The sequence below is a fragment of the Hemitrygon akajei genome, chromosome 2 (assembly GCF_048418815.1).
Source record: "Hemitrygon akajei chromosome 2, sHemAka1.3, whole genome shotgun sequence".
NCBI classification, from domain to species: Eukaryota; Metazoa; Chordata; class Chondrichthyes; order Myliobatiformes; family Dasyatidae; genus Hemitrygon; species Hemitrygon akajei.
Window position 1 is genome coordinate 30,001,567 of NC_133125.1, and position 263,755 is coordinate 30,265,321.

The 263,755-nt window shown below is 39.3% G+C and overlaps 2 protein-coding genes across 2 annotated transcripts; one reads left to right on the forward strand and one right to left on the reverse strand.

Moving 5' to 3' along the window:
* Positions 1 to 1,397: 1,397 nt before the first annotated feature.
* LOC140740317 (peptidyl-prolyl cis-trans isomerase C-like) lies at positions 1,398 to 20,605 on the reverse strand. The gene is made up of 5 exons (XM_073069473.1): positions 20,417 to 20,605; positions 14,550 to 14,663; positions 5,852 to 5,945; positions 4,323 to 4,507; positions 1,398 to 3,393 (listed from the first exon to the last, which is right to left on the reverse strand). The coding sequence occupies exons 1-5, from the start codon at positions 20,513 to 20,515 to the stop codon at positions 3,262 to 3,264; spliced, it is 624 nt and encodes a 207-aa protein (XP_072925574.1). The 5' UTR covers positions 20,516 to 20,605; the 3' UTR covers positions 1,398 to 3,261.
* Positions 20,606 to 34,054: 13,449 nt separating this feature from the next.
* Positions 34,055 to 229,788, forward strand: prdm6 (PR domain containing 6). The gene is made up of 8 exons (XM_073069490.1): positions 34,055 to 34,178; positions 34,880 to 35,376; positions 41,643 to 41,947; positions 141,728 to 141,855; positions 162,274 to 162,398; positions 177,181 to 177,517; positions 191,906 to 192,082; positions 226,245 to 229,788. Exons 2-8 carry the CDS (start codon positions 34,896 to 34,898, stop codon positions 226,357 to 226,359), a joined length of 1,668 nt encoding a protein of 555 aa, XP_072925591.1. The 5' UTR covers positions 34,055 to 34,178; positions 34,880 to 34,895; the 3' UTR covers positions 226,360 to 229,788.
* Positions 229,789 to 263,755: the final 33,967 nt, after the last annotated feature.

A 263,755-nucleotide genomic window follows, 5' to 3' on the forward strand; every position in this document is an offset into this window, starting at 1 on the left:
GGGAAGAAATATGATCTCACTGACTTTGACTGCGGAATGATTGTTGGTACAGGATGGGCTGGTTTAGTATCTCAGAAACCGCTGTTCTCTTGGGATTTTTACACACAACAGTCCCTAGAGTTTATATAGGATGGTGCAAAAAACGGAAAACATCCAGTGAGCGGCAGTCCCATGGACAAAATCGCCTTGTTACTGAGAGACATTAAAGGAGAATGGCCAGACTGGTTCAAGCTGACAGGATGGTGACAGTAACTCAAATAACCACACATTACAGCAGTGGTGTTGAGAAGAACGTATCTGAACACACAGTACACTGAAGCTTGAAGTGGGTGGACTACAGGAGCAGAAGACCATGAACGTACTGGCAGTGGCCATTTTACTAGGTACAAGAGGTATCAAATAAAGTGGCCACTGAATGTACATGTCCAATGGCTTATCACAATCAAATTTGCCTTTGTACTTTTGGAATTTTCCGTTAGACTATTTAAATTTATGGATTTAATTCAACATTTTCATCCTGTATTCAAAACTATTCATGGGCTTGCCACTCCCTTTGTTTCCAAGACTACAACTCTCAAATCTCTTCATTATTTCCAATTTCCAGCAGGGTGTACTATCTACAAGATGCATTGCAACAACATACCAAAGTTCCTAAGGCAGCACCTTCCAGGACCACCACCACTTTGGAAGTCCCCCTCCAAGTCACTCACCACGCTGACTTTGAGACATTTGGCCTTCCTTCACTGTCGTTGGGTCGAGATCATGGAATTCCCTCCCTAACAGCACTGTGGGTGTACCTACACCTCAGGGACTGCAGCGGTCCAAGAAGGCAGCTCACCACCACCTTCTGAAGGGCAACTAGGGATGGGCAATAAATGCTGGCTTGCTGGTGATGCCCACATCCTATAAATGAATACATTTCTAAAAATTCCATCCTTCTGTCTTTTCCAAATTTTCTTTACTTTGGCTTTGGCAGCCAAACAGAAATGATAATATCATGCATTTTGTGCATTGCCTGCACAAAGTCAAGCAGGTAAGAATTGGTCACTCTACACAACTTCTGTGTTCATCTTCCATCGCCGTACAGTTTACCTCCTCTGCTATCAGTGTTCAACAAGGACTGAAGGCACTTCTTCCCTTGGTGCAGGAAAAAACATATTAACTCACGGTTTTGATCCCTTGTTCCATAGCGTGATTCCCTGATGCCATGGGCAACATAATCCATGAAAAGCATAGTGGTAAAGCATAAATATTTAATAAAATAGTTTTTCTCTACGGTTTGCTTTCCCTGTAATGTTAAATGATTAGAGTTACAAACGCATATCTCAGGATCACCGTCAGGAATAAATACAGTAAATATGGACCATTTAGAAAAACTTCAATCCAATTTCACCAGGTAAATTCATAGCAATCTAAAAGCAGTCTTTAATTATATTCTTACTTGTAAACAAATGATCTAGTGCTTTCCCAGCGTATATGACAAATAAACTCTTCTTGGGCTTCCAGCTACATACAGGTATCGATGTTAACTGACACTTCAATGATAAATTCCACCGTCTTCATCAGGGATGATCCCTGGGCATTTCTAGTCAGTGGTATTTATACCCACGTCGTCCGTCCCTCCTGATTAGTTAGCCCTCATCCAATCAGGTTTCCACTGTCCCACCTTGTTCACAATCTTACATGTATGTAGTAGATCACAATTTGCTATTGATGATCAATGTGCAGTATAAATTTGATATGTTTGCCCTCTGTTAATTTTAAATCCAACTGTTAATCACTTTTGCAATTACTTTAATTTCAATGCTTCGTTAAGAACATTTTCCATTCTGAAACATCTTTTTTTACAAATAAATAATATTTTGAAGAAGCAGACTTTCTGGGAAGCTTTGGAAAGGTTAAGTACATGAAGTGAAGAATATTGCACCAAATGTTTAAAAAAACACAGAATATACCCTCCTTTTCTTTGGAGACGAGACTATCGATGCTAGAATTTGGTGCAACAAAAGAAATCTGAGGGGGAAGGGAGAAGGAATTGTCGACTCTGTCTTGATGCAGGATTTCAATCAAAATCCCGCCACTCCACAAATGCTGCTCTATCAGAAAGATGGTAAGATGGTGGCGGGGTTGGGTGCAGAGTTCTCTCGGGGGCGGGGGGGGGGGGGGGGGGGGGAAGGCAACCAAAGGTGTTTTTGTCTTTTTTAAACATTTTTACAATTTTTAAGACAATGCTGGACTTTAAGAACTTTGGGGTGCTGCAGGTTTACCCCATCAGTGAGCTGCTGTTGGTGCAGGAACTGGAACAGCTGGTCTTGCTATGGCTCATGGTGCTGCCTCCTGCAGGAAGACATCGGGGTTGTTGCGTGAAGTGTAACGGGACACTGATACGCAAGGTGCCACAGACCCATTTCTCGTTTGTCGGAGCGGCAGATAGCGGAGGAGCCGTGGCCTTGGTTGTAGCGAGGACCAGGTGTCAAGCTGCAGTCCAGGAGAGGAAAGCCAGAGGCGGCATTGCATGGCGTCCGTGCTCGACTGGAGGCTGGTGATGCTCTCTAGTGCTCAATCAATGAAATAACAAGCTGGATTGCGTGTATGCGCTTGCACGCGTTCATCTGTGGAATGCTGGGAACTGCCATTTCTTGCCAATGGCACCTATGCATTAATTTGCAGCACACATCACTGCAGGACTTGGGCTATATTTATCTATTTTTGCGTGACTGTTAGCTTGCTATCTTGTATGCGCTGTGTACGTTTTGCACCTCGGACCCAAAGTGACTTTGTTTGGCTGCATTCATGTATGGTTGAATGGTAATTAAACGTTAACTTGAACTTGAAAAGCCCATTCTGCCCTTTCCTAAAAGGTGGCACTCAAGACTCTGTTCCTGGTGCAGCCAACTGATGAGGACATCCTGCTAGCAAAAAGGACACTGATAAGGATGCATTGGCTAATACAACATCAGCCCTTGGTTTAATGGATCAAGCCCAGAGAACAACGTCAGTAAAGACTGGATACTACTGATTGCTTTAAGGGCGGTAAAAGAAGCATTACAGTCTCTCCCAGCTTTACATTCAGGTAGGTCACTTATCATGCACCATTAAATTTCTGGGGACCAACATTATAAATGTCCCATATCATCTTTAGCTCAGATATAAAGAGGGAAAATTTTTTGGTATATCACAATAAAAATTTGATCAATGGAAGCAGAAGTGTCAATTGTGCCTTTCATCTGTTACTTCTAAGAGATACCGAGTCCTTTCCTATTAGTCGTCGTCATTGACTTCAACCACAAAAGGTTCTTTGACATCTATCTTGCCACTATTTACTATCACGCAGTCTTGGAGAGGTTGATTATCGCTGTTTGTATCCTGGAGTTCTATCATATGCACCACAGGCTAGAAACATAATAAGAACAAGTGTTAGTAATAGTGTGGGAGATTTATTAAATTTACATTTCAACAGTTGGGTTTACTGCCAGAATTCTAAATGCAATAGCTATGAATCATTTGCTGATCACCAGCAAAGTTCAGCTAGAGGTTACTTTTGCAATCTTGTGAAAAGTAATGAATGTACTGTATATCAGTGGTTTGTGTTATAGATGGCATACACTTAATAAGAACAACAGTTCTTAAACTATGTTATCTATGGTTAGACTATTGTAAGGACCAGCTCTGGTGCTTTTTTTTTTAAAAGGGTCAGCTAACTTAAGTTTTTTTTAAGTAAAACCAAATTTTAATTTTTTAGAATAGTTTTCATTATTGCCCAGTTTTTAAATTTGAAAATACTTAGTTTTCATTAGTACTTTTTTTTCAGACCAAACTATTCTTTGGTACGGGGATTATTTCTACTAATTTGATCAATTATGAAAATAGGATTATTTCAACTCATTAGGTCCTTAGGGATGTGCCAAAAAATACCAGTAGCTCCCTGGATCAGAAACATCTTTTGAAACAAGGATGAAGGTAATCAACTACAACATGAGGGCAAATAATTTGCAGAGCTACAGGGCAAGTGGGGGAATAAATTTCTCTTCAGTAGTTGCTATAGGTTTGCTGGGCTGAGCAATCATCTGCGCTGTAATCATTCTATGAAAAGCCTATGACGTTCAAAATAGTCTTGTTGAATTATTACAGCCCAGATGATCATTCAGCCCATCAAATCTTTTGCTTTCTCAATATATCCAAAATATATACTGCCTACTGCCCGGTTCTTTCTAATTCAATTCCTCTACTGTGATCTTTACAGAAATAATCATAGTTATTAACAAAAGATTAGCACAAAGCTATTCTCTAGAGAACCATATCATTGAAAAGGAAATAGTTACCATTCCAGAAATAACTTTGCCAAACACCACATGTTTTCCATCCAGCCACTTTGGTTTTGTTAATGAAATAAAAAATTGTGAAGTATTCGTATCTGGTCCTGAATTGGCCATGCTAACCCATCCAATTCCGTAGTGTTTCAGCTTGAAGTTCTCATCCGGGAACACCTTTCCATAAATGCTCATTCCTGGAATGTGAAAGAGATGGGTGTTTGGTGCAGGGGCTAATGTACATTAATCTACCTCTGCTTTAATGCAGATGTAGAAACAGTTATCAGGACATCTTTCCAACCACAAGTGCTAAATTTATAGATTATCACTAGATAAATCAAACAAAATGTTAAGCAGATACAGTAGTTGAAATAGATGAAGGAAATTTTTTTTAAAACAGGGTTGATTAAGAATACTACTAATAATTTCATTAAAACACTGGTTGTTCTTGAAGTCCCATAAAGGTACAATTTTAATCATGAAATTCTAGAAACAGTACTTGTACCCTGAAAGGTTAATTCTCGAAATGTGTGAATTCTATGTTTGGGGGGAGTCTGCAAATTTTGAAAATCCCCACATTCACTCTGCCTGCTTTTCCAGGTTAAAGAAAAAGTGGGTGACATCTGCTTTCCTTGGGACCTCCATCGTGCAGTATATGGAGCACAGTGTGAGATAGAGCACAGATCAATGACAACAAAATGTCATGATCCTGTGTTAATGAAGCTTACCTTGGCATTCATGGGCAATGCAATTTAGGCCCATAAGGACACAGAACTCAAGAATTTCTTGGTGAAGCCTCACCTGTGTAGACACAAGCATGGGTCCCTGTAGTTTCTTGGTTTTGAGCTTTCAAATGCCTTATGGGTCTTCTGTGCTTACAGTCTGTCTCCATGCCATGGATCAGAAGAGTGATGTGCCCCATAAATCCCCATGGAACAAAGATTTGATTGCCAAAAAAAAATAGGTTGAAGATGGCAGGAAGACTCAGTCTTATGCGAGCAGTGCACTGAATAAGCAGCAAGGCCACGGAGAATTGTGGCTCACCCTGGCAGACAGTGCAGTCGGTGTGCTCTCCCTTTAAAAATCAGTTTGAGGGGCATAGATTCAGTTTTTTAAAAAGTTGGTTGTTCAGTGAGGCTGAAGATCACTGAAGGAATGAATTTTGAGCATTTTATCACCTCAGGGACATTTATACTGGAAAGATATTTCTAGAGTGCTAAATAGAATCCTATTGAAAACTGAGAGATTAAGTTTCCGTCCAGTCACTAAGTGGCCCTGGAATAGGAAAAGTCTGTTTTGAACAGCATAGCACCTTTTACCTTTGGCACCATGAGAAAGAATTTCTACACTGTTATGTCTTTAGTTCTAAAAATTTCTAAAATAATTCAAACAAAAAAGTTATCAAAAATGACAACTATAATCAGCTGTCTTACCATGAAGTTTCGTTATCGTAAAGCATTACCCCCACAACCAAAGAGGAGACAAACTGAAAACAATTAGCGTCTTTTACTATAAAGTACTAATGATTGAAGAGTTACTACCTCCACTCCCATCTCCTGAAGTAAAATCTCCGCCCTGTATTAAGAAATCCTTGATGACACGGTGAAATCTGCTGCCTTTATAACCATAACCTTTCTGCAAAAATAAAACATGAAATTATTATCGACTCCTTTAATCAGTTTTCTAAATTCAGGTCTTACCCAAGTACATTTAAGGGCGTTTGAATATTTTGGGCAGGAGTTCCCAACTGCGGTCCACAGACCCCTCGGTCAATGGTATAAAAAAGGTGGGGGGGGGGGATGTCACGTGATGACGTAGGATCGAGACGTGGAAATCCAGCTCACCCGTAAAAAACAAATAATCTTCAAGTGAAGAAAAGTTAGTAAATATTTTCTAAAAACTACGTCTAAACTACTCAGGATTTTCCTTAGATATGCCTCCTAAACTGACAAAGAAGAAAACTTCTACTTTGAAGACAGTACAAGCTGGGCCGGCCACCATGAAGAAGCCTCGGACTCAAGTGCATCTCACCTCCGGCGATACAGAACAGGAATCGGAGGCAACATCAACAGTCTCCAAGAAGGAACAACAGGAACTGCGTGTGCGCGCAGTAAAGGGCATGCGCAAACATGAGCAATTTGAACTACAAATCACAGCTACGATTGGAAGTGGAAGTGAATATGAACCCGAGGTGAACTCGGATTCTCTGGAACATACAGATGAAGATGAGGAGGTAAAAGAAGAACAACAGGAAAAGGTTGGAGGTGGAAGATATTCTGGAGACATAAGAGAAGCTTTGGCGCAAATAATGCATGAATTAAAAGAATTAAAAACATTAAAAATAATAAAAGAAGGTATTAAAAATATGAAGACTTTGATAAAATGGTGAAAAAACAGGAGAAAATGGACAAGAAAGTTAAAAAGCTGGAAGAAATAACGGGAGAAACTATTGATAGAGTGAATAAAATGGAAGATAATATTCTTGCCTGGACATCAGAAAGAAAACCACTGTTGGAAAAAATAGACGTGCTTGAAAATTTTAGTAGACAAAATAATATTAAAATTGTTGGTCTTAAAGAAGGGATAAAGGGAGAGGGTCCAATAAATTTTTTTCAAAAATGGATCCCGGAAAATTTGGAAATGGAAGAGGGAACCCAGTTGATTGAAATCGAAAGGGTCCACAGAGCCTTAAGACCAAAACCTCAACAAAACCCACGACCAATCTTAATAAAATGCTTAAGATATCAAGATAAAGATCCTGAAGGCGGCTGCCGAATGTGCCAGAAAGAGAAATGAGCCATTGATGATAGAAGGGAAAGCAGTTCTTTTCTACCCTGATATAAGTTATGACCTTTTGAAGAGAAAGAAGGAATTTAACCCAGCGAAAAAAGTTTTATGGGAAAAGGGTTATAAATTTATATTGCGCCACCTGGCAGCACTGATAATTTTTTTGGATGACGGAAAAAGAAGATTTTTTACTGATCATCGGGATGCAGAGGAGTTTGCACAAGAACTCCCAAATATTCGCTAGACACAGTAAAGATTTAAAAGTGAAACATCAAAGATGAAGACGGGGACACTGAAGTGAGTTGATGGACATTAAGGACAGAAGAATATTTAAATATACTTTTAATTATATGATACAGGGGGAGAAAGGTAAAAATTTGAGAAATATTCATTGAGAGTAGTGATAATATTTTTTCTTCTCTTATATATACTTTTTTCATTTTACGGGGGAGCTGGGGGAACTTCGGATCAATCGCTACTGGATTCACGTGTGTAATCATGGCGTTTGCCATGACCCACACAACGGAGGGGGTTAATGTTGTGTATTTTTTCATTCACAACATTAGTAGGGGGGTTTTTTGTTTTTTTTTCTTTATAATCTATTTTTATTTTATCTTTCTTTCTTTGCCTGGATGATCGGAGGGGAGACACATAGCAACATGAAGAACTTTAAAATAATTCCCCAAGGTACTATGAGAGTTGAAATATTATGTATTATTATAGACTGGAGTAACCCTGTTAAAAATAATGACTAATTTACTGAACTTTTTAAAGTTTTAATGTTAATGGGCTTAATAGAGCGGTGAAAAGAAAAAGAATTTTAACATACATTAAAAAAAATGAAAATAGATATAGCTTTTATACAAGAAACACATCAGAACATCAGAAATTAAAGAGAGATTGGGTCGGAAATGTTATAGCAGCTTCATTTAATTCAAAAGCAAGGGGAGTTGCAATTTTGGTCAACAAAACTTTACCAATTAAAATACAAAATGTATTAATTGATTCTGCGGGCAGATATGTAATTATACATTGTCAAATCTTTTCAGAACTATGGACTCTTACGAATATTTATGCACCAAATGAAAACGATGTAAAATTTATACAAGAGGCTTTTTTGAATTTGGCTGACGCACACGATAAAATATTAATAGGTGGAGACTTTAACTTTTGTCTAGACCCAGTTTTAGATAGGTCAACAAAGGTTGTTACAAAACCAAAAGTAGCAAAATTAACTTTATCATTGATGAAAGATTTAAATTTGATTGATATATGGAGAAGAATTAACCCAAGAGAAAGAGATTATTCATTTTATTCAAATAGACATAAAACTTATTCAAGGATAGATTTTTTCCTACTATCAGCGAATATTCAAGACAGAGTGAAAAATATGGAATATAAAGCAAGAATATTGTCAGATCATTCTCCCTTGATAATGACAATGATAATGATGGATAAGGAGGAATCAATTTACAGATGGAGATTTAATTCAATATTATTAAAGCGTCAAGATTTTTATGATTTTATGAAAAAACAGATTGTTTTTTTTAGATACAAACTCACATTCAGTTGATGATAAATTTATATTATGGGAAGCAATGAAGGCATATTTGAGAGGCCAGATAATAAGTTATACTTCTAAAATTAAGAAGGAATATATGGTAGAAATAGATCAATTGGAAAAAGAGATTACAAAATTAGAAAAAGAATCTCAAAGATATATGACAGAAGAAAAACAAAGACAACTTGTTAATAAGAAGCTACAATATAATACACTTCAGACATACCGAACAGAAAAAGCAATTATGAGAACTAAACAGAGATATTATGAACTAGGTGAAAGATCACACAAGATTCTTGCTTGGCAGTTAAAAACAGACCAGGCTTCCAAAACGATAAATGCAATTAGAACAAGTGTAAATAAAGTTACTTATAAACCTTTAGAAATCAATGAAACTTTTAAAAATTTTTATTCTGAACTGTATCAATCAGAATCACAAAATTATATTGTTGAGATAGAAAGGTTTTTATCATAAATAACTCTCCCAAAATTGAATTTGGAAGAACAGAAGGGATTAGATGTTCCTTTTACATTAAAAGAGGTTGAAGAAGCTCTAGGATCACTTCAGAGTAATAAATCTCCAGGAGAAGATGGTTTTCTGTCTGAATTTTACAAAAAGTTTAAAGATTTATTAATTCCTCCTTTTATGGAGCTAATACACCAAGCGGAAAGAACGCATAAACTTCAAGAATCTTTTTCGACAGCTATTTTAATAGTATTGCCAAAAAAATACAGATCTTTTAAAGCCAACATCATATAGACCTATTTCTTTGTTGAACATGGACTATAAAATAATAGCAAAGATTTTATCTAATAGATTATCTAAATACTTACCAAAATTAATACACATGGACCAAACAGGATTTATTAAAAATAGACAATCGGCAGATATTGTAACTTGGTTACTTAGCATAATTCATTTGGCACAAAGGAGGGAAGAAATGAGTTTAGCAGTTGCTTTGGATGCAGAAAAAGCATTTGATAGATTGGAATGGGATTTTTTATTTAAGGTATTGGAAAAATATGGATTAGGAGTATCTTTTATAAGATGGATTAAAACCTTAAATACTAACCCCAAAGCTAAAGTGGTGACAAATGGCCGAATTTCAACATCATTTTAGTTAACAAGGTCAACTAGACAAGGTTGTCCATTATCACCTGCTTTATTTGTGTTGGCGATAGAACCATTGGCTGAATTAATTAGAACTGACTCAGATATTATGGGTTTCAGAGTTAATCAGGAGGAATATAAGATTAACTTATTTGCTGATGATGTTCTGATTTATCTAACTAACCCATTGCATTCGTTGCGTAAATTATCTTCTAGATTGGAAGAATATGGGAAAATATCAGGGTACAAAATAAATTGGGATAAAAGTGAAATTCTGCCCCTTACTAAAGGAAATTATAGTCAATGTCAATTAATAACTCAATTTAGATGGCCGATAAATGGTATAAAGTATTTAGGTATAAGAGTTGATAATGATATAAAGAATTTATACAAATTAAATTATTTGCCATTATTGAAAAAGATTCAAGAGGATCTTCATAAATGGATGATGTTACCAATAACATTAATAGGTAGAGTCAATGCTGTAAAAATGAATATATTCCCTAGATTACAATATTTATTTCAAACACTACCAATACAATTACCGCAGAAATTTTTTCAAGAGTTAAATAAATGTGTGAGGAAATTCCTTTGGAAAGGTAAGATGTCAAGAATATCGTTGGAAAAATTGACATGAAAATTTGACCTAGGAGGGTTACAATTACCAAATTTTAAGAATTATTACAAAGCAAATCAACTTAGATTTATTGCATCTTTTTTTGATGAAGATAAACCAGCATGGATTAGAATAGAATTAGACAAAATAAGAGAAAATATACCAGAAGATTTTATATATAAATGGGAATCTAAATGGATACGAGAAAAGAAAGAATCTCCTATACTAAAACATTTGATTGATTTATGGAATAAGATAAATGTTGATGATGAGATAAAGAAACCTTTATTAGCAAAGAGACCTTTAATTCAAAATAAACTTATCCCTTTTACAATGGATAATCAACTTTTATATAACTGGTTTCACAAAGGGATTAGATATATAGGAGACTGTTTTGAAGGAGGTATATTAATGTCATTTGACCAATTAAAGAATAAATATAAAATATCAAATAACACTCTTTTCTGTTATTTCCAATTAAGGGCTTATTTAAGAGATAAACTGGGTCAAACAATGTTATTGCCAAAACCTAATGAAATAGAAACTTTAATTCATAAAGGAAAAATTATTTCTGGTATGTATAATTTGATTCAAAAACAGGCAATTAAACAAGGAATTCATAAGTCAAGACAAAAATGGGAAACTGATCTGAAAACTAAAATTGATGAAACAAGTTGGTCAAGATTATGTCTTGTCCGTATGACAAATACAATAAATGTTCGACTAAGATTAGTACAATATAACTTTTTACATCAAATATATATTACACCACAAAAAATAAATAGATTAAACTCAAATTTATCTGATCAATGTTTTAGATGTAATCAAGAAATTGGTACTGTTTTTACACTCTACTTGGTCTTGTTTTAAAATTCAACCTTTTTGGACAAATTTAAGAGTTTTACTGGAACAAATTATTGGAATACAACTTCCACATAATCCAACATTATTTTTCTAGGCAATATTGAAGGGATAAAATCAAAATCCAAATTGAATAAATATCAGAAAGAATTCATAATAATTGCATTGGCAGTAGCCAAAAAGGCTATTGCAGTTACTTGGAAATCGGATTCATACTTAAGTATAGATCGTTGGAAGAATGAAATTTTTAGCTGCATTCCACTTGAAAAAATTACTTATAATTTAAAAGATAAATATGAAATATTTCTGAAAATTTGGCGCCCTTATTTACAAAAAATAGGATTAAATATATAGGTGCTCCAAAGATAAAATTATTGGTTATCTGGGGAAAGAAATAAATATACATATTAAAGCTATTATGAACTCCATGGAGCATGTGGGGATCTTCCGATATCCAGGCATTCTTTCTTTCTTTCTTTTTTCTTCTCTTTTTTTTTCTATAGGGATATGTTGGGGGGGAGGGATTAAGGGGAGGGGGGAAGGGTTGATAATTTTTTTTCTTTCTGTAACCTATTTGAAAATTCAATTAAATTTTTTTTGTAAAAGGTGGTGAACTCTTGATTTAGTGTCCAAAATTTTAACTAAGAGCTTCAATAAATACTGTATAATACAAGAATAAAAAAACATTCTTTGTATTTACTGCTTACTATATACAGTATACTTTTTCTTTACAATTAAAATTCCATGGAAAATTAATACATATAGCTAAATGCAATCGGTTGCCAATTGTCAGAAAAATATAATGAACAAATACAAAACCATTATCTAAATTTCTCCCTGACAGAAAATAACATGGAACCTGAAGTCAAGAATTACATTTGGGGAAATAAAGAAAAATAAACTTTTTTTAAAAACCTGGATTATGTTTCCTGAGTGATCAGTCCCATGTGCTCTTTCAAATAGATATGAAATGTCTCGTGGCGTAACTCCAAGATGATCAGAGAAATTCTCTCAAATCAGTGCCATGAGTGAGCATCAGGAAGAATGGATCATCCAGTCATTTGTCTCCTTGCTGTTAGCAAGGTTTTGCTATATGGAAATTAAGCCCAGTGTTTCTCTGCATTAAAACGGGTTCAAATGACAGGTGGTGTAGAAGTGCACTGAACAAAGGAGTGTAAGACCGTGCCATACTAACAAACATGAATGAGAAGATTGGTAGCTTTGACTGGCTGCTTGTTTGTAGGGTTATTTGCCGAGCCTGGAGGTTAGGCTGCATGGTTTTGTCACTAGTCAAGTTGACATCATCGGTGTGAATTGCGCACTGATGTCGCCTCACCTGGTGACGAAACATTTGCAACTGAAACTCCAGGTTCTACAAACAACAACATTAACAACCACCTCTGGAATGTTACTAACCTTAAACGTATAAAAATTTAATTTTCACTTTTATGAAAATAGCTGGTGTGCTGAAGCTGATAAAATGTGCAAAGTCTTTAATCGTCCTTCTGTATTAAATGGTTTTCTAAAACAGACACAAACAAATCTTCAATTACTGCAAATTGTACCAAATGAACCACATGATATCCAAATTAGAGCCAGGTATTTGATTTATAGCATATGTGGCAAATTCTAAAAAAATTGTATTAATAGCAGAACTTCTTGGCAATTAACACAAATTTATCAGTTTTAGGTGTTAAACAATTAAAGTAAATTATTTTTGTATGTTCCTGAAAACATATGCAGATGGTCAGGATGAAAGGAGATGGAAAAATGGAATATATAAACATGGGGAGGTCTCAAGCACATTAGTTAGCACGTCATTTAACAAGTCCTGAAGTTAAAAAAAATCATGATAAAAGGTTACTTCCTCATAATGGAAGTTATGTTATGAAGTGGAACAGAATGGAAGAATAAAAATAAGTATCAAATAGTGTTAGGACACAAATTTTCTCAATTTCTTACAGTTTCTTCGACAGTCTCAGCTATGCCATTATGAGATTAACGGTGAGAAGGCTTGGTATGTTATCACAGAGAGGGAATGAGGAACAACATCCCAATCATCCCACCATATTTTCTTGCGCATTGTTGTAACATGGGAGAGCGCCCTGTTCTCAGGTGGGATTTTATGTTCTATGAGAAATACATCAAAATCAGTACATACAGTTCAAATAATGAAAAAATATTTCAGAAGCATAAAGCAATAATTGACTGCAACCTATATCCTCTTTTAGAAATCTAAAGCTAGGTTAGTTTAATTGCAACCCTCTATAAAACTTTAGGCTTCAGTTTGAAAACAACTGTGATAATCATGGTTATTTCCTAATACTTCAGGGTGTCCATGAGATCACCTCAAGGTCCTAGATGCAGCTCCCATATTGAGCCAGAACTGCCCAGAGCCTTACTGTCACCACCCCCTTCCCCCCCCCCCCCCACACACACACACACACACACACACTGCAGCTGCTCTGACATTTTGTGGCCACAGTCCTCTTGACCTTCGGACTTAATTTCAGCAACCACACTGCAAAAACGCAGGAGGCTCTAAGTGCTGAGTCCGTGTCTTAGACAGGCACGAAGCAATGCATCCTTAGACTCTGTTCAGGATGGGAAACAATTGAGAAATCATTTTTAAAAATAATTTGACTTTTGCTGATTGAATAAAAGACTAATATCCAATCAAACATAGACAACTGAAGCAAAAAACAAACAAACTTTCCATCTTAATTAACATTCCACTATGGCTGACTCAAATATGAGGGGTTAAATATGAAATCAATCCTGCTCCTGTAAATCTCAGAATTTACAGAATATTCCTGAACTCAAGGGCAATGCAAGGGGACAGAAATTCCCAATATCAGTGCTGTATCATGGAAGTGTGCAACAAGGTAGTATAAATACTGATTCTCACCTACTGGCTAGCCATCAATTTGCCCTAAGCCCAATGATTTTGCCACATCTTCCACAATATAATAGTACAAGAAGATGTACTGAAGAAAGTTTCCTTCCTGTTAACCAATTAACTTTTGAATTATATTGTACAATGGTACAACAGACTTTACAATATTAAAGTTATCTTCACTTATTGCACAAACCTACACTAATAAAATCAAATCCTTTGGCACTTTAAGAAGTATCATATTTTATACACAAAATCATGCAATATTACCAAGGCAAAAAACAAACCAGAAATGAAGACTATCAGAGAATATGATGCACAAAATAGGAAAAGTGACAAATATTACAGAAATAACTTGTAGTTTGTTTAATAAATTATGGTTATGATTTAAGGTAGCATTCTCTTACCTGTCCTGTTGCTAGAGTGATAAAGTTTTCCACAGTCTTTGGAACAACTTTACCAAATAAACCAATGACAATCCTTCCCACATCCTTGCCACCAATTTGAATATCGAAGAATACCTAAAAATCATACAAAATCTTCATCAGTCTTACATTATAAATAAATATGGCCTGAATTACAACATTTCAATTGCATGAAGTTTTGATCAAAAGCTATTTTGCTTGAATACATGTTAAATCATTTTAAATATACCAGCACAAATTACTTTATACCGATATCCATAACAATTAAAAACCAAGATTTTTACAAAACATATACATCAAGATCTATGGTTTGTGATGATCTCTTTCTACCATAGAGGTCAGGAAAACAGTGGGGGATACACTTTATGAATTTTTCTTGCTTCAAGTAAAACCCAGGTCAATGGTACCCTCAAATTTCACCTTATCAAAGAAAATACCAGGTTAGGGAGCAAGTCATGGATTATCCTATCATTAAAGCAAAGGAATTTTATCCCAAACACGAGGAAATCTGCAGATGCTGGAAATTCGAGCAACACACACAAAATGCTGGTGGAATGCAGCAGGCCAGGCAGCATCTATAGGAAGAAGTACAGTTGATGTTTCGGACCGAGACCCTTCGTCAGGACTAACTGAAAAGATAGTAAGAGATATGAAAGTGGGAGGGAGGGGGAAATCCGAAATGATAGGAGAAAACAGGAGGGGGAGGGACAAAGCTAAGAACTGTAAAGTTGATTGGCAAAAGGGATACAGACCTGGAGAAGGGAAAGGATCATGGGACAGGAGGCCTAGGGAGAAAGAAAAGGGGAGGGGAGCACCAAAGGGAAATGGAGAACAGGCAAGGAGTGATTGTGAGAGGGGCGGGGGGGGGGGAATAAATAAATAAGGGATGGGGTAAGAAGGGGAGGAGGGGCATTAAAGGAAGTTATGGAAATCAATGTGTCCCCAGTGGCCACACATTTTAACTCCACATCCCATTCCCATTCTGATCTGATATGTCTATCCATGGCCTCCTCTACTGTCAAGATGAAGCCACACTCAGGTTGGAGGAACACCACCTTACATTCCCTCTAGGTAGCCTCCAACCTGATGGCATGAACACTGATTTCTCTAACTTGCGTTAATGCCCCTCCTCCCCTTCTTACCCCATCCCTTATTTATTTATTATTCCCCCCCCCCCCACTTTTTTTCTCACTCTGCTCCTCTCACAATCACTCCTTGCCTGTTCTCCATTTCCCTCTGGTGCTCCCCTCCCCTTTTCTTTCTCCCCAGGCCTCCCGTCCTGTGATCCTTCCCCTTCTCCAGCTGTGTATCCCTTTCGCCAATCAACTTTCCAGCTCTTAGCTTTATCCCTCCCCCTCCTGTCTTATCATTTCTGATTTCCCCCTCCCACTTTCATATCTCTTACTATCTTTTCTTTCAGTTAGTCCCGACGAAAGGTCTCGGTCCGAAACGTCGATTGTACTTCTCCCTATAGATGCTGCCTGGCCTGCTGCATTCCACCAGCATTTTGTGTGTGTTGCTGGAATTTCATCCCAGTCCACCTTCTATGTAACTCCGTGTTTCAAATACTTTTGGTTATACTCATGTCTTTGATTAGTCAGTGTTTTAATCTACTGTTGTGCTTTACTAATTTTCTGCTGAACATCCTTGTTGATTAATCATTTAAATTCTGGAAAGTCTTGTGGATTACAATAAAGTTTGAGACTAGAATATCAAAATTCCAAACAAATTATTAATTGAATAACTATAAGTTTTTCCCCCACAGATTTCAATGATACGGGTAGATGCATTAGATCATAAATGATATTCAATATATTCTCCCTAGCCTGTTGGTAACCTTTCCAGCTTCCTTTAACAACCTCTTCATGGTATGACCATGAATATATTATAACAAATTAACTCTGCGCTGTTGACCCTGACTTACTTTTTTAAATTATTACTTTTGATGTCTGCTATGCTCTATCTCCAAAACCACTCTTTCCTCCCTCCCCAGTACCGTATCATTCCTTCCTTCCCCACTCCTTCAACTAGCCTCATACTAAATCAAACTCAGGATCTTCTGCTACCTCTCCCAACTGTCATCAGCTTCATACTTCATTCCTCTATCAGTAGTAATTTCAAAATGTTGTAAAACTCTGCTCCTTTTCCTTCACCCACCATGTCACTCCTGTGTAGATTGCAATTTAAAGCAAATGCAAAAAATGATAGCGCATAGATCGATGCACAAAATCATTGACAGACAATTTGGTTTAGATGCCTGCATGGGACTCCCATCTCCCCCGTTACTGTGGCAGAATGCCAGAGAAACCGTAGACAGCGGCTGTACCATTTCTTTAGTATTTCTCCTACACTTCTGTCAAGTTTACTGCAGAGAATTTTAAACATCAACTTCTGCAAACCTGCAATAAACTGCCTTCAAGTATATAAAAAAAGGATCCTGTGTAACTGAAGCCAAGCCTATGATGAACAGCTCTCAAAAGAATATTCTGATGCAATCTTTACTCTGTATTAACATGTTAATCAAATACAAAATGGTAGATTATTTTAAGAAATATTTCATTATAATTTTCTAGCAATGGTAGTAAAATAAGTCAGCATATTCCTGTCTGAGCTAAAATAATGAATTGGAACACGTTACAGAACTCCAAACAAGAGAAAATCTGCAGATGCTGGAAATCCAAATCAACACACACAAAATGCGGGAGGAATTCAGTGGGCCAGGCAGCACCTACGGAAAATAGTAGCAGTCGACATTTCGGGCCAAAACCCTTCTGAATCATCGACTGCTTACTCTTTTCCATAAATACTGCCTGGCCTGTTGAGTTCCTTGGGATTTTGAGTGTGCTTCCATGTAATGGAGCTCTTTGTTATTGCTCTCTGAAGCAAAATATAGATTCTAAAGGTAGGAACCTTAGACCATGTTCCAGGATTCAATAAAAAGTAAGCATAACTGAAAAATCTGGGCTCTTCATGAGAGGACAACAAAACACGTGGTTTTCATTTTGTATATTAGTGTGTTTGATTTACCAAATCCTATTTGGTAAGACATTTTTTTTTGCCAGAGATTTGCAATGTAGCAAACATTTTCAATATATAACTGATTGCTGTTTTGGTGATTTCTCAACATCCACACAATGGCAGGCCACACATGGCAAACAGGCTTCCATACTGCCATGACGCTTGCCTCAGTGTTATTTTAAGGGATCTCACTGGGCAGGGCACACCATAAACCCTTTTCACAAAGATCCAAATTTACCCACCCTCTTTCCCTGAGGTTATTCAACCATCTACCATCCATTCCAAAGTCCTCACCACCAACAAATTAACACACAATCGAATGTAACAAACTTCTGTTAGCCCCTGATACAGTACTGTGTAAAAATCTTAAGGGTGTGTGTGTATATGTACAGTCACCCCTCCTTATCCGGGGGGGGGGGGTTGGTTCCGGGACCCCCCCCCCCCCCCCCGCGGATACCAAAAAACGCGGATGCTCAAGTCGGTGGACTTTAGGACCCGATGGAGTACCGGACCTTATTTAACCTGTCTCAGTGCGGTGGACTTTAGGACCCGGTGGAGCTCGAGACCCGCCGCCCGCAGTGTTTCTGTTCCAGAGAACGATCACGATTGAAAATAAGGTGGAAATAATAAAGTGATCGGAAAGAGGTAAAACGCCGTCAGTCATTGGAAAAGCGTTAAGCTACAATCGGTCAACGATCGGAACTATTTTAAAGGATAAAGTGAGAATAATGCAGCATGTGAAGGCCCTGCCCTAATGAAAGCTACAATTATTACTAAGCAACGGTGTGGTTTAATTATTGAAATAGATACATTTCTTAAGTGTTTTATATGCATAGAAAGGTAAAATATATACTATACACTAAGACAAACGTTTGACTAACTGACGCTAAATAATACCAGATGTACCTGTTCCGACTTAGAGAACTTCCGGTTTTTTTCCGATTCCCGATCCCCGACCCACGGTAATCTACGCACATCCTCCCGTATACTTTAAATCATCTCTAGATTACTTATAATACCTAATACAATGTAAATGCTATGTAAATAGTTGTTGTACTGTATTGTTTAGGGAATAATGTCAAGAAAAAAAGTCTGTACATGCTCGAACAACGAGTGCTGGAGAGAGAACTTTCGGGTTTTCCCGATCCGTGGTTGGTTGAATTCACGCAAGCGGAACCCGCGGATAAGGAGGGCCGAATGTATGTATATATAACTTCTGCACAGTACTGTACTTGTCAATGTGGAGTGGAGAGTGAGTTTGTAACTCTGGTGGGAGCAAAGGATGTTAGGAATGGTGAAGGTGGAGCTCCGCTGGAAGGGTATTGGATCGGTAGCGGAGGAGGTGTTCCAGGGGGTGGGGTGCAGGTGCAGGCACACCAGCCCAGAAACATCAAGCAGGGTAATTTTATTCCAAATAATTGGTTCATTACAGAATGTCTCTCTGGTGCTTCTTGCTCCCTTCCCCTTTTCCCAATTATAATTCCCCTCTCAATGCCTCCTTCCCACACCAGGCTCTGAGACAGCAGCCGAGGACATTTGATTCCCAACAACTGGTTTATTGATCATTACAGAATGTCTCTCTGGTGTTTTCTGCTCCCTCGCCTCTCCCTTCCTCTTTTCCCAACCATGATTCCCCTCTCCCTGCCCCCTTTCCAATCTCAGTCCACTATACAGACCTGTATCAGAATCAGATTTATCATCACTCACATTTGTCACTGAAATTTGTTTTTTTATGTGTGGTTGCAGTGTAGTACAATGCATAAAGTTACTACAGTACTATGCAAAAGTTAGCTATATGTGTGCCCAGGACTTTTGCACAGTACTGTAGATCGGGACCAACCAGCAAAATTCATGTCTAATTACTTGCCTATTTCTCCAATTTGCTTCTCATTGCCAATTTATGAGACCCATGCTCTAACTTCTGACCACATTTACTAATTCCACCTGTGACTACAACCCTCCCACAAGTCCTGATGCAGGATCTTGGCCAGAAACATAACAATATGCTTCCCTGTTTGGCCCACCGAGCTCCTTCAGCAATTTTTTGCTCCAGATTCCAACGTCTGCAATAACCGCATAATTATAATTAAGATTTTACTCAATTTATGGGGGGAAAAATGCAAATTTTAGAAAAATTCTGAAATTAACTAAAGAAATTGCACCTTGTGTCAATCAATTTAGTTTATCAGGACCAAAAGGTTTACTCAAAGCCGTTAATAAGTCATCCCAAAGCACTATAGCACCAATAAAACATGACGCCAGTTTAGGTGACTGGGAGGTGAACAACCATCAAACCATCGAAAGGTTTTGTTTTTAAAAAAATTCTTAAAAGAAGAAAACAATGTAGCACCTAGGCCGGAGATCTACAACTTGTGCCTTTGGTAACTTATGGCCCGGTCCCAAATGAAAATTAAAACTCAGTATTTTATTATGTTCACTTTCTCACTTAAAATATAATGCATATTTAGCTGAAGTTAACATAAATTGGCTCATCATGCTACTAACACTTGCCAGGCTGTAAAAGTTGCAGAGTGTATCACTGACGGCTACTTGGTTTTCTTTTCTGACCACACCGTCATACCACATCGGTCTTTAAGTTTTACAAGTACGTCCCAGTACTACCCAAATTCAACTCGTGCCTTTCAGCACGATGTAAAGTCGAATCACTATGGTATACCGATGCTGACTGGAGGACTTTTGCAGGGCTAGTGTTTCATAGGACCGATCAGCCGTCAATCTGACCAACAGTTAATGGGCATAGCGAGAGACCCTACCCTCTCCGTGCCTACGCCGCGTCGGGCCATTCGCTCACCAACACGATTTGCACCCACCTTGGCTGTTACCTTCGGACCTCGCTTCGCCGCTGTTAAGCCTCTGCTTCTACCCAGAAGAAGCAGGGCGAGGAAAAGCAAAACCAACTGCGATTTCATCCTGTTGGAAGTAAACTTTAGCCTGGCTCGCACATCGTCGCTGACCAACACACGCAGGGAACGTGGCTCCACCTCCGGTTGGGAGAAGCCAACCGCAGCAGCGACGTGTGGAAAAGAGCGTCCTGCTCTTTCCGGGACTGTTGGGTACAGTGAGCGGAAAAAATCCACCTTCAAATCACGCACCTATTTAATTTTTTCCCCAATATCCGTACTTTCTCCTTCAAACACCACAGACAGAGGGAAGTTCAAAGTATTTCCCTGCTTTATCTGTTTCTCTTTTTCCAAAGAATCCACTCATCTTCTGTGGAAGTGTTCTTTTATCACGGGGACAATTTGACGGTAATAATATTGCACCCAGTCTGCTAATTACAAACTAAATTATTACCACGGACACAATAGAAAAAAATGTTATTGCAACTTCGCTTTATAATGACCATATAATATGATAGTGGAAGATGTTATATTAAATTAGCAAAGAAGACATCAGTCCGCTGGGCCAAAGATCACTTCACTCGGTACTGCCGGGGCTGCGCAGGGTCGTCATGAATGCGTATGCATTGTGTTTAGATGTATTCAGAGAATCTAATAGTACCTTTTTTTGTTTTGAAAGCGGTGGTCGAACCAAATATCCCAATCACCAGGGGGACGGAAATCTTGAATATAGAAATGAAACGGAAGTGTATTCTGAAACTCCAAACTGACATATACTGTACGTACGTGACTGCGTTCATGTTCTCGATTGCAGTCTTCTACAACAATTTAGTAGAGTTAAATTCGCTTTAGATTTTTTTTTTATCGTTCCTGGCACCCTTACGTACTTGGGTAGTAAATCGTCATTTCGGGCAACTGAACCGTAATCGTCAATAATAACTTAAATTTATGGGTCTTGAAGGTAGTAAAAGGCCCCACCAAAATAACTGGTTAATTTTAAACAAAGAGCACACTGAGTAAATCATAGACTTTATATCATTCAAGTTCTTAGCTGTCTTTCCAAGTCATTTGGAACATAAACGTGCCGTATAATATTCAGATCTTTTTTAGAAATATACTGTAATATAAAATTTAGATTCAATGCAATTGTTGAAATGCCTTATTGGAAGTACTGAAGCAACAAATCGCTGGCAGTTACATTTATAGTTTTGTATTCTAAATGTTTGATTATTAGAATTTCCATTGGCATTCCCAGAACTACGGCCATATCTTCCCTTCCAAAGATCACCGAGAATATCGGCCGACCTACTGCCGAAGTTGCTGAGGGAAACCAGAAGAATTTTAGCGAGCATTTTCCTTGGGGGATAAAACATCCATCATTGTATCGGAATTTTAATGAGTATTAATGATACCAGATGAAGATAATAGATAGGTAGCAGGTAACGACGCGTGTTTTGAGGAAATAAGGAACAGATTAATAATCTATTAATATGATATTCAGAAAATTATGCTGAAAAATGTGTGCGTATTGTATGCTGTAAATTGTTATTAACTGAAATAAAATACTCTTCACTTTCCTTTGCCAGCGCCACTTTTATGGAGCTCTGTCTATTCTACATACACATGCCGTTACAGATTACCTTTCCTCCAGCCTTTCGGGTTCTTTCAGCGAACTGGCATTCTGGTGCGTAAAACAGAAGTGTTAATGCATAATTAGATACAAGCCTATGAGTATTAGCTGTTAATCATCAGTTCTAATCAGCTTATGACATTAATCTATCGATGCAGATAGGTTGACTACCGGCATTATTATTTGAAATAAAACAGAAATTGTAAGGTGCAATATAGTTATTGAGAGTGAGTGTGACGCAATGTGATGAAGGCACTTTTTAAACTATTCTATCAGCATTTTTTGCACTTTGCATTGGTCCACTTGTGGATCATATTTAGTTATGTCGTCAAGCCACAAAATTATTCCCGACTGACTGAAAACTTCCCTATTTCACAATAGTGATCAAATGCAAATTAAATTGACCTCAGCCATCTGGGCAATTTAAAATAAATTTCAAATGTATTCATCCATTTCCTTGCCTTTCTGTATTTCTGTAAGATCTCCTTCCAGATAAGCTAGGAATTTTTAGATGATCCCACTCATATGATGGTATTTCAGTTAAGTTTGGAAGTCATGGGAAAACGGCATTAGTACAACTTGGTGATGGTTCAGTGGGGGGGGGGGGGGGCTGTGCAAGATTCTGTTGTTAAGTCCTTGTTTTTTGTACTACACTAACACAATATTTTACAGAGAAAAAAGATTAAACATGATTGCTATGATGTCTATCTGTTTCTACTTATTTAGTTTAACTTTCTTGACTTTGTTTGGTTGCTGCTGTGGAGCTAATGAGCATGATAATGGAAAGCTCCTAGTTCTCTCTAGTGTTCCGGGAGATTACAAAATCAAACATGTCAGCTGTTTTAATTCTTTGAAAATCACTTTGCATTTATCTGTTTTAAATTTAACATCATTAATTGTATTTGTAATTCTTTGACCCAATCAAATATTTTGACAATTTTGTTCCAAAGTTTTTCACCTGTTTCTTTCAGCTGTAAAAGTGAAATAAAACTGCAAATTCTTGAAATCTGAAATAATCATAAACTGCTGGAGATTCTCAACAGGTCAGACAGTATCTGTGGAGAGAGAAATAAGGTTAACACTTCAGGTCAATGGACTCTCTGTTCGTGATTTACCTGAATCATAATTTCATTTCTCTTCCAATTCTAGTTTGAAACCATTTCCATATTTGCTGGATTTATATCAGTATTGAGATTTAAAAGAACATACATTGATATAATGTAGAAAAAGTACTAGGCCCAATAATGAGCCTTGGAAACCACATTCTGTTGACATGAAACTTTTTTTTAAATGTCAGTCAATCCATGCCCAAGATTTACACAAAATTCTCAAAGTTTTCAGCTTTGTAAAATGTTATTTAACCTTTGTAGAAGTCTGTCTACTCCCATTTCATGGATTTCCACAGAACTTTAGGGTTGTAATTTTCTCATCAGATTGGTTGGATGAGCTACTGTCCTCCTGACTCTGTGTTAATGCATGCTTACTACATTAAAATTCAACAGACTATCCACCTGTCTACTTCTGTTTCCATTATTTCACTAGAATTGAAATGAAACTAATATGGTGTGTCTGATTTTTCATCCTTTCTTAGTATGGACAAATGGACTTCTCTGTGATCAAACTCTAGTTTCCAGTGATTCCTTCTAATTTCCAGCTGCTCATACATTTCCTCTCCAAACCATTCCTCGTTACTTTAATATGTATTTTAACATCCATCTGGAGGAGAGGACTTGGTTTGAGAGATTTCAATAATCTATAACTCCCAATTTTTGTCTCAACTTAATTGGTTGCATTCTGATTGTCCATGCTTGCAGAGGGCATGGTGCTCACATCAGTATCTGCACACTTTATTTAGATACTTCCATGGTAACTGGAGATGTTATCTCAATTTATGCCACTTAAGAAATTCATTAATACATTAAATATTAATGTTTGCTTGTAACACGTTTCACCCATTGGTTAATGTTTTGCTACTCGTTTTGCATTTTTCATGGCTTCTCAACCTCCATAATTTTGGAGATGCTAGTCAATATATGATTATTATCATCTTTGGGAATTGGAAGAGTTTGAAACCCTATAGAGAAGTCCCATTGGACGAAATGAAAATGCATTTAACATGGTCTATTACAAAATAACTGGGACACTGTTATCCGGTGGCAGACAATAATCTGATATTTGAGCCAAATACACCTACAATGTTCTGGATCATTCTTTTTTATTGAATCCAACTTCCAACCTACTCTCATTCCAAAACCTGATCCTGGCTTCCTGGGCCATGTTCGTTTTTTCCCTGCGTGCAATGTATTAATAGTCAGATGGGTACAAAATCTTTAGTTCCAGCACATTCTTCTCCAAATAGTGGAAATCTTTACATTTTCCTCCTTTCTTCAGTCTAAAAAACTTCGGGCAAAGTTGCAACACATATGATACTGAAGGAACTAAACAATTTTGCGTGCTGCGTGAGATTAAAGCGTATCCAGTCTTCAGTTGCTAGCTGCTTAACTTAACAAGTTTTACTTTATTTGCGCGATGCTATCTTGTCACCACCACTTTGGCTTTCCGATATAACTTGAGGAAAATACAACTCGTTGGAATGAAAAATCGCCAGTAGCACAATAATAACACGCAATGATCCCAATAAGGTGAATGGAATTACTGGGAGAATGTGGTATTTGTAAATGTAATTTGTATCTATTCCATCTGCGGTCAGTAATGTGAGATAGATTATCAGCTAGAGGGAGAATGACCATACTCAGGCACGTTTAGATGCAAGTTCAACATAAATTTATTCGCAACGTAGACATATTTAATCTAGAGTGCGAGTGTGTGTGTGTCCCTGATGCTGCTTTCCTGCAACAACGCTTTGTGTAGATGCTCAGTGGTTTGTGATGGACTGGGCCATATCCATTACTCTTTGTCGGAGTTTCATTCAAGGCCATTGGTGTTTCCATACAAGGCTGTGACGCAGCCAGTCAATATACTCTCCACTTTGTCAGAGTTTATATACTATAGATCTTTGTCAGAGTTTTAGTTGTTGTGCCGAATCTACGCAAACTGTTAGGAAGTGGAGCCTTCTTGGTAATTGTTGGGCTAAGGACAGATCTTCCGAAATACGTAACACCGAGGAACTTAAAGTGTCTGACCCTCTCCACCTCTGATCCTCCGATGAGGACTACCTCATGGACCTCTGGTTTCCTCCTCCCTGAGCCAATAATTAGCTCCCTGGTCTTGCTGGCATTGAGTGAGAGGTTGTTGTCGCAGCACCACTCAGTCATTTTTTAAAAAATATAACCGCTTCCCTTTCGCCGACGGTTAAATTGTGCGAAGTTGATTTTCTCCTCTGATTTCGCTGTACCACGGTGTCATTGGCAAATTTCTTAGCGCAAGTTCCACTGACTTCACATCCTGTTGATGCTCTTAATAACGGAGCATGCTGTATTCCACCACGCGTATTCACTTCATGCGTTTAGGCTTTAAAATTAAATTAAACATTAAAATTCTGCATTTAATGCATTATTTTCCACAGAATAAATAATACATCGTGATACGGGAGAATCGTGTAAATCGTTGGAGTGAATATTTCCTGCATAGTGGGGAATACACTCATTCCGCAACCATCACAGCACCCCAACACCCACTCCCCCCCCCCCCCACCCCAGCCAACCCCAGTCACAGCACCACAAGCACGGCAAATGACATTTCAAGTCAAGTAACTATTTACCAGTATCCTATTTACAGTTATCCTAGAAAACAACGCGTGAGGTCGATAAGCAACATTTTCTGCTCATAATCAATGTAGTATCTGATCGAATTCTAGATTGACTTCTTATGAACCAGAAATTATATTTAAAAAGTTACAGATACTGTCGCTCTCCCTTGAATGATTTGTGATTGTGGGTCAATTAAATCCCGTCAATGTTTGAACCGCCTGCCCAAATCTTAATTGGTCTCTAACTTTGTTAATTTCTCCCAGCTTTGTGATAGAATAGAATGGCGATAAAAAAAAAGATAGCTTTAATATCAAAAGTCTTTACATCCAATTAAAATATAGCCATTCTCTTTTAAAAACTTCAGGTGTCATCAGCCAGTGAAGCATTAAGGCGTTTCGAATTACCGCGCGTTCTCTCTGTGTGTCGGCTGACCCCTGACTCCAGCAATATGGCTCTATTTCCTAAAACTGACTACTTATAGCGTATTTGTAGAATAATTCCGTCCCTCCAACGTTAGTACTGAACACAGGATTGTAATTAGACCCATTTACCTCCAAAATATTATTCAAATGTAAACATCACATATTCTTGATATTCAGAATATTTAGAAAATTATGTTTATAATTAATCATTCGTGGCGTAAAGAGTGAGAATCTACGTGCTGTTGCATTTTCATTGTACCTGTACCACACCGTACTTGTGCTTATGACGACAGCCCCTCTCACCAGAAGCCCAGGCTGAACGCAGAGGTGCACTCCCTGCTAAAAGCCCGGGGGCTTCCTTCACTTTCTGGTGACAGGACACCTCTCAGAGCAGTCAGTTATCAAGAGGGCAAAGACTGCCTGCGCACACGAAAAAAAATCAGGAACGCCTGTATGATAAAGATCGTCGGTTTATGTAGCTGGGCATCACTGGCTAAGCAAGGGCGGGGGGAGAAACATCGACTGTACCGGTGATATCGCCTTCCCAGACACTCTAGGCAACTTTTGGGTACGCTTGTGCCATTGTGCCCTCACAAGGTGAGCAGCCACTGATGTAACAGCAGCAGACTGAAGTAGGACTCTGGAGAGTCAACCCCCGTAAGACGGCTGAGCCAGAGAACACCCCAGGCCGAGAACTCGGAATGTGCACACCAGCTCACTGACGTCTTCACGGGCATCTTCAACACTCATTCACGCCGTTGTCCACACATGCTTCAAATCAGCCAACGTCATCCCTGCACCGAAAAACTCCACACCTTCAGAACTAAACGATTACTGCCCGGAGACACTGACGCCAATCACCATGAAGTGCTTTGAAACTAATAATGACACTTACAAAAAAAAACTTCATTCCTGCTACACATTGGACAACCACCAACATGCTTACGGACAGAAGCACTCTACGACAGATGTCATATCATCTATATTGCAACTGGTCCTGGCACACCTAGGAAACAAGGGCACTTAAGTAAGATTGCGTTTCTGAATTTCCATCGGCATTCAACATTATTATCCCATAGATCCTGGTGAATAAACTCCTACTCCTGGGTCTAAATACAGCACTGTGCAACGTTGGGATTCCTAAGGAACAGACCTCAGATATTCAGGATGCATAACCGCTTCTCCCTCCCCATCATCCTTAAGACTGGTGCCCATTGCTGTACAATCTGCTCACACATGACTGCACGGCCGGACGCCCGAGCAATCACATCAAGTTCGCCAATGACACGACAGTGGCCGGGCTCATCACAAACAATAATGAGACGGCCTACAGAGAAGTGGTGGGAGAGCTCGAGGCCTGGCGCCAGGTAAATGATCTCTTCCTTCCTGCACACAAGACAAAGGCGACTCACACACTTCTTTGCATCGGCGGCACAGCAGTGGGAACCGCAAGCAGTTTCAAACTCCTGAGAGTACACATCAGACACAGCCCGCCATGGTCCCAGAAGGAAGTTTACCAACACCTCTACTGTCTGAGGAGGCTGAAGAGGGCTGGACTTTGACGTCATTCTCCAGATGTGCAGTAAAGAGCATAAAAAGCTGCATAACGGTGTGGTACAGAAACTGCACTGCAGTGGACCGAAACACTCTACAAAGGGTAGTCCCACTAGCCCACCCGCCGTCAAGGACATATATACGGAAAGCTGCCGTGGAAGGGCAGGTAGCATCATGAAAGATCCCATAGACCCTACTCATCGGCTGTTTCCCCACTCCCATCAGGGAGGAGGCTACGTATCGTCCACGCCAAAACCAGCAGACTCAAAACAGTTACATTCCCAAAGCAGTTAGGCTGATCAACAAACACCTCCATCCTCAAACTCCGTCACTACTTTATTATTTCCCGTCAGACATCTTACGTACAGCCTAGCGTCATATTTGGGCATACAATCTATGTATATAAGCTATCTTATGTATTTATGTTTATTGTATGTTATTATTATGTTCTTTATCTTTCGTGTGTTTTTGTGCTGCATCTGATCCGGAGTAACAACTATTTCGTTCTCCTTTCACTTGTGTATCGGAAATGACATTAAACAATCTTGAATCTTGACCTGACTTCATCAGTTGTTTAACTTACGGATTTATGCTAATCATCAAAATAAGGTACGAATAAGAGACCCTTTCTCTTTTGGCCCATTTCTAAATATAATAAATACTGTGCAAACGGTTATCGGTAATGGATATAGTTGTGGAATGAGCTTGCTATCTCCCCAAAACTGGTCGGGTCAGTTTAGCCAATGTTCTGAATATAAATCGTCATTCAATGTTTAATATTCCTTCTAGATCCCCCAAAAGGTCCCGCGGACATCAATTGTGAACCAGCGCAGAAATGTCCATTTCAATTGTTGCTTTGTCTGAAGCAGTCGGGGAATTTGGGCCAAGCAATTCTGAATAGTTCTTTGGACGTATAAACGTTCTTGTTGCCTGTTCTTAAACTGCATTTGTATTCGTGAAGCAAGGTCAGCATTTCCAATGAAGTATACAAAATGTATAGCCTCAAAGATCTACATAGCTACCAATTCCAGCCTCCTCACGCCCAGAATTTGATTGTGAAAAGTGATAATGAGAGTGAACAGCAGGGTATGGCGAACTTGGATGCACTAGGAAAAATGCGAAGTAGTCACAGGCTGGAGAAATTCTGCGAATGCTAATTTAAGCACCTACACAGAATGCTGAAGGAACTCAGCAAGTCAGGCAGTACCTACGGAGAGGAATAAACTGTCAACGTTTCGGGCCAAGACCCTTCATCGGGACACATCAATATTCACAGTATCAATTTACTGTTAATAATACATTAATCAGTGAAACAATTTAACCATTATAGTTTCCAGCAAAGCATACACGTGGCAGATGGACGTTGCTCTAAAACTACGAGATTACCACACCAACCCTAATCTCAGCGAAAATAAAAAAAAACTTCTTGTGTGAATGCTTCAGTCTGCAGAGCCCAATTCAGTGGACCAACGAAAAGACTTCGGAATCGTCCGTTTTGTTAAAGCACATGTCAAAGCAAACCGACACACAAAGGGAGTCGTGAAAAACTCTGATCAAGTGACTTTATCTTCGGGTTTAAAGTAGTATGGGGCTGCCATGAGCGAAGGCTGTTGCTGTCCCTTTAAACTGCCGACCGGGCTAAAATCCGAAAGTGTGAGGAGCTGCGCCCTCTTGGGTCGGTTCAGATTACTGGTGAAAATCGCTGAATTTCAGAGCCGGGCACCTTAATGCTTGTCGAAGAACGGCTCTTTCCAACTATGGTATTATCCAACCCTGAAGTTTGTTAAAAGATTTGCTAAATACTGTATTTGTAATTGGATTGTTGTGCTGTACAGTCTAATTGACCGAAAGAGTTTACAGTCCGATGTGTATTACATATGTACTATAGTGGATGACGCTCTCTGAAATGTGTAATAAATGGCGTGATATGAAAGTCACAGAACACACTGAGGGAGTCACACACGATAATTATGATTCCATATATACTTGATATTGTTGCACGTGAAAAGCTTATCAATTCCATGGTGACAAATTACTCCATTGTCGTTATTGATCGTGCTTCTACTATAACACATCATTCAGAGGCAGTGGAGTTTTGCAGTATTTTACCATAAATTCTGAGCGCTCTGTGTGATCAGAAGGCCGCGAATTTTTAATATATTTACCAAATATGAGAAAGCCACAAGTCGCGGCTTTGTTTTAAAATAAAACCCCAGATGGCATGGGAAACATGTGCGTACCTGAAAGGTAGTTTAGTGCAAGGTGTTTAAGGTTACGGCTCATATCTTGTTACAGTTTAGCTGGTTATGTAGAGATTAGACTGAAATGTAGCCGATGGGAATGCCTTTTTAACAATGACGATACAGTATGTTCGCATTCTTTGGTTGTCGTCATTAAGACGAGAAAGGATAAGTTCAAAGGAGATGTGCAGAACAAGTTTTTTTACAAAAAGAGAATTCGCGGCCAGGTGTGGTAGTGGAGGCAGTAAGATAGATACATTCAAGAGGCTCTTCGACATGTGAATGTGCAGAGAATGGAGGGTATGGTCCTTGTGCAGGTAGAAAGGTTTAGTTTAGTTAGGTGTTTAATTTCTAGTTTAATTAGCACACCCACCGTGAGCCGAAGGACCTGTTCCTGTGCTGATATACGTTCTTTGTTTTATCGCATTTTGCCACATACCTGCACCTGGATAGAAGACCATAATGCGAAAATAATAATTTTCCTGTAACAAATTTCACGTAGATACCCTTATTTTGGGGCTATTTTTTTCGTCTTATAAGCGTGTCGTGTCGCACAGTTTCTTATTTCGAGTGTTTCAATCTGGCATTGAACTGTGCATCGACTAAGAATAAAAAGTTTAAAACACTAAGCATGAAGAGAGCTCAAGTGGTTGAGAATTATGCAAAGCACACTTCCAGAAAGCCAGACTGACCCTGATACAAGACAGCACCAGCCCAGCCCAGCACTTCAACTAAACTGCCATCAATAATCTCGCCGTAGTAACTTTTATGTACATTAAAGTACACACAAAACAGTAAGAGGAATTATTCCTGTAGGTACTCTAAACAGAACGCTAAAGATTATCGATGCAAAGTTTTAGTATTCAGTAATAACAAGCCCTTACCCACTACCCGACTCTCCTGCTTTCGTCATAACGCACCCCATCCACTCGAAGCTCACACCCAACGTTCTCCGTTTATTAAGGTTGGGAATTTTGTGGAAAGTGTTGATTCAAACCATGAAGTTTACAAGATCAGCACAGTTTTAAAGTTTCGTGTAATGAAAAGAATAATTGAATGTAAAATAGTTTTCAAATCCGTTCGCTTTTTGGGTTGGATAGTAACAGCGAGCTGATTTGTAATAGACTGCAATTTTAACCCCGAACCATCAACCTGCAAGTTTACAGTGTGTTAGAATTTCTCTTTCACTTCTATATCCCAAATAAGTCCAGATGATGCAACAAAGTACGATCTTCATTACTCCCGTCTGAATAAACGTCTGTATTAATGAATTATAAACCCATGAAGCCGTGACCTTAAAACTATAATCAGGAGACACCCCGGCGAAGAAACGCTGTTGAATTCTTTATCGGACTCCTGTCAAAATGAACCCTCTATTTGTCTTGCCCGATCAAGAGAATTAATTAACAAGAAATGCAAACTTTTAATTGGGTGTCAAATGGAATCAGATTTTCTAATAACCAGCAATCCAGATCGAACCTTGCCTCGCTTCTACCTTGTGGGACATGTCAAAAAATTGTGTCTTGCTCTGGATATTTTACGCGAGAAAATGATGAATTTCGGTAGTTAATTTATCGATCGCAGCTCCCATTCCCGCATGTTTTATTTTAGAAGCCATTAATCAATGAAGAAAAACATGAGTGCGCTCTCTGCATTTAATACAGTGCGCCTTATTTCAGTCCAACAAATTTGCTTGGAATATCCACATCGATTGTTGAATCAGATTTTTTACACACACAATGCATACAGATACACAGAACTGATAATCTAATTGCGTTGTAGGATGTGATTATTTTGAAAACCTAGTCTGTTTTTGACCCTTTAGCAGAGATCATAATGCGTAACACTGTGAGAAATGTTGCTTTCCCATCGTTGCACGGCGGTTTACACAAAGCAGCCAGGTACAATAAACGAAATATAAGCTGAATATTAATTTCACGTTGTTATCAGATCGGTTAAACACATCGCCTACGAGCAGAATTCATCAATCAAGTAAATGTCAGCGTGTTCCTAAACGCGAGGAATACGATGTATTGCAGCAATTAGACTTTGCTTAAATAAATTTACATTTTTTTGCTATAATCGACAGAATGCATTAACGAACTGACCTGGCTGCTGTTGGACACTTTGACAAACAGACGGACATGTAAGACTTTGCAATTTCTCCCAGAGGACTCTTCTTAATCAGACAGCTAGTGAGCTCCCTTATTGCTCTTTGCCTCCCAAGTTCAAAAATTCCCTAGTGCAAAGAGCTTTTATTTCCCTCCCCACTATATAGTTCTTTTATTTTCTTTAATTGAAATCAGATTTATAAAGGTGGCAAAACTGAACGTTACGGGCGGCAGACTGACAATAGAATTTACAACTTTAACATTGAAAGATCTTGAGTTTTGGCTTGATGCTCTTTCTCCATGTGTGAGTTATTGAAATGATAATTGTGTTGTGTAGCTCGAACATTCCTCGAAATGAAGTCAACACGCTGCTTCTATAAGTATGGTATGATACGGTATGATATTACACGCGAATGATTGCCTATGCATTTTAGTACAGAGATTAACAGTCGATATCCAAATCAATGGCAAATGATGTAACTAGTAAGAGACTACAACACAACCGGTATCCATAGCGTTTCATGGAGGTTCCGTCTGTTGTGATTCTTCTAATAATCTGGATTCCCATACAGAATGAACTTGAGAATATAATATGATAAAGCTCTTATGACAGGTATTTATCTAGTTCCACTCAGTTTTATCTTTGATTGGCGTTTGTTTCTAGTGCCACATAACACGAATGAAAAGTAAATCGCATAGTCTGAAACATCGGTTCACAGTGAACCGCCAATACGGTCACGACTGTAGTGTTACTAGAGTCTAGCACAGTGTATTATTAGTACAGTACGCACCATCAGTCGTTGCTTTAGAAATCTGAAGTTCAGAGTTCACACTATTTTGAAAACACATTGGCATAATGCATTCTTTTTAACTGAAGCAAATGTTTCATCGTCAACTTTATTTCGCACCAAAATTCCTCTCCGGTGATTGTGTTTGCTTTATCACTGTGTGTTATCAATCTATAGACTAGATGACGGACGACCTTGTCAAAATGACGCCAGTCAAAACATTTCCAGCGCTGCCCCACTGGAGTTAGTGGAATATGCGCCGCTTTAGATAGAGATGCAATCCAAACAGCGCAGCTAGTTTCTCAGGACTTGCTCGCATTCAGAAGGGGTTTGCGTGGGGAATGCGGGGAATTGATTAAAGGACCGGCCACTGAATCTCAAACCTGGATATTCCAATTGCACGTTAAAAGAATTTAAACTGGTGAATAAAAAGTGTTAGGAAAAGGACAATGAAAGCTGGACCAGGAAAGAAAAAAAGTTAGTGATGAAAGAAACGGAGCATACACACATACATGCTCGTGATTGAAAAGAATAGAGGCCTGACGTTAGAAGCAGGAACAGCGGTGACAGTAAAGCGTTAATGCCCAGAAAGAATTGAAATATTCAAAGTTTAGGATAAAACTCTGCCAGTTCAAATCTGGTCATGGGTATTTAAACCCTATTATAACATACACTTACCTGGCTCGCCCAAATTACTTAATCGCACTCTTCTATTATTGTGATCACTGGAACAGATAGAACTTGTGTAAGTCTCACCAACACTTCAGAGAATGGATCACATATGCACATTATTAGAATACATTATACAGACTGTAAAACGGAACATTACTCAACTTGTGCAATGAGAAGTACAGTATAATGCAAATACAGACATTCCTGTTTATGACTGCCGTGCTGCAAGTTTCGCCATATCTTTGTGGAAATATGATATTGTACGGTGGTCAGGGGTGGAAATCGCATATAGTGAGCGGGGTGTGGTTGCTTTTTCGTTTTGATCAATGTTATATTACTGACTACCACACACCGCCACCCCTCTCCTCCCCCCCCCCCCCCCGACTACTCTAATCTGTGCTGTCGTAAAAACCACGTGTCCAGCTCCAAGTCCGCTTGTAAACGTTCTAGGAACCTTAGATGAGAAGGATTCTGTGGCTCGGATCTAACACGCGCCGACCTCTCAGACAAGAAACATGCTTTTCGGACAAATAAGTAGCGAAACATAAAGATAGCAAGAATTTTATTTTCTTTAAATCTGCATCCAGAGTGAAATAACATCGTGGGTAAGTACAATCTAAACTACGTTATTTGGTACCGTAATTTCTCAGACGGACGGAAGCTCCAAGTTGGCAGCTGATCCAGAGAGTTCTGCAAGTTCTGAATATCACTTTATGAATTTACTTCTGTGAGGGATGTGGTGAGAACAGTGCCATGTTACGTTTACGCGGTATCTCAAAGCGTGTAGGCAACATTAAAAGATTCAGGTGTCCTTTTGGAGACATGGTGACTCGTCCATTTGGTGTGCGTAAAGATGCACATTTTTAAACTCTAGTTTTCCGTGTGTGTGTGTGTGTGTGTGTGTGTGTGTGTGTGTGTGTGTGTGTGTGTGTGTGTGTGTGTGTGTGTGTGTGTGTGTGTGTGTGTGTGTGTGTGTCTGTGCGCGCCCATGCGTTCCGCAATTGAAAACAAAAGCGTTGTAATTACTTAGCGTCTCACTTTAATAGTCGTCAATTACAGAACACACTATATTCACTCTAACCGCAGCTTATCCAGGTTGTGTACCTGCCAGTGGAACACTTCTCAATGATTTGGTAAAACGTATTTTTTGCATTGAAATGTGTCAGTGCTAAATATGTTATAATAAACGTTTTGGTTTAGATATCACGCATAAAGTCCAAGAAATGACTTAACACGATTAAAAGTTTAACTTAGGGTAACTTGACGCTTTACTTAGTTATTAGCCAATGTTTTGTTTTCTTTAAAGTTGGAAATCTTTAGAGATGATGAAACCCAGCGAGCACAGCGGATCAGCTTTCCTGAAGGTCGATCCTGCCTATATCCAGCATTGGAAGCAGCTCTTCCCCCAGACCCAACTGAAAGTCGGTTCATTGACAGTGATTCCCAACCAGCTGCAGCCGCTCGACAGAGCTGGCCCGGCAAGCGAGAGCCTCCGCCAGCACTCGGGACCCCTCACCTCCACGACGTCTTCCACCGCCTCCTCGGCCTCTTCTTCGGCGTGTTCCCTGTCCCTGTCCGGCCTGACCCCCGTCACGGTGCCGCAGATCTCCGTGTTAGGGCAGCTCGCGGGTTCCGATCCACCCCTGACGCTCAACGGCAATCCGAGCAAGGAGCTTTGTTCACCCGAGACAGAGAGGACGCCGAGATTCTCCTTCACAACGGAGGATCTGGACTATTATTTGTACGGACAGCAGAGAATGGAGATCATCCCTCTTAACAACCACGGCACCGACCCCAATAACCGTGAGTGATCCTTACCTTCTTCTCCAACACTTTACATGTGCATTGTCGCTGTATGTAACCTTTTCTCCAAAATCAGTTTAATGCAGAAACATTTCACACCGCAGTGTAGACAAAGTGTGGCAAAATAATAAAATGCGATGGCCCCAAGCAGAATGCTCACCAACGTGCATCCCCTTATTAAATAATAATTCTCACAAGTGAGATCTCTGTCTTTTATATATTCGGCTCCTTTGACGATGTAAACAAGTTTGTCACATTGCGATTTCACCCCTACCCCGTATCAACGACGTAAAATGGCAAAACGTGTTGCATGAGCCCGTTACTGAGAGCACGAAGCACGGCAAGGTAGCGAGATTCGCTTTGCTTGTTAACCTTACAATCAAAAACCCCTTTCCTTGTCGGAATCTGAAGCAAAGAATTCTGAACCGACGAAAAGTTCTTTCAGGGAACTGCCTCAATTTGCAATTTTGCATCCGTTGCTTTGATACAACTGCATGTAAATTTCTCTTGAAATCTGGCCCAGCAAGCGTATTATTACAAGTCAACTATGAAAGTATTTCCAGCCAATCTGGCAGCAATATGCTTTATCGGCAATCAAACATTGGAACATTCAATCAAACAGTTGAGTGGCTAGAGATGTCTCCGGCAAACCTTTAAAAAGATAGGATGCATTTCGACAATTGATAATACCTTACAGACTATTGCAAAACGTCGTGTAGAATATGACTCAATTTGGATGCATTGAAATGAGAGGCAAAAGGTCAGTGGGAGGATGAACACGCAATTTTTAGCCCTCCCTAATCAGTATCATAATTACAGTGATGGTTAAAATATGCATTTTCAAAGGCACTGCCTGCTACAGGCCTGAGCGTGATTTTACTTATGTCCTGAGTGACGTGGACTTCAAACCACCAGTTTTAAAAAGCCTCCCATTAATGATACTGTAACTTTTTAGTTTGAACAGGTAGACATTTGACAGGGACTTACTGGAGAAGTATAATTCTATCATTGACACACTCAGGACAGACATTTGTTTTCTCGAATCCATAGATACTTTTTTGTTTGATCGATATTTTTTTTTCAACAGCTAAGCCGAGATAACTCATTTCATATATAGAGCGGCTTGGATGAATGGGCAAGGTCTTCACAGATGCTGAGATAAACAGAAATCAGTGAAAGATTCCACTGCAAGACTGAGATAGATTCCGGATAGAATTAACTGATAAAAGCCACCCAACTTTCCGATCCCATATTCTTTCAAAATCTCAGAATAAAGTATCCAAAAAGATCAAACGTGTCAAATTAGCACATATTTACCATAATCTAAACAGTCAGCTGTAGAGTGACCAACACTTCTAACTATTGCTTTATTATCCATATTTCCTTTGGTTGAAAGGTGGTGAATGTTTATTTAACGTGATAAAATGGTCCATCAGCACTAATCTCCATCGATAACTGCCAGACAAAGATGAGCGATGAGCGGACAAGACACAATTAATTGCCACTAGTTTTCTGGAGAAAGCTGGCCGAATCGACTATATCAGGGCACCGATCGATCGCCTCAGAGATGCTATTCATCATCTCGGTATTGTTTGGGTCTCTTAGGGACGAGCCGCAGTTTTATCTAAAAATCCTATCTGTCTTCCCCCAAACTCCGTCAGCCTGGCAAAATCCAATCAGCTGCCCAACGGCGCCATCCAGCCCCAGTCTTCATTTTTATATCAAGGAACACTCAGGGTATCGGTGAAAAAAATATGACAGCAAGGGAGCCAAGTGAGGGGCTTGTACTCACACCACAATCAGTTGTATAGCAGATCCTGGGAATATTTTCATAAATATGTTTATAAATGACGGTTGACCACAACATGAGATAGTAATGGATCTACTCCAAACCGATATATCTATAAGATGATGAACACTTGTCAACCAACGAATTTAGAACCTTCAAGAGAGATTTGCATAGCGCGCGGGGAAATAGGCGCGGAGAGGTTGCAAACTCACACTTTTGTCATTTTAATGCGATTCTGTCTACAACAAAACAAAATTAGTGCACAATAGAATGTGTCTCCGGTATTGATTCATTCAAAGATGTTTAGGTTATAGAGACAGGATATTTTATAGCATGCACATTTTGTTCTGGTTTTTTTTGGCATTTCTCATACACTGTAACCATGTGCGATATATGCTCTGACAGTTTAAAATGGACAAGTCTATTCGGTTACTTGCATTTATTGTGCGCTGAAAGTAGTGGACGCCGATAACAGTAACCAATGATTAAATGTAAAGTGCATTAAGAACTGGTCTTGATATTATTTATGAACTTAAAATTGGTATTGAAAATGTTTCAGAAAGCAAGCTGATAGTGACGATAAACGATTTGTTCAACGTAAGGCACCTCAGTCTGTCGGTTAAAGACAATTTCTACCATTAGCTTAGATATTTTCCAGATAACAGCTTGTCCAGGTGATTAGCGAAAAATAAAGATTTCTATCTAAACATTAAACAAGAAGTTTATACAACGACGTGTTATAGTGGAATTTAGTTACGTGGGAATGTATAATTCATTTAATGAAAAGCAGATAGCAGGGCGACTGCAATCTCCAACACTCAATGTGTCATAACACTGAAACCATTTTGAAAATGAGTGCGTACAGCAAGTGGGTACAATAATTATTAAGAAACTTTTCGGGTAATGTCGCGGTGCAGAAGTGTTTGGTCTTCTCGAACCGTCATGGTATCAAACGCTATTTAAGGAATGCAACAAAAAGGACAGATTGTCTGAAGGCCTATTTAGTTTTCGGCATCAAAGATGGGATTTGACGTTGTATTTGTGATTTTGGATGTAGTGAATGAAAGTGTGCACATATACTAAACCGAATGTAGCAAATTAAACCAGTTCATTAATAACTGTTTTGACATATTTCTTCTTTCCCATTTTGTAAATAATAACGTCATAAAATATTATAAAATATCTTATTTGCAGAAATATATGCAAACTTAAGAACCCTTTGGTGATGAAACACTAAAATATCTAGAGTTCTGTTACGGAAAGTCACCCATAAATTTCAACAGGGACGTTTGATTTGCACGTGTAATAATCTCAGAAGCAAGTTAACTGACCGAGCCGCGTTAAATAGACTGAAAGTGACCCAGCTGCTGTAAACTTTGAATTAAGTTGAGAAGGGAAAATCTGGCATCCATTGTTTAACGTGAAAGGGCCGAGTAGTCCGGGGAAGGGTCTCCCTTTCTGAAGAAAAACGGAAAGCAAGAACTCAGGACCGCTGCAGACTTAGGTTAGTTTCAATCTCCGAGCTCCTTCTCCCATTCATAAATTCAGACACGGTAGTTCAGCACAACCAATCCAATATTTCCTCCTGTTCGACACGCTGCAACTAATTTGCAGAAGCGAAAAGAAATGGCAAGTGTTGTTGCCGCCCGCGCTAGGATAGTTAGTACACCGAGCACACTAACTGCAGTTTTAAATTTAAGACTAACATCCCGTGATATTTGAAGCTCCTGGCATTTCTTAAGTCCCAACTTGTTATCCCTACACAAGATTACTATTTATATAAAGGTTCGTCACGTGTCGGGTATGAAGAATATGTTTTATGTGTTTGCCTGTTGCAAACATTTCTGCCGAGAACCACGATATAATAGTTTTTAACTGCGGAATGGATTCAGTTTCCAATGTGAAGTGCATCTGGAAGAACGTGACGACTTCTTGATTATTTACAATTTTTGGAAACCAGTTACACTGGACGGCAAGCAAAGGCATATACTTACAAAAGTAAAGCGATTAATCGCGTTGCTGGGTCACAAATGACAGGCAATATGATTTCCTGAATGATTTCTCATTCATTTTACATCCTCTTGCTTCGCTCGAATCTCGTAATGAATTGAGTTTGCTATTCTTTAACTGGCACGTTTATTTCAATAACGCAGCTTTCTTGCTACTTAATAATTGTTTGGACTAAGCTGCCCACCTCCGAGACGTCGCGGCAGATGGTGGCATCCATTCATATTATTGTTCTTATTTCCAAGTTTTAAAACCAAGCAAAAGATGCAGAGGTGACGCGGGTAACATCCATTAAAGCCAGATAAGAGGCGGTGGCCTATCCTAGGCTGCCAGCTTCAATTGCGTTAAAATAAACCTCGAGGGATCCTTAAAGTGCACTGAAATGCAGTATAACAAATGGAGAAGTGTTAAATAGAGGTAGAACACAAAATGCAAATAATTCGCTGAGGGATTTGCAACACGACATTGATGTATAGAGTTATTAGGGGAAATACCTAGGCGCGAACACTTGGGGTAAGTTGGTACACTGCCACAATGTATGAACAGACCTGTAATTCAGAATTTACTGTATGGCCATACATACTGGCAATGAAAGGGCGGGCGGGAAATAAAGAAAACTCGCCTCGGTCTAAATATATACTAAGTCTGATAGCTCGCAATTTACTAACCAAAACTAAACTTTAAATTCCATTGTTATGCTTTGAATGGGTGTGTGAGTTAATTAGGGATTGACATTTTTAACTATAGTTTTTGCAAGTTTTAAAGCACTTTGTCAGCTCTGTGATATGTTGGAGTTTCGCTTTCCATTATATTTATCCGCTTTCACCTGCCATTGGTCTGCCACCTAGGAGAAGACGATGTTATGAAAAGTCATCGCGTTATGAAAAGATAAAATATGCAACCACGCCATTTTGCGGTTCTATAAATCCACCTTTCTTCTTTCTTGTGTTTGCGTTGGTGAAATTTTTGCAGGTCTTAGATGTTTTAGTAAATTATACGGGGAAATATTTTGCCACCTGCTATTTCCAGCCGTGTCCGTCTAATGGATCCCCCCCATCCCGCCCCCGTCCTTCACAGCTCGTTCTGACATATGGCGTTCAGCAGATGCTAGACATCTTCAGCAACGCACACAACTCAGCCGGTCAGGCAGCATTATGGAGAGAAACATACAGTCGATCTTTCGGTCTGGACCAGAAAGGAAGGAGACTAAAGTTAGAATAAAACGGGGGGAGGGTGGGGTGTACAAGCTGGCAGGTGATAGGTGAGTCCAAACGAGGAGGAAGGTAGTTAAGTGGGTGGGGGACGGGGGAGGTGATATGAGAATCTGGAGGGTGTGATAGGTGGAAATGGTAAAGAACTGAATAAGAAGGAATCTGATAGGAGAGGATAGTAGACCATGGGAATAAAGGGAGGGAGGTTGGAAAACAGAGGGATGTGATAGGCAGCTCATGAGGGTAAGAGAAGGGGTGAGGAGAATCACCACAATGACAAGAAACAAAGGGAGACAGTAGGAACAGAGGGCAATGACTACTGGAAGTTAGAGAAATCAAGGTTCATTCACACCTATGACTGGTAGCTTCTCACATGATTCCCTTTCACCCACCCATCTACCTCTCTCCTCCCTGGGTTTATCTATTACCTTCCAGCTTATGCTTCTCCCCCACCCTTTTATTTTGGCCTCTGCCCCTTCCTTTCCAGGCCTGATGAAGGTTCTAGGCCCGAAACATCGACTGTTCATTTTCCTCCATAGATAATACCTGACCAGCTGAAGTCCTCTGGCATTTTGTGTGTGCTGCCCTTTCTATTCCATTGCATTCCAGTCTGCTTACTGGTAAATCAAAGAAAGCTTCTCTAATATGCCCTCTTGAATAACCTCTCCCTCCGCATTGGCATGCACTCGGTCTTTTCGCTCAAGGTGTCCACTTCACCTTGTTGATTGACCTACCTTTCTAGTCTGAAATCTTTCATGTAGATAGTACTTCCTCCAGAACAATTTTTTTACTCTCATTGTCAATATGTGTACGATGAAAGAAAGGTACTGCATAAATGTAATCACAAGTGGAAATCCTGATGAAGGGCCTCTGCCCAAAATATCAGCTGTACACTTCCCACCATAGATGCCGTTTAACCTGCTGAATACCTCCAGCATTTTGTGTGTGTTGCATAAATATAATGCTGTTATTAACACTGTAGTTGTCTTTCACCAGTCAGTGCAATTTTCTTATGTGATTCCGACTGTCTCTGTCCCCTGCTCCTTCATAACACTGAAAATATCCACATCCTTTAGACTCAATCTAACTTGTGTTTAATTCACAGCTTGGATTAACCTATCTGCTCCTCTTGCCTCTCACTCTTACTTTCCCTCAGCTGTCAGATTAATCCACGGTCTCCTGATCCCTGCCTGCTCTGCTGTTGCATTGTTTGTGCTCTTTCTGATGTCACTCGTTACAAGTTGTTCTCCTTCCCTCAGGCTGTGACATGTGTGCTGACAATCGGAATGGCGAGTGCCCAATGCACGGACCACTCCACTCACTGCGTCGTCTCGTGGGCACAAGCAGCAGTGCAGGAACAGCTCCACCCGATGTGCCCTGTGGACTGCGTGAGCTGCCACGAGAGGTGTGCCTGTGTACCAGTACGGTGCCAGGCCTGGGCTATGGCATCTGCGCAGCACAACGCATCCCACAGGGAACTTGGCTGGGACCTTACCAGGGAGTTTCCATCTCCAGGGAAAAGGTGCAACTGGGAGGTCTCAGGAACAGCCGTCATCTCTGGGAGGTAAGAAGAAGCCCTTAAACCATGTGAACATCAATGTGCACTGAACAACTCATTAGCTTATCTGTGGCATAAATATTTTTATAATCAAATACAATAAGAAAATATAATTTCTGCGTCTAATCATCATACAAGCTGAACCAAATAAATCAGATCACTGAATTCTAGTTCGTTTAAGAACATAAGACTATAGCCTAATTATTATTTTATCGGAATGCAGTAACTTTTTTTAATTATGAAAGCAATATTGTGCATTTTTGATGCTATTTTCCATTTACTTGTTCATTTTCAGCAATATCTGTAGGAATGAGTTTTTTAAAAAATATTGATTCTATGCAATTTCCTCAATTCTACATAAATCAGATTTTAAAAATAGTGAACTTTTTTTTATTTTTTCCTCATAGCCTGATCCTTCTGTTAATGTCTTTCTTTCTCCTTCTTTGTTGGATCTGATCATAAATTTATGCATTATAATTCACCTACATTTTTAGTCCAACCTTTATTTATTTCTCAGTCTTTTCATTTCCTTAAGGTGATCACTTATGCTGTTTAAAGTTTTCAGAAAGGTGTTAGTTATCTTTATTGCTTTATTATTAGTTTGCATTTCCATCAATTACACAGGCCAAATAAAGCATAATGAGCAATTGTAACTAATCTTAGAGAAAACAAAATGTTTAATTTCATCTAAGTTTGTCCAATGATATTTCCTGGAAATTTATTACTGTCTATCAGTATAAAGCTCAACATTTTTGTTGAAATGAGATACTACCCAACCAGTGCACCAACATGAAAGCATATCTGCAATAATACCCAATTCATATGCAAAAATGTTATTTATTTTGTAATTCATCACAGCAAAATATGAAGAATATGAATTGTAATTACAGATTCATCAAAGTATAATAACAATAAGTATTATTTTCCAGATGTAGTTTCACTTTTAAATTCAAAAGTTCTTGATTATGTTTCAGAAATATTATATAATCTATCTATTAAAATTATTTAGCTGGTATAGATATCAACATTATAACCCCGTTGAACCACAGGATAGAATACACACAGTTTCAAGAGTTTGAATAGGTTTTAATTTTTACAAAGTAGACAAATTGCATGAAGCTCTGCCCATGATGAATTTTAAGATTATTTCTACAATCTCAAATATTCCAATATCATCTTGAAATCTCTGTGCAGTTTTTAAAATTTTCCACATTTTTGATACTAGTTTGTTTATTTTCCACTCGATTTTTCATTGCACAGTATTGTGGAATTAGTGAACTGTTCTTAGATACTGGTGTAGATTCTATATATAATGTTTGACAAACAATATATTATCTGTGAAAGAAGTGAACATAATGGGTTGAATATTTTAATGCTGCAAATGCATTTTCTATATGGTAAATTGAAACTGTGCTCTCATTGCTGTTCACAGCAAAACTTTCATATTCTGCTTTTAATTTTGTTCCATTGTACTAATTAAAGTGTTTGCAGTGTTTGTATACGTAATAGTCAAATTACCAATTGCCAGCTTAAGTTATTTTGTGATGAATTGTAGAATCAAGTGAAAAGATTCATTATTTTGCATCAACAGTGAAATACATAGGTTGATGATTCTATTTGTAGCAAAATTGTAAAAATAGTTTAGAGGAATAATTCTACAGCTACAGTCACAAAATGGCCTGAGAAATTGTCCTCCAAAGTGTATGATTTTCTCTTCAAAGTATATGGGCATTGCCAGCAAGGTCGACGTATATTGTTTATAGGTCTACTTGCCAGTTGTCTGAAGAGATGGTTAAGAATCAACCCTTCTGATTTGGTTGGCAATGGGCTGGGCAGGTTTCTTTCCCTTTAGGGCACCAGATTTGTGTTTTACAAGAATCCAGTGATATTCTGGTCATCTATACTCATTTAAATCCAGATTTACTTAACCCTGAACTGCAGATCCCTATCCCCAGCCTGCAATTTGAATCCATGTCTCCAGATTACAAGTCCAGATCACTGGGTGCTAGTCTAGTACATTAATAACTGTCAACACAGAAGTGTGTTGGTCCATTTTGTTCCTTTTTTCACCAATTCCATTTTTAGATGAGTCCCTCCAAGTGAGAATAACAAGTGTTGGTAAATACTAACCCCAAAGAGTTGGGATTGAATTCATCTTGTTCAACTGTTGATTATTTCAGGGTGATCAGTCTGTTTGCAGGCAGCTGGTTGTTTATTTAGACATTTTGACTGTCAGAATTGACCAGGTGTCCCAAAGCCTTGTGCAAGTCGCTAACTGAAAGGAAAAATAACTTTTGAGATGTGGGAGTTATTTAAAGACCAAAACCAATCAGAGTTCAGGATCGGTATGCTTCAGTAAGGTGCAAGGACAAGGATGGTAAGGTAAGGGAAAGTTAGATGACCCAAGAGGCCCAAAATTAGTCAGGATGGAAAAGAAAACACATGTAAAGTTTAGGAAGTGAAAGCCAAACTGGGGCCCTATATAATAAAAAGCAGGAAAGTGCTTGGGCAGGCGATTAGGGAGGCCAAAAGGGGTCATGAACACTTGGTGAACAGGATCAAGGAGAATCCCAAAGTATTTTGTTCTTTTGTTAAGAAAAAGTGATAACTAAGCAGACAGTAAGTCCCCTCAAAGATAAAGGAAGGAATTTGAGTTTGTAGTCAGAGTAAGTGGTTGCGGTACTAAATGAATTAGTATTTACTGAGGAGATGGACAGAATGGGGCACGTTAATAAACTGAGTCATCATGAGATTGAGGAGGAGGTAGTGCTGGGGCTTCTGAAAGGCTTTAAGGTGGAGTAGTCTCAAGGGTCTGATGGCATATACCCCAGAATTTTGGAAGAATCAAGTGAGGAGATTGCCGAGGCTTTGGGGTTCTGACAAGATTCACGGTGTTCTCACTAGTACAGGCAAAGTCCTGGAGGACTAGAGAGTAGCAAACGTTGTGCTTTTGTTCAAGAAATGAAATAGGGATAATCCAGGTAATTATAGGCCAGTGAGTCTCCTATCAGCGATATGGGAGCTATTGGAGATACTGAGGAAGAGGATTTATATATATTTGGAAAAGCATGGCTTTCATGGGGACAGTCAGCATGGCTTTGTGATGGGTAGGTTATGTCTTACAAACTTGATTTAGTGTTTTGAGGAAGTGAAAAAGAGGCTTGATGATGGTAAGCCAGTTGATCTACATGGACTTGGGTAAGGCATTCGACAAGATCCCTCATAGCAGGTTGGTTCAAAGGATAAAGAAGCATGAGATGCAGGGTGAATTGCAAGTGTGGATTCAGAACTGGCTTGCCCGTGAAACACAGAGAGCCGAGGAGGAAGATTGTTAGTCTGACTGCAGATCTGTGACCAGTAGTGTTTTTCAAGTGTCAGTGCTGCAGTTTCTGTCGCTTGTCATATATGTCAATGAATTGGATGAAAATGTAACTGGGTGAATTAGAAAGTTTGTGAATGGCACCAAGATTGGTGGAGTTGTGGACAGTGTAAATGACTATCAAAGAATACAATGTGATATTGATCAGTTACAGATATGGACAGCAAAGTGGCAGATGGAGCTTAATCCAGGCAAGTGTGAGGTTTTACACCTTGGAGTGTCAAATAAAAGGAGAAAATGTAGAGTTAATGGTAGATCCCTTAAAAGCATTGAGGTACAAAGAAATCTTGTGGTCCCCATGTCCATCGTTCACTGAAAGTGACTACATAAGAGGTTAATGTGGTAAAGAAGACATCTGGTAACTTGTCTTGCTTGGCAGGTGTGTTGAGTGTAATAGTAAGGAAATCATGCTGCAGCTTGGGGTTTTGTGTGCTGTTCTAGTTACCTCACTACAGTATTGGTATGAAGAGAGTACATAAGAGGTGCACCAGGTTGCTGCCCGGATTCGAGAGTGTGACCTGTAAGGAAAAGTTACTCTAGAAGGTGAATTAATATGTTATTTGTTGGCCTGGAGGCATCTCTATGTTTCTTCAGATTCTAACTTCCACTTCCTTTTCAATGACAGTCTGCCTCCCCAACTGCTATCTGTTCCCTCCCTCGCAATCCTATCACCATCTGAACCAACTTCTTGATACACATCTTCATCATGATCTCTTTTTCTCCTTACGCCTGCTCATTTAATCTTCCTATTAGTAAGGTCTTGAACCTACCAATCTAATAATCCACAACGGAAACCCCTTTATATCTGTAACAAAGTTTTACACCCTCCACACCCTAATAAACCTTCCTTATAGAGCTCACCTCTTAGTGCCAATTTGAGTCAAATTAACTGCAAGTTCCCACTCTCCATTTGCCGTTAGTAATTTAGATTTATTCCACTTTCACATGTTGAGGTACCTATTTGTCTGTCTAAACCGAATTCAGAGTATGATGCCAAAGCCTTACACTTTCTTCTTTGTTTCAAAGACTCTGTGAAAAATTCCTTATCAAAGAGCTTATTGAATAGGCACTTTAGGAGTCCCATATAATTCTTGGTAGATGGTATCTTATCTTATTTAGGTACCAAATATGTTGATATATACAATCTGTTTGTCATTTTTGTTCATATATTTTAAAGGAGAAGAAAAATGGTTTCCAGTTATACAGCCCATTCAAGAGACAACTGAATGTCTTCATAAAACAGTGATCATTGCCCTCTGGGCAAGGATTTCAATCAACTTACACTCAGTAAAATTTCACAGACAAGAAAGGGATTTGTTTTGTGCTTTTTGTCATTTTGCTTGAGGAACTAATTCTGCTTGAGGAACTAAGAAAAAGAGGGAACTCATTCTTTCTCATCGAGTTGTGGGAATCATTCACAACCTCACATTCCCAAGACAGAATTAGGTTAATGGCTAACACTTTTGAGGGTACTTGGAAGTGTGAATAGTTCAGTTATCTTATGTTCTGGTTTTCATGGAAGTAAAATGTAAAAAGATGCAAAGTATGGAAAACTAGGAAACCACAGACAGCAACATTTTTACTTTGAATATCCATGTCGCAAGGATATCTCATAATAATTTTGTATAAAACAGTAGCAAACATAGCCAGTATAGCATCTATTACAGCTGCAGCATCTGGACCATTGTCCTAATGTACAAAATGTATGACAATGTCACTCTTTTGCACAACCATACACAATTATCAGTATAATGTGAGATTGCTCTGATTAATAGTTTTAAAGGCAATTAGTAGCAACCTAGGCAAAACTATGAAAGATAATAGCAGATGCTTTTCTTGTGATTGTTCAGTCCTTCTAAAAAGCACATGTTGGCCTTTATTGCGAGGGGTATGGAGTATAAAAGTAGCGAACCTGTAATGCATCTTTACAGGGAGCCGGTCAGACCACAGCTGGAGTACAGAATACTGTTTTCTTCTCCATACTTAAGGAATGATGCGGTTGTATTTGGGGTAGTGATGAGAAGATTCCTGAGGTTGATTCCTAGGAAGAAATGAATGATGTAAGAAGAAAGGTTCAGCTGGTTGCGGGATCTACTCTTTGGAGTTTAGGAGAATGATCTGATTGAAGCACACAAGATTTCAGGGTAGCACAGTGACATAACTAGCAGTACTGCTGCCTGACAGCTCCAGAGATTGGGTTCATTCCTGACCTCAGGTGCAGTCTGTGTGAAGTTTCCATGTTTTTCCTGTGATCCTGTGCCTTGTTCGGGTTCCCTTTCTCATTCCAAAGATATGCTTGTTGGTTGGTTAGTTCCCTAGAAATCCATTGGGATCTTGGCAGCTGGAGTTTAGCCAGATATTAACTGCAATGCTTTATTTAAATGTTGTTGTCCAACCTGCTTTGACCAGGATTGGGCAGGTAAGAAGATGAAGGATGGATGGATTGGAAAGAGGATCTTGAAGCAAGGTTTTATGGTTTTGGTAAGGAGAGTACCTGGTGAGTATTTGATGGACTGAAAGGTCTGTTATGAATCCATAACTATCAAAACCTGGAAAACAATGGCTTTTTCTTCCTTGCCTCAGTCAGGAGAGCTTTCCAATTGAAGTGCCTTTGATTGTGTTCTAGCAACTTCATCTAGTTTTGGGAGTCAATGAAAGTGCCATTGGGATTCCAAGTACAATAAAGGAAACATATATTTTGCTCATATTATAAAAGTAGTTGGATCAATTATCAATATTAACTTGTATCTACTGGTATATAAATATGTAGATAAATAGCACCAAAAATAACAAAGCAACAACATAGATCAATAAATTGGCAGTGGCCTTATTTCCATTCAGAAGGAGACAAAAGGCACATCTTGGACAGATCAAGCAAGGAAGAGTACAAAATTAATGGAAAGAAGTTCCAAGGTGAACACAAAGATAGGCATAGAAAAGCAAATACTGTTTGGTTATCTATGCCAACAGATTTCAACTTTTGGTGCAGTAAGCCATTTACCTAATTACTTTCCTTCATAACAACAATGAAATCAGATGAGTTCATGCTGAAAACTGTGCTAGTGTTGCTGGTGTCTTGTAAGAGTGAGATTTGCATATTTCCCAGCCAAAGCAGCAGATAACAATGGTTATTGCTTTGTTTTTGTTGAAGTTTCACTAATCTTAGACCATAAGACATAGGAACAGAATTAGTCCTTTTGGCCCATTGAATCTGCTCCACCATTCAATCATGGTTGATCCTTTTTTTCTTTCCTCCTCAACCCCATTTCCCGACCTTCTCCCTGTAGCCTTTGATGCCATGTCCAATCAAGAACCTATCAATCTCTGCCTTAAATACACTCAATGACCTGGCCTCCACAGATGCACGTGGCAATAAATTCTACAAATTCACCACCCTTTGGCTAAAGAAATTTCTCTGCATCTCTGTTTTGAATGGACACCCCTCTATCCTGAGGCTGTGCTCTCTTGTCCTAGACTCTCCCACCATGGGAAACGTTCTATGATAACCCTTTCATTCCCGGAATCATCCTTGTGAACCTCTTCTGGACCCTCTCCAATGCTGGCACATCTCTTCTAAGATAAGGAGCCCAAAACTGTACACAATACTCAAGGTGAAGCCTCACCAGTGCCTTATGAAGCCTCAGCATCACATCCCTGCTCTTGTATTCTAGACCTCTTGAAATGAATGCTAACATTGCAGTTGCCTCCCTCACCATGGACTCAGTCTGCAAGTTAATCTTTAGAATGTTCTACACAAGGACTCACAAGTCTCCTTGCATCTCAGATTTTTGGATTTTCTCCTCATTTAGAAAATAGCTCTGCACATTTATTTCAACTACCAAAGTGCATGACCATGCATTTTCCAATGTTATATTTCATTTGCCGCTTTCTTGCCCATTCTCCTGATCTGTCTAAGTCCTTCTTCATCTTACCTGTTTCCTCAACACTACCTGCCCCTCCACCAATCTTTGTATCATCAGCAAATTTGGCAACAAAGCCATCTATTTCATCATCTAAATCATTTATATACAGCATAAAAAGAAGTGGTCCCAACGCCAACCTCTGCAGAACACCACTAGTCACTGGCAGCCAACCAGACAAGGATCCTTTTATTCCCACTTTCTGCCTTCTTCCAATCAACCTATGCCCTAGCCATGTTAGTAACTTTACTGAAATACCACAGGCTCTTAACTTGGTAAGCAGCCTGATGTGTTCCACTTTGTGTGCCTTCTGAAAATCCAAGTATACAACAGCCACTGCATCCCTTTTATCTATCCTACTTGTAATCCCTGCAAAGAATTCCAACAGGTTCGTCAAGCAAGAATTTCCCTTAAGGAAACCATGCTGACTTTGTCCTATCTTGTCCTGTGTCACCAAGTACTCCATCACCTCGTCCTTAACAAACTTCAAGGAGTCATTCCAATGCAGAAAAAGACAAACTGCATAAAAGTCTATCATTAAGCTGAAGGACAAAGAATGGGAAGGGGAACATAGTGGTTATCAGTGTTTGTGGATCGCTCGCTTGTCATCCAGTGCTCAAACGTAGTCCCATGTCTTGAGTAACCCCAGACCACAGTGAGGATGAGATTGCACTGGAGTGCAAGAAGACTGCTGGCAATGAGGGAGCAAGGAAAAAAAAGAAGAATGAGAAAATATTCTGACAAGTATGGTATATGGTCAATACATCAATGTCAGAATGGAGGCCATTTAATTTACATCTCATTGCGTATGCCAGCATAATCTTTCTTTTGTGACTATTGAATGAAGGTTATCTTTGAGCTCAATTTCATGTTAGTAAGGACAGAAATAGATGTTGTGTGAATAGTGATATCAATTAGGTGCATGCCCAATCCGATTCCCTATTGGCTGTATTTGAGCTGGATATGAAATGTGATCTGCACGGGGTTAAATTACTTTTTGTGAATCATTTCTGAAAAACAGACACTTTACGAACTATTTTCTAGGCCATAATTCCTCAGTGGTTGAATGCAGAGCATGGTTTAAACATAGGTGAAAAGAATGCAAGTGAACACAGCATCTTGTGAGTCCACAATTACAGTAGTTCTTGCAATTTAGGTTTTTTTCATAAACAGGACATTCAAATATAAGAGTGTCGTGTCACTATAATACAAAATCGTAATGATGATTATGAGCTTGCAATACCGGAAAAAACAGATTGTACCTCCTGTGCCAAATAAAATGGCCACTGAGTGTCTGTTCATGGTCATCTGTTGCTGTAGCCCATCCACTTCAAGTTTTGACATGTTGTGCATTCAGAGTTGCTCTTCCATACACCACTGCTATAACCTGTGATTATTTGAGTTACTGTCATCTTCCTGTCAGCTTGAACCAGCCTGGCCATTCTTCTCTGAACTCTCTTATTAAAAAGGCAGTTTCGTCCACAAAACTGCCAGTCGCTGTTTTTTTTTGTATTTGCACCATCCTGTGTGAACTCTAGTTACTGTTGTGTGTGAAAATCCCAGGAGATCAGCGGTTTCTGAGATACTCGAACCACCCTGTCCAGCACCAGCAATCATTCCACTGTCAAAGTCAGTTAGATCACATTTCTTCTCATTTTGATATTTAGCCTGTACCACAAATGAATGTCTTGACCACATCTGCATTGAGTTGCTGTCACATGATCGGCTGATTAGATATTTGCTTCAACAAGTAGTTGTACATGTATACCTAATAAAGTGGCCACTGAGTGTAACGCACAGAATTTGAAAATCAACAAATGGTAACAAATTATTCACCAAATGGTATCTGGTTCACAGTTCAAAGTACATTTATTATCAAAGTATATATACACTATAAAGCCTTGAGATTTGACAGCCACGATACAAAGAAACCCAAAAGAACCCATATAAAAAAAATCGCAAAACAACCAATGTGCAGAGAATAAAAAGACACCACGTCCTTAAGAAAAGACAGTAGAACATCCAACGTGGAGAGAAGAAAAAACACATCGTGTTCTGAACTGAAGTCTGCAAAGAGAGTTCCATAACTCAGCGTAGTTGAGCACAGAGCTGGATTGTGGAGCACCAATCTGAACTGGCCCATCCCTTGCCTCTGGCCCGGACACCCTGACCTTGTCAATCTGACCCGGTGCCCAAATTGACGTCCTAACATTGGGTTCAACCGCCTCGATACGCCAGGACCCCACCACGTTGATTCAGCCTGTATCCGATTCAGGCCTGCACTTAAGTTGGGTTCATTCGGGTAAATGTATATGTACGATTTATTCCATTAATACAAAGACTGACTTCCAAACTGAAAAGAAGCTAAGCAGTTGTCACGTGTCATTAATGTTTGAATATGTCATTTAAAATTTTACTGTTGACTTTCTCAATCCTAGGAAATGTATTTAAGTACTGATAATATCTTTTTCTGCATTCCAATCATTTGTCAATCTGTTCCTATGATACATTGTCCTAGATAATTTTGCTCTTTCTTAAACATCTACTGGGTTGAAATAGAAGTATATTTCACATGTTCCCAATGCAACATTCTTTCTTCAGACATCTATCACTTTACTAAATTTAGTACTTCTTTGTTATTTTCAACCTCCCATTTTTAAGACTCATCTATGATTACATCGTGACTTCTGCCATATTTTTCCAGGTCACAGGATTAAGCTTGGTAGGACCTGTTTGGCTTGAATTGACTGGGCAGTACATGAGTGCATTTTAATGTGACTTTCCACTACTATAGTCAGGTGGGTAATAGTGCAGAACTGACTCATACACACTGACAGTCAACAGTGTAAGCACATCATGATATCAATCAATGTTTAAAGCTGACATTGGACAGCAGCTGTTGACTGTTGCTTGACATCACAAGATGTCTGTCTACATTCATGTGACATGCTTGTGTTTAGCACAAGTCACTTGATAATACCTTCAAGCACGGCATGGGAAATTCAGACTGAAATTGCATCCACAACACTGAACCAGTCAGAGCAACAGACCACCTTTCTGTTGCCAAGAAAAGATGGTAGAAAAAAAACATGAAGTAATGATTGGATGACACCAGATTTGGAGAAGTGACCAGAGGCTACAATCGGCAAGAAGGGATTCAGTGTGTTAAAGTGTTTGCAGTCTGGAGATGTAAGGTTAGGGATAATATTAGGGTAGGAAAATGTGCAATGCATTTTCAGGTGTATTCAGACAAGGAAAATTTTTCAGTAGGAAAAATCTCCATTAGCTGGATCCAAAGAGCAGGAACGGGAGGAGAATTAGTGTTAGGCATGCTCCCAATAGAAGTCTAGATCCATAAAGGTCTTTCCTGGAACTTTCCCCCTGCGTTCACCTGACAATGGGGCAATACCTGATGCGAACCTGGTTCTTGAAGGAGGTAGGCAAAGAGCCAAGCCACATGCTGCAATCAATTCTGCAATTCGGCAGCCAAGGAGAGTGCTGTCACACCACATGCAGCGAAGGTGAGAGCTGGTTTGAACTTCTCCATCTTTCGGCAGTTTGCAGGCTGGTGCTGGAGCCAGTCATAACATGCCTCAATTAACAGCACACCCTTGCTATGGGGAACAAATGGAATTCTTTGCTCATGATGAACCTCATCCATCTCCTTTGTTCTGAGTGCAAAACCACTGGCAGAGGAAGTGCAAGGATTCTCGAAGTTCACAGGCTTCCCAATGGTGAAGCTGAGGGCACCACATCAAAATCCCAAAGAGTACCACAAATACAAAGGATCGCACTTCCTCCGTGTCCTGCTGGTCTGCCAAAAACGTTGAGCGCTCACTATCAGGGGAGAAGATATTTATCATATTGATTGCAAGAATGACATTTGAGTCACAACATTAGATAAGAGGCTGGTTCTAAGTTTTCTCATGAAATACCTGTTTGCTTACCTCTTTGTGGAAGGTTGTCCACAAAGAAGTTAAGGTTCATATAATGAATCCATTGGGATTCCTAAGCAACACATCCAGTGCTTGTGTTGACTTACAGGAATCATGCTCTACAGTGTAGAGCATTGTCAAGTATATTGGTGGTGACTATCCCTAGCAGTTGAGGAGCAAGAATTGGTAGACATGGCAATGCTGGAGCAGCAGGAGGAGATACAGAAGGAGGAGGAAGAAGAGAAGCTGAAGATGAAGTGTAAGAGGACCAAAAAGGAAAGAGGTTATTTAGAGACCACTTTTCTAACTAAGAGAGAGACAGATAACAATATGCTTTCAAAGAAGATATCCAATGGGCAGTCCTCACACTTCTCAAGTCCATACAGACTTTAATCAACACTGGGGCAAAATTCTGGTAATCACATGAGGTTTGCTAGTTACCTTTCAAGTCAATCACCATCATAATGTGGGAATAAACCTCATTCCCCTATTGTCACTGGGTAAGAGCTTCGGATATCTCTACCTAACAGGTTTTGGGGTAGTATTATAGCTTCCCAGCACCTTCTCATAGGACAATAAAGATAATCAGCAATGTATAGGAGTATAGGAAACTGATACAGGACTTTGTGATATGGTGCAACTCAAACTACCTGCGTCTCAATATCACCAAGACCAAGGAGATGGTGGTGGACTTTAGGAGATCTAGGCCTCATATGGAGCCAGTGATCATTAATGGACAATGTGTGGAGCAGGTTAAGACCTACAAGTATCTGGGAGTACAGTTAGACGAGAAGCTAGACTGGACTGCCAACACAGATGCCTTGTGCAGGAAGGCACAGAGTCGACTGTACTTCCTAAGAAGGTTGGCGTCATTCAATGTCTGTAGTGAGATGCTGAAGATGTTCTATAGGTCAGTTGTGGAGAGCGCCCTCTTCTTTGTGGTGGCGTGTTGGGGAGGAAGCATTAAGAAGAGGGACGCCTCATGTCTTAATAAGCTGGTAAGGAAGGCGGGCTCTGTCGTGGGCAAAGTACTCGAGAGTTTAACATCGGTAGCTGAGCGAAGGGCGCTGAGTAGGCTACGGTCAATTATGGATAACTCTGAACATCCTCTACATAGCACCATCCAGAGACAGAGAAGCAGTTTCAGCGACAGGTTACTATCGATGCAATGCTCCTCAGACAAGATGAAGAGGTCAATACTCCCCAATGCCATTAGGCTTTACAATTCTACCGCCAGGACTTAAGAACTTTTTAAAAGATATTATTAATGCTTTTTGAGATAGTGATTTAGATGCATATCATATTTTTTACTGAGTTAAGTATTGTATGTAATTAGTTTTGCTACAACAAGTGTATGGGACATTGGAAAAAAAGTTGAATTTCCCCATGGGGATGAATAAAGTATCTATCTATCTATCTATCTATCTATCTATCTATCTATCTATCTATCTATCTATCTATCTGTCCTTATTCCACAAGTAAATGAAAATAAAGGGAATAAATAGCTTTACAATCCACCTAGCTCCCAATGTCATACTCAGTACTTTTCATTCAGGCTGTACTTTAGTAACTGGGAGGACTTGCAAAGGAGGAAGCCAAAGGTGGCACTGAAAATGACCTGTGAGGCTCTGGTCAGGAGACCTCGTTGTGGACAATATCAGTTTGCCACAAGTGGCAGGATTCAGATATAGTTGCTATCATCACCCATCACACGACAAGGGGATGGGTGAAGTTGCAGGTATGAGGTCAATGCTGTCAACCTGAGGGATGACCCAATGGAGACACTGCCACTCCCTTGGGCCTGCCCTCAAAAACTGTAGCAGTGCTGTCACCCTCTTCATGCCATATTTAATCATTTGGTTTTTTGTTGTGCTGCAATGGAGGATGAGACACCTGTAATCAAATACTGCGTGCTGAATGGGGCAGCCAGAGTTGAAACAGAGCTGGCCACATCTTCCTTCCATGCTGGATAGGACAGGATCTAGGCTTCATGTCAAGATTGTGCAAGACCGAAGCTGGACTCCCCAATGATCCTTAGCATTACATACATTAATTTCAGTCAGGCCAGCTGCTTCCTTGCGCATCTCAGTGTTCCAGCTCATCAGCCTTTTTTTTCAGCTTGTCATGACAAGACCTCATTTGAGTCTGCTATTAGTCTGACTGCAACCTCCATAAACCTGGCAGCAACGCTACACTTTCCCTTTGCCTGGTCCGTGTTCACTATGCCCAGTGCCGATCTCTGTCAAATTCTGAAGTAGATTCTGACAATGCGATTTTTTTCTTTCTCTTGTACTTAGATCAATTAAATTACTGTGTCAGAATTTAAATGCCAGGGATTATAGTGAAAAACTCCAGTTTAGTTGAAAAAGATATTTTTGAACAGTACACAACAATATTAGTTTCCATCCATTGACCTTGAATGTATTGAAAATCCATAGAAGTGTCCTTCTCCGATGATATCTCAGGTATCTTCAAGCTGCATTATTGATTAAATTAAGATGCCAATCTGATCAGTGAAAGGCTAATTGAGATCGGCAATTTTGACTAAAATAACAGTCAGTTGTCACCTGATAAACATTTCATATCTATTTTTAACTCAAAAATAGCAATGTGAAAGTAATATATTGTATCTAATTCTATGCTATGTCAGTTTCATTGACTTACTTTATTCTTGCAACAATAAAGCAGTTAAAAACACAAATGACTTAAGTTCAAAAGTGAGTTAGATTGTTAGAAAATACTTGTGTCGAGATCACTAAACTAATCTTGGCCAAATAAATTTTATTTGTATCAACCGCTTGATCTTTAGATATATCTGAGCTTCTTAAAGAGCTTAGAGGAAAGAAATTACAGTTTTTAAAAAAATCATTTTTTTATTCTGCACTTAAAGGCTTTGTTGGAATCTTATTATAATTATGATTTTTCAGATTTCATTTCAACCTCAATTTTAAGACTATGAGATTCTAAGCCCCCACTGGAAGATTTGCTGATTTATATCTACCATTTAAGTGTGTAATTATTAACTGCTATAAGAGAGCATACTTGTTTGCACATTCTTGTTAAATAGCCATCCGAAATCTTGCTTTGCAGTTACTTTTACGTCCCTATTGCTTCAACTTCTGGTTCTGAAGCTATTCTCCACTGTGCCCATTACTTTTTAATGTCTACAGTAGCCAGAGACATTCAAAGACTATTTACTTCAATGTAATTATTAAAAGAATTTGAACATTTTAATTAAATAAATTTAATTGAAATCCCTTTATATATTAATAATTAATTACAGTGTGTAGAATAATACAAAAATTCAATTACACCCAAGTATTCCTCTTTTGGATGAACACCATTGCCATTCACATGCCAGGCATTGCCACGGCGATGACGATTCCTGTTTAAAGCTGAACGGCTTGGTTTAAATTGCCTGTGGCTTTTCTCTTCAGCATTACACTGTTCCGTCGCTAGGTTCAATGGTGAGTACAGCAGCAAGGCGGACAGTCAGATATGTCATTATCAGATTTCAGCTCATCTTTGATACCTCTGCATTTGGGTGAGCATGTCTGGAAGTCTACATTGTGTTCAGGCAGATAGCTGGTAATTGCTACCTATTGAGTCAGCTCAATTGAGCTTACTGATATGCTTGTACCAATTTATGCAAAGTCTCCCAGTTTAATTAATACAGTCCTTTTTTTCCAATCTAGTAGTTAAATTACTGGACTAATATCCCAAGGCTGATACTATTAGTCAAAGACATGACTTTAAATCCCTCCATGTCAGCCAGGGAATTTGAGTCTAAGTAATTCAATTTGTAATAAAATCTGGCATCGTTAAGAATGACCATGAAGTTAGATGATTGTTATAATGCTCCAAGTCCTTCAGGGAAGGAGTATTGTTATCCTTACCTGACCTGGAGTACTCTTAGCTCTAAACCCACCAATAAGATTACCTGTTATTACCCTCTGAAATGGTGTGCGTAGTCGGTCATCTGGGGATATCCACATCTTTTGATAAACTAGTTCAAATATAGTTAAGGTTATCTGACTGACAACTCTTCATGGTAAGGGAACAAACATGTTACAATGTATTACTTTACACAACCGGAGCTAAATCGTTATGGTAGTTTTCATCCCACCAATTGTCTCCTCCAATCCTTCCATCTCCTTTCTAACCCCATTGAAAAGAGATTATTGAAAATTTTGTTTCAAAGATCAAGGCAATGCCAAGTGCCTATCTGAGCCATTTCATCCTCCTTTGCTCCTCATATACTTCCAGCTCAGTAATTCCGATACTTCTCAGCCTTATTTCATACATGGGCATTCACTTCTCCAGTTTAAACTTTTCTCCAGAATTCTGACCAGCATTTGCAGGTGTTGTAAGTTACACCAGCATTGTTACCACCTCATTCAAAAACCTTTTCATCTCCCATATCTGAATCAAAATACAATGGTAGCCTCAATTTTTAACTTCCTTTGTATTCACAAATAAATTAACTTTACAACTCTGCTACTCTGCATTTAGACAGTCAAAATTTGTTGCTTGAATACAGTACTTTGATTTCTGTCCCAAGGACAGTGATAAAGCTGTGCTGGTCATTGTCCTCTGTGGAATTATATTCTTACTTAAATCATGCAGCAATTTTACTTTAAGTATTCCTTGCTCTACCCAATACACTAAACACTGACACTGCATTATGATTTATATCCAATGGGACCCCTCAAGTTACATCCCTGTGCAGTTTGCACATCCTTTTAGAAAGTGTCACCTGGTTCTGCTGCATGCCCTGGGAATTCCACACTTCCCCAACTTCTGCTCTTCATTTTCACATTTGTCCTCACCAGAATCCTGCACAGCCACAGGGTGTACTGTAATAACACTAAATCATAATTTCCCACATGTCCTGACAAGTGTAGAACAAGGCAGGACAGACGTTGCTCTTTTTGCACCTAGATATACAGTATTATTGCCGAAGCAATAGCAGAAAATAGGTAAGGCAACTTGGTCAGTTTCTTTACGATTTCAATTAGCAGGCAAAATTTATCTGTGACTCTTCCTTACATCATTAGCTGCTCAGTCTTTATCAAGCAGCCATGCCAAGATATGGGAAATATGACTAAGTGACCTCAAGTAATTTAGTCAGTGTTATTTCTTCATTGTCAAGTGTTAGGTACATACTGCACAAGGAAAATAAAATTTTGTACGTTAAACAGAAATGACAATCTGCTAATTATTATTGTTCAAGAAACACACAATGAGGTTAGGATATTTTTAGTAAGACAAGACATAGGAGCAGAATTAAGCCATTCAGCCCATTGAGTCTGCTCTGCCATTTCATCATGGCTGATTACTTATTTCCCTCAATCCCATTCTCCTTCCTTCTCCTTGTAACCTCTGATGCCCTGACTAACCAAGAACCTAACTACCTCTGCTTTAGATATACTCAATGTCTTGGCCTCCACAGCCGCTGTGGCAATGAATTCCACAGATTCACTGCCCTTTGGCTAAAGAAATTCCTCCTCATCTCTGTTCTAAATGGACATCCCTCTGAGGCAGTGCCCTCTGGTCCTAGACTCACCCAGTATAGGAAACATTCTCCCCACATTCACTCTATCTAGGCCATTCAATAATTGATAGGTTTCAATGATATCTACCCTCATAGTTCTAAACTCCAAGGAGTACAGTCCAAAGATAGCAAACACTTGTCATATGTTAACCCTTTCATTCCTGGAATCATTCTCGTGAACCTCCTCTGGACCGTCTCCAATGCCAGCATCCCTTTTCTTAGATAAGGGCCCCAAAACTGCTCACAATACTGCAGATGCTCTCAGATCAATGTCTTGAAAATATCAGTATTATGTCTCTGCTCATATAGTCTAGTCCATTCAAAATTAATGGTAACACTGCATTTACCTTCCTTACCCACAACTCAACCTTCAAGTTAACCTTTAGGGTACCCTGCACGATGATTCCCAAGTCCCTTTGCCCCTCTGATTTTTGAATTTTCTTCCCATTTAGAAAATAGTCTACACTGTATTTCGTCTACCAAAGTGCATGACCATACACGGTCCTGCACTATATTCCATCTGTCACTTCTTCGTCAATTCTCATGATCTGTTTAAGGCCTTCTGCAGACTCTCTGTTTCTTCAGCACTATCTGCCCCTCCACCTATTTTTGTATCTTTCACAAACTTGGCCACTAAGCCATCAATTCTGTCATCCAAATCACTGACATATAATGTGAAAAGAAGCAGTCTCAACACCGACCCCTCCGGCAATAATGTAATTGTGTACGGGTCTAACTTCTTTATTCAAGTACCAGCATATTTATTGCACATTTAACTGACAAGTGCTTTACCCACATGTACTGAGTGACAAAGAACATGATCAATTGACCTGAACAAACAGACTACTACTCTTGGCATTGATTGACGTGCTACCTATATTACAATGAGAAAACACAGACAATGCTTAAATTGTACATCCAGAGCTATTGAGGATGCAGGATATTTTAATTCTGAGAGCCATTACCAGCTGTCAATGCTGTTCCAGGCAATAAAGTTATACCTGCTTACGTTTGATAGGTTCAGATTCCTAGTGTGAATGAAATGGCAGTTTTACGATTAATAAATCGGACTCCAGGTTCATAAGAAAAACCTTAACCAATTTCTACTCAACTGCACTTGATGTCATGTACTCCCACTGATCCATTAAAACCCATTCAAAAAGATATTGCCAAGCTTCTGATCCTTAGAGCAAAGATTAATAGGTGGCTTCTTGATCCAGTAGAGTTGGGAACAAGGAGCATGATGTGCTATTCCAAATTAATTTGGGGACTTTGGATATATTTCCTGCAGACACTTTTGTTAATGGTAAAACCCAAACAAATTGCCCTTTAGGAATTGACGAATGTGCTCAATATTGTTTAATTAACACTGTGAATCATTTAATGTGATTCTCCGGCCCGGAGAGTATTAATGCATTATGAGTGTGTCAATTAGAAAATGGTTATCAAAATTACTTTCTAAAAAGGAAAACATGCCTGAAAAAATATCCTAAAGTGCTCTCTATTTCATCACAATTTCCACTCACACAACCTAGTTCAAAGTAAATTTATTATCGAAGTACGTATATGTCACCATATACTACCTTGAGATGTATTTTTTGCAGGCATTCACAGTAGAACTGAAATGCAACCGAGTTAATGAAAAACTACACACAAACAGAGCAACCAATGTGTAAAAGAAGACAATTTGCAAATACAATAAATAAATAAATAGGTAGGCATATTAATAGATAAATAATGCTGAGAACGTGAGCCGTGGAGTCCAAAGGCTGTGTTCAGTGATCATTTTGGTGTTGAGCTGAGTGAAGTTATTCATGCTAGTCCAGGAGCCTGATGGTTGAAGTGTAATAACTGTTCCTGAATCTGGTGGTGCAGTGTCTAATCTCTCCTTTCTGAAAGCAACAATGAGAAGAGGTCTAAAATGAAAAGGAAGGGAAAGATATTAAATCCTTTGGGTGAGATGTTAGACCGAGGTCGTGCTTGCCCTCTCAGATGAACCCAAAATATCCAGCAGAATCTGTTCAAAGAGAAGAGGTATACTCTCTTGTGCCTTGACTATTCCTGTACTTAGTATGAGCAGGATGACCAGTGTTGTTATGCCTGTCTCTATAACATTGTAGCTTAAAGATATGTGCTTTGCGCAAATCAGTTTATCAATTAGAACAGATTTTACATTAAAGAAAAACTACTGCAGAACACTTTGGGATTGTTGGAGATTGTAAAAAATGCTGTATAGGAGTTGTTCTTTTAGCACTCAGATTTCCGACTTATCAGGTATATAATTAATAGGTGTATTCTATAGACAAAGTTCCATCTAGTTCAGTTTTAGAAAATTAAAACTGACCAAACATTTGGTGGAGCAAGTTCTGGATTTTCATCACCCTTATGTTAAAAAGTACTTCCAACATTCATTCCCGAATAGCTGACTTTGGGTCTAGCTTCTTTTATATGCATTAGTATCATTCTTTTTCAGGAACTTCTCCAGTTTCCATTTTGAATGTTTGCAGTTAATTTGCACCTTTGCATGATTTAGGAGCATATTCTAAAGGACATTGATCTCCGGGCAAAGACAAGTTCATGATAACTAACCAATTCTCTGCATATGTAACATATATGTATATTTCTTTGTGTTCACCAAGTTATTAGTCAAGGATTGCTGCAAAGTGACATTTTACAATGAGTCATCCTGATTATACTATACATCCCAATTCTTTGCGTAGAATATTTTGAGATTCGGGATATAATTGCCAGTAATCTTTAATTCTGACCCAGCATTCAATACACATGCTTGAAACAAGTTGTGCCTACTTACAGTAGAGTATATTGGTCAACAATAAATATAATCTGCTGTGTTCAACAATTCTTCCACTATCATGTCCATGTGTGGATTTCTTTTCCATTTAGGAATAACACTATTAGGAATAATTTGTCTTTAGAAAATGCTTAAGATTTGATACATCATCATTATAATTAACTGTTTTTTTTTCAAATTATCATACTTGAAGTTAGAAAATATGATTGGCAAGTAGCAGACTCATATTTATAATAACCAAAACCAAAGCATTGATAATGGACTTAGGTGTGCCTATAGAGTACAAGTAGTTCAATGCAAACATTTAAATTTCTCAGGAAATTATTTCCTTGATTGCAGATAGTGATTCACTCCTTTAAGATCTAAGGTTATCCAATATACAGAAGTTGTAATCCTAGAAGTCCACTGATAGAATTGGTTCCTGATCACAATATTTGTACAGAAAAAAAAGATTATGAATCAATTTTGTAATGATGCATTTGTAAAATGTAAAACCATTGTACAACAGAGAATAATACCCATTTGTTAAATATGACTTTCATGCAGCAGCTATTTACAATGCATTTCCTTTGTGATGGTTGTCATTTTGCTAATACAGTTTTTCCCAAAGAATGAAAATGCATCAGCTCGAGTTTTGCACTTACATTTAGATTGTATTCCCAAGAGACCCAATTGCTAAATACATTGGCAAGTAGGAAGCTGGATCTTTGAAGACTAGAAACTCAGATTTGATCTTTAGACTGTGCTAATTTCTGTCTGTGTCATGATAGTGATGCCTTAATAGGCTGGTGAGGATGTAATTTAGCATGGTTCCTGTACCCTTTTGCTATCCAGTGAGATTTGTTTGAAATTATTTACATAGTAATCTTTATAGAGAATGGGGCTGGCCTTAAGGGGAGTCATACTCCTATGTACTTTTCAACTTTCACCAGCAGCGATGCTATCTGCTATACTCCTTACCCAATTCCACTGATCACGTGGAAGTTTTATGAGTCATGCAGCTGATTTGAAATGATCTGTTTACCACACATCAATAAACAATAAGGCATATTCCACCTTATCAAGGACACGTGAAAAGTGGACAACCGGATGAAGTGCTAGGAACAGTTGGCACTCTGCGAGCTACACACAGTCAGGATCACTAGCTTCAAGTGAGGAGGTGGAAGATGACAGAGGAAAACTGATAAGAGAAGTTTAATAGTGAAATCTGAACTGTTAATTAAATGCATTGTGGCCCGCCTTGTAAAATATTTATGGTACTAAAAACATGTTTCAATGTGCATTTGCTTCACTTTGATTGATGTTTATATCTGATTACAATCAGAATTTTCTTTATGGGTACACGTTGTTATAAACCTAATATGAGCATTACACATTAAGAACCAACAGTCTGATCAGATAAGTAAGCAAATGCTCCTCTTGAGTATGTTTGGGTTTTGTAATATATGAATAATGATGATATGTTTGTTATTTTTTTCTTATTGATTGAATGTATTAAATTCTTCAAAGCATTCGAAACATTGAAATATGTTCACCTCTGCTGTTGCTAGCTTTAAAATATTCCACGAAATGTGATCCGATGCTCCACCAAGAGTAGTATATGCAATAAAGATGCAATTTATAGGAAAGTCCCAGCTCCTGTTTTTGTTGGCTAGGGCCTCTACCATGTAAAAAGGAGGCAAAGTCACGATTTATCACTGAGATCTGTAGTCACAATTTTACAGAATAATGGGTAATTTATGGACCTTTTGGGAATTATATTCCTGAAGGCATTTATTTCACTATAAAATACTTCCTATATTAAAAATGCATTACAAGCAAAGGATTGTGTCATACTGATAATGTGCAAAACGACCCCTTTGATCAGTTGTCAGCAATTATAATGCATATTGTAACACAATGATCACTCAAACATTTCAAAAGAAGGAACCAGGAAGGTAAGCAAAGATCATATAAAAGGTGTTTGCCAAGAGACTGGATTTAGAGCTGAGCATTTGAATTTCAATATTTTTAGCTGTAAATTGTGAAAATGTTGTTATTACATAATTCATGAAGTTCGACCTGGCACTTAGAAAACACAGTAGGATATTTGGATTTGGCCATTTGTCAGGAAATATTCATTTGGATTCATTCTAGCTGAAGTTAGAAACATAGAAACATAGAAAACCTACAGCACAATACAGGCCCTTCAGCCCACAAAGTTGTGCCAAACATGTCCCTACCTTAGAAATTGCTAGGCTTACCCATAGCCCTCTATTTTTCTAAGCTCAATGTACCTATCTAAAAGTCTCTTAAAAGACCCTATTGTATCCGCCTCCACCAACGTTGCCGGCAGCCCATTCCACGCACTCACCACTCTCTGAGTAAAAAACTTACCCCTGACATCTCCTCTGTACCTACTCCCCAGCACCTTAAACATGTGTCCTCTGTGGCAGCCATTTCAGCCCTGGGAAAAAGCCTCCGACTATTCACACAATCAATGCCTCTCATCATCTTATACACCTCTATCAGGTCACCTCTCATCCTCCGTCGCTCCAAGGAGAAAAGGCTGATTTTTCCTTGGAAACCGATTCAACCGATTCTCATAAGACATGCTCCCCAATCCAGGCAACAGCCTTGTAAATCTCCTCTGCACCCTTTCTGTGGTTTCCACATTCTTCCTGTAGTGAGGCAACCAGAACTGAGCACAGTACTCCAAGTGGGGTCTGACCAGGATCCTATAAAGCTGCAAAGAGAAATTCTAAAGAGAAATTCATTTGCAGTTTTCTCTTTAGAAAAAATTGTTGGCCATTCACAGGGAATCATGCCTTCAAAATGCTAAATTAGCTCTATGGAATCTATTAGGTATATTTTGTTAAGAGCATAAGAGGGCAACAGGTGATATTATAGACATACGTAAAATTATGACAGGCATAGGGTAAATATTTATTCCAAAGGTAGAAATTTCAAATGCCCAGGTGCAAAAGCTCAAGGTGCGGGGCTGGGGGAGGTTTAAAGGTGTGTGCAGCATGGTGAGTGGTAGGTGCCAGGGAGGTTTTAGAAGCAGATACAATAGCAACATTTAAGAAGCATTTCGATAGACACATGAACTGGCAGAAATAGAGAGAAATGAACCATATGCATCAGATAGATTGATACCATGATTAGTGCAGATCTGCTGTGCCGAAGGGTCTTTACCTGTGCTGCATTGTTTTGTGTTCTTTGGCTGTTGGCTAAGCAAAACCAGACTCTACAATTGTGCTATTTAAGCAAAAGAACTTGTTGGAGGGATCAGAAATATAGCTGACTTAGTACAAAGTTTTGACAATAGTTCAGCAACATTGTCCAATCAAATGCTGCAGGACAAATATGTAACTATACAGAACAGACAGGCAAAACCTAAACCTTTGCCAATGCAGAGAATGGAGAATACAAAGACTGCGATCTGCAGCACACCCTCCAAGAAATGCTTGTTTGAATCTATTTCAAGGAAGAAAGCAACAAAAAAATGCAAGGTTGCTATAAGAATTCCTTCAGCTTAAGAATTTCACCATATTACTGGCTTTCTAGGAACTCCTCACTGATCACTCAGGCAGGGATAACTCTACAACATGTCATTCCTAAGGCAGTTAAGGATTCTGTGCCTGATGTAATAAACAGGGGACTCACATAATGAGACTCTCCATGTTATTAGCAATGTTGAAGTTCCTTGATTTATATCATTTCATTCACTTTGCCCAAAAATCCAATTATTCTCTACATCTTCTGTGTTTTTTTTTTGCTTAAAGAATTTCATAATATTTGTGAAAATAGTTCTAGAATTCTTTTAGTGATTGGAAGACTGTGGCCAGTAGTTTATCACAGAGAATGGTGCTGGAATCCTTACTGCTTGTTGCATATATTATCGATTTAGAAGCTAATGTAGCAGGTATGATTAGTTGACATGAAAATCAATAGTGTTATTGATGGACATAACAGAATGGATCAGGTTGTGGTCAGTGTGCCTCTGGTACCTGTCATAGTATGGGTAATGTGGACATCCTTGTGATCTCCAGTTTGGGTGATGACATTATCCAACAGATACACAATCTGGGACCAAAATACTGCCATGAGATCTCTTTAACAATGGACAGTGTACATCTTTAGCTTGCCCAACACCAGTATCCAGCAGATACTTTATGCTGGACTCCATCTTAGTCAGAGACAATCAGGTGACAGTGTTAAATATTTTGGTGAGTTGTAAAAGTTTTCATAAAATGGGACAAAAATAATAAATAATTTCAAAGAAATAGTAATGAAAAATATATTTATGATCACCCTTCTAAAAATGACCTCCACAAACTTATGGGAATTCATGGTCCATGAACACTCTGAATGGAGAAAGAGCATTCAAGATGGTTTTGAGAAACTTGAGTCCATCCATTAGGAACACATAGAAGTGGAGTGTAAGTGCTGAAGTGCACGCACTATCTCATAAACTATCAGTCCATTCCATCAAGCACCCCTCACCCCATCTGTATCAAAATCAGTGGATCCCATATTGGTCTCACGTCATCCTATAACTATGGGACTGGAGTGGTGGTAAGACATTCCAAACCCCAAGGGATTGCCTTAGAAGACAATGTGACCAAGTCTGGTGCTTATTGCGACCAAGTGTCACATTCACTGCAAGAGCCCCTAAACATCAAGTGGAAAAGACTAGCGCTTCTCTGGGGAATAGGGGAGGCTTTTTATCATTGAGACAGAGTACTTGGTGCCTAAATAAGCAATGAATATGTCAATCTCTGGTCAATTAATGATGACATACACAAACCACCCTTGTAGTTTATTATATAAGTCATTTGTCTGGTAACTGGCATCCAGTATTTTCTAGTATTTGCTGTAATCCAATCAAAGTTTACTGTATTTGCTATGATGGATCTATGCCATCATCTGGCCTCAACTTCAACCCAGAAACTCCTCCACACTGATATTCTTTACAAAGTCCAAGCCAGCCAAATGGTCACTGGAAAAGACCACCTCATACTTCTGTCCCACTTTCATCTTGCTCACAGCGTCCTATCACTCCTAGCCTCCATCTCATAGATCAAGAGCTGACTCTCTCCATATCACCATTGCATAAGAAAGGGTTAGTGCCATATTAAGTTGATGTGACACTCAAGTTGACTACATTAAAGGTAGTGCATTTTATCATAATACTTTTTAATATTAGTTTTAATTACTGTATTTCCTTTTAGGTTCATCAATATTTTGATTTATTTAATAATGTGTATAAATGTTATTAGAAAATTATAGGACACATTCGTGTTACTGCATAGCTCCTAGATATACATGAGATTTCAAGTTCAAGTTTGTCATTCAACCTTGAAAGAATACCCATGAATACAACCAAATGAAACAGTGTTCCTCTGAGACCAAGGCGCAAAACACAGTACCAACATTCATATAAGGACAGCAGCAAGCAGTCACACAAAGAAATATAACATACCTGAAGTTCCTGAGTCCATGGATGTCGTCAATGTCAACAAGCCCTAATAGTCCACAGGCGAACACAATCTGGCTTGTGTTTCACTGAGTGAACACTGGAGGGCATCACTGATAGGAGGGGGCCAGCTCCCAATCCACCATAACACCACACTACACCACCTCTCCTGTGTTACCTCTGCTGGGCAGCTGCAACAGGCGATACCACAACATGAGGCCTAGCCCACACTACAACTGAGGCCACGTAGTTCTCCCGCTGTTGGTCCCACCAATAAGCCAGTGAACCAGACTTGCAACATTCCATGTTATCAATGTCCACCAGACTCCTGTGATCACAAGAAAAACATCCAAGACAATTACTCACTGTTTAGCTGCATACAGCCTTCACGCATTGACTCTCACGCATTGACTCCCACACCTCTCTGTAGCAGGCAGCAGCATGGTCTGCAGTTAGTCCAGCTCCTCTGCTAATGAGCAACTCACTGAGGGGGTAGACCTGCATGGGATCATACAAGTATAAGATAATTCTCTGCCCCTAAACTTTGAAGTATAAGATCCTTCTCTGAGTGGGAATGGAGGCAGGTGGCCCTTTGGCCAATCATGTCTATGCTGATCATCAAACACCCAACTATACCATGGCTCTTCTGACTCTTTGGTACCGTTACATAGTTGGGATGCACTAAGCACAGTTTGCTCTTGTCATCAGTCACTGGGAGCAACGGGAAGCCCTATCCTCAATGCAACTGAGAGGTTGAGTGTGAAAGGAGAGAGGATGGGAGGCTCATCCGGAAAATTAAGATGCATAGGATCCATGGTGAATTGACTGTTTGGACTCAGAACTGTCTTGCCCAGTGAAGCAGAGGGTAGAGGTCGAAGTATTATAGCTGGAGCTCTGTGATTAGTAGTGTTTCACAGGGATCTGTACTGGGACCTCTGCTATTTATGATATATATAATGACCTGCATGAAAATGTAGATGGGTAGCTTCATAAGTCTGCAGATGACACAGACTTTGGTAGTGTTGTGGATAGTGTAGAAGACTGGAAAGAATACAGCGGGATATAGATTGGTTATAGATGCAGGTGGAGAAATGGCAGATGGAGTTTAACACAGACGAATGTGCAGTATTACGACAAGAAAGTGAATCTCAAGGTTGTATGTGGGGATATATTTGTACTTTGATAATAAATTTACATTGAACGTTGAATTTTATAGAACTCTAGTTAGGCTGCATCTGGAAAAATGCCTACAGTTCTGGTTGCCCCCGTTATAGGAAGGAAGTCAAGACTTTGGAGAGGGTGCAGAAGAGGTTTACTAGGACATTGCCTGGATCAGCTGGCACATGCGATAACCAGAGACTGAGCAGCAGATGCCGAGGGGAGACCTGATAGAAGCTTATAAGATTATGAGAGGCATAGAGAGAGTAGACAGACACTATCCTTTTCCCAGGGTTGAAGTACCCAAGACAAGAAGGCATGCATTTAAATGAAGGGGGTAATTTTAAAGGAGATGTGAGAGGCAAATTTTTCACACAGAGTGGTGGGGGCCTGGAATGTGGGGAAAATGGCGGGATATGGACATTTCATACATAGAATAGTTGAGTTCGCATTTTGAATACTAATCAAATGGCCCTGTGCTGTACTGGTCTAGGATGTGACGATGTGCAGTCTCTGATTTTGTTATCTTCAGAAAGTCTATGTCCCTATCCCTCACAGGTTATGAGGGTTGAATATATTGTGAGTACCAAGGCCATGACATTAATTCCGTCAATAAAACAACAAGTCAAAAATACTATTCCTCATTTTCCCAAGCTTTATGTGCTGAAAATTCCTGTGTATTTATAAGGAAAATGTCACAAACCCAAATACAGCATTGGCAAACTTTGTTATTCAGACCTTTCATGGTATAGTTAATTATTTTTGTTTCATTTTGTTAGATAACTTACAGCGGTTTTCTGATTTTCTAATAATACTCTGTAATAAAGACTATAGATTTATCTTCTATTTATTATTGCTCTTAAGATGGACTCGTGGCTTCTCAGCAATCTACTTCATGATGATCTTGCACTTTATTGTTTACCAGCATTGCACTTTTTTGGTAGCTTTTATACTTTATTCTACATTGCTAATGTTTTACTTTAATGCACCGTGTGATGATTTGATCTGCATAAACAAGACAAGCTCTTCACTGTATCTTGGTGCATGTGACAATAATAAATTATACAAGACCTCTTCCAATCCAGTGATGTCAGGCATTTATACCTGCTCAATCAACACATGCGGTTTCACTATTCTGGTCTGAATCCATGGTTTGATCCTAAGCATACTTCCCATCCCTATTTGGAATTTACATGTGGTTAAGCAAAGGTCATAAAATTTGGCTCCAGAGTCTGATTTTTCACTGAATAGTTTCCCATATCTCCTCGAGAGACTGTCCACAATTGTGGTATAGCAGACTGTGTGCATTTTTTTGTGAAGCCACTAATTCTGCACAGACAATGCCACTAGAAGCATGCAAAGGAGACAGACTGTGATGATTAGACATCATCACTCATTTAACATCTGGAGACACAAGAGACTGCAGATGTTGGAATTTGGAGCAAAACAAAAGCACAAGACGCTGAAGGAATTCATTGGGTTAGGGGGCATCTGTGGAGAAGAATGAATATTTGACGTTTTGGATCAAGACCTTCCATCTGGACAGAAAAGGTAGAGGGGAGATAGCTACAATAAAGAGATGAAAAGGAAGGATGGGACAAGAGCAGGTGAATGATAGGTGAGACCAGGTCAGGGTTGTCAGATACAGTCAGGTGAGGGAGAGCCAGGTGGCAATAACAATAAAGGCTAGAATCCAATAAGAAACAACAGTGAAAGAATGATGGGCCGATGGGAGCATCAGGGGAAGGGTAGGGGCCTTGTGGGAGGAGTCTGTGTATGACAGGCAGATGGAATGTGTGGAAGATGGGAGGGAAATTGGGTGTTAGGAAGCTGGTGGGCTTGTTTTGGAAAGAAGTGATGGATGAGTGAACCTGGGTATATTAGAAGGAGAGATAAAAGGTGCAGAGTTGAAGCAGGATACCTAAAATTTGAGGATTCAATGTTCATCTGCTGGGTTATAGACTACCTAGGTGAAATACAAGGTGTTATACTTCTATTATGTGTTTGACCTCACCCTGGTAGTGGAGGAGACTGAGGACAGATGGGTCATTTGGGAATGGGAAGGTAAATTCCAATGGCTTGCAACCAGGAGCTCCAGATGGCCAATGCAGACAGAGTATAGGAGCTTGGCAAAGTGTTTGCCTGGTCCGTGCTTGGTCTCATCGATGTGGAGGAAGCCACATCGAGCAATGCCATACTGCAGCTCAACTCTCATAGTGGTTAGTGGTCTGCCTTACCCTTGACTACCTGAGCATACTTTTGGCAGCTGATGCACCCCACCAGTTCTCATTAATTGTGGATTGCTGGCTACTAATTCCAAATATGTTCAGTGTTTTCTAGCAGTTTAAATGTGGTTGAAATGTATAGCGACCAAAGTGCCAGGTTATGTCCTGACTTCAAGTCTTCTGCATAAGCTATTTGCTGGTTGACATGGGTACATTTGCTGAGTGAGCTATCAATCGATACTGAAACTCACGACTCATGCAACCAAAGCATAAGTCCATAAATGTCCACCTTTCACAAAAAATGTCACGGAGAAGTGATAATCAAATATACTATCCGACAGTGCTGTAGAGAATGTGTGCCGATATTCATTTTGTTCTGCTATATGTTGCAGAAGTTCACCACTCTCAATATATGAAGGGCAACTTTAGAGCAGGAAAAGGAAATGCAATGTGCTTCAGTAGGCCGACGAAGGAAGAAGAAGATTAAGATCAGAAAGAGAATAATTAACAAAACAATCCAGAGAAAGCTTTCTGGTCACGGCAGTCAAAAAGAACAACTCAACCAATAGCAACAAACCATTCCATACATAAACATCTTGCTCTTGCTGGCCACAAAGCTAAAATAAAACTCAGCATGAAATAAACATAACTCAAAGGAATACCAGATGCATAAGGCTTTGAGTTCTGCTGCAGTGTTTATCTTTTTAACATACTTGTATTTTCAGAATCTTTTGTGATAGAAAGAGGCTATTCAGCTGTCTAGTGCAGGGGTCCCCAACCTTTTTTATGCCATGGACCAACAACTTTAAGCAAGGGGGTCCTTGGACCCCAGGTTGGGAACAGCTGCTCTAGTGTATGCAATCCCATCAATCTCATTCCCCACTTGTTTCCCTCCAACTTTTTCTTTCTCACATGCCCATCAATACCTCACTGATTCTCCCATCACCCACCTAGAATAGGGGTAATTTATGTTTGTCAGTTCACCTACCAATCCACATGATTTTGGGATGCGGGAGGAAACCAGACAATCGAAAGAAAACCCAGCATGGTTATAGGGAGAATGTGCAAACTCTACACAGAGCCCCAAGGCCAGGATTGAACCTGCGTTGCTGGAGATCTGAGGCAGCAGCAATAACCACTGTGCCATTATGCCACACTCATGCTGTAGTACCATATTGGTTACTTTATAGTGGCTTACTTTTAGTGGAGGAAATTGCAAATAGACTTGCAGGGTGACCTAATCAGCTATGGGTCTAAAAGGTCTGTCATGTGTTGGCATAAATGGCAGTGGTTGGCTGACTGACAGGCAAGGTGACTTGTGGTAAGGGATTGCCTGTGCTGTTGTCCTAAGTGAGTAGTAATTGTGAGCGACAGCTCCTTGGTACAATGTATCAGCAATTTTAATAATCTTTTGGAAGACAGATAATCGAACTGTTTAGGCACCTAAAAGCCACTTGTACCAAATTGCAACACACACAAAATACTAGGGGAACTCAGCAAGTTAGTCAGCATCTATGGATATTTCAGGCCGAGACCCTTCATCAGGTTGAGTAAGGAAGAAGGCTGAAGCCAGAATAAGAAGGTGGGACGGCTTAAACTGAAGCATTTGCCATCCAGTGCAAAGTAGTGGTTTGGTCTTCACATATCGCTGAGTTATCCACTGCTTCCATTGAAATTGTGATCTCTACATTTCATGCAAAGTCCTCAAACATTGGGGTTCCTTGACAATGGATGTAAGATTTTTGGCAGACTAACCAAGCATCGTGTTTTCCTGTACATACTCCTGAACCTTTTTGCTTGCTTCGTTGAAGCCCTCATCTGAACCATCCATTGCTAATGTCAGTGGGAACCTCACTCTCCAGAAAACATTCATTTTCCCCTGTTTTGACTGTAGATGTGGCCAACAATATGCAGACTTCATTGGAATAAGATGTTTACAATATAAGCAAAATGAATTAATTTTGTGGTTTAGAAATTCTGACAGTGGTCCTAAAGTGCAGTAGGTTGTAACTTGTGCCTGTATCCATGTCACTGATAGCAATATTACAATGCCCATCTCAAGAAGTTGCTTGAATTTTGGAGCAGTTACACTCCAATTTTCAGGGTGTGGGGTGAGCAGATAATCAATTCCTTCAGTTCTTCTTGGTTTCTACTTCGTTCCTGATGGTCCAACTTTCAAATGGGGATTGATTTCTCTTTGATATTTTTCATACAGATTTGTAGGACCAGATTTAACATCTGCAATGTAAGAATGCCAGTTTCATCCTGAATGTTCACTGCTGGCCATATACATATGTAGCTTGCAGGATTTCTAGAAGAGGTCGGAATCCTGCCAATCACAGTTTGCCAAATACTGTACAGAGAAGTTCAAGTACTTCACACTGAAAGTTACTGATGCAATGAGGAGAGGGCCAAACATTTGCCTTTCTATTTTACTCAAACCCAAAAGTAGTAGTTCTTCATTTACATTTTCAACCCTTTCTTTTTTCAGAGTGAAACTTGTATTTTAACACATTATGAAATCTACTTTTTTTTTAAGCGGATTATTGGGTATAATTTGGGAAAGAGAAAAATAAGCATTATTAAAAGCTTTTGGAATATCAACTGTCTCGTCACTTGTAGGTGTCTTTTATACCAAAGAAAAAAAAGCAATGAAAGAGTTAAAGTTTGTAGTATTAAAAGAATATGGTCATCTCTTCATTTGTGTTTTAAAATATTGATTGCAATCTTATAGCATTGTGACATTGTGTCTGAGGGCACTAAGGAGTACAGATGAGGAATATTCTAAGTTCCTGGTTTGTTATCAGTTAGCTGATCTCAGTAAGGGTTTCCTATTTTGAATTCTGGTCACGTAAAGACAGGATGAGATTGGTTCTGATGCTCTGCACAGTTGAATAACCTGCCAACACTCACTGCCAGGCTTATATATAAAGGATGACGACTGGGGTGAAGTACTTCAAAAGCAGTTGCCACTATCAGGTTAAAAAGGGCAACAGAAAAAAGTAAAAGGATATTTCTATGCCGTCATTTCATTTATACTATGTCAACATCAGTGGATACACTCAGATGATCAGTTGAGCAGAAGGAGAGCTTCAAAACTGATGATATCATTTGATCTTTCATTGCAGCTAACATGCGGTTCAGACATCTGTGGTCTTTGATGCAATGTCAGTTTTTAGTGCTGGGACACTCTGCTCCTAACCACAGCCAACTTTCCGGCTTTGTGCAGGATTCCTTCAATACAGTAATGCTTACTGGGGCTAGTATCTCTGCAACACATCTGTGGCACCTGCCAATCAAAGATTGGCAGTAATTCTTTCGGAGACTGCATGTTCAGAGATGGCAGGACACATAATGAATAAAACCTGTTGGTGCTCTTTGTAAGGAAGTTCAAAACATTCTGACTATTCTTTAAATTCTCTAAGGATTTTCTGGATACAATTCCCTGTCCATCAGGCAGTACCCTTTCCCATTTGCCATAATAATGGTAACTCGGTTTAGGATTAAAACAAAAACAACATGCAAGCACGGAGCTTTCTCACATTCACTGTTGGTTGGTGTAGTTCGTAGTTGTGGTTCAAACGAGATCCTGTGGGAAGTGATACAAAAGGTTAACAGTTGGTAACGTCTACCAGCTGTTGTTTCATCCTTTCCTCTCACTTTCTCCAGAAGGAGGCAGTCCTTTGCCTCGGTAGGTGCTACTTGACCTACGGAGTTCTTCCAGATGTATTTTTTAATCCAGATCACAAACCAGCATCTGGAGCTTCTGCTGTACTCCCACTGGAATTACAGAAAAAGTAAACTGAAAAAGCTTTGGCCCCATGGCTTACTTACAATACCTTACTATTCAAATCCTGAAAATATATTTCACAACATCTAAATTTGATAAATATCATTTATAAATTTTATTCTAAGTGTGTCAGTACATTCGCAGCTTTGTAAGATGTTGCTGAAGAGGTCATTTAGGTATTTTAATGTGAACCTTTAATGCAAACTCCTTCCATTGAACCATTTAAATTTTCCTTAAATGTTTCAGAGTGCATTGCGACGTAAGTCCATTCAACATATTCCTCTGCGACGAACTTACTGACATCACTCCAACTTTATGTTTTGCTGCTTTGATCTTGGTTGTTTCTGTTCAGTAGTTACCTAGATATGCTCTTACCAAATTATTTATGTAAAATTATTTCTTAGACACCTTGTTTTCAGAGAGTTGCTGCAGTGTGCTTACTTGCAAACTGGACAGCTCACCTGCAGGGAGGTGGGTATTTTAAGCAGTGCCTGGATTGGTGTGGCTTTGCCAACTGGTTCTAGCATAAATTGGCTTCCAGTACCAAGATTCAACCTTAAAACTTGATGTTTGATTAAGTTGTACTCATGTAATAACAAAGGCACAAGAGAGTCTGCAGATGTTGGAAATCTTCTTCCGACAATAATTTTATTGTTTCTTTAAATAAAGAGAACAGAGTGTCAAGGAGAATTGTGCAGTGCATAAGAAATGTATCAAACGTACAATTCACATTCATGAAAGAGATGCACCCATAGTACAAACATTATCGCCCCACCCCTCCCAGTCCCCAACTCCAAGCCATCAATGCATTGGCAAAAAGGGTTAAACAGAACCTTTGTCCCCACAGAGCTGCATTGCTATAGAGAAGGTGTATTTTTCTAATACATAGGCTGTTGTATGATAACAAATCTGAGTCTGAAGAGTTTAACCGGAAAATGCTGGAGGTCAGGGATTTATGTACTCTGCGCCTGGCCAAAAGAGAGGCAAAAGACAGTGTGCGACGTTTAGTCAGACTTAGGTGCATGTCCCGAAAAGAGCAATCAAAGGGTAGGTTCCAGATTGTAGTTAAGCATTTGGGATAGAGTTTAGAAGAATTTAGTTTTAGACATATGGGCCCTGTGTACGACCTTGAACTGTAACAGGTAGTGGCAGACACATAAAGAGGTTGAGTTAACCAATTTGAGGTCTTCATCCCCTACCTCCTCTGACATTGAAAAAAATTAAATCTTGCTCCCAGGCGGTTTTAATTTTGTCAAGAGAGGCTCACCTCAGGTAATAGATATTAGACCTTTGCACAATGGATTCATACAGAGAAACATATCAATGACGTTTGTGTCGGGTGTCTCAGGGAAGTTTGGTATCAGAGGATGGATAAAATGTCTAATTTACAAATAGCTAAAGAAATGAGTGTTGGGTAGATTAAACTTTGCAGGCAATTGTTCAAATGATGCAAAACAGTTGTCTAAAAAAGATCTTTAAAGCGTCTGATGCCCTTTCTGTACCAGTCTTGAAATGTTGAATCATGTATAGAAGGCTGGAAGAGATGATTATGTAGAATAGGACTTGAAAGAGAGAAGCCATGGAGACCACTATGCTTTCTGAACTAAGCCTCAACTAACAGAGTGTGCCTGATGACAGGATTAGCAATTGGTTTAGATTTACGAAAAGGGAGTGCGGATCGAAGAAGTGCGGAGATGGAAACATTCTTAGTAGAGTTCAGCTCCATTGTCACCCATAATGGGCAGTCAGACTGATTATAAAAATGAGACCATAAGATGAGACAATGAATGTTAGCTGCCCAGTAAGTGGAAATTGGGCAGAGCCATGCCCCTAACACTTACAGATTTTTGAAGATGAACTTTGTTCAGTCGGGGATGCTTGCCCTTCCATAGGTAGGATGATATGACTGAGTCTAGTGAGTAAAAAAAAAGGATTTAGGAATGAAAATTGGTATGGATTGAAAAAGGTATAAAAATGTAGCAAGGATGTTCATTTTGACAATGTTGATTTGGCAGATGTTGGAAATCTTAAGCAACATACACACAAAAAAGTGATAGATTCAGCCCAGTCCATCGCAGGCAAAGACCTCCCCACCATTGAGTACATTTATATGACTGCTGCCACAAGAAAGCAATGTTGATTTTCAACAGCTCCCACCATACAGGTCATGCCGTCTTCTTGCTACTACCATTGGACAGGAGGTACAGAAGCCTGATGTCCAACACCACTAAGTTTAGAAGCAGTTTCAGGAATTTCCCTACGACCATCAGGCTCCTGAACCAGCAATCTCTGAACTGATTCTACAACCTACAAACACATTTTCACGGACTCTTTACAGCTCACGTTCTCAGTGTTATTTTGTACTTGCACAGTTTGTCTTCTTTTGTACATTGGTTGTTTGTCAGTCTTTGTTTATGTAAAGTTTTTTTTTACAAGTTCTATGCATTTCTTTTTTCCCTGCAAGAAAATGTGTTTCAAAATAGTATATATGACAAGCACGTTTGTAGTTTGATAATAAATTTACTTTGAACTTTGAGCTTTGAAATACTGGAGGAACTCAGCAGGTCACGAGACACTGATGGAGAGAGAAGTCTTGATGAAGGGTCTCAGCATGAAACATCAACTGCTCATTTCCCTCTGTAGATGCTGCCTGATTTGCTGAGTTGTTGCAGCATTTTCTGTGTTAGGTCATGCAGTAACCTCATTTGTCCTGTACTTATTTCATTGTGTTGGCCATGTACTGACACTTTGCCCAGTACATTGTTTCATATGGGCAATATTCAGACAGTAGAATTGCCGATCAAGGTCCTAATAATGCACAAACAGAATATTTACTTACAAAAATGGTTCCAGTGATATTTCACATTTTTATGTATTTATGTGATAATTACTGGCAAAATATCTACGCATTATATTGTCAAGTAAAGAATGCATTGATCATTCAATGCCTTTGATAATATAACAAGTGAGAGAATTTCTTATGGAAGTGTGTATATGAATCAATATTGCAGACTATAATTCCAACCCACTGTTTCATTAATAGGGCGTGGAAGAAGAAACATCTGGTTTTGAAGTGAAGGGAATAGGTTTTAAATTTTTTCCCAGTTTTTCTCACCATAATTTGAGCACAGGTCTCTGACCAGCCAGTTTCTTTTCAAGAGGAAATTATACTCAGGAGCTGACTGCAGGGATCGTTTTACTGTGGATCATAGGGCTTAAAATAAAGCTCCAATTTTAGCTGACAAAATAAAGGAACTCCGTTTTAAGATGAAATATGTGTTGCTCTGGAGCACTAATTGCTCACTATGGTTTCAACCTGGAAAGTCTGCTCATAGATGATTGTCAGGAGCTGCAAATGTAAATTTCAATCGGAGTTTTTCTTCCTTCTCTGCCGTTCTCATTCAGTGAAAAGTTTGAAGTAATACTTATTTACACAAATACAGTGGTTCTACAGTAAACCAGTGATTCCTCCCCCCCTCTTCCCAACCTACCTACCACTGCTGCTTGCTGCACTTTGAGAAGTTTGTAGAGGAGCAAGCTGCAACTCGGGCACGATGAATTATTTATTATACAGGAAGACCATGGGCCAGGGCACAGTTCTCATGACAAATCAGTGATCAACAGTGAGAGGTTGAAGGGTGATCACAAAATATGGAATTGGCACTCATTGAGTAAGGTTTGTTAAGGTATGAAATCTTGAAGAGAAAGAAAGGGAGAGAAGAACAAAGTGAGTTTGAGGGATGGGTTTTTGAGAAGGAAAATGGGAACTGAGGAAAATGGGGAGAGATGTTTTATAATGAGATATGGAGACTTAGACTGTAGTAAAGAGGTTTGGGGAAGGAAATGAGGATTGGAATTTTGAGTTTGGGAAAAAAAGAGGGTGATTAAAAAAAAAGACATCAGGATTGGCACAAGAACAGAAATAGAACCTGGGAAATAAGGGAAGATATATGTGGGGGGGAGGGGAGATACCTTTTTTTTGGATTAAACATATAAGATGCTGATACAATTTTTATAAAAGACAACTGAGAGAAATTCTACATGGAATTTTCAATTTATAATAGGTTTTGACAAATCAAAGAGGAAAAAGAGTCTTTCCTCTGCCTGGAGGTTCAGGGAAAATGATCACACAGGAAGAAATCAGGAGAATTTGTTTAATGCAGATTGATGTCAGAATGTGAATGTGCATAGATTTCACATAAGATTAGTCCGCAGTCTCTTGTAGATCCTCGATTAGTGTTGATATGATGTATTTAGTGCAGAGTTATATTGCCTAACTTTGATAGGTCATTTATGTGATGTGACAGATGCATGCATGAAAACACAGGTAATTTAATTAGGATCAAGGGGTTTAAAATTTGAAATTAAAAAGTAAATTTAATATTTCTGATTAGCCTAGGACTACAGAGCTGAATAAACTCATAATTTGACTTGTATGGCACTGTAAACAGAAATATATTTAGTATGTTGAATATCCTCTCTTTGTTCATTGTCACAATTCTTCAAACAGTCTGGAAAGTACACTCAGTGGCCACTTTATTAGGTACACCTGTACACCTGCTTGTTAATACAAATGCCTAATCAGCGAATCTGTGACAGCAATGCAAAGCATAAAAGTGTGCAGACATGTTCAAGAAGTTCAGTTGTTCTTCATACCAAACAGCATGGTGAAGAAATGTGATCTAAGTGAAATACCCTGGTTTCTTTGGCTGCGTAAGTCTAGGGAAGACAACTTCCTACCCCGCCAAACTCATGATATTGAGGAGCGCTCGATCCCACCTCAAACCCCGGTTTGTGTGGATGCCGTATCATTTGCTACCCCCTTACAAATTAATGCCATGAAATAACAGACGGCACACTGCATACAATTAAAGGAATTATCTTTATGAATCTTAACTAAAAGGTTAGTAAAGAATAACAAAAAGAAAAGGACCCATTCTAATTAAACAGTCAAACGTCCACAAGCTGGAGCTCATCTTGAATTTCTCTGTCACTCGCGTGCTGGACCCTCGGTCAACGTGAGAGCACACACCACCTTCCAACCGTCGCCTGCAATCCATCTCGAACAAATGGGTCTCCCATTGGATCATACGCTGCAACCAGTTCTCCCCAGCGTCTTTTCTCTTCATCTCCTCTAGAACAAAAGCTCGAAGCCCAACCTTAGAGTCCCTCACCAGAGAAACCTTCCCGTAATCTGACCGTCCTAATCAGATGGCACACAATTCTCCTCATCTCTCATCTTCAACAGTGACCCAAACAAGCATGAAAGCAGAGCAGACTGCTCTTACAGAGCTGCCAAAATGAAATACATGCAGTAGAACAGTAGACATATGAACCAGGGCATTACATAAGCGACTTTGACCGTGGAACAATTGTTGGTGCCAGATCGGGTGTTTGAATATCTCAGAAACAGCTGATCTTCTGGGATTTTCATGCACCATCGTTTATAATGTACAGAGAAAGATGCAAAAAACAAAAGGCATCCAGTGAGCAGCAGTTCTAAGGGGAAAAAATGCCTTGTTAGTGAGGAAAGTCAAAGGAGAATGGCCAGACTGGTTCAAATAACTACTTGCTACAACAGTGAAGACAGACGACACAGTACGTTCAATCTTGAAGTGGATGGGCTACAGCAGCCGAAGACCACAAACGTACACTCAGTGGCCACTTTATTAGGTACAGGAAATGCCTCATAAAGTGGCCACTGAGTGTAGCTGGAGCTGTTTCTCGATATAAAGAGCTATCTTTGAAAATGTCCCGCTTATAAATAAAATTAAAGCTTAATCAGACCTATGAAAATTATTTTAATGCAAAATATCTGCTGACAAAACTTACATTCAGTTTTTTTTGGAAATTTCATAGATTTTAAAGCATACAGATTTTCATTGTTTTTTCATAACATTATTGTCTTAATGATCAGAACTGAGGGGCCCTCCTCATGCACACCCTTGCATTTTGTACCCAAGATTAGTAATCATTATGAAAAATGAGTTAATTGAGACACATGCACTTGCTTGTCCCTACAAAAGCTGACACATTTAAGTTCTGGTTTGTGTCCTTGAAGAGATGGGAAAAATCGGAGCGTTGCTGTTGACGAGCTGTTCTAGCTGGATGTTAGGGGATATGCACAGAGGTTCATAATAAGTTGCATGAAGCGTTCTCTTCCTTTCCATGGGAAGAAGTCAGGTTCCTCTGCGCTCGCTTGACAGCACTGTTAAACTAAGGTCAAAAACGTGCTGTGTTAAAAGTATCCAGGTGCAACAGTGTAGGCTTATTTTCATGACACTGCACATGTGATCAGTAATACAGCATGGTACCAGTCAGAAATAATATGGGACCAGTCATGTTGTAGCGTCACCTTTCATTTCAGGCTGACAGCAAGCCATATGATACATCCACCCTTTAAAACATGTGTTGCACGGGTAAATTGATTTTTTAGTCTGAAATCTTACAGTTTTGTTTCCAGAATGCAATGGAAAAAGATTTGAGAGCATTTTAAACAGTTTCGGACTGCATCTGTACAAATAGCACAGGCACTGAACTTGTGGCATTGTTGTAGTGTATAGTTTGCAAACTTTAAAACAATGCTTCATATTTACAAGTTTGGGCAGTAGATCTGGACTGGAACACGCTTTAGTATTTTAAAGGCATAAAGCAATGTTACCAAGGAAGCCTCTATTCCTCCAACAGTGATTTTAAATACGCTCAACATGACAACTTAGACAGAATTTATTTATAGTTGTGAAACGTGTCACTGATTTGTTTTACTGTTAACAACACATTTCATTCAAGTAGCATGACTGGTAACAGTGTATTTGAAGCCATAAATAAGAAACTTCCAACTTCAGAAGAAGGAGTAAAACAGTTGAGCTCTGCTTGTCCGCCCAGACAAACCCCACTCTGGATTGACAAACCTCGTATGGAATGGCCCTCCAGATCTTCAGCCAGAACCCCAGTTCCATTCCCAGAAGATCTTCAGCCTGCAGAACCCACATTATTTAAGCCTGCAGAGCCCATGCATCTAGGAAGAGCTCTGGTAGCCACACCCTCCCACCACCCCCAATTAACATGAGCATCGATGGAGAAACAACTATGTGCTTACAGCAGACTCACGCATCAAATGTTCAATCCGTCCAGGAAAATGGCACCGCCTGGTAGAGACCGTCTCCCCCCGATCTCTCGTTCCAGCACTGTAGCCTGACTCATTCCCTCTGTCCTCCTCCACACCCCGATGGCTCTATGTGCCCAGGAGGCTCTGGTGGATTCTGGCAGTGCAGACAACTTTCTTGAACCCAGGTTGGTGGAAGGTGGTCCACTGTACACAGTTCATTGATTGATGGATTCGTGTTGTCATCGACAAGGTGTGCAGTACCCGGTTTATTGGGAAGGGTACACCCCAGAGGAGAAATTTTGGGTGCCTTCCAGTTTAACCTTGGATCCATTACTCATTGCAGAGCTCCACCAACCAGGTTGCCCTGGACCATTGGGCACCAGGCCATAGGAGGGGGTGGGGTCCCATCAGGCCTGCACAGGTAGGCATCTTCCAGTCGACTGGGTGTCACCTGCCTCTCATTTCCAACTTATCACCTGCAGCCCACTTAAACCCAGCTCTAATCCCCAGCCCTTGGTCATCCATCGAACCAGCTGTTTGTATTCAGTATCTGTTCTCTCTTGCTTGTTATTTTTTGCAGTCCGTTATTGAAGTCATCACTCATCGCTGAATTGTCTCCACTGTTCCGCGTTTGGGCCAAGCCTCCTCTACACTTCCTGACACATACTGTCAGTCCTTGGTTGTTTGTATCTCAGACTTCACTAAATCTGGTCTGAGCCCCTTGACCTTGTTAAGCTTACACTCAACCACCCAGAACTGCAACCTCTTATCCCTTGATATACTGTGGTAATCATCTGTTCAGTGTTTTACACTGGGCTTAACCATTCCCCACATCCCTTTCCTAACACAGATTTTTTTTGATTTGTTGCCTCTTTTCAACATAATATTGTTTAATATTATTTTTAACCCACAGAAAGGAGGCAGTGAAAGGGTCCTAGTGCTCCTGTTGAAGAGAGGAGGAAAAGTCAGCATACCTTGAAGTGATAAATGAACTCTTTTGTCCTTTGGTAGATTTAGGGCTTCCATGAGGGCAACTAACACAGCCACCTGGGAGGCCTTCATCAAGCCTCAGCCTTGCTACCACCTCTCCCTCTTCCACTCACCATGCATTTGCTCCCCTGTCTACATGTTGACTTGGCCTTCTACATAAAAGGTCTGGTCGGGATCTTTGAAGGGTTCATCAGATTCTGACTGTCGGGTGCTGTTGTTTATTTCTACCTTATTATGTCTGTCCATGAAGAAAAGTGTAAACCTGCAGGACGTTCTACAGCAGTCTGACAGTTTTTCCTAAGGTTATCCCTTTGCTCATTACATGTGGATTCTCACAGGACTGTTATGCAAGCCTTGTTGGACTCTGTTGTTTCTCTCCCACTGTAAATGTTGCTTTCTTTTGTGAGTTGTAATGCAATTGTAGGAACTAAGATCTAAAGAGTAGGAACTAAGATCTAAACTATATTACGTCAATATTTTTTTAATGCAGTCACAGATCCTACAATCTATTCAACAGCTTCAAATTTGGAAAATGTGCTGTGAAAGGAATTTCAGTGGGGTGCCACTGAATTGTTGTGGTCATGGGTCACTGGGTGGATATGGCATATTATATCTCGCAAAGTTTGATGTCTGGGAATCAGGGCCAAGGGTAGGGATTTGGGGTTTGGGATAGCTGTGAGCTAAAAGACCTGTCGAGACAAGCTGTGGTCAGTGGGACTAGACTTCTGTTTTAGAGTGAGGAAGCAGAAGGATTGAAGGCAGAGGACTGAGGAGGAGAGTCGATGATCAGCTGGAGACAGGAGGTAGAGTTGCTTGGATTGCCAACAGAGAGAGAAGGGGACGTTCTGGGAACAAGTTGGTCATGTACCTGATCCCTACGCCCTACAAAAATCAGCTGCTCCTCCCAAAAACCCCATGGTCTTGTGGAGCTACCTTTGGCATTCCCATTCAGTACAAGCACTCATACATATGCACCAATTTTGACTGAAAATTGCAGTTAAGTCCTGGATAAGTATGGGCCATAATGTGCATGATGTAGTCTTTTGCCTGAAGGAGACCAGTGGGTGTTTGTTGCTTTCCCTGAAAATTAGGTGGAAGAGATAAAGGCAACAATTGGTTCTATCTCTGATCTTTAGCTGGCAGTTGCCTAGTTTCCACTGGAGAACTGGTTGACTGACGGTTTAAAATCATCCAGTATGGTAATCCAGCACATGTCATGTCAGGTGGTATTAAATGAAATACGACAGCCTGTTAAAGAGGCACTCAAGAAGTGTTATAAACTTTATAGGATATCATCTAATCTGAAGGTATGTAATCACCCTGTCCCATCTATTTAACTGCAAAGTTCAAAATGTATTTGTATCAGTGTACGAAAACAAGGCAGGATGACAGTGAATTCTTCTTCTTGAAATCATAGAGTGATTCCATGAGCATGAGTGGCTGATTGTCTCTCATAAGACTGGAGTCCAACATTTCTAGCTGAATTATATATACACCATTTTATAAAGCTTTATTGTAATACACCCAGCAATTAATGTCTTTATCTAGTTATGTGTTTTGATTTCAAAGTAATCACAGATATTCCATGGAGAAATGCTTATTTTTGGAGAGTTAATTTAGATTATAATGTATTTGTTGTTTTAAACATTAATTGAGAATGTCTATAAAATACTAAAATAAAATTAAGTTCAATACGATAATAAACTATGTATGCTATTGCACAAAAGCTATGTTAATTTTACGGTTGTTGTCATTTTATTAATTCCCATTTTCCTCCAGCTACTTTCTCTTTCTAAATGCACAGCATCCAAATAAAACTCAGAACATAAGCAAATCTTTTGTTTTAATCATCAATTTAACCAAATAGTGGTGGAGGCCATATAACCGCATTGTTATCCAAATAATCACAGGTCTGTCCTCAACTGCTTTAGTACGCTGTTTGTCTTGTACTTGATCCATGTGCTACAATGTAGTAAAGTTCAGACTGGATCAGATAGTGTTCCATTACCTCACACCATGTCGTGTCACCTGTGAATTTCATGGGAAATGATAAACCGTCTGAAGCAAAGACCATGTTAATTCTTCCTGCAACATGAAGCAGAGGAAAGGTGACAAGTTTCGCACTGGTTCACTGAATTAGAAAGCTACATAATTAGTCATTTTAGATATTTCATGGTCCAATTCATTTTGGATCCCAGGCTCTTGTGTGTACAACAGTTGCCCAATTTGTTTTTGAAAAAAAGATTCTGGTATTCTTTGTCAAAACATTCCATTTTGTAAAAAGTTTTTTTTCTCTCCCAATAGTGAAAAGCCGATTATAAATAAATCTGGTAATTTAGACAAGCTGGAGTTCTAAAAACAATCCTTTCCAACTGTTTTTACAAGGGGAACGGAACACTTTATGAATAATTAATCCATATTATGCCAGCAAGCTAATTTTCCTCCTTAATGTGGTTGTGATTAGAAGGTAAATGAGAAATTACCTAACTCATTAATGAACTTCGTCTCCAGGGAAAGATTATGTGGCCAGAGTATGGTTTCCATTTCTGTTTCATGTCAAAATGTAATAAGCTTAGACTGGAGGAATCTAAATCAGAAAAGTATTGAAAATACAGTAGAACTTTGGGAAATTTTAAACTGAGTGGAGGGGGGGGGGGGTTAAAATAATAAGTGCCTTTGATCAAACACCAGAAAGATGCTCTGCAGTGTACTTACATGTAGATACACGACATTGGCACAGCATGTAATCCCAAAGCCTACAACAGGACTGGCTGTGGTTCTGCCCTGGAGTGCTAATGCTGCTGAAGTTTGCACATTAGTATTATGACACTACATTTCCACGAGGTGAGTGGTTAAAAATATCCCTCTGTTATTGACCCAGTCCATATGGTTGCAATGTGTAGCATCTGCCTCCCTAGCACTTCAGGAGTCCAGTGGAGGAGATGAGGGTTGCAGGGGTGATGGTGATGGTGATGGTGACTGCTTCCTTGTGTAAGGAAGGTGACAAAAAAAAATGAGCCCCTTTTAGATCATAAGACCACAATACATAGGAGTAGAATTAGGCCAATGGACCAATCGAGTCTGCTCCACCGTTTGATCGCTCTTGATTTATTATCTCTCTCAAATGCATTTGCTTGCCTTTTTGCTGTTGCCATTGATGTTTATAACTTAAGAAACTATCAACCTGCCCTTTAAATATACACGATGATTTAGCCTCCATAGCCATTGGTGGCAATGAATTCTATAGATTCACCACCCTCTGATTAGAGAAATTCCTCCTCACCTCTGTTCTAAAGGGACATCCTTGTATTCTGAGGATGTGCCGTCCGGTTCTGCTCTCCCACTATAGGAAATGTTCTCCATGCTCACTCTATCTAGACCTATCAATATTCCATATGTTTCATTCAGATACCCCCCTCATTTTTCTAAACCAGCGACTACAGGCCTAGAGCCATCAAATGCTTCTCAAATGTTATCCCTTTCATCCCGAGAGTATTTTGACCATTCCATTGATATGCCAGCCCCCAGCTGATGCAGGGGTAATATCCGGGAAAATAAGTGTTACATTCTATAAGTTCTAGAGCACTGAGGTTACCAAAGATCTCTGCAGAGTGACATCTATCCCCCTCTATAAGACTGGGTGATTTTAGCTTTCACGACCGGACTGTGTAACAGTTTCTTCCCCCAAGCTATCAGACTACTCAATACCCAGAGTCTGGACAGACACCTTACTGCCCTTTTGTCCTGTTTATTATTTATTGTAATGCCTGCACTGTTTTGTGCACTTTATGCAGTCTGTATGTAGGTCTGTAGTCTAGTGTAGTTGTTTTTATTTCTCTCTGTGTGTTTTTTACGTAGTTCAGTCTAGTTTTTGTACTGTGTCATGTAACACCATGGTCCTGAAAAACGTTGTCTCATTTTTACTATGTACTGTACATAGCAGTTATGGTCGAAATGACAATAAAAGTGACTTGACTTAACTTGACTTGAATAGCCATATCAATTGGCAGGTCATTGTGTTGGTGTGACAAGTATTGTCGTAAACTAAATCCATAACTAATATTCTTTCTCATTTCTCTAAAATTGATCTTAACATCTTAATAAAGTTTTAATTGCATTATTCAACCATCCCATTGCAAATTACTTTCTCCATTTCAGGGTGGAGGACTGCATAAACCACTGAAATATGTGTGGCCAGAGTTTTAGTATCCAATGCCTTCATACACGGAGACCAGGGCTGCACAATTAGCTTCTTCTAAGAGTGCTATCCCTCAGCTCAACCAGGAGTTAATGAAACTTGCTCACAGGCAATAGGCAAATTTAAATGACTGTGAATGCATCCTTTCAAACTCACAGCAGATCTGTTGCCATGTTGTTAGTGTGTTAATTTATATTTCCTCACCTTATACAAATAGATAGTTTGAACCTTGCCCTGCGAATGGAGGATTTGGTTTGCTTTGTAGTCATGATCAGCCAAGTGATTTCATCCACAAGCTGAAAAATCCACCCCGAGGTGTAGTAATGTTCTGAAAGTGAGCTGTTATTATTTCAGCTCGAATGCCTCTTCATTGTGAACATGATGAATGACACTGCCACCTTTTATACTGAAAGGAACAGCCTAAACATACTTTTCAATTTTATAAAACATTTGAAAGCATTCACTCTGCCAACCATAATCTTTATAGTTCTTTGCAAACATTTCAACCAGTAACATCAGTTTAAGTTAGAACTAATATAGCAAAGCACTGGAGGAAACAAATATGCAGATGGCTCAGATCCATTGAATGTAAAATTATGTTTCTCAAACCGCCCATCACCTACTTTTAAAACATTTTAAGCAGTTTTGATTTATAAAAAGACATACATAATATTTAACCAGTTGAATCTACCCCAAAAGTGATCTACTTTCCAGATGTATTAAGACCAATTGAAACGTTATCTAAAAATTGAGATCAGTGGTTAACACTATATGTTGTGACTTCTTAATTTTTTGAAAAATATTCAATCAAGTGTTGTATTTACCCAAGATCTTCAGCAAAGCATCAATTGAGTTAGGATTCTGTGACCCTGAACTGAAGTCCTTGTGTCATACAGATTTACTTCATTATTTAACTTCTCCACTCAGTGAATGTATCCTCATCTTCAAGGTTCCCACTGATAGGACTTTGATTCTTCGTTTAGTTTTCTTTACAAAAATGAATCAAAAGATGTCATCTCACACTAATTTTTTAATATTTGATTACTATCACGTAGTTTGCAGCTGAAGTGTCACCCAAGTGGTTGAAATACTGATTATTAGTGCAGCACCAGCACGTGGAAATCATTGTTGAAAATCACATAAACATAGAGTGATGCACTTTTTCACTTCTTTATATGTCTTAGATCCAGAGGCCAACGGCAGACACACTTTGAGAGTTCTGTTTCCTAGTACCATTTTGTCACATTACACTTCCCCAACCATGGTGCGACAGCAGCATTTCTCCCTGGAAGGATTTCCAACCTGAGGAAAGACAATCACACTTCATTCATGGTAAAAAAACCAGTTGCTGAGGGCTCAGGAACTATGTTACTTAGAGCTAATCTCATGGGACCTGTATATAGTCAGACAGCTCAGAGCAGCCTGCAGGCTCCTGGCTTCCCCTGAGATTACTCAGACCAAATACCGGGCCTTCCTTGTGCTCCCACTTTCTTTGAAGTAAAAGTGCCTTCCAGTGGCCTTTTTCCCAAACCTAGCTCTTCAAGATTCAACATTCAAGGTAGTTTAATGCCATTTCCAGTGCACAAGTGTAAAGGAAACAAATTTTTTGTTCACTTCATGGGTGACATGGGCTTGTCCAAGACACCTCCCAGAAAGCCCAGACACCCATGAGAGCCAGGGTGAAATGCAGAGGACCAGCACCCAGCACTTTATGTGCTCTAGCGTCACTGGGAGCCATGCCCTTATCTACATCAATTGGAGGCACAATTTCTGCACTGGAGATACTCCAGGCATGTGTGTAGGCTTGTACTCAATCTTTTTTTTCAATGTCTCACCTTCATCTGTGACCCCGAAAAAACACAGAGTGCAAGCTTTCACGGACGCCTCGGCAGCTGTCACAATGGGAGCCAAGGTAACCCTGAGCTTTCCAACTGTGGGCTCATTTCGGCCACAGATGCCAATTCATGGCAAACCTCACAGTTTGTTGCTCACTGCTGGATTTCTAAGGGTCATTGTTACATCCAACTCCACAAGAGCACACTTTGTCTACTTTCTTCATTGCCTCTGCAGGACTTCTGAAAGAGCAGCCACTCATAGACTGCACTCATGCCCTTACAAATCCTCTCTGACAACTTTCTGCGAGGAACTCCTGGCTGTGACCACATAGAGCTGTCTTGACTTCCCTGATCAGACAACATCCCCATAAGACCATAAGACATAGGAGCAGAATGAGGCCATTCAGCCAATAGAGTCTTCTCCACTATTTACTTATTATACCCCTCAACCCCATTCTCCTGCCTTGTCCCGATAGCCTTTGATGCCCTTACTAATCAAGAACCTATCAACCTCCCTTTTAAATACGCCCAATAATTTGGCCTTGACAGCCGTCTGTGGCAATGATTCACACCCTCTGGCTAAAGATATTCCCCTAACTCTGTTCTAAATGGATGCCCTTGTATTCTGAGGCTGTACCCTCTGGTCCTCAACTGTCCCACTAATGGAAACATACTCTTCATGTCCACTCTATCAAGCACTTTCAAAATTTGGTATGTTTAAGTGAGATGCCCCTTCATTTTTCTAAATTTCAGATGTACAGGACAAGAGCCATCATACACTTTTCATGCGTTAGTCATTTCATTTCCAGGCTCTTTCTTGTAAACCTTCTCTGGACCCTCTCCAATGGCAGCACATCCTTTATTAGATACGGGGCCCAAAACTGCTCATAATTCCATCCTCAGCTTGTGAGATCCACTGACTTCTTGAGGTGTCTCTCAGTAAGTTCCAGGAGTAACCGTCTGCCCTCGGTAATCACTTGTGCTGTCAGCTGCAAATAAACAGCTCTCTCTATAGCAGGGTAAATATTTCTGCTTTTCTGTGCTTGTGCCTTTAAGGGCTGGTTGATGGCTCTCAGCTGTGCATCCAAGTGTTAGCAGCTGAAGAAATTCAACTGGAGCTTTTCAGCAGAGTTGTGATAAAGGCCCAGAGCACAGTCAAATATTACTTTTTTGACAGCTTTTAAAATGCAGCATTAGAGAGACAAACAATTACATCTTAAGATATGAACTTGTAAGCCAATCACTTGTACTAATATGTCTCCATTCTTTAGGCAAGCAAACTCTCACTTGGATATAGCTCACACATAGTCAAACTATGTGAACTATTTAGTATTGCAGTCATTAATGGTTACAAGCGAACCATTTATGACAGTTGTAACATGTATTTCCAAAAATGTATAATGATAAGTAAAGATGGGCATAAACTGAAAACAGTTTCTTACTTCTGTAGCAGATTTTTCTGTCTTTTTCCTTTATGACCAGGCCCCCATTTGGTGCTTTTGGATTTTCTTTTGTTTTAGTAATCAGTGTGTTCAAACCAACAACAAAATACATAAGTTATAGTGGACTTGTTGTTCAGGGTGCACTCCAGCCATACAGTTCCCAGCAGTCCCACAAGGCCTTCCAAAGGCGATAGTGAATTAAATGTTGCACCTGTTAATAACTTTAGATCCTATCAATAGCTTTTATAGAGTTGTCTCATTCAAAAATGCTTTGAGAAGCATTAATTAATCATGATCTTCAAATTAATAGTTCCAGAATGAAAATGCTTTACGCCTGCAAGGCCTTAAAGAGTTGGCAACTTACAGTGTGTACTGACTGAATCAAAGCCTTAACATGCATATTTTGTTCAAACCAAAGCAGGGTACAATCACAATATTTGGTGCGTGTATTGAGTTATTGCCAATCCTATCTTACAGTAATCCTGACCTTCATATGCCTCACTTGAGGTTACCAAATATACTGCCTTAAAAAAACCCCAGCAATGATAATCTATCTAGGATATACCCTCTTCTCATTGCTATCATCAAGGAGGAGGCACAGAAGCCTGAAAACACACACTCATTGCTTTAGAAACTGCTTCTTGAGATCATAAGACCAGAAGATATAGGAGCAGAATTAAGTCATTTGGCCCGTCGAGTCTGTTCCACCATTTCATCCTGGCTGATTGATTTCCCTCTCTGCCCCAATCTCCTGCCTTTTTCTGGTAACCCTACAAACCCTGAATAGTTAGGAATCTATCAACCTATTTCATAAATATATCCAATGACTTGGCCTCCAAAGCCACCTGTGGCAATGAAGTCCACAGATCCACCTCTCTTTTTTTTCTTTCTTTTTAAATCTTTTTATTAATTTTTTATACAAACATAAATGAAACATGAATACAAAGTGTTTGAGAGTACATAATTAATAGTTTAAGTAGACATTCAAATATATAATAATCAGTATATATAGCCTCCCAAACTCAAAGTATTTATGAACAAAAGAGACAAAAAGAAAAAAAAAATCCCCCAAAAAAAAAGAGAAAGAAAAAAAAAACTAACCAACATGGGCCATTGCATAATGTTAAGTACATACAGTAGTGCCAATAACTCCGAACCTCCATCCAAATAATTAAGGATAATCAAAGTGAGGTTTAGGAAAAGACAATTTAACTCATATGAAAATGTTGAATAAATGGTCTCCAAGTTTCTTCAAATTTAACTGAAGGATCAAAAACAACACTTCTAATTTTTTCTAAACTCAAACAAGAGATAGTTTGAGAGAACCACTGAAATATAGTTGGAGGATTAATTTCTTTCCAGTTCAATAAAATAGATCTTCTAGCCATTAATGTAACAAATGCAATCAATCATCGAGATGAAGAGTATAAACGACTATTATCCACCATTGGTAAACCAAAAATTGCAGTAAAAGGATGCGGTTGGAAATTGATATTCAGAACTCTTGAAATAATACTGAAAATATCTTTCCAGTAATTTTGTAAACAAGGGCAAGACCAAAACATGTGGGTCAATGAAGCAACATCAGAATGACATCTGTCACAGGTTGGATGAACATAAGAGTAAAATCTAGCAAGTTTATCCTTAGACATATGAGCTCTATGTACAACCTTAAATTGTATTAGGGCATGTTTAGCACAAATAGAGGACGAATTGACTAATAGTAAAATTTTCTCCCACTGTTCAGCGGATATAAGACAATGAAGTTCTTCTTCCCATTCCTTCTTAATTTTTTCTGATGCTTCTGGCTGTATTTTCATGATCATATTATAAATAATAGCTACTAAACCCTTTTTGCAAGGGTTCAGAGCTAAAATTCTTTTGGTAATGTCCAATGGACATAATTTCGGAAAAGACTGTAACTCATTATACAAAAAATTTCTAACTTGCAAATATCTAAAAAAAATGGGTTTTAGGTAAATTATATTTATTAGATAGCTGTTCAAAGGACATAACACTATCATCTAAAAACAAATCACGAAAACATGTTATACCTTTTGTTTTCCATAAGAGAAAAGCTTGATCCATAAAAGAGGGCTGAAAAGAATAGTTAGATATTATAGGGCATGATAAAATAAACTTATTCAAACCAAAAAATTTACGAAATTGAAACCAAATTCGCAATGTATATTTGACTATAGGATTTGTTATTTGTTTATTCAATTTAGATAAATAAAAAGGAAGCGAAGATCCTAAGATTGAAAACAATGAAAAGTCTTGTACAGATTTACATTCCAAATTTACCCATTGTGGGCAGGCAGCTGCAGTCAATTCTTGTGTCCAAAATATTAAATATCGTATATTAACTGCCCAATAGTAAAATCTCAAGTTTGGCAAGGCCAAACCACCCTCCTTCTTAGGCTTCTGTAAATATTTTTTTCCTAGTCTAGGATTTTTATTCTGCCATAGATAAGAAGATATTTTAGAGCCAATAATATCAAAAAAAGATTTAGGAATAAAAATTGGTAATGCTTGAAATAGATATAGGAATTTGGGTAATACCATCATCTTAATAGCATTAATTCTACCAACCAATGACAAAGATAATGGAGACCACCTGATAGCAAGTTGCTTAACTTGGTCAATTAAGGGTAAAAAGTTAACTTTAAATAAATCTTTATGTTTTTTAGTAATTTTAATGCCTAAATAAGTAAAATAATCTGTAACCATTTTAAATGGTAAATGTTTATAAATTGGAACTTGCATATTTAATAGAAATAATTCACTCTTATTAAAATTCAATTTATAACCAGACAAGTTACTAAACTGAGTAAGCAAAGACGAAATAGCAGGAATAGATCTTTCAGGGTCGGATATGTAACCTCTCTTTGACTAAAGTAATTCCTCCTCATTTCTGCTCTAAGTGGATACCCTTTTATTCTAATACTGTGCTCTCATGTCCTATACTCCTCCACCATAGAAAACTTCCTCTCTATGTCCACTTTATCGAGGTCTTTCAACAGTTGATAGGTTACAATGAGGTTCGCACCATTCTCACCTCATTCTTCTGAATTCCAGTCAGTACAGGCCAAGAGCCATCAAATGTTCCTCATTTGAGAATCCTTTCAATCATGAAAACATTTTTATGAACCTCATTTGAACCCTCTCCAATGTCAGCACTTAAGGGGCCCAAAACTGCTCATAATACTCCAAGCAGGGCCTCACCAGTGCTTTATAAAGCTTCAACATTACCTCTTAGCTTTTGTACTCTAGTCCCCTTGAAATGAATGGTAATGTATTTGCCCTCCTCACCACTGATTCAACCTTTTTCCTCACTGCCATTAGATTTTTGAATGGACAACGAGCCCATGAACACTACCTCATTATTTTTTCCTCTCTTTTCCACTACTTAATTTCTTAAGGTAATTTATAGTGTTTGTTTTGTATTGCAATGTACTACCTCAGCAAAACAACATATTTCACAACTTATTCCAATGATATTAAATCTGATTCTACTGCGGCAAGATAAAGAGTTCATATTACTGAGACATATTGAGACATATTTTGCAGAGTAAGCTGCAGTAACTCTTTATGATGTCAGAATTTTATTTATATTTATAACAATAGGGACTATAATTCAAATAACATGCCCGCAGCAGGAAAGCAGTATGTGACTATGTTCTGAAAGGGATGTAGAAGTCACTATGTAAATCTGCCATTCTTTTTGATGACATCATAAAATACCTAGCATTGCTCATTTCGTTTTTCTGTGTGACTAAAGCCATGCCATGGCCTTCTGGGTAAACCAGGTTTTGTCCATGGGTACTCTAGCACAACATATACCACAGTTTGGTCAATAACATAGCTGCAGATCAGACCTTTACAGCTTCTGGAATAGCCGGCAAGTGCAGGGTTCTTGTCAATAAACCAATGACTGGCAAAAGCTAATGTCAATTTTTCTGTTACTCCTCATCTTCTGTAATGCCCTGGAATGGCAGAGTCTACTACAGACAGCATCATGATGGTGATCACGCAGTTAATGGGCTGAACTGATATTGAACAGAGGCAGGCTTGGGTTGGCAACCACCTTCAAGAGCAGCTTCCATTTTTAACGTCACTCTCCCAACGTGAGAGGGAGCGATTTGCCTCAGAATTGGAACAATCGGTCAGAGAGGTCCTTTGTGTAGCTGAACTAAGATGAACATTGATGAAAATTTTTTTTAAAACACATGCGTTGCAACTCTGAAAGAAAAACAGAACGTGTTGAAAACACTGAGATTGTCAGGCAGCATCTGTGGAAAGGCAAACAGAGTTAAGGTTGAAGACCTTCATCAGAACTCTGATTAGGTTCTGATGTGAATATTTACACTCTACCTTGAATTTGAGCATGAGATGGCAAAAGTAGAAATGCTAATGGTCAGTGCAAAACCTCAAAAAGTGAATTTCGATTACATTTTTTGTAAAATAGAGTTCTGTACGAAGGTCTTAGGCATGTACTGTATATAGCTAGGTGCCTAAGATGTTTGCATAGTACTATATTCGTCAATGTGGAGTAGAGATTGAGTTTGTAAATCTGGTGGGAGCAAAGGATGTTGGGAATGGTGGAGGTAGAGTGCTATAAAAATGATGTGAGACAGGTGCCAGGGCAGGTGTCGGCGTGTGTGCAGGCACAGCAGGCAAGGCCAACTGATTCCAAACAATTGGTTTATTGATCATTACAGAATGTCCCTCTGCTGCTTCCTGCTCCCTCACCTCGCCCTTCCTCTTTTCCCAACCATGATTCCCCTCTCCCTATCCCCTTCCCACTCTCTGTCCACAATAGAGACGCGTATCAGAATCAGGTTTATCATCACTCATATATATCAAGAGTTTTAGGCACCTAGATTTTTGCTCAGTACTGTATGTACTGTATGTACTGAAATTTTCACTATTATAAATGTTCTGCTGCAGGTAACAATGGACCTTCTGTTTTCTGCTGCATTAGAAGCAAATATATTTTGTCTCATTGTAATCCTTATCCCTGGACTAAAGAATTAAAACATGTAAGATCCTGAGATGTCCCAACAAGGTGTCTGTGGAAGAGACATTGCCCTCAATGGAGAATCTAGATCTAGAGGACATTGTTTGAAAATAAGATGGAGATAAGACTAAAAATTATTTTCTCAGACGATTGCAATGCTTTGGATGTCTTATTCAAAGGGCTGTGAAAGTAGGGACTTCCACTGTCTTTGAGGCATTGGTCGATAGATTCCTGATAAGTAAGGGAATGGCTACTGATGATAGAGGGCAATGTAGAATTGATATTACATTCAGGTTAGTGATGAACTGAACACATGATGGAACAGGCTCAAGGGCCTGAATGGTCTATTCCTGCTCCTAAGTTGTCTGCTTGTAACTAAATCTGAAAAGGCCTAATATGAGGAATGTTCATATACTGGTAGCTGTGGGGTCCTGGAAATGTGTGAGTATCGACTCTAACATTCTGACTTCTGCATTTCAGAGTAAATTCAAAGTAAATTTATTATCAAAGTACATATATGTCATTATCATATTAGAAATTTATCATCAGAATACATACATGTCACCACATACAACCCTGAGATTCTTTTTCTGTAGGCATTCTTATTAAATTTATAGAACAGTAACTGTAAACTGTGAACATCAGGAATTATACACTGTAAACAAACTGTAAAAATGCAGAAATAAATAAATTATAATAAATACGTATGAAATAACAGATTCCTTAAAAGATTGTAGCTATTCCCCTTTTGTTCAAGAGCCTGATGGTTGAGGAGTAGAAACTGTTCTTGAACATGGTGGTGCGAGTCCTGAGGCATCTGTACTTACTCCCTGATGGTAGCAGCGAGAAAAGAGCACAGCCTGGGTGGTGAGGATCTTTGATGATGGATGCTGCTTTTCTACGGCAATGTTTCACGAAGACGTGCTCAATGGTTGGGAAGGTTTTACCCATGATGTACTGGGCCAAATCCACTGCCTTTTTAGGATTTTCTGCTCAAAGGCATTGGTGTTCCCATTATAGGCCACAATGCAACTAGTCAGCACAATTCCCACCACACATATATAGAAGTTTGCCAAGGTTTTCGATGACATGCCGAATCTCCGCAGACTCCTGAGGAAATAGAGGCACTATCAGGCTTTCTTCGCAATAATATTTATTTTGGTGCACTATACTTCCAGAAAGTATGGTCTTCCAGAAAGTTATAACTCCTGTTTATTCTTACTTTTTGTTCCTTAGGGTTTAACAGTAACCCTAAACTGTGATTTGCCTCGTATTTTTTAAAATTTTTCCAAGAACTTTTAAAACAGAGCTTGAATCTCCCATCTCATCTTGATTTATCTGTCTTCCCTCCAACCTTGGTGGAGTCCTGCAGTTTTATTTATTCATTTAAAGAAGGGATATTTGCTACTCTTCATTGCTTTGTTAACTACTGGATGCTGAGGAACTGGGAAATGTGGGGAACAACAGTGTGGAATTTCTTTCTGTCTCCAATAAGGCTTTTTAAACTGTTGTCTTGTAAGATAAGAATGCAAAATGATACATCCCTTTTAAAACACTTTCACTGTTGCTATTAATGTTGCAGAAGTCTCTAGACTGAAAGCGTTTAAGGATTTTACTACATTTGTCAGATAAGTTACAGAATTCTATTATCCAAGTTGTTGGAAATGTGTGATAGAGGTTGACCTTTTGTCATGTCAATGCATTTTGCTTAGGCCTCAGGCTGAAGCCTAATGGCTTAAAGTCTGATTTACTCACTGTAATAAGGCCAGAGGTCAAGCAATTGTCAGCTTGCCTGTACATTCTCTGCTTGGAGCTGGTTGGAGGCTGTTAACATGAAGCTTTTCAAAGTGAATTTACAACCAGCCGTACTGACAGAGACCAATCAGTACACCGTAAATGTCAGGTTAGTGAGATTGAGCAGTATGTAAAGTACTGACAGTATACTATTGGCTAGAATCAGTTGCTGAAGTTCCCACAACCTACAGACTCACTTTCAAAGACTCTTCATCTCACATTCTTGATATTTATTGCTTATTTGTTGTTGTTATTATGATTATTATTATTATTTTGTATTTGCTCAGCTTGTTGCCCTTCGCACATTGATTATTTGTTCGTCCTGTTGGGTGCAGTTTTTCATTGATTCTATTGTGTTTATTGGATTTATTATGTATGCCCACAAGAAAATGAATCTCAGGGTTGTATAGGGTGGTATATATGTACTTTGATAATACATTTACTTTGAACTTGGAAGGTTTGACCAAAGGTGTTAAACATGTTCACTGCAATGTCATTTATACAATATATAAAGTAATGTATGTATCTCTAGGTGATTTTAATGGGGGGCAGAGTTGGGGATCAGGGTACTCTGTGCTATTTGCTAGAGCATCAGGTTCCTGCCCCTCTTTTGCTGAAGGCATTTGGGTGGGCAGGCAGCTGTTGTGTTTCTGTGAAAAATTCTCTTATCAAGAAAAGTATTAACTTAGGAAGCTGAACACAAGCATGAATTCTGGTACAGCAAAGCCCATACTTCTTCCTCATGAATTCTAATACTCTTTTTCTCACATGTTTCCCCTAAGTAACAAGAACATGGTATCCTAGAAATCATTTTGTAGGTTCACTCCTCTTTCCCTGTTGTTTATGCATTGATGTTTTTTTCAAACCACTACCTGCACCGAATTACTGGATTTTAGATTTTTTTTGGACAACTCCAACTCAGGAAATAAACACTGAGCACACAATATGCCTGGAAACTCCTCTGGCTGAACTCAACCACAGTGAGTGTGAATTATCAAAGTATTTTCACTGTAGAGGGCTGTGTGGTTCAGACTGCCTGAATCATTCTATATCTCTGTCCAACTGTAATCAGAGCATTAGGAATAGAAGCAATAGATAATGTGACCTTCTGAAGCTGCTCCAGCTTTCATCAAATAAGAGTGGACCTTCTAATTTAAACCTTCCTTCTCAACAGTGTAACAGATAAAATGCTGGAAGAACTCATCAGGTCAGGTAGCATCTATGGAGAGGAGTAAACAGTCAATGTTTCAGGCAAGACCCTATATCAGGACTGGAACGGAAGGGAGAAAAAAATCCAGAACAGACTTCACCTATAATCTGCTGGCTTGCATTTGCTCCTCTCTTCCCACCTTCTTGTTCTGGCTTCTTCAAGTACTGATGAAGGGTCTTAGCCCAAAATGTTGACTGATTATTCTCCTTTCTAGATGCAATTTGCATGTTGCCCTGGATTTCCAGCATCTGCAGAATCTCTTGTGTTTCTCAATAGTGTTCCTCAATGTCCACAAATTGTTTATGAGTTAAATTTGGTTTTACAATAAGACATTTTATCAAGGTTCCCACATAAACTAAGGGAAAAATAAGCCAGCCAAACATCATTTAAGACATTAGACAATGCAAAACAAGGACACGTACCCTTATTATGTATCAATTCCATTGACAAGAGCATTTTTAAAGACAACAATAGTTGTTCAGCATAATAGTTTATTCATTCTATCTGGGAATGCAGGATTTGAAGTAAGCTGCCAATTGCTCTCAAGACAGCCACTGGATACAGATCACTCTTTCTGACTGGAGTCAAAGTTCACGACAGATTATCGAGCATAAAACTCTGTTTACTCACTATATATTTCAACACTTGACATTTAGCTTTGGATAAACAGCTAATAACTCACTGGATAGACCATCATACTCCAGCTGGAATCTGATCCAATTTCATATTTTTTTTTAGTTTTTAACAAGACTTTGTTGACATTGAAGGACATTGGTGATTAGCTACTGCACACCCTGGAGTCAGAATCGGTGAGCGCTCCAGATTCTGTATTTTTGTATATCTCTATCTGGATAGTTTGAGGCACATGGGAATGAAAATTACCCCTTCTCTTGAAGATTCAAGATTCAAAATTCTGTCCCTACACTGGCATGACTCCTGTGTTGAACTTTCACCCTATATGCTAAGACTCTGTGAATTGGAAGAAAAGCCAGAGTCAGAAACCATATCAAAGCAGATGAAGCTGGAGATATACCTGAATATTAAGAAAGGACAAGCCTAGGTCTTGGACAAGTATCTGGGCAGTCTGCCCATAAAGCAGAACATTAGATTCATTCTGGACATATAACAATCCAGTCCTCTGTGTAGCTTATAACAGTTGACTTAAAAAAAACACAATGAGAGCCAAATTTCATGTATCCACATTGTCAAGAACCTCACTTTCTGCCCGTTCTACATTTGTGTTAGTATTTATTCCTGGTATTCATAAGATAAATGAATAGTGATTAACTGAGCACTGAAATGAAATGACATGTGAAATATGAGCCATTTGTCACAATTTTGCACACTTATCAGATCAGAGAGAGAACTGACATAATGAACATTTTGGCTAGACCTCGTTTTGTCTCAAATTTAGCAGGGCTGAGCCAGATTGTAGTACCACCCAATGCTAGCTGACCAATGATTTAATGAGAAGCACATTAAAATTCCAGACTGTTCTTGATTCCAAAGTACATGGAAGCTTAATTTTAAAACAAAAAAAAACATCAAAATGACAGCTAGAAAAATAACTCAGCGGGAATAACAAGCCAGCCTTAAAATGCTATATGCAAGGATACATAGTCACATTCTCTGATTATTATTTAATTCAAGTTCAAATTCAAGTTTATCGTCATTAAATAAACTGCATATGTGTATACCGCCAAATGAAACACATTCCTCCAGACTAGGGTGCATGAAATTGTACTTGTAACTCACACACAACACATGAAGTAATATTACCACAAATAAACCAACAAATATTAAAATACATTCCAGAAGACAGACATTTAGCATAAGGTGCGTTTATGACACACATTAAAAAGTAAACAGTATAATGCTACTGGAGCTTCATGCGTGATGAGACCTGAGTGGTGGTAGGAAGTTCAGTAGCCTCACAGACTGGGGGAAGAAGCTGTTTCCCATCCTAACAATCCTTGCCCTAGCAATGCTATAGTACCTCCTCCCTGATGGTAAGGGGTCAAAGAGATTGTGGGATAATCTCTTACACTATTCATTACCTTGAAGCAGCTGAATGGCTCCCAGTAAGGATCGATTACATTGCAGCCATTTTATAATGTAGATCGACAACTCTCAATGAAACAGAGTGTGTTGATTAAATAAAAGTGCTAATGGAAATAGCAGAATATTAAAAAATGGATTTCATTACAGAATTGTATAAAATAAATTCATTAATATATACAGTATGTTTCATTGTGATATTACTGAGAGCTGACGTGGATCCTATCTGTTTGCTCTATAGCTTAGTATATCCTATCAATTACCCATGCTAATATTTTTTTCAGTTGTGAGTAAAACATGTGGATACCAATCTAAAGATGAAGACTAGCTTTATTTGTCAAATGTACATTGAAACATATAGTGAAATGTGTTGTTTGTCAAATGTACATTGAAACATATAGTGAAATGGTCCGAGGATGTGCTGGGGAAGACCACAAATCTTGCTACACTTCTACCACCAACCTAGCATCGCCGCGATTTACTGACTCTACTCTGTATGTGTTTGGAATGTGGGAGGAAACCGGAGTACCTGGAGGAAACCCATGTGGTCTCGGGAAGACCGTACAGCAGTGAATTTTGTACATTCTCCCAGTGAACACGGGGTTCCCCCAGGTGCTATGGTTCCCCCCCCCCCCACATCCTTTAAGCATCCTACCATTCTCATATCTCCTTGCACAGTCATGAAGAATGACCAACCTGCCCCCATCCCACCTACGTAACCTAATGTCAAAAAGTGAGGGATGATCCAGAGTTTAATATTCATGACAGGGCTTGGTACTCATCTCTCATCTACTGTCTTCACCCCACTGCTATCACACTCTTGCTGGTGCTCTTCCACACATCCTTGTGTGTTGAATCATTGGAGAAAGAGAGCGAGAAACTGCCAGAGTAAAAATGAAAATCTAACTCACATAAATGATACATTTCACTGAATGCTTTGATATACTTATGATATCAATGAAGTACATTTGTACATATGGTGACAGGAGCCTCCAAATTCTCAAGACCTTCTACAGGGGCACCTTTGAGAGCAGCCTGACTGGCTATATCACCGCCTGGTACAGGAACTGCACCAACCTTGATTGCTGGGCACTGCAGAGAGTGGAACGGACAGCCCAGCTCATCTGTGGATGTGAACTTCCCTCCAGTGAGGATATTTACAGCAGCAGGTGCATAAAAAAGGCCTGGAAGATCATCAGGGACACCAGTCACCTCAACCATAAACTGCTTCAGCTGCTTTCATCTGCTTTAACGCCGCAATGTTACTGCAGCATTAAAGCCAGGACCAGCAGGCTATGGGACAGCTTTTTCTACAAGCCACTAGACTTATAAATTCATATGTCTGTACATTGCGATGGAGTCATAACACCAAGATTTTTACTCCCTCACGTTGTGGGATGCATGTAAGATTTAAAAAAATTCAATGCAATTCAAATGAAGTTAATCTTTATCATACAAGTTAGTGAGAAACCCTAGTCTGAGTAATGGGCCTCTTGCAAAACACTGCTCAACCATCTGACAGGAGGTGTGCTTGTTGGTTGTGGGACTCACTGTCTCCTAATGTATGACTTGTTGGTATAGACTGCCAATTCTCTTAACGCCAATAAGCCTATATGTTACACTTTTGTAAAACATACAAAAGAATCACTTTGGCTGACTGATTACATCTCTTAATACCACTTGTAAATATTTAGTGTCATATATATTAACAGTTACCATGTAGAATATTTTCCAGAGATCCTGCTGTCACCTTACTTAACTGGTGATAAATTGTATCAGATATTTAAAGAATCTGTGAAAATATAACTTGCCATTTGTTTGTTTATATATTGACAAGATGATATAGTCCTTGAGTGTCAAAGGTGATGTGAACTGCTATGGTTTTCCTGTCAAAGTAACTAGAATTATTTAAATGCTGTAATGGGATAAGGACTTAGTGCAGATTGCAGCAGGCAGACTGACCTCCCAGCTGTTACATCATCTGACACAGGAAGTTGCAGAACTAATCAGTCTAAGCTGTTTTCAGAAATTTAGTACAATATTTTGTAACATTAGTTTATCGGTGCAATCATTAATCCAGACCAATTTAACACTTTGGAATCAATTTTACCTCTGTTATTACTTTGATTAAGACCATATTCTTTTCCAGATACTGATGTAAAACAGCTTATAATCACAGTAATTATTTAAAAAAAATCCACCTTGCAATCACTTGGGGCCCCTGCACATATTCCTGCTCCATGCTGCATTATTGCATTCAACAAACAACATGCTAAATGATACACTCGGGCTTGTCTTTAAAGTACTTTTTAGGTGTTCTTTAGGAACAGGGTCATGTTCCCCGAAAAAGATTCTTAAGCCCAGTTTAAAACTCCAAAATGTGACCCTGTTGAGTCAAAACGAAACCAGGTCCACCTTGCATCTGTAGGAATGGTCAGGAATATATCTGTTCAGAAAGAATTCATTTATGAACCTCCTATTTGATAACATTATTTTAGAAGTCAGTTTTGCTTTAAGGCTTATTTATATTTTAAGATTTTCATGCAATATAGAGGAAGGGGATTATAAAGTGCAAAGTGGTTGAATTATTGCCAGTGATAACTGACCTTTTTCAAATACTGACCTATCATCGCTGGCATCAATCCCACAGTCTAAAGCCGTGTTGTTTTAAAAGGGAAATCTATCCACCACAGATGTGACCCAGACTCTAGAGTCATTGCATTTCACTTAAGGAGAGCTGTGAGCTTTCCTCTGCTTTCCACAGTAGAAGAGGCATTTATGATACAGTCAGATAAGAATTGAATTTTAAGTATTTTGAAGTTATAAATATCACTATAAAAGAAATTATATTCTTCTCAGAATTGTAATTTCATAATACATGGTAAGCTGCTGTGGAAGTGTTATGAAATGGATTTCTTTCTAAATTGCTATTTGATCTTTGATGGCTTCAGGGTGACAGAGTTGAAAAAAGGGAGGTTCTTTCGCATATACCATAATACCATTCACAATGGTTGACTGGTGACTCAGATTATTCCCTGAACTGTGACATTAATAAGATTGATGTATCTTGGTGTGGTCTTCTGCTACTGTAGCCCATCCACATCAAGGCTCAATAAGTTTTGCATTCAGAGATGCTCTTCGACACACCACTGTTGTAATGTGTGGTTATTTGATCTACTGTTGCCTTCTTGTCAGTTTGAACCAGTCTGGCCTTCTCCTCTGACCTCTCTTATTAATAAGGCATTTTCATCCACAGAACTGCCACTCACTGGCATTTTCCACACCATTCTCTGAAAACTCTAGAGACTTTTGTGTGTGAAAATCCAAGGAGATCAGATATTTAAACCACTCCACCTGACACCCACAATCATTCCATGATCAATGCCACTTAGATCACATTTCTTCCCTATTCTGCTGTTGGTCCGAACAAGATCTGAACCTCTTGACAATGTCTGCATGCTTTTATGCATTGTGTTGCTGCCACATGATTGGCTCATCAGATATTTGTATGAACAAGCAAGTGTACATGTGTACCTAATAAAGTGGCCACTGATTGACAGAATCTGTCTTTGACAAAGTCATGTTTGCTGTTTCTAATTAGTCATTGTCTTTCTAAGTGATAATAAACTTGTCCCCCAGAAATTTTTCTAATAACTTTCCTACTTCCCCCTATTCTTTAATGAAGCTGGCCTTTCCCTTTATTCCTGGTCATCCCTGTTTTTTCACACTGCTACTTTGAAATACATACATTTATGTTCACTATCTCCTTAAGTGACTCTCCATCTGTAAGACTAGTTACATTTCCCAAGATAAGAGTTAGTAATGCTCCTTCCCACATAGTCTACCTACCAACTTTGTCAAAGAGCTCTCCCAGGCACACCTCAAAAATTCCTCTCCCTTTGAGCCTTGTACATCAAGGTAATACCAGTGATTATTAAAGTTCAAAGTAAATTTATTGTCAAAGTACATATATATCACCATATACAACCCTGAGATTCATTTTTTTGTGGGCATACTCAGCAAATCTATAGAATAGTAACTATAACAGGATCCATGAAAGATCAACCAGAGTGCAGAAGACAACAAACTGTGTGAATGCAAATATAAATAAATAACAAGAACATGAGATAATGAGATAAAGAATCCTTGAAAGTGAAATCATTGGTTGTGGAAACATTTCCATGATGGAGCAAGTGAAGTTGAGTGTAGTTATCCCATCTTATTCAAGACCCTGATGGTTGAACGTTAATAGCTGTTCTTGAACCTGGTGGTGCAAATTCTGAGGCTCTTTTACCTCCTTCCTGATGACAGCAGTGAGGAGAGAGCATGATCAGGGCTATGAGGATCTCTGATGATGGATGCTGCTTTCCTATGACAGCGTTTCATGTAGATGTGCTCAATGTTTGGAGGGCTTTGACAAAATCCACTACTTTTTGCAGGATTTTCTATTCAAACACATTGGTATTTCCATACCAGACAGTCAATATACTCTCCGCTTCAAATCTATAGAAGTTTGTCAAAGTTTTAGATGTCATGCCGACTCTCTGTAATAGGGATATTTTAAGGATTTTTGGAGTTAAATACACACCAGGGGAAAACAAAACTAAATTGCATGTGTTTTAATGCGAGCAATCTAATTCATTAAGTGTGGAATGACACTATTCATGCCATCACTGAAACATGGCTGAAATACGGGCAGAACTGTCAACTCAGTTCCTGGGGTACAGATTCTCTGGCAAGTAAAAGAGGAGTTGGCATTCACTTTTAGTCAAGAAATGCACTACTTCAATATTGAGTGAGGACATCCTCAAGCACTTCTTAAACAAGATCATGTGAATAGAAACTTAAACCAAAAGGGAGTCAACACTTTGCTGAGGGTGTATCGTAGATCTCCTAACATTCAGCAGGAGGTAGAGGAACTGATATATAGGCAAATAATAATTTAGCTTTGTAGGCAAAAAAAAAAACAATTTAGCTTGTGTTGCCCTGATGTGTATTTAACTTTCTGGTTTGTATGTTAGATACACTAATGTTTCTTTTCCAGGTGACTGTAATTCAGCCTCTGAACATCAGATCCCCATTCCTCTGATCACTCAATTGAAGCCTTCCCCTATAATTTAGAACAGAGCAATAATGCTCAATTCCTAAGGTACTTAGTTCTCAGTGGTCAATTCAACCCTGGACCTTCTGACAGTATTGTTAGCACTAAAAACTTACATGCTTCCCCAGACAACATCACCAGCACTCAGATTTTGCCTCCAACATGATTTTTAATCTCAATGGCTTGTAAAATGACAGTTCTTGCTGATTTGAACCTCCTCCTGTGACCATACACATAATGTTCCCTCACACTTTTTCCTTGAGTTTTTAATGAAGGAAATGGTTAGATTTATCTGGGTAATCCCACTGGCCTACAGCAGCTAATCTCTGCTGCAACCTTCGTCTGTTACACCCTGCTTAATTAGAAAAATCCAACCTTACTCGAGACTTCATCCACTTTTTCTTCAGTCCACAGAAGGCACAAGCATTTGTATGTATCACAGGCTTCCCCAATACAATATATTGTATTATATTTAAATGGAAGCAAAAACAGAATTTGTGAATGTTCTTGAACCCAAAATGTTAATTCTGTTTCTCTTTCCGCAGGTGCTACCTGTCCTATTGAATTTTTCCTGTGTTCTCTGATTTAATTTGGTATTTGCTGCTTTTTCCTGACTTTTAGCTCCATGGAAATCCTTTGCTAGGAATGGCTGGTGGTGAGAATTTTTATTGCATCCTGGTGTATATGAGAATAAATTATTTTGAATCTAAATCAAAATCAGCATAGGGTACCTGCGGTCCATTAACTCAAAGGACATGTCATCCCCGTTATTGTTCTCACCACCTCAATCTCTAACCAGGAAGCACCTTTCCATCTTTGCAGCTTGCATTATTGATGAAAATAACACTTCCTTGTAGCTGAAAGTGTTCCACTTGCATTGTGTGTATGTTCCTTTGAGGGCTAGCTGTGATTTTAAGTGCCCGCAACTGAGAGGTCTTACAGAAGATCAATGGAGTTCAAACTGATACTGCACAATTTTAAAAGGGAAGGCTCAACTCTGCCTTTCTGGGAACATAGCAATGAAGATCACCATCTTCATGGGAGCTTTAAAACCATTGTTAACGTGAATAGAAGCAAGTCATCCCCCATCCTCAGAGACTGCCTAAGAAGAAGTATGGCACATTATGTTTTATTAGACTATAAAACCTGGGAGCAGAATTAGGCCATTTGGCCCATCAAGTCTGCTCTTCCATTCTATCATGGTTGATTTATTATCTGTTTCAACCACACTCTCCCGCCTTCTCCCCGTAATTCCATTAAAGGGTAAATAAACAATTCGTAGATCAGTGTCCATTTTATGTCACTTTACCTTCTGTTGCTCTCAATTGATTAAGCCTGTAAGGTACTGCTGAAATGATTAAGGTTCAGAGAGGGGTGGCTGGAATTGTTTTCCGTTGCCTGAAAGTCCAGTAAAGTTGCTGACCCTAGATGGGGTCTATTGTAACTCTCTAACTCCAGTTGAAGGCAGTTAAATTCAGCTCCTGAATCTTAGTGATTTACATCTGTGTGACATCTCAGTGTTAGAAACTAAAGTTTGCTACTTCACCCATCTGAGTGGGTTCTGTGTAATGCGACAATGCCAAACTGAAGAGATTTATTTTGAATACTCCCTGGTTTTCCATCAATTTTTCACAGTATTGTTTCAAAGTTATTAAATTTTGTATGAAATACTCAATTCAGAAGGTGGAATTTCTCTGGCAAAAAGACTGTTCAATCCCTTTTGGAAGTTAAAATATGCAAAATTCTCATAAAGTATCAACTCACGTGAGGGTTAATTCATGAACTAGGTTTGAATTTGCTGAAGGCTCTCTGAAAGTAAAAACAAAATAAATTCCAGTTAAAAAAAACTTCAGGTTTTTTTAGAGTGAATTTAAAATGTTTAGCTTCCATTCTTCAATAATACAGTAACAGGATCAAAATGTAGCAGTAAAACTGTCATTTTATGAATAATACAGGAATTACTGTTAGTACATTAGAGAATGGTTATGGAGGGTTTTCACTTGTGTGAAAATAGTTGACAGAGGAATGTTGAATGAATATTTTAATTGTTCTAATGGTCAGTAATAGCAACTTAAAAACCAGGCGCTTGACATTAACCAGTGTTCACAGAGTATTACATGAATTTTGGTGGCTTATTAGGAACTGACATTAAATTTATAACTGAAAATAGTTTCAGTTCCATGTGTCAGTGCTAAATTTAAGGCACCGTTCTTCAACCAAAATTAAAATTTACATGTTTAAGATTGAAGCTGAGCTATTCATGTTTGGATAGTATGTTGCAGATACAATTGCCACTTATAGTCATATTTAAACCACAGTTAAGGTTTTCAAATAAATTCTGCACAAAAGGGCTCCCGACTTAGAAATGCTTTGACCCTTAATTAAAGGCTTTGGGAAGAGACGTCTTTTCAATTTCAAATTAATTTCAAATGAATTTGTACATCCATGTGTCTTTAAGGTGTATCTTTATTTCTCCTGGGAACCTGATGCCCATGTTGACGCTGCTGAAGATCATCTAATATTCTGAAGGTGTAAGCAATGAAAACATGGAGCAAGGAAAATCGTTACCATTTATGTACCTTTTCTAAGACTGCCAGGGGAAATAGGAGAAGGAAACAAAAAAATTCAAGTTAATTGTGTCAAAGATGGAGAGCAATGAGTGATGGCATTTAATAGTTTGGGTCTTGGAGAGGAAAAAGGAAAAAAGATGTTTGTTTTAGGTGGCCAAGAAGATAGATTTAACCAATAAGAAAGCGTCTTAAGAAATAGAAAATAATTTGTACCTTGGCCAACTAAGTACTACTGTGGTAAAATTGATCAACATGTGCTGGAGAACTTGTCCTGTACTTAATTGAGTACAGCTAAGTGGAAAAAGAAGAGGTTGTTTCTATAAATATTTCCTTCACCGGTGGCAGAGCTAAAGCAGTTGTAGGGACAGGGATGGGGAATTTATTGAGTGTTTAGCTTCAATAGTTACTGTGATCAGAGTGAGAATATTTGTATTATTTATTTACTTTAATGTTTATACTTTTTATATATCGGAAACATTTAAAATCCATTAAAATCGCTTGCACATTTCACAACTGTCCTCAGCTTTGTTAGTTTTGAAAGCCAAACAGAACATTTTCAGAGCTGACTCTCTGTTTTATACACACACACTCACACTCACACACACACTCACACACACACACACTCACTTTCTCACTCACACACACACTCACACTCACACTCACTTTCTCACTCACGCACACACTCACACTCACACACACACACACTCACTCTCTCTCACACACACACACGCAAAGGCAACAACCCCCATCTCTCTCTCAGTGTCTCACATGCAATCATGCCAGTGATAGTATACTTTACACATATATTGGTTATACAGAGATCAAAATATTAACATCTGGTGGTTAGTACGGCTGATCTTGATCCTGCCCTCAAATAATATCCAGAGGAAACCAAGTTTTTTGGCGGTGAGAATATTAATAGTGATTGGAATCAGCTGATTGATTGTTTTATCCTATTTCAGCTGATCAAAATTAAGTATTATGTTATTGACTTTGCAGCCATCTCAGCTGAGTGGGTAATAAAGCATAAGCTGTGCATTTACCTTCCCACCTTTGTAATTGAATCCACTCAGTCCCACACTGGATTGTGCATTCGCACAGTAACTGTAGCCAAAGTGAGCAAAAATTATTGCAGTGCCAAAAATAAATGGGTTTGAACTCTCAGGCCCCTTACTGTACGTCAGGAGGTATAGCAGAAAGGGACTTACAGGGAGGATGATTTCCCCGTTCCAGATCAGATATTGGACCATGCAAATAGTTGAAACAGAGGGTGCCAGTTCAGTGCAACAGAGATTTCACAGGGACTGGGAATCAGAAAATCAAAGTGACACTGTAGCATTTTGTTAGCAGGCTGGAAAGATCTCATAGATAAATCAAAATGTCCGTTGCTCTTAATTTCCTTTTATTAAGAGAAGAAAAAAATAATTTTTTTCTCTCTTAAATAAAATATACCTAGGAATACTTCAGCAGGATGGAATGTCTTAATTATGGCCACATTTGGTTACAAGTGAGATTTTACGTCAGCAAAAAGTGATCTTTCTCTCTGTGAATTCCTTCCCTCAAATACCTTCCGTTCCAATTTGCAGATCATTGACCATCAATCTTGCATCTTTTCTTTTCCATCTTCCTTATTTTTATGCTATTCAACAAAATCAGAAGGCATTTGATAAGGTCCCACATAGAAGATTGGTGGGTAAAATCAAAGCTCAGGGCATCGGGGGGAAGGCATTGACATGGATAGAAAACTGGTTGGCAGATAGAAAGCAAAGGGTAGCGGTGAATGGGTGTTTCTCGGAATGGCAGGTGGTGACTAGTGGGGTGCCACAGGGCTCGGTATTGGGACCACAGCAGTTTACCATTTACGTTAACGATTTGGATGAAGGCATAGAAAATAACATCAGCAAATTTGCTGATGATACTAAGCTGGGTGGCAGTGTGACATGTGATGAGGATGTTAGGAGAATTCAGGGTGACTTGGATAGGCTGGGTGAGTGGGCAGATACTTGGCAGATGGCGTTTAATCTGAATAAGTGTGAGGTTATCCACTTTGGGAGTAAGAACAGGAAGGCAGATTATTATCTGAACGGCATAGAGTTGGGTAAGGGAGTAATACAAAGAGATCTCGGCGTCCTTGTTCATCAGTCACTGAAGGTGAATGAGCAAGTGCAGCAGGCAGTGAAGAAGGCTAATGGAATGTTGGCCTTTATTACAAAGGGAATTGAGTACAAGAGCAAGGAAATCCTCTTGCATTTGTACAGAGCCCTGGTGAGACCACACCTGGAGTATTGTGTACAGTTTTGGTCTCCAGGGTTAAGGAAGGACATCCTGGCTGTAGAGGAAGTGCAGCGTAGATTCACAAGGTTAATTCCTGGGATGTCTGGACTGTCTTACACAGAGAGGTTAGAGAGACTGGGCTTGTACACGCTGGAATTAAGGAGATTGAGAGGGGATCTGATTGAAACATATAAGATTATTAAGGGATTGGACAAGATAGAGGCAGGAAATATGTTCCAGATGCTAGGAGAGTCCAGTACCTGAGGGCATGGTTTGAGAATAAGGGGTAGGTCATTTAGGACAGAGTTAAGGAAAAACTTCTTCTCCCAGAGAGTTGTGGGGGTCTGGAATGCACTGCTTCGGAAGGTAGTGGAGGCCAATTCTCTGGATGCTTTCAAGAAGGAGCTAGATAGGTATCTTATGGATAGGGGAATCAAGGGATATGGGGACAAGGCAGGAACCGGGTATTGATAGGAATTGATCAGCCATGATCTCAAAATGGCGGTGCAGGCTCGAAGGGCCGAATGGTCTACTTCTGCACCTATTGTCTATTGTCTCTTGTCTATAAAATCATTCCATGAAAATATTTTGTTGTTGCTGTTAAATTTCCACCTTGATTTTTTTTCTTGCTGTAGAACCTGGGTGATCTATATTTTCTGCTTTGCCAATATACACACAGAAAATTATGTAACTAGGTAAAGGCGAAGAACAATCACCACTGAACTGTCATCCAAAAGAAATGCATTTCCCTTCTTTCAAAAAGGTGGAGATATTCCTGGATCCTGTTCTTGCAAATATCCACATTCAATATGGATTCTCTCTCTGCATATCGCTCACGGTAACCTTCCTGTGCTTTCATCTGCTGGAGCTGCACCAGGCACGTGTAGTCAGCAGTCCTAGACACCAGCACTGACTCAACCAAAATACCTGGAAGTGGAACAAAATGTAATAGAATACCAGTGGTTAACAGCCAATTATCCACTCCACTATTTCAGAACATAAACCCCTATTCTTTAAATAAATAAAAGTAAGCTCACCTCTAAATTGATTATTTTTAGTTTCCACTGACAAGCCTGGCCATCATGAGTCTGCTATTAAAATCAAGAGGATTGGGAACTCCAGGCCATAAACCATGTAGAACAAATGTAAAGAAGCTAGGTGGCTTACTTTTTAAGTGCATAGTTAGAGTTATCTCAGTATGCAAAAATTTGAACTCAACAAATAAATTGAGATAACACTGTGTGCTTATTGTTCCTGTGGAAGACCATTTTTTTTACACAACAGTTGCAGATCTCTGACACGCTGGCATCACCAGCATTTCTCATTTGGATAAAATATCTCCTCTGTCTGGAAGGATTAAGTTAGGTCTTGTACGAGATTTTAATTTAAACAAACATCTACTTTAGTACTTACTGGCTGGATATTCCTGTGGGCAAATGTCCAATACATCTTATTCAGTTTGACATTCAGAGCTTTAAGAAAATCATTTATAATCCTTCTGCTCAAGGGAGATTTAAGTCTTTCCAGAAGAAAATAATAGTTTTATGGAAATTGCTGGACCTTGCCAGGCACTTTAATTTTATAATTTTGTTTATCAGGTAGAGGTGGAGCAGAGTCACAACATGCTTAATTCCAGGATCAACTTGAAGAGACACTAATGAAGAGATGATCAGGCAGTAGTGAATCACACCAGTTTTGAAATTAAATCAAGCTTAGTTCCATTTTGATTCGGAGAAATACAACAAGAAAAGTGAGGAATATGGATTTACACAGTGCTTTGCACGGCTTTGGGATGTCCCAAGTCACTTTACAGTCAATGAATCCTTCAGTCAGTCAGCTGTTAGTCACTATAATAATACAGTAAGTGTAGGCAGCAATTTGTAAGCAGCAAGAAATCATTAACAGTCATGTGATAATAACCAGATGATCTTTTGACTGATGAATATATATTGGTCAGATAATCAGCAGACCAGGCAAGATCTTGGTTGAAAGTTTCACCCAAAAGCCGGTTGCCTTGACACTGTAACATTCCCTCAGAACTGTACTGAACTCTCACTTTGCAATAACAAATAGAGATGGTTTTTCTTTAAAAGGGAATGTTTGCAATGTGTTCCTTTTTAAAAAAAAACAATTTAAAACATGTCTCAGCAAAGAGATATCAATGGAGAGATTATTATTGGTAAGACTGCTACAGCAGCAGTTCTGAGAGAACCCATTGCAAAACGTAAATGCGGTTTAAAATATGGTTAATAACTGTCTGCATCAAATGCAGATGAGTCATTTGCTTATACGATTGAGTACAGGCTACACACTGTGGGACCATATGTGTCCGAATTGTGTCTTAAATTTGAAAATCGAGAAAAACTACAGATGTTGGACGTCTGAAATAAAATTGGTCCAGACGATGAATTTTCATCAGTCATTGACTTGAACTGTTAAGTCGTTATCTCTCACTGCTGAGTATTTCCAGTACTTCCTTTATTTTTTATTTCATTTTCTAGCTATGTTTGGCGACTCAGAGGGTTGCGGCTTGCTCGTCATCAGTGCTCTCATACTTTCCTTCTTTGAGTCTTAGATTTTAAAATTATATACTGAGGCATCTTCACATCTTTTTCACAGCTGGATCTCTTAGCAACATAGCACCATGCATGGAACAGAAGGACTAATCAAAGATTAGCGTATGATCAAAGACCATCCCACTACGTTCCAATCATTGGCTGGATTCTGGGTGTAAAACTGACAATGAATACACAAATAATTAGAAAGATGACAGCTAGCAAAGCAAAATTCTAGGGTGATTTTTAGGGATATTAATTAGTATATCAGTATACGCTCTTAACTCCTATATAAATCATTATAAGAAAATGGTGTAGAGAGATCCTAAACAAACCATGAATTTATGACAATATTTGGAAGTCTAAAAAATGTGAAATGCTGCATGAAATTTTGTGCCTGTTGAATTTGACAAAACATTTTCTTACTTTATTCTGTTGGCATATGTACTTCTTTGATGAGTGCAATAAGGTAAAACCAGAAGAGGCAGATAGCACCAAAGGCAATCAAATCAGCCTCGCTGTTGTGTCATCTGCTATAAAGCCACCAGCAACTGTGGAAAAAAGAGTACTTTAAAAGATTGTGGATTAGTAGGAATGTTGCCATGACTGATCTGTCATCTTTCATTAAAAAAGTCCAAGTAAATAAAAGAGATCTGGAAAGCATTTGAGGGGGCAGCCAAGATTACCATGGATATATTTTTTTCCTTTCTCCTATCTAGTTTGTTCCATCCTGGCTAGTTTTAGAAACCAAGAAGTATTATTCAAGTGGATTCAACACTGACCAATAGCGGAATTAAGAAAAGGCCTGATTTTGCCCAGTTGCTAATGCTTCTTTCATTTTTGTGCATTATGCTGCTTTTTAAACAAGAATGATTTCTATTATCTACCTGTCATCTAGTCTACAGCTATCATAGTGCATAATGCATGTTTCCTCCCAAAATATTGACAATCATATATGCAGCTCCCATTTGAAGCAGGTGTTCAAAGAAAGCTTAGAGACCATGCTGCCCAATGATATTAATGTATGGAAACAAAATGCAGATATAACGAGGCGCACAGTGCAAGAGAAATCAATATTGAATGCTCCACCTGAAATTTAAAACAGTGTTCAAATCTTTGAACAGTCTCATTGGCTCACATTGAATTAAATCAAGTTTGATTCCCTGGAGAAATTCAAATGAATTGTATCAGTGAACATTTTTATTTGAGAGTATATAATTAATTTACATTTTTGGAAATAAGTTCCAATTGCTTTAATTTATAATTCGTTACCAATTGCCATCGACATTTAATTAACTGAGACAGCAAATTTCCATCTACATTACAGATTAGCCAATAACTTTGTAGAGTTTTTAATTATTGGGTTAAATTCAATGAAGGTATTATAACAAGTGGCTTATCGTCATTTTTTATAATTGAACTACTTGCGTCTAAGCTACCATCTTGCTCTCGCTAAAGGTCACAGAAATTAGTTTCATCCAAACAATTGATAACTAATCTCACATAAAGCAACTCTTTGGAATTTAAGCAGTTTGTTGTTATCATTTGGTGTTCTGGGGGGGGCGGGGGGGTTACAGCAGCACTGAAGTCAACAAGAATATTTAGCATAGATCTTTAACCCAAACTTGTTTGAAAAGAATTGCTTTTCATAACATATCTCTTTGCAATTAATCCAAACACATTTTGATAGATGTAATTAGAATCATCAATGTTGATTTTAATTAATAGTAAAATATTCTTCATAACTATATCATCTAAGTGGTTTGCAGAACACATTTTACAGCATTTGGCTAAGAAGATTTTTTTATTTAGATTAGAAGTCCATTTCAGTAGCACCACTCTTGGAAGCACAGCCCATCTTAATATTAAATTGTCTTCTGAAGTCAAATTTCAAATAAGTTGAATGATTAAATGCACTTCATTAAAATTTTGCACCAATGTTTTCAGATGGGACTTTATCCCCAGTTGTTTCCTTTAAAACTTGGACACGTTGCTTAAAATGGGTAAATGACTTTAATTTAAGTCAAAACATCTACAATGCATCAAACAATATTTGTGAACTGCCAAAGAAGGGTTTCAAAGTGGATAGATTTGTAACAAAATATTCTTCTGGTATTTTTCCAATAACCTTAAAAATAACATGTTATATTTAGCAGCTGGATGCAAAAATACTTCTGAAATAGTGAGCAATAACAGAATTCTCACAGCAGGGGACTCCAGAAACCCTGCAGCATCAAGGGGTTGGGTCACAACCAGGCAAATCACATCTAATTCCAATACTGTGCGCGATGAATGAACTGTCAGTACTTTTTTTTCAGTGGATAAGTTTGACCAAGTAAATAATAAAAGGTTCAGTGGATTTTTCTGATCACAGATCATGTCCTGATAGTGTAAAACTGATCCGACAAACATCTCTCTGATCAGCAAGCATTACGTGTCCAAAAAATCCATGGATTGATTGATAGCCTTGCTTCTATTGATAACTCCTGCCTGCCTGAGAGATAAATGAGATATTGAAGGAGGGTCTAGTACTGTTCAGCTTATGTAATCACCCCGTGTGGTACCTGGTTTTATTTGACAAAGTCCCAGTGCATACCAGCTTGGAACAAATTTATGGGTAGGAATCAGTTTTTCTATGAATGCTTCAATTTTTGATCTCAATGTGCTTTTTTGTATTGACTAGTTAAATAAGCTACTCAGTTTAGAGAAAAAAATTATCATTATTTTGTTTATTACTTACAGATGCATTGTACAGGATATCACTAAGAATATACTTTTTAACTGAAAAGCAATGGAAGCAGTGCTGTTCGTTTTTTAAAACTGTCAATGTCTTCATCTGTTAACAACTGGTACTAAGTTACTCAGTAATGTGCATAAAATTTTATATGTGACACTAATTAAATATTTGTCTTTGTTTTCCTGGGGGGCATTTTACAGAGAAAATTCTAAGCTGTGATGTTCTTCCTATAGCACAGGTCTCCTACAGGTTGTACAGCTCATAGATAATTGTAAACAAATTCCCAGTGTCAGCCTCATCCAAATTCCAAGTCTTATTAAAGCCATATTTCCTTTTGTAGATGTCTTGAAGTTTAAAATAGGCCTATGCCGCAGTTAAGGGCAAAAAAAACAGCATTGCATAGATCCACAAACCACTACGATGAGGAGTCTTCAACCTGAAACATTAATTCTGCATCTTTTCGCACAGAAGTGGCCTGACCTGCTGAATATTTTCAACGTTTTATGTTATTGCTTTGGACTTCCATCATCTGCAGTCTTTTTGATTTCCCGCATTTTACTTGCTTTTTTTTCTAATAGAGCTGATTAAACTACTGAAAAATGAATGCTTTCTAAAATGATTATCAGATCAAAGTAATCAGAAAGTAGGGGTATCCAGGCTATGAGTAAAGTTTGGTGGCTCTTATTAGGGTACAATGTGTGGAGCTGAAGGATAGTCGAGGGCTTTCCACAATTGTGCTGGAGCAACTTGGGTGATTTGCCATTCGTCTCTATGTTTTAAAGGGGGCACTAAGGGAGCAAAATTCATAGCAGGACCAGATTCTGCATCAAAGTCTTCTCCCGGTTGAAAATGATAATTCCTGTTTCCTATCAGCCCAAGTCCTCAGCATCCCAACTTTCTTCACTGAGGGTCTGGCTGCCAGCATTGTGCTTCCTCAGATCACATCCAGAGCTTTAGTTGTTCCAGCATTGATGGGTATGCCTTTAGCTGCCAAAATTTTTCTCTTTAAATGCTTCCTAAAAGCTTCATCTCCTTATCTCTACTCTAAGATGTTCATTAATATTGGTTAGACCTTCCTCCAACTGGCTTAGGTGAGATGGTCTCAAATTTAGTTGCTGGCCCTCCTGTGAGATAATGCAGAACAGTTTATTACGGTAAATACAGTAGGCATGGATGAGGTGGGCAAAAGGGCCTTGTTTCTGTGCTGTACAATTCTTTTATTCGTGAGCCCATTCCTGTGTTGTACAATTCTTTCATTTCTTCAAGGTGAGGTGATTAAAAGGGCCCATTTCTGTTAGATGAGGAGGGCAAAAGGCCCATTTCTGTTAAATGAGTTGGGCAAAAGGGCCTGTCAAATGAGATGGTTAAAAGAGCCTTTTTCTGTCAGATGAAGTGGGAAAAAGGGCCTGTCAGATGAGGTGGTTAAAAGTGCCCATTTCTGTCCGACGAGGTGGGCAAAAGGACACTTTTCTGTCAGATAAGGCGGGCAAAAGGGCCTTGTTTCTGTGCTGTACAATCCTTTCATTTATGAGCCCATTTCTGTGTTGTACATTTCTTTCATTCATTCATGCATGAACTGGGCAAAAGGGCCCATTTCTGTCAGATGACGTGGGCAAATGGGCCGTTTTTCTCTGATAATGTGGTTAAAAGTGTCCATTTTTGTCAGATGAGTTGGGCAAAAGGGCCTGTTTGTATGCTGTACAATTCTTTCATTGCATAATTCTGAAGCAGCAGCAGAAATATGTCAATGTTGATATAGAACTTGCATTTTACTGGTAACACAGTATTTTACTGTAAATGGAAATTTTTAGATTGCCAATGACCTTTTCTTAGTTATTAGATAAATCATTGACAAATCTTATTCTCTTGTTTCATTAATTAGATTATCGGTAATCATTTGATAAACTTATTTTCTTGTTTCATTAAGGTTAATCATTGACTAACCTTATTCTCTTGTTTCATGTTGTTGCTGCTGTTCCTCCTTGAAGTGATTGTTTGATTACAGTATTGCTTAGGAGGCTGCATAGCCTCTTGATCTTTATGCTGTTTTCTCTGATATAGGGTCTCTCAGGAGTGGTATTAGTTTATGCTTCTATGTTATTCAGCTGGAATATTTCCTTCCAGTTGGTGGGTCTCCCCATCATCCTGGTGTCATCCATGTTTGGCTGCATTTTCATGTTGCTCTTTGCAGGCCAGAAACCAAGCGAGTGAGACTGCTCAGATCCATATGGAGTACAACAAGTAGGGCACAATTCAAAAGGCATTGTGGGATGGAGATGGATTGCTTGGAACTAATCAAAATGCATCAGGCAAGCTGTGGGCACCAATGAAGTGCTCTATGCTGTTGAACCCCTTGGAATCTTGTACTATGTACAACCTATGGAGCAGCAGCCAAACAGCGATTGGAAGCGTGAGAAGGTGTAGCTCACTCAGGTTCACCACCTGAGCACATAATGCCCCAGTTTATGGCAGTTTGGTGTCTTAAGTAGTGGCCAATCAGCAATCGGGATTGATTGGCAAGAACAAATCAGAATAAGGCAGAGGCGAGCGGTGCAGTGTTTGTGGAGTGGCCATTGAACAGTATTGGACAGTATTGGAGTGGTTATTTGAGGCTTTAACTCTTCAAGGCCTCAGCAAGGAGAGGCTAGAGTGAGAGAAGGCAATAAAGCTATGAGAAGACCTTTTCCCCAGTTTGCCTTTTGTTTTCCTTCTTTATTTTTGCACTGTTAGAACAGTAGGGATGCCAGACAGGACAGTTGAATGCTGCTGTTGTGGGATGTGTGAAGGCAGGGAGACCTCCAGCGTCCCTGACAACGACACCCGCAAGAAATGAATCCAGCCGCAGCTTCTTAACACTCTGCGTTTAGGAGTTGGAGCTGGAACTGGATGATCTCTGGATCATTCAGGAGACTGAAGAGGTCATATAGAGAGGGAACTGCACCCAAGTAGCATGACATAGGAGTCCGGGTGATTGTCCGGAAGGGGAAAGGGGCTAAACAGCCAGTGCAGAATACCCCTGTGGCCATCCCCCTAAATAAACGGTCTAGCACTTTGGATACTGTTGGAGTGGACAGTGTTAGAGTGGGTTTGAGGCTTTAACTCTTTGAGGAGGGATGCCCTGGCAGAGGAAAGGAACAGCAGTCAGGTCCCTGGTACTGAGTCTGGCTCTGTGACTCAGATGAAAAGGAGGGAGAAGAAGCAAGCTGTGGTGATAGGGGATTCATTAGTTAGGGGAACAGGAAGGAGGTTCTGTGGACGAAAATGGGATTCCTGGATGGTATGTTGTATCCTGGGTGCCAGGGTCTGGAACATCTCAGATCGAGTCCGCAGCATTCTTAAGTGGGAGGGTGAGTACCAGTGGTCATGGCCCATGTAGGTACCAATGACATAGGTAGGAAGAGTGACAACATTTTGCAAAGTGAGTTCAAGGAGTTAGGTGCAAAGTTAAAGGACAGGACCTCCAGGGTTGTGATCTAAAGATTGCTACTGTGCCACATGCTAGTGAGGCCAGAAATAAGAAGATCATACAGTTTGACACATGACAAAGGAATTGGTGTAGGAGGGAGGCATCAGATTTTTGGATCATTGGGCTGTCTTCCAGGGAAGTTGGGTGTATACAAAAGAGATGCTTTGCACCCAAACTGGAAGGAGACTAATATCCTAGCAGAAGGTTTTCTCGTGCTGCATGGTGGGGTTTAAACTGGAGTTGCAGGGAATGGGAAACAGAGTGCCAGAACAGATAGTGGAGGGGTTGGGGAGACAGATTTGTTAAGACTACAGAAAAAGTCATGAATCAAAAGGCTGAGCCTGGTGTGAGCTGCGTATGTTTCAATGCAAGAAGTATTGGGGGAAAGGAAGATGAGCTCAAAGCATGGATTAACACATGAATTATGATATTCTAGGTATTAGTGAGACTTGGTTGCAAGAGGGGCTGGACTTACAGCTCAATATTCAGGGATTCCTTTGTTTTAGATGCAACCGAACAGGATGGATTAATTGGGGAGGGATGGTGTACTAATCGGGGAAAATGACATGGCATTGCTCAGTCAGGACAGACTGGAGAACTTTTCTAGTAGGGCTTTATGGGTGGAATTGAGCAATAATCAAGTTAAGAATTAATTGATGGGGCTATAATATAGACTACCCAACAGTCCATGGGATTTAGAGGAAGAAATTGGTAGAGCATCACAGACTGTGGCAGGAAACATAAGGTTATTGTGTGTGATTTTAACTTCCCACATTTTCACTGGGACTCCCATACTGTAAAAGGATTAGATTGGATAGTTTGCCAAATGTGTTCAGGAAAGTTTCTGAGTTAGTACATGGAACTCCCAATGAGACAGAGCAGGGAACAGAAATCAGAATGCTTCAGTTCCAAAGTAGATATGGAAAAAGATAGGTATAGTCCCCAGGTTGAGATTCTGAATTAGAGAAAGGCCAATTTTGATGGTATCAGAAAGGATCGAGCAAGTATGGATTGAGATGTGCTGTTTTCTCACAAAAATGTACTTGGTAAGTGGGAGGCCTTCAAAAATAAAATATGGAGAGTACGAAGCTTGTATTTGCCTGTCAGAATAAAAGGTAAAGATGACAGGTTTAGGGAATCTTGGTTTTCAAGAGATATTGAGGCCCTGGTTAAGAAAAAATGAGATGCATAGCAGGTATAGGCAGGTAGGTTCAAATGAGGTGCTTATGGAGTTTAAGAAATGCAAGAGAACGCCAAAGAAATAAATCAACAGGGCTAAAAGAAGGCATGAGGTTGCCTTAGCAGACAAGGGATTCTACAGAATATTAAGAGCAAAAGGATTGAAAGGACAAAATTGGTCTTCTGGAAGATCAGAATGGTAATCTATGCATAGAACCAAAAGAGATGGGGGAGCGATTGTGAATGGATTTTTTGCATTCGTATTTACTCAGGAGATGGACACAGAGACTATAGAATTGAGGCAAAGCAGCAACAAAGTCATGGACCCTATACAGATTACAGAGGAGGAGGTGTTTGCTGTCTTGAGGAAAATTAGGCTGGATAAACCCCTAGGGCCTGACAAAGTGTTCCGTCAGACCCTGTGGGAGGCAAGTGCAGAAATTGGATGCAGAATCGGATGGCAGAGGGGAAGAAGCTGTTCCCGAATCGCTGAGTGTGTGCCTTCAAGCTTCTGTACCTCCTACCTGATGGTAACAGTGAGAAAGGGGCATGCCCTGGGTGCTGGAGGTCCTTAATAATGGATGCTGCCTTTCTGAGACACTGCTGCTTGAAGATGTCCTGGGTACTTTGTAGGATAGTACTCAAGATGGAGATGACTAGATTCACAACCCTCTGCAGCTTCTTTCAGTCCTGTGCATTAGCACCCCCCCTCCCCATACCAGACAGTGATGCAGCCTGTCAGAGTGCGCTCCACAGTACAACTATAGAAGGTTTTGAGTGTTTTTGTTGACATACCAAATCTCTTCAAACTCCTAATGAAGTATAGGAAGTTACCAGGAAAGATGATGAATGCAATGCAATGGATGTTGCCCACATGGACTTCAGCAAGGCATTTGACAAGGTCCCACATGGGAGTTAGTCAAGAAGGCTCAATCGCTCGGCATTCAAGATGAGGTAAATTGGATTAGATACTGGCTTTGTGGGAGCAGCTAGAGAATGGTACTAGATAGTTGCTTCTCTGACTAGAGGCTTGTGACTTGTGGAGTGCTGCAGGAACTGGTGCTGGGTCCATTGTTGCTTGTCATCTATATCAATGATCTGGATGATAATGTGGTTAACTGGATCAGCAAATTTGCAGATGACACTAAGATTGGGGGTGTAGGGGACAATGAAGAAGACTATCAGAGCTTGCAGTGGGATCTGGATTAGCTGGAAAAATTGGCTGAAAAAAAGCAGATGAAATGTAATGATGACAAGTTCAAGGTTTTGCACTTCTCTAGGACCGACTAGGGTAGGTCTTACACTGTGAATAGCAGGGCACTGAATAGTGCAGTAGAACAAAGAGATCTGGGAATACAGATCCATAATTTGTTGAAAGCCGCGGCACAGCTAGATAAGGTCTAAAGAAATCTTTTGACACAATGACCTTCATAAAACTATGTATTGGGTATAGGAGTTGGGAAGTTATGTTGAAATTGTATAGGATGTTGGTAATACTTCAATGTTGGAGTATTGTGTACAGTTTTGCTGACCTTCCTACAAAAAGGATGTAAATAAGATTGAAAGTGAAAATTTACCACAATGTTGCTGGGACTGGAGGATCCAAGTTATAAGGAAAAATTGAATAAATTAGGACTTTATTCCTTGGAACATGGAAGATTGAGAGGAGATTTGAGGAAATATGCAAAATTATGAGGTATATAGATAGGATAAATGTAAGCAGGCTTTTTCCACTGAGGTTGGTCTACAACTCAAGGTCATTGATAAAATGTGAAAGGTGAAAAGTTTAAAGAGCCATGAGGGGAAACTTCTTCTTTGAGAGGATCATGAGTGTGTGAAATAATCTGCCAGCATAAGTAGTGCATGCAAGCTCACTATCAAAGTTTAAGAGAAGTTTGGATAGATACATAGATGGTAGAGGTATGGAGGACAATGGTTCGTGTGCAGGTTGATGGGAGTATGCAGTTCAAATGATTTGGCATGGACTAGATGGGCTGAAGGGCCCACTTCTGTGCTGTGCTTTTCTATTACTCTACGACTCTATGACCACATTAGGGCCTTGGGATGAATAATGAAGGTTGTAAGGGAAAGCAGAGAGACTAGATGCAGCTTATTGTTGTTTTGTTGCAAGTCAAGAATTCCATCTACTCCTTACCATTTAATAGAATATTAAATATTAATTATGGAAGATTAGATTTATTTGTCACATGTACATTGAAAAATTGATACATACAGTGAAATGAGTTGTTTGCATCAATAACCAACAGAGTCCAAATATGTGCTGGGGGCAGCCCACAAGTGTAGCCATGCTTTCAGAGCCAATATAGCATGCCCACAACTTACTGACCCTAGTTCATATGTCATTTGGAATGTGGGAGGAATCCAGAGCATCCAGGGGAAACCCACATGGTTTTGTGGAGAATGTACAAAGGTAGGAATTGAACCCTGAGCTTAAAGCTGTTAATGTTAAGCAGTACGTTAACCACAATGTCCCCATGCTGGGTTACTTGAACCTTGAAGCTGTACTGTTTTACACACACACACACACACACACACACACACACACACACACACACACACACACACACACACACACACACACACACACACACACACACACACACACACACACACACACACACACACACACACACACACACACACACACACACACACACACACACGCACTAAAAAGAGGTTGTTCCGCCAGTAACTTGCCAGCAAGAATATTATTCCACTTGAACATTGAAGGAAATCAACTCCAAAGCTGAAAAGGCAATAGATTTTGAAAATCACCCATGTAACCTGACAGAGAACCATTTCAAGTAACACACACAAAATACTGGAGGAACTCAGCAGGTCAGGCAGCATCTATGGAGGGAAATTAACAGTCATTATTTTGAGCCAAGACCCTTCATCAGGTCCTGATTTTGTGTGGGTTGATCAAGATTTCTAGCATCTGCAGAATCTCTTGTCTCAGAGAACCATTTCATTTGATCCTCCTGGTTAAAGATGTGACTGTGCTCATGTCCTGTGTTCTATGGCCCATGTTACATGCATAAAATTTCAAGTAGTTTCCATTCCCTGTTTGATACAGGTGATGTCAAATGGACATACTTTTAAAATAGTAACACATTTTAGTGTAAGTAATACAGCAGGTTTAGATTAAAAGACCGTATGACAGTGAGATAAGCTCTTGTACTTCGTATTAAGCTCAACCAGCAGCCTATAGAAAGAAAAAAAGTCTCCTGACTTTAAACGCATTGAATTTTTTGGTCTGAGGAGATTTTTCAAGCATGCTGCTGAGTCACAACTGAAAATCATACAGCTGGAATTTGCCTAAAGTTGAGAACTCAGCCTGTGATGTTGATTTTTTAAAATTAGGTCTTGGGGGTATACAGGAACTTTTCAGTGTTGGGTTCACCACGTTATCATCAATTTTTTAAAAATGCTTTTGATTTCAGTTTTGAACTTGATTATTATCTTAAGAAGCTTTGATGTTTTCCGTATAGGAGTTAATTCCTCTTAATAACTCTGTAGTAGTTAGCTTCATTTTGCTGTGAAGCAATCATGATTAAGGCATAGCAATTTTTAGTGTGCACATAGTGTGCAAAGTACGATATGATTTATTTATTTGGAATGCAATTGGTCATTGACTTCAGAAGAGGGGGAAGGGGATAGTTGTGCACCTGTTCCTATTGAGATTGAGGGCTGAGAATTTCAAGCTCTTCAGAGAACTGTTGAGGTTCAACCAATACATATTATGGCCAGGAAAGCTCACCAATGGCTCTACTTCCTCTAATTTATACAGTGGGGTTAATCTTTCACACATTCAGAGTACATTACTGTTCTCTGTGCTACCTCAATGCAATCCATTGTGCTTCCCAGTGCCTCAGGGGAGCAACCAACATAATTAAAGACCCATCCCACCCTGATCATTTCTCCCCTCTCCCATTGAGTAGAAGATAGAAAAGCATAGCACTAGGCTGAAGGACAGCTCAATCCCGTTGTTATAAGACTATTGAATTAACATCCTATGTACCAAAGATGAAGTTTTGATCTTTCAGTCTACCCTGCACTACACTTTCTCTGCAGTTGTAATTTTTTCCTGTGTTCTTTCTTCTTGCACTACCTCAATATACTTCTGCATGAAATTTGGGCTGGGTGGCATGTAAACAAAAGTTTTTCAACGTATCTCAGTACATAGACCAATTACCAGTTACTGACCTCTATCCAGCTGGGCTAGGAATTTACTGGCATGAAAATAACACTACAGTTCACAAGAAGCATGAGATCTTTAGTGCGAGAGTCACAGAATAGTAGAGTTGAGTTTCTGCATGTTAAAACTAACGGTATCAGTGCTCCTTATTACTTTGCCCCTAGAAAGCTTGTTCATTGTGCATGTGGCCAAGTAAGCCTTAAGGTGACCCTAACAGGATGTACCTCAGGAGTTCTGTAAAGACATGAGTGAAATGCTGAATGCTTGAACTTTGGGGAGGCCTGCAATGTAGCAATATACCTGTGCGGAATCTAGCTGCTCTTGCTTGCTGAAAAAAATTATGTAGTCTTTTCTACCCGTCATTCAGTGAGCAACAACTGTTAGTTGCAGTGGAGATCAACAGGCTGGAACCATTCTGGGATTAGAAAGCTTGAAAGCTGTTCCAAGCACAGAGTTGAGAGTGCATCGGAGATTTGTAGGAGATCCCACCAAAACAAAGAATGTGGTCTAAGCATTGATCCTTAAGATAGCATGTTTCAGGGGAAACAGCGTTTGTGAAGCTTGGTTGTTCTGAGAGTAACTAAGAAATACAAATTTTCAGACTTGTGTACGATGGAAAGTAAATGCTGGAGAGAAAAAGAATCCCATCAATTAATTGGGAGATGAATTTCACAATAGGTGCCGAATCTCTTAAAAATGTGTGCCAAAATACCTTGTTCCAGGTTTTTTTGGGGGCGGGGGGAGCTTAATGCACTTCCAGCGTGTTGGAGATTACTGGATCAAATGTTTTTCACTTGGAAAAAAAATTATCTTATGGTGGTAAAAAGGTGGAGCCTTCCAAGATCCTTATAGGGGGTTACACCAAGTTTTAATTGGCACAAATTCCATTGAAACCTTGAGAACATAAAAGGGCTGTTCCAGGAAGACCTGGAATTCACCCCTCTCTGCTCTCCAGATGTACTGGGAGGGTTGGAAACTTTACTTTTCTCCCTCACTGCAGGTTCTACCATATATTCTGTATTCCCTTGAGCATAAATTAAGTTTCCGCAGTCTTTGTCCTCAGGCATTGAAGTCAATATTTTCAGTAAAACTACATGATTTTAAAGCCCCTAACCTCTTTTAAAAGGTTCAAGTCTTAAAATATAAAGTTTTCTCAGTGGGAAATTAGCTAATTCTTCCAGTAACCTTAAGATTACCACAAGGAGAGTGATGATGAAAGAAAAACAAAAATTCAAACCAACTGAGCCTCAGTTTCCCAAAGCAGGCAGGCCTATTTTGAACTCACTTTGATTGAGTAGTTTTGTTTCAAAATATACTTTGTGCCTTAAAGGTTGAGATGACTATTATCACAAAACTGATAATTCTCATGGTAGAGTGTTACACAAAGATTAACCAGCACCGTTCATTTAAGAGGGACATCATTATTTATGTCTGGAGACAACAACTTGCTTTGTTTGAACATGTGTCTGCCAGTGACTCAACTTCTTACAGCTACCCCATTTGGAAGCCTATGAGTAAGATAAGCAGGTATGTGCACTTGTGCTTGAGAAAAGTCATGAAAAATATTTTGCGAGAGTTCTCCCAAATGCCAACTTTGATATGGGACTGTGAAAATTCTGGACTGAGGCATGAGCAATGATTTAGTGGATCTGCTAGCAAAGTTATGGTGGTGAATCAGAACAACTTGACAAATATTTCCACTCATAATTTTGTAATTAGAATGTACAATTTTATTACTCCTCACTAAAACTCAGTTACTAAAAACCGAGGCTGACATTTCCACAGTGCTCTCCTTCCCATCCTCAAAAGGTTTTTTTTACAACCGATAGAGTATTTTTGAATTGTAGTCAGCATTGCTGAAAATAAAGTAAATTTGTTAATTTTCACCTGTAAATTGTCTCATTTCTCTAATAGCAGGTCACATCTGTTACATGCAAAGTTGGTTTCATATACTAGATTATAAGTCCAACTGACATACTGTATTGTTTGAAATTGCCACCTGGTTTCTTTCAGATTAGGAATTTAAAACTTTTATTTTGCCATGTAGAGCCTAGCCTTTCTACCACAGCATTGCTTGATCAGTCATTGTGATTTTGAAAGTGCTTTTTCAATATTGGAAAGATAAATGCTATGCTCTCTTTGCCCTATTTATGTCCTTTTTTCAATGCAACATGAGAAACCATATTTCCTGGCTATTTCTCATATTTCATCTTATATACTCCTATCACATAGAAGACCTTACTACCTCACAACATCATCAAGTCCATTGTCCTTCTCCTACCACCCACCAACACTAGGAGTAATTGGCAATCTCCAAATAACCTATCAACCAGCATGTCTTTGGAATGTAAGAGGAAACTGGAACACATTGAAAATGGCATATCCCACTTCAGAATTTGAGCGTATTTAATAGCTGAGTAATTCACATTGTTTTTAAATGAATTATTTCAGATAAATTGTTAATCTGATCCTTTAGTTCAAAGGGGATTAAATGGTCAAATGAGAGAATTTGAGTGATACCGTTAGGTTGCCAATAACTGCTAACTGGATACTAAACATAATTTGCTGTTTGAAGAACTGTACTGCATTTCTCTGTATGACACCTGTGGTTTTCATTATCGATGAATTGGACATAAAGCACTTTTTCATACTCTGAAAGTCTGGGAAGACACTTTCCTTATGCAAGTTGTTCCTTTCTTTCTTTCTATAAGATTGTTCACACCTTCAAACTCAAACTAATTAATCCATCAAATCTTACCATGAAAATCAAATTTAGACTCTGCCGCTAGATCGATTCCTGCTTTAATGATTGGGAACATGTGCTGGATAGCCATCCCACAGTTTACTGTATGTGTTAAGTACTTAAGTTTATTTCATTAACCAATACATGGATATTCATCCTGATTAATATTTCAGAGCTTAAATTTCAGTATTAAAATAGGCAGTGGCTGCTGTTAGCATTTCTCTGACATCCTTTAATGTTTACTAATGATGACCTGAGGGCCTTTTACTTGTTATTGAGAGCAATTATAATGAGTGCCTAAGAGGTTAGTAAAGGGTCAGACTTAAATACTTCTTCATCACAGTAAAGTCATTTCAAAGAGTTTTTGACAAAGATATAGCCCTGCAGTTGTAAATCTCTAAAGTAATTCCTGTTAATTTTATTCCCTTTCTATTGATTTGTTTTAATAGCAGTTTACCAAAAAGGTTCTGTATAAACCTATGCATTTTTGCAAACGGTAGATTATTTGTGGAGAGTGTAAGCTTTTTTTTCTCAGGAGGTATTCAGCATCTGACACCTTATACGTTTCTAATTTGGCTAAAGATAGACAATGTATATGCAAATGAGCATTTTGAATCAAGTGACAGAAATAATCAATTTGATATCAAGAAAGCCAGAGACAGCAGCATCATAACATCCTTCCTGGCCAAAAACCTTACTCTCTATCATACATCTGTGGAACATTTTTCCTTTGAATAGTTTTACCTCACGTGGAGATGACTGCAAAGACAGTGTTTTGTGAGCGATGTAGCATTAGCTGAAGTCAGCAGACTGCCACTGTTGAAATGTGGGTTTCTGCTATCTTTGGAGTAGATAGAATGTAAACACATTGTAATGTTTATGTGACATAGTAAAGAGTACTTGTTGGAGACTCCAGAAACAGTGGGAGATTGGGACATGTCTTCAAAGATGATAGTGTGCATGTTTGAAAGGGTGAAAGGGCATATGTCTGCAAAGATGATAGAGCCCAGCTTAGGTCCCTGCTGTTAAAGTAATTGATTTTATTGCCTGATGTGCCAGCTGATTTTTACCTAAAAATAAAATGAAAGTTGGTAAGTTGACTAAGTGAATGTGATACAGCTGAAGTAATAATATTCTGGCACGTATATAATATGATGGTAAGTGGAAAGAAGCAAAATAAGAAAGATATCAAACAGCATTGCAAAAAGATATCTTTGGTACTTTTCTTTAAAGTTGTAAACACCTTCAAACCGATGTGGCAGAACGTAGGTGTTGTCACCTCTAGTATTTCAGTTTGACAGAGGTTAATTGGTATCACATCACGGGGTAAGTTTCCACTTCTGTTTGGATTCAATTAACATCAGTAAAAGAACTGTGTTACCGGTTGAAACTTATTGTCAGAGTTCAGCGAAGTACTGTACAGAGTTCTCTTCATCGTAACATTAAATTTATTAAGCTAAAACTAGGTCACAGAGTCATGTAGAGATACAGCGCACCGACAGATTCCATCTGATTCTTCCAGCATACCCATCTTCCTTTTGCTCCCCCTCCTGTCTGGTCAATTAACCTACCAACCTACATATTATCGGGATATGGAAGGAAACTGCGGCACCCAGCGGAAACCCACGCAGTCAAAAGGAGATGGTGCAAACTCTACGCAGATTGTATCCACCTGCTGCCATTATCCTTCACGACGGGAGAAGTCGTGTGTTTGTGAAGTTGTGTGTGATTGACTTGGGCAAGGAAATGCAATGCATTTTGCAGACAGTAAATATTGCAGCCACTGTATGCCAGTGATGGAGGATGGTTGATAGGGTGACAAACTAATGGAATTCTTGAGCCACTTGAGAGTTCTTGGTGTTTTAATCAGCCTAGTAAATGTGTTCCGTAATATTCGATATATTGTTTGATTAAGAATTCTTTGTTGTTTCCATAATTCATTATGGGATATATGTAAAAGTATGGGATTATACCACCATTGCACCAACATATCATAAGTGCATGCCTCACTAAAGTAAAAACAAAGGAAGTACATGAGTTATCCCCAGTTCCATGTTTTCCTTTCACTTAATTTCATGTTTTGGTGTTACAAAATATAACAGTGGCAACAAGTAAGTTTTAAAATGAACCCAACACAACTACATGCCTGTTGAAGCGCAGAAAGATGGGAGAGTTAAATAAAGGCAGAAAACAGATGGAATTCATGGATTCATAAATGGTGGTGGTGATGATAAATAGATAGATAGATAGATAGATAGATAGATAGATAAATAAATAAATAAATAAGCAAGCAAGCAAGCAGAATTGACTGGCCACATTGGAAAGACAGACACGATCGGCTGCATAACAAGTACAAGCAGTCCCCGGGTTACGAAAGAGTTCCATTCCTGAGTCCCTCTTTAAGTCGGATTTGTATGTAAGTCGAAACAAGTATATCCGGTATTATTTAGCGTCAGTTAGTCAAACGTTTGTCTTAGTATGTAGTATATATTTTATCTTTCTATGCATATAAATCACTTAAGAAATGTATGTATTCCAATAATTAAACCACTGCATTGCTTAGTAATGATTGTAGCTTTCATCGGGGCAGAACCTCTCACCTGCTCTGTTATTCTCACTTTATCCTTTATCCTTTAAAATTGTTGCAATTGTTGACTGACTGTAGCCTAACACTTTTTCATTGACCAATGACATTTCACCTCTTTCTAAACGCTTAATTATTTCCACTTTATTTTCAATCATGATCGCTTCCCGTCAACAGAATAGAAACACTGCGGGCGGTGGGTCCCGACCTGCGCAAGTTCCCGAGGTCCGCTGGGTCCTAAGGACCACCGCACTGAATTCCCCGGGTCCTAAAGTCCACTGCACTGAGACAGATTAAATGGGACAAGTGGGGGCTGTGCTGGGTTTGGTTTTTTCATCCTCCACAATATTCTGTGTGGGAATTTAAACTGGAGGTGGCAGTGTTTTTTTTTTACGAAGTTGAGTTGTGAGTTTGACATCAACCCGGCACAGAAGGTACAGGAGTCACTGGATCAACATCAACCCAGCACGGGAGCAGTCTGTCACTGGATCGAACTCGGGAACGGGGGGGGGGGGGGGGTGCGCGCGGTATCAGGGTGAATCTTGCTAAGAAAAATTTAAACCAAATACAAAGTTACACACTCAACACTGTATCAACCGCAATGACTTAAAATGGCGGACTGCGTCGCAATCTGACTTATTCGGGAAATGGTCTAAGTCTGGAAATCATTATTGATAAAATAACTCCTATGAAAGGAGCAGACGAAAGCCTATTTCGCCAGGGTGCACAAGCTCCCCACATGGGAATTAATCGGAAAAGAGGTGAGGGTTAATGGGGACGCCATTTTTAAATAGCAGAAGCCGGTTTTAAGGGATTTCAACAAAGCATAAAGACAACCCCCATGGAAGCCTGCCTGTTAAGTTTGAAAGTAACATAAAGATTAGTACTTGCATGAACTTTTGTAGTATACCCGTAAGCTAAGATCACAACTCTTTAGTTTTTGTTTGCTAAAGAAAAATAAGAACTATAAAAGTAGGTGGTTATTAAATTGAAGTCTGATGCTACAAGACTTTAGTAAGGTACAAGATGTTAAGATATTAAAGGAAGTGACAATGTAATCGTTAACTGTTTAGATGCTGAATTGAATGTATAACTGTATTACTCTGTAGTGAAAGAAAAAAAAACCTTTTGTATTGTGTTAGATTCTAAAATCCTGTAAGACTCTGTATCACTTCGTTTTTACCGATGGTAAAAACGCGTTGAAGAAAGGGGGTGTTACGCCTGTGCCCAACTCTGAGGGGTTGAAGGGTCCCAAAGTAGCCCCCTCCTTTTTGAGATTTGCAAGATCGCTATTAATTCAGGTCAGGAGACCCAGGAAATGAGAGAGAGACGTTTGGAATGTCTTGGCCCCTCGGCGATACAAAGCTACGGGAAACAGCCATTGTCTCTTGGAGACGGAATTGTGTATTGAGTATGGTGCTATTTATTTGAAGCCCTCAGGGAATGACCAAAAGTGGGCTGGTTGAGGGGAGGCATCCCTCCACTCTGATTGACATCTGAGACCCTGTGAGTCAGGATAAAAGAGGGTCTGGGGGAACAGCCCCTTTAGACGCACCAGAAGAAACGCTAGAAATCCGGTAACAGCGTAATAGCGAAAGCCGGTGGAAAGCCCACGTGCGTCCTTTTCCATTTGCCTCGGAATTGGTGGGCCTTACCATGGAAGAACGGCTTTAGCTGAAACAAAGGAGAAATCAGCCCCAATGACTCTCGAAGGATTGACATCATAAAAGGAATGGGCAAGTTTTAAACTCTCTCTCTTGACTCCAACCAAAGGCTGCAGCCTGCAGCTTGAATGAACTTGAGTGACTTTTATATTTCCATCGGACAATACATTATTCCCTAGACAACGATAGAGCTATTTCTTATTGATTATTATTATACCCGCGCTTTTAGATTTAGTATTGATGACGTATATTATCTGTATGTTTGCATTGATATTATTTTTGTGTATTTTTATCAATAAATACTGTTAAAAATAGTACCATCAGACTTCAACGGACCTCTCTATCTTTGCTGGTAAGTGACCCAGTTACGTGGTACGTAACAATACAGTTTGTTTACAAGTTTAACTGCCCCAACCAAACCAGCCGAAATGACCTTTGCTGATATCGTGAAACTAATGCAGGAACATTTAGAACCAAAACCTAAATTGTTGAATGCCAATGGATTTAGGTTTCATAAGCAGAATCGAAAGGAATGGGAGTTCATTTCAACTTACGTGACTGATTGAAGAGATTGTCTGAGTATTACCAGTTCAGTGTCAGGATTAATGATGCACTGAGAAATTGTTTATTTTGTGGAATCTTACAAAAAGCATTCCAAAATGGCTGCTAACTGAAGTACAACTTATATTTAAAAGAACAGTTGAAATCACTGTATCAATGGAAACTACAGCCAGAGATGCAACTGAGTTGCAGTCAGGAATGAAAGTGAGTGAGAACAAAATTGCAGCATCCTAACTGAAACCTGCCTGGCCAAACAAATTGCATTACCATTGTGGCAAGGGTTCACATACACCAGAGAAATGCAGATTTAAAGGTGAAACTAGCAGAAACTGCATCAAAGTAGGACACATACGAAAAGCATGTAGAGCAGACAAAAATAAGTGGACTGCACAGGGAAAAGAAAAAGATAAAAAGTCAAGATGCACTTTCAAAATGAGCATCAATCTGCATGCTGTTGATGAAAAATCTGATACTGATAAGAGTAACGCAGGACTGAGTAAACTTGAGATTTACAGTATGAAAATGAACAATAGACAAGCAATATGGCTCACATCAGAAGTGAATGGAAAATTAATTAAGATGGAATACTGGCTTGGCTGTTTCAGCCATTCCACAAAATGAATTTGAACAGCATTTCAAAGATACTGAACTGAAGCCTGCAGATATCCAATTAAGAACTTATACAGGAGAAAAGATAACTCCTGTGGGAATGACATTTGTAACAGTGACATACAACAACCAGCAAGTTACATTAGGCTTGTATGTGGTAAAAGCGGGGGGGGGGGAGGGGACCAGCATTGTGGGGTTGTGATTGGCTCAGACAACTAAAACTTGATTGGAGATCTATCCACCATTTGCATGCCACATCCCCTGCAATAGAGTCAAGTGAAAATGAACTAAGGAAGGTACTGGATGACACCACAGCAGTGTTCAAGGGCATTGTAAAATTCAGACCAAAAATTGCTATAGCAGGCTTATTTTTGGAGTAGCACCTGCATCTGTACTCTGACAAAAAACTATGGACCAGGATTGCGAAAATGCTGGAGTGCTCAGTGTTACACGGATGACATCGTAAAGGATGATAAAGGAATATCTCCAAAATCTCAAGACGGTGTTAAAAAAGATTTGGAAGTTCAAAGTTCAAAATAAGTTTATTGTCAAAGAACATATCAACGTGATCCTGATCAAGATAGCACCAGCGAACAACGATTCCTTGGGCGAAATCTTCTAGATAGCCGATCTCTTCAATTATTTCACTTTCTCTACACCTTCTGCTTGTTCCTTTTGTCTTGTTTGTGTTATGGAGGCTGTTGGACATTCAGTGTGGAACTCCATGGGATGATCTAGTGCTCTGCAATGTCCACGGAGCTGCCTCATGGAGATCAGAGATGGGCAGCTGAAAAGGATAGAAACCATGCGCTGACTCGTGGAGAGGACCAGAGTCAGGGCGCAGGGTCATGAATGACTCCATCTCGAAGAGCTGAGGAATATCGAAGCATCGAGGTGAATGTGGAGGGGTCAGCAATCACTGCCCGTGGAGGCCATTGGCATAACAAAGATCAGAAGCCGGGTTGGTGCCATTTGGACCTAGTATGGTTGCGCTTCACGGAAGGACTGAGTTCATGTGGCCTCTCTCCTCAAATGCAGATGGAAGGATGTGTTCAAGATTCTGAGATTTACGTGATAATTGGATTGTATTTTATTTTGGTCCCCTTCGGTGTTTTCTTTCTTGTGGCTGCTTGCGGGTGGGTGATATGTTAGTTTTTTGTGTGTTTGAGAGGGGTCACTGTCGCTGTTCTTTTCTGTGAGTGAGGAGGTCGGGGATTGTTATTGTCCCTATTTTCTTTTCTGCGGGGGAGGGTTTGTGAATTTGTTGCTATTGTCACTGTTTCTTTCCCCTGCAGGGGAGGGATGGGGGATTTAATGCTATTGTCGCTGTATTCTTCTGCAGGGGGAGTGGTGGAGATTCTTGGGCCTGTGAGTTTTGTTTCTTTTTTCTTTTTTGTGGGGGGGGGGGAGTTGATGTCTTTTCTTTCAACAACTCCTATAGTCTTTCTATATTTCATGGCTATCTGGAGAAGACAAATATCAGAGTTGTATTGCACATGCATACTCAATAAATCCAGAACAGAATAATAACCATAACGGACCAATGAAGGACTCCACCAACTTTAGCATTTAACCAGTGTGCAAAAGAAGACAAATCGTGCAAATGCAAAAAGAAAGAAATAATAATAATAATAAAAAATAATAAATATCGAGAACATGAGATGAACAGTCCTTGAAAGTGAGTCCATAGGTTATGGGAATGTTTCAACGATGAGGAAAGTGAATTTTATGGGTTCAGAGCACAATGCAGTAAATGTGAATTCTTTAAACCAAGCATTACTTACTACGGTCAAACCATCGACACACAAGAATTACACAAGTGTGCTGAAAAAATTTCAGCTGTGCTGGATATCCCCAAGGCCAAAGGTCATGTCATAGTTGCGGTCTTTTTTAGGATTTGTCTATTGCCATAGCAGGTTCCTGCCAAACCTGGCTACTGTGCTCCACCTCTTGAATTTATTACTACAGAATGTGAAGAAATGCAAGTGGACAAAGTTAGGTGAAGTGGCTTGCCAAAAGGCAATGGAAATGGTGACGGCAGACACAGTACCCATACAGAACGATCCACATCATCCAGTGAAGCTTGCCTGAGATGCTTTGCCTTATGGTATAGGTTACATGTTATGAGTGATGGAAGTGAATGTCCCATAGCCTTTGCATTGTGTTCCCTTACTGCTGCAGAAAGAAGTAACATACAGAATGACAGAGAGGCCTTGAGTCCGGTTTGGGGTGTAAAACATTTCAACCAGTACTTGTACTGAAGGTAGTACACTCTTACTCCTGACCATCAATGACTTGTGTCCATTTTCAAACCACAGAAGGGTGCCCCACTAACAGCAGCAGCATGAATTCAGAGATGGGCTCTGTTGCTTGGAGGACACAATTACAAGATTAAAGTCAAGACTAATGGAAATGCTGATGGATTGTCCCCTTTACCCTTGGAAAAGGAAATACCTGAGAAATTTACAAGAGGACACCCCTCTTGACATATTCTCCCTAATGTAAATCAAAAGTCTCCCTATTACAACAGAGACCGGGTCCCAGACAGTCCTTCCAGGTGAGGCAACACTTCACCTGCGAGTCTGCTGGAGTCGTCTATTGCATCCGGTGCTCCCGGTGCGGCCTCCTCTACATCGGCGAGACCCGACGCAGATTGGGGGACCGCTTTGTCGAGCACCTAAGCTCCATCCATCACAATAGACAGGACCTCCCGGTTGCCACCCACTTCAACTCTGCCTCTCATTCCCATCTAGATATGTCCATACATGGCCTCCTTTACTGCCATGATGAGGCCAAACTCAGGTTGGAGGAGCAACACCTCATCTACCATCTGGGTAGCCTCCAGCCTGGTGGTATGAACATTGAATTCTCCAATTTCCGGTAATTCCCTCCCCCTCCCCCTTCCCCTATCCCAGGACCCTCTCTGCCTCTCTCCCCTTTCAACTTTCTGCTTCTTTATCTCTACAGTTCTTTCATGCTTATCCCCTCCCCCTCCCCCCTTTATCTTTCCTCTGATTGGTTTTCCACCTGGCGCCTCTATGCCCTACCCCCTCCCCTATCTCTATTACTGGGCTTCGGCCCTCTCTTCCCCCTCATTCCTGATGAAGGGTCTCGGCCTGAAACGTTGGCTACTCTTTTCTCACGGATGCTGCCTGGCCTGCTGAGTTTTTCCAGCGTTGTGTACGCATCCTCTTGTACCGTCGGTGTGGAGTTTACACGTACTCTCTGTGACCCCCATCAGTTTCTCTCAGGCCCACCTGTTTCTACCCACAAACGGAAGATATGGAAGAGTTTAAGTTAACTGTGGGTTGAAGAGCGGTAGGAACTGGGGAGCTGTTGGGAATGTGGAGAAGATAAGATAGAATTTGTAATAGTTTAATGTAAATTTGGGGCTTAATAGTAGGCCTAGGCCAATGGGCTGAACAGCCAGTTTCTATGCTGTATGAATTGATGACAGCACCAGATGTCAGGATCAAGCACAGATTCCTCTTTGGGCTGAAACATCAACTGCTTATTCATTTCCATAGATGCTGTCAGACATGCTGAGTTCCTCCAGCAATTTGTGTATGTTGCTTTGGATTTCCAGCATCTGCAGAATCTCTTGTGTTTATAATCAGGCAGCAGCACTACCTGCTGTTTCACCATGCTCATTATGTTAAAGCACTAACCTTTGGGATATCTTGTGTATTTGATTGTACGTGTGAGAATAGCACAATCAAATTTCTCGTATATATATCAAAATAAATATACTTCTTTCCCAGAGGATAGAAAGCACTATGCCCTCATATTTAGCTTCAGTTTCGATATGTATGTGGTTATCACTCATGCATGCCCTCACTATTTCTCATCTTTATTGATGATATAGAAGTTGATTTATCAAAACCTGCATTGATCTCTTTACTGATTACACCATCCTCTGCACAACCCCATCTAAAAGACACACAGTGATTGAGTCACTCGTGGCAGATTTCGACATAATTGGACAGTAGGCAGACAAATCATGTATTTTGTTCAGCGTAGTGAAGTCCAAGTCAATAACTCTGTCATGAAGGATGGACTGTGATATTACCTGCCTTCACTCACTCTCTAAGGATGGTGAATATTTTCAATTAGAGTATACACGGGGAGGAGAGAAGTACATAGATGAGTGGGTCCAGGTTAGATTATATTTCTTTTGAAATTTTGCATACATGGATGTAATTGCTTGATAATAGAACTTTTTTCACTACACAATGCCACCAATTAGTAGAGTTTCTATCACTTAACCTCAGTCCCATATATTAATCCCATTTAACTCCCCCTTTTCCACCCATTCTGTGGCCTTTCTGACAGATTCCTCAACTAAGGTACAATAAGAAGTAAATCCCTCTGACAGCTGAATAAAAATACCTAAAATAATTTTATGGCTAACTCTTAATCATCAGCAGCAGAGAATATCATTGGCGGGAATGCTAAAACAATTGAACTACATTGTGCTCATTTTAATTACAGTTAACTAAGGACATTAATAATTTTTTATCCCTTTTTGTTGCACTTAAGCAGTAGACTTCGGCAGTGTGTCAGATCCTTCGTGTTAAAGAAGTGCACAAGGGTTGGTTGTTCGTCCATCGTCGTCAATGAGAACCTCGACACCATTATGGTGATGATGATGGTGTTGAGACTAGCGCTTGATTTGGATTTAAGTGAGGGAGAGTTGCGCAGCGTCAGCCTCACTCTCTCTTCCCAATTCCCATCTGAATCCAATGGCAAGACAAGAGTCGAGACGGCTGGAGATGGGACTGGACGTAGTGTGGATGACCAGGACATCTTCTGTGTCTTGTCGTGCTCTACGTATTCCACGACGCTTGCAGAGACCGCCTTCTTGACCGTTGGACCTTCCATTGGTCTCGTTCGCTCAATCCACCGGAGTCTGCCTTCACATGCTGGGATAGACAACTCCCCATCTCACCGAGGGTTTGAGACCCGTCAACTACCCTCACCTGGTTTAGCCGGCTTGTCGAAGCCTTTGCCCGGGGTATGGCCGCTGTCGCATGCAAAAAGCTACGGGGAGCTACAGGTGGGAGCTGAGTGCCAGGTGGGCACCAAAGGTGGACAAACCGCCTGAAAAGGACGCGGAACGTTCCCCCACCAGAGGTGCTGCCCCTCCCAGAGCTAAAGGGGAAGATCAATGTGGCTAAATAGGAATACAGGAGAGAGCTGGAGAACAAGCTTGGACAGAGTAGCACATGGGAGGTGTGGAGAGGCATGAAAACCATCACTGGCTTCAAGCCTAGCTGTAGAGCCTCAGAATGTAGTTATGAACAGGCTAATGAGTTAAACCAATTCTTCAATAGGTTTGACACTTATCTTACTGTTCACACCCCCCTCAGCACACCAGTCCAGGTGCTGAGGCACCCAAAGTTCCCTCAGCACAAATGCCTCCCCTCCTCCCTCCTCCAGTTCAACACGTGGATGAACAACACAAGCTACCTCTGTCTACATCCCCTCCTTGACCTGCCCCTACCATCCATACCTCCACATACCAGACTATGCATTCCAGGCACCAACCACACTCTGTAAAATAAATTTGCCCCTCATATCTCCTTTGAAATTACCCCTTTCACCTTAAAAGAATGTCCTCTGATATTAGTAATTTCAACTGTGGTTTTCTGGGTAGAATCAGAGGCTGATGGGCAACCTGAGAGAAGTACAGTATATTAAATTATGTGAGACATAGATAGGTTAGAGTAGATAGTCAGAGTCTTTCTCTCAGGGTAGAAATGCCAAATACCTGATAGCATAACTTTTAGAGGGGGAAAGGTCAAAGATGTGTGAAGCATAATTTTTACACAAGGCCTGATTGGTGTCTCAATTGCAATGCCAAGCGAAGAGGTGGAAGTAGATTCAATAGCAATGTTTAAGAGGCACTTAGACAGGCACATTAATATGCAGGGACTGAGGGATGTGGACTACCTTCAGGCAGATGTGCAATTTAAATTTTCATCATGTTCAGCACCAACATCACGGGTTGAAGGGCCTGTTCTTAGGTTGTACTGGTCTATGTTATATGTTTAATTGTATTTCTCTTTGTTGAAGAGTTGTTGCCAGATCATGTTGGACATATATTATTTTAATAAAGCAAACTAAATTTCTTAGACGAATCAGGGTACTTATTGCAGTTCATATAGACGATACAGTAAAATATTTAAATAAGGCAATTCAATAACAAGGGAGGAAAGATTCTTTTAAAAAGCTGCAAGTTAACTTTACAAAAAGTGTTGCAAATTTTTTGATTCTCTTAGTATTTTGATTTTCTACATTTTGCTGCTTTTGTAGAGCAGAAATCGGATCCATGATTTACTATAAAGCATATGTCTGATTAGCCTTGGTGCTATTTATCTCATCATGAAAACCTAAAGGAAAGTGAACACACAACTTTCCTGAGGTGATCTTATTGCTGAAACCTATTGCTGGATGCTTGCAATCTTGATCATTCAAATGTGAACTTCTCTTTTGTTTCCAGTGTAGATAATGTTGGGGATTATACCTTTGCAAAAAAAAAGATGTTTACAGAAAGAATGCTTGCATATGATACTGTGTGCATGAAATTGTGTACTAGAGTATAGAGACTATTTACTGAAAGAACATTATTATTTTTACATTGAAGTTTTGGAGTTAATTTCAGTGATTTTTACAGAGAGACTAGAGACTTCATTGTGACATTGGGTAACGACTATTCCTAAGGTAATGAATCACATAATTAGGTGAGACTATTGTAGCTGAGTAAAAGAGTAATGTCTTTTCCAGGAGAATTTTATCAAGGAACGTCGAGATCACTGAAGCTATAGCCATCCCCAGTTCTCGCTTCTTGGAGCCTGCTGAAGTAAGAGCTCACTGAGAATTGGGAATGATATTTCTGGGAAAGATGCTACAAGAATAGAAATTCCTGAAATCCTAAAGGCTAATGTAGTTCTCTCTTTATTGTTACTGATGCAAAGTAGTATAGAAAAGATCAGTAAAGAATACTGAAGTTACATTCTACAAGTAGGACAATATATTTTGTTTATATCAGTAATTGAGATCAGGAGGTATCTATGTGGTGATGAAACCTTGTCATGCCCAAGAATGCTCACCTATGTCTCTCCTTCCTCAGAAGTCTAAAGAAATTTGGCATGTCTCCATTGACCCATACCAATTTTTATTGATAAACTATAGATAACATTTGGTCTGAATGAATAACGGTATGGCAACTGCTCTGTAGAAACAGCTCTATACGTCATGGGAGCCACCTTCCTCTCTATGGACTCTGTCTATACTTCTTGCTGCCTGAGTAAAGCACCCAGCATAATGAAAGACCCCACCCACTCCAGACATTCTCTCTTCTCCTATCTTCCATCGGGCGAAGGTACAAAAGGCTAAAAGCTTCTATCCTACTGTTATTAGACACCTGAATGGACCTCTTATACGATATGTTGGACTTGCATTCGATCTGATATGATTTTGCACTGCACTTGTTCAGCAGCTTTTACTCTTTATTCAACATTGACATTGCTTTACCTCATTCTAGCTCAATACATTGGAATGATCTGATCTGTATGAACAGTATGCAAGACAAACTTTTCACTGTATCTTGGTACATGTGACAATAATAAACCAATACTAATACCAAAACTAATACTGACTTTCTATTATAGAACTGGAGGAAAAACAAATGCAATTATAAAAAGCTAGATTCTACAGTGAGGAAGATCACAAAGTTGTTCAGGGAAGATGATCAAATATCTTATTAATCCAGCTATCTTTCTGTAGGTCAAGGTTATCCAGGTAGCTCCAAAACATCTTTCAAATCAAAATTATCATATTATATCTGAGTGCTGACAGGGCAGCAAATTTTAAAAAAAATAAAAAGGGATATAAAATTTGTTTAATCCTATTGCTGATGTGACTCACTCAGATATGTAACAGGATATTTCCAAAGAACGAATTAAATGATTTTTCTAAGAAACTGAACTACAAATAAATGTTATAGAAGCATTCTAACCAGCTCTCCACTGTGGTAAATTTAATCTCTGATTATTTATTTCATTCTGCACTCAGTGGTCACTTTATTAGCTACACATTCACCTGTTCGTTGAAGCAAATAGCCGATCAGCCAAACATGTGGCGGCAATGCAGTTCATAAAAGCATGAAGACATAGTTAAGAGGTTCAGTGTTGTTCAGACCAAATGTTAGAATGCGGAAGAAATGTGATCTAAGTGACTTTGACTGTGGAATGATTGTTGATGCCAGATGGAGTGGTCTGAGTATTTCAGTAAGGGCTGATCTTCTGGGATTTTCACGCACAATGAAGTTTACAGAGAACAGTGTGAAAAACAAAAAAAAACCACATCCAGTGTGCAGCAGTTCTGTGGGTGAAAATGCCTTGTTAATGAGAGAGGACAGAGGAGAATGGCCAGGCTGGTTCAAGCTAACAAGGAAGTGACAATAACTCAAATAGCCACGTGTTGGAACAGTGGTTTGCCGAAGGGTGTCTCTGAACACACATGCTGAACTTTGAAGTGGATGGGCTACAACAGCAGAAGACCACAGACATGTATTCATTTGGTACCTTATTACAGAAGGTACCTAATGAAGTGGCTAAAATGTGTGAAGATAATTAAAGAGTGCTGATTTCTAAAGTGCAAATAGCTGGTGCATGATACATACCAATATATTTCTCACTGTTTGAAATGTCATATTTGTTGAAAAGAAAGGATAACACTATTTTGAAATTCCTATTAAAATTCTTGTAATCAATCCACAATTAAATCATTTCACCATGATTTGTAGTTAATGTGACAAATTGCAGCAAGTGTTTATTAGGACATTTTCTTTAACATGTATATTGACAGTAAGCCACATGCATATAAATTACAGACTACGCTCAATAAAACATTTTATTATTCATTTATTTTGGTTATAAATTATATTTCCATAAGATCTATCAAAATTAACCCCACCGCAGCAGTTCAATAATTAGAGTATTTTTAAACAAGAAGATCTAATACTAAAGTTCATTCAAAATTATGTCCAATTCAGATTCAGACCAGTTTATTGTCATAAATATCAGGCTGCAAGGAAGTTCCTAGATTGGATGAAGCTCTCAGAGTAAACGGTATAATTACGGGGATGAATGCAAAACAGAATAATGTAAAGATGGTTAGGCACAAAGTGCAAAGATAGTAGGTTTAAACAATACTCAATAAAAATAAAAATTAAGTCTGCCAGTGGCTCTTGTGTTTAGCTTGAAACAAAGCAATGTTATAATTAATTAATGTTGCACTTTTTGTTACCATGGAAATAGGTATCGGGTTGGATCAAGAAGCTTACTATTTTCATTTTGAGAATCTCTTGAAGAAAATATGGCCCAAAATGGCACTTTCTTAAATCACATTATTTCTGTATTTTGACTGCCAGTAAAGAGCTCATTAAAAATTGAGAAGTATGTTCTTTCACATTTTCTGTCATTAATTTATTTTTAATGGCTTGAGAGATTCCTGAATTGCTTCATGTCAGCGATAAATTAAATGATCATAAATTTCCAGCTTGGACATCCAACAAGGGAGTGATCACTGTTGATCCAATTAACAATTTGACTTTCTGACCCCTTTCTCAGATATATGATCAAGAAGGATCCCTACAACACTTTATTGATGGCAGTGACCCCAACAAGTCAAATTGGATGAGATATATCCGTTGTGCAAGACATTGTGGAGAGCAGAACATGACTGTTGTCCAGTACAGGTAGGTGGTACTTACAATTTTGACCTATCAGTGTGACATTTGGTCTGACTGCAAATAGAAAAATATCTAAAACCATATCTACAATGCTCACATTTATTAGTATGCAGTGTATCATCGATGGTCTTGTCTCTCAGAAATCAGAAGTAAGATGTTTGCTTAGTTTCATTAATAACTCCATCAGGGGTCCCAAGACAGTATACTGTCCAAACTAGACTGGAGTTGACAGATCTGCATGCCGGATAAATGTGAGACAATGGATCATAAAAAAATAAGTGAAATCCAAAGTTGTTGTCATTGTTTTATATGAAAAAAAAAATCAAGTTTCTGTCCCCTGATTATTGAGTGATAGTTCTAGCGATATTGACTGCTGAAACCCTCTTAATCATCAACAAAGTTAACTTCAGTCTTTGGTAAAATGTTCATCACTTGACTGCCACAGATTTATTATCAGTGAGTCACTGCTTCACCTGGAAAGAAGGTTTGGGTCCATGGATGGTGGAAAAGAAGGGGTAAAATAACAGATAGCACATGCAAAATGCTGGAGAAACTCAGCTGGTCGGGCAGCTTCTGTGGAAAGGAATGAACAGTTGATGTTTTGGGCCAAGACCCTTCATCAGGATTGGAAACAAAGGGGGATGATGCCAGAATAAGAAGGTGGGAGAAGGAGAAGGAGTACAAGCTAAAAGGTAATAGGTGGTCAGGTGGCTGGCGGAAAGAGAGGTACAGGGCTGTCTGGATCAGATTGTTGCAATCATTCTATATCTCTGCCCTACTGTAGAAGAGTAGAAGACGAGGAGTCCTACTGGAGGAGTAGAATAGAGGAGTAGATGAATGGATAATGTGATCCTATGAAACCGCTCAATCATTCAATCACATAAGAGTGGATCTTATAACTCAAATTCTCCTTCTCAACAGTTGAACACACAAAATACAGGAGGAACTCAGCAGGTCAAGCAGCATCTATGGAGGAGAATAAACAGTCAATATTTTTGGCTGAGACCCTTCATCAGGACTGGAAGGGGGGGGGAGGAATAGCCGGAACAAGCTTCATTTATCGACTGCTAGCTTGGACTCCTTCCCTTCAGCCTCTGATGTCTTATTCTGATGTCTTCCCCCTTTCTATCCAGACATGTTGAAGGGTCTTGGCCCAAAACTTCAGCTGTTCATTCTTTACCATAGATGCTGCCTGACCTGCTGAGTTCCTCCAGCATTTTGTATGTGTTACCCTAGATTTCCAGTATCTGCAGGATCTCTTGTGTTTATAAAATGACAGGTAACTCCTTTTTGAAAATTCTTTTCTTAACACTTACAGGTAGAAAGTTGCAGAATATAGCTATTCACTACATAGCAAAAAGTATTCATTCAATGCCTTATGTAATTTTTGCCTATTAAATCTTCCCTCAGCATGGGCATCAAGGAAACCAATCTCAATCTAATCAATCTCTTCTCATAATACTCCAGTCCTAGCAGAACCTTTGTTAATTTTCTCTGAACTCTCTGCAGTCCTATCAAATTTTTAGTGCAAAATGATAATTAAATCTGAATGTTCTGTCCACCTGTGACCTTACCAAAGCTTTGTATGGTTCTAGCATGACTGCCCGCTGCTGCTTTGTCTCACTTCTATAGACCATAAATCATAAAGGCCATAAAATATAGGTGCAGAATTAGGCCATTGAGTCCACCTCCCATTTATCTGGGTTGAACTCCATCTGCCACTTCTCAGCCCAGTTCTGCATCCTATCAATGTCCCACTGTAACCTCTGACAGCCCTCCACACTATCCACAACACCTCTAGGCTTTGTGTCATCAGCAAACTTACTAACCCATCTCTCCACTTCCTCATTCAGGTCCTTTATAAAAATCATGAAGCGCAGGGGTCCCAGAACAGATCCCTGAGGCACTCCACTGGTCACCAACCTCCATGCAGAATATGACCCGTCTACAACCACTTTTTGCCTTCTGTGGGCAAGCCAGTTCTGGATCCACAAAGCAATGTCCCCTTGGATCCCATGCCTCCTTACTTTCTCAATAAGCCTTGCATATGGGATACCTTATCAAATGCCTTGCTGAAATCCATATACACAACATCTATTGCTCTTCCTCCATCAATGTGTTTAGTCACATCCTCAAAAAATTCAATCAGGCTTGTAAGGCACGAGCTGTATAGGATCTTCTCTATCAACGTACCGACCACTGAAGTAAGACTCACTGGTCTGGTAGAGTTATTGACCCCTTCCAGTTCATAACTTCCACCTACAGAGACTCCGTAGACAATCCATACATAGCTTCCTCCTTTTCTGCAGCCATGGCATTATCTCTGATCAACAGTGCCACACCCCCACCTCTTTTGTCTCCCTCCCTGTCCTTTCTGAAACATCTAAAGCCTGGCACTTGAAGTAACCGTTCCTGACCCTGAGCCATCCAAGTCTCTGTAATGGCTGCAGCATCATAGCTCCAAGTACTGATCCACGGTCTAAGCTCCTCTGCTTTGTTCATGATACTCTTGCATTAAAATAGACACATCTCAAACCATCAGTCTGAGCGCGTCCCTTCTCTATCACTTGCCTATCCTCCCCCTCGCACTGCCTCCAAGCTTTCTCTATATGTGAGCCAACCACCTTTTCCTTTGTCACTTCAGTTTGGTTCCCACCCTCCAACAATTCTAGTTTAAACTCTCCCCAATAGCCTTTGCAAACCTCCTGCCAGGATATTGATCCCCTTGGGATTCAAGTGAAATGAATGCAATCATTGCATTTGCCTTCCTCACCATCGACTCAACCTGCAAAATAACCTTTAGGGAATCCTGCACGAGGAGTCCCGAGTCATTTTGTGCCTCATATTTCTGAATATTCTCTCCATTTAGAAATTAGTCTACTCTTGTAATTTTTCTGCCAAAGTGCTTGACCATACACTTTCCAACACTGTATTCCATCTGCCACTTGGTTGCCCATTCTCCTAATCTGTTTAAGTCCTTCTGTAGCCTCTCTATTTCCTCAAAACTACCTGCCCCTCCACCTATCCTCATATCATCTGCAAACCTGGCCTCAAAGCCATCAATTCCATCATCCAAATCATTGACATATAACGCAAAAAGAAGCAGTCCACGCAGACCCCTGTAGAACAGCACTGGTCTCTTTGTTCACACTCTTTCCAAATCAGACAATGCTCTATCAATGTTAGTATCTTCACTGTAATACCATGGACTCTTAACTCGTTAGGCAGCCTCATGTGTGGCACCTTGTCAAAGCCTTCTGAAAATCCAAGTGCGCAGCATCCACTGTTTCTCATTTGTCTACCCCTTGTTAGTTTTTCAAATAATTCCAACAGATTTGTTAGACAACATTTTCCCTTGAGGAGACTGTGCTGACTTTGGCCTATTTTATAATATGTTTCTAACTACCCCAAAACCACATCCTTAATAATCAACTCCAAATTCTTCACAACCACTGAGATCAGACTAATTGGCCTATAATTTCCTTTCTTCTATCTCTTTCCCGTCTCGAAGAGTGAAATTACATTTGCAATTTTCCTGTACTCCAGAACCCTGCCAGAATCTATTGATTCTTGAAAGATCATTACTAATGCATCCATGATCTCTTCAGCCACCTCTTTCAGAACCCTGGGGTGTAGACCACCTGGTCCAGCTGATTTATCTATATTCAAGCTTTTCAGTTTCCCAGACACCTTCTCCCTAGTAATAGTAACTTCATTCACTTCTGCCCCTGCCTTTCTCAAACTTCTGACATACTGTTAGTGTCTTCCACAGTGAACACTGATGCAAAATACTCAGTTCATTCACCATTTCCTTGTCCCCCATTACCACCTCTCCAGCATAACTTTATAATGGTCTGATATCTACTCTTGCCTCTCTTTTACTCCATGTATCTGAAAAAACTTTTGGTATCCTCTTTAATATAACTGGCTAGCTGACCTATATGTGTAATCTTTTCATGCTTTACGAATGTTTAATTGCCTTCTGCTGGTTGTTATTAGCTTCCCAATTCTCCAATTTCCCCGTCGTCCAACTTCCCACTAATTTTTGTTCTTTTATATGCCCTTTTGTGTTGGTTTTGACTTCCCTTGTCAGTCACAGTTACGTCTTCCTCCCTTTAGAATACTTCTTCATCTTTGGGACAGATATATCCTGTGCCTTCCAAATTGCTCCAGCTATTGCTGTTCTGCCATCATCCCTGCTGATGTTCCCGTCCAATCAACTTTGGCCGGCTCCTCTATCATACCTTTTTCTCCACTGTAATACTGATATATCTGACTTTAGCTTTCTATTTTCAAATTGCGGAGTGAATTCTATCATATTTATGAACACTGCCACAAGAGTTCCTTTACTCTAAGCTCTCTGATCAATTCTGCTTCATTGCACAATGCCTAATCCAGAATTGCCTATCCCCTAGTGAACTCAACCATGAGCTGCACTAAATGCCATCTTGTAGGCATTCTACGAATTCCCCCTCTTGGAGTTAAGCACCAACCTGATTTTTCCAATCTGCCTGCATATTTACTATCATAACATTGCGCTTTTTCCTTCTCCTTTTGTACTTTGTAGCCCACATCTTTGCTACTGTTTGAATACCTTGTAGTTTCTTAGCTCTGCCCACAACAATTCTACACTTTCTGATCCTATGTAGCTTCTTTCAGAGGTTTTGATTTCATTTTTTGCCAACAGAGCCACCCCAACCCCTCTGTCTACCTGTCTGTCCTTTCAATACAATGTATATCCTTTGACATTAAGCTCCAACTATAATCTCCTTTCAGCCATGACTCAGTGATTCCCACAACATCATACGTGCCAATCTCTAACTGTGCTGCAAGTTCATCTACCTTATTCCATATACTGTGTTCATTCAAATATAACACTTTCAGTGCTGTATTAATCACTTTTCAGTTTTGTTCCCTTTTTACATAGCAACTCATCCCATTGGCAGTAATTTTGCCCAAGCATGAGCAGTCCTTGCTCGCAGTCTCACAACACACTCTCTTCGTTTGTAAACCAACTGCTCCACCCCCTCAGCCCTATCATTCCACTTCCCATTTCCCTGCCAAATTTGTTTAAACCACCCCGAACAGCTTGAGAAAACTGGTCCGCAAGGATATTGGACCCCCTCAGGTTCAGGTGTAACCTGTCCCTTCTGCACAGGTTGGATATTCACCAGAAGAGGTCCCAAAGATCCAGGAATTAGAACACTGTCCCCTAAACCAGTTCCTGAGCCGTGCATTTATCTGCCAAGTGTTCTTGTTCTTACCCTCGTGGTGTGTGGCACAGGCAGCAATCCAAAGATTACTACCTTGGCGGTCCTGCTTCTCAGCTTTCTACCCAGCTCCATAAAACCTCTCTTCAAAACCTCCTTGCTTTTCCATCTGGCTGTTCACCCTCCCACTTTGGAACGCTGTGGACCCAATTTGAGACATCCCTGACACTGGCTCCTGGGAGGCAAAACATACCATCCAAGTGTCTCTTTGAGATCCACAGAAGCTTGCCTCTATTATGAAGTGAGCATGGCAGTGCCTCTAGACTTTCTTGGAATTTTGCAAAGATTTGGCATGAAATCTAAAATTTGACAAACTTCCATAGATGTGTGGTGACTCTTGGCCAATACTCTTGTACGAAAAAGCCTCCTAAAAGTAGTCTGTGCAGCCCAGTCCATCACGGGTAAAGCCCTCCCCACCACTGAGCACATCTACATGGAGCACTGTTGTAGGAAAGCACATCCATCATCAAGGACCTCCACCATCTAGGCCATGCTCTCTACTGCTTCTGCCATCAGGAAGAAGGTACAGAAGGCTCATGACCCACACCACCAGGTTTAGGGACAGCTAGTACCCCTCAGCCATCAGGCTCTTGAACCAAAAGGGATAACTTCACTCAAACTCCACTCACCCTAGCGCTAAACTGCACCCAATGCACTCACTCATCTCATGTTTTCAATGTTTATTGCTTGCTTGCTTATTTATTTACCTATCTTTTTTTATATTTGCACAGTTTGTTGTTTTCCTTTGCACATTGGTTGTTTGTCTGTCCTGTTGGGTGCAGTCTTTTATTGAATCTATTGTGTTTCTTGCTTTTACTGTGACTGCTCACAAGAAAATGAACTTCAACGTTAACTATATATGGTGACCAATGTTCCCTCTAAGGTATGCACGTGTGTGCATGCATACATCTTTTGCTACTATCACACAAAGAAATTTAAACTGCGCACAAAAGATTGTCACCCGCTACCTTGTTGGCATGCTAAGTATATTTCACAATCGTACACAATCACGTTTCCCTTTCTGGTTTCTGATGCAAATGGGGTTGACAACGTGGAGTTTGTGATGATTTGTCTGCAGATTTTAGAACTGGCTTATTTATACCGTTTTTATTGAAGAAATTATTGATTCACTATGTCAAATTCCTACAAAGCAAAGGGTGTGAAGAACAAAAGAACTGCTAGCTCATTTATAGTGGAATGGCTTAATGAAACAGTAGAAACTGCTACACTGAGAGCTCATGTGGTCAGGAACGTGCAGCTACGAGAAGTATTTATGTACAATACAGAAACTGGTGTTACCTGTGTGTATTGTTGTGAGGCAAAAGTTGCAGGAGAACTTGCAAGTGAGAAGAAGTGATTTACCTCCACTTAAGAATTCAGTGCTTAGGTGTTGGTGTTGCTGGGTAAAATAATTGCAGAGCACTAGATTTTTGCACACACTGGTCAATGCAGATTAGAGGGAACATTGATGGCGACATATATGTACTTTGATAATAAACCGACTTTGAACTTTACCTTATGATCACTCTCATTTTGAAATATTTTCAATACATTTTCAGATCATTTTCCATAAACTGCCGAATGCCTGATTGGTCAACACTCCACAGTAGCATCCTTTACAGCTAATTTCAAAACTTTTATTACTTTTACAATTTAAATTAATAGATAAAAATCCACGAACCTAAACCTTTTTAAAAAAGTGTGATCCACATTAATGATCTTGCTGTTCTTTGATAATATTCTCTGTGCATTTAACTTCACTGATGGCTGTAAGCATATCAATTCTGGCCTAACTCTGTTATTATTCTTGGCTGGACTCCACCTGGAGCTGGTGTTTTATGAGTGTACATCTCCCTTCATCAGCGACATCTCATGTCTCATAGTTAGCTGGCAAGGAATAATTCTGTACTGTCAAGTATTGTGAAAACATCAATGAGAAAATTTGCAAAACTGTTAGTTCCCTCAGGTGTAGTCGTATTCATTCTTAAAGATTCCCATTTGTTAAGTGTAAAGCACTCAAATACAGAAGTAATTCTATTAAGGCCAGTAATGGTCTTGAAAAGATGACCCATTCAGATTGTGCCCCTGTTGAGAGCAGCTATAAAAGCGTAAGAAGTGTTCTTGGTCTAGGGAGAGGAATATTGGCCGCAGCTTTTCTATTGTTCACCCCCAATGACTCTTAAGACTTCGATGAGGATAAGGTTGGATTTGCTCGTGACTTTTTCTTCTTAATTTACCTGCCATCATTCACTTGTTAGGATTATCAATTATTTTGCTCACCCATAAACTTGAGGTTTGATGCCTGTCACCCCCACGAGGTGTCATAGAATGCAACAGAGCAACAAATCAATATATTTCCAGAGGTGAAGGAAGTCAGTTATGGTGAATTATCAAGTAAGTTATATCAAGTAAAGTTAGCCTATTCAAAATGCAAAAGCAATCATTAATATTTTAGCACCTTGTATGAAGGTGATATCAGTAATAGTACACACTTTTTATCGAATATTGGAAAGATAATAAGATCATAAAATACAGGAGCAGAATTAGGCTACTCAGTCCATCGAGTCTTCTCTGCCATTCCATCATGGCTGATTTAATTATCCTTCTCAACCTCATTCTTCGGCCTTCTCTTCGTAACCTTTGATGCCCTGATAACCAAAGTCCTATCAACCTTGGCTTTAACTATACTCAATGACTTGACCTCCATAGCTCTCCATGGCAATGAATTCCACAGATTCACCACCCTCTGTCTAAAGAAATTCCTTCTCATCTCTGTTCTAAATGAATGTCACTCTGTTCTGAGGTTGTGCTCTTTGGTCCTAGACTCACCCACTATAGGAAGCATCCTCTCCACACCCACTTTGTCTAAGTGTTCAATATTCAATAGGTTTCAATGAGATCCCCCCATTGTTCTAAATTCCAGCAGGTACATGTTCAGAATCATCAAATGGGCTTCATCTGTTAACCCTTTCATTCCCAGAGTCATTCTTGTGAACCTCCTCTGGACCTTCGCCAATGCCAGCACATTTTTTCTTAGTTAAGGGACCCAAAACTGCTCACAATACTACAAGTGTAGTCTGCCTAAAGCCTTATGAAGCCTCAGCATCATCTTCTTTTATTTCAGTCCTCTCAAAATGAATGCTAACATTGCATTTGACTCCCTTACCATCGACTCAAACCACAAGTTAACCTTTAGGAAATCCTGCACGGGAACTCCCCTTGCACCTCTGATTTTGTGAATTTTCTCCCCATTTAGAAAAATAGTCTATGCCCATATTTCTTCTGCCTAAGTGCATGACCGTACGCTTCCCTACACTACATTCCTTCGGCCATTCCCTAAACTACAGGTTTGTTCAGATTTCATTGGTGCTGGCTTGCTGCAGGGTCGCACTTGATGAATGGCCTTAAGACACAAATTGTCTGATAGTGGTTAAAAATAGTGGGGCATGCAGCTCATTCAATCCTCATTCTCAATATCACCCATTAGTGTATTACCCATTACAGGTACGTGTTAATAGGTAGCGACTGGAATTAGAACCCAGATATTTCTCATTCTGTTACCCAATTGTAGTATTTCAAAATACACCCTGACTAGGACCAGCTAAGTAAGCTGAGACTCATGATTGAAATACAAATATAACTGTTCTGCATGTTGTAATACCACATTAAAATAAGGTGTTAGGAGTAAGGTTTTGGGGGAATGTCAGAGGTAGGTATTTTTACACAGAGAGTGGTAGGTGCATGGAGCGCACTGCCAGAGGTAGTTGTAGAGGTAGATACATTGGGGACAAAAAGAGACACTAAGAAAGGTACGTATATGAATGAAAATAGAGGGCTATGTGGCAGTGAGAGGTTAAATTGATTTTAGAGTAAGTTAAAGTGTTGGCACAACTTTGTGGGCTGGAGAGCCTCTACTGTGCTGCACTGTTCTATATTCTATGCTCGAAATGAAACATTTTCTAAGTAAGCATAGAAAAACCAAGCTTGGAATATATCCAAGACCCAGCTATATGCTATTTCTTATCCTCAACAGATGAAACTTAAAAAGCAGTCAAGGCAACTTCTGACAGGTGCCACAAGTATTATTTTAGAAAACTTCAATTTTTCCAAGGAAATTAGTTGTCACTGTGAGTCTGCACACAACAGGATAATGGCAACAGGACTTAAACATTTCAAATATTGTTTGGATTTTTAAAAATTTTGCTTTGTAATAAATTACATAAAGTGAAAATGGAAATTGCTGGGAAAAATTCAGCAGGTCAGGCGGTGTCAAAAGAAGAAACAATCAGTGAGATGCTACAACTGGAATTTTTCCAGATTTTTCAGATATGATTTCAATTGTCCAATTTAAATGATGGAAATTAACTCATTTGCTGTAATTAAGATGCCCAGGAGAAGAGACTAATGCATAAGAGTTGGAGTTGAGGCATTTCTGGTGTGTTAAATTGTCTTACACAGAACTACAGCCTTTTTATTTTGCAATCAGATTTTATTGGTGCAGAAACAGAACAATACAGTGAATAAATGCTTTAGTAGGTTTTATTTATCTACTTTGGTTTTGTAGCACAAGAGACAGTCATCAGAAGCAACAACTTTTTTATTTTTGTATGCTATGGCAGAAATATTTTTTTAAAGACGTGCAAATAATGTTGGGTGGTACCTGTTGAATAGAATCAATAATACATGAGATGTAATTCTGAAGATGTCTGTTGCACGAACTGATCCTTTCTTGTGATGAGCATAGTCATATAATTGGGGTTATAGGATTAGAGCTCTCTGACCCATGTTTGGGTCCTGGCAAAATTGCTCCCATGGTGTTAAGGATAATGGTCTTGGTTCAGTAGAAATGGGAGCTTTGTGAAGATTGGCTTGTCAGAAGTCTTCACAATAAAGAAATTTCTGAGGAATAATTTCACAAGGCTCTGCCATGGATGTGGAGTTTTGGCAATGACATACCCTGGATGGAAGATCAGGACTGAAGTGTTACAGTTCATTGTTGCTCCACATCAATGTCAAAAGTAGTCTCATGAAATTCCCTCTTGATTTGTATGAAATTTATTTTGTGAGTTTGAGTGACTTAATATTCCAACATAATTCCAGCTCTGTGATTGAGGTATAGTATTAGGAATGCACAGTCCAGGCCACTTTGACTTTTAAATAGTCATGATGAAGAAATATTGATCGTTTGACTAAAATAAAAACTCCCCTGAAATCCCTTTAAGTCAGAAAGCAGCTGGCATGTCAAGATGAGCGACAATCTCTCTTGGCCACCTATTGTTAAATTTTGAGCTCATGCAGAGATACTGAGCAATCATTAAAATTACACTAATATAAAAGTGCTTGTACCTGAGGGGTGATTGCATTCTTAACACAAAATTAGAGAATAGAAATAAACACTTGAAAAACACGTTAAAAAAAACAATTAAATTGTATATTTTAGTCTTTCAACATTCTAGTTAGAAACATAGAACATAGAAAACCTACAGCACAAAACAGGTCCTTCGGCCCACAAAGCTGTGCCGAACATGTCCTTGCCTTAGAGATTACCTAAGCCCTCTATTTTTCTAAGCTCCATGTACCTATCCAGAAGTCTGTTAAAAGACCCTATTGAATTCGCCTCCACCACTGTTGCCCGCAGCCCATTCCACGCTCTTAATACTCCCTGTGTAAAAAACTTACCCTGACATCTCCTTTGTACCTTCTTCCAAGCACCTTAAAACAGTGCCCTCTTGTGCTAGCTATTTCAGCCCTGGTAAAAAGCCTCTGACTATCCACACGATCAATGCCTCTGATCATCTTGTACACCTCTATCATGTCACCTCTCATCCTCCGTCGCTCCAAGGAGAAAAGGACGAGTTCATTCAACCTATTCTCATAAAGCATGTTCCCTAATTCAGGCAACATCCTTGTAAATCTCCTCTGCACCCTTTCTATGGTTTCCACATCCTTCCTATAATGAGGCAACCAGAACTATTTTCTGAAAAGATTGTGATTCTTTTTCATTTTCCTACAATAAATGTTGGGACTAGGGAAACCTTGGAAAACTTGGAATTTCATCATGTGAACATAATCATTGAGAGCAAATTTTCAGGTATTTGTAATCCACTTAGCTCATCTATGCAAGAAGGGAGAACATATGTTTATATTGACATATATTCAAGGCAGAGATGGACTGTTTTCTAGAAATCAAGACAATCAGGAGGTTATGTGGCCAGTGCAGGAAAATAATGTTGAGGTAAAGTTCAGCTGTGATATCATTGCTGGGCAGACCCAGGAGGTTGAAAAGTTTGCTCCCTTTTTAAAATTTCTTCTGCTTTTATTTTTTTTTTTGCATTTGTAAGGCATCATTCATATCCTAGGAACTCCCCAAATTATTCAGAATTTAATGAAATACTTCTAAATTACAATCTCATAAAATGACCATAGCTATATAATCAGATTTATAGGATTAGAACACTCTGATCCTTGCAAGGTTACAAATGACAAAATTTGAGGAAGTACAATAACGGGATTCCTGAGCAGAAAGAAGATGTGGAATAGGAAATGTAAGGGATGGTGTGGAAGTACTCACTATGAAAAAAAAACTGAAAGAGGAATATATTTCTAGGAAGATAGAAAATATGGGATGCTCCCAACCCAGTTTATCCACTTAAGGAACTGTGGAGGAGGCTTGACTGGAATGCAGGGTAGCAAAGACAACTTAGCAGCGTGCGATTACTTTAATAATAAACTACAAAATTACAAGCCACGAGGGGGCCACAAAACATGACGGAAACAGAAACTTTACTTGGCAAGGCAATAAGCTAACTAAAGGCTAGGAGCAAATGGATGAGGCTGGCTGGCTTGATGGATGAACAAAGAACTGTGGCTGAGAGCTGGGTTTAAATAGGCTGCAGGTGATTAGTTAACCATTCGTGGCGGTTGACTCCTTTTAGCAGGGTGGATACTGGGAAGGTACCTGCTTGTGCAGAGCTAACAGGATGCCTCTCCTATGGCTGGCCCCGGTGGCCCAGTATATTCCAAATGGATGTGGTGGAACTTCTCGATGAGCGTTGGATCCAAGATGAAACTGGATTGCACCCAAGATTTCTCCTCTGGGCTGCAATGTTAAGAGTTGACCAGGTACTTCCTGCCCTTTCCATGACGATGTGAATTCATCAACCAGAAAATGGAATACCCTGGACCACCCTCAATCATCTTGGTTCAGGAGGTGCAGGCAGGTGTGGGTTGAGTGGTCCATGGTCTATGAGTTTGAGGCAGGGCACAGGGAAGGTAGGAGTGATCCTGAGGGATGGTGGCAGCTGGAGATGGTAAGTGACTGGGTTGATGTGATGAGTAATCTTAAAGGGACAATGAACTGGGTTGAGAACTTGCGGGAGTTGGTACACAGGGACAGTCAGACACGGTCCCCAGACCAGAGATGTCTGGCTGGGCACTGACAGCGGTTTGCCTGGTGGCAGTAGGCATGTTGCCAGTTAGGTTGGCCCTCCATGCCCTCTTCCAAGCATCCCAGCATTGGCAAATCAACAGCTGAAAGGACCTCCACTGTTAGCTCCTCCATGGGGAACAATGGGTGCTGGTAGCCATGAAGTATTTCAAAGGATGCCATACCAGAGAAGGTGTGTAAAGTGTGGGACATTTCAACCCAGAGCAGATGCTTCTTCCATGTGCAAGGGTTGGAGGCAGCAAGGCATTGCAGAATCTTCTCCTCTTGCTAATCGACTTTCTCTGACTGCTCAGTGATCTGCAGCTGATAGCCAGAGGACAGACTCGCTGAGGTGCGGAGGAGGGAGCAGAAGGCTTGCCAGAAGCAGGAGATAAATTGTGGACCTCCGGTCTGAAACAATGTGTTGGGGGAAGCCATGGAGACGAACTAACGTTGGAGAACCAGCTCCAACTGCTGACAGAAGTTTGTGTTGAGGGCAATGAAGTGGCCTTGGGGGGCCTAGGAGAATTGGTCCAGCACTAGCATGATCATTGTGGCCCCCTCGGAAGGTGGCAAAACCGTGATGAAATCCATGCCGATGTGGGACCCTGGTTGTCAGGGGATCAGTAGGGACCACAACAGTCCAAAAGGTTGCTAGTTAGAGGAATTAAACTGGACACATTGTGGTCAGACAGCTATGAACTGACCATCACGGGTGATCATGGTGGCCCACCAAGTTCGCGTCACAGGAAATCCAGAGTCTGTTGTGCACCTAGATAGACAGATTGCTGATGAGAAGGCCCACTAGAGTGCCTCAGAATGCATGACCACCCCTGTACATACAGTATAGTACTCATGTTTATCAGGTGTGTTGACCAGAGCAGGCTTGTGCTGCAAGGCCTCCTGGATCTGGTTCTCAACATCCCATACAATTGCAGTGTCAGCAATGTGGGCATTTATGACTTGGGTCTCAGGAAGGGAGAGGGAGAACAGATGACCTCATGGAGGGGTGGTGTGTCCAGGAGGAGGCTGATAGCGCGGTTGTATGGTCTGTGAGGCAGTGAGGTGCTGGCTTCCCTTTTACTGAAGGCAACGGCTAAGTTGTGATAATCCTGTGGGAGATTGGTGAGGTTGAGATTTTCCTCAATCTCCACGGAATAACGGGGTAAAGTCGGCTGAGTTTTCAGGCAGGAGGGTCCCCAACTCGGCAGTGACCTGGGTGACCAGGCTAAGTGAGGAATATGAGTGGAGAGCCAAGGGTGACCAAGGTGAGAGGAATGTTGGGCGATCGATCAGGAGAAATTGGATGGACTTGTGGTGCTCGCCGATGCGCATGTGCACGGGCTGTGTGCACCTTCCAATCGTCCTAGACCCCGAGGGATGTACATCAATGGCCCTGAAGTCGAAGGGGTGAGAGATAGGTTTGGTAAGGCATCCAAGCTGCACACACAGAGTCTGGTCCAGAAAATTGCTTGTTATGGCAGAATGCCCCAGAGCTTCCTATGTGCGCTGAGCCGTCGTGATGTGGAGGAGGTCAGAGAGAGTGAATCATGCTGTGGTGCTGGAACAAGAGACCAGGAGGAGCCTGCCAGGTAAAAGGCCCCTCGTCTCTACTGGGTGGTGTTAATTTTCCGAACATGTGGGCATTTGCTGTGTGGGTGCTTGGCGGCTCCACAGAAAGTGCACAAGTTGTTTCTCCACTGACCTTCATACTCCTGGGACATTAAGGGAGCTCTCTCTAGTTGCATGGATTAGGGAGGCAATGGTTCTGGGCGAGGAACGAGGAGCCTGGCTGATGATTTGGAGGGTCATTCCATATAACGCTTGTCAATTCGGAGGCAAGGGTGATGAGGCTTTTGAGGTCAGTGGGCATTTCCCAAGTAGGCAGCTCATTTTTCTAGCATCCCAAGAGGGCTTGATGGTAAATGGTCACTAGCGCTTCTGCATTTCAGCTGCACTCTGCTGCATGGGTCCTGAATTCCATGGTAAAATACAGCACCGAGAGTGAGCCTTGATGCAGAGGAAGTATCCAATCCCCTGCTCTCTTCCACTTCCCAGAAGGTTTCTGCAGTGAATTCCTCTTATTTATAAGTGACAAATAGTAGTTCTGTTGTCCCAGATAGCAGCAGTCCAGATCAGAGCTCACCCAGTCAGGAGAGGGATGACAAAGATAATCTTAGCTTAGTCCGTAGAATACAGAGATCGCTGAAGCTTGAATTGTAAGACACACTGGGACAGGAATTTTGGGCCTTGGGTTGAGGATCCATTGAAACATTCAGGCATTGGAGTCCGGGGCTCTGAGGGGGGAGGTTGACTGGCACAGGGTTGCTATATTGAGACGGAGAGTTGGTTAGAGTGGCAAATAGATAGTCAACTGTTTCTTGTCGCTTCTGGATCATGTGTTCCTGTCAACTGATGACTTCTTTTAGATGAGCATACTCTGTTTGGTGAATCGCTGGTTCACCCATGCTGCCAGGAAATGTACAGGAGTCTTGACCCAAACACAGAGCAGTGGAGGTGATTTAGTGATGAGTGATATCTTTAATAATAAACTGTAAAATAAAAACCATGAAGGGCCACAAAACAAGAGAGAACAGATATGAACCAAGAGAAGGCAACAAGGTAACTGAAGGGTAGGAGCGACTGGTTGATGTTGGCTGGTTTGATGGGTGAACAAAGGACTGTGGCTGAGAACTGGGTTCAAATAGGCTGCAGGTGATGAGTTGGAAATGAGTGTCAAGTGACTCCTATTAACTGGGTTGAGACTGGAAGGTGCCTGCCTGTGCAGGTCTGACAATCCATGCTTTTGTATTCTCATCAATTTACTATTGTCAAGGCACAAAATGACTCCCAAGTTTAAGCCATGCAGATGTGAATACACAGAACAATGTGGACACTCCAGTGCACGGTTAAGGGAGTACTACACTGTTGGAGGTGTCAGGTTTTGTACGAGGCATTAAATTAAGGGGCACAGGTAACACTGAAGAGCACTCAACATTATTTTAAAGATAACATGTCCAACGTTTATGTTCCTTCAACATCTTTGTAAATACATATTCTTTTTTGTGATCACTGCAATTTGTGGGAGCTTTCTATGTGCAAATTGTCCCCTGCATTTTCTGCTACTTTATAATGTCTACATCTCAAATGTGTGTCACTAACTAGGATTCTTCAGGACATCTCAAAGAGGATGAAAGAGATGCCAAATAAATACAAGGTTTTTACTTCCTTTCTGGGATTATTGAATTCCTTGCTAGTAATGGTTCAGTGAGCACTGATTATCTCCAGCACTTCAACATCAGGTCGTTCCAAGTATCTGTGTGTGAAAGGGAGAGACAGTGTGTTAAACCTGGGGAAAGAAAGGGGTCATCATGGCTGAATCCTTCAATCAGGAATGGTTGGTTGATTACCTTTGTAGTTGGAAATACACCCAGCTTCAGCTCCTTTCCTGTCTCTGTCTATGAACTGATGACAGCGCAGAGTGGTGTCTGAACTTGGGAATCTTGCCTTTTCCTTGGCTATTCCTGGAATTGTTAAAATGCTTCAATATTACTTTGGGCCCTTGTGGAGTTACTCAGAAGGTACCTTCATCTGCAACAGTTCAGTTTCTGATGAAATAAATAAGAACAAATATTTGTTGTTTGGAAGCTCTACATTTGATTAATTTGGGTAAAGGAAATGTGTACAGGTATGGCCAATAAGAATACAGTAAATTTAAAGAATTGTGTGTAAACAGCTATCCCTTGTGATAGGCAGCTGGTTTAAATTCCATATGTTTTGATTAGTGATGTCTTAATGGAGTCCACTTCAAAGAATTTTTAAGGTTGATTGATGACTGAGGCCACCTCATCCCCAATACTCTTTTTTTTTTAATTTTGTGCTGACAATAATGTTCATTGGCATGAGTTCTGCTACAACAGAGAGAGGACATCATGCAGTTATCTTTATGAGTCATCCAAACACAATACCAAATACATGTCAGGAAAGGAAATATTAGCTGAGAGGAAAAAATGTCTTTGATGTACTTAAATACACAATGATTTGTGCAGGGCCTGCAACTGTTGCCGCTCATAAGAAATAGTGTACACTTATGGTTTTGCAGTCTTTCTAAGATCCTCCGAGACCACCCATTGCTTTAAAACAGTCCTGCCCTTTCAAAAGAAACTGTACATTTATGTCTTTACAGATCTTTGATCAGTTCTACAAAGTTTATTTTGCACAAAGTCAAATGGAAAGATGAAATGATCAAATATAGTCTGTAGCATGCCACCGGATACTTAGCATGCCTAGTACGGGCTTCGACTGAATCAGTGGAACCGTGGGAAGATTATTAAAGTTTCACAGATCTCTGCAAAGGGAGGAATCGACCATGGTATAGCTTTTGTCAGATATTCATAGAAAGATCTAAAGCACTTTGCTTAGCTAGCAGTGCCTCAGTCAAACAGGATTGCAAAATGCTCAGTAAAAATAACACAGATGGAATTTTCGCAGCTGCAAGTGAAAACTTAAGATTCTTCTGTTTGTTTATATTGATCTTTACAATCCTGTTGCCAAGAGCCACTTGGCAACGACAAAATACATTGACAAGTGCACATCTGACTGTTAACGAACATGTGCTGATGGATTCTCTGTTGCCAGTGGAGTTAAACAAGGAATAAACTGCTTTGGCACAAGCAAATTTTTGTGATGTGAATTGGACGAGAGGGGTGTTACACGTTTCTTTCAGCCAAATATGGCTACAACACACATCTTAAAAGTTGTTCTTTTTTTTCAAACTTCTCTCTGATTGTCAAATTGAAAGAGTTTTCCAGTAAACTTTCCAACAGGAAACTGTGCCAAATGGACCCAGAAGGTGCCATGTTTGATTTGTGATCTGTGCTAAGCTTACTGATCTCAGAGTGCTGGCTGTAAGGATGTTATGATTAGCCTCAGAAATCCTACATATTAGTAATGGGAAGATAAGCCTAAGAAATCTACAAACCTTTAGCAGGCACACAAATGAGGTCAGCGTAATTTCTGCCCATTAATTTTCCATTCCACTAATCCAATCCAGAATTCTAGGAAGCGGATGACTACAGTAATCATGTGGGAAACTTACGATATAATAGTGCACAGAAATACCCAACTCAGAACTGAATGCCAGGACTTCAATGTTGCAATGCCTTCAACAACCTTCCTTTTCTGTATGCGAGAGGCTTTCATGAGATCCCATAAGCTAGGTTGTGTTCCGCAAGCAGATCCCAAATGTCTGTCAGCATCTTGAATGAGGCAGGTATAAAAGCATTTTCCTCAGGGACCTTTGAACTTCTGAGAAACTATGGAGCTGAGTTCAAAGTTCAACATCAGATTGAAGCTCTACCGCACCACCATACCAGTAAAACCAAACCCCAGTCAAAATTTATATTATTTCATCATTTGAGTCCTTTTAACTCACAATCTACAAGGTTCTGAAATCACAATGCTTTTTTTTCTCAGCAATATTTTTTTTTAATCAAGAAAGCATCGTAGAAAGGAGGCTTGTGCAGTACATAAAAAAAACGTAAATGTACAATTCACATCTATGAAAGAGATGCACCCATAGTACAATCACGCTTTGGTTGCCTCCCCACCCCCCCCCCCCCAACCTACCCCTCCCAATTCCCAACTCCAAGCCATCATTGCATTAGCAAAAAGGGTTAAACAGAATCTTTATCCGCACAGAGCTGCATTGGTATAGAGAAGGTGTATTTTCCTAACACATAAACTCTTGTATGTTTACACGTCTGAGTTCGTAGAATTTTACCAGAGAATGCTGAAAGTCAGGGAGTTCTGTGCAGAGGAAAGGAAGAAGAGATGAACCTTTAGTATTCAAGAAAGGGTCCCCACACCTTTTGGGACTTTATGTCCAAATTGAGAGTTGAATAATGTATCTTCTCAAGGTATAGACTGGACATGATGTACCTAAGCCACTGAGCATGGATGGGTGGGGCAGCATCCCTCCACCTGAGCAAGACTGCGCGCCTGGCCAAAAGAGAGGCAAAAGACAGTATGCGGCGTTTGGTCGGACTTAGGTGCTTGTCCCTTTCTCCGGAGGTGCCGTAAAGAGCAATCAAAGGGTTAGGTTCCAGGATGTAATGAAGTATTTGGGATAGAGTTTGGAAAACATCTTTCCAGTATTTTTCCAAGCTAGGGCAATCAGTGCTTTTAAAGGCATCTCCACTGGCAATGCATATGGGACTGTATATTCTAAAGGAGTGGATGAAGTGCAACAGGGGAAGTTTGCAATGAGAAAAGATTCCTTTTGTAAGACTGTTCCGCAGCAGACCACTAGGAAATGGGCAAAATCAGCAGGGGGTAACATTTGGCTTTTAATTTCTCTCTGCTAGTGGAAATTGTCATGTTGCACTGCAGCTTCAAGGTTCGAAGGTCGAATTTAATGTCAGAGAAATGTATACAATATACATCCTGAAATGCTTTTTCTCCCAACCATCCATGAAAACAGAGAAGTGTCCCAAAGAATAAATGACAGTTAAATGTGAGAACCCCTTTTCAATAGAATTAGATTTACAGCTTCCCTGTTTTATTTTATTTAAGAAATCAGCATTACCCCTAGTGTTAAATGGTGCACCCTAGCCAGCAGGTTTTACCATCACACTGCACCATCAGGACTTCTTAGAGAACAGGATTTTAAACAATCAACATTTCGTTATTCTGTGCGATCATTTCTTTTAAACTTGTTTACAGTGAGAGGGAAAATATTATTGTTCTGAGTGGGACAGATATTCCCTTTGCATTTAGTAAAATGCAAAATGAAATTCGTGTGAAACTCCAGCATGTCTTAACTTTATTTAGGTCTTCTACAAAACCAGTGCAACATTTTCTTGACTGTATCAAGGCTTTTTCAAAGTGGGATTACTGTATTTGTGACAATTTGTAAGACTAAGTATTTCGCTTTGTTATTAGGTAGAGCAGTGTAGTAAAGTCACTTATGAAGAGTTCTGTTGCTCGGCAATTAGACTGAATCTACTGTATAAACAGTTAAAACAATTGGAAATCAGTCAAGGGTTTGACTACTATAAATCTATAAGACCATAGGAGATAGGAGAAGAATTAGGCCATTCAGCTCATTGATTCTGCTCTCCCATTTGTTCATGGCTGGTTTATTATCCCTCTAAATCTCATTCTACTGCCTCCTCCCTGTCTCCTTTGATGCCCTTACTAATCAAGAGCCTATCAAACTAAGCTGTAAGTATACCCAGTGAGTTAGCTTCCACAACCCTCCGTAGCAATGAATTCCACAGATACACCACCCCCAGCTATATTTTAAATTAATCACAAATCACAAATAAATGTCCTTAGAACTACATACATCATATGTTTCATTTTGTGTAATACATTCTTGAGAAAAAAGATTATACAGCTTTTTAACTGTTTCACCAATCTGCTTTTGTGGGCATTTTATGATTCCTATGCTTGGCTGACATGGTATCAGCTGACATGTAATCTAAATTTCAGCCTCCATGAACGAGATTTTGTTTCAACCTCACATTATTTTGGAGGTGGCCAAATACATCCAAAATGATCTGGCTGACAGGCTGTATTCTCCCATTTTACTATTGACAGGGGCACTAATGTTATGTGCCATGGAAATCAGATGCTATTCCAAAAAAATATAGTACAGGACTTATGAACTACCAAGGCTGAGAGCAGTGCCTGTATTTTGCCAATACCTCTCATCTTCTGTTTTAGGTCCTGCATATTCTACAGAGCATGTGATGATATCCCGAGAGGAGTGGAACTTCTGGTCTGGTACAACGATAGCTATACATCATTCTTTGGGATCCCTTTTCAGTGCATTGCACAAGATGACAATTGTAAGCATTTCTTTCAGTGCCTTTAAACTAATTTTAAGACAGAATGGCCTTTTAAGTCATACTTGATTTGCTAACAAACTTTCTGTGAGAAATACTTGTGTTTAACTGGTGAATCTTGGATGGTCTTTGCCAAATGAGATTTTCTTTTCCATCAAATGGGCAAAAGCTGCAGAATCATAGATGTGTCTGCTGCCCTTTCTTGAAAGCTGCATGTCATTCTGATTTGACTTTCGTGACTGAAAAAATATATATTTTAAACTGTGATGGTGACACCAAAGTTATAAAGTAGCTCTGTGGCTGTGCAAGTAATTTCGCTTAAATATTTGCTGATCTCCATTATGACTGTTTTTTTCAGATTTTCCTAGTTATGCATTGGAGAACGAAATCAAAGCAATACGTGACCTGCTGATAAGCAAGTGACCTGATGTGCATGATTAATCAGTATTGCACCAACTGAAAAATAATTAGCCAGGCTAGAAAGAACAAGTTGGTTGTGGGGCAACAATTGTTTGTAAGAAGATAATTTGTTAGAAAAACTTTATTAAAGCAGATTGACTTCTGGGCAAATGGTTGAATTTCCTGTCACATGAAAGAAGTTGTGCTTACTGTTTAGTTGTAGTTTAATGCTGCCTTTTTACCATTTCATATTATCATCAACCGAGGACTTATGCTGATGAGATTGCTAAGAATTAGTGTCAAGTTGTAATTATTCTGTGTTAACTGCCAACATTCAAGTTAATCATTTTTATTTGCAACACTCCTCAGATATTAAACCATTAAAAAAGAAATTACTGCATTTTAACAGAAATGCTTGAGACATTAACACAGATGCTGGTGACACCAGTATTTATCTTTATACTGGAAGCACTGGCTCAACTTGTGTCTTGTAAAGAGTTATAATTCATACTTTATTTAATATATCACCAGTAATATTACATTGAATGAATATGAATCACCAGGATTAATTCCATTAACGGCATTACAGTATTGCAAACATTTACTTCATTTACTAAGAATGCATTTTAAATAATTACTGTATCTCTCTGTCTGAAGAACATACAATATGTGCAGTGGTGCTTCAGAAACGTTATTACTGTCAAAGTAAAAACAAAAATTACAATTAACTTTATGTGAGATGTCATGAAATTATGATTGTGCAGATAATTCCATTGTACATTTTTGGTTATTATTTTAGGCTATGGATTAAGTGCTTTTTAAAACCTTTTCCAGAAAACTGGATTAGTGTAGATAAGTAATGTTCATGGTTCAGATATGATGACTTCTGTGAGCTATAAATATTATCATTCAATGACAATTCACGGCCAAATTCAGAACAGTAACTTGTTTTTGACTGAAGCTTTAATAAAATCACCTTTCTGCTTCTTTCATTTTCCTCAGCCCTATAGTTTTAGTCTAAAATTGAGCTCCAACCAAGAAACAATGAGATTATCTGTCCACTATGACTTCATACTGATTTTGCTGCAGAACATTTTTTAGCTATCAACAAACCAATCCGTAACAAGTAACATGAGATGAACCACAACTGTAATGAAATCATCCCAGATAAATAACTTTACATTATTACATACAAATTCTATGTTTGAAGTTGTAATCTGGATGAGACAGCACTGGAACCATATCCAACAGATACACATCAATACTGGAGATATTGTTAGGATGGAAACATTAACACACTTTGTTTTGAAATAACTATCCTTTTCATTCTTGTGATAAGAAGAAAACATCTGATCTTCAATACTATATAAACATTTAGAGACTGAGTGTAACAAATTATATTCATCAATGTTAAATACTAAGTAAACATTTAAAATTATCATTTTGATAGGCTTAAGAGTAATCCCAATTTGTGCATATTTTATGTGAACATTGGAGTGTAGTTACTTTGCTACCAATTTGCAGCCTCCAGCAAGTTTCTGCCACAGGCTGGGGGTTGCGGAGGGGCTGGTGGGAATCAGAAATCTTCCAGTGAGCGTAGAGATGGTATGCACTGATTGTTATTATGAGTGTCAAGGAGCAGATGAAGTTTTAATGGGGAATGAAAGAAAAACAAAAACAGTGGGAAATCTGCGGTGGGTGAAGTAGCATATGTATAGAGAGAAAAAGAGAGTTAATGTTTTGAGTCAATTATATTTAATCAAAGCTGGGAAAGGATGAAAATGAGGAAAATTGAAAAGAAATGATGCAGGGAACAGAACAAAAGAAAGACCGTGATTGGGTTGAGACCAAGTGAGATTGTTGGGTGATGGTACTGGGTGAGATAAATTGGTAACAAAAGGTGATGAATATAAAGAGAGGAATGAGGAAAACAAGACAATGTCAGAACTGTGAATTTCAGAAGCTGGAAATCTGAAATAAAACAGCAATACCCAGTAAGCCTGTAAGCGTTAATAGAGAGACAAATAGAGTTAACATTACAAGTTGATGATCTTTCACCAGAACTGATTGTCAAATACAAAATTAACTCCAGTGTTCTCTCTCTGCAGATGTTGCTTCACCTCCTGAGTACTTCCAGAAAAGTCTATTTTATTTTGGATTTTCAGCACCTGCATTGGCTTGTTTCTCTCAGTTTCCTCTCCCTCTCAGTTCAATCATGTTCCTCTGTTACTTTCTCTACCAAACAGACTACTGTAAACAGAGCTTAACCAACATCTCTCGACTGGCAATACCACCATTTGCGTCATTCAGTCTCTCTTGGCTTCCTGCATCAAAGGCATCCTTTTGCTCTCACACCAACCCCTCCCCATCTTCTCCGCAATGTAAAACATGCTTGATTTCAAATTTTTCCTAGCTTGGATGAAGTGTCAACTTGAATTGTTAACTGTGTTTTGCTCCATAGATGCTGTCTGATTTGCTGAGAATTAACTACAGTCTCTGGTTTTACACCAGACAAAACTGATCTACATCTGTCTTACCCACACACCTTTCCTCTTGCAGATAACTAAGATATGCAAGCTGGGCTGGCCGTAGAGGGACCGTAGGAACATAGTGATGATGAATACTGTCATGTAATTTCACACTCAGCTACCAGCTCAGATAATGTGCTTATCTGAGAGGATAGCAAAAAGGCAGGACCTTGGCACACTGGGACTCTAAACACAATTAACCTTCAGCTGACACCAGGTTAGGACAGCACAAGCATTAGAATGCAACGTCTCTTGCAGAGGACTTGGATAAAGGTTTCAATGAAACAGTCCACAAAAGCTTTTTTGTGTACACCATGAAATGCTTGGTGTATTTGAGATGGCAGCCAGAAAACCTTGAATCAATGTCATTGCAAATGGAAGAGTACAGCTGCAGCTTTGTATTGGACTTTTCACACTGACCAAAACTTTTAACAGTCCTGTTCAGCTTTGAGGTGGCGGGCAGTTCTTTCATGTACTTTACCCAATGATGATCTGATGTCCAAGCGCTGACGTTTCTGCTTCCTTGACGAATAACTAGCTTCCATCAGAATGGAAGTTCTCCACTCAAAGCATTGAAGGTTCTCAGGCAACGTTGGCAGAATGCTTTTGGGTTCAGAGAGCTCTGTGGGGTATTTTTACACTTGTGTAATCTATTGCCCAGGTTACGAGGTTTATTGAGATGCAACCATGGGTTTGGTCGAAGATCCATGAAGTTCAAACTTAGTTTTCCCTTTCGGATATACAGCGTTCAATACTCTTGTCATTTTACTGGTCAATGGTCTTTCTATGGCTCATAATTACCCAGCTGGGATGTCTGCCGTGCAGAAATAGATGGTGTAGACTTTAGAGTGTCTTCTAGGACAAGAGCTGCTGGTGATCATTCTCCAAGACCTTGTGTTGTTTTTCCCACTTAAGGTCAGGAGCTATTGAACAGCAAAAGGGTAGATCTGCTTGGTAACACTATATCCACTTACAGAATGGCACCAGAGAACAATGTGACCAATGATGATTTCTTGCAAACAGTCACTACTTCTTATTCTTCATTCGAAGATGATTCCACTGCTAAGCCGCGTGCGATTGGAACCTACGATTTACATTTTGATGGTGTGGTTTTTTTTGTGCCGTTTGAGCGATCTGGCACCTTGCTGTCTCCAAAGGAGTTTAGTGAGGTTCGGAGTTCATCCTGGAGGCCTGGAAGCCTAGAGACAGGGTGTGAGCCCTTGATCGACTCCATTGCTTTTCTCTGATTCCACAAGGATAAGAGCGGATGATGGGCAGGTGTTCGGCGCCATCTGCCCGTATTTGACTGGTCTTCCTCTCCCTCTCACTGGATGCTGTTGGAGGAAAGTGCAGGAATCTTGGGATCCCCGTTGCAAGGATTGATTGGCAAGGCTCTGGACTCATTTCGGGGACTTTAAGGTTCATGTTTCATGTGTTTCTGGGTTCTGGTTACTCTTATTTTTGCTGTTTTTGAGAGGTTTGATTGGGGTGGCCGATGTGGCCTGGGGTGCTTTGGCAAAAATTGGCCCTGCAGCCAGCAATGGGCTAACGATGCAGTGCTGAAACAAACTATAATGAATGCAGCTAAGCTCCCAGTTTGAGGTTTGATGTTCTATGTGTTCTTCGCTCTCGTTGCGCAGTTTCTTCTTTTTTGCACTTTGGGTATTTGATGTTTTCTTGAATAAGTTTCGTGATTTTTTTTGTTTTATAGCTGACTGTATGAGAACAAATCTCAGAGTTGTATTCTGTATACATACTTTGATAATAAATGTACTTTAACTTTGACTTTGAGAATACAGGCAGTAAGACAACACTACAAGGTGAGGGAAAAACATCCTAGATCTTTGTTCTTGCCCTATGGTACTTAGCAAGAGAGAAACTGATTTAGCGTTAGCTGTCACACAAAGAGTTTGTGGACACTCAACTAAATGTATCATTTGAGGAACACTCTACTTGACATTTCTTCTCATAGCCTCACCATCCTTGCTGACATCAATCCCTAATATATCCATTGACAGTTAGTGACATAAAGCCTAGCTGTCATGCTCCATCTTCAGCTGACCTACCTCTTTAATGGAGTTCTGTCACAAGAAAGCAGCATCCATCTTCACGGACCCCCACCATCCAGGCCATGCTGTCCTCTCACTGCTGCCATTTGGAAGGAGGCACAGGAGCCTTAGGTCCCACACCACCTGGTTCAGGAACAGTTATTACCCTTTAACCATCAACCTCCTGAACCAGCATGGATAACGTCATTCACCTCAATACTGAACTGATTCCACAACCAATGGACTCTACAACTCATGTTTTCAGTATTATCCATATATCTATTTTTTAACATTATTAGTTTTCTTTTGTATTTGTGCTGTTTGTTCTCTTTGGTTGTCTGTCAGTCTTTGTGTGTAGTTTTGCGTTGATTCTATTGTACTTTTTATTCTACTGTGAATGCATATAAGAATATGAATCTCAGGGTAGTATATGGTGACAATACATAGTTTGATAATAAATTTACATTGAACTTTGAACTTCTTTGTTATTCAATTCCCCTGTTTCCACTCCTGTGTTTGTAACTTCAATGGAAGACATTTCTCCAGACATCCTTTGGAAAAAGAATGGAAACAGTGAAAATTAAGGCCAAATTTTTAGGATTAGTCCCAGATATGATCCCAGCAGTGAAGACTGGCTACAAGGCTCCTGTTATCATGCTAGGAATCTTTCAGCCAACCTTCACTGTAGGGTGCTTCAAGCTGACCATTTTTGCAAAAATTGTGGCCAAATAGCTTATATTGAATAACATTGAAGATTGTCCTCTTGCCAAACTCGAGGACCACTTAATGGCATTAAGCTAGGCAAAACAAACTGCCACTGGCTGGATATGAACTTATTGAATGACTTGTCCATGCAATGTGATACAACTTCATTTATATGTTTGGTGGTGGCTATAATTTTGAAATTTGGCCAGGCAGAGACTGATGATCAATGGCTGAAGAAGGATGTTGTGTGGGACTCTTGCTGAGTGGGGAAGAGATACCAGATGCTGTTGTTGGATGTACATGAGTTTCTCACAGCTTGAGCCATTTGGTTGCCTGTACTTTCCACTGCATCCCAGTCACCTGAGATTTCAGTGAAGACATCCTGTTGAAATGGGCAGTATTGTTGATCGTGGAGAATTAAAAGAGGAGAACTGCTCCCTAGCAATCCTCGGCACCTCTTGTCAAAAGCGTTTCTCAACATTATTTTTCTCAACCATCTGGCAGGTCATGATATGTGCTTTCTTTAATTTTTCCCAATTATACAATGCTACAAGAGGAAATCTCACTAATACGCCCTTGTCTGGCAGCAGCACAGAAGGCTCGAAGTCAAGACTTACATCACCAGCCCCTGTGAGCTTTTGCTATGATTAACCAGGAGAAAAAAAACTTATGAGAATTCTGACAAAAACTGATCTGGTAACAAGCCAGTATGATATAGAGGCATAAAATAATTGTGGTAAGTAGTCCTTTCAGCTGTCAGTCATGTGTGGTCAAGAGAAGAGATAAGATGAAGATTTCAACCTCATAATGCAATGACTGGCATCAAATCAGTAGATGAATGACTAAATAATCCGGTGCTCTGCATACTTAGAGTGGATTTTTTTTCTGTCTATACTTAAGGCTCTCATCAATCTGGCATTTGATACAGTTTACATGTTTACATTCTTGGATAATGTTTTTGAGCTCCAACTAACCAAATCACCTCTAAGCAGATGTTGGCCATACAAATTCATTAGTCAAGTGTGTCAAGGGTTGAAATTAATGTTATTTCAGCACATTTGAGCTCACCTTTGATTTTATTGGTATTGCTGACATGGCATTTAGCTAGTTGTTTAATTATTTGCACAGGTGAATTGGATTATTGTAAAAACCTCTGTTTAATTTCTGGCACAAATACAGGCTGAACTTAATTACACATTGAGCATAACGTGCATTGGATTGAAACTGGGTGAGAGGTGTTAGTTGAAAATCTGGATTTGTCAGAACAATGTAGAATTTTATCTGTGAAGCAAGTCCATTTTTCATAAAACATCCTGATAGCTCATCTGACTGACAGGATTTTCTAAATGCGTGGTGCAAGTTTCAGAAATGATACAGGGGAGTTTTGAGCAATTATGATTGTTCGACATAGATATTGTGAATGCAGAAATGCTGAGATGGACATTACTAGGCATAAGTCAGAGGCAGTGGAGGTTTGGAGGAGATTACTGCTCCTCGTTGCCCACAAACAATGCTATGAGGCCTCCATGTGATTCCACCCCTTCCATCCTCATTTTACCTCGTGTGTTTCTTGTGAATTGTGTGGGTTTTCCCCAGGTTATGCAATTGTAAAGTCATGCAGGTAAGTTCTGTATGTCATTTGGCCAGTGTAACTCATGCCTAACTGTGTAGATGAAAGGAAAATAGGGGAGTGGTAATGGAAATGTGGGGAGAATATATCATAGAAAAAATTGTGGGCCAGGGGTCAACAATGAGCCAATGAACTGAAATGTACTCCTTCTGTGTCATAAGGAGGTATGAAGATAACCCAACCAACATGGGTTGGCGGAGATTCAGGTCTGTGATCAAAATAGGCCTAAATCTTTGATAATATTTATGCCTAAAACAAAACCTAGCAAGTTTTTTGTTCTTTCAGTAGCTTGATAACTAAATATGTCAAATGCAAGGCCTAGATGATATGGATGAAGAAATTGTTAATGTCCAAGCTTTTTACACTAATGTTCTTCTGGCTTCATAGCAGAAAGGAATGGTATGCATTCAATTTGTATATAAACTAATATTTTCATTCCAGAGTTAAAAATTTTATACCTGATTCACCATCAAAGATTCATTTCTGAAATGAACACAATAGGTTGCGGATGATTGAAATCCAGACTAACACGCCCAAAATGCTGGAGCAACTCAGCAGCTCAGGCAGCATCCATGAAAAGGAAAAAAGAACTGAAGTTACAGGTTGAGACCTGGTCTGATGAAACCTGAAATCTTGACTCTTTTTTTTTCCCCATAGATGCTGCCTGACCTGCTGAGTTCCTCCAGCATTTCGTGTGTGTTTCTGAACTGAAGGTTTTACGTTCAATGAGAGATCAAAAGACTGATGGAATGATTTTATGTGAGCAGAATGTGTTTATGAACTAGAGAACTATGTGAAATGAAAGGTTCAGTGTGAATAATGCTCTTTTTTACTGTGGGATCCCACTGTACAGGGTTATGATAGGGTCGTGGCATCGGGGAATATAATGGCCCTTCAACCCCTGTGAAATTTGGTCACCTGAAACTGGCTGATATTTCATATGCAATAACTTCTCACAATATCTATGATAATATTATGCCTGGCTTCAATTCATTCTAACTGACCTGAGTCATGTTTAAGACTGTTGATGGTAACTATTTTCAATAGAGATAAAGATTTACACAGGCCATTTTTAGTGCTGTTTAACTGCCTTCTTGTTTTTATTTTTCACTGTGTGCAGTCCTATCATGTTCCATATCCATGGTTGTTTCTGTGTAACTCAACAGAAAACAATTTGATTATGTTTATTTTCTGAATTTGAAAGGAATATGGTCTTGGATACTTTTGGATGTTGAACTTAAATGCAAGAAGTGCAATTTGTCGTAGTTCATGATATTGAAGTTGACAGTGCCAACTTTATGCTGCCTCTCCGTTTGGCAGAGTTCAGCTTCCGGCCAGCACTCTTCATTGCCTGGGTACTTCACCAAAAATAGATTTTGGCCAGCCAGTGATAAAACAAAGGGAAGCCAGTGAAGAAGGCATACCCTGAGATGATTTCACACTTATAACTACCAGCTCAGACACTGAAGGAGAGGGTATGAATGCAGATAGTATCAGCACTTAGTGAGAAACTTGGCGCCAGAGAGCTACGACACCAGGAAAGTCACTGTGCTGGAGGGGAATTGCAGAAAAGGAGAGAAGTCCAACTGGCTGATGAACAGACTCAGACTGTGAGCTCAAGTTGCTAGTATGCTAGTTAACAACTTAACATAACAACATTAGAAGTAGGAATGGGAGGTGGCCATTGGACCCTTCATGCAATTTCTTCCTTTTGACAAGATAATTTTCTATATCCAGCCCTATTCAATTTGTCTATCACCATATCCCTTCATATCCAGAATGATCTCAGTCTGTTAAATGCCCCTTATTGTGAGATGCTTACACAAGGGTAAGGCCTCTTAGCCAGGGGAAATGTCTTCCCTTCATCTACCCTTCATTTTATTAGGTATTTCCTTGTGCATTCAGAGATATTCTCCTGCACACCACTGTTAGCTTCCTGTCAGCTTGAAACATTCTGGTATTTTTCTCTTACTTCTCTCATTAACAAGGTATTTTCACTCATAGAACTGCCACTCATTGGATTTTTGTTTTGTTTTTAGCACCATTCTGTGTAAACTCTAGGAATTATTGTGCATGAGAACTCCAGGAGATCAGCAGTTTCTGAGATACTCAAACCATCCCATCTGGCACCAACAATCATTCCATGGCCAAAGTCACTTAGATCACATTTCTGATGTTTGGTCTGAACAAAAACTGATCCTCTTGATCATGCCTGCATGTTTTTATGCATTGATTTGCTGCCATGTGATTTGCTAATTAGATATGTGCATCAATGAGCTGGTGTACAGGTGTACCTAATAAAGTGGCCACTGAGTTTATGTTTGAATGAGGTCACAGCTCATTTTTCAAAGCTCTATCATCAATAGAAGCCTACCTATTCAAGAGGAAAGTTTATTTATCACATGTACATCAAAAATGCAATGAAATGCACTATTTATGTTAACAACCAACACAACTAAAGGTCTGCTGGGGGCAGCTTGCAAGTGTCACCACACACTCCAGTGCCAATATAGCACATCTACAACCTTCCCTTGTATGATATGCCAGCCGCAAACTAATATGGTGAATCTTTGCTTCAATCCTTCCCAAGCAAGTATATTTGTTTTATATAAGGAGATCAAAAGTGCACTCTGGGTTGGCCTTGCCAAGGATCTGGTATTGTATTCTTCGTCATAGTAGTAAGGGCAACAGTATACAAAAAGCTTCAAGTCAATCTCTGAAATGCAAAGACACATCATCCAAAAAATAACTAAATTATGGTATATGCCAGAATTTGAATTGGAATTGGCTTATTATTGTCACTTGTACTGAGGTAAACCGAAAAGCCTACTGTGCATGCTGTTCATATAGATCAAACAGTTCACAGTGCACTGAGGAAAGTACAAGGAAAAATAATGAGGGTGCAGAGCTACAGAGAAAGTGCAATGTGGGTAGACAATAATGTGGCAAACATAATCCCGCTCTATTTCCAACCATGCTGAAATAGAGGACTTCTCTTCCAAATCTAGAACTGCCCTATCTTCTCCATAGACATTAAGCAGACTTTACCAATCATACTGCAATTCAAGTGAAATTAATGGCAAACAGGCTTTAAAATAGTGCACATTGATTTCCATTTGTCTACAAAATGCCATGGTTTACTTCATAATTTGCTTTATCCTTTGGTCATTTTTGGTCTGGAGTGTGGAGAAGCAGATATTGTGATGATCAGTGGTGATGTATTGATGAATGGAGAATAGGGATTGAGCTTGAGTATTGGAGTCAAACAGGCTTTTCAGCATCCACCCCAACAGAAAATTTTGACAATAATGATCGGGAATTCTTCTAGTGGTTTGGATGTTAAACCTATATTTGTGTAATTTAAGTTACACAAATATGGGATTAACAGCCAAACCACTAATACAGGACAAGGGCCCCTGGTAAAACTTGGCTTGTACAGATTTCATGCAGAGATTGTCACTACTATTTAAAATTGCATTTGGAGCTCTCAGTTCCAGATATGCCTCCTCTAACAGTTAGCTGGGTGTGAGCTGAAGTTGTGTATCTCCTACTCTGACTTCTTTCTGGTGCAATTCTTCTGAAGCTTCCAACACTGTGTGTTATATTATTCATAATTCTATCTAACAACTCAATGTCCAACTCTGGTGTATCTATATTAAAGCTAATTACAAAGACAATACAACCAGTTGTCCAGGGACACCAAGTGGTCTGGCCACCATGCCGACAGCTTGACCGTTTGGTATCGTAATGCATTGTTACTATTCTATGACAACCTTTTGGCTTTTATGTTTTTCTCCTCCCAGCTGGATCTTACTTCATTATTTTCCATGAAGCGTGAGCTTCAGCCACATGGTACAAATCTGTTGATTAGAATCTTACTGGCACAACTTACTAATTTTTTTTTCAGGCTGATCATTTTCAGTGCCTGCTTTGGCTTCACTACTAAAGTAAAGCATAACCCTTCATTATCTTTTCCAAGAAAAAAAACCTGCCTTTCCTTCTGCACTTCATCAGAATATGACTCTTAACATCATATAATAATGTTTGGATACATGCCTCATAAGCTTACAACCAATATTTTCCAAAGGGATTACTCGTTGTCAATGGCACTTGCAATTAGAAAAACATACCTCTCCACTTCTCTTTTAATGTTACAGCATTTGTGACTTCAAGGTTGAGAATGGGGCTTTCATCCTTTAACACTTAACTCTTATTATTTATTAAACCTAAAAGTCAAAAAATGTTGAAAGAATAAAAGAGTAGTGTGGGGCATTTAAACCCTGACCTTTCTACAAACAATCCAACCCCACCACCACCATTATTTGGCTCTTTCAATAATAATTACAATTCATGTTGCTTGTCAACCTCTCTCTGGCCCTCTCGTCTCTCCATCAGGTAAATGCAATGCTCTACTGATCTGATTAGTGCATGGGAAAGACTACATAACTGACTTCCATGTGCTGATCAAAACAGCCAAAGGACATCTATCCTCTAAAAAATTTTTCTTCAAAGTATTCCCATTTAATCCTTCCAAGGCAAAAACATTCATGAATTATACATGCTAACTCGATAACTATTTCATGAAATAACTGTGGGGAAAGTTGTGAATGATTATCACAAATTCATATCTATATCAATCAATCCCAAAATGTTTTCTGTGCATGAATCTTAAGTCTGGCTAATCCGCTTATACACCATGGATGCTCTCAATCAGCTCACCGGTCACTGAGGATGTGTAGGGAAGAGACGGGAAAGGGGAGGGGAGTAAGGGGGGAGAATTACAGATGGGATGCATTCAGACAAGCACTCATAAGCTATAGGTTGCAAACAGGTGGCAGTTTTCGATTGCTAACCATAATAAGGCAAACACAATTTTCTTGGCTGGTAAGGTGTTCCAAGTTTGCATTTTGACAACCAGTCTAAACCACCTCCAGCATTTCTAGCCAAACTCTGCCATGATATTAAGACCAGATAATAGGAATGGAATCAATTGTGACAAGCCACTTGCCTGGTTTCTACCCTTTCTGCTTTCTAAGGCAGACTTCTGTTTTGGAAATAAAAGCTTTGGGAGCTGGAAAAAATAATGTATGGTGATATTGTAGCCTTGCAACCTCATTGTATGAGTTAAATGAATGATTCGGTCACTGCATTCATCATTAAAATGATCCAGCACCACAAACATCCTCATCAGATAAATTTAATGGACTTTCCTTTTTGTTACATGCCTATGCCTATCATCTGCCTACTGTCTGTCTGCCCACCTCCCTACACACATTACAAGCCAAGCATCTGGTTACCCTGAGATCCTCAGGTATCAGAGGCAGGAACCTTTTCGAGAAAAGCTGTAACTTATTATTTAATTTTATTTAATACAAGTGATGAAAGGAGTTTTCATTCTGAGCAGACGCTGTCAGCCCAAAAATGAAGGTAAGCGTAGGTAACCATGGTAACAATTGACAGCCAAAAACTTCCCAGATGTGAGTTATGGCTGCAGAGGTCAACTTTAAATGGTCAGTAAGTCGCTCAATAAATTCCTAAAAGAAATAAAAATAGAAACTGCTGGAAAGACTTGGCAATTTAGGCAGCCTCTGTGGAAAGAGAAATGGTCGATGTTCAAGTGCGGGAATCTTCATCAAAATTCGGAAAGAGAGAGGTCAAGTTAGTTTTCAGATTTGTAGAAGGTGGTGCAGGATAGGATAAAGGAATATTTCTGAGAGGGTGAGACCAAATAGTATAATGTGGTAGTTAGAAGCAGATCCAGAATATTGTATATGTGGTAGTAAGAAGTGGAATATTTCTAGATCACTGAGGAAAAAATGGGCAGTTTTGATACAGATGGAAAGACTTAAATGAACAAGAAGTTCAAAGAAAGTTGGCACATTTGATTTTGAGTCCAGAAAGCAGCAACGTGTCTGGATGGACGATGAGGTATTGTAGCTCAAGCTTGCTCAACCTCATGTGACAGGGGTCAGAGACAGATTGGGTCAGTATGGGAATGAGAAAATTAAAATGGAGACAGCCAGAAGCTCAGGGTCACTCCTGCAGACTGAACACATGTACACTACAGAGCGACTCCTTTCACCGTGAGACCCTATGCAAGCCTGAGGAAGATAAAATAATCACAAATAAAAACTCATTTGTTTAAGAGATGATTTTCTTAGTGGTGCTCAGGGCAATGCCTGGACTCTGTCCGCTGAGCCCACCTAGCCAGATTTAACACTTGTGGATATGGAGGGCGAGTTGAACTGATCCGTCCCACTGAGGGCTATCTTATGAGGAGGACAGAACTCCAAAGATGGAAGCTGCTAATAGTTTTCTTTTCATGAAATTTTTTCCAGTATGGAGCACAGATTTGGGGTATAGATCCCTGGGACATCACTTCAGATATTTGTGTATCTCTCTAGACACCTCAATACATTTCCATTTAATGTTGGTCTCCAGTAGTTTCCTGGAACCCTGGAATGTAGGAACTTTCTCCTGATGACTCCCCTTGTACCATCTCAAGGACAGAGTCAGAATGCTGTGCAGCCACCATTACTGTCAGAGATCCACACACTTAATTTCAGTGTATGTGTGGGTCTCTCAACGTTTTTACACCTTAATGTGCACTAACAGATAAAACATTGTACCTGATTATCACTAAGCACCAAGGCCTTGTATGAGGTATGTGTTCAACAATCATACACGGTGGAATGGACCCCTCATCGAGCAGCATTTTACTGCAGAGGTTCATGTGAAAATGGATTTCGAAGTCCAAATTCTTTAAGGAACATCACCATGAAGCATGGATGGAATTGATTGCCCCTCCTCAGTCCTAACTATTGTGAAATTTTGAGGTGAAGTTAAGGGAATACATATTCAATAAAATTAAAGAAGCTAATCCATCTGTTTAGAAATACCATAATTTATAATCATATCTAATTCCATGCTTTCAATTCCTGACGCAGAAAGTTATTTTAATATTTAAACTTACTTACTTTAGAGAAAAAATCCCGAATGCAGGTGACTTTAACCTAAGGAAGACAAATAGAATCAATAATATATCTCTACTCACTAATAATGTACAAGTATAATTGCTACTATTGTTATACAGTTCATTAAATCAAAAAAACAATGACCAGAATTTTGGCAATCTATAATCTCATTCTATTTTCTTGCAGCTGAGCCAAGATGAAATATTGTTGCTGGGTGTCGCTTCTTTTTGCTTGCCTTCAGTTTTGCTGGTGATGCGTAGATTAGGACAGCCACAGCAGACTATTCTACCTCCACATTTATTCTTTGACTTATCCAGATAGACTATTTTGGGCTGGCAGTTTTTCTAATAGCTTTCTTTTAGAAGAAATTTCATAAACACACTTACAGACTTGAAACTAGTTTTGGATAAAATTTAGTCCAAAAGAACTTTTTAATTGAGGTTTTATCGCCTTGGGAATTGAATTATAATTATTAAATAAGATTTGTTTTTATTTCCATAGTGAATGTTCCATCAACTCTTGCTGACATAATGACCAGGCATGAGACATTACAATCGTTCAACAAAACTGGCAAACTTCCACCGACGGGCGTTTATCGTTCTCTAAGGTTCCCAGAGACACCATGCAGCAAAGTGCTGTCTGACAAAGCAGGGGTGAATGACTCCATGGCCAACCACATCAACATGAAGAACCAGCGGGTACTGGCAAGTCCAACCTCAACCAGCCATTTAAGTGGAGAGTTCAGTGACTGGCACCTCTGGAAGTGTGGACAGTGCTTTAAGACCTTCACCCAGCGGATCCTTCTACAGATGCATGTGTGTCCACAGAACCCAGACAGGTAACTAGAATCAAGCATAGACATTGCACACTAAGCTGATTGCTTAAACTTGCATCATTCTGCTTCTGAGCTGTAGCAGAATCAGGTATCATACGTCGTACATCGTGTATGAGTTCAGCCCACATATGTGGGGCACATCGCTATCTATAGCAGCTTGTACTCTGGGTTTTGGGGCTGGAGAAACTATGGTGCATCTACAAGGCTGAAACCTCCATGCACAGCCTAACTAGGGGGCAAGTACATAAATTTAAAGTCTATAGTACTGAAGGAAGTGTGTCAGAGTGGATTGAGAAATGACTGTCCCATGTGATTGGAATAACTATGTCCTTTTCAAACTTTAAAGAAGTAATTGGTGGAGTACCATAGCAATCAGTTCTTGGCCCATAATTGCTCACTACTTACATTAAGTAAAATTGCTTATGCACAATTTGTTCATGAAAAACAAATGGATCCAGATTCACACACAAAATACTGGTAGAACACAGCAGGCCAGGCAGCATCTATAGGGAATGCTGGTAGAACACAGCAGGCCAGGCAGCATCTAGATCCAGATTCCTAACTATTAAACTTCTTTCTTAGCTTCAAACTGAGCTTTTAGCACCAAGCTCCTTGCTGAAATTTGAGCAAATCTAAATTTCTGCTGCCCATAAACCTATTCACACTGTGCCACTCGCTCATTAACTTTCAGCTCACTAATCAACCATTGCTCACTATCAAGAATTGGCTCAAGCTTAAAATTTTTGCATTTAGATCACTTCATTGTCTTTCCTAAATTTTACTTTTTTTGAACTAGCAATGTAAACTTAGGAGAACTCTTCGTTTTTCTAGTTCTGGCCTAGTGTCCATCACCAATTAATTTAGCAAACTTCAGCTGCCTGACCTACAGTACCAAAGTTTGCAACAGCCTTCCTTACTTTTGGAGCACTTAAGATACTCATTAAAACCATCACTTTATTAAGCTCTTACTTCTTGGAGCTACTATCACTTTATCTCGAAGTATCAAATTCTGGCTGATTGCTCGGTGATGTGGGAGAGTTCACTATATTAAGACCTAAGTGCAAGTTGTTTTTGATATTATGATATTATGACCTTTGTGTTACTGTAAAACATTGTAAGATGTTAGTGCTGGAGACAAATGTTCTTATAATAAAATGAATTATTTAAAAATGTTGTTTGCATGCAATTAAAGTGTAGCACACAGCTCCTAACCAAACTCTCAAAAATATTTTCACTCATTATTTTCTTTCTTGCACATTTATGAGAAATAGAAACACTATACAAACAAAACATTAGTTGAGTGAACATCAGCCAACACGATTTAAGTAATTTGCATTATATTGAAAACATGCTCAGTTTGAAGCTAAGAATGACAATAAAATTTAAGTGAAGTATATGTATTGGGGATATAATTTGCAATTTTGCCAAGAAAAATGGAACAAAAGTCATTGTAGTGACATTGTACAATTCCTTTTCCCTTAATGTCAGTGTTACAAATGATCAAGAACGACTCAGCAACCAATCATTTTGAGTAGTTTATAATTTTGTTTCTGTTACACGTTTCAATACTTTTAGAAGCACACCACCTTTTTAAAACAAAATTAAAGCATTACATTTATACATCTGCAAAAACATTGTGACAGAAATTTATTTTTGCTTTGTTATTGCTAATTAAGTGTTGTAGTAGCAGGAGAGCAGCAGAACAGGTGCCCAAAGCTGTTGCATCTGTTTAGTACAAGTGACTGAAGATGAATTTCATTCCATTCTATATGAGTCATTATTCATTGTCAAATTATTTATATTTAATTTATATTCATTGGTATTTACCATGGTTAGTTATGTTACTTCATTAACTTTGCCTCCAACTTTCACCCTGCCCTCAAATTTACCTGGTCCATTTCCGACACCTCCTTCCCCTTTCTTGATCTTTCTGTCTCCATCTCTGGAGATGGCCTATATACTGATATCTACTATAAGCCTACAGATTCTCACAGCTACCTGGACTATTCCTCTTCCCACCCTGTCTCTTGCAAAAAGGCTATCCCCTTCTCACAATTCTTCCGTCTCCGCCGCATCTGCTCTCAGGATGAGGCTTCTCACTCCAGGTCAAAGGAGATGTCTTCCTTTTTTAAACAAAGGGGCTTCCCTTCGTCCACCATCAACTTTGCTCTCAAACACATCTCTCCCATTTCCCGCACATCTGTCCTCACCCCATCCACCCGCCACCCCACTCGGGATAGGGTTCCCCTTGTCCTTAACTACCACCCCACCAGCCTCTAGGTCCAACGTATAATTCTCCGTAAATTCCACCATATCCAACGGGATCCCACTACCAAAGACATTTTTCCCTCCCCCCCCCCTTCTGCTTTTCACAGGATCACTCCCTACGTGACTCCCTTGTCCACTCGTCCCCCCCATCCCTTCCCACCGATCTCCCTCCTGGCACTTATCCTTGTAAATAGAACAAGTGCTACACCTCCCTCACCACCATTCAGGGCCCCAGACAGTCCTTCCAGGTGAGGCGACACTTCACCTGTGAGTTGGCTGGTGTGGTAGACTGCGTCCAGTGCTCCCGGTGTGGCCTTTTATATATTGGTGAGACCCGATGCAGACTGGGAGGCCGTTTCACTGAACACCTACGCTCGGTCCGCCAGAAAAAGCAGGATCTCCCAGTGGCCACACATTTTAATTCCATGTCCCATTCCCATTCTGATATGTCTATCCATGGCCTCCTCTATTGTCAAAATGAATCCAAACTCAGGTTGGAGGAACAACACCTTGTATACCGGCTGGGTAGCCTCCAACCTGATGGCATGAACATTGACTTCTCTAACTTCCGTTAATGCCCCTCCTCCCCTTCTTACCCCATCCCTGACATATTTAGTTGTTTGCCTGTTCTCCATCTCCCTCTGGTCCACCCACCCCTCCTTTCTTTCTCCTGAGGCCTCCCGTCCCATGATCCTTTCCCTTCTCCAGCTCTGTATCACTTTCAGCAATCACCTTTCCAGCTCTTAGCTTCATCCCACCCCCTCCGGTCTTCTCCTATCATGTCGCATTTCCCCCTCCCCCCACTACTTTCAAATCTCTTACTATCTTTCCTTTCGGTTAATCCCGACGAAGGGTCTTGGCCCAAAACGTCGACAGCACTTTTCCCTATAGATGCTGCCTGGCCTGCTGTGTTCCACCAGCATTTTGTGTGTGTTGTTAGTTATGTTAGTCGCTTTTATTGGTGAATTGGTTTTTAGCTACAACTTCCTATTTCCATTTTAGTTAGTCAGCTTGAGAAGAGAAGGATTATGTGGACTGTCTGTGAAATCAACTTTGTGCTTAGATGCTTCATTTCTGTAATCACTCTTTTAAACTACACTGCAGGGGAATTACACCTCTTTCTTGGTAAGATTCTCTTAGGCTCAAATGTACCCAGAATGACTACGCACTTGGACAGGATTCATATCTATGGATCTTATCTACAGTGTATGGGCTTCCAAACTCTGCATAAGCGGTTATTAGCAAAAAATAAAAATGAATTGGATGTAACTATATAGCATGGTGCAGGAGAGAGGAGGCAGTGTTAATAACTTAATCTATGATTGGCAGGATATAGAAATTTATATTTACAGGGATCTGCAATAGGTGTCATAATGACCCGGACAAAGAATAAAGATCGATATATCTAAATTTCTTATTGCCGGTAAATTAGTATGCAGAGTAAACAGTGTAAATGGGAGCAGAGGCAGGGTGGGTGGGGAGCTGGTGGAGGGGTGGACAGTGGAGATTAAATGGCCAAGTGTAGAATGCTATAGGAGTTCAGTGTGGTATATGTTAAGAGATTTGCACTGGATTCAAAAGAAATTGGGAACTTTGGGGGAACAAAGGGATTTTGAAGTGAAGGTATAGGGATCATTAACAGGATAAGAATTTGATATTTATCAAAGTGCTTAGTCATACTGGTAGTGATTGGAAGCCTATTACATGCAATAAACCAAAGGGATGGGTGAAGAGAATCTTATGGTTTATAATGGATACTTTGGTGTGAATACAGCACTGATAAATTTGCAGATTATTCTGATAATTGTGAACCAACAATTGTTGGTGGTGTTCATAGTGAGGAAGGCATTCAGGCTGCAGAATGATACTGTAGGTATCAGCTGGTAAATTGGACAAGAAGCAACCTTTAGAATTTAATCCTGGGAAATGGGAGGTGATGAATTTTGGGGGATTTAATAACGGAAGGACATATTCAATGAACGGTAGAGTTCTAGAGAGTATTGAGGAACAAATATCTTTGAAGATGACATACAGGCAGATTGGAGGGTTGAAGAAGGCACTTGGGATGGTGCCTTACATATGCGAGGGCATAGGATATTGGAGCAGGGAGGTATTGGAACAACTTTATAACACATGGTTAGGCCAAAGCTGGAATATTGTGTCATCCCTGGTCACTACACTGTATAAAAGCTGTGATTGCATTGGAGAGGATTCAGAGAAGAGGTTGCCTGGGATTGAATGTTTAAGTTAGAAGGAGATACTGAATAGGCTGGTTTATTTGTTTTTGGAGCATAGGAAGCTGAAGTGCTCATTGACAGAATGTAGAAAATTATAACGGGCATAGACAGGGTAGATCATACAAAACCTTTCCCCATGGCATCATGTCTAAGAACAGAGGGTACACGTTTAAAGTGAGGAGTAAAGGGTTTAGAGAGGACCTAAGGACAAATTATTCTCTATCTAGAGATGAGAATTTGGAATGCATGCTTGTGTGGGAGATGAAGACTGGTACTCTCACATAATTTAAGGAGCATTTTATCAAGAAGACATGCCAGGGCTAATCAGACTATGGACAAAATTATGGTAAATGAGATTAGTATGATCAGACAAGGTGGTCAGCAAAGAACCTGTTGGTGTACCATATGGTTATGATCTTTCAGTCATACAGAACCTGAAGCAAGAAAATCTGAAAATACTCAGGTAGCATCTGTAGAGAGAGAAGGCAGCATCTGCGGAGAGGAATAAAGAGTCGGCGTTCAAATTCAGGTTTATTGGCATTATTGTCATTGATCAGAAGGGTCTCAGCCCGAAACATCGGCTCTTTATTCCTCTCCATAGATGCTGCCTGACCTTTTGAGTTCCTCCAGCATTTTGTGTGTGTGTTACTCTGGATTTACAACACCTGCAGAATCTCTGGTGGTTATGGAGAGAGAAACAGAGGTTATGTTTCGTATCAATAAACTTTCAATAGATGAAATGCCAGGTCAATTGTTGTTCTGCCATGAATGACTTTAGTGAATCAAATGTTTTATTTTAATCACAATCCAATAACTCATAGTCATCATTGCTGGTGCTGGGTTTATTTAATTATTTGAATTTAAATTCCCCAACTGCCTGGGCTGTTTTCAGACTCAAGTCTTTGTTCAAAATGTCCAGAGCTCTGCACCATTATGCTGTTGCCTAATTGCTAGGGACAAATTCAAAGTGCTAAATAGCCTACGTATCTGTGTTTGTATATTCCTAATGTGCAAATCACTATACCGATCTAATTAACTGCCAGCAGGTAATGAATTGTGAATTTTGCTTAGCAGTCTCTTTTTGAATGCTTGTTCAATCATCAATTCACTGAGTCTGTCAGGAGGAAAAAACTACTCAATACCATTGAGGAATATTGCTGCCAATCATACAATGCATTAAAGGGATTGTTTCGGTGAATCTGAAATAATTACATCTTTAAGGAGCCTACCTTCCTGTAAAAGTTAATTAGTTCGGGTGCACCTTCATTGATCATGCACCAGGAAAACTTTCTTTATTATTTACACTGAAGAATGAATTTAACTGTACCATAGACAGCTGTCAATAAAATATTTCTTCCTTAATTTCACATTTATATAAAATAACTTTATATAAAATCTTTTGAACTGATGTCTATTCAAAATTTGAAACTGGAAAATTCTAATTTTCTGAGAGACCATTCTGATTACAGTATTACTATTGAATACATGCTCTTTTATCATATTCATAAACAATGGCAGTAGTAATTCATTTCAGGACTTACGAAGAAGCAAAGGGCAAATCTGGTGTCTTTAGACAAAAATAATGCTAGTTGAATAAAATAAGAGTCTTAAAATGATTAGCTGTATCTGTCTGGCATAATTTATTTGAGATTTAACAAAATAATCCTTTTAACATATATATGGAAGATAAATGTTGCCTGATACCTTGGATTCCAGTGGGGATAAAGATGGTCTGAATGTTTGTCAATACCAGATATTTATGGCTTTGAAGTGTGGGCGAGATTTAGCTGAACTAGATATTCCCTCCTGGAATAAATGATGTTCATTTTTTCAGGTTATCCATGTCTGTATTTGTCTGTCTTTCTCAATTTCCATGTGAGTTGTTATTTTTCATAACGGTCAGCCATACTATAATAGCAATACCAGAAACTTTGGTAAGCGATGTTGCTCCTGGATTTCTATGTGTTACTCCTAATCCTTTTCCTGAACCTTTATGGATATCGGAGATCCCTCAGAGAAAAGGTATTAATGATCATATTTATCTACTTACCTTATTTCTCTGGAGACTCTGACAGTCTCCCTCCAGAATGTTTTTGTTTCTCTTTAAAAAGAACAAGCCCATGGCACAGGGGTCTGTAGCAATGGAGATGAGCCAGTGTAACTCTACCTACCTAAGAGTTACAAAAATGTGTATATTGGCCAACTGAAGCAAATTATGAGGAAAAATAATAAAAAAACATATTTAATTTCATGTCTGTTATAAACCACATCATTGGTAGTGTATTTACAGATGAAAACATAAGGAATTATAATACAAACATATTAGAATGAAATCACAGATGTTAATTATAAATTTTCTACTATTGATCCATTATTTAGCATAAAGCAACTTGTAGTGAAATTGACAAATGTGGTAGCACAGTATCCTCAATGTATTTTTAATATATTTGGCAGACTTGACCGTGTTACTTCATGCTGAGAACATTTAGTGATAATTCCAACAAGATGAGGTTATGGATCATTGTCTGTACCAGTGGTAATTCAAGTTTGAAGTAATGGTCTAACTAGTGTGCTGATATACAGTATAGAGAATACTTAACTTGCCTTATATAACATGGAACTTTTTCATGGTCTCATTGATAGTATGATAGTACGACAGATTCAAAGTTAGATATGCTGAACATTTCTGTAGGCATTTCAGACCAATCCTCTATGTTTTACATGCTTGAAATTATTTTCTTATGTTATATAGTGATGAAAACATGAAGTTGGTGCCACTAAAATAAGTGAAGTTTCTACTCTGGCACTGGACCATGAGAAAGTATGATTAAGGATTACAATGGTAGGGATTTACATTTAATTGTTGTGGATAATACTGCTATCACTGAAGTAGGCTTGCAATCTTCAACTCTCTGAGGCAGAGCACTCTGTCCTCAGTAAGGACCTCACTTTTGTCCCCCTTCGCCCACACCTCAGCGAGTTCAGCGTACGCCATGACGCTGAACTCTTCTTCCGCCGGCTCCGTCTCCGAGCTTACTTCTTGGGCAAGGACTCTCCTACCCCCACTGATGACCCCTTCTCCCATCTTCAACCCTCCTCCTCTTCATGGACACCCCGTTCTGGTCTTCTGCCTGCTCTGGATCTCTTTATTGCTAATTGCCGACGAGACAGCAACCGTCTCAATTTCACCACATTGTGTTCCAATTCCAATGTTACTCCTTCCAAATGCTGTGCTCTCCGCTCCCTCCGCACCAATCCCAATCTCACTATAAAACCCACTGATAAGGCAAGAGCTGTTGTAGTCTGGCGTACTGACCTCTACCTGGCTGAGCCACAGTGACAACTCTCTGATACCTCCTCTTATTTACCCCTTGATCATGACCCCACTAAGGAGCACCAGGCCACTGTCTCCTATACCATCACCAACCTTATCAGCTCTGGGGATTTCCCATCCACTGCCACTAAGCTCATAGTTCCCACACCCCGTACTTCCCATTTCTACCTCCTACCCAAGATCCACAAACCTGCCTGTCCAGGTAGACCCATTGTCTCAGCTTGCTCCTGCCCCACTGAACTCATTTCTGCACACCTTGACACTGTTTTATCCCCCCTTGTTCAATCCTTTCCCATCTATGTTCGTGACACTTCTCACACTTTGAATTTTTTTAATGATTTGAAGTTCCCTGGCCCCCACCGCCTTATTTTCACCATGGACGTCCAGTCCCTATATACCTCCATCCCCCACCAGGAAGGTCTCAAAGCTCTCCGCTTCTTTTTGGATTCTAGTCCTAACCAATTCCCCTCTACCACCACTCTCCTCCGTCTAGCGGAATTAGTTCTTACTCTCAATAATTTCTCCTTTGGCTCCTCCCACTTCCTCCAAACCAAAGGTGTAGCCATGGGCACCTGCATGGGTCCCAGTTATGCCTGCCTTTTTGTTGGCTTTGTGGAACAGTCCATGTTCCAAGCCTATTTCAAATTTACCTGGTCCATTTCTGACACCTCCCTCCCCTTTCTTGATCTTTCTGTCTCCATCTCTGGAGACGGCTTATCTACTGATATCTACTATAAGCCTACAGACTCTCACAGCTACCTGGACTATTCCTCTTCCCACCCTGTCTCTTACAAAAATGCTATCCCCTTCTCGCAATTCCTCCGTCTCTGCCGCATCTGCTCTCAGGATGAGGCTTTTCATTCCAGGATGAAGGAGATGTCTTCCTTTTTTAAACAAAGGGGCTTCCCTTCTTCCACCACCAACTCTGCTCTCAAACGCATCTCTCCCATTTCCTGCACATCTGCCCTCACCCCATCCGCCCACCACCCCACTCGGGAAAGGGTTCCACTTGTCCTCACCTACCACCCCACCGGCCTCCGGGTCCAACGTATAATTCTCGGTAACTTCCGCCACCTCCAACGGGATCCCACCACCAAGCACATCTTTCCCTCCCCCCCCCCTTTCTGCTTTCCGCAGGGATCGCTCCCTACGCGACTCCCTTGTCCACTCGTCCCCCCCCATCCCTTTCCACCAATCTCCCTCCTGGCACTTATCCTTGTAAACGGAACAAGTGCTACACCTGCCCTTACACTTCCTCCCTCACCACCATTCAGGGCCCCCAGACAGTCCTTCCAGGTGAGGCGACACTTCACCTGTGAGTAGGTTGGTGTGGTATACTGCATCCGGTGCTCCCGGTGTGGCCTTTTATATATTGGTGAGACCCGATGCAGACTGGGAGGCCGTTTCACTGAACACCTACGCTCTATCCGCCAGAGAAAGCAGGATCTCCCAGTGGCCACACATTTTAATTCCACGTCCCATTCCCATTCTGATATGTCTATCCATGGCCTCCTCTACTGTCAAGATGAAGCCACACTCAGGTTGGAGGAACAACACCTTACATTCCCTCTAAGTAGCCTCCAACCTGATGGCATGAACATTGACTTTTCTAACTTCCATTAATGCCCCTCCTCCCCTTCTTACCCCATCCCTGATAAATTTAGTTTTTTCCCCCTCCTCCTTTATTTTTCTCTCTTTTTGCCCATCACTCTGCCTGTTCTCCATCTCCCTCTGGTGCTCCCCTCCCCCTTTCTTTCTCTCTAGGCCTCCCGTCCCATGATCCTTTCCTTTCTCCAGCTCTGTATCCTTGTTGCCAATCACCTTTCCAGCTCTCAGCTTCACCCCACCCCCTCCGGTCTTCTCCTATCATTTCACATTTCCCCCTCCCCCCACTGCTTTCAAATCTCTTGCTGTCTTTCCTTTCAGTTAGTCCTGACGAAGGATCTCGGCCCGAAACGTCAACAGTGCTTCTCCTTATAGATGCTGCCTGGCCTGCTGCGTTCCACCAGCATTTTGTGTGTGTTGCTTGAATTTCCAGCATCTGCAGATTTCCTCGTGTTTGCAACCTAGGGCATTCTTTGGTATCCTTTGAAGTCAAAACAGTTAAGTGTAGGTGTGAAGCTGCCTGACTTCCGAATGCTGAATGACATTCAGGCCTTAAGTTCAAAGTTCTAAATAAATTTATTATCACAGCACATACAGTATATGTCATCATACACTACCCTGTTATTCATTTTCTTGCAGGCATTCACAGTAGGTACAAAGAAGCACAATAGAACCGATAGACCACACATGTCAGAGATAGACAAACAATCAAAGTGCAAAAGACAGCAAACTCTGCAAATACTAAAATAAATAAATAAATAAATAAATAAATAAGCAATCAATATCGAGAACATTAATTGTAGAGTCCTTAAAAGAGAGTCCATAAGTTGTGAATTCAGTTCAGTGAGTGAGGTTATCCCCTCTGGTTCATGAGCCCGATGAATGGAGGATGCTACATGTTCCTGAACCTGGTGATGTGGGACTTGATGCTCCAGCACCTCCTTCCTGATGGCAGCAGCAAGATCAGAGCGTGGCTTGGATTCTGAGGGATGATGATGGATGCTGCTTTCTTGCGACAGCACTCAATGGTGGGAGGGGCTTTACCTGTGAAGACTGGGCTATATCCACTACTTTTTGGAGGCATTTTCATTCAAGGGCATTGGTGTTCCCATAGCAGGCCATGATATGTCAATATACCTTTCATTGCGCATCTATAGTTTGTAGAAGTTTTAGATGAAATGCTGAATCTGCGCAAGCTTCTAAGAGATTACAGGCACTGCTGTGCCTTCTTTCTAAGGTTACATGCCAGACTCAGGAAAGAATCTCCAAAATGATGTTAACAAGACATTTAAAATATCTGACCCTCTCCAAATCTGATCCTCTGATGAGGACTGGCTCATAGACCTCTGGTTTCCTGTTCCTGAGGTCAATAATCAACTCCTTGGCCTTGCTGACATTGAATGAGAGGTTGTTGTTGTGGCATCACTCAGCCAGCATTTCAATATCCCTCCTCTATGCTGATTCATCACTACCTTTGTTTCAGTCAACAGTGGTGGTGTCAGCAAACTTAAATATGGCATTGGAGCTGTACATAGCCTCATGGATATAAGTACAAAGTGAGTAGAGCAGGGGACTATGCACACTGCCTTGTGGTGCCCTTATGTTGATGGTGATTATAGAGGAGATGTTGTTGACAATCTCAGCTGACTGGGGTCTGCTAGTGGGGAAATTGAAGATCCAGTTGCACAAGGAGGTACTGGGATCTAGATCTTGGAGTTTATTGATTGGTTTTGAGATGATGATAGTGTTGAATGCTGAGCCGTAGTCAATGCTGAGCATCCTGATATGTGCATCTTTGCTATCCAAATGTTCCAGAGTTGAGTGGAGAGCCAATGAAATGGCATCTGCGCTGGGTGGTTGTGAGGGTAGGTAAATTGGAGTGCCATCAAGTCACTCCTCAGGCCTGCAATAATATGACTTGTAGAAATCTGTTAAGCAAAAGTAAGCAAAGTTGAAATGCATCTCCAGTTTTCTGAAGACATCCAAACTTACGAGCCTGATTGAATTTTTTGAGGATGTGACTAAACACATTGATGAAGGTAGAGCCATAGGTGTAGTATATATGGATTTCAGCAAGACACTTGATAAGGTACCCCATACAAGGCTTATTGAGAAAATAGGAGGCATGGGATCTAAGGGGACATTGCTTTGTAGATCCAGAACTGGCTTGCCCACAGAAGGCAAAGAGTGATTGTAGACGGGTCATGGAGGTTGGTGACCAGTGGTGTGCCTCAGAGATCTGTTGTGGGACCCCTGCTTTTTGTAATTTTTATAAATGACCTGGATGAGGAAGTGGAAGGATGGGTTAGTAAATTTTCTGATGACGCAAAGGTTGGGGGTGTTGTGGATAGTGTGGAGGGCTGTCAGAGGTTACAGTGGGCCATTGATAGGATGCAAAACTAGGCTGAGAAGTGGCAGATAGAGTTCAACCCAGAAAAGTGTGAAGTGGTTCATTTTGGTAGGTCAAATATGATGTCAGAATATAACATTAATGGTAAGACTCTTGGCAGTGTGGAGGATCAGAGGGATTTCGGGGTCCAAACCCATAGGACACTCAAAACTGCTATGCAGGTTGACTCTGTGGTTAAGAAGGCATATAGTGCATTGGCCTTCATCAATCGTGGGATTGAGTTTAAAAGCCGAGAGGTAATGTTGCAGCTATATAGGACCCTGGTCAGACCCCACTTGGAGTACTGTGCTCAATTCTGGTCGCCTCACTACAGGAAAGATGTGGAAACCATAGAAAGGGAGCAGAGGAGATTTACAAGGATGTTGTCTGGATTGGGGAGCATGCCTTATGAGAATAGGTTGAGTGAACTTGGCCTTTTCTCCTTGGAGCGATGGAGGATGAGAGGTGACCTGATAGAGATGTACAAGATAATGAGAGGCATTGATTGTGTGGTTAGTCAAAGGCTTTTCCCCAGGACTGAAATGGCTGGCGTGAGAGGGCATAGTTTTAAGGTGCTTGGAAGAAGGTACAGAGGAGATGTCAGGAGTAAGTTTTTTTTTTTTTTTTTTTTTTTTTTTTTTTTTACGCAGAGAGTGGTGAGTGTGTGGAACGGGCTGCTGGCGGTGGTGGTGGAGGCAGAAACGATAGGGTCTTTTAAGAGAATCCTTGATGGCTACATGGGGCCTAGAAAAAAAGGGCTATGGGTAAAGCCTAGGTATTTCTGAGTTAGGGACAAATTTGGCACAGCTTTGTGGGCCGAAGGGCCTGTATTGTGCTGTAGGTTTTCTATGTTCTGTGTTCAACTTTGCATCAGACTATGCTTCTCTTTATTATTTGTCAAACGTTATCAGAGAGCCTGAGGCTTCCTTAAAAGACATTACCAGTTTTCATTACAACCAAATAATTGTCAGTTTTCTGCAAATTTAAAATCACAAGATTAATGGTGGAGTGACAAGAGCTTGTTCTCCAAAGTATACACAGACTATTTACATTCAGACTCCATCAACCTGAACTGCTTTATTGCTGGAAGTATATTTTTAGGTAAATTGTAATATACAAAGGCATTGTAATAATAATAAAAGATGGATCCAACAGTTAATCACAACACCCCAGCTACGCTACATAATTTGAATAAAACTAGTATGAATTACTGGAAGATATTTAAACCAGATGTGGCATTTATACAAATAATGTTTGAAATTTTGTAAAGCATCAAGTATGTTATGAGTTGTTTTCAGAGTAAGCTTGCCCTCCAGTGACGACGTGAAGAAGTGAAACTTAAGACAAACACTTGGTTTCTTAGGAGACGTTAAATTTAGTTGACATTTGGCCTTAGCTACCTGGTATCAAGTCCTCAAATTTGGTACAAGTGAACCAAAGAATAAAAGCTGAATGCAGCAGCGAAGTAAAGTGCCTGGCACCAGTTTCTAATCCTCTCAGGAGTGAGTCTCTGATCTGTTTCCTTCTGCCCCTCCTCCACCACCAAGCTCATCCCAATAAAAGATCGAACCTGAAAAAAATTTGCAAAGGAAATTCATACTTCCATTTCAAAACTAACTGCAGTGCCACTTATTAGAATACGTACACGACGCTGAAAGAACTCAGCAGGTCAGGCAGCATCCGTGAGAAAAGAGTAGCCAACGTTTCGGGCCGAGACCCTTCATCAGGAATGGGGGGCAAGAGAGGGCCGAAGCCCAGTAATAGAGATAGGGGAGGGGGTAGGGCATAGAGGCGCCAGGTGGAAAACCAATCAGAGGAAAGATAAAGGGGGGAGGGGGAGGGGATAAGCATGAAAGAACTGTAGAGATAAAGAAGCAGAAAGTTGAAAGGGGAGAGAGGCAGAGAGGGACCTGGGATAGGGGAAGGGGGAGGGGGAGGGGGAGGGAATTACCGGAAATTGGAGAATTCAATGTTCATACCACCAGGCTGGAGGCTACCCAGATGGTAGATGAGGTGTTGCTCCTCCAACCTGAGTTTGGCCTCATCATGGCAGTAGAGGAGGCCATGTATGGACATATCTAGATGGGAATGAGAGGCAGAGTTGAAGTGGGTGGCCAGAATGTCATTTGGAATGTATTAGACTTTGCAGTATTTCATTTACCATTTATGATTTTCCATTTATATATGTGGAGAGCCCAGCTATTTGCAGTTCACCTCTGATTAACATACATGATTTGATAACCAGAGACATGACAGGCTAACAGTGAAGTCTACAAGTCTAATTTTGATCACGAACAACAGAATATGATTTCAGTCCATGCCAAGAGATTGTAAAATATTATGAAAAAAAAATCAAGGACAACCAGTAAATGAATGAGACAAATTCAAGAAAAATAACATCTGAAATTCTGCTAACAAAAAAACTACTTTAATAGAAAATACCATGTTATTCAATATAAAATTAAAGCACTCTTATTTATTTGTGCATCTGAACAGAACTTATGGCACGGGTTGCCACTGACTTTAATAGTATTGAAAATTGATTGGTTTTCTTACAGGCCTTACCAATGTGGACATTGCTCACAGTCCTTCTCCCAGCCTTCGGAGTTGAGGAATCACGTGGTAACTCACTCTAGTGACAGACCTTTTAAATGTGGGTACTGTGGACGTGCCTTTGCTGGAGCTACAACACTGAACAATCATATCCGGACACATACAGGGGAGAAGCCATTTAAGTAAGTAATCAAAACAAGTGAATGCAATCACCTGCTTTTAGTCAAAATATCAGCAGTTTCACCTGAAAATGCTTGTGTAGCAGGTGGCATGATAACCTGTTTTAAGATTTCCTAGTAAGAGTCTTTTTACCAGCCACCAACAGTATATTCATTAAATATTTAGCTCTTTTCAAACATTCTTGAGGTATATATCCAAGATATATGGTCTTACTCTCTAAGGGTATTTCACATTTAAAGATGTCTTGTAGGGCATTGTGTATCTCCCTCCAATAGTGTCTGAAATACATCTTATGGAAATGTTTGTTTGATGATAAGCTTCAATAAAAAAATAAATTACAAAAAAAAAACCCTTAGAATTGCACTAAATTTGGAAAAGAGAAGTCAGGTATTTGAGAAAATATTTTGCTTCAGTTTATTTATTTCCAGTAAATGTAATTATTGTTTTACTAATTGCAAAGAATAATATAGGGGTTCACTTCATTCCTCTGTAATTAGTTTTATTGTAATCTGTTAAGTCACTGAGGTGTTTGTGTGCACATGTTTGCTGATGAATGATGTAGGCTGTTGTTAGAAGCAGTGAGAACATATTTATTCCCAGGCAATGATAAAGGTTCATTATTTTCCTGTGTGCTGAGAGATGGTGGAAGTCCTAATTCCACAGTAATGGAACTGAGTCATTATAATGGAACACAAGTTCACACGGTTTGAAAATAGAAGTACCATATTTTCTTTCCAGTAATGTTTTTTCTTATAAAACAAAGTTTTTCCCTTAAGGAAATAATTAATCAACACTACTGATCTATCCAGTTTTCATACTTCACTATTTTACTAATGCAGGTCAGGATAAAGGTCTGACTGGAGCTCAAGGCTCTCTAGTGACCATGTACTCTGTGCCAGGACTTGCCTTACTTTTCTGCCCCAATCAGAGTTGGGCAGTGCTGGCCAGCTCAAAATAGAGTTTTAGCTTTGCAGCAAACTTAGAATAACTCACACTGATATGCATCAGTAGACAAAAACAGGCACCGTGGGCACTGTGCCGCATTCTTGTAAATTCTGAGCAATGTGGCTCATTTAATTTGGAAAATTTTAGCATGCAGATCTGAACACTAGTCTCCAACTTCTGAGCATAAGCTATTTTTAAAATTGCAGAAATGCTATACCCTGCTGAAAACAATACAGTTGGTTAGTTACAAGCAGAAGCTAGGACTCCTCACGAACACGCTCCTTTAATCTTTCTTTTTCAATCTTTTTATTAATATCAACATGATAAGATTAATACATAGTTATTGGGATTACAAAATTACAAAATTAAAATGAACATAAGAGGATACACAAGCAATAAGTACAATATAGTTAAGTCTTCCCAAATCATGAATGATACAACTATCAAAAAAGAAAAGAGAAAAAGAGTAAAAAAAATTATTGCCCTAAGAAAAACTAATCCAACAAACTAACCACTAACTAATAAAGAGAAAAAAAGGAAAAAAGGGAAGAAAAAAATATTTTTTTTAAATGGGCTGTTTATAGTATCTATAAAAAGACAAAGAATCATCAGTGTCCCCAACTCTGATCCTCTCAACATACATATAATCAAACCCAGAAAAACAAATAGGATTGGAACAGGGTCGAATTACATCATGTGAAAATATTGAATAAATGGCCTCCAAGTCTTTTCAAATTTAATAGAAGGGTCATATATGACACTTCGAATTTTTTCCAAATTTAGACATAACATAGTTTGAGAAAACCAATGAAATATGGTAGGGGGATTAATTTCTTTCCATTTCAACAAAATAGATCTTCTAGCCATTAATGTAAGGAATGCAATCATCCGAGATGCAGAAGAAGATAAATGAATTGACTCTATCATTGGTAAACCAAAGATTACAGTAATAGGATGAGGTTGTAAATCAATGTTCAATACCGTGGAAATAATATCGAAAATGTCTTTCCAATATTTTTTCAAAAGCGGACATGACCAAAACATACGAGTTAAAGAAGCTATCTCAGAATGACATCTGTCACATATAGGATTTATGTGGGAATAAAAACGAGCCAATTTATCCTTGGACATATGAGCCCTGTGCACTACTTTAAACTGTATCAACGAATGTTTAGCACATATAGAGGATAAATTAACTAATTGAAGAATTTTATCCCAATTCTCAATAGGGATAGTAAGGTTAAGTTCTCTTTCCCAATCATTTTTAATCTTATAAAAGGCCTCTGAATGCATTTTCATAATTATATTGTAAACATTTGATATTACACCATTCTGAAAAGGATTTAGTTCTAACAATTTCTCCAAAATACCCGAAGAAACAAGATTTGGAAAGGTAGGAAGTACAGTGTTTAAAAAATTCCTAATCTGTAAATATCTAAAAAAATGAGATCCAGGCAAATTATATTTATTAGATAATTGTTCAAAAGACATAAAACAATTATCCAAAAATAAATCAGAAAATCATAGTATACCTTTAGTCTTCCAAGCTGAATAAGCTTGGTCCATAATAGAGGGATGAAAAAAGAAATTGGATACAATAGGAATTGCTAAAACAAACTGATTCAACCCAAAAATTTCCTCATATATATGGCAGAATAAAAATCCTAGATTGGGTAAAAGATATTTACAGAAGTCAAAGAAGGAAGGTGGATTGGCATTGCCTAATTTTAGATTTTATTATTGGGCAATTAATGTTTGATATTTGAATTGTTGGTTAAGGGATCTGGATTTATCTCCTAGCCCTCACTGGGTAAATCTGGAAACTAAATCGTACAAGGATTTTCTTTGGGTTTTATTTTAGGGACTTCTCTTCCCTTTGCTCATTCTAAATAGCATAAACGAATTGACAATCCGATAGTTAAGTACACTCCTTTAAACTAATTATGGATTTCCACATGAACTATGGATTTTCTCATAATATTTTAATTTTACAGTGAGGATAATTTTCTGTTCTTCATGATTTGAGTGCCAGTTCAGAGTTAGAAAGCAAGGGCTGGAAAACCAGACAGAAATCATTGTTAGTTCATTTTCGATCATTGCATTTCCCAAATTGGCTCTGGTTAAATTTGAGGCCAGGCTACACTGATCAAAATGGGTGGAAGTTTTATGATAATGAAATTAATACAACCTAATAATGAATTAATATTTTATACATGATCAGAGAAAGAATGCTGTTTAGATCGCTGATTTTGGGGCAAACGTTTGAGGTCCAAATAACTTGGTCTGAGAAATTTGTTGCTTATGTTTTAAGTCTCCTACAGCACAAACTTAAAAGCTGTGTTTGTGAATCTTCTCCATTTCATACGCTTCGAAGTTCTGTGCCAGGTTATTGTTCGGCTGGCTCAAAGGCAGTAGAATCTCCCTTCAAACCTCCATGAGCTAATGATGTGGGCTATGGTCTGGTGAGCTGGAAACTTTATATACATAAATACATGGTTGATTTAGAGAAATAATCAGTGAATAGGAAGAATAACATAAATTGTGTGTTACCAGTGCTGAGTTTTGAGTTGGCTTCCAGCCCCATCATCACCTGCTTCATGCATAATTCCATTCTGTAGTGGAGATCTGCCAAATTGGGTTGATTTCTCTCAGTTCAAGTTCAGTTTATTGTCATTCAACCATACACATATATACCGCCAAATGAGAGAACTCTCCTCTCGAGCAAGGCGCACGACACTGTACATATAACCACACTACACAGAAAGTAATATTACCATTAACAAATCAATAAGGTGGATTTATGACTCAAGTTAAAAAGAATACCTTATGACGCTACTGGCACTTCATGTGTGGTGGGACCTAGGTGATGGCAGGAAGTTCAGTCGTCCCACAGCCTGGGGGAAGAGGCTATTTCCCTCCCTAACAGTCCTAATGCTATGGTACCTCTTGCCTGATGGTAGGAGATCAAAGAGATTGTTGGATAGACAGGAGGGATCTTCACCCTGCCTTGTGTAGCTGGATCCTGGACTTCTTGTCAGATCGCCAACAGGTGGTAAGAGTGGGCTCCCTCAGCTCTGCCCCTCAACACAGGTGCCCCACAGGGCTGTGTACTAAGCCCCCTCCTTTACTCTCTGATACTAATGACTTTGTCGCCACCCACAGCTCCAATCTGCTAATTAAATTTGCTGATGACACTACATTGATTGGCCTAATCTCAAATAAAAATGAGGCAGCCTACAGAGAAGAAGTCATCACCCTGACACAATGGTGTCAAGAAAACAACCTCTCCCTCAATGTCGCAAAGACAGAGGAGCTGGTTGTGGATTACAGGAGGAATGGAGACAGGCTGACCCCTATTGACATCAATGGATCTAGGGTTGAGATGGTGAACAGCTTTAAGTTCCTTGGCATAAACATTACTGAGGATATCACATGGTCTGTACATACTGGCTGTATGGTGAAAAAGGCACCCCTTTCACCTCAGAGAGTTGAAGAAGTTTGGTATGGGCCCCCAGATCCTAAGAACTTTCTATAAGGGCACAGTTGAGAGAGTCCTGACTGGCTGCATCACTGCCTGGGTCCTGCATACTCTTGATAAATATTTCTGATAGGTGGAAGAGAGACCCCAATGCTCTCAGCAGGTTTTGCAATCCTTTGTAGGGACGTGGTCAGATGGGAGTCTGAGGGGAGACCTGATAGGATCTATTTTTAACTTATGAGAGGTATAGATAGGTTAGACAGTGAGAATCTTTGACCCAGGGTAGAAATATAAAACATCAGAAGACATGTTTTTAAGATTAGAAGGAGGAAGTTTAAAGGTAATGTAAAAGACAAGTTTTTCATTTACACGGGAGTGGTAGACACCTGGAATAGTAATAGTGGAAGCAGGCAGTTTGATGGAGTTTAAGAGGAATTTAGATAGACACGTGAATATAAAAGGATTGGAAGGATGTGGATAATACGCAGGAGGAGGATATTTAGTACACATTGGCTTGATTGGTACAACATTGTGGGCCAAATGATCTGTCCAGGTCGGTACTGTCCTATGTTCTATTGTTGCCTGGGATGGAGCATTTCAGTAACAAGTAGAGACTGGGCAGGCCACGATGATCTCCGTGGAGTGAGGAGGTAGAGAGGTACACAAGATTATAAGGGGTATAGACAGACTAAAACAGAGTATGCACTTCAAATAAGAACATTCAAGAGCATCTGAGGAGGATTTTTTAAAATCCAGATGGTAGTTGGAATTTGGATCATATTGCTGTAAGGGCATTAGAAACAAGTACTTCCACAATTTACAAGCACTTGAATCACCAAAGGAAAAGTTACACATAGCCTTCTTTACTTTGGCTGGTAATGAGAATGGTGTTCTTGGGTACTTGATGGTACGTGTGGGTGGTGGGGTGAAGGGCCTCTTTCTGTGTTGTATGATTCATTGACTCAAAGATTCTAATGCCATACACAGACTATTCAAACTTAAAGCCTAAAATCTTCCTCTTGATTTAGAACCATAGAACCATAGAACATTACAGTACAGGAACAGGCCTTTTGGCCCTTCTTGGCTGTGCCGAACCATTTTTCTGCCTAGACCCACTGACCTGCACCCGGGCCATATCCCTCCATACACCTCTCATCCATGTACCTGTCCAAGTTTTTCTTAAATGTCAAAAGTGAACCCGCATTCACCACTTCATCTGGCAGCTCGTTCCACACTCCCACCACTCTCTGTGTGAAGAAGCCCCCCCTAATGTTCCCTTTAAACTTTTCCCCCTTCACCCTTAACCCATGACCTCTGGTTTTTTTCTCCCCTGGCTTCAGTGAAAAAAGCCTGCTTGCATTCACTCTATCGATACCCATCATAATTTCATATACCTCTATCAAATCACCCCTCATTCTCCTACACTCCAGGGAATAAAGTCCTAACCTATTCAACCTTTCTCTGTAACTCTGTTTCTCAAGTCCCGGCAACATCCTTGTAAACCTTCTCTGCACTCTTTCAACCTTATTAATATTCTTCCTGTAATTAGGTGACCAAAACTGCACACAATTCTCCAAATTCAGTCTCACCAATGCCTTATACAACCTCACCATAACATTCCAACTCTTATACTCAGTACTTTGATTTATAAAGGCCAATGTACCAGAAGATCTCTTTACAACCCTATCTACTTGTGACGCCACTTTTAGGGAATTATGTATCTGTACTCCCAGATCCCTCTGTTCTACCATTTACCTTGTATGTTCTACCTTGGTTTGACCTTCCGAAGTGCAATACCTCACACTTGTCCGCATGAAACTCCATCTGCCATTTTTCTGCCCATTCGTCCAACTGGTCCAAATCCCTCTGCAAGCTTTGAAAACCCTCACTGCCCACTACACCTTCAATCTTTGTATCATCAGCAAATTTGCTGATCCAATTTGCCACATTATCATCCAGATCATTGATATAGATGACAAATAAAAATGGACCCAGCACTGATCCCTGTGGCACACCACTAGTCACAGGCTAGTAATTGCTACTCAGAGTAGCAATCCTCCACTACCACTCTCTGGCTTCTTCCATTGAGTCAATGTCTAATCCAATTTACTACCTCTTCATGTATACCTCGCGACTGAATCTTCCTAACTAACCTCCCATGTGGGATCTTGTCAAAGGCCTTACTGAAGTCCATGTATAAAACATTAACTGCCTTCTCTTCATCCACTTTCTTGGTAACTTCCTCGAAAAACTCTAATAGATTGGTTAAGCAAGACCTACCATGCACAAAGCCATGCTGACTTTTTCTAATAAGTCCCTGTCTATCCAAATACTTGTAGATCCTATCTCTTAGTATTCCTTCCAATAATTTACCTACTACCGATGTCAAACTTACCAGCCTATGATTTCCCAGCTTACTTTTTGAGCCTTTTTTAAACAACAGAACTACATGAGCTATCCTCCAATCCTCCGGCACCTGACCCGTGGATATTGACATTTGAAATATTTCTGCCAGGGCCCCTGCAATTTCAACACTAGTCTCCTTCAAGGTCCGAGGGAATACCCTGTCAGGTCCTGAGGATTTATCTACTCTGATTTGCCTCAAGACAGCAAGCACCTCCTACTCTTTAATCTGTATAAGTCCCATGACCTCCCTACTTGTTTGCCTTGTTTCCATAGACTCCATTCCAGTTTCCTTAGTAAATACAGATGCAAAAAACCCATTTAATATCTCTCCCATTTCTTTTGGTTCCATACATTGCTGATCACTCTGATCTTCAAGAGGACCAATTTTATCCCTTACTATCCTTTTGCTCCTAACATACCTGTAGAAGCTCTTAGGATTATCCTTCACCCTGACTGCCAAAGCAACCTCACATCTTCTTTTAGCCCTCCTGATTTCTTTCTTAAGTATTTTCTTACTCTTTTTATACTCTTCAAGCATCTTATTTCCTCCCTGTTGCCTATACATGTTATACATCTCTCTGTTCTTCTTTATCAGAGTTCCAATATCCCTCGAGAACCAAGGTTCCTTATATTTATTCATTTTGCCTTTAACCCTGACAGGAACATACAAACTCGGCACTCTCAAAATTTCTCCTTTGAAGCCCTCCCACTTACCAGTCACATCCTTGCCAGAGAACAACCTGTCCCAATCTATACTTTTTAGATCCTTTCTCGTTTCTTCAAATTTGGCCTTTTTCCAGTTTAGAACTTCAACCCGAGGACTAGATCTATCTTTATCCATGATTGAGTTGAAACTAATGATGTTATGATCACTGGAGCCAAAGTGTTCCCCTGCACACACTTCCATCACCTGTCCTAACTCATTTCCTAATAGGAGATCTAATATTGCATCCTCCCTAGTTGGTACATCTATATATTGATTTAGAAAACTTTCCTGAACACATTTCACAAACTCCAACCCATCTAGACCTTTAACAGAATGGGAGTCCCAATCAATGTGTGGAAAATTAAAATCCCCTACAATCACAACTTTCTGTCTCCTGCAGTTGTCTGTTATCTCTCTGCAGATTTGCTCCTCCAATTCTCGCTGACTATTGGGTGGTCTATAATACAACCTTATTAATGTGGTCATACCCTTCCTGTTTCTCAGCTCCACCCATATGACCTCAGTAGACAAGCCCTCTAATCTTTCCTGCCAAAGCACTGCTGTAATATTTTCCCTGACTAGCAAAGCCACACCCCCCCACCCTTCGTCCCTCTGCCTCTATCACGTCTGAAACATCGGAACCCTGGAACACTTGGCTTCTCCTTTTTGTTATTTACTGCCTTGTTCTACGTGCAGAGTTGAGATATTGAAAGTTTGGAGAGCATATCATGTAAGCTCAAGTGCTGTTGTGTGTGAATTACCGAATGTAATGTGATACTGAATGTTAGTCGGCCAAGTTGTTAGCTTACTTTTCCAAATGGCATTGGGACTATCCTGCCAGTTGAAATGGGCGTAGTACGTTGGAAAATTTTACAATGGATGTACATGTGAAACTCTTTGGCCATCTTTAAATTGTAGCCTAATGCAAGGTGAAAAGAAGCACATTATATTAGAAGTAATCTGAGCGGCCACTTGGATATGATTTCCTTAAAACTTAAATCTATCAGAGCAATGGAACAAATTATTTTTTATTGAGAGCTACAGGCCCTTCAAGCCCAATGAGCCTACACCACCCAATTACACCATGTGGCCAATTAACCTGCTAATCCGTACACCTTTGGAATGCGGGAGGAAACTGGAGCACCCAGAGGAAACCATTGCAGTACAAAGTCCTTGCAGCAGCGAGAATTGAACCCAGGTCACCTGCACTGTAACCGCTACTGTGCTGCCCATACCTTGCGGATAAGGTACACTGGGATCTGAAACGTAATAATTCTGCATCAGTTCCAAAGTAAATAAATAAAATGATTTCCTTGCCCAACTACATGCCCAGCAAAAAAAGTAAGAATTATTTCAAATTGCATCTGCAGTCAGTAAAAGCAAAAGTTTTTCCAGGAGTTGACTGTGCATTATTAGTTGGGCTGTAAAATTTGGTGCATAAAGCTCACATTTATAAGACTTGACATTCATCCCCAAGGCTTGAGCATTCACCCTTATTTGTACAAAAATATTAAATGACACTTTGCTTCAAATATAAGGTAGAGTCATATAGCTGCATACACAAAATTTATTATCTGCATCTTCCAGTACTGGATATGGTACCCAGAATGTAATCCAGAAGTAGATTCTTAAGGAGTTCAGCAAACACACTCTTAACTGTTCCCAATACTAATGTTTCACACACATTGGCTGATGCTCTACTGTAAACCTTAAGAAGATTCATGGAAACACTTCAACAAATCTGATTGATTTTTACGTAAGTTACTGTGTAGATAGATTTTTGTAATTAATTGAAGAGGTTTTCAGGTCAGAATGGAAAATAGATTTCTTTTAATCTAAAAGCGTTACTTACGAATGACCCTGTTGGCTCTGTTTATTTATTTTTTAACATCAAATTCCTGTAATTTGTAGGGACGCATGGTGATGTAACAGAAACTTTGATGTGGCAAAGTCAGTATAATCTCACTAGAAGTGACAATTATTTTTATTGCTAATCTTAAAAGTGCATTAAAATTTCTTAATTTCTGGATGCAAATTGGAAGTGCTGACATTTTAAGAGAAATAAGGTCTATGTTTTGACATCAAAGTCAAATTCAGCATGTACTAATTTAAAAATAACTACTTTAGACATGGTATAAATCTTGAGGCTTTCAGGAATAAAACCATAACATTTATTAAATTAACTCCTGGATGTTAATTGGTGCAAAACACAGTAAGCTACACATTATTGACTCTCTTCTCAGTCCATGATGTATACACCTCTGTTTTAAAAAATTCTATTGCTCCTTATACCCTTTTGTTGTATTTTCTTTCTGTTTATTCCTCTTAGTTGTAACGTGATGATAGTGGAACTGAGATGAGTACAGGGAACACGGATTGCTAGTGTCATGGACTTTTATCAAGGCTTAATAGAAATTACTCTGTATTTTGATTATACCACTGCTCTCTAACTCCCACAGCCATTTTTAATGTTTGAATTTAACCATAATTAGTATCCTCTGATTTTCTTTTACTTCTGCTGCTGAGATTCACCATCTTGTCTCCCATCCTCAACAATGACCCGCCTGAGGCCATATTTTAATTTGATGCGGACTCAACTTTTTGCACCAATCCGATGGTTCCCTATTGTCCTCATTGTTACTTTCCCTCAGCTTGCACATTTGTTGCAGTTCAGGGTGCTTCCTTTATCATGTCATCATTGAATAGTTATTCTTTTACTTACTTTCTCTTGTCCTACAATGAGTTGCACGCTTTCCCTGATGTGACTCCAGCCTCAGTACAGTTGAGCTGTAGTGTGCAGCTGATGTTTGTGTTGGTGCATAACTGAAGGCCAAGCTCAGGCTAACTAACCGAAGGCACGTGGTAAAATAGGCCAAAGTCAGCATGGTTTCCTTAATGGAAAATCTTGCCTGAAGAAGCAGAGTCCCAAGAGTAAGGAAAGATCTGATGTCTGATCAATTTATGCTCTGGGCCAAAATAGAAAGGTCGGGTATGGCCAAGTTGTGGCGATGTTTGGAGGATTGAAGCACTGGGCTAGATTGAAAAGGTCAGGGTGTTGGGACTGGAAGTGAGGCGAGGGCCAGTTCTGATTGCTGCTCCTTGATGTTTGCTCAGCTCTACACTAGACTGCAGTGATACCTGGCTTCTTGTCTATGCTCCCACAATGTTTACTCGGCTCCAGCTGTAGAGGTGTCTGGCTTCATGTCTTTCATAATACTGCAGTTCTGAGTGTTATTTGCTTGCTCTGGTTGTTTGCACAACTAGTTCTTTTCTCTCACGCTGTGCATAGGGTGTTTGACAGTCTTTCTCATTGTGGGTTCCTTTGTTTTGTGCCTGACTGTAATGCGCTGAATCTCAAGGTTGTATAGTGTATGCATGCTTTGATACTAAATGTACTTTATTAACATGCAGAATAGATAAAGGAGAATCAATGGATATTGTTTACTTGGATTTTCAGAAGGCCTTTGACAAGGTGCTGACATAAGGCTGCTTAACAAGATAGGAGCCCATGGTGTTACAGGAAAGACAATAGCATGGATAGAGGATGGCCTGATTGGTGAGAGGCAAAGAGTGGGAATGAAGGGTGCCTTTTCTGGTTGCTGCTGGTGTTCCACAGGGTCAGTGTTGGAACCGCTTCTTTGTATATTATATGTCAATGGATTGGATAATGGAATTGATGGCTTTGTGGCCAAGTTTGTGGACAATACGAAGATAGTTGGAGGAGTATGTAGTGCAGAGGAAGCAGGGACATTGCAAAGGTCTTAGACAGATTAGGAGAATGGCCAAAGAAGTGGCAGATGGAATACAGTGCTGGGAAGTATATGCCATGCACTTCAGTAGTAGGAATAAAAGTGTAGACTATTATCTAAACAGGGAGAAAATTCAAAAATTCGAGGTGTAAAAAAACTTGGGAAGTCATCATTCAGAATCCCCTAAAGGTTAACTTGCAGGTTGAGTGGATGCTGAGGAAGGGAAATACAATGTTAGCATTCATTTCAAGAAGACTAGTATATAAAATGCTGAGGCTTTATAAGGCACTGGTGAGGAGTACTGGAGTACTGGTGAGTACACTTGGGGTATTGTGAGCAGTTGTGGGTGTCTTATCTAAGAAGGGATAGGATAAAACTGGAGAGGGTTCAGAGGAGGTTCATAAAAATGATTCCAGGAATGAAAGGGTTACTGTACGAGGAGTGCTTGATGGCTCTGGGCCTGTACTTGTTGGAATTTAAGATGGGTGGTGGATTTCATTGAAACCTATCAAAAATTGAAAGGCCTAGATAGATTGGATGTGGAGAGGATGTTATCTACAGTAGGGGAGTCTAGGACCAAAGGGCACAGCCTCCAAATAGAGGACCATCCCTTTAGAATGGAGATCAGGAGGAATTTCTGTAGCCGGAGGGTGGTGAATCTGTGGAATTTATTGCTACAGGCTACTTTGAAAGCCAATATATTGGGTGTATTTAAGGTGGAAGTTGATAGCTTCTTGATTAGCTTGAGTGCGAAAGCTTACGGGGAGAAGGCAGGAGAAAGGGGTTGAGAAGGAAAATTAATCAGCCAAGATGAAATGGTGGAACAGAATTGATGGGCTGAATGGCCCAATTCTGCTCCTATGTCATTTGGTCTCATGATCTTATGGACTGTTGACTCATTCACTGAGGCATTCAAGAGATTGGGATATTGGCAAGCAAATCCTATTCCCAACAAACCACACTGCCCTCTGTCAATAAGGGCTCATTAAAAACATGGAACACTTCCCAAATCTCGGCAAAGGAAAATCCTGAAGAAGAAATTCACCAATACCTTCAATAAGCCAGCACAGTCTTTGATACATTGAAGAAAAGCATATTTTAACACCTGGCACAAACCTCAAGAAGTACAGAAGCTGAGTGACCCATGTCCTCCTATACCCTTCTGAGACCTGGACAACCTGCAGCAGACATTGAAGGTACTGGGAACATGCCACCAATATTGCCAGCATAGCATCCACCAAATTCAAAGTTCAAAGTTCGAAATAAACTTACTATTGAAGTGCATATGTTACCATATGCTCCCCTGGGATTAATTTTCTTGCAGGCATTTACAAGAATAAAAGAAATACAACAGAATTTATGAAAAACTATGTAAATAGTCAAAGACTGACAGCCAATGTGCAAAAGAAGACGAACTGCAAATAAAAAATTATCCTGAGAACCTGAGTGGTAAAGAGTTCTTGAAAGTGAGCCTGTGAGCTGTATAATCAGTTTGGAGAAGTGGTGATTGAAGTTATCCATGCCTGTTCAGGAGTCTGATGGTTGTAACTGTTCTTGAACCTGCAGATGTGGGGCCTAAGGCTTCTGCCCAATGGAAATAGCAGAAAGAGAACATGGCCTGGATGGTGGTGTCTTTGATGATGGATGCTGCTTTCTTGTGGTAGCGCTCTATGTAAATGCATTCAAAGGTAGGGTGGGCTTTGCCTGTGATGGACTGGACTGTGTCCACCTTTTCTGTTCCTGGGCATTAGTGTTTCTATACCAGGCCATGATGCAACTCTGTTTCAAGCACTGCCAAGCGACGAGATTACTTGGCAGAGAAAAAGATTTGGAAATGTGTTCAAATTTGTTTTGAACCGCTGCAACAGCCCCAGTGATATCTAAGTGTTTGAGGGAGTAAGTGCACCATTCCCAGGTGATCAAAGTGGAGATGGAGCATTCAGGATGGTGTTAAAAACCTTGAAGCCATGCATCAGGAGCACACAGACACAATGCATAAGTAGCAGAAGGAGCACATACCTCCCATCCATCTGACCCATTAGCAACATTCTGGCCCATCTATGGAAGAGCCTCCCATTCTCATATGCACTCACTTCAGAGTGGATTGGAAGCGAGTCATTCAAAAACACAAATGACTGCCTGAGAATGAGACTATTCCTCCACCGTTCAGTGTACGGTCCCTGAAACGTCACTGCGACCTATTCTCCTTTGGAGTTGTATAACGACCTTTCCATCCCCTTCTGCATCTGATGGTTAAAGTCCTTTTAGTTTATCAGCAAGTGCGGGGTTCAGGTGATGTAGAAGTTCAATAAGAATAATGGCAGGAATCTTCTGTCGGAATTGATCCGTGAAGGACAGAAGCTGGAGTTGTGAGAGGTGGAATGAGTATGTTGGGCAGAGTGACAAAATTACCAAGCCAGTGGAATAAAAGTGAAATAGAAGAGTTTAACAAAGGGCTCTAGCACCTTTTTTTTGTGTCCAAAAACAGGATTTTGATCAAATGGACATGCCGAATCAATATTCAGAGGTACCTTACAGATACAGAATCAGGAACAGATCATAAACGAGAGAAAATTTACAGATGCTGGAAATCAGGAACAGATTATCTTGCTGAATTCACAGGATAATGATTGAGTTGGGAACGAATAAGAGTGTGGTAAGAGCAGAACATCATGATGCACTGAGCTCACTGTCTCTGATGATTGGCTAAAAAAAGCAGGAACTGTGATACCAAACTCATAGATGCCGGACGATTCCCATGTAGTTCTCTGTTTAAAAATTATTTACGTAGATCTCAGTAGAGGCAGCTTTAGGGATTTTAGATGGTTTTAGTGCCATTAAGTTAGGGAAAAGGAATACAGATTTGGGTAGAATCCCTTTACTTATCTTACATGCTGAATGTCAAAAAATAGTATCAGATGAAATAATAAATCAAGAAGTTCTTTGGACCATCTCAAGTTATTCTTTAGGCCAATGTCTTTTTGAAACTTTCTATTACAGTTTTTGTGCAACTACACAATAAAATCATTGGCCTTCATATGGCCTTCTAAGGTACTGAGGCATACAGACGGGTGTAGTGGTTGTTAATGGGGTGCAGAAAAACATTTCAATGGCACCTCAAGGAAGTACAGTTGTGCAGGTTGGCCCTCAGACAATGCAGACTGCTAATGCAAAATCAAACCTTCATAATGAATGAGATGCCTGCTTCAGCAACATAAATCCAGATCAAATTCAAGCCTGTGGAATCTCCACTTGGTGCCACCTTCTGGCAGGTGTGCAACAAATTAAATACACTTACACTGATGGTCTCCCTTTTCTGGTTTTCAATATCTATACAATTTCATATCTCGAGTTTCCTCCCTATTAAATCTTTAAAGCCTCTTTTTCTCTAGTTTCTTTCCTCTCATTACTGAGAGGTAATATTACAGCTATATTGGACCCTGGTCAGACCCCACTTGGGGTACTGTGCTCAGTTCTGATCACCTCACTACAGGAAGGATGTATTAACTATAAAAAGGGTTCAGAGGAGATTTACAAGGATGTTGCCTGGATTGGGGAGCATGCCTTATGAGAATAGGTTGAGTGAACTTGACCTTTTCTTCCTGGAGTGACAGAGGATGAGAGGTGACCTGATACAGGTGTATAAGATGATGAGAGGTATTGATCATGTGGATAGTCAGAGGCTTTTTCCCAGGGCTGAAATGGCTAACACAAGAGGGCACAGGTTTGAAGTGCTTGGAAGTAAGTACAGAGGAGATGTCAGGGGTAAGTTTTTTTACGCAGAGAGTGGTGAGTGCGTGGGATGAGCTGCCAGCAACTGTCGTGGAGGTGGATACTATAGGGCCTTTTAAGAGACCCCTGGATAGATACATGGAGCTTAGAAAAATAGAGGGCTATGGGTAACCCTAGGTAATTTCTAAAGTAAGTATATTTGGGCTGAAGGGCCTGTATTGTGCTGTAGGTTTTCTATGTTTCTAAGCCAATCTCTTACACTGGAGTTTAATATGTATAAACAACAACAAATATTTATTGCAAAAAGAAGCAAAATAATATATTAACTAAGGTATGATTTCCAAAAATCTATAGGAGGAGTCTGTTCTGGAGCTTGCACACAGTAATCCTTGAAGGACAATTAAATCTGCTTGTGTAAAAGTGTCTTAGGATCATTAGAAATGGTGGAATTGACTGTAAAAGTAAGGATGCTTAAAAACAAGGGCTTACAAGTCATAAAACATCCCATAGTGCCTTGGTGGTGGGCGGGAGTGTTATAAACCTGTATTTAATACTGATCCAAAGATTGGGTCCAAAATCTTAATCAATAAGTTTTAAAGTACAACTTAAATGAAAAAAGTTGGAGATCTGGAAAAATTTAGGGAGGATTACTGATATAATTGTTTCCAGGTGCTTAAGATCATGAGGGATTTGAACAAACAAAGAAAAAATGTTTCCATGGCAGAGGAAGTTGTACCTAGAGGACACAGCTTTAAAGTGACTGACAAAAGAGTCTGAAATGAGATTAAGAATTTTTTTAATATATTGTAACCTGGAGCTGACTGCCTGAAAAGACTTAGTCAGATTTAACCGCAAATATCAAAGGAGAATTGGTTAAATAGAAGAGATAACTGCAGAACAGTGGAGAAGGAGCAAGAGTGAAATTAATTGGTTATTCATTCAAGGAACCAGTGTGGGGATAGTAAGTTAAATTACCACTTTGTATTTTGTGATAATATAACTTAAATATTTATGTCTCAATGACCAAAACCTGTTTTTATATTATTTTATTGAGATACAGCATGGAATAGGCCTTTCGAGGCATGCTGCCCAGCAACCCCTGATTTAACCCTAGCCTGATCACGGGACAGTTTACAATGACCAATTAACCTACCTACTGGTATGCCTTGGGACTGTGGGAGGAAACCCACATGGTCACAGGGAGAACGAACAAACTCCACATATTTTTATTGCTCATTAATTAATGCAGCTTAGTTAGATCGTGTTTTCCTGGGGAATCTTGATACTAATGAAAGATTAATGGGCGACATGGTAGGCTAGTGGTTAGCATGACACTGTTACAGCACCAACGACCCAGTTTCAGTTTATGCCACTGTCTGTAAGGAGTCTATACATTCTCCTTGTGGCACTTGTGTTTCCTCCGGATACTCCAATTGCCAAAGATGTTCGGTTTTATTGTTGAATTGGTCACATGGGTATAATTGGGCACTGCAGGCTTGTTGGGCCAGAAGGTCCTGTTACCATGTTGTACCTCTAAATCAATAAATTACTTTAAACTGTATCACTCATCACACTACACAAATAATAATAAAAACAAGATCAGTGGGCAGTAAGAATGTGCTGTCTTCACTCCTACGCTATTCATTCCCAGTTCTTATTGGCCAGACAAAGTATCACATGGTACTCAATGGAATGAGAATAAAAATCAGAGACGTTCTTCCCTGATGCCTGGTATTTGATTGTGGAGCAGCAACATGCAGGGGGTTGTAAGCAGGTGGTATAAAATTTTACTTTTACTCCACTGTTAGATAAAAAGTGCTGTGCTGATTGATTATAGACAACTTTAATTATTTATGTACTAACCATTTCCAATAATTGATTGTTAACCACAGTGGGATTTTCCATCCAGACGTAAGGAAACCGAATCATCAGATGAGTTATTTATTTAATTTCCTATTTGTTGTTGGTTGTGAAAAGTTGGCTCAACACTTCCATTTGGATGCAAAATTCTCTAGTCAGAGCCGCACTTAGTTTACAGAGTGTAAAACCTGCAAGGCAGCTTTTTTAGCATGAAAAAAGTGATCCTGCATAAAATGTATGGTTGAATTTTAATATGATCCATATCTGTTAGGATGGGACTCCACTATAAATACAGCAGTGGCACATACATTCAGCGGCCATTTTATTAGGTACCCCTGCTCATTAATGCAACCATCTAATTAGCCAATCATGTGGCAGCAACTCAATGCATAAAAGCATGGAGACATGGTCACGATGCTTAGTTGTTGTTCAGACCAAACATCAGAATGGGCAAGAAATGTGATCAAAGTGACTTTGACCATGAAATGACTGTCTGAACGCTGATGCTGATCTTCTGGGACTTCACCACGCACAACAGTTTCTAGAGTTTACAGAGAATGGTGAGATAAGCAAAAAAACATCTAGTGAGCGGCAGTTCTGCGGGTGAAAATGCCTTGTAAATGAGAGAGATCAGAGGAAAATGGCCAGAATAGCTGAAGCAGACAGGAAGCCAACAGGCACTCAAGTAACCAATAGGAACTCAACCCTGCTGAGTTCCTCCAGAATTTTTTGTGTGATGTGTTACAATAGTGTGCAGAAGAGCATCTCTGAATACACAACACATCAAACCTTGAATTGGATGGACCACTCCGGTACCTAATAAAGTGGCCACTGAGTATAAAAACTAATAAACAGACCATACCTTTGACTCAGAAATGCAATACAACTTGTACTCCCCTCAGTGATTAAAAAGCATTATAGCAACAAAGTTCCATGCCGCTCGGCTCTACAAATCAGCATTAAAGATGAGTTTACCTTCTAAGGCAGCAAGTGCATTTGTTTAATGTTGATGTGTACAGGTGAATGAAAGGGAGGTTGAGTTGACTGCATCCAGTGATATGTTGCCAACCATATCCAGCAGATGTACAGGTTAATCGTGACTAATTCTGTTTGGCAGAATATGTAGATTGTGGTTGGTGTGTGAGCTGTTGACCCACAACACGGAACATGGACATAAATGCAGCCCAATATTTTAGAACGCAGGTTACAGAGTACAGTTTTGCTTCAGCAGGAAAATTTTGGAAGAGACAAGCAATTATTGTCTTGCACAGATCTTTCAGCACTATGCAAAGAGCACAAGGGATGAATTTCTTGGATAAAAAGTAACCTTTAACATCTGCCAGCAAAAAAAATTTTTAGTACCAGAGATCTTGATAGAATTATAACATATGCACATTTTAATTATATTTTCAAAGATGATGGAAATATTTTCAAAAATTAATAATGGTAAAAGTTATTAATGCCTGAGAATGTAATGGGTGTAAAACCTTGGGTATTCTGAGCAAATTTTTTCTCCACGATTTATGAGCATTTTCAGTACCTGTCTGGGATTATCTAACATAGCACAGACCAAAACTTGAACTTCACACCTCTTTCATCCAATGTGATGCAAAAACTTGTTACTTTAACTGTGAAATTGTTAACAGATGCAAATTTGGTTATATCATGATTTCTTAACTACAATTCTAACTCCATAAATCTTAACCCGTTTTCAATTCTTAAAAAAAAGTGGCTCAGATAAGACTAAAGTTTTCCTATAAAGAATTACTTGGTTAAATCTACTAGAAGATTTAAAAGACTGGAATCAAATTTCCTTTCTGAAATGCTCACAAATGCAAAGAAGCATTATGAAAATTGGTAACTTTCCACTGTGTTTGCCATCTTCTTCAAAGTCTTCTGCTTGGATTGGCTTTGGTTGGAAGCTGGAGTTACTCAGAATTGACTAAGCAAATTATACTGAAAAACAACGGGCAAAAGTAGGTCAGATAAGCATATTCTGACATTTGGACCTCTATGACTCTGAGAAATTGTAAGACTGTCAGGGTGAGAGCTTAGCTTGAACTAAAGTTTCACTGTAATTACAGTTGAGAAAAAAACCACTGTCCCATTAGTTCCCATAAATCAGTCCAAAGTGGTAAGTCTACATAGAGTAACTTATATAGACTTGTCCCTTAGGACCGATTTTATTAACAACATTTCCTGCGGTCTCAGCCAGTGGTTGAGTGTCGTCAAGAGTTTTGGAAAACTGCAATCTGCAAATTTTTTTTCATGCCTATTGTAAACCCTGCCTGTGGTATCAAATCTAGGGAAAGTTAGCCCTAAACCTCAAACCCTTTGTTTAGTTTAACTCAATCTTTACATCAAATTAATGTGAGAAAGTAATAAATGTCTGTAATGCAGTATTATTGTTGCCTTCTCAGAACTCTATCAATCTCTTGAAGCAATGTTTTCTTAAAAGACTGAAGCTTTTGAAAAGACTTTGTTAAAAGCTACATTCAACATATTTAATGTTAGTGAGTTTTAAATTATGCTCTTTGTAGGCCAATAAAAACAGATTTTCATGTTCCTTAGCATGAGCAGAGCCCTTGAGATTCTACAGCAAACAAGGGTGGCAAGTCAGCTCTAGCGATATAGTAGGCCATCTAAATCGAGCAACAATTCACTATAAATTGTTTCATGAGTAAATTACGTATAAATTAAACTAAGTGACCTCTGTGCCTTTACAAAGCAGACTTATGTTATTCAGAATCATTAATCAAAAGTATAACGGCAACTAAATTAAGCTGTGCTTCAATCAACATGTGTTCTTTGCTCATTGAGCAGATCTGTCAGCAGCAGCATCTATTTATCATCATCTACTTGGCACTTTATTCTGGTATGCATTTTTTGCATGCCCTGCCAAATGTTTTTCAGACATATTAAACGCATAGAGTAAATTTTGTGAATATATGTTCGCCACACATTGTCTGCTGAGAGCGCTCATGCTGAAATTGTGGGAACACTTTGCCATAAGTCTCCATCTTTCAATGGTGATGAAACTTGTGGCTAGGGTGCTTGCACTTTCCTACTATGTGATCGCAAAAGCACGTATTGTATCTGGGGTACAGTTCAGATTTTATACTTGTAGCTTGTAAAGGAAAAGCTGTGTAATGCAGAACTGTTTAAAACCATATAAATCAGAGCCCCATCACTTTACCTGAAGAAGTCTGCCTTTGTTTCTGAACTTCCTCCCAGATGAGCTGTGGTTTAATCACTTCCCATTTGTTAGAACGTGAGAGCAACAACTGAAACTTGGCAGTTAATTAGCTAACATATACTCAGTGGCCACTTTGTTAGGTAATTCATGTACCAACTAATGTAGTCACTGAGTGTATGTCTGTGGTTTTCTGCTGCTGTACCCCATCCACTTCAAGATTCAACTACTTACGACTTTAACTGTGTTGATGTCAGATGGGTGTTCTGAGTATGTCAGAAACTGCTGATCTCCTGGTATCTTCACACACGACATTCTCTAGAGTTTACAGAGAATGGTGTGAGAAACATAAAGCATCCGGTGAGTGGCTGTTCCGTGGATGAAATTGCCTTGGTAATGAGAGAGGTCACAGGACAATGGCCAGACTGTTTCAAGGTGACAGGAAGGTGACAGTAACTCAGATAACCACACATTACAACATCTCTGAATGCACAACATGTTGATCCTTGAAGCGGATGGGCTGCAGCAGCAGAAGACCGCAAACGTCCACTCAGTGGCCACTTCATTAGGTACAGGAGGTAGCTAATGAAGCAGCCGCTGAGATACAGGAGAGGTGAAGTGCAGCGAAGGCAGACGGCTCTCAGTGAGGGCAGGCGTGGGGACTGAGTTGTACTATTGCAGATGTAATTTGACAACCATCCATCTGACAAGAAATGGGAAGACTCGTTTACAAGGAATGCGAATGAGTTGAGCATGAGGTATTTCTTAGAGAAGCTAAGCCAGCAGTTTGGCTTATGTCCATCAAGGTAATGTGCTGTGCGAATCCAGAAACAATCATGTGATATACAGTTGAAGGATGTAGTGAAATGGAAATATTATATTCCCAGTAGTGAATCTGTGAAGAATGGAGACTTCTGTATCGACAGTGAATATGAATCTGCAAGTGAATCATGAGGCAGCATATTCAAGATTATTTCATGTAAATCAGAACAAAATAATTGGACCCAAAGCAGAACAAAAAACAGTGAGATAAAGAACACAATAATAATAAAAATGCACAATAAATACAGTATAAATACATCAGATAGCATAAATACATAGATTGTATGGCCATAAAGTGACACTAGGTACAGGAGTGACTGTACATAGGATGATTGACAGGAAATGATAAAGTAGTGGTGCTTGGGGGTATGGAAGGGTGGGTTAGTGGGTGGAGGTGTTGATCAGCCTCACTGCTTGGGGAAAGTAACTGTTTTTGAGTCTGGTGGATACTACATAGCCTCCTTCCTGATAGGTGTGGGGCCTTTCAAGATATTACTAGCCCTTTTCCAGCACATTTCTATATATATATCCTTGATGGTGGGTAGGCTGGTGCCAATGATGTGTTGGGCCATCTTGCCACCCCACTGTAGGGGCTTCCTGTCCATTGTAGGGGCTTCCAGCCCACTGTAGTGCAGTTTCCTTACTATGCACAGATGCAGCTTGTTAGGATGTGTATCTGTAGAATGACCAATTTTGATGTGCATAGTCTAGCTCTCTGCAGCCTCCTCAGAAAGTAGAGGCATTGGTGAGCTTTCCTGATTGTACTTAATGTGCTCTGGGACCATAAGATGTTGTGTGATATGCGCACCCCCAGCAGTCTGAAACTGCTTACTGTTTCCACTGCTGTGCCACTGATGTAAAGAAGAGGTGCGAGTTCTCCTGAAGTTAGTAACCATTTCCTATGTCTTTTTCACATTGAGGAAGAGGTTATTTAACTGGCACCAGGCCTGAAGCTCTTCCACCTCCTCTCTCGTAGGCCTTCTCATCGTTGTTGGAGATGAGCTCCACCACTGTCGTGTTATTGGTGAACTTGACAATGTGTTTGCTGGGATGTTTGGCCACGCAGCAATGGGCTCAGCACACAGCCCTGGGGCCGGCTGTGTTGAGCGTCAGTGGGGATGGAGGAGTGGTAGTGCATCCTGCCTATCTGGTGTCTGTTAGTTAGGAAGTGCTGATTTGAGAATCTCTTACAAAAGCCACCAAGAGATTGAAAAACAGACCCACAAAGCAAAGTTCAAGATGGCCAGAGATTTCTCAAAGGGATTAATGCGAGACAGGATGTATGATAGTGTGAAAGCAGAGGCAGGAACATAGGAGGCCTAAGAAAGTGATCAAAGCAGTCACTGTCATCGTTAACATGATATTCAGTGTTGTACCAAATAATTGTAATTATTAGAGTAGCTGCTCAAACTTACTAATCCATTACTAGGTTTGTGCTTTGGTGTGAATATCTAATAAAATGCATTCAAAATTGCAGAGTAGAAATCATCCACCAGATGGTAGAAACCTCTCAGGATTAGTAATGCACTCAAGTGATCATGAATGATTACTCAAAGGTGTTTGGTACAGTTTATATTGAATGTATATGAGGTTAGGTAGTTCAATTTCATATATGATTACATAATTCTATCTCTGAAAGCAGCAGGTGGTTGGTATTGGTTTCTTTCTCATTGAAGAAGTAATTAGGTACATATAAGAGTACTTTTAAGAAATGTATGATATTTTGTATGACTTTGGTGGTCTATTGTACCAGTAAAACTCAAAACATAAAATAAGGTACCTTTTAATCAATTAGATAAGCATGTCAAGCACAAAATTATTTTGTATTTACTAAAAAAAAATCAGGAACAGTACAGTTACACATCGGTGAAACAGAATACTTAATAAATTTAACAAAAATCCACAAAGGTTTACCACCAAGTTCTGTCTTCGTGGCTGCTCGTTGATTGTTTCCTGCCGTCATTAAAAATGCTCTCTTGTTTACCTGTTATCTTACAAAGTAGCAACACTAAGAAGCCTACAGAAATATTATGACCCTATTTCTATGCTGCTTTTACATCTAGATGGCCCTTTATCCTTGATATTCGATTGGCAGTAATTGAGTAAATTCTGATATTCAGTTGTTTTTAATAAATAATTGAAATTTGAGAGTTTGAAGATCAACGTGATGGAAGACAGTGATTTTAACAACAGCTTTGGTACCTAATCAGTTTTCAGATAAATGCTCAGCAATGCACTAATGTGTTATCAGCACTTTGATAACCTCTCAAAGGGGACAACATTGCCCACATGCACTAATGAATGAAACACAAATCTTTGTCTGAACAATGCTCTTGGGCTCATTTCATTGAACAGATTCAGTTGATGAATTTCGTTTGACAAGATTCTGCTCCAGAATGCTGTAATTCTGAAGACGATTGGACCGTTAACTCATTCAGGGCAAAACTTCCCAAATCAGCAGTGGTTTTAAGTAGACAATAATACTCAGTTTCCAATAAGTAATTAACTTCGCATCCTAAAAGTCTTTTTTTTCCATTTCACAATTCCTCAGTAACTTCTACTTGCATTCTGAAATTCTTATTAAAGTTCCAGGTTTTACTGTAAAATCCAGCCACTAACAGATTTTGCTCAGCTGCAATGAGGAAGGTGAAGAATTCCATAAAGTGGTCACTGAAGAAAATGAAACTTCATATTAATTCCATAAAACCAAAGGCTCGTGAACTGGAGAGACCTGAAAAAAAATCAAAGGCTCTTGTATGTTCTGAAAAACTTTAAAGAGAAAAGATGTCACAGAAGATTAGTTAATTTTAACAGGTTGATAAATATGTGAGGAGACAGATCAGTATTTTAAGGGCAATGTGAAAGGCTAGTTCAACATTATAATAGTATAATCTTTTCTACTCTGTTTAGTGTCTTTATTCATACATCACATGGGATATGGTTACTGTCACCATTTACAGCCTATCTTTCTTGCTGTCAAGCCACTTTTTCCATACATTACTCTTCCTGAGTAAAATTTTACCAGGACCCTATGCTGCCTTGAGATAAGTGCATCTGATCCTCCCTCTGGATGTCATCTGCTGAGTCCTCGTAATGAGTTCCACTGCTGAGCAGTCCTGGCTGCAGCCTAGCTGAGTCTGGATGAGCAGGTTATTGGTAAATAAGTAGTCCTTCATTGAGTGGTCAATGACACCATCCATCATTCTCTTATGACTGAGAGCAGACAATTATTGGGTAGATTAGATTGATGCTGCTTTTTGTGATTGGATGTAGCTGTGAAATTCTCTTTTTTATGTAACAGATGTTAGTTATTTAAGTGTACTGGAACAAGCTGGTTAGGTGTGGAGCTGGTACTAGAGCATGTATCACAATAGGAAATTGCTCATCCTGCGGTTTATGATCTTCCTCTGCCAGTTAACATGTAGCTGTGGCACCACTGAAGGGATTGACTTCATCTGTTTGCTGTGCTGTTATGCTGTTGTATGATTGCTGTTAAGCTACAACTGAGCTTCTAATACAGACTATATGTAGACCTGGAATGTAGAGAACACACATTGAGGTGTTGTTCGTTGGTGAGATCATCTTGCTCTTTCTTGACAAACCTGAACTCCCCTTTCAGATTCGGTTTATTTTTATCACATGTACATCAAAACACACTGTGACATGCGTTGTTTGCATTAACAACCAAAGTACCCAACGATGTGTTGGGGGAGATAGCCTGCAAATGTCGTCATATATTCTGGTGCTAACGTGGCATCTGCAAAATGTTCAGCAGAGCAACACGCGCATCAATGAGGAAACTAAACAAGACAACAAGCCCCTTTTCCCACTCACTCACACGCTCAAACCTAAAAAGGTCAGGACCGTGATATCGATGGACATCGCGGCTCAGTGCTGGACTTTGCACTGAGTCCTGGGCCAGAGAACAAATATGAGGATCTGAGGATATGGATGCATTTTGCACCTACTGTACACTTCAGTGTTACCTCACTGGCATTTTACTATGCCCTCATTCACCTCAATCAGTTCATTAATGTTGATTGAAAAAGTAAGCACACATTTTTCTTAATTTTCTATCTAAACATTTTTAGTTTACATCACTTTACTGTATTTTTAAAAATAAAAATGTATTACATTTTATATTATTTAAATCTTTAGAATATTAAATGTTTCTATTCATTTAATATATTTAAAATTAAATTAAAAAGCCTGTAACAGCAAACAGTTGTCCAAAGGCCATCAGATTAGTGTAAAGGATGGACATCCAGGATGTGCCACATGAGGCCAAGTTGCTGTTAACAAACCACTCTGTTTCACTGAACACTCACATTAGTGAGAGCTGAAGCTCAGTTGGCCTGTAGGATGGTAAAAGGAGCACTAAGTGCAAGGAACTGGCAGATTATACAAAATCCAGCCCATTATTCTTTATTTATTTAATTAATCTGCCAACTGCTGACTTTCAACTAAATTTGCAAACTGAGGTGGTTTGTTAACCACTTGATCTATCCCTAAGAAAAGCTTCTGTGTCTTACTGTCTGCCTGCATTGCAATTTCTCTGTAAATATAACACTTGATTCAGCATTCCATTATTGTTTATCCCTCATGCTGTCTCAAAACATTAACGTGATGAAATGATCTGTATAGATGGCATACAATACCAAGTTTTTCACTGTACTTCAGTACAAGTGCCAATAATAAATTAATTTACCAATTTACAATTTCTTAAATGCATAAAACTCTAGAGTAGTTGAATTGTTGACGATGATGAATTAAAAACAACCAAGCATCGTGATAGCCCAGCAATATAAAGGTAAATGTATCACTTTGCTTTATAATAGTCACTCAGATATAATGCATGTAGAATGCATCCTTAACTTTGGGCAGACTTATAAAGTGGAGATTATAAAATTAGTTGTCTATAATATGCCACACCAAAGAAGCTAGGCAATCAATATAGCAGTTATAACTAGTTATAACAGACTGCAGAATATAGTTTTAGAGTTAAAGAGAAAGTGAACTGCAGATAATCAAACAAATCTATACCAATCTAGATTGAGAAACCAGGAGTTATGCATCATAGAAAGACTCTGTTCAAGTGTCTTAAGACAGTGGAATAGAAGTTGCCCTTAATCCTAGTGGTAGATGTTCTCAAGCAGTTCAAATTGTAGAACTATCTGTTTTGTTTGACCAGGTTTTGTTCTTCTACATACGATTCACTATAAAACAATTTAATATTCTTTCCATTATCCTATTCATTTACTTTCCTCCGATAAGGATTATAAGAATTGGTAACCTCCAATTCCAAGGTGTCCCAATCCAACCGACAAAAAAAATAACTTACCGTAAATGGATTTTCTTTGTGAGATTATTAAATGGCATTCTGAACAAACTGAAGGTTACCAAGGTCCAAATAGCAGACAACCTCACAATATAGGCTTCAGTTAAACCCAGGTCAGAGATGTGAAGAGGCACTATCCAACCCACTTTATCACATGCATAGTATCTAATTTTGGAAACCCTATTGAAGACCTTAAGACCAAGGAGTAGAATTAGGCCATTCAGCCCATTGTGTCTGCTCCAGCAATCCATCATGGCTGATTTATTATCCCTCTGAACCCCATTCTCCTGCCTTCTCTCCATAACCTTTGATGCCCTGACTAACCAAGAACCTATCAGCCTCTGCTTTATATATACTCAATGACTTGGCCCCTACAACTTTCTGTAGCAATAAATTCCACAGATATATCACTCTCTGGCTGAAGAAGCTCCTTGTCATCTCAGTTTAAATGGATGGCCCTCTATTCTGAGGCTGTGCCCTCAGGTTCGAGACTCACACACGATAGGAATCATCCCATCCACATCCACTGTATCTAGGTCTTTCAGTATTTCATAGGTTTCAATGAGATCCCTGCATTTACATCTAAATTCTGGCAGTAACAGGTTCAGAGGCAAAAAACGCACCCCATACATTAACCCTTTCTTTCCCTCATTCTCCTGAACCTACTCTGGACCTTCTCCAACGCCAGCACATCTTTTTTTTAGATAAGTGGTCCGAAGCTGCTCACAATACTCTAAGTGCAGTCAGACCAATGCCTTATAAAGCCTCAGCATTGCATCCTTGCTCTTATATTCTAGTTCTGTCAAAATGAATGCTAACATTGCATTTGCCTTCCTTACTATTGACTTAACCTGCAAGCTAACCTTTAGGGAATCCTGCACAATGACTCCTAAGTCCCTTTGCACCTCTGATTTTTGAATTTTCATCTTACTTAGAAAGTAGTCAATGCTTTTATTCTTTCTACCGAAGTGCATGACCATACACTTTTCTATATTATATTCCATCTACCACTTCTTTGCCCATTCTCCCAATCTTCCCAGTTCCTTCCTCAACATGTCTTGCCCCTTTACTTATCTTTATATCATCTGCAAACTTTGCCACAAAGCCATCAATTCCATCATCCAAATCATTAACAAATACATGAAAAGCAGTCCCAATACCCACAATGCAGAACACCTCTAGTCACTGGTAGCTAACCCCTTTATTCCGACACTTTGCCTCCTGCCAGTCAGTCAATCTTCTATCAATGTTAGTATCTTTCCAGTAATATCAAGGGTTCTTATCTTGTTAAGCAGCCTCATGTGGCACCTTGTCAAAGGCCTTCTGAAAATCCAAGTAAACAACATCCACTGACTCTTCTTTGTCTATCCTGCCTGCTATTTCCTCAAAGAATTCCAGCAGATTTATCAGGCAAGCATGTCCCTTAAGGAAACTATGATGACCCTGGCTATTTTATCATGTGCTTCCAAGTACTCTGAAACCTCATCCTTAGCAATGGACTCCAACATCTTACCAACCACTGCAATCAGGCTATCTGGTCTATAATTTTCCTTCTTCCATCTCCATCCTATCTTAAAGACTGGAGTGATATTTGCAATTTTTCAGTCCTCAGGAACTATTTCAGAATCTAGTGATTCTTGAAAGATCATTACTAATGCCTCCACAATCTCTTCAGTTACTTCTTTCAGAAAATTGGGATGTAATCCACCTGGTCCAAGTCATTTATCTTCTTCAGACCTTTCAGCTTCCCAAGCACCTTCTCCTTAGTAATAGCAACTACAATCACTTCTGCCCGTGACACTCTTGTATTTCTGCCATACTGCTAGTGTCTTTCACAGAAAAAGGCTGATGGAAAATACTTATTAAGTTCACCCGCCATTTCTTTTACCCCCATTACTAGCTCTCAGCATTGTTTTCCAATGGTCCAATATCCACTTTCACCTCTCCTTTAATCTTATCTGAAAAATCTTTTGATAGTTTACCATCGCATTTAATCTTTTCTTTCCTTCTGGTCTTATTCTTTTTAGTTGCCTTCTGTTGGTGTTTAAAAGCAGCTTCCCAATCCTCTAACTTCCCACTAGTTTTTGCTATATGCTCTCTCTTTTGCTTTTATGCTATCTTTGACTTCCCTTGTCAGCCACAGTTGCCTCATCCTCCCTTTAGAACATTTCTTCATCTTTGGGTTAACAAGATCATTTCATCATCTACAAATCTCTGGTGAGACCGCACTTAGAGTATTGTGTTCAATTCTGGTCACCTCATTATAGGAAGGATGTGGAAGCTATGGAGAGGATGCAGAGATTTACCAGGATGTTGCCTGGATTGGAGAACAAGTCATATGAAGCAAGGTTAGCAGAGCTGGGACTTTTCTCTTTGGAGTGTAGAAGAATGAGAGGGGACTTGATAGAGGTCTACAAGATTATGAGAGGCATAGAAAGGGTGGATAGTCAGTACCTGTTTCCCAGGGCACCAATAGCAAACACCAGAGGGCATATGTACAAAATTAAGGGAGGGAAGTTTAGGGAAGACATCAGGGGTAAGTTTTTTACACAGAGGGTTGTGAGTGCCTGGAATGACTTGCCAGAGATGGTGGTGGAGGCTTAAACATTAAGGGTATTTGAGAGCCTCTTGGACAGGCACATGGATGAAAGAAAAATGGAGGGCTATGGGGTAGTGTGGGTTTAGTACTTTTTTTTAAAAGGATTATATGGGTCAGCACAACATGGAGGGCTGAAGGGCCTGTACTGTGCTGTAGTGTTCTATGGTTGGGATGTATCTATTTTGCACTTTTAAATTGCACCCAGAAACTCCAACCTTTGCTGCCCTGCCATCATCCCTGCTAGTGTCCCCTTCCAAACATCTTTGGCCAGCTTCTCTCCCATGCCTCTGTAATTCCTTTTACTCCATGTAATACTGATATATATGACTTTATCTTCACTCTCTCAAATTGCTGGGTGAATTCTATCTTATTATGATCATTGTCTCTGAAGAGTTCCTTCATCTTAAGCTCCCTAGTCAAATCTGGTTCATTACACAACACTCAATCCAGAATTCTCTTTCTCCTAGTGAATTTAACCATGAGCTACCCTAGAAAGCCATCTTGTTAGCATTCTATAAATTCCCTCTCTTGGGATCCAGCACCAGCCTGATTTCCCCGATCTACCTACATATTGAAATCCCCCATGATTATCGTAATATTGCTCTAATTACATGCCTTTTCGATTTCCCATTAAAATTTATAACCCATACCCTGGCTACTGTTCAGGGGACCGGATATGACTTCCATCAGTGTTTTTTCATCCTTGTAGTTTCTTAACTACCCATAAGGATTGTACATCACCGATCCTATGCCACCTCTTTCTAAGGATTTTATTTCATTTTTTGCCAATAGAGCTATCCACCCCTTCTGCCTACCTACATGTCCTTTTGATTCAATGTGTATCCTTTCATGTTAAGCTCCCAACTATGATCATTATGCAGGCCACGACTCAGTGATGCCCAGAATGTCGTACCTGCCAATCTCCAACTTTGCTCCAAGATCATCTACTTTATTCTGTATAACATGTGCATCCAGTCTGTATTCATCACTCTTCTGAATTTTGCCCCCATGTTTCACTTAGAATCATCCCACTGACTGGAATTTGCCATATTAGCTGCCAGTCCTTTCTCACAGTCTTGACTACACACTGCATCAACGTATAGCAACTTCTCTATTATTCCATTTCCCATCCCCCTGCCAAATTAGTTTAAACCCTCTCGAAGAATTCTAGCAAACCTGCCCACAAGGTTTTTGGTCCCCTTTTTTGTACAGGTCATACCTTCTCCAGAAGAGATCCCAATGATCCAGAAATCTGACCTGCTCCTGACACCACTTCCTCAGCCGCAGATCCATCTGTACTATCATCCTATTCCTGCCCTGACAAACATGTGGTACTAGCACAATATTAAGCATTTATGAAGTTTGAAATCGATCCTTGCAGCAACAAGTTAGAAAAGCTATATCTTGGTAACTGGAAGGTGGGTTGTTAGAAACTCAGGAGAATTCCTGTCACCAGGGAAGAGTACTGAGAAATTTGAAGGAGCTGTGAGCTGACAAAATTGGCCTTGATGGATTTCATTGTAGATTATTATCAGAAGAGGCCATTGGTTTTGATTTTCCAAATCTTTCTAGAAAATGGGGATGTTCCATTAGCAACTACACCTTCTTTATTCAAAAAGGGTAGAGAACAAAAAGCAAACTAGAACCAGTAAATCAGCATCCATCAAAACAGAAAAAAATATTGGAAATTATTATTTAAAATATTAAAACAAGACATTTATTATCAGACCTAATGTATCAATCCTAATACAAAGTTGAGGTTATAATCAGATCTGGCATAATCTCATTGAATGACAGTGCAGGTGTGGGGCTAAATGGCGCACACCTACTCCCAGTTTACCGGTTCACTTACACGTTCACAAAGTTACTTAGAAAGTAGAGAGAAGACTTATTTAAATTATATCAAGAATAATAAGGTTTAGTACCAGAAGGAAAATAAAGAAAATGGAGTTCTTTTCACTGGAAAAAGGAAGGTTTAGATTAGCTTTTAAGTAGAAAAATTTAAGGAGAAGATTATTATAGGGCTGAATGTTTACTCTGGAAATATGTATTGTGATTGAACAGAAAACACATGAGTTGCTATTGGAAGCAGATCCATAATAGGTTTAAGGAGGAAAATACATATATATTTAGAAGAAAATAAGACTCTGTAGTGTAAGGAGAGTAATGGGACTAAATGAATAACTCAATTTTAATACATCTCACTGGTCCAAATAGCTTTTGCCTCTGTTCTATTATTCAATTATTCTACTAATTCATAAGTGAAAGGAGCTGTCTGCAATCATTCTTCTGGTTGGGAAATTCTTTTCAAGATCTCTAGACATTAGAAAGTGCACCAAATTGTTCTGCCAGGTTTATTATCCAACATCGCTTCCCATACAATCTTCTAAAAGTGTCCTCTTGTTTTCATTAAGCTTTTGAATCTTTAGTTTTCCCAATCAATCTGATATTGCCTCTAAAAGAACAATTAAATAAGGCAAACTGATTTATACCTCCCTAATGTTTCTTTCTTCTGGCAAGTAATGAGGCAATACCCTGTTAGTTTAAGGTACATCTAGCTGTACAAATTGTGCAGTGTTAAAAGACCTTTCTAATGTTGACTGATGTTTTTTGTTTGCTTAAAATAAATGGCACAAATAGTTTTCTGAACTTGTTGCCTTTAGAATGAATCAGTCCTGAGCAATTGCATGGAAAGTCTCTGTCCCTCTTCCTGTAACTTTTCTTCTACATGATCTTGATGGCACTGATTTCAGTTACACAGCAGTTGCTTTCCATCAGTAGAATTTTTATTGTGTTTAACAACTCTGAAATTTTGGGTGAACATCACACTTAATATAGGAAAACATTTAAACGAGTATGATCTAATACCAAAACACTGGGTATCTAAAGATTTACGCAGAATTTGGAAAGACAACCAGAGTGTGAAATTGTAACTAACTCTAATCCGCTTTTGTTGATCAAAATTTCACTCAAAAATTTGTTTCACTTTATAGGTGATAGAATTTATAGACACATTTATAGACACAAGTAGGTTTCATTTTATGGAGAAGTTAAGGAGAACAATGAGTATTCCATTTTCCCCAACCCACCCACTTGCCATAGGTCTCTACAAGTTCAGTATATCCAAAGTCCCTGCCACGATTCCGGATGTACACGATCACTGATGGCAGATCCGAGCACCAGCTGGTGGGGGAGTACAGTCAGAGACAAAAACAAACCTCTCATTCAGCAATCACTGAGTTTTCAGTTCATCTGAAGAGCCTACAAAATATTGTTGGCCTGTCCTAACCAAAACCAGAATATTTCCTCCTAATTCATTTAAATGCTTTTGTTAGGAATGCATCCACTGCTTAATGAGTCTTGGAATTGTGGAACAACTTAACAAGTGAAAGCCTGGTCTCCAACCTTTCTCTGTCCTTTTTCAACCAGGGAAATGGTTGCAGCTTTCTACAAGAATGAGGTTTTGAAAACTCTACAGGCAGCAAAGAACCAATCAAATTCAATACTGTGGTTTATAATTAGGAAGCTTGACTTTGAGAGTACCCTCATTAGTAACATGGCTGCATTATTTCATTATTGGAAGCAACATGTTGAGTTTCAGTTGTTTTCCTTCATTTCCATTGTCTTTTACTTTATTTAAATAATATTGAATTGTGTTTACAGCACAAAACTAGGCCAGTCCTGATGCAGAGAGTCAGCCTATCAAACATTCCGTTGCTTCCATAAATGGTGTCTTGATGCACTAAGTTCTTCCAGCAGTTTAGATTTTTACTACAGAAACAGGCATATGACCCATCAGATTTGTAAATTTGCATCTCAACTCTCGCCTTCAATGGTAGGGAGAGTAGGGGAAAGACCATCATTGCTTGGATAGTATAACATGAAAATTATACTGTCCAGTATGAACACTGGCCTTTTAATTCAATTGGTTCAGGTTGATATTTATGTTACCAACAAACTTCCTCCTAGTCTTCTTGAAAAGATCCTTCAACTTGCTTTATTGCTTTCTCGTGGGTTTAATGCAACTACTGAAGTAACCTCAACTATTCCCTGTAATAAGTAAAATGAAGAAGGACTTGATAGAAGTGCAGGGCTGATCATGGATTAAAAATGACAGTAATTGTATTTTGCATTCATGGTTCAGATTATTAATACATTCCGAGTAAATAATTTTCTCCTGAATACTTTATTCAATTTAATGGTTGCTCATTTACCTCCTCCATGTTTAGTCTTCAAATTATTATTAAAATAATTCAATTTGGGCCATTTTTTTTCATGATACAGTTGACATTATAATGATAAAGATGTTAAAGGTGACTTTATATATTAATTTTAAAAAAGCATATGATATATTTCTGGATGAAGGAAGCATTAAAGCAGACAGAACTAAATTGTTATGCAAATAAAAAATACAATATTTCAAAGAGCTGCTGCACCTTGCAACAATTTGTTTTAAAACTGATGCATGGCATTAAGTGATGCTGATATATCCTCTGAGAATTTCTGCACCCCTGTGTTTTCCAAATTCCATTTGCATACTGACAAGAGCTATTTCAATTGTATATAAAACTTCATTTCTTTTTTGAGTACATTTTAATGTACACATACACCAGAATTTAAAACATATTCTGTTATTTTGAGAAAAAAAACTCAAAGCTGTGCTGTAAAATGTCATTAAAATTCTCCAATTATATTTTTCACTTGTCTTTCTATATGCCTTTACAGTTCAATAGAATCTAAAAACTGGTAGAAAATACAATAAAGATACTACAGAAAATTTGACGCTAAATTATATTCTTCATCAATAAAAGATTCTCGAATGGTGCCGATGTTGCAGATGTTCAGATTTCAAGAATGCCTAGATGTCTGAAACACCATTCTGTATTTAAGATCTAAGTAGTTTCCTGAACATGATTTGCCATTTACAGCCTCCTCTGTCTGATTTTGGATTAGTGAAAGGTGAGATTTAGTCTGCCATCAATTTCTCCTCAGGCCCTTGAGCTTCCGACAAAGCAGGTCCTTTGATGGCATGCTCCTGAAAATCTCTTTTTGTTCTTTATCTATTTGAACTGACAGTGAGCAGGACCATAACAAGACAGGCATCTCTTGAGAAATCACCTTACTCTCTGCCTATTGACAGAATCCTCTGTTCTGAATCAAGCAAACCTTGTCCCATCACTTGCATCAAGGCCGGGGAGTAGCCACCAATTAGACCCCAGGAGCCTTATAAAATTCACAGCCACTTTTAAGTGTCTGTTCCGATTAGTTGGGATGAGAAAATGGCCATCACCCTTTACATGTAGCTCCCTGTCTTAATTTTCTTATTGCCTCCGCAGGTGCGAGAAATGTGATCGGAGCTTCACACAAGCCACACAGCTGAGCCGACACCAACGGATGCCCAACGAATGCAAGCCAATGACAGAAAGCACAGAATCAATTGAAGTGGATTAACTGATTGACTGGCTGGAATTAAACTGCAAGGAAAGTCATGATTAAATGTCATGGATACTTAAGCAAAACCAAAGATTTCCTCTGAGCAACTTTCAATCAGTCCCAGAAAAGCAAAAGCAGTAATAAAATAAGTAAGATGTTAAAAGATATTGATCTTGGCATAGGAGAGAGAGAAACAAACCAGGAAAAAAAAGATTATTTATTTATGAATAAGGTAACGGCTCATTTCAATGGACAAAGTCAAATAATGGGACACCTCCACAGATTCCTATGACCAGAATATATTACGTTTCTAAGAACCTTTTAATTGTTATTTAATACCAAAGCGAGAAAAAAAATATTAATTAGTGGGTTCAGTAGCCCACAATTGTGACTGAGAATGCACATTGTTTTTTTGCACCTTTTTAAGCATGACCTGAGGGACACAGATCTTTTATCTTTTTTTTTCCAGTGGTGATGTCTACAAGAGAAGCCAGAAATTGCATTTTGAATTAAAGAGTCCCAGATTTATTGTAAAATGCAAAGGTACATTTTCCTTATTGGATTAGGACTCTGCAATTCAGAATTACAAAATGTAAAACTGCAGCCAATCAACATTAATAGTAAATGTATTACTGCAGTTCTGTTGGCAGTATGTCTGTCAATAGAGCTATGAAAGCCAATGCACATAAGTAAGTTTGAACAATTATTTGTCCATAAATTCTCAGGCAGAATAATAATTCAGCCTAAATCTGGGCTAATGGTGAAATGTTTCTTTTGATTACGTTATCCTGCATGATTAATTCTTTGCAACACTTTAAGCACTAAAATCAATGTAAAATTAATGGGGGAAAAAGGTCTGTTGCTCAACTAGCAATTTGGCAAAAATATATCCTATTTGTAGGGTTAAGCCATCAGCAGATTTGTAGTTTAACATCTTCCTCTCATAGCTTCCAAACAAGAAAGCCTGGCTATCCTTTAATGTTCTAAATCAACAGTTGCAGTTCAATTAAAAGTGAATGAAACTTAGTGAATCATGTGATTGTTATAAGCCAGCTTCCTGTGTTGAAGTTGATGATTGTGTTGGTAGGGAACTAAATCACACTTACTGATTACTCTTATTTTATATAGAGTATAAATAAATAAAAAATCATAATATGTTGTTGTGAGGGAAACATTATGTTTCTGTCACATCATTCCTTGCCGAACTCTTGCAGCACAACAGTGCATTCAGAATTCATACTCAAATATATTGAATAACTGTGAATACTTGAGCCATCAGGCTGTATATAACACTATGCAGAACCAATGAAGTTCATTCTTTAATATCATTCACCATTGAACACAAACTTTCCTCAATGGGCTATTAACAATCACACATCAAAATGGTTACACCTCTACAAATATGGAATTCTCAGTACTATTTGCAGTTCCATTTACTTCCAGTTATTCTTTTAAGCTCATCAGCTAGAAGACAAGCCTATAAATTTAGTCACAGTGAATTTTGTGAACAAAAATTTTATGGAGAAAAATTATGAACGTTATACTCTGAATACTGGATGTTAAGATACATAAAGATACACTCAGTGTGTCGGGGTTCTTGAATCTGCCGCCGCACTGGACACAGGATTCAGATTATATCTTTTTTTACATCACCGTTGAGCAATATTGTTACTGAGAACACTCACTGTTAGATTAAAAGCTGGAGGACTTTAAATCACAGTGTTTTAGCCCATTAGTGGCTGTTATTGCATACCTGCACCATGGCCCCTCGTTTTAAATTCACTCTGAATCTTGTAGGGAATATTTGTAATGACCTAAAATGAACATTAAACATAGAAAATATTATCAAATGTTTTCTATAAATAGAATAATATAGGAATTAACTACACAATTTTGAAAGCTACTAAGCCTTCTATTATTTTCCAGATATTGACCCAAAATGCATGGTGGCCCCTGCAAAGATTAATAAGGTTGAATCCTTCATACATATATTTTCTGCAAAATTCCTCTTTTGCATTTTGCTACAGGAATTCCTCCCTGTTTTGTATAATGTCATTTTAATTTCTATGTTAATTTGTGCCATGAATTAATGACAACAAGAATCAGTATTTCGGATGCTGCTTGGCCGTCTAGAAACAATTGATCATACATAGTTTATACCCATGCTGGATACAAATAATAAAAATACATGGCATTGTCACAATGTACCACTTAAAAATATCAAATTTTCAATAACTCAAAAGCTGATTTATGGAGCCAACTTGGAATGATGGTTGTCATATGTAAGGCCATTACAAATAAAAGCAAAACAGAAAAATAACTGATGTGTGAAAAATGACATGTTTAGCTGACAAGAAGGTGACACCATACTTAATGGATAGTGTTGTTCTTTAGTTCATTTGCAATTACCCAGGCTCTTCTTCAGCACGAGTTGTTGGATATTAATCCTCCTTGTGGTATTTGCAATGTAAGAGTTTTCAAAAGATCTATCTAGAAGTAATTAAAATTATGATATAATCTTAATGTACAATTCAGATAAATAACACTATACATATCTTATCAATAATAGCTGCACTTGAGGCATATGAGTGCAATAGTATTATTATGGACTAATTTTTGTTTAATAATTCATAATCAATTTTCATTCAACTATTGCTTTTCCTGAGTGTATTTTATTACTACAAACTATTTTTGAGCATTTTCTATTGGAATTTGAGGAGAATTCATTTTTGTACATTTTGTACATGGCCAAGAAGTATTCTAGCTCAAAGCAACATCAATAGCTTTAACAGAGTTCCCTACAGAAATACATCACAGAAAAAAAAGCTAAACGCTGTACTGAACATTGCCAAAAAATCTTGTGTTTTAATATGATTTGTATGATGTACATATGTTTTAATATGTCATTCTATAGAAAGGTTAGATGAATAAAGAACAAAACTAAATTTAATATATACACATGGAGTAGATGTTACCATTTTAGGGACAAATACTTTTTTTTATTTTTTGATATAACCTACCTCCACATAAAACAATATTGAATGACTTGAAGGTGCCCACTCCAATGACCAATGCATTCTGCTTGCTCAGTGACACCGACTATTTCTTGAGCAGGTCACAAGGAGGTTTTTTGATTAGTGGTCTAATAACTAATGGCTTGATTTCTTGAACACTGACTGCCATATGGCTTTCACTCAGATATTATTCTAGGAGGATGAGCTGCAGAATGGAAGAGACCTTTTAATTCATCTGAGACTCTTAACTTATCTGGGGGTAACTGAAAATTACCATAATTCTTGATCAATAAATACCTTTTTCAAACGGTCACCCTTTCTTTTTTTTTGTCATTTTACTTTGCACAGTGAACACCGCAAGAAAAAGATGGTGCTTGGGTTCAAAAATTTAAATGCTCAATTAATCAGATGTCTATTAAACTAAAGTAAAACTATTTTAATACAATAAATAATCTTAACACAATGATTTTACTGAATTGACTTTCTGATTAGTAACTTGAAAATCCTCAAGGCCAGCGAAATAGCACGGACATCCTGCATTTATTTTTTGTATTCACATGTTGTAGTTTATTAATAAACATTTTAAACTGTCGGGTACATATACAACTAGCTGATATTTTGCCTGATATATAATCAAATTGTCTTTGTTTTTCTCCTTTGGCTGATTTAAACATGAAATTCAATGAACACTTTTTTTCAGAAAACATGCAATATAGTGGAAAGGACTTTTATGACTGAGAACGGTACCCTGCAATGCAATATCATATCCTTACTGTATATTGTTACCATTGAGACTTCTGTACTTTATTTTATGGGATTAATTCTAACTTTCTAAATATTAGAATACATTTTCTGATTATATTAGAGCCAATAACTGGAACTCTTTAGATTTCTTGATTTGTTATGAAAACAATGAATTAAATAGTTTGGGAGTCCTGACTAAATGGACTGCTATGAATACAATTGTTTCACTCATGTTACAAAGGCACATTATCTTCTCTGCACTAGTTTTAAAAGGAGTGTCTTTGGAACTTTCCTTTCACAATTATACACTGACAGACACTTTTCTACAAGACAAACTCAAGATTATTTTAAGCAACCTGGACAGGAAACAAGTCGAGGGATACACGTTTAATGCAGGTAATTAGAAAAAGGATATATAGGCATCATGTTTCCATGAATGAACTGGGCTGAAATGCCTGCAGAGCCTATTTCTATGTTGTATGATTCTATGATTCACTGAGCAGGAACCTGGCAAAATTGGCAGTGCATTTTAAACAAACTTCCAGTATTGGTTGGGCAACTGCAGAATGTTATTGTCATACCACTGCTTGTTCGATTATACCTCTGAATATGCTCATAGACTGAGCGCCAATGGACTGCGTGGCCAAGTGTTTAAGGCTTTGGGCTGGCAATCTGACGGTCACTAGTTCGAGCCTCAGCCGAGGCAGCGTGTGTGTCCTTGAGCAAGGCACTTAACCACACACTGCTCCTGCACGTTTATAGGCCAGTGGCGGAGGTTGGTGCAGTGTGGACAAGACAACACATCAGTTGTTCTGACTCTAGTTTGAAGTCAGTATCTCTCATCTAGCAGGTACCTTTTAAGTGTGTTGCAAGTCTAAACACAACAGGGAACTTGGAGTGTTGCAGTTTAAAAACATCTCGACCAGCTGGCTAGCAACCTTGCGCGTGTCTGTTGGTAGCCTGAAAGCCTTTGACCTTGTGATGCATGATTACTACCGTCAAAGTGGCCTGGACCTTGAATTTATCAAAGTTGACATTTGGCTGGCAATGCTTTACTGAATTCTTCCTTTCTCCAACTCCATCCTTGATCACTCTTTGTCCTTCCTCACACATTCTTCCACTCCTTTCTTTCCCTATTATGGAAGTAATGAGTTTAAATTTTAAACTAGCTGAGCAGATCCCACCACTCAACCCTCAACATGCTTACTCCTTTGGCTTTGGTTTTGCCTACATTAACTCTGCTCAAATTTGAATTGACATTTATTAGATTCAGGGCAATTTGGAGACAGCACAGTCATATAGTGGTTAGCGTAATGCTATTAAAGCACCAGCGACTCAGGTTCTATTCTTCTGCTGTCTATAAGAAGATAGTTCGTTCTCCCCATGACCACGTAGGTTTCCTCCCACATTCCAAAGATGAATGGGTTAGCTGGTTAATTTGCTACGCGAGCATAATTGGGCAGTGCAGACTCATTGGGCTAGAAAGGTCTGTACCATTCTGTATCTCTAAATAAATAAATAAAATCTGGCTGTGCTATTCTACTCCATAATGGAAGTGTATTCTCGTTAGACTCTGCTTTACTACACTGTCACTACTTTTTCTCAGTAGCTTCCAATTCTTTGCAACACTCTGGACATCAAAAGTTTCCAGTGGTCTACACAAACTCACTTGTTTTGCTGCTCGGTAGCCTGTATTTTAACATAATTTTTTTAAAACTTCCTGGTCTAGCCAATGCACTGGGGACAGGCAAATTGCCCCAACTGGTTCTTTATCTTCAGTCAGGGCTGAATTAATAAATGGAGCATTAGTGGAAGATTAGTGAACCATGCAGTAGCTGACAGTTCTCTTTAGTGGCTGGTAATGTGGAGACACAGCTGCTTAAAGCAGATATGCTAAGGTTTGAAGGCAAGAGAGACTGTTCATACTGTAATCTGGAACAAAATACAGAGCGCTGGAAGAGCTCAGTGGGTTAAGCAGCATCTATGGGGGCAAAAGGTGTATGTTGGTATTTTGAGTTGAGACCCTGCATCAGGACTGAGGGGTGAAGGGAGAGGTGGGACAGATACTAGTAGATGATAACTAGAAGTGAATGAGGAGAGGGTGGGGGATTGGAGCCAAGTTGGGGGGAGGAGGTGGGAGATAGGAAAGGTAACCAAAGCGAGAAGGAACCTAGGCAAACAGGAGAGTGCATGTTAGAGAATTCCAGAGGTATGGGTTGCCTGGCAAATTCAATGCTCATTCCATTGGGTCATAAGCTATCCTGGCAGTCAATGAAATATTGGTCCCCCAGTTTGCATTTGGCCTCACCATAACAATGGAGAGGGCCGAGGCCAGACAGATTGGACTAGGAGTGTGAAGGAAGTTTATAATGACATGCAGATGGAAACTCCATGGTGCCTATTACAGAGAGGGAGCAAGCAGTCTGCAAAATAGTCATCTAGTCTACATATGGTTTCTTCAATTTAGAAGAGGCCACATTAGGAGCACTGAATGTAGTAGACCAGGCTGGAAGAGGGACCTGTTGAGTGTCTGTCTCTCCTGGAAACGTTGCTTAGCTCCCTGATTGTGGTGAAGGAGGAGTAGAAAGGGCAGGCATCACACCTTGCATTTGTAAGGTGTGGGAGAAAGTACTAGGGGATGGGGAAGGATGAGTGGAACAAGGAGAGTTATCCTTGCACAAAGAAGGAGGCATGTTTGGGAGTGTTTAGGAAAGGTGCAACTGGTGATGGGATCATGTTGGAGCTGATGATAATGGTGAAGAATGACACGATGGAGGTGATGGCTTGTGGGTGAAAGGTGAGAATCGTGGGAACTCTACCTCTGTTTGGTCTGGGGAGAGAAAAGTGGGAGCGGATGTGCAGGCAACAGAGGGTTGTCAGGGTTCCATCAATTAAGAGGGGAAGTCACATTTCAGAAAGAAGAAGGACACTTCAGCAGATCTAGACCAGAAGGGATTCCCAGTTCAAGGTAACTTCCCATGAAGGCTGCAGTGATGGCACTCTGCAGCTTATTTCTATGCAGAATGTCTGCAGGATGTGGGAACCAACGCAGAAAAAAAAGGATACTTTGATGTTGAATCAGCCATGCTCAATTTCATTTGTTACTCATGCTAAATTTGTTTGCAAATCTGTTCCATGTTCTCCCATGTCAAGTGCTCACACAGTAATAAAAGGTTTTATTGGTCATTGATCATACACAGACAATCATTCTAGCAATCCATCTGCAAAGTGTATTGACACATTGATGGATAGGAAAGAGGAGTTGTGTGGAGATGTTGGCAGCCAGGTCCTGTTCCTACTGCTGTTCAGTGGGAAAGGAGGAGATGAAACAGCTTGTCACATTGGGCTGTGGACTTGGCACCTTTGTGTTCAATCTCTGAACTGCACATTTAACTAATACAGATGAGCCTTACAAACAAGTCCATGTTGTAGAGTAATGTAATGGATGACAGATGATACATATTGTTCATAATAGAAACTGTTCCATATAATTCACAAACACCGTCTTGTGTTGTTGTGTGCTCTTTAAGAGACGGTGTCTGGCATAATGACATCAGGTTAAGGTGACTGCTTTTGGTTTGTTAGTGATGGAAGTAAAGGGCTGAAGCTTTTGTTTAGCACATTAAACAACTCTCACATGTTTTATTCACAAAATTCTACCATATAAAGCAGAGAAACTGAAGCAAATTCTTAATTTTTCCTTACGTTGACTTGAACCTTATTATGCATCATGTAATAAGATTTGACCATTTTACTTTCTGTATATTACACAATTCATTGGATTCCAATTAATTAGGACACCTTGGGACCAATGCATATTGACACAATTATGTGGTTGCCTCAGTCAAAGTTTCATGAAAATAATTAAAAAGGTATGAAAAACACAAACTGGGTAATAAATTAGGTACTTAAGTGAAATACAGAACCAATTAGAACACTACCAGTACTACTATATTACTATAAAACAGGGTATTATTTCCTAGAAGTTATCAACAGAGTAATTCATTGATTGTATGTAATGAACAAAATCAGTGCAGATAATGGACTGCTTTCATACGATGCTACACAGGCATACATCCTAACTCAATGAAGTAACAAAATTGTTTTATTTTCACTCCTGGTCATTTCTAGCATCTCCAAGACCCAATGCTTGAAACCATGGTAAGCAAACCATCTCTGAATCATCTTGCTACTTATTTCTTGTCAACTATCAGTGACAAAAGTCGCTGCTTTTTGAACACAAAAACATGCAACTGAGGCTATTTAAAAACTGTTCACTCTAAGCCCTGTGTAGCGTTTAATGGTCACCCACGTGCATGTGACTGACGCTAGTTATAGCCTGTTCAGCAACTGTCTTCTGCCCCCATTAAGCAGCATAATATCCCAAACAAAGGAAATCCCATCAATTTTTAAATTAGTTTTTGTTCTTTAAGAGTTGTCCCAAATAAGCAGATGGCCCAATTAACTGATGATCCAATTAACTGTATATAGTATCAAAAAGTCCAACAGTTCTGAAGAGATGCAATACAGCTCAGGACAAAGCATCCACCATGCTAAATGTGGATCCTTTGCACCACGGCTGCAGTGCTTACCACCCACAAAATGCACTGCATTTACTAGCCCAGGCTATTTCAACAGCAATTTCTAAAATACTCATTTCCACCACCTCCTGCTTACATGATGCCCTGCCCTGGAAATGCCCCATATTTTGCTGGGTCTAAGTCCAGGAATTCCCTGTCTAACAGAACTGAAAGAGTATTTCCGTCAGAAGAACTGCATTAATTCGAGAAATGGTTCAAATATAATTATGAATCTTAAATGTTAATCTTGAACATCATAACCACATCTCAGAAAAGAAATAAAATGTAAACTGTTCATGACGTAATTTGGTCACCAAGGTTAAAGAACCTCTAGAAAGCGCAGGGAGAAGTTTGATAAGATGCCACAATCAATATTTCCAAATAAAGTTAATTTTCCAAAGCAAAATTTCCTCTGAATAGAATGCAGCCCATGCTTGCTGCTCTTTTACCAGATGAATCCACTCATACCTTCAACAACTCTTCCATTTTGAACTTGGCTACTGGACGTGGCTTCAGTCAAAGTGATTTCATTGCACTTTCTACTGATATATTTTGCTAACCAGTAAAGTGGAGGGGTTAGCTAAATCATTTAGAAAAACTGTCAGAAGCACTCATAACTATTTTTAAAAGTTCATAATTAATGATTGCACATACTATTATAAGTTAGTAAAATATTTATTAAAAACAAAACTATAATTAAAATGCTTAAACCTATTAAATACTTACATACAACTAACACAATGAATGTATGGCAGAGTTCAAATCTAAACTCTGGTGCTGCCTGTGGGAGTTTGCACTTCTCCTTTTGAGTGTGTGGTCTTGATGCACCATCAATAACTCTCGGAGATGGGAGGCAAACGATAGGCTTTTATTAGCTGCAAGAGACCACGATTAGTAGCAAGAAACCACCACACAACATCCTGGAGACTGAGGGAGGAGCAGTGCCTCCAATTGCCTTTATACAGGGGTCTGTGGGAGGAGCCACAGGAGCAGTCAGCAGAGGGGCGTGTCCAGACAGGTATATGTAGTTCACCACAGGTCTTATCCTGGGTCCCCTGGTTTCTCCCCTTCTCAAAGATGCCACAGTAACAAGGTTAACTGGTCACTGCACATCGCTGTCATTATAGAAGGTTAGTGAAGCACAGGAAGTTCAAAGCATCAGGCACTCTAGTTCTCAGATCATGAAACAGTTGAGAGATATTTCCTCTTTGCGTTCTGCCTTTGCAAACAGAATCTCACTTGGGGGTGAGATTCAGGGTTTGGGGAGAGAAAGGGAAGGAAAGATTTGTGTTATCTAATAGCAGGAGATGTTGAAAATTCAAAGTTCAATTCAGGATTATGAAAGAAAAAGGGGATGATTTAGGGAATATTATTATGAAAATTTGAAGGTATTCAGGGTAACTAGGTTAACAGCCTAAGGAAGCGTCACCACAAAGGATGTATTTTAATCCATAGAGGAGTTAACTTAAGCAGGTAGTGATGGTGTTAGGATTCCAGCTTTTGAGGGCAGGTCCCTTTAAATTCTGATGAAAGGTGTCAGAGCCAAAATGTTCGGTTTGTTTCTATTTTCACAGATACTGCCTAACCTGTTGAATGATTCCAGCATTTTCTATTTTTTTATTTCAAATTCCAAGCAGCTGGTATTTGTTTTAAATTTTCCACAAAATGTGTGGTGACCGTGTCTGCTGATTGGGATAAGATCTAAGGACATGGGCAGGGATACCATCCAGGCCCCATGCTTTCCATGGCTTCCAGACGACCGATCGATGCACATAATGCATGTAAACAATGCACTTAACTGCAATTTCTAGGATTTTGAGGACACTTTTGGCACTTTTTTTTTAGAATGTCTCATCAACAATCAGATTTTACCAGATTTACCAAAACGTCATACATTTTCAGACAGGAGTATTATCAGATGCTATCTGACCTGCTGAGTGTTTTTTTTTACAATCAACGTTGTATTGGGATTTCACCTTCAGCCAATATACGCAAGTGATACCATTTGCTTTCTGATGGCACCAGCATCAATATTTGACAGCCTGTGATCAAGTGCGTGTGCAGCACTTCATTATATCAATACAGGCTGAATCGACAAATTATATTTTATTTGTACCCAATTAATGATTATAGATCAATTTTCACTATACTGCCTTACATCGAAAAACTTCACCAGGGGATAAAGCCAATCTTCAAAAGACTGCTCCTCTCTATTGCTTGAAATGTTACATGAAGGGCACACTACTTGAAAGTGAAGCAGTCGTAAGTGCATTCCCTTCTGCTTGAGAGCAGCCATTTCCTCGGAGATCGTTATGGAATGTGTAGTATATAATAGTAAATGAAAAGTAAACTAAGCCTTCCTGTGGTGTTGTAATAATTAGCTCTCTGGACTTGCAATATGAATTGATATTATCACCTTCAGATTTCAATAGTTCAGTATCAGTTTTCCTCTCAATAGTGTGAATTCTCAATTAGAATATACACTCACTGGTCACTTTATTGGGTACAGCTGTATACCCACTCGTCAATATAAATATCTAATCACCCTGGTAGTAGGGGATGTTAACATTTCAAAGCTCAATTCAGGATTATGAAAGCCAGAACTGATGACTTAGGGAACAATATACGGGTGGTTTGAGTATCTCAGAAACTGCTGATCTCCTGCAAATTCCACGCACTAGTTTCTAGAGTCTTCACAGAACGGTGCGAAAAACAAAAACATCGAGTGAGTGGCAGTTCTGTGGGCACAAGTGTCTTGTTAATGAGAGAGATCAGAGGAAAACGGCTGGTTCAAGACGACAGTAACTCAAATAACCGCATGTTACAACAGTGGTGAGCAGAAGTACATCTCTGAGTGCATAGCACATCGAACCTTGAAGTGGATGGGCTACAGCAGCAGAAGATCAAAAACATATGTTCTGTGGCCACTAATTAAGTATAGGAAGTATCCAATGAAGTGGCCACTGAGTGCATACTTAACGAGACTAGGATTTGTCTACTGACAAAATTATTTTGTCTTTTACCTGCATCCCAATAATGTACTCATGTTCAGCTTCATATTCTACTTTTTAGTAATTTTGGAAAGAAAGAATGCTGAGAGAGTACGTTCATCTGGGTTAAGAATTTTGATTTCTGAAATGAGTTGTTTCCCATTTTATGCACAATGTAGAGTGCAATTTCCATGCAAACATTCCCAAATCAATGATGAAACACATATAGTTCATACTAAAGGGAATGAGCCAGTTCTCCGATGTTGTTCCTCTGGGCGAGAATGACAAGTTATATCTAGTTATTTCAAATTAGTCTCACTGAACCTCTGCAGCTGACTTGTCTGAGTGCGCTGGTTTTATATTGCTCTCTGCCATTTTTCTTTTGATATTGCTGCTGTGACATTTCACATGCACCCACTTCTTCCCTCCAGGTACATAGGAAGGCTTACTGGAAAACAGAAAACACCGTTATTTAAAGATTAAAGATCCTAAAGATTAGCTTTATTTGTCAAATATACATTGAAACGTTGAAGCTTAAAGTGAAATACATCAACAACCAGCACAATCCAAGTGGTAAGAGAATTAGAGACTCTACTGACTCTAGCTATTCCTTTCCCATTCCCTCTCTTCTACTATATTATATTTCCATGTTATCACCAATGTGCTTTTTCTTTCAATTACTCTTCCTTATTCCCATCATTTTTCACTCTCTCATTACTTATTCTCAAAGCACAATTCCTCCCTCCTCATCTCTCTAGCAGCTGCTGGTCATCCCCAGTCCTCCATCCACATCTTTCACCAAGGATTACCCTCAGGATCAGAGACCTTCACATCTTACTTCCATCTTAACAAAGGGACTTTGTTTCCTCACACTGTTTGGATCAATTGTTAGCAGACCTATAAAGTTGGATTCCTTTGTGATCTGAAACATTGTGAATAAGAACAGCTATGGTGCTTGTTACTGATGGCCAATATATCCCTTTGGGTAACACGGGGAAGTGAGCTGCAGAGTTTCACAGTATGAAGGAACCGTGTTCTTCAAAGTTGCCTGGCATTATTAACCTGATGATTTGCCACCAATGTTTAAACAGTAAGTAAAATCCAAGCAATGGAATTGCTTAAGCTAGAATCTTCCATGGACCCCTTTCTCAAAGTCATCTTATCTCAAAGTCGACATACAATGTTGAGTGAAGCTGGCCTTTATTTCAAATATGGCAATAAGTGAATTCCTCCAAGAGGACCACAATCTTGTCACAGGGTTTGGAGGCTTGCATTCCTCAATGACCCGGAGAGCTATGGTGGTTGGAGTAGGGCCTTGTGCTTGCTGCCTAAGCCAAACAGGTCAAGGGTAGAGGTAAGACTAAGAGTGGTCCACTGGTCCTCCAGGTTCGAAGTTTCAGCTCAGGGCTAACAAACTTGAATGGTCAAAAAATATTGCTGTGGAACAGCAATGAAGAATCCTTCTTTATCTGTGTGTGACAGTATGGACAGACAAAGATGGAGCTACCTTCATTGCTGCCCTAAAGGCCAGTGTCATAACAGGTAATTAATAATAACTGAATTGGACAGAAGTTGGCATCTAGGTCAGAATCCTAATGCACCACTTACAATTGATTTTAGCAGTTTCAAAGAGCTCTAAGAATACCAAATTTCTATAGTATTGTAACAACTAACCAGTAGAAATCAATCAGAAAATAACCTACAAGTAACTGATGATGATTTAAATAGCACTGGTGCTGTGCAGATTCAGCTGTGCAAGGTTACAGGAATTCACTAGCAGAGCTGTGAACTTTGGCAACACCAAGGCTGGTGTCAAATTATTTCTGCACACGTAAAGGAGGTTACCTTTTCCCCTCTCTGCATTCTTCTGGTGCTTAAAAATGAGTAAAACGCTCACCAATACAGTTACATTAACAGCCTCAGCATGGGTTACTATCAATAAGAAAATGGCATCACACACAACTTTTACCATCAATGGGCAGACATCTAAAAGGTGTCATTCAGTCTGCACAAGGTGTATAACAGCTGAAATTTTGCAGCCAGAGAAAGGTAAAATCACCTGGGAATCACAACAAAGAGAAATGAATGTCCAAATTAAATGTATGAGAAGAATGCTTACATTGATGGACATAGAGGCTTGTTTGACTAATAGTGAATGGCTTATGCCTTCCCTTCCTTCACATCCACTCCTCTATCAAATGTTTCCTTCACCATCTTCAGTATTACTGATTTAAACGATCCACCAATTCCTGTTGTGATTGCAATGTTACTGACAGAAGGAACTCTGCACCCGCCTGCAGCTAATTCATTTTCAAAATCATCTCACACCTTCAGAAAAATGGCAGGCAAATGAATTGTTGTAGTTTGTAGACTTTGTTTAAAATCAAAAGTTCACAAACTTACAGGAATATAAATATGCTTGTGAAACTGAATGATATAATCCCTGATTGTCATCACTTCTGTTGAATTTGGCAGAGTGTCATCGATGCGTCTGTTAAAATTGATACCTGTGCCTGGCTGGAAGCCTGTGAAGTTTATTCATCATATATGCTGGGAAAGCACCAGATCCTTTTTGACTCATATGACAGTACGAGAAAACACAAACAACACTTTAGAAGGTGACATCTAACCAATATATTGACCATCAATTAATAGCTACGGCATTGTGCTAATGACATGGTGGCAAGACAAAATTGCCTGGATTACCACAAGCAACATTGTTTAAAAACATACTGTAAGTACAAATTGGATACAAGCATTCTACTCTTTACAGATATTTATGCAGTTTGTCAGAACTTTTGCTGCAGTTTGCTTTCCTGCAATTCTGCTGACTCACAAGTAATAGATTTGGCTTGGATGCTCAATAGTGTATTGATGTTAACTTGTTTATATTCTCACAGTTTCCTCCTGAAGACAGCAAAAACAAAAAATATTCAGCACTCTGAAGAGCCACAATTCTATACACAGAAGACGTGGAAGACATAACTCAAATAAAAATACTGAATGCCTAACTCAATCCCTTTATCTCAGCGTAATTTGTCAATGGGACTCAGTAGAATTTTTTTCTTCCAGATAGATGTTCCTCTGCAGAACGGGGACTTAAGGCAGCACTATTTTCATCCTGAGGCCCCTATTATCAAAAGTCATTTCATTGTAAGAGAATATTGCAAGTCCACTCCTCCTCATTAAAATGTGGAAAATGGGTTCCTTCCCAGTAGTGTGATGTTGTTCCAGTGATGCAACATTGTTTTCTCTGTGTGTTTCTGAATTTGCTCAAATTGTTAAAGTATCGCTCTCCATTATCTTTCCAATATTAGACTGATTTTAGTTACCATCCCTTTTCAGTGCTTCAGTTCTTACTCTCTCGTATACGCATGTGTTACCTGTCATTTATGATATGGCATTCAGTAGCAACTCATAGTTAGGTGTATAATAAGCACACTAGGATTTATTTTTATATCTACTGGAAAGGTAACTTAAATTCTGGCCTTTTTCACTTAGCTTAAACATTTTCAGAGAAGCTAATTCTCCCCATACTCTGAAGCTGAACATCATGCTATCTATCCTTAGTTAGTATGCTTGACTCTAGTAACATTGATTTTGGAATGTCAACGGTGAATAATCTGTTGACATTCACATTTCTTGTTTAGAATATTGTGGGTTCAAGAAGCTCAGATCAATGTGAAGATTTACTAGAGGGACAGGAATGTGTCTTTGTTACATACACCAGATTCATGATATTGTTTCAATGGAACAACATTTCAGATGTAGAGTTTGATATTATGCATGCAACAGAGCAAAAAGAAATTCTACCCTAATGTTTTTTGATATAAAAAGAGTAAAGATTTAGATCTTGCCCTTCTTCAGATCTGGCTGCAAAGTTGCTTTAATATCACTGTTACTGTTATGTTTCATAACTTCAAAATATTAAACTAATTTTAAGGAAGACACAGAAGTCCAAAATGTGAGTCTAACTTCATGTTTACTTTAAGCAAGGTGCACACGCATCACGTCATAGTGTAATGACATATGCAATTTATGTGTTTATATGTGTAACTTGTAATGAATTATTTAAATGAACAAGAATGCTTAATCAAACAATATAAACAAGGTTACTCAAATATTACTGAAATATGAAATACACAACAGATACCAGGTATTACTGAACATATGCTAGGAATTTTTTTATTCTATTAAGAAGCTGGGTTTTGTTATTAATAAAGTTCATTCTGAAAGTCTGGATTTGTATTAGGTGAGGCTAATGGTTATATGACAAGTCAAACACAATTGTATGGCAGTGGCAGGAGTTCAAGTCTGGTGTAGGCAGGATTTCGGTACCTCATGTTAACAAATTCCACTTTGATAAGTCCTATCTACAGAGTAAAGCTGTCATCTCTTTGCCCATATATTTTTCAACAGTCGCTTCTTGAAACATTTTAGACACTGAAGACACATGCCAAGAAACTACAGGAACACATTCAACTTCCCTTTTATACATACCAGAGCCTAATAGTAAAAGAAAAGAAAACTTCTCTTCAGAAAAAAAACACTGCAAACCACAAAATGGGGTCAAAATGTGAAGAGTGCTCAAAACAATGCAGAAAGACCTATGGTCTATCATATAGTAAAGTTACAGTATGCAAAATAAGGTTTATGGAATCCACTTCGTAAACTTTCCACAGTAACTGCTCTCATGTCCACTGCAAGTTAATGACCTCACAAGGACATCAATCTTCTAATGAAAGTATCGCATTTACTGTTACTAATGTACTCTTGGATGAGTGACATTAGGGTAAGGAGAAATTAAAGTTAGAATCAGTAAATTGCTGGTGAATGCTTTCAGTTTTTCCATGTTGGCTAACCATTGGAATTTGCATGTAAATGTTTAGCATCATTTGTGTTTAAGTATACCATAAACATGACAAAATCTTCTAAATCAGTAATTTAAACAAAATGCATACAATGTAGAATTTTGATCCTATAATGTTTTAGTCTATCAATTTTTTAAAAAGTTTTATAGGAACTAAAACTAATAATTCTAGTTAATAAAACTATCAGTTAGCCAAAGTAATAATTTGATCCTGTTGTTCTACATTCCAGATATGCTGGAGAAAACTAGAACTCACTCTGTGGCATTGTTCAGAGAAAATTGTTTTTATATTAAACAGTAATTGAGAGCATCTGTGAGCATTTCATGGAACTGTTTATAAATCTTGATCCAGTCAGTTTTGGCTGGGAGACACCCATCAAACAAGTTCCTATAAAATATATGAACAATGGTGCATTCAGGAAGAATCGTGAAATTAAACTGCACAGAAAGTTTATCCATTGAGTAGGTGTTGACTCCTCACAGCCCAGGGAACCAGCTTTCTCAAAACAACCTATAACCTATTACATACCAGAGCTGCTTCAGGGATATCTTCTATCCACATTATTTGCTCTCATCTTCTTCTTCCGTTTCATTCTGCTTACCATTTCACTAATGTCTGAGGCTGACAGCAATCCTGAATCTCTGCCAAATTACAACCAAAGTCCGGAAGAAGGGATTTGTGTTCACCCCAACCCTCCCCCATACGCGGAAAGAAAAGCCAAGGAAATCTGGCATTTGACATTTATTATTTGTCCGCATCATGGATATGCAGTATTGTCTCTTCAATGGATAAATGCATTCCTTCATCAATATCTTTCTGATTAAAATCAAGCATTCTGTGGCTATTAACCAATACACAGAGCTAAACCAGAAAGGGGAATCTTGGCACATATGGGTATGGTAATCATTTGAACATAAATGCCAACATTACAATTCTTCGTCCCAGTTTGGAATTTCTTCCATCAGCCAATGTGAAAGAATAGTTGTGATATAAATTGTAAATAATTTATGAAGAAACAAATGTCAACGATTTGTTGGAACAATTCCCATGTGATGCAAAGTATATTTGTAATGCAAACAGAATTTTGACTTTTGCCATCAATCTCGTTCAACTCTTTCATGGGAAAAGACCTGTGAACTGCAATTTTATCCCGAGGCTTAAAATGATTACAATAAAATAAAATTTAATTCACATGCACAAATGGCCAACAAGAAATGTATAAAATGTGGAATTTCCTTTTCAGGGAAACTGTACTTCAATTTTAAGGGTAGAAGGGCAAAATATCAGAAACAATTAGTGACCTTCAGGCTCCATGGTTATATATAAGTGAATAATTGAAACATGGAACTCAAAAGCTCTTAAAGAAGTATAAATATTTATTTAACCTCTTCAAAGTCAGCTGCCTTAAGGAATGCAATGATAACTCCAGTACATTTAGTCTACCATTTTAGATTTTTTTAAACTTCCCTTTTACCCTCTGAGTTATAGCTGGTCAGTTCCTGATTTTTCCCTTCCAGTCAAATGCTCAAACCAAACCTTCAAATGTAATTTAATCAATGCACTTAATGGAATATAAAGGTGATACATTATAGTATCAGAATGGGAGGTGATGTAGCATCAGAATCAGAATTAGATTTATTATTACTGACATAGACTTAAAAATTACCTCAAGTCACAGTAAGAAATATGCAAAAATTAAAAAAATTGCAAAATGAGTGCAAAATAGTGAGTTATTCATGGGTTTATGAACCGTTCAGAAATCTGATGGAAGTGGGGAAGAATTCTTCCTAAAATTTTGAGTGTGCATCCTCAGGCAACTGTACCACCTCCCTGTTGGTAGTAATGAGAAGGTCCTTCATGATGAATGTTGTCTTTTAGAGGCATTACCTTTTGAAGATATCCTCGATGGAGTGGGGGCTAGTGCCCAAGATGGAGTTGGTAGCTTTTTTGATCCTATGCATTGGAACCTCCATACCAGGCAGTGATGTAACTAGTCAGAATGCTCTCCAGGGTACATCTGTAGAAATATGCTCAAGTCTTTGGTGACATTCCAAATGTCCTCAAGCTCCTAATGAAATTTCATTGCTGATTTTTTCATGATGGCATCAATATGTCAGTTTTGTTGCAAATTTTTGAGTCGGAGAACTTGGGGAAGAAAAGCGACACATCGTCACAAGTCAGCAAGTTGTTTTATTTATGTCTCCTCTCTTGCTGAGTGACACCTCTTTGCCCCTTTATTAAGAAGAGAGAGAGAGAGTCTGTGGTATGTTGAATTTGTCAGATGAACAAATAATTTTTGTACTTCAGATTTCTTGAGGCTTTGCTATTGCTTGTTTGGTGGGTGGAGGGTGCTGATATTTTTTTTGCTGAAGTGAGTGGGGAGGGGGGAGGGTTGTTCCACTGCTGCTGCTTGTGCATGGGAGGGGTGAGTAGGGGGGAGTTGGATTTCTAATTTTTTACTGTCACTCATTCTTTGGGGCACTCTCCTGTTTTTGAGGATGTCTGTGAAGAACAAGAATTTCAGGGTGTATATGTTTCTCTGCTATTAAATGGGACTATTGATTGATTGATTGATTGATATTTTGGGCCCAGGATAGATTTTCAGAGATATTGATGCCCAGGAATTTGAAGCTGTTCACCCTTTCCACTGCTGACCCTTGGATCCCGTGATGAGAATTAGTGTGTTTTCTCTCAACATGCCCTTCCTGAATCAGTTCCTCCTTCTTACTGATGCTGAGTGCAAGGATTATGTTGCAACACCACCCAACTAGTCAACATACCTCACTCTAGTATCAGCAAATGTATTCATTTTACCTGTAAGTGCTTCCCTACCGTCAAAAGGTCACTGAAGTTCAGCTCTGAATGAACTCATCTCTTGAAGTTTGACGGAGAAGGGCACTAAAGAGAGCAAGATATAAATAGGATGCAAGCATGATAGATGCAATGAAGAAGGGAAGAATTGGTAGCATCATCTTACAGTTCTTCACAGAACCTGTGTCCCAGCTTAAAATGAAGGCAAGCCTTCATTCTGATCTTTTGGTTAAAGATTTCCAACCTATAAATAGCAACAGAACCCTGGTTCTCAACAAAACCTTGCAAGTTACTTTGAGTGTCAACTTCTGTCACGTGCCCTGTAACTCAGTTCACAGCTGATTTCCCTGGACTTAAAGAAAGCTTTGCTTGGCGGTGCCAGAGAGAAAGATAAAGAAATCATAAACCTGTAAGCAAGTCACAAACTGGATGCACAAGCACTCTGATAAATAACGCTTCATATATCACCACAAGGCATTGCTGGCTTCTCCACGCAGCAGTCTGCCATCGACTGCACTCGTGTTCCTGTAAGGGCTCCCTTGAAGAACCCAGCATCCTAGAAATGCATGTGTCTGATAACTCTGATGGCCAATATCAGGATTCCTTATGGTTCCCATAACTTGGACATCCTGTATCTCCTGACACTTTCTTGAGGGATGTATATGAGACAAGTGTGACTTCAGTGGGTTTTTCAAACCTATGTGTGCTCCCACACTTTAGATAAATGCGAGCACCTGTTATGGAACACCAGGGGTGGTCACTGGGAATGACATCAGTCCACTGAAAATGAGATTCCAGTGTGTTTAGCATTCCAGGAGCATACCACAGTACAAATCCAGCTGGTGTGAGCCATTTTATTGTACTGTACACTCAGAGGCCACTCTATTAGGTACCTCCTGTAAAGAGGCCTCTGAGTGTATGTTCGTGGACTTCTGCTGTTGTAGCCTATCGACGCGATGTGCTCAGAGATGCTCTTCTGCACACCACTGTTGTAGCATGTAATTATTTGAGTTACTGTCACCTTCCTGTCACCTTGAACCAGTCTGGCCATTCTGCTCTGAACTCTCTCATTAACAGGGCTTTCTTTGCCCACAGAACTGCCACCCACTGGATGGTTTTTTTGTTTCTTGCACTGTTTTCTGTAAACTTAGAGACTGCTGTGTGTGAAAATCAAAGGAGATCAGCAGTTTCTGAGATATTCAAACCACCCTGTGTGGCACCACCAGCCATTCTATGGTCAAAGGCACTTAGATCACATTTCTTCCCCATTCTGATGTCTGTTGTGAATAATGTCTAAACGTTTTGAAGCACATCTGAATGTTTTTATGTATTAGATTGCTGCCACATGATTGGCTGATTAGATATTTACATTAATGAGCTGATGTACAACTGTACCTAATGAAGTGGCCACTGAGTGTATGCTAAAGTAAAAACAAAAATTTCCAGAAATACTCAGCAGATCAGGCAGCATCTGTGGAAGGAAAAACATTTAACCTTTCAGGTCCAGGACTGTTAATCAGAACTGGGAGAGAGAAAACAAGCTAGTTTTCAAAAGCAGAAAAGAGGGGGATAGATGGATGAAACAAAGGGAGAATCCCAGTTCAGTTATAGCCAAATGAGTAAACACAGAAATTATATGGAAACTGGGATCAGATTGTGCTTCTTTGTCTGTGTAAAGTGCTGCTTATGGTTAGGATGTGGGATATGACCATCGCCTTGAACTACATTTTGTAGCCTGGGGAAAAGTACACACTCAGGACAACAAATACTTTTTCGGGTTTTAATTCCTTTATCTGTTTTAGATGTTTTAGTGCCAGAAGAGGGTCTTAAAACAAAACGAACGAATTTACAACCAGTTCTTGCTGTTACAATTTCAGTTTAACCTTCGATCCTCATTCGAAACTCATTCGTAAGGCCAGTGATGCTGTGGGGTGGAACTGGTCTCTCTGACGGTGGTGTCTGAAAAGAGGATGCTGTCAAAGTTGCATGCCATCTTGGACAATGACTCCCATCCACTCCATAATGTACTGGTTAGGCACAGGAGTACATTCAGCCAGAGACTCATTCCACCGAGATGTAACACTGAGCGTCATAGGAAGTCATTCCTACCTGTGGCCATCAAACTTTACAACTCCTCCCTCAGAGTGTCAGACACCCTGAGCCAATAGGCTGGTCCTGGACTTATTTACACTTGGCATGATTAACTTATTATTATTTAATTATTTATGGTTTTATATTGCTATATTTCTTCACTATTCTTGGTTGGTGCGGCTGTAACGAAACCCAATTTCCCTCGGGATCAATAAAGTATGTCTGTCTGATCCACACTCTTGTGTATCGATGGATTGCGTATGCAGTATAAAAATAGATAAAGCAAACTGCACAAAACCAATACAGTACTAATACAGTAGTGGCAATTCTGAAGGAACACAATACAAACAACATTAGAATCCTACCAACCCTGGACCTTATACATACCAGCGAAAATGTAAGCAAATGCCTCTCATCTAAGACATCTACTCCCTTTTAGTACACACATGCTTAACTTCCAACCCGAGACTAAACATTCACGTTGCGCTGTTACATTCACAATCAGTCATGATACAATAAAGTTGGACAAAAGGTACACTTTGGCACAACTTATACAAGATATTGCCTGATAGTTAAATTACAGGAGGACTGACCTACTTGGCTGGTGAGGAACTTTACACAAGCCACGCTATCCAGCGCCGATGCCTTCACTCGTGAAAATCTAAAGCAACCACATGTAAAACATGTCAGATTATCGATATTCTTGATTTGCCAACAAATTCACATGGATATTGTCAATTAATACTCACTTCTCCTCACCATGCCCAGTATCTCTGGGAGGAACTTAATCCCAAAGCCCCACTAGCTGCTTCTGTAGAAAACAAAATGGTCTCTTGACTATGCCCCGTGTGCATAATGACATCACTGTCTCCACTTAAAGGCACAGACAACTATTCTAGCATGACCCAGATGGATGCCTAAGTACACTTTTAATGAAAATGAATAAGATTCAACAGTCACCCGGTTACATACGTAAATAGAAAAAGAAAAATTGACCCAAAATAATGACAAACAGAAATGTCCAGTTCTGATAAAGGCAGAAAAAAATGGCACATTACCTAAAGAGGGAGAATTCAATATTGAGTATAAAAGACTGCAATATTCCTGGACAGAAGATGAGGAGTTGTTCTCATGAGCAAGTCTCTCTGAGTCTCTAAGTCTCTCTTCAAAATACATGGCTCTTTCAATAATCCATCCATTACCAGCTTTATAGTTCATCAATAAACAGTTAAGTAAGCCTGGCCAAAACATTCACTTACCTTTGCTTTGCAGATCTTTTGTTCTTTATTTTGCTAACATGTCAATGAAAGTATCCCTTCTCAAGTTTCTTAAGCAATTTGCTACAACATCTTGCATATATAAAAGTTTTCAATTACTATTGACACTTGAAGGGAGAAGCATCATCAAGAAAAGTTTATCTGGAGGTTGAACTGTTTTTTGAATGAAAAAAATCTCACTAGGACGGTCCAACCTCCAGATAAACTTTTCTTGAAGGTGCTTCTCTCTGCAGCTGTCAATAGCAATTGAGAGCTTTTTATGCTTTAACATAGGTTAACATGGGTTGTAGGATGAGTAACGTGTATGTCACTGACTGTGTTTAGCATCTGCATTCGAGTCAGTAGTTGTAGTAGTCTGCTACCTACTTTGACTTATCTTGCGAAGCTGTAACTTTCTTTACTGTATTACTCCATTTTATGGTCTGGCACATCAAAGATGGAGAAAACTTCTTTCACTGTGGATAGCAATGTGGGACCAGTCAAAATGAGATAACATGAATTAAGAAAATTGCAATGCTAGAAAGAAAAACAAAAAAGCTGAAATCAAACTAAATTGAAAAAAAATGTTAATGTTTCAGGTTTGGGACATTTTAGGAACAATGTTTCCCCCTCCGCTATCAGCTTTCTGAACGGACACTGAACCGACCTGTAAATATTATTTTTGGCTCCATTTAGCATTAATTAATTAATTTAATTTTTTAATATGCTGTATAAGGTGTATAAGATGATGAGAGGCATTGAACGAGTGGATAGTCAAGAGGATTTTTTTCCCAGGGCTGAAATGGCTAACACAAGAGGGCACAGTTTTAAGGTGCTTGGAAGTAGGTACAGAGGAGATGTCAGGGGTAAGTTTTTTTATGCAGAGAGTGGTGACTGTGTGGAATGGGCTGCCAGCGACGGTGGTGGAGGTAGAAACAATAGGGTCTTTTAAAAGATTTCTGGACTGGTACATGGAGCTTAGGAAAACAGAGATCTATGGGTAACCCTAGGTAATTTCTAAAAGGAAGTACGTACATGTTCAGCACAGCATTGTGGGCTGAAGAGCCTGTATTGTGCTGTAGATTTTCTATGTTTCTATGTATATATTACAGTATACAGTATATTTATTGTCATTTATAGTATTTTTATGTATTGCTTTGAACTGCTGCTGCAAAACAACAAATTTCATGACATAGTGTACGTTAGTGATATTGAACCTGATTCTCACTCAAGGCAACACACACAAAATGCTGAAGGAACTCAGCAGGCCAGGCAGTAAAGAGTACAGTCGATGTTTCGGGCGAGACTCTTCGTCTCTTTTCTATAGATGCTACCTGACCTGATGAGTTCCTCCAGCATTTTGTGTGTGTTGCTTGGATTTCCAGCATCCGCATATTTTCTCTTGTTTCTGATTCTCATTCTGATTCTTCATCAGAACCACTTCCCTTCCACAGACACTACCTGATGAACTATTCAATCTTACTCTCTGTAGATCTTCAAATGAATAGTTCACTTGAATGAGCTATGGCATGAAAATATTGTTGTTCCAAGTACACATATAGAGGTTAGCTCAAGATAGCAAGATAATGACAGTGGAAAACATACTGAGTAATTCCCATGTATAAAATGTGTTTTAAACTGGAGATACATTGGTTTTCCTTCAACATATTTTTTAAATCATTCATTAAGTATGTACTGTAGTATAATTTATAATTTCAAAGAGAAATAATGCACAAAGTGATTGGAAAGTCACCGTAAGTGAACAGTGATTAAGTCTGTTTATTACAATATTTGCACCTGTTTACTTTATTATTTTCTGTATCCTGTGAAACTACTAGATTTTGCAAAAATCCGCCTTTTGCTCTCTGAGACCAGTTTGATTATTTGTCCTCACTGTGCCAAAGTTAAATTGTAGTTTACGTTTGAATCCCCAACTACTTGTTGAAAAAAATGGTTCCAAGTACATTCCAAGAAGTAATGCAAAATCTTGTTCTCTCCTCCCCTTGTCTAGTCTAATTGTGCATTATAAAATAAAAAGAAACTATGTCTGATATTTAATTGCTCTAAGATTCCTAAGACTTCAGAAGGAAATGTCACAACAATGTAGTTGTTTTAACTTATTTTCCCTTTAGGTTTTCCATCTGTCTCCAGTGGGGTGTCTCCAGGGTGCTTTCCATCTGTCTCTTGGTCAATAATCTGTCATCATGACTGGCCTTTGGAAGGTAATCACAAATGTGTTGCCAAATAGTTTCCCCTCATTTCCTCCTGTTGATATTCATGTAACCATACAAGACGTTAAAACTGCAAGCCCTTGTAATGGGAAGAAAATTAGTAAATCTTTCCATTACCTTCCAAGGGGCAGAATGTGTACATTTGTAAGTCAGTGTTAGCCATGTTGCATTCCCTGAGCCTGATATAAATGCAATCAAACCTGAACCTCTTTTCCAAAGTGGACATTCTTATATTTCTCTATTATTTTCCATCTGTCAAATTTTTGCCCACTCACATAATTTGTCCATATTCCCATGCAGACTCTTTGCATTCCCCTATGTGGTTTTCCCATCTACCTTTACATGTAATGACCTAAACGACAAGATACTGTTCTGGCCCTCTTTGATATATTTCAATACATAAGCAAATGCAGATGGATCTCAGTGTGAGATTTTATTTCTTCCATTGTGATCATTCATTACAAAGTCTCCACTAGCTATATTAATTGGAAAATCCCACATAAAATTGTAAATTTTGCTTGTCTGCTATAGCTGAATTCAAAACTGAGAGAATATTCTAGTGAAGAGACTAATAGATTTCAAAACTTGTCCAGGGCTGTAAATGTTACATTTCCAATGAGAACAACTGTAACTATGCCTCTTCTGTTAATCCTAATGAAGGAAAGTGAATACATTGTGCAGTGCAGCAGGCTTTGATGAAGAGGCAAACAGCAGAATACAACAAGATAAAAATACAGTGTAGGTTATCCTTTATCTTTGCCTAAAGTTTATAATCATTTTAAAGTGGTTTTGTAGAGCTTGAGGTATGCTGTACTTAACGAAATAACTGAAACAAATAAATCAAACCATTTGGTCTTAAATCTATTCGGGACCGTGGCTGTTGATATAAATCAACCACAAAGCTATATTTGAGAAATTATTTAAAATCAGACATATAATTGTTTATGTTTGGTCAATGCAAAGGAAGTGAAATACATTTACATTAAAATCTTATTTTACTGAGTTGTAAGATCCTGTTTTGCTGAAGATAAAGAAAACAGACTGTAGTGAGCCTTCAACGTCTGTGGTAATGGAATTCAGCCTTACAACAGGCTTTAAGAATCAAGTGATTTATATCAATATTCTTACAGTCTTGGGGCCTATGCTAGCCTGAAAAGCTTTGTTCTGTTTATCAGCAGTAATTCCTCTGTTTGTTCTGCAAAGGATTTCTTATACCCAGATGTAGGGAGGACTTTAGTCTGCAGTTTATCTTGTAAACCAAATGGGACCAGAGGGATTAGATACATTAACTGTCAATGATCACCTCTATTACTGTAAACAGCCATTAAGTACTAAATATGTTTGCAAGATAGAAAGTAATATTTAAAAAAACAATATTTTTCAAAAGGCATGTTGGGCAGAGATATATAATAGAACAATATGTTTACGTTTGAGAAAAGTTAATTAATTAAAACTTTGATGGCAGCTGATGGGCAGAATAACATTCATTAGATAGTAAGCCATGGTAAATGATGCAACAAAAAGGATGTGTCTAAAACATAAAAAAAATACAAAAATTGGGAGTACTGTTAAATCCATAAGAAGATTACCATCTAGATCACTTATGTTTGGTTTGGCAGTATGCAATCCTTTTGTCTTAAAAAAAATAGAGTTGTGATCAAAGAAACTGCATTAAGAAGTCACTTGGATTCATGGCCATAATAGGAATTTAAAAGGAAAGTGATCAAGTAAGGTTAGTCTGGCAAAGACATTGTCCCTCCACATGTTGAATTAACCTGCCTTGCGCATGATACATGTCTTAACAAAATAAAGTTTTGCAAGCTTTTCTTTTTAAAAAAAAAAGGACACACAGTACTTCAGAAGATAGTACAACAAAAATGAAAGATCACATAGTTTTAAAATTCATAAGGATTTTATTAGCTTTTATTGTATCTTTTAAATAGATTACAGAATCACAAAAGCAATAACTGTCTCTGCTATATCTAACTCTTGCACTTGTTTTGTCTTTTTCCTACACTTACTAACACTGAATAATGTAGAGGAACACATGATGCTCTTAATATAGTTATTATTTGTGTTTTAGGTCGCAATATTAAGTTTTATTGGTGGCAAGGGTTTTTGTCAAGTTGCTTTGAGAATTCAAAAGGTACCTATGCAAATATTAAAAATGATACTTTTTTTAAAGTAGTCTAGTATAGATAACTTGAATCAGCGGCAAGTTTTTAGAAAGAAGCACGTCTTCCAGCACTGAAGTCTCAGCCAATTGTTGCTTTGTGCGCTGGTTTGACAGTGCTGTGATTTGTCAGCTGATAGAGAACATACCCTAGAATGGAAGGGCTGCCAGGAGTGAACATTCTGAGCCTGTGGTCCAGCAGTCTCTCAGACTGTTTACATTGAGCTCCAGGTCAGTTAATGAAATTTATAGCCCTCAAGCTGGATTTAAATGTGCTGATATTTTCTGTATGTGTGTGGCGTTGAGGGAGTCTCAATCTTTCTCTCAAAACAGCAAGTTTTGAACAATGAACAAAGTTGCCAGGAGGATCTGTCAAGCTTATACTACTTTTAACTTCAATCATCCAGCCAGTTAAAAAATGTGATCAACCACTTTAAAAAGTTATTGTCAATTCAGGTTAACTGGAACCAAAACATCCCATGCCTCACTCATATGTTCCATTAAAAAGAACATTATGATCTATAAACGTGACATTAAACTCTACTCTTCTCAATCTCTGTCTTGTGTTGAGTACATTCTATCATTAGGATAAATTGTATCTTTACTATGGTTTGTCTTACAACTTACCAGAACCATTTTAAAATCAAATGCACAAATCAATTGTGATTTAAGTCATATTGTCACAATTGGACATCCTTCTGAGAAATTAAACATCCAGCTGATGAAAAGATGGAAGATGGTAGGGCAGTAGATGTTGTTTACATTGACTTTAGTAAAGCATTTGACAGGGTCCCTTGCAGTAGGCTTGTCCAGAAGATTAAGACCTTCCATGACAGTGGGGGCACAGGTAGACAGATGCTAAAGAAGGTGTTTGGTAATGCTGGCCTTCACCAGTCTGGGCATTGAGTAAAGCAATTGAAATGCTATTTTGCAGTTGTACACACTGTGTTGAGGCTGCACTTGAAATATTTTATTTTGTTTCACTTTATCTATCTTTTTATTTATTTAGCAATACAACACAGTAAAAGACCTTCAGTTCCAATGAGCCCGTACTTTGCTCTATTACATCTATGTGACAGACTAACCTACTAACCGGTTTGACTGTCGACAGATCGCAGTGGAAGAAAGTGGTCGCCAAGGCTCTGGCAGAATATGGCACATGATGATGAGGAACCGGTACATCTTTTGAACGTGGGAGAAAACCTGAGCATCCAGAGGAAATCACGCAGTCACGGGGTGAGCGTACAAGCTCTTCGCAGACAGCGACAGAACTGAACCTGGGTCGATGGCACTGTAATAGTAATACACTAACTGCTACGCTACTGTGGCGCTGCAGAAGAAGCTACAACTTTGGTACCCTGTTATAGGAAAGATGTCATTAATCTGGAAAGAGTGCAAAGATTTACCAAAATGTTGTCAGGGCTCAAAGACTAAAATTATAGGAGAGGTTGGAAGGATAGGACTTTATTCCATGGAATCGAGGAGGTCAAGGGGTAGGTAACCTTTCAGAGGCATAGAAGATCATAAGGGGCATGTATAAGGTGAATGCACCCAGACTTTTTCCTAGGAAAAGGAATCAAAAACTGGAAGGAGTAGGTTTAAGTTGAGAGGGGTGAATTTTAATAGGGAATAGAGGAATACACAGAGTGTGTATATGGTACAAGCTGCCATAGAAAGTAGTTGAGGCAGCTGCCAAATATCTTTTAAATATTGTCCATAGTTTCTCAAGAACGATGTTTAAAAGATATTAGGACAAGTATATGAACAGGATAGGACAATATGGGCCAAATGCTGGAAAATGGGATTAACTTAGATGGGAATCCTGGTTAGCATACATGAGTAGGGCAGAAGGGTTTGTTTTTCTGCTGAATGACTCCATGACTCCAAGTCAAATAGGATCCTCAGTGAATTGGTAAGCTGGATCCAAAATTGCCTTGGTTATAGAAGATTGTAGGTGCGGTGGAAGGTGTTACTCTAAATAAAGATCTGTGGCCACTGATACTCCACAACGATCAGTGCTGAGGTCACCGGTGTTCGTAATATATATTAATCTTTTAGATGAAAACAGAAGTGACCTGATCAGTAAGTCTGCAGATGATACAAAAATTGTTGGAGTTATGGATAGTAAGGAAGATAGTTAAAAGATACAGTAGGATGTAGATCAACTGGAAATTTGAACAGGGAAAAGGTGGATAGGGTTTATTCCAGACGAATGTGAAGTGATGAGTTTTGGAAAGTCAATAGAAGGAGAAAAGTGACCTGACAGAAGCTTATAAAATTATGTGAAGTGTAAATAGGGTAGATAAAGCCTTCTTCCCAAGGTGGAAACTACAGGACACAGGTTTAAGTTAAGAGAGGGATAGTTCAAAAAGAGATGTGCATAGCAGGTGTTTTACACAAAGAATTATGTATACATAAAGTACACAGCCAGGGGACGTGACAGAACCAGATGTGATTTCAATGTTCAAGAGGAGCCTTAAGGGACAGCAGAATATGGACCATATATTAGTTTTATTTGGGATCATGGTTAGCTTTGGACTGTACAGAACTGTGCAAATGTCTTAGGCACATATAGATACAGTGGCTAGGGTGCCTAAGACTTTTGCACAGTACTGTGGTAATTGTATGTATTGCACTGTACTGCAACAGCAAAAAAAAACAAATTTCATGATATATGTGAGTGATGATAAACCTGGTTCTGATATGAGTCTCTGTTGTGGACTGAGACTGGGAATGGGGTAGGTAGAGGGAAGAGAGCGGGAAGCACCAGACAGACATTCTGTAATGATCAATTGTTTGGATTCAAATTACCTTGCTGGGTGTGTCTGCACCCGTGCCACCACCCCCTCCTGCCCCTGGCATTCCTTCTCTGCCACCTGTCCCATGCCCCTCCTGTGGCACTGTGCCCTCACCATTCTCACAGATTTCTTTCTTTTCGTATTTGCAGTTTTTTAGTCTTTGAACATTGTTTGAATGTCCAGGTTGGTGGAGTCTTTCATTAATTCTGTTATGGCTGTTATTCTATTATGGATTTATTGAGGATGTCCACAAGAAAATTAATCTCAGGATTATGTATGGTGACATATATGTACTTTAATAATAAATTTACTTCGAACATCATAAATCTCTCTAGACTAGTGATGTGCTTTTGAATTGTCTGTATTGCAAGATTAGAAATGTGGCAGTCAATTTTCACACAGTGAGCTCTGGTAAACAACAAAGTTTCTAAGAAGTGGCCAATGGTGGCCTGAAGGTGTCCTGTCCTGGTATTGGAGGCCTGCCTGTGTGTGTGACTGAGTGGGTGGGAGGGTTGGAATGGTGGGAAAGAGGCTTATTTTGCTGTTGTTATGTTTGCTGTTGCTTTGTGCTTTTCAGCTGAACAAGATTGCTGTGTTATATTGGCATCAGAATGTGCAGCAACACATACAAGCTGCCCCGAGCACATCCTTAGTTTATTTATATATGTATTTATTTATATTTAGAGCAGGTGTTTCCTTCCTGAAGTCCATAGACCCCTTCGTTAATGGTAGGGGTCCATGGCATAAAAAAGGTTGAGAACCCGATTTAGAGATACTTCACGGAATATCTCTATCTTCCAATAAGCTGCACTACTCAGCAGCTCACCTACTAAACACTAGCCTACTCACAGAATTGTTTACAATGACCAATTAACCTACCTACTTGTACATCTTTGGACTGTGGAAGGAAACCAGAGCAACTGGAGGAAACCCACGCAGTCACGGGGAGAATGTACAAACTACTTAAAGACGGTGCCAGAATTGAACTCTGAACTCCAGAAAGCCCCGAGCTGTAACCGTATCATACTAACTGCTACACGACCATGGCAACCTAAATAAATAAATTTATTGTTTGTTCTGTTGAGGCTTTGCACAAGTGATGTATCAAAAGGACCGGATAATTTGTTCTGCTGATGTTGGTTAAGGGATAAATATCAAACGACGCAAGGGGGGGGGACACACTCTGTGTTTGTGGTGCCATGGGATGTCATAGGATCTTTTACAGCCAGCTGGAAGATGCACAGAACTTCAAAAAATGTTTTATCTGAACAGAAATCTTCCAAGAATATAGTACACCCTCAGCATCAACCTCAAATGCAATAGACAAAGACTTGAACTTATAAACATCTGACTCAGTACAAGACATAACAATTATAACAAGTCATATTCACTTACTGCATACATTTTTTTAAATCTATGCACATGAGTTACTCTCTCTCCTTGAAGATCTAAATAAATAGTATCTGTAGCATTTCAAAAACTTAAAGATACATCTGCAATTTAATTACCTCAGAACTTTTGGCTGTCTCATGGCTGAATTATTTCCAGAGAAATTTGTCCCAGAGTTGTTTAGTTCAATGTAGAACATTTTAGGGAAACCAGTAAAAGCTTTGTGGTAAACAGAAAATGATTTCAAATGGAATAGCCCATGTTTATAGACACAACAGGAGTAAGAATACAATGTTTAGACAGTAAATCTACATTAAATATAGCCACTGAAGCTCTAATTTCTTCATTTTTGAAGATTTAATGTATATTTATATTTCTCACTTCTTTTCTGCATCTATTTTCATTGAGAGATGTCATTTTTTTCATTATAAGTTGGTGCAAGTACAAAATAATCTTTGCATTTTTCAAGACATCAAAACTTATTCTCAATCTCCAGAAATTATTTTTCAAAATGCATATTTTGCAGAGAAAATTACAAATGTAGCAAGAAGAAGGTTGGAATTGCACAGAAAATTGTAATAAAATTTCACAATTGATATGGTGTTAATGATCTAAGTAAAAATCGTAAAACTTCTGTGGAACTTTAAATTATGCAGGTTTGTATTTCTACTTTAAGTCATCACCAATAACAGCATTACCAAATAAGATATTGGCATTTAACCTCAACCTCCATACTTATGAAGAGGAAAATTGAAAATATTGGAACAGCGCCTTAACATTCCCATCAAACCAACAAGTCTGCGAATAATACCAGCAGCAAAGCTTCATGTATTGAATTTGCTCCCATGAAATCATAAAAATGTAAACGATTATCCATCAGTTGCTGAATTAAGATTAATGAAAGTGGTAATAGTATAGAAAATCTATGACCTGTTTATTGACACAAGCAGTTTTTCTGATACAGGACTGGTGGGGGAAGATGTGCTCTCAAACTAAGAAGATATTCTTTTGCTCACTAGAATCTCTGTGAGGAAGAAAGTATTGGCCATTTTGTGTTTCAGTAGAGGAATCCGCACTGAGACTTGAGAAGAAACATTCACTATGACATGGGGAACCTCAAAAACATGCGTCAGGAGATGGAGGAGATTCAGAAGGAATGCATTATCTCACAATCACCACCCGCCACTTCAGCCACTTCCTGCCCCATTCATGAGAGAATCTCGCTCTTGCACAATAGCCTCATCAGTTGTCTCAGAGCTTTCAAAATCAGAGTAGAAACAGAGACACTGTCTATTCTTTGGGGGTCCCCAATGAATAATCAATAACTGCTGATTCCTCTGATTAAGTATGTGCGTGTGTGTAGGTGTGTTTGAGGCTGACAAAAGTGTGATGTCATGGTCATTACAGAGACTCGGATGTCTCTGGAGCAGGAATGGCTGCTGAGTGTGCTGGGTTTTAGATGTTTCAAAAAGAACAGAGAGGGAGGCAAAAGAGTTGGAGGTGTGGCATAGCTAATTAGGGATAGTGTCACGGCTGCAGAAAAGGAGGAAGTCATGAAGGGATGGTCCACTGTGTTAGTGTGGGTGGAAGTCAGAAACAGGAAAGGGGCAATAACTCTACTGGGTGTTTTTTATAGACCCCCCCCCCCCAATAGTAACAGGGATATCGAGGAGCAGATAGGGAGGCAGATTCTGGAACAGTGCAATAATAATAGATTGTTGTGATGGGAAGTTTTAACTTTCCTAATATTGATTGGCACCTTCTTAGCACAAGGGGTTTAGATGGGGTGGAGCTTGTTAGGTGTGTTCAGGAAGGTTTCCTGATTTGCCAGCTAGAGGAGAGGCTGTACTTGATTTGATATTGGGAAATAAACCCGGTCAGGTGTCAGATCTCTTGGTGGGAGAGCATTTTAGAGGTAATGACCACAACTCTATCTCCTTCACCATAGCGCCAGAGAGGGATAGGAGCAGACAATTTGGGAAAACATTTAATTGGGGTAGGGGGAAATATGATATTATTAGGCAGGAACTTGAGAGCAGATGTTCTCAGGGAAATGCATGGCAGAAATGTGGCAAATGTTCAGGGAATATTTGCATGGAGTTCTGCATAGGTATGTTTCATTGAGGTAGGGAAAGGATGGTAGGGTTAAAGAACTGTGGTGTACAAAGGATGTAGAAAATCTAGTTAAGAAGAAAATAAAAGCTTATGTAAGGTTCAAGAAACTAGGTACTGTTAGAACTCTAGAAAATTACAAGGTTGCCAGGAAGGAGTTTAAGAATGGAATTAGGAGAGCCAGAAGGGGCTATGACAAGGCCTTGTTGAGCAGGATTAAGGAAAACCCCAAGGCATTCTACAAATATGTGAAGAGCAAGAGGACCAATCAGGTGCGAGAGTGGAAGCGTGTGCATGGAGTTAGAGGAGGTAGTGGAGGTACTTAATGAATACTTTGCTTCAGTATTCACCAGGGAAAAAGACCTTGGCAATTGTGGGGATGACTTACGGTGGACTGAAACGCTTGAGTATATAGACATTAAGAAAGAGGATGTGCTGGAACTTTTGAAAAGCGTTAAGTTAGATAGGTCACCTTGGATGAGATATATCCCAAGCTACAGTGGGAGGCGAGGGAGGAGATTGCTGAGCCTCTTGTGATGATCTTTGCATCATCAATAGGGACAGGAGAAGTGCTGGAGGATTGGAAGGTTGCAAAAGGAGTAGAGATAACCAAGGAAATTCTTGGCCAGTGAGTCTTGCTTCAGTGGTGGGCAAGTTGTTGGAGAAGATTTTGAGGGGCAATATTTATGAGCATTTGGAGAGACAGAATCTGATTAGGGATAATCAGCATGGCTTTGTCAAGGAGAGGTTGTGCCTTACGAACTTGATTGAATTCTTTGAGGAAGTAACACAACACATTGATGAAGGTAGAGCAGTGGATGTAGTGTATATGGATTTCAGCAAAGCACTTGATAAGTTTCCCGATGCAAGGCTCATTCAGAAAGGAAGGAGGCATGAGATCCAAGGAGACCTTGTGGATCCAGAACTGGCTGGCCCACAGAAAGCAAAGGGTGGTTGTAGATGGTTCATATTCTCCGTGGAGGATGGTGACCAGTGGTGTTCTGCAGAGATCTGTTCCGGGACCCCTCCTCTTTCTGATTTTTATAAATGACCTGGATAAAGAAGTAGAAGAGTGGGTTAGTAAGTTTGCTGGTGACACAAAGATTGGGGGTGTTGTGGATAGTCTGGAGGGTTGTCAGAGGTTACAGCAGGACATTGATAGGATGCAGACCTGGGCTGAGAAGTGGCAGATGGACTTCAATCCAGTTAAGTGTGAAGTGGTTCATTTTGGTAGGTCAAATTTGAAGACAGAATATGATATTAATGGTAAGACTCTTGGCAGCATGGGGGATCTGAGAGATCTTGAGGTCCATGTCCATAGGACACTCAAAGCTGCTGTGCAGATTGACAGTGTTGTTAAGATGGCATATGGTATGTTGGCATTCATCAACCATGGGATTGAGTTCAAGACCCATGAGGTAATGTTACAGCTGTATAAGACCTTGGTCAGACCCCACTTGGAGTACTGTGTTTATTTCTGGTCACCTCTCTACTGGAAGGATGTGGATACTATAGAGAGAGCATAGAGGAAATTTACAAGGATGTTGCCTGGAATGGGGAGTGTACCTTATGGGAATAGGTTCGGTGAACTTGGCCTTTTCTCCTTGGAACGACAGAGGTGAACTGATAGATGTGTATAAGATATTGTTAGTTTTTATTGTCCTACACGCCTTCGTAAAAGTAAGGAATAGGAATGAACAATTGAAATTATGTGTGGTGACTTGTTTAGTATCTCAGCAAGATTACCAATATAAAACAATTGTATGAATTTATTCAAAGAGCTGCATGAATATGAAAGGTATCTCCTTGTGCATTTTTGTGCATCTGACTTGAATCACAATTAAAGGCCAAGCACTTGCTTATAACTGTATGGCTAATGCTGTATAACACAGAAGCAGTTAAAATTTAAGAAGCAACAATGACTTCGCAGAATTTTTTTCGTAAAAGTAACATTTTCTTAAAACCTCAACTTCTAAGGAATGAACTATCAATGCTCTCATTTAAATCTTAGTCATAATGGCAATCCTTATTGACAGTCATTAATATGTTGCAAGGATATCAGCACATTTTAAATTTTCGTAGCATAATTGTTTGGAAAGTTCTGGAGAACTACACCAAGATGGAACAGTATAACTTGATTGGATACACATCTGTTCCTAACTCTATCATAAGTCTCTGTAAAAGTGCAAGCAATATCAGCCATGGTATTCCATTAATAACAGGCTCAGAGCAGGGCATTGGGCAGGTAGTGGTGGTTAGCACAATGCTTTACAGTACGGGCGACCTGAGTTCAATTCCTGTTGCTGCTTGTAAAGAGTTTGTACATTCTCTCCGTGACCACATGGTTCCTCCCACAGTGTCCAAAGATGCATTGGATGGTAGGTTAATTGGTCATTGTAACTTGTCCCGTGATTAGGCTCGGATTAAATTGGTGGATGCTGGCCGGCGTGGCTCAAGAGGGGCTACTCCACACTGTACCTCAATAAATAAATAAATAGAATCAATTACAAACCCTTGAAACCTTGTAATTGAAATGATAATACTTTCAAAACCACATATAGGTTTTAGATTTATTTTAGGACGTGACATTGAAGCAGAGGACTAATTGGAAAATGTCTAAGTGCAGGGAATGCACAATAAATGATAGGTATCCGTAGGGAGACTTGAGGAACACAGGGAACTTGGTGTACAAGTCCAGTGATCCCTGAAAGTGGCAACACAGGAAGATAACAACCTTCATATGGGGAAGACACCAACTTTCAACAGTAGAAGCACAGAATTTAGGAGAAAGGAATTTGTTGGCACAACTTTGCAAAACATTGGTTAGGCTACATTTGGAGTACTGGTACAGCCTGGTCACCACATCAGAGGAAAGATGTGATGGCACTGGAGACAGTGCAGACGAAATACACCAGGATGTTCCCTGAGACAGAGTTTTATTTTTATGAATTACACTTAAATCGCCAAATCATAAATAACTACCAAGCACTGGTAAATGTTATTAATATAGGTAGTCAACATAGGCCAGAGTCTACTTCTGCACAGCATAATCTTGGCACAATTATGCATAGTCTAACAGGTTGTTAAATTGGCATAGATTTTTAAACTCAAGCCTGATACAGTTAAACTAGTAATTGGTAGGACAAACATCATTCATCAGGGAATTTCAGAACGTTAGAGCACTACTAGTGGCCTCTCCAATGATCAAGGACTGTATTTGCTTCAAATACACCCAATAGGATGGACAAACAACCAATGGGCAAAAGTCAACAAACTGTGCAAATACAAAAGATAAAGAAATAATAATAACAAATAAATAAGCAATAAATATTGAGGACATGAGATGAAGAGTCCTTGAAAGTCAGTCCACAGGTTGTGGGAACAGTTCAGTCATGGGACAAGTGAGGTTAACTGAAGTTATCCCCACTGGTTCAAGATCGTAATAGTTGAGATTTAATAACTGTTCTGGAACATGGTGTATGAGTCCTGAGGCTCCTGTAACTCCTTCCTGATGGCAGCAACAGGAGGAGAGCATGACCTAGATGCTGGGAGTCCCTGATGATGCATGCTACTATCCTTCAACAGCACTCTATGTACAAATGTGCTCATGGTTGGGAGGGTTTTACCCATGAGTACAGTTAGACGAGAAGCTAGACTGGACTGCCAACACAGATGCCTTGTGCAGGAAGGCACAGAGTCGACTGTACTTCCTTAGAAGGTTGGCGTCATTCAATGTCTGTAGTGAGATGCTGAAGATGTTCTATAGGTCAGTTGTGGAGAGCGCCCTCTTCTTTGTGGTGGCGTGTTGGGGAGGCAGCATTAAGAAGAGGGACGCCTCACGTCTTAATAAGCTGGTAAGGAAGGCGGGCTCTGTCGTGGGCAAAGTACTGGAGAGTATAACATCGGTAGCTGAGCGAAGGGCGCTGAGTAGGCTACGGTCAATTATGGAAAACCCTGAACATCCTCTACATAGCACCATCCAGAGACAGAGAAGCAGTTTCAGCGACAGGTTGCTATCGATGCAATGCTCCTCAGACAGGATGAAGAGGTCAATACTCCCCAATGCCATTAGGCTTTACAATTCAACCGCCAGGAGTAAGATATGTTAAAGTGCCGGGGTTGATTGTATTTAATGTATCTAAGTAAACTACTTAAGAACTTTTTAAAAGCTATTATTAATGCTTTTTGAGAGAGTGATTTAGATGCATATCATATTTTTACTGAGTTAAGTATTGTATGTAATTAGTTTTGCTAAAACAAGTGTATGGGACATTGGAAAAAAAAATGTTGAATTTCCCCATGGGGATGAATAAAGTATCTATCTATCTATCTATCTATCTGATGGACTGAGGTG

Coding starts and splice junctions, on each gene's coding strand:
- LOC140740317 (XM_073069473.1), bottom strand. CDS start 20,515: ATGAAATCGCAGTTGGTTTTGCTTTTCCTCGCCCTGCTTCTTCTGGGT. Junction 14,664..20,416: donor GTCCGAAGGTAACAGCCAAG/GTGGGTGCAAAT, acceptor TATGATTTTTAG/GTATTCTTCGATATTCAAAT. Junction 3,394..4,322: donor GCAAAGTTATTTCTGGAATG/GTAACTATTTCC, acceptor TTATGTTTCTAG/CCTGTGGTGCATATGATAGA.
- prdm6 (XM_073069490.1), top strand. CDS start 34,896: ATGATGAAACCCAGCGAGCACAGCGGATCAGCTTTCCTGAAGGTCGAT. Junction 41,948..141,727: donor ACAGCCGTCATCTCTGGGAG/GTAAGAAGAAGC, acceptor CCCCTTTCTCAG/ATATATGATCAAGAAGGATC. Junction 192,083..226,244: donor ACAGGGGAGAAGCCATTTAA/GTAAGTAATCAA, acceptor TTGCCTCCGCAG/GTGCGAGAAATGTGATCGGA.